Genomic DNA, 288358 nt, shown 5'->3' with positions numbered 1-288358 from the left:
CACGATATCCTGGAACAGAGCTCAGCCTGCGCAGCAGGTTGCTGTTGGCATGGGCAGAAGAGAATCTCCAGCTGTTATACATCAGGCTGTTTGTTTCTAAGGGTCCCTGAAATTACCTGCAAGAGCATTTCCCACACGATAATACTGGGGCTCGTATAGGTCCCTAGATAAACATACACTGAGCAACTCATAGATGTGCTAGCACCTTCAACGTCTCCCTATTGACATAATGGAGACAAAGTCCTTCCCAGGATGCCCGCCTGTGCTTCTCTGATCCACCTCTCACTTATTATCTCTGAAAACTCACCAGCACGTGCCACTCATGGCCTTCATGCTGAAAACACCATCTACTTTTTTGCCTCTGAATTTTTTTTTTTTTTTAACTTTCTGGAATGTTCTTTTCTCTTTCTCTATCTGGAAGACTCCTCATCTTTCTCTATAACCCAACAACCCAGAGAAGTGTCACCTTCTCTGTCAGGTCTTCCTACTCCCGATCCCCAGGCAGTTGTACCTTCAGAATAGATCTCCAAGCTGACCCTTTTCACCATCTGCACTGCTACCCGCCGGGTCCGAGCCACCTCATCTCTTGCCTGACTGTTCCGGCAGGCTCCTGACTGGTCTCCCTGCTTTGGATCTTTTCCTACTATGAAGTGTTCTCTAGGCAGCAGCCAAAGTGATGTTCTGTACATCATAAATCAGATCGGATCATTCTGTGCTTAAAACGCTCAGATGGCTTCTCATAGCAAAACTTATAACATCTCCCCAGCCGGTGTCTATTGTCCCATTATCCTTTACGCCTTATTCTTCACGTTCCAGCCACGGTGACTACCGTCTTGTTCCTTGAACAGACCAAGCCTACTCAGGGACCACTGCCTTGTGTGTCCCTGGGAGGGGGCTCCCCACCCCATCAGATCCTCATAATTCAGATTGTGGCTCAAATATTACTTCGTGGAGAGACCTTCCCTGGCCATTCTAACTAAAGGAGCCTCCCTTTAGTTTAGGTTTTACTGTCCTTGCAGCAATCATCCCTATATCAAGTGATTATATGTATTTATTTGTTTCCATGTCTCCTGCTGTGATATAGGCTCAATGACTGCAAAGATGTCACCTCTCTTTACGGACGTGTCCCCAGTGCAGAGAACAGTCCAGGTGTCGAGTGGGACTTCAGTAATGAATTCTAGGAATGACTGCCTCAGATGGTGCCCCAGAACCCAAAGCCGCTGGGGGAGGGAAATCTCTGCGGACTTCCGATGGGAAGGGAAACCTGGATGAGCCATAGAAAGATGGCAGGGTTTGTGTAGGTAGGAGAATCAGAGTCGGCATCCCAGGAGGTCGGCCGGCCAGGAGCCAAACTTGAGGGGTTGGAAAGAGAGAAGGGTGCAAGAGAGAGAATGCCTAGAGGGGGGCGGAGAGGGAAGACTGGAGGTCCTTGCCCACCAGACAAGAGAGCCCCTTTTCTTCACTCACCTTTGCACTATTTCCAAATCGAGCCCGGCAGCCCTCCTTTGCACACACACAGGGTGTCACAGAATAGCAAGGCAAACGGAAGTGAAGCTCCCCTCTGCTGGGCAGAGCCATGTCCAAGCCAGTACAGGCCCTCAGAGGAGCCGGGCAGAGTTATCCTGGATGTGCAAGGATAGCAAGTTCCAGAGTCTTTGCCTGCAAATGGGTGTAGTGGAACCCAGCCACAGAATCTTTGAATGACAGACTTGAAGAGCACGCTGCTCTACAGGACTACGGTGGCTTTCCAGTCCAGCCTCCAATGCCCTTTAGTGTTCTGTTCGAAATGCCACCGGTTGCTCCTTGCACGCCTCCAACGACAGAGCACTCCCCACTCAAGTTGCTGGAAGCTCTGACGCTCTGAACGTCTTCCTGGCACGGAGATGGGTCTAGCCTCCCTGGAGCACCCTGAGTGACTTCATTCTGACTCTGGGACTGCCTGCTCTGCCCCTGGGTGGCACGGTGAGCACACACACACACACACACACACACACACACACACACGGCTGCCACCACACCCCACACTCCGGGCTCCTGTGCCCTTTCCCATTGGTGTAGCCTCAATCCTCTCCCGGCCCTCAGCACCTCCTCTGGGCTCACCCTACTTTGTCACTACTCTGCTTCCCTTGCACTGGGGAAAGTCTCCACAGGAGGGTGCCAGCCACCCTGGGAGTCCATCACAGCCTTTTAGCTCCTACGTGAAGACCCTAAGGCATGGCTGGGGGGATGGGAGATGGTGTTGTCGCTCTGGAAAATGGCATGGCAGTTCCAACAAAAACATTAAATGTAGATCTACTGTGTGATCCATCAGTTCCACTTTGGGGGTCAGAATACCCCCAAAAGAACTGAAAGCAGGGCCTCGAACACGTGCACCCCACGCTCATTGCCGCATTGCTCACGGTAGCCCACAGGTAGAAACAACCCATACGCCCACCAACAGTGGAATGGATAAACGAAATGTGGTATTTACATATGATGGGATGTTATTCAGCCTTAAAAAGAAACAAGATTCCAACACAGGCTACGGCGTGATGAACCTTGAAGACGGTAAGCTAAGTGGACTAGATCACACACACAGGACAAATGTTGTGTGATTCCATGTTCATGAGGTACCTAGAACGGGCAAATTAATAGAAACCAAAAGTAGAATGGTGGCTGCCGGGAGCTGCAGGGAGAAGAAAGTAGATGCAGAGTTTCTGCTTGGGAAGATGAGGACGTTCTCCAGATGGGTACTGGGGATGGTTGCACAAGAGTGTGAATGTACTTAACGCTACTGAAGTGTGCACTTGAAAATGGCTAAAATAGCAAATTTTGTGTTATGTATATATTACTACCATAAAAAAATTAAAAAAGACCACACATATCTACCCCTCATTTCCTGCCCAAGAGGAATCAAGTACCAGACATTTGTAAAATACTAAGCACAGGGACCGTCTGACATGCTACGGGCCATTGGGATTAGCAGTAGAGACTGTCCTTGTTCCTAACAACACGAACAGCCAAGTGCTAGGCCAAGCAATTACCATGGATTGCTTTATTTAATCCACACAGCCTTCTCAAGTAACTATCGTTGTACCAATTTGACAAATGGAACTGACACTCTAAGAGGCTAAGCAGCTTGCTTAAGATTGCACAGGGACAGATTCCAGATTCAAATGTGAACGCTTGATTCCAGAGACTAGGTTCCCAATCGTACTTGACTACTGCTTGAAGAAACTTGAGAAATGTTTAAGAGCAAGAAACCACACACATACCCCCTAAGATGGTTTGCTGGGTGACACGTGTGCAAAGATTGTGGCAGAAGGGAGCAGCTATTAATTCCACAAGCGCACTCACCGGTCTGTTCTTGATCGATGTTTGTTGAAGCAGTAAGTGTTGGGTGACCATCAGCGGGTCCTGAAGAAGTCAGGTTTCCTGGGGGAGGTGGTGTGTCAGCCAGACCCTGCAGTGTGGGAAGAAGGGAGGGAGGGGGACCTCCATCTCCACCTTGCCCAGAAGCCTGTGCCGACCTCCAGGCTGTGCACCTGTGCCCACCTCCTCCACCCCCAGCGTCCTTGTAGATGCCACCCGTACCATCCTTGGTTCACTGTCTGCCGCTCCACTAGGTGGGCACTCCTGGTGGGCAGGGCCCGTCTCTCCCCCTCTGCTCCCAATGGCCAGCCAGGAGCTGGCCCAGAGGCAGCGCTCTGGGGTCCCTCGCTGGAGAAATGAACGAAAGAAGAGTGCTGGAGAAACCCTACAGAAGACTTCAACCTTGGGGAGCTCTTGTTCAATTCTCCTTATTTCCCTATAATTAGAACCAATTCCCCGTTAGCTCAGTTTCCACTCCCGAAGGTGGAAGGAATTCAGGAAACTTCTACCAAGATGCCGAGCCCCGTTCTCAGTCTGACTGTCTAGACATATGACCTGCAGGCTGCCCTTGGCGTGATCTTGCAGAACCGGTGGGGGCCGCAGCAGCAGCTGGTGCGTGTTACCTCCGGGGCTGGCAAGGCCTGCCATTATTCCATTCTCAGGAGTCCCAACCCCGGGAGCAGCAGCCCTGACCGAATGGTTGAGGCGCACACCTGACTGGCAGTGGCCCACGCAGGTGATGGCTGGGCTGCGGCCACAAAGCCCGACCCTGGGGCTGGTGGGCAGGGTGGCGGTGCACAATTTGGGTTGAATGCAAAGCAACTGGGGTTCCCCAGAGGTGTGTGTCAGGGCCACACTGGGGCGGGGGGTGAGGCTGCTGGGGCAGGCTTGTGGCCGCGGCCACCTCCCCAGCTGTGCGAGCGCCTGCCGCCCTCGGAGCCTGCCAGCCTGCTGCGTCTGGCCCGTGGCCTGCGCCCCGCACCCCGCACCCTGCACCCCGCACTGCCGGCCTGCCCTGTGTCTCGGCTTAACCTCTCTTGCTTCCAAGACAGCAGCCCGGCGTGGAGGAAGGAACACAGGACAGACCTGGGTTCAAACCTAGATTCATCACATTCATTGGCTGTGTGACTGCAGCACAGCTACTCCGTCTCCTGGAGTTCCAACCTTCTCCTCTGTAAACTGGGGATAATAAAACCTACTTTTAGGGAAGATTAAATGAGATCATAGTTATAAAGTGCTTCAAACGGTGGCTGGCACATAGTCAGTTTTATATAAATGTTTGCTAAGTGAACACACACTTATCTCACTACCCCAAGTACCAGCCTTGGGACTTGGGAGATAGTTTTAAAAAAACAAAACAAAACAGAAGGTCGTAGGATAAATAAAGAACTGAGAGTTGGATCTGCGCCGTCCCCTAGCCGCAAACAGATGGCATGACTCTGGGTAAGTGCCATGCCTTCTGGGGGCCTTGGTTTTCTGTCTGTACAATGGGAGTGCATGACACATTATCCTGAGGGTGTCCTGTGGATTGAATATGCTGGGACACCAGAGCCCACGATACTAGAGCCCCCTGTCCATCCTCAGGGGGCTGTAGCTTGGGCCCACATCATCCCCAGCTACTCCTGATCCCTGGAGGATCTGGGACTGCTGTGCTGCAGCACTCAGGCCTCTTGGAAACGCCTGGGCCAGGGATTGTCAATGTGGATTAGTTCTGGGAAACACGGATGGCCAGTAGAGTGTCCCCAGGGAGGGCGCTTATCCTGCCTGGCCACCGAGGGGGTGGGCCAAACATTCCAGTCGGCCAAGTGGCCTCAGGGGAGAATTTAGAGAAAAGGGCAGTGGGAAGCTGGTGCTGGAGGTCTCTTAATCCCAGGGAATTTAGAGCCACCGCAAAGTGGACTCCTAAATGAGCAGGGATTTGCTTCTCCTCCCAGCTTCACCAGACTGCTTCTGCAGAGAGGTTTTAAATAGCAAAGGTGACTTGGCTTGATTTGGCCAAGCTTACAGTGGGACACATTCCTCCTTTGGTTCCCAGGGCTAGGAAATGGCCTGGGGGGGGGATGGAGGTGAGCTAGGAGAAAGGAGATGGGGGGTCTTCTCAGGCGTCCCAGATAGGGACATAAAATGTGCCAAACCAATGCAGCAGGGGGTCCCCTGGACCATTACGGGGCATTTTCTGGCTTAGGAGCCCTCAGAGTTGTCTTACTGATTCTCCTGCGTGTTGGAACTGAGTCCCATGGAAGAAGAGAGGCCTGCTCAAGGTCAGTCTTGAGCAAAGTGAGTCAGTGGCACAGCCGGGGCTAAGGCCTGGGTCTCCTGACTCTAAAGTTGGCTGACCCTTACTCCTTAGACACACAGTTTCTGCACCAGTTACAACCAGCATAAGCCAGTGCATGTTTTATTCAGTGCACATTTCCCGGGCCTTTGCCACTTGCAGGTCCTCAGCTAAGCCCGGGGAGGGGTGGGGCTGGGATGGGACAGAGATGACCCAGAGGCCACCCTTGTCATCCAGCTACTAGGGCAGGGTGTCAGCAGCCTGAGAACACGCGCTTTAGGGAGAGGGAATAGAGGAAGGGGTGCACATCTGGCCAGAGCGGGGAAGGGGCTGCGAGCCGGGAGCTCAGAGCTGCTCCTGAGTTCTGTTTGCTCATTTTCACTGGCCTTATCTCCCGTGTTAGCCGCAGTGAGGGCTTAAGGCTCCCTCATTAGCCAGGGAGCACCATCAAGCCAGCTCTCTAAGGCAGTGGCTTCTCTCCCAAGCCCAGCAGGACCCCCGCTGAGTCTCCTTCTAGGGGCCTTCTGGTTGGTCCCAGCCGGGCTGCTGCCTGACTCAGGTGAATCATCTCACCCGGTGTTCCTGGGTCCTGGGCTCGTGCCTCCTGCCCACTGCTGCTAGAGTGGCCTTTCTGCAGCAAAACATCTTCAGCAGCTGAGCCTTGTGGAAACCTGACTTTGCCCCCCACCCCCCATTCTCTTCAGGGCTGCCCTGGGGCAGGTGCAGCTGGAGAAGTTCGGCAGCCCCAGGCGTCAGGGGGAGCAACACAGCGGGTAGCTTGTTCCAACTCTGAGGGAGGCAGCACGATCCACAAGCTTTGGGTCCTGTGTTCTAGCAGGGGCCGGGCGCAGGGGGTGGTGGGGGAGGAAGAGAGAATGGGGTCCCCCATCTTGGGAGGTGTGTACTCAGGGTCCTGAAGGCCTGATGCATGCTTGGACACTGTAGAGGGTGTTTAGGCATCAAACAGGCCCCAAATTCCAGAGCAGGTCCTAAGATTGTGAGCACTTCCGTGCCCTGGCTCTAGTTCCATGTCTGCATCCCTTCTTGGGTGAGGAGCAGTTCGAGAGCATTTGTGATGAATAAGCATGTGAGTCTGATTCGTCTTTGCCTCTTAGCCATTAGTACAGAGCCTGGCGCTCACTAGTTCCAAAGCGCTTGCTGAGTAAAGTGACTCGTGAGTTTCTGAGGTCCCAGAACTGCTCCAGGACTGGCCCCCGGCCTCTCCAGTGGAGGGGTGATGGGGATTCAGGGGTGGAGACAAGGCTCCCCTCTGGCGGCCAGTCCCCCGGACCTCCCTCACTTCAAAGGACTTGTAGATAAGAAGGGCTTTCTGGCCTAAGTGAGATCTGGCCCTCCCCTCCCATGGCCTCCCCCACACACACACCAAATGTGCACATGACGGTCTAGCTTCCTTATCTGCCTAGGCTCAGATTTGGCACCCTGGGACTTGAAAGGCTGAGAGAGCAACTGATGGTCCATCCAGATGTCCTTAAAGGCTTCCAGCTGTGGACCACAGGACATTGTTTCTTCCTAGGTGCCAGTCCCGACTTCCACCTGCAGGAAGGTGTGAGGCCCTGCTTGGATGGGAATGAAAGAGACTACACTGGAAACCAAAATTGGGAAGGCAGAGGATCCCATGAGAGTGACAGACCTGACTGGAAGGATCCCAGGAGAATGCAAGAAGACCCAGAAGGTGGGGGCTCTCACTTTGGAAGGGGGGGGTTCCCTGCAACAGAGTCCTTCAGTCATGTGATGAGCAGATGCTTGCATGGCTGGCGGGATGGATGGTGGTCCATTCAAAGACGTATTGGATGCTTCCTTAGAACCTGTGCAGTGAGTCAGATCTGGCCTCCATCGCCAAGGAGCTCACAACACACAGGCAGTGACATCGCAGTTACAATTCAACTTGGGGATGAGCCTTGAGAGATGCAGGGGGTGGTGGCCACAGGCCGAAGACAAGATTGCTCAGTGGGGTTCGGGTGTCACTCCTTGGGGGTCAGAGATGCTCTGAGCATGTTGTGAACCACCTTAAGACAAAATTCAAAATGATCAAATATGTTGGCTGGTGTTAAATTTGTGCCTTACAAATTGGATTTCAGCATGTTAAGATGGAGCGGGCCTAAAAGTTCATGAAAAGCTTATGGAAAAAATTGAAAATTGAGAAAACTGGATCTCTTAATAGGGTGTGTTTGTGTGTGTGAATTGAAAACTTGAAGGGGAAGAGAACTCTCTATGGTCTTTTATTTAATCCGATCCATGTGAGGTTATTCCACATACTACTCATGTGAGAACACTTGGGTTCAGGGAGGTTGAGTAGCTCACTCGTGGCCACACAGACAAAGCGGCAGAGCTGGGATTTGATGCCATAGCTCTGACTTGAAAGTCGGCAGATCTTTCCTAAATCCTGTGGGTCTTAAGATTTACATCAGCAGAAGGCCCCGAGATGCAACTGCTCAAAGTCCAGACCCCGTCAGAACAGAGATGGAAGGTCTTAAGTCCGAACAAAGACCTGGAAGCAGGGGCCAGCTCAGTGGAGAAGCAATTATTGTTCAGCACAAGGTTGGGAAGGGAGACTGGGCCAGTCATGGGGGTTTTGAACACCACACCCAGAGCTGCTCATCCTCCCCAGTGCTCCTGGGGTCCGGCTGACACCCCGTAGCTATCTGTGCAGCTGCGTATAAACCAACAAAATGCAAAAGAAGCGGGAATGGGTGTGTGTGTGTGAGAAAGAGAGAGAGAGGGTGGAGTTGTGTGAATTCGGTTTCTACTGTTCCTCCGAACAGAATCTATGACAAGGACGGAAATTTCAGCTAATGTGTACTGACCACTTGCTTTGTGCTGGGGACTGTTCTAAGAGCTTTACATGAATCAGTTCATCCTCCCACAACCCGGTGAGGTGGATCCCGCCATGAGCCAGCTTTACAGATGAGCGAGTGCCAGCAGTGGCTGCGCACCGGGGACAAATGACATGTTCACTGGATCCCAGCTCTTACGTCTATAAGACAGAGAAGTGAGCTAGATAAAATAACTCACGTGAACGGGGGCCAACACACAGTCGGTGTGAGAGAAATGTTTGTTGTTGAACTTTGGTGTGACATGAGTAATGAGGTGACAAGGCCTGTGTTTCCAGACCCTGTGGTTCCTCTGCTACCCCATCTCCCATCCCACGAGGCTAGCGCGTAGTAGGTGAGCAGCAGAGGTCTGTGGAGTTCCAGGGTCCACGGGGGCCTGGCAGCCTGGCTGCCCCTCACCCGAGGGAAAGATGGGGCGTGTTTTCTTGAGCTGGGAAGTTCCCTCCTACAGACACTGCGTTCCTGACTCCTGCAGCTACTCTCAAGGGGGAGAGTTTGCAGGAAGCCTGCGGGGGGGGGGGGGGGGGGGGGAGGGGAGGCGTGGCAGGGACCCCCTTGACAAGGTTCTGCTTCCCTTTCTGCTGGTGTCAGCCCTGGGGCGGGTGGGTCCCCAGCTCTCTGGGTGGCGTGTGCAAGCCTGTGTCGGCCAAGTGCCGATGGGAAGCGCGTGTGCCTCCCACGGCCGGGTGTATGCACAGCCTGTGCTGGTCTTAGTGCCCATTTCCCCCTACAAGTGGGTCATCTGGTCCTCCAGAAACAGAATGCCTCAACTCGGGGGACTCGCGCTCTGCATTGTCAGGCTGGGAGGCTCTGACGTGGTGTCAGACAGTGAGGACGCTGCACCATGCTCTCTGCAGGGAGGCCTTTCCTTTAGCATGCACTTCCTGCCAAGGATTTCTGCAGACCTGGTGACAGGACCCTTAGGATGACAGCATCTGGCGTTGTGTGGGCCTTGGAGGGAGAGAAGGGGCGGGCGAAGCTAGCTCCTGAAAGGTAAGGCTCTGGAGCAGAGGGGATAAAGAGAAAGGGCGCAGCCAGGCCGGGGGAGCAAGGATGTCGGCTGGTTTCTGAGTATCCTGTCCCTTAGGTGGTCCTCAACGGCGGGGTGGGGTGACCTCAGATGATCCCCAGGGGCAAGCGGGGACAGCAGAGGCGGGTGACCTTGGAGGGCACGCACACCTGGACCTGCTGCGAGACCCGTGCATTTGCACTGAGCTCAGTCAGTGCAGGGCTGACCAGGGTGGCGTCCTGATGCCCTGGAGCCCCGCAGTGGGCGGGGTTATTTTTAGAGTCAAGCTGCCTGCTGAGATCTGAGATGACGCACCTGTGGTCAGCAAGCCAGGCTCTCAGCCCCTGGCCCGAGCAAGCCTGCACAAGGGTGTACTCTAGGCCACCTCAGGGGTGTGAGCTCTTCTCAGGAAAGCCCCGCTCACCCTGACCTGTCAGACCTGCTAGACCCTCCTCCTGGCCCTTGTCGGAGCCTCCCAGCCGGCATCTGTTTGCACAGCTGGGGTGAGGGGAGAGCGTGGGTGGGGAGATGCTGCCCTCTGCGTCCTGAGGCTCTGGCCAAGTATCCTTATGCCAATTGGAAGTAGCCCAGGAGGCCGAAAAGTGTCCTGCGGATCCATCGATGGGACCGAGTTTTGGGGGGCACGACTTTTCAGTGGCCTTATCTCTAGCAAGTCTCGGGGCCTCTACGAGCCTCCATCTCCTTATCTGTAAGTGGACAAATAACACACACAGCAGTCTAGGGCACTGACCTGCCCGGACACATAAGCAACTGGCCGGGTGCCTGACACAGCAGAGGTTAAAAATCTCAGTTCCCTTCCATTTCTTCTCCTGCTACGCCCTTTCTCTTGTTTTTCGCTCTGCAGAGCCACTCATTCATACACCTACCCCCTGAGAGTGTAGTTGGCAGCAGGCCCTGTGGAGGCCACGGGGACGACGTGGGCCCGGGCCCTCCAACAGCCGAGGGCCTCGCAGCAGGTGCAGACGGATGAGGATGGTGCCACCCAGGAAGTGGGCACAGGTGCGGCCTCGGAGAAGAGGTGTTGCCCATATCGACTCTAGCGTCCCTCTAGCTGACATTCCTAGTGGTCATTCCTAGTGGTCCTCCTGCTTCCTGAGCAACGAGTTGGGCAGCTTCCACTCGCCCTCCTCCGTAAAGCCATCCTGGCTTCCACGCGGCCTCCCGTAAGGTGATGTCCTGAGCACCTTCCTGTCCAGCCCTTGGAGCAATGCTGTGCAAAGAGGACTAGCGTCACCGCAGTTCAGAGATGACACACCGGGACTCAGAGAAGTCAGTGAACAGCAGCAGGATGAGTCTGAGTTCAGCTCCGAGTCCAGGGTTCAAGTTCCTTCCACGACACTAATTTGCCTCTTCCCCAGGCCTTCCTTCTCCCCTGGGCCCCCTCAGCCCCTCCCGGAGCAATTGTCACTTGGTTCTTTATTATTTGTTTACAGAACCGTTGTCTCCACCAGTGGAGAAAACAGCCTTTGGGAGCTGGACCGGATCTGATGGCTGTCGGCGACCAGGGGCCCAGCGCAGGTCTGGGATGGAACAGGAATCGGTGAACATGTGCTGCGACGAAGCCGATGACAAGCATGGCACAGCAGTCTCCCGCCTCACTTGGGCCGTGTGCTGGGACCGTGACCCCTCTCTCTGGATTCCACCCTGGCGGCATGACCCCACCCTGCTGGCCGGGATCTCTCCCTTCCTCCTCTCTTCCTGGTTCCAGGGACTTGGGGGCCAACAGGATGTAACAGGGCAGGATGTGTGGTGGCCACAGAGTCCAGCCAACCGGGCCAACCCGGGAGGTGAGGCCGTGAGCTCCTGACTCACGCTGAGGTGAGCATGGAGGCCAGGGCAGGGAGACACGCCTGACAAGAAGTCACAGCTCATAAACCCAGTGAAACCCAGGAAAGCTTTGGAAACGAGCTTAAAGAATTTAGGGTTGAGAAAAGGCCGCAGAGAATCTGTCCAAAAAAGCAGGAGGCGGATCTAGCTGATTCCTCAGACGTGGACCCGGCTGTTGTTGGCGTCTAAGTGGCTGCTTCTCCTCCCTGCCAGAGCCCAGCTACACAGGGCCCATTTGCTTGGGTCCCAGCAGCCTCCGGGCTGTGGGAGCCTGGGAAGGAACTCACCCAGGGGAGCCACTGACAGATCGTCGGGGGCCCGACTTTGGGTGGGAGCTTGGTTCCCCGGGTAGACCAGACAGCGGCCGGGGAGGACTAGCCCCCGTGATGGATGCTCTGAGACCTCACCGACTTGCCTCTGCTCTATCTCCACTGCTCACTCTCCAGCTTCAGGCCCACCTCCTTGCTCTCCCCTGGGTCACTGGCCGGGGTGCAGGGGGCAGAGGGGCTGGCAGATTCAGGGGGGGGGATGGGGAGGCTCAAGCCACCAGTTCAGGAGTCAGCTCAGCTGTGGCTCCCCCATCGGCTGGACTTGACACAGCGCCCAGAGGCTGGAGCTGCGGAGGAGAGGCACAGGCCGTGGGGACCAGAGGACCTGGCCTCGAGCCCTGGGGCCTCCACTCACTGGCTCGGGCAAGCTGCATGACTTCTCAGAGCCTCAGTGTCACCCTCTGTGAAATGGGATAATCGAATCCCGCCCCCCATGCCCAACCCATAGGTTTTTGAGAGGATCAAAGGGGAAGAGGGCTTTCAATCAAGTCGCTATCAAAGGACATTACCACTGTTCTCACCACACAGGGGGGTAGTGGCAAAGTCCAGCTCCAGCCCAGGTGTCCTGACTCCCAGACTTTTGTTCTTCCTCTTTCCTTTCCACTCATTATCGACCAAGCCTGGGTTCTAGCCTGGCCTGGAGGCCTGGAGGCCGAGTCATAGACTTGATGACCTCAGGTCTATCAGCCCCTCTGGGCCGGCCCGATTCAGCTCCAGGACTGGGGGCCTCCGAGAACTGAGCCATTGCTATGTTTCCCCGATTCAGTGAGGGAGCAGGGAATGTGGCTGATAAAAGCGCACCTACCTGTGGATCCCTTAGCAGATCCACACAGGCTCTGGGCGTGTGATGGAGAGGCTGCAGGCCTGAGCCTGGGCCTGGAGGCATGTGCGAACTCCCTGGGGAGGTGGAACGCCCATATAAGAGATAGGAACTAAAAATATAGGGCGGAGCATCTGAGATAACAGGCTGGGTCTGTTCATAACAGCATCTCCAGGGCCTAATGCACATTGTCAGCAGTCAATAAATACCCGTCCCACGAAGGAATAAAGAGATGAAGAAGTGGCCCAGATAATCCTGGTATGGTATCCATCTGCGCGCTGGGACTCCCACGCTCCCAGGAGACTGGGCTACCCCAACCCCGGACGGCTCCGCTGTCCCACTGTGGTTAGCCATGCTTCTCCGTCCCTGCTTGGGAGATGTCAAACCACCAGTCCAACACACAAAACTTTGCTCTCTCCGTTTTCTATAAAAATGTAACTGCCCTGGGAATTTTGCGTGTCACGTCACTTTACCAACCATTGGAGGGTGTCCCAGGGGAGGATGACCAGGTTTGCCGACTTTTACAAGTTGCCCCATAGAACCAAATACCCACCATCCAAACTCTGAGCTCCTGACCTGTGCCCCTCCCAGCCTTCTGGAAAACATGGTTGAGAGGGTAACCCGACCCCAATCCATGCCTTTTCTTCTAGGAAGATGGTGGCCAGTCTGCTTTTCTCCTCCCCCAGAGAATTCCAAGTAATACAGTATTTTCTGTGTTTTTCCTTCCATATTAATCTCTCCAAGCCCTGTGAGTTCCCAGACAAGGTCCCAGAGGATAGTGAGTCAGGGTCAGACTATGGGTAGAGAAGCCCTTTCTAACGCTGAGCACTTAGAGGTGCTGAACTCCCCATCATAGGAGGTGTGCTAGCAGAGTGAGATCACAAAAGCTCCTTGGGGGTGTGGACGTGAATTCTCAGGTATTTATTCAATGTGGGGGTTGGAAAGGGTATGAAGCCAGAAGGCAGGAGACCTGGATTTTTAGCCCCAGCTCTCTTACTGGCTTGTAGTGTGGGCCTCGTCAGGTCCCGGCCTGTCTCTGTGCCTCAGTTCCCCCACTTGCACAATGGGTGCAGAGCCAAGGACAGGGAGGTCAAACTGAGGGCTCTCTTAGGCTCCCGATTGCTCTGAGCCACTGTGATTTCCTGGTATCTCAAGAGTGGAAGGTGATTTGTTTTTTCTGCAATTGGAACTGAGTGTCAAGTTTGTGGCAAGTTGAGAATGACTGGGTCTTCTTATCTCTCTGGCTCCAGGCCCGGTTGGGGCTCTGTCTGGCTGCAGCAGAGGGGGGAGGAGCACCCCAGACCCTCCCGTGGAGGGTGGAGAAAGTGCAGCAGGCTCCCAGCATCCCGCTTGTAGTGGCCCAGCCACGCAGGGCCTGGCCTCCCCTGCCTGTGAAGACCCAGGATGGCAGGAACCATGGGGCAGTGTGGCCTCCGTGTGGGCCTGCCTGGTGAAGAATGGGGAGCATCTTTCTGCATCTCTGTGCTCTGGCTGGTGTCAGGGAAGAAAGTTTTGCCCTTGAGATGAGATTGGGGTATGGAGCCCACTCCTGTCTGCCTTCCTCTTGCTGGGCAGACTCCATGGGCGGATTTGGAAAAGGGTGGCTCTCTCAGAGTCTTACTGAGATTAGCCCAAACATTCCAAAAATTTTCCCGTCTAAGGTCGCCAAAGATCCCTTTATTTATTAGCAAACACACTGTGGGCAACTACCTATGCCAGGCTTTGTGCCGGGCACCCAGACGGAGCAGAGAATAAGAAACAACCAGCCTTCGGCCCTGGCCCAGCAGCACGCGCACCGCTCAGCCCCAGCAGCGTCTAGGGCAGTGGCCAACGCAGAGCACACGGCCACTGCCAACAAGCCGGAGGGCCTGCAGCACAGCCTAGTGGCTTAGGTCATCGAGCACTTGGAGCAGAAAGGATTCCTCCTGTGGCCACACAGTTCCTTAGGCCTCTGAGGAGCACCTGAAGCAGCCCTGCATTGACCTGAAAGACCATCCACTCTGTCTGGGGCTTCAGACATATATGAATGAGGGCGCGTTGTGGCCGTGGTCTGGGAAGGGCTGAAGATGCCCAGACAGGGGCCTGGGGAGACCAGTCCAGTGGGCCCTAAGCTGGCCACCACTCACGGGGACTTCAGCGCTCACGCTGGAAGAGCATCATTCCTAGTGGCGATTCAGTAAAACCTGATGAAAAGAAATCGGCCTACAGCTAAAGCCCAAAGAACTGGTGATTACAAGTCTTGTACTTTGGACCAGATCTATGAATAATGGGGTGACAAGGTAGCGGTTCCCTCTGGGACCTCTTGACATGTCGCCTGCACAGCTCTTCATTCTATGGATGTGAAGCCAGACAATCAACCTCTGTTTTCTAGTATCTAGTATCTAGTATCTATTTGCCAATAAAGCCTTTGGAAACTGGGAAAAAGAAAGAAAGGGAATGAGGGATGAGGCGGGGGGGAGAGGGGGGAGAATGAGAGAAAAGAAAGAAGAAAGAAAGAAAGAAAGAAAGAAAGAAAGAAAGAAAGAAAGAAAGAAAGAAAGAAAGAAAGAAAGAAGAGAGGGAGAGAAGAAAAGATAAAAAGAAAGAATGGAAGAAGGAAAGAGAGAGAGAAGAGAAAGAGAAAGGAAGGAAGGAAAGGGAGTCCCACCTGCCGCCCACACTGCAGCTGAATCGTCAGGGCCCCAGGGGAGCCTCCCGGACACTCGATGGGAGGAGCCCTCCCGGTGGCCCCCGTGTCACACCCCTGCTCACACTGACCTCCGAGTGTCTCTGGGCCCGGCGCCCGCAGACTGTAAGTGTCAGGGTGGGGACTGGGTCCGGGCAGTGTGGGCACAGGGACAGGGCTCCAGCTGAACAGCTGAGACCCCGGCCCTGCAGGTCTCACCGCAGCTCCCCCTCCCCCCTCCTGTCTTCCTCTCCCTAAACTCTCCTGTGTCGCCTGAAGGAGCGGAGCCTTGGGCAGCTGTCCCCGCAGAGTCCAGATGCCCTTCCGGAGCAGGGAGCAGGCAGCCGGGGCTCCGGCTGGGGCTGACTGGTTGTTTCCAAGGGCTTTCTTTGTCCCAGTCTCCCCCAGTGATTCAGAGGGTTGCCATGAATAATAAAGGTCACAGGACCAAAGAAAAAGAAAGAAGGCAGAGGTCAATAAAGTGGGTATTGTTTCCCTGGGGTGTGGGGAAGGCGCCGCTCCCCACCCAGCCCAGCCTCCCGGAGCCCACCCTTCCCCTGCCCTCCCTCTACTCAGTCCTTTTCCGCCCCGGGTCCTGGAGTCAATCTGGGATCAATAGTGTCTCTGCCTGAGGCTCACAGTTCAAATCTTTACACTTCATTCATTCATTCACTCACTCATTCATTCATTCATTCATTCATATATTATTCCCACTGGGGGTACAAGATTGTCAGTCTCTGGATAAAGACGTGTAGACAGAGGGTTGCGGGCTCATGTCACAGATGGGATCGCAGGGGGCTAAGGGAGGGGGAAAGGGGCCTGCCCTGAGGATGTGATGCCTACACTTACACCCCGAGGCCCCCAGGATTTGGCAGGCAAAGGGGCGCCCCGTGCAAGGGAGCGGGGTTCTAGCACAGCCACCAAGGCCCGGGAGCGAGAGAAGGCCCCGCTCTAGGTCCCGCGGTACACATGTGACCCGAGCGGAAGCGTCTGGAAGTAACGGTAGGGCGGTAGGGCGGTTGGCCTGGACCACACCACAAGGGGATGGAGGGAGTCAGGATAACGCATTTGAACCGCATCCGGAGGGGAACAGAGAGCCACGGACAGGTCTCTGTGTATCCGACTGTGAGACGAAGACTGCCAGCCCTTGCCTTCGTCCCGCTGTGGACAGCTGTCCCTCCCTATCTTGCTCGGCGACCTTGGGCTTCCCCTTTTCCAGCGCCCGTCCCACCCACCCCGGGCCCAGGCCTCTCATCTAGAACATGAGACCTTCGGACTAGGTGACCTTTGAGTCTCGGCTAGCTCTGAGACCTCCGAATCTAGAATATTCTGTGCGATGAGTTAATGGATCGGCTAAACGACATCTACTGAGCACGAATTTTGTGCCAGGCATTTTACAAGACGATGGGGATCCCCAGTGCTGCCCTGCAGGAGCCCACGGCCCGTGGGGACGCAGAAACCCAGATCTATACGCGCGGGACACAGACACAGAGCGAATGAGCTCAGAGCCCCGGGAGCAGAGCAGTGATTCACCCTCCCTCAGGGCCTCGGGGGCGGCTGCAGGGAGGAGGCGGCTGATGATCCGGCCTTGAAGGATGTGCCTGGAGACCAAGATAGGGCCTGCTTTGTTCAGGAGGCATGAGTCACCTGGGGAGGGCTGGAGGCAGCCAGTGAGGCCTGTCAGGTAGCCACCAGCCTCTGGACCCCGAGTGCCAGGCTAAGGGTGCCCCCCCCCCGCCCCCGCAGGGTGTGGGGAGTGCAGGAGAGTCCCGGGGAGTCCCGGGGAGGGGTGAGCTCCTTCTCTCTGACTTTGGGATGGGGTACTGGATTTTGTTTCATGGACCACAGTCCAATTCATGTGGTAACCCTAACCCAGGCGACCGAAATACAGGATATTCCCTGTTTTAGCCCTGAATCCATCCCCCAAGGTAGGATTAATAATTCAGCTCTTCACCGTGGTCAGGAGGTGGTGGAGGCAGGCCCACAGCCCCCACCCCCACCCCAGTGCACCCCACTCAGAGCTGCGGCCTTGGGCTCAGAGCTGGGGACTTTCCACTAGACCCAGTGTCCATCTGCGCCGGCCTCTGGTATTGGCGGGGTGTGGAGGGCACCGGGTGTCGGGGCGGGAGGGAAGGAAGTGCTGCCCATCTGTCCTGTCACCGGACACCCTCCAGGAATGGGCACCAGGCTCCCTGCTTCCCGGGTGGGAATAAACCCTTGAACGCCCCGCAGAGATAAAAGGTGCTATCTCCTCCCAGCCCTGAGTGTGGGCAGATGGGGCCTCTTGGGCCCTCCTCCGGCTCCCTCCGCCCGCTGTCTGGGGAGGCCGGGAGGGCCGGGCTCCTCAGGTCCTGCCCTCCCTGGAGATGCCCCATCCCTCCTTCCTATGAGTTCACCCGCACAACCCCGGACCAGTAAAGCCCGGGGAATGGGAGACCCAAGATGGGTAAGCATTCCGGGGGCCAGCTTGGCTACTTTCTCAAAATGGGATGGTGAGCAAATCACTTCTTTGAGCCTCAGCTTCTCCCTCTGTAGAATGGGGGTGCTAACCTCTCCTGGGGGCTGAGTGGAGTCGGCGAGCCCTTTGCCAGCCAACCAGCATGTCAAGGTATTGATGAAATGGAGCCAGGCTGCCCGGGTTCCCATGCTCCGCTCCAGCTTCTGTGACTTTGGAAAACTTTTTTTTCTTAGATTTTATTTTTATTTATTCATGAGAGACAGAGACAGAGGCAGAGACATAGGCAGAGGGAGAAGCAGGCTTCCCACAGGGAGCCCGATGTGGGACTCGATCCCAGGACCCCGGGATCACACCCTGAACTGAAGGCAGATGCTCAACCACTGAGCCACCCAGGGGCCCCAACTTTGGGAAGCTTCACTTCCATTCAGTGTCTTGGTTCCCTCTTCTATAAAATGAGGGTTGTGAGGATGCCCCAGGTTAGTTCAGATAAAGCCCCTAAGGCAGGGCCCAGCACAGCGGCAGGTGCCGTGTTTTACCGCTTACTGATTTTCAGCGTTACTCTCAAATTCACCCTCTGATGGCTGCTGTGGGTGCCCCGGCCTCCCTCTCCTGGTCTCTCCCTGCTCTGGGGAGCCCCAGTGCCTCTTGCTCTCTTTCTCTTCCCCCTGAGGAAAACCCCGTGCCCACCCACATTTCCTCTCCTGTCCCAGGAAGGGGATGCTCAGTGGGGCCCTTCCCAGCATATGTGCAGGGGTTTGAGGCTCCCGGACACACAGCCTTTCTGGCCTCGCTCAGAGCAGCTCTGTCCCCCTCCCACCTGCCCAGTGCTGGGGCACGGACCACCCTTTTCCTCACCCAACAGGCAAAGTGCCACTTGGTGACTCATAGACTTGGGATCCCACAAAGTCAGGGCAGAAAGGAGCCTCGAGGGCACCCCCCTGCTCCGTGCCCTTACCCCTTGCTCCCCACCCCTCAACAGAAGGCACTGGACCTCCAACATGAGTCTCAGGGCAGCAAGACTGATCTGTTCGCTCCTGCTTCGGGGAAAATGTCGAAGGGCCACTAGGCCTGTGTCTCCCAGGCAGGGGATGAGCCTGTGTGTCCCTCCACAATCACAGCCGGGCAGACGGCCTTGGAGCCTTTGCTATTTGAGGGATGTTTTGATAACCTCTGATGACTCCTCTCCTGCCTGCAAAGCCCCACCCGACCACCGCGCTGTGGGCCTCCTCTTATCTCCTCTCCCTAAGCTCCCCATCCATTACTGTACACGGGTTTTATCTGAGCCTCCACGGACTGAGATTGATTTCTATGAATAATTGGAATAGCTGGCTGGTGACCCGATGGTGCTGCCACAGGGTGGCTGAGGCTTCGACGCTCACAACCGGCTCTTCCTCTCTCCGCATTCCTGTGGCGAGGGTCTGGTCCCGGCCACCCTAACCTTTTGCATGGATCATGGTTACAGCTTTCTGGCAGCCCCCCTGCCAAGCTTCTTGCCCCCCGCCCCCGTCATCCACTCCCAGCCAACCTGTAGAGAGCGGCCAGACACTGTAAAAGCTCGCAGCTTCCTAGAGAGCACCTGACCCTGACTTGACACATAGTCCCTTCTGATCAAATCCCAATCGAACCTCTCGGCCTGGCTGGTGAAGACTCATCCCCATGTAGCCTAAGCACAGTAAGGGAGGCCTCGGCCCAAGCTGCTACCTCTGGGTGTGCTCATTCAATCATTCATTCAGCCAACCACTGTTGGGCACCTGCCGTGTCCATGGCACACTAAGAAGGTGACAGGAATAAGGCTCAGACCTTGTCCTTAGGGAGCCCGTGGCTGGTGGGAGAGGCAGGTTCACAACCAGGCCATCAATAATGGAATGAGACAGGTGTCCGGGACAAGCAGAGGGTTGGGTGGGGCAGTGGTGATGGGGTCTCAGAGGGTCCAGACGGTCCTAACCTAACCCACTCTGGGATAGGTAGGGAAGGCTTCCTGGAGGAGGGGGCAGACGGGGGTCCTGAAGAAGGAGAAAATGGGCCGGATTAGCAAAAGAAACTTGACCTGTTAAACACTATTGACCTCTTGAGCCTGACCAATTCAACTGCTGCTTCTTCCAAGAGTTTCTCCTTAATTGGCAAGACCTACACTGGCCTCCCTCCAGCTCCCTGGGCATACAGCTGGTGTGGCACATGGGGCCCTGCGCTTAGAAGAGCCCCACACTTGCTTTAATTCTCGACCAGTGCTGTCTTGAAGTTATTCATAATTTCAATAATTTCTATATTTAAAAAGATTTTATTTATTTATTTGAGAGAGAGAGAGCAAGCAGGAGGAGGGAGAGGGAGAAGCTGAGCAGGGAGCCAGATGCAAAGCTGGACCCCAGGACCCTGAGATCTTGACCTGAGCTGAAGGCAGACTCTTAACCAACGCAGCCACCCAGGCACCCCAATAATTTTCATTTTTCACTGGGCTCCTCCAAATTGTGTAGCTGCTCCCCTCCCCCTCAGCTCGTCACTTTCGAGCTTGTGTTATGTTTGTACTCCCCGAATGCCTTTTCTTTTCCGTGGGGAGCACTTGCAATTCTGGGTGGTTCGACCCTGTTGTCAGAGTTCAGCACACAGGTGGACCCCAAAGAAGCCTCTCTCTGTGAAAACTTTGGTGGATGACACCCCACTGGATCATGGCAGGGTCATCAAAGCCAGGCCATCTCCCAGGGCAAGAGACATAGGCCAGCCTGCACCGGTCCAGGAATTTGGAGACAAGACAGATGTCTGTGGCTGCAGGTGACAGCAAGCGCTCCCCAGAGGTACTCCAGTACTCTCCTGCCCAGTGTCCCTTCTCAGCTGAAAGTCCTTCCCAGTGTCTAATGGCAGTCGTTCCTGCTACACTGATGCCCCCTCCCTTCTCAGGGCCTCTCCCTAGGCCTCTGGGCACAACAGAGAGAAGCTGGGAGGTAGGATGACAGCACCTTAATTTCCCTGCTAATTACAAGTGCTGGGAAGAGGGTGCTAAATGCCAGATAATTATCCAGGAGGAGACACGCGCCAGACTCCTGGCTGCTCCCAGCCTCAGGAATCTGACTTTAATGGTTTTCTTTTCTTCCTTTAAAAAAAAAAGAGAGAGAGAGAGAGAGAGAGATAAAAAGAGTTAAGGCCTGACCTTCTCTCTCCTTAGCCTTAGGAGGTAAAGAAAGCAGGCCCCTTCTTAAAGGCCCCCTCTGCCCCGGAGCAGAGATCCAGACCCTCCACGCTGGGTCTGGGGAGAAGGTCTGAGGATGGATGAGCAACCGTGTTCCTCCTTGAGTTAGGCTGAGGTTATGGAATGGGGTGGGCGGGAGGAGGAGCCCCAGCCGGCTCCTCCCTGCTCCTCAGCGGCAGACACACACACACACACACACACACACACACACTCCATCACCACCACACCACCACCACCACCATCACCACCACCCACAGCTCCACTTTTAAGAACGGGAAACCTAAAGCTGATGTCTTGTTCAGGGTTGGATGGCGTGAGGAGACAGGGAGGGGGCCCCTGCGGTCCCCTCTAGGGTCTCTGCCACTCATCCTGAGGGCAGGGGGTGAGGGCTTGGCAGTGTCACCCAGCTGCTTGGACTCACTCCTGTGCCCCATGCCTGCCAGCTTCAGGCGTAGCTTGAAAGACTCCCAACAGGAAGCTATTAAGTTGATGAGCATTCTTGTGGTCCTGGATTGATACAGGGACGCTCTGTTTTGTAAAGCTGTTGTAATTTCCATAATAACATTTTCCTCTTCTTAAATAAACTTGGACCCCAGCCCAAAGAATGTGGCTGGCTTTGCCTGGGGAATTCAAGACCTGAGATCATGGAGGGAACACTCCCTGGAAAGGTGGGGAGGGAGGACAGGAGAGCCACAGGTCCCTCGTCCCAAGGGCGGGGACTCAGATGGGCCACTGGAGTCAGGCTGAGCAGGAATCTCAGAAGGACCCATAACTCAGCTTGGGCTGCCCAGGGCACTTCTATCCTCCTGGGTATATTCCTTTTACGACACAGAGAGGCGGCCTAGGACAGTGGCTAAGAATAGGGACTCTCAGTTTCAATTATAGGACCACTATAGACTACTTGTGTGAGGCTGGGAAAGTCCTTCACCTCTTGTGCCTCAGTTTCCTTGCCTAAAATATAGGATAATAATAGTCCATAATTTACAGGAACGTTGTGAGACTTGAACAAGATAATATAGATAAAGTGCCTACCTATCTGATACAAAGCACGTGCTCAACACATCTTTGAGAGAAATGAACACAAATGGCTGTCTCGCAGATAATTTTATAAATCTAAGTTTCTCAGGTTCTGGAGTCAGGGCATAATAAAATCTTAGCATCTTCAAGTGACTTGGAGAAAAACAGCCTTGAGGTAGTAATGTAATCAGGCGCTAATTAGCAATGTGGCATCTGATTGACATCTGAACTATGCAACAAGGTAATACTCCCGTCCTAAGGTCTTAAAGGCCCTCTAGCCTTTGCTCCCCCATCCCCAGGACCATAAGTCCGTTGCCTGAAGTCTGGCTCCTGGGAAGTCGACACTGAATACAGATCTGTCCCTGGTGGTCCTACTCCCTGGGCCACCAGAGTGTATCTGCTTCTCCTCCTGGGAGAGGTGGGCACATCCAGGTCCACCAAAGCCCGCTCCTCTCTGATGCCTTCTCTCAGACCAAGGCTTTCCATCACGGCCCAGGTGCACCGCCTTGGTCCGAGCAAGACCTACTAACTACCATCCCAGAGCGGACGCAGGTGCCCTGACCACGGCAGCGGGCTGGGAAGGCTCCTGTCTCCCGTGCCTCCCATCTGCAGAACATCCACAGTCCCCATAATTTTCCCACCCCCGTTTCCTTTTAGAGGAAGCAAACAGTCGGCTGGAGGAGTACCCGCGAGCCCCTGATGCTAGCGTGATTGAGCGGAAGGTGTTTGTCCCAGTCACCCTACAAGGCATCTTGGTGGGAGTTGGGATGCACAGGACAGTATGGGTGTGCTGTGCACCATGGTGCCCAGCCAAGGGGCGAGGCGGGGCCAAGATCCAACCAGTGCCCTGCTCACAAGACACACACCCCACCTTGAAGCTGTGTCTAACCAGAGGAAGGGGTATCTTTTTCTAAGGCACACGCAGGCATCTTAAGGCCTAGCAGCAGGCAAGGGGGCGGTGGAGTGGGTGGAGAAATCATAAAAAATGTAGGCCCAGGAATATAGGAACTGGGAAGGGAGACAAGTTTCTTTTGCCGTGAGAGGCACAGGACTGACTCAAAGTCGACCCTTGTCCTTGAGCAGCTCCAGTCAAATTCAGGAAACCTCCCAACAGCCAACGAAGAGCCGCCACAGGAGCCTGGAGGAGGACGGGATGGGGTATCCAGCTCTGGGTGCTGGAGGATCAACCAGAGCACATCAGATAGGAGAGGCTGGGAGGGGAGGCCTCAGCAACATGTGGTGTTGGGGAACAGGGAACGTGATACGGTGGTCTGTAAGAAATATCTATCTGGCCATTCAGATGGCCAAAATATATTCCTCTTGTAATTTTGGTCTTCATCCACAGCTCTCAAAGCCTTTGGAATTTCCTGAAAGATAAGAGCAATGGGAGCATCTTTTATCATAACATTTGGCCTCTTGTCCTCAGTTTCCGAAATCCCTTCAGGGCCATAAAAGTGAATGGGTGTCTTGTTATTCATAACAAATCCCTTTCCACCACAACCTGGTTTATGTTAATGAGGTGACTTTTGGACTGCACTTAAGGAAGGGGGCTGGTTGCCAGGGGAACCAACAGAGACTAGAGGGTTGGAACTTGCAGTCCCGCTCCTTGACTTCCAGGGAGAGGAGAGGGGCTGGAGATCGAATCAACTGCCAAAGGCCAATGATTTCATCAATGCTTCCTATGAAATGAAGCCTCCATAAAAACCCAAATGGAGGGATCCCTGGGTGGCGCAGCGGTTTGGCGCCTGTCTTTGGCCCAGGGCGCGATCCTGGAGACCCGGGATCAAATCCCACATCGGGCTCCCGGTGCATGGAGCCTGCTTCTCCCTCTGCCTGTGTCTCTGCCTCTCTCTCTCTCTCTCTGTGACTATCATAAATAAATAAAAATTAAAAAAAAAAAACCCAAATGGATAAGTTCCAGAGAGTTTCCAGGTTGGGGACCAGAACTCTTCCATGTGCCACTATGCTGGGTCCCAAACTCCATGAGGATGAAGCTCTTCTGTTCCAGACCTTGCCCTACAGAACCCTTCATCTGGCTGTTGGTTTGTGTCCTTTAATAGCTTTTGTAATAAACCAGTAATCTAGTGAGTAAATGGGCTTCCTGAGTTTTGTGAGCTGCCCTAGCAAATCAATCCAACCCAAAGAGGGAGTTATGGGAGCCTCTGATTTATAGTGGGTTGGTCAGCAGAACAGAGAGGATCTGGACTTGGGATTGGCCTCTGAAATGGAGGCAATCTTCTGGGACTGGGCCCTTAACCCATGGAATTGGACGCTGCCTCCGATGAGGCGAATAAGATCAGAATTGAGTTGAGCTGTAGGATACCCAGCTGGCGTTGGAGAATCGCTTGGTGCTGTGGGGAACCCTCCCTCCCCCCGCTTAGACCTTGCCCCCAACACACGCATGTTGGAATTGAGTGTTGGAATCATTCTAGGAGTGATTTAGCTTCCAGCACAGGGCTTAGCATGAAGAAGGCCTTCCATCCTTCCATGCATATCTGATGAATGTGTAAGTGGTTGGATGAAGGTGCGTGAGTGACCGTGATTGTGAGGGACTGGAGGGAGGTGGGCAAGGTGTGGAGCTGGAGCACCTCCACAGGCTCTATGTAAGACGCTCAGATGTTTGTCTTGGTGGTGGAAAGCTATCCATGACACGATCAGATTTGGTAGAATGATCCCTGTGGCAGAGATGTGGACAGGGCTCTGAGGGGTGATACTGCAGCCAGCAAGGTCACCATCAGCCACGTGTGTTGTCATCATCCTGTGGCAAGGCTACAACTAGGAGCTGAGTGGATGAGATTGGGCAGGCCGTGGTCCAGGGGCCTCTGAGGCTGGAGGAAGGTAGACCTAGACACAAGGCTGAGCTGCCTGTGTGGCTGGAGAGGGTGCTGGAGGCAGAGACACCCTTGGGTGCTCTTCGAGTCTGGTCTTTGTGGGTGTGAGGCTTCTTCTCCACCAGCAAGATCCTCACCTGCCTAGTTCAGAGCCTGCGGGTCAGAAGCAGCATCTGGAATCTCTCCCAGTATGGTCATGAGATAAGCTCCCTCCCAATTCCAGAGCTTGGAACCCAGGGATCACATGAGTTGCCAAATCTGCAGCTCTGGACACAGCACCTGCTCCTCCCACAGGAACTTCCGGGAAAGAGGGTCGTGGTTGCTGGCTTCTACGGAAGAGGAGCCAGAGGCTCAGCTGGGCAGAAAGCAGGGATGGGTCCTGCGAATCTGAGGAAAGTAAAGCCTGAGAGAAGAGGATTTGAGCCCCAGCTCTCCCAAGTGACTGTGACCAGGTCACCCCCCCATGCTGCCCAAATGGAGAACTCCGAGGACACCAGCCCAAGGCAGGGGAGCAAGAGGCTCTGCAGCCCCTTCACTTCTCTCATTAGGATCGAGGCCCAGGGCTTTCCAGCCGCTTTGGAAGAGGCAGGTGGGTGGAAGGTATGTTTGGAAAAGGACGGGTATCCGAAACACGGACGGGTAGTGGGCTTGGGGTGAACGTGCCCCGTGAGTGAGGAGGGGGCAGCAGGTGTGTGAAGGAGGCAGGGGCTGAGGCCCAGCGCCCATCCATTCTTCCCTATTTGTGCAGCCTGGCATCCTCGACCCTCTGCGATCATCCTCCCTGCGTCTGTGGCCCGTTCCCCACCCCAGCCTAGACTCCGGCTCCTCGCTCGTCTCCAAACGCCCCCTCCCTCTCGGCTGCACCTGTTCGCTCATCCCACGTCCGTCCCGCGTCCATCCCGCGTCCGTCCCGCGCGTCTCCCCATCTGCTCGGAGTGCCCGCCGCCCTTCTCCGGCTGCTGCCTCTCTTCCCGCTTCATCCTCAGCCTGTCTCCTTCCTCACTTAGGAGACGCTGTGTTTCACCTCGACTCTCAGTTATTTGTGCCCACGTGATAGGAGTCAGAGGGCCTGGTTCGCACCCCTGCTCCCGACAGCCCTGAACGTGGGCGCACAGTCCTTAAGCTCCCGAAGCCTCCCTGCCTCATTCCTGAACTAAGGATACCCGCCAGATAGAGGGGCCACGCACCTGTGCTGGCGAGCCTGCGCGGCGCCCTCGTCTAATCACCAGCAGCGCCCCCTGCACTCCCAGAGGGGCCCAGTCTGTATGCACGTCACACGCTCACCGCCCGCCCTGCTTATGAGGACTGCGTGAGATGCTCGGTGACACGGCCCACGAGGAGCTCCTCCGCGGAGCCCTGGCGCCCAGGGCCTAGTCCTCGGTCACCTGTCCCTCCTGGCACCCTGAGTTCCTCGAGGGGGACACATCCCCGATTCAGCGTCGCTGCCACGTGAGCAGCCACTTACCCAAGAGCTTAGAGGACAATCAAGTGCAGTGTGTGCTGAAATGATGTGGAGGGGGACTCTGGAGGGGGACTCTGGCTTTCGTGGCTCACAAGCCCATCAGCAGGGGCGTTACTCCCCACCCTTTGTGGCTGGGCTGGGCTGGGCCGGGCCGGCGGTGGCGCAGAGCCACACTCTGTGCGCCTACTCCGTGTGAAGCTTTGTTCCTGCCACGGAATCCCCGCTCCAGCCGAGAGGTGGCCGGTGCCCAAGGGCTGTGGCCCTCGCGGAGCAGCTCCGGCCCAGGGCCTGCGGAACAGGGCCCGGCAGTGGTGGCGGAGGGACGGACGAGGTTGCAGGGAGGAGGTGAGAGGCGGCCGGGAGTGGGTGCCGTAAAAGCCACGGCAGCCTGGGATCCCTGGGTGGCCCAGGGGTGAGCACCTGCCTTGGGCTCAGGGCATGATCCCAGGGTCCCGGGATCGAGTCCCACGTTGGGCTCCCTGCATGGAGCCTGCTTCTCCCTCTGCCTGGGTCTCTGCCTCTCTCTCTGTGTCTCTCGTGAATAAATAAATAAAATCTTAAGGGGGGATAAAAAAACACAGGAGCCTTTGCAGGCAGCCAGTGAGCCAGTGACATGGGCACAGTCAACTCCGCATCTTACAGATGGCGTTGGCCCTGGCATGGGGGAGCTGGTGGCTGCAGGGGGCGGGAGGGGACTGTAAGGGGACTGTGGCCCTAGCCCAGGGGGATGTGGAGGGCCGGGCCGGCGAGCTCACGGCTAAGGACGCAGGGTAGCGCTCCTCACAGTGTGGAGCACGACGCCTTGCACACATTCGGTCCACGTGTGGATTAATAGTAGCATCGTCTATCCTGAGAGTAGTAGTAAGAGTGATACTAGCACCCATTTGCTGAGCACGATGAGGTGTGACGTAAGCATGTTAGCCACATGTTTTCCCTTTGAACCTCAGAGCCTATCAGGTAGGTGCTATGACTAGTCCCATTTTACAAATGAGGAAACTGAGGCCCAGAGAATTTAGATGTTTTGTCCAAGGTCACACATGACCAAAAAGCAACAAATCTGGGGTCTTTTTTTTTTTTTTTATATATCTATATTTTTATATTGGGGGGAGGGAGTAGAAAAGAAAGCCCGTATACTGGGCCCTACTCAGTGGCAGCTTCTCGTTCCATAGGGTTAAGGAAGACTTTGAGGAAATAAAAGTTGTTTGGGAAATCCAGGAGTAGTTGCTTTGTATGCTGTGGTGGGTGGAGGGATGCGGTGAAGAGGGAAGGCCCCGTGGCCCCCATCTTGCCCCAGACTACGTCCTGGAACCCTGGGGCGGGGAAAGCGCCACTTCCATTCCTGCTTCTTGGGATGGTTGACGGCCACGTAGTGACAGAGAACGACAAGCGGGAAGAGCGACACGCCCAGCATGTTGGCCAAGAGGGCTACCCGCACGCCTGTGGTCATCCTGACCGGCTGGGCTCCCGGCGACGCGGTCTGCGCAGTAGCTCCCAAAGCTGGGGTCTTAAGGCACAGCTGTCCAACCCCAGTTTGCACTGTCGTCAAGCCTCGCCATCAGCCGCCTCGGAGGGGCTTCTCACCCGTCCTGCACCGGCCCGCAGCGGGGGGGTTGCAGAAGGCCCGAGGGCTGGAGGGCCGGCCGCGGGGCGGGGCGGGGCGGGCGGAGGCGAGGAGCGCTCTCGACCCGCACTGCGGCCTCTCGCCCCTCATGCCGCCTCCCACCCTCACAAGCCACAGCGGAACTGGGAGGCCCGTGGGTTTGGTTCCAGGCTTGGGTCCCCTGGTGCTTCGAGAATCATCACTCTTCCTTCCAGTTCTGTGCCGCGAAGCCATCCTGCTTCCTCCAGAGACCACCATCTCTCTTCTAATTGGTGGAAAATTGGTTGCTAACTGTCAGGAAATCGCCGATTTTCCATCCATTACTGGAGGGACCAGAGCCGCGTAGCTGTGGGGGACTCTGGGTGGGAAGCAGATGCTGATTAGGCCTCGCAGTTAACGATCAGGTTCGTGGACCTCCTCAGGCATCCTCCCAGACTGCTTATTAACTCCCTGCGAAGACCCACTGGGTAGGAGATACTGGTTGAATGGAACGCAGAGCCACAAAAGCGTTACTATTCATTAGGCTTTGGTTGTGGGGAGGGAGGAGATGGGGAGAAAAAACCGTGGCCTCGATCCAGGAATGTTAAACAGCCCCATAAGTTGGCAGAGAACTTTATAATTGCTGCTATTAAAATATATGTATTTATATAGGTGATTTGTTGGAGGAAAGAATTTCGGCATTCAGGGGCAATCCCTGCTATGATCTCACCCAGGATTAAGTTGTTAGGGACTAGATATTAATTAAGGCTAAGGGCCCCAATCCCTTCCTAATTAGCTCGTGGAGTATAATTTGCCTGCAAAATGCTACTGTTACAATCACCTTGAATTTGTCTGGAGCTTTCCTCCAGCTGGATTGGGTGAGCCTTACCCCGTTATGGGAGCAGAGGGCGGGGTGGGCAGGACGCTCGGGTTCCTCCTGCACCCTGCCCCTGGTTCTTGAGGAAGGGGCTTCTTTTCTTCATTTCCTCACCTGTATGAAGGGAAAGAGGGGGCATATGTCTGAACAGCCCTTCTCCACTGGGACCTTCTAAGATCCACAGGATAGAGTCAGGGCTGGCTCAGGCCTGCGGATATACTGATGCTCACACTCTCCTGGGTTCTTCCCAAGCTGAGAAATCCAAAGGTCTTCCCTAAGGAAGAGAAATCCAAAGGTCTTCCCTTGTTTTCCTATGGGTCCCAAACTCGACTTGTCAGCGGGGATTGGAAACGAGGGCGTTCATCAGGCAGTTCTCAACCAGGTGGACCCCTCTGGTTCTTCTCCATTCCTGTGTTCCTGCTCTCTCTGCTCAAGGGGGATGAAATCCTCCCCTTTTGTTCACTGCCTTCTCTGCCAGGCGAACTCCTACCCATCCCTTAGAAGCTCACTCAGAAGAGCCTTGTTTATTAAGCCTTTCCTGATGGTCCCTGGGCAAGGCCAGTCGGGCCCTCCTCTAGGCTTTTGCTATTCTTGACTCTTCAACAAGCCGTCAGCTAACCTGCCTTGTGAGATGATGGTTCACGCCTGGGCCTCGCTATCAGATGGAAAACTTCTTGCAGGGAGGACCATGCCACGTCTGGCTCAGCTAGATCTGCAGAGCTCACCCAGAGTAGCTACCGAAGGTGGTTGGCCTTGCTTTCTGTTTCTGGATTGTGCGCTGTCTTTGCGAAAGGACTCCCAGAACTTTGCCTCTGGTGTGCATAGGAAAATGGGCTTGGAGGGCATGTGGCACGCAGGTCCTTGGATGGTCTTTGGGGCTATGGGGTCCCGATGCTTCTCTTAGTCCTAGCAAGGCACTTAAAGGGGGTTCTGTGTCCCCACCCTGCTCAGGGCTTCTGGGCTTGAGAACGCGAGCCCTATACCTTCCTCTCCTTCCTCCGGAGATCCCAGACACAGATCTGAGCACACAGATGGGGCTCGGGGGAGGAAGGGAGGCTGTGTTGCCCTGAATTTCATCGGCTGTGATGGACCCCCCAAAAGAGACTGAGACAGGCCACTCAGACCCAGGCCCCGGCGGAGGAGTCTGCCTGCAGCATTCCGGGCTGGGGCTGAAGAGCAAGAGAGGCGCCGCTGACTGGGAATATAAACAGGTTCAAGAAAGGCTTTCCCGAAATTCCTGGATGACAGATCCCTAGCAGGTAACAGGTCATTAATAACCGTGAAAGATGAAGAGGAGGAGGAGGAGGAGAAGAATAATTAATAATAATAGTACCTCCAAGAGGGCTTTTATGCTTTTAAAATCTTTTTTTTTTCCTTGCCACTATCTCGTTGGCTACTTGCCCCCCACCCCCCACTTGGGGGAGGGTGCAGGGGCTCAGAAAGGTCAAGGGACTTGCCCAAGGCCACACAGCCAGCACCAGATCTGAGGGCGCCCGACTCCCTGTCCAGAGCTGCCCCGGGGGTGGGATGCCCTATTCCCGGGGCCCCATCGTCATGCGGCTTCTGTAGGCTTTCCTCCCTCAGGTGCCTTGCGGGTGCTCAGCTGCCCTGCCGCACCTGCCACATGACACCGACCGCCAGTCCACTGCTCCCTTCAGTTTCCCCATTTGTGCAAGGTTGATGCTGGAATATTCTGGGCAGTCAACCTGTCGGATCCGCTGTGAAGGGGGGCGGTAGGAGGGCCTGCCGGGAGCAAGCATGTCCCCACGGTAGCGCCCCGCCTGCCCACACGGAGCCCGGGGCCCTCGGAGTTGCCCAGGCAGTGGCCCAAGGTGAGACAGTCCAGGCTGATGCGCCACCTGGGGAGGGGCCAGGCCGGCTGGCCGGCTGCTGTTCTGTGGACCCCGGTGGACTTCTGGGGAACCTTCCTCCGGGTTCATGTGCTCTGCAAAGGTCCCTAGGAAGGTATTGTTGATCCGTGGTGCCCAGTTTGATCCTGCCGGGGGGTATTTTACAAATTAAGTGAGGATTTGGAAATCCTGTGAATTCACCAGATGTGCTCTCTTCTTCAGTGTGCGAGGGTACATTTGTTCTGCAGCTATTTCCTCTTGTGTTATCCCTGTTTTCCTCTCCCCTCTCCTTGGGAGCACTCGCTCTCTGGTGAAATCTGGGTCCCCCTGGGGGAGTGAAAGGGACCAGTGCTGCCATCTACAGACAGAAGAGTGATTAGTTTCGTTTTAAGAAGAGCTCAGCTAAGAGCAGAGGAGATGAGAGAATTAGTTGCCAATCCCAACCACCTTACCTGTCATTATTTAGCTAATATTTCAGAACCTGTCATTATTTACCTCAATAGTTTTCAGACGTCTCACCTTAATAGAAATTTCTGGTTTCGCACCAGGATGCGTCTGGTGCCATTTCCAGTTGGGGTCAGTGCGGAAGCCCCAACACCATCACTGTGCCTTGTATAGGTACAGAATGATTAGGTATCTGTTCTTTAACTGCTTGTTATATATCATGAATTGCTTTGGTATTACATCAAGATTTGTGAAGGGCCTGCGTGATGTCTTGGTTAAGCAGATCCCACTGGGATGGGATGACCCAAAGGAAAGTATCAGGGATTAGCCAAATGGGGAATTTTTGTTTTGGTAGATCAGTGGGCTTGGAGGAGCTTCCTCCAGCTACAACTTGGGCCAGTTCCCAGAGAGCAAAGGGGGCAATTTCTGGGGTCAGAGATGCAATCTGACTAGTGTGGGAGCAAGGAAGAGAGATGGGAGTCCCTGCACTCTGGGTCTTGATGGAGTTGTGATTTACTGCCAGCTTTCCATGGCCACAAATATAGTGAACAGTAAGTGAGCTTGCCCTGGACCACCTGAGGCTATACAGCAAATAGAGACTGAGAAAAAGCAAGCATGTGTAAACTATTCCTAAGGCAACATAGGCAAGAGCATCACAAGGAAACCTGTAGAATTTTCTTTGTGTATCAAAGGAGGAACTGGGAGCTCAGAGTGGGGAAGTGCCATCCCAAGGTCCCCCAGTAGGTGGAGGGTAAAACTAGACTAGAACCCAGGCTTCCCAGCTCCTCACCACAGGCTCACTCGGAAGGCTTTCATGGCAGGTGACCTCCTGCAACAGGACCTTGCTCTCCACCCAAAGCACCCTTTCCCCGAGGGCTACGGAGATGAAGCTTAATCTTTAATGAACTGGCTTTCAGTTTAACTTTCCTTTTGGCAATGATTAATACCCAGTGACCTCGTCTGGCATCTGGTGATCCTGACCAGGACTGACCCATGGGAGCGCTGGTGGCCTCCAGGCCCAGATGTGGGCTGGTATGCAGCTGGATGAGGTTTGAAGGGTGCTGGAATGGCGTCCCACCTAGAAGAATCTCTTCTGTCCTGTGCTTGGAATTCTATCATTAGATGTCACTCCTGGGAAGCAGGATGTCACACATGCCCTCCCCTGGTTAGGGGAGCTAGGGATACGAATCATGTTTAAAATGCTCATTGGGCTGTTGATGGGACAGTTGTGTCCAGCAGCTCAGAGGGATTATAGGATTCATGATTTTTAGTCAAAGCTGGTGTGATGTCACTGGAGCCACAGCACAACGAGACTATAAGCTTATGGACAAGGATGGGGTCTGGAGAGCAGAGACACATGGGGAAAGAGCTCCAAGATTTGGAGCTGGAAAGACCTCAGTGCAAAGTCTAGCTCTGATAGTCACTAGCTGTGAAAACTTGGGTAAGCCCATTGGCCTCAGTCTCTTTGTCTAATAAGTAGAAACCTTCCTCCAGGCTCCTTAGAGGATGAAAGACGGAGTGCATGGAAAGTATCTGATCTGGCGAGGCGCAAACTGGATAGTGTGTCTTCCCCATTTTCTCCCTGCTTGGACTCGCCCTAGCTGGCCCTCTGCGGGAAGGCGGAGAGGATTCCGGGCTCACCCGTGGAGGAGGATTTTCCTTGGGTGCTCTGGATGCCTACAAGAACTGGCTCTCTCCCTCTGAGACTGGATAGTTAGCCAGGCATCAGGGCTCCATCCTTTCCGGCCCCCAGAGCCGCTGGAACCAGTGGGCAGGGCTGGGGTCACCTCCTTCATCTCCCTGGGTCTGCCCCGCTCCTGATGACTGTAAGTTTTGTGAGCTGAGCAAGTGTCTCGGTCCGAGTCCTTCGGAGCCTCTTGCCTGTTTCTTTTTCTGGGCTCCGTCTCAGCACCCATGGGCACCAGGGCTGGGGTCGGCCTCCGCTGCTGCCTCCTGGGCACTCTAGCAGTCGGCACCCCTGGCTTGGTGCGGGGTCGCCTTACATGGGTCACCTGCCCCGCCTCTAGGGCCGGCTCCCCGATTCCTCCTGAGAAGCGGGACCAGATGAAAATGGAATGGTGTCATCCCCTCCCTCTCTGCTCCAGCCACGGGGGGTGCCCTCGACTGCCTGGAGATGCCCCCCTCTCTCCTGCCTCAGTGTCTCCTCCCTGGGGTGTCTTGTTCAGCTCCGCCGTTGCTTCCTTGAACCCTGGACTCCAGGCCCTCTGCCTGGGGTCTCTGCCCTCTCGGCCTCTACAGGCAGAGCTCTGAGAGGAGTGCCCGAGACCCGGCCTGGGGCTCAGTGCCCGGTGCCACGTCCCTGGGGTCACTGAGATGGAGCCCGTGTGAGCATAGGAAGGTGGCTCCCGGGACCTCACCGGGGAAGATGGGTCGCGAGGCCCAGGCTGGGGGACAGGCAGGCTGAAGCAGGGAACCACGAAGCCCCCAGCGGAAGCCATGGCTCCTTCTCTGTTTTGGTTTTGCTTTTGTGGGCTTTTCATTTCAGAAGTTAATCTAGTTAACGCCAACAATGTCATTTCAGCAAGCCAGCAATTTCCTTTTGCCCTTTATTTAATGGGCCCCGCCCCCACCCCAATTTCTATAATAAAGGCATGCAGGTGGGTAATTACAGAGGTGTGAAATAGGAGTGCTGGGCCAGGGCCAGCTGAGCATTCTGGAGCATCCGTTGGAAAGAGTTCTGGGGAACTACCCAGCCCCACTATTCAGGTCCAGGTAGGGAAACTGAAGCTTAGAGAAGGCGAGGAACTTCTATAAAGCCACATTGCAGTAGGAGGTGGGGCCAGAGCAGGAATCCAAGTCCTTAACCCCCAGCTGGGGTACTTTTCACTAATCCTTCCCCCTAATTCTGCAGAGCATGCCATAGGGGTTCCCACCTGTCCCCAATCCATCTGTCCTCCCGAATATCCACCTGCCCATCCATCCATCCTCCATGCCTACTACGTGCAAGGAATTGTGAATATTGCAGAGACTGAGAGGGTCACAACTCTGCGCTCATGGATTGTCATCTCGAATTACAGTTTCACACTGAGCCTGATGGCGGCACCCCACAGAAACAGATGATTTCAATATAGGGTGCCAAGTGCTATGTTTGTTGTAAGCATTGAGCCCCCTACTTCATATAGGACCACAGAGAGCTTCTCAGAGGAGGGAACAGGGCATTGTAATGAGTCCTGAAGGATAGGAAAGAGTTTACAGAAGGCTGGTATGCTACAACATGACTTTTTTTTTTAAGATTTTATTTATTTATTCATGAGAGACAAAGAGAGAGAGAGAGAGAGAGAGAGAGACAGAGAGAGACAGAGACACAAGCAGAGGGAGAAGCAGGCTCCATGCAGGGAGCCAGACGTGGGACTCTATCCCGGGTCTCCAGGATCAGGCCCTGAGCTGAAGGCGGCGCTAAACCGCTGAGTCACCCGGGCTGCCCAACTTTTTTTTTTTTTTTTTTTTTAAAGAATCTGGAAGGATATTTTACCCAAATGTTAACAGTATTGGTCTCTGGGAAATGGGATTTTCAGGGTAGTGGGTGGGAGGGGTAGGGGACAAATTTTTACTCTCTACTTTCCATCTTTGGTGTTATTTCAATTAGAGTGCATACATATTAGCCTTTTAATAAAAAATAAGATATTTCTATTCCTAATATATGTGTATTTGGAAAAAGTAATATAGGGTATTTAAGGAACATCAAGCAGCACTCATTGTGACAAGTGCAGAGAGTTGGAGGGAGCAAGGGAAACTATGAGGCTATGGAGGTTGGCTGGAGTCAATCTAAGAAGGTCCTAAAATGCTGGGTTAAGGAGTTTGGACTTTAACCGTGGGGGCCCATGGAGGTGAGAGCTGAGGCCCCCTCCACAGAGCCCAGCAGTGCCTGGTACATACAGATGCTCAATTAATCCAAATAAGGATGGAATCATCTAAGGCTTGAAACAGAGGTTGTGAAGGTTTGGAGCTTTGCCACTGTGTGCTGGTGGCCGTGGTGGGGCAATGGGGAACCTGCTATGGGAGGATGTGTTCCTGCAGAATGGATATAGTGGTACGGGGAATCCTATATGAAGAGAGGAGAGATTGCTGTGGTTTCTTCTCAGACCAGAGGAGCCTGGAACGGGGCCAGAGCTATGAACCTGGGTATAAGCTGACAACCATGGGGAGTCCTTTTTTTATGTAAGAAAATTCTCAGGACCCGGGCTTTTCCAGACCAGACAAGGGTTTCTGGTGTCCTCAGTGGCCACAAACCAATAAAAGCAGGCCACTGTTGCTTCTGCTTCCCAGACGTGTCTGCTTTAATCTCTCTTCCCTTCAGTATGTCTTCAACACTACAGCGGGAGGAGCCTCCAAAAATGCAGTTCTGACCACATTGCCTCTTTCCTTGAATCCTTCAGGATAAACTTCGGCCCCTTTTCATTGGCTCAAGAGGCCTTTTTGATTTGTTCCTCATTTATCTCTCCAGCCTCCCCTCCCACGATCTCTTACTCAAATCCTTATTCCTCAGCCAACCATTGCACTCAGTTGACTGATATTTTATGCCTCTCTGCTCTGTCTCTCTGCCTGGGTCAACTCTTTCCTTTTCCTTGGGATGATCCTACCCTTAACATTTTTATTTATTTATGATAGTCACAGAAAGAGAGAGAGGCAGAGACATAGGCAGAGGGAGAAGCAGGCTCCATGCACCGAGAGCCCGACGTGGGATTTGATCCCGGGTCTCCAGGATCGCGCCCTGGGCCAAAGCCAGGCGCCAAACCGCTGCGCCACCCAGGGATCCCTGATCCTACCCTTAGACCCTCTTTCTGCCCCTTACTTGACTGATGAACAATTAGCCCTCTTTTAAGGTTCCATTTCTGGGTTTTTTCCCTCTGAAGCCTTTTCTGATCACATTCCCACTCCTGCCTATGCTTCACTCCTCAGGGTAGACTTGATCCATGCCCTTCCTGGGACCTCGTGCCCAAAATGCTCTATACTATCAAATAGATTTACTAGGAAGGCACTATGGCACCTTATTGGACTTATAATTTGCAATAATTTGCAATAATTAGAATTTAATTATTTACTTTTCCCCTGCCACGTTCCCCACTACCCCCCCCCCCATAATCTCCTCAATGTCAGGAACTATTTTATGCCATCCTTAGCACCTGGCACAGAGGCTGGAACATGCTAGGTATTCAGTAAGTACTGGCTGAACCAATGCACGAATGAATAGCAAGGTACCTCCATAATGATTTCCTCTTATACAATAGAAAATCACCTCACACCCTTACCTTGAGGTGCCAGGAGGCTCTAAACAGCCCTACAAGTAACAGCCTCATGCACTGGGAGTTGCCAGGCAGGGGAGCAGGAGAGCTGAATTCTAATCCTGATCCCTCTGCCCTTGGACAATCCCCTGTCCTACTCTGGGCCTCAGTTCCCCCCTGTGCATGGTCCTAGTGCTACTTCCCCATGTAGCTACTTGCTATAGATATGTTGTGAAGCTCAAAGATGAGACCAAAGCCACTTACCCTACAAACTTCAGGTAGTATTGAAGTGTCAGCTGGAAGACATGGTGCCCTGCCAAGCAGCCATGCCTTGGCTTTCTGGGGGGCGTGGGGGGTGCTCACGCCTGCCACTGATGGGGGCCCACTCAGAGACTCTTTCTCCCCCTCACTCCAGCTCACTCATGTTGTGGGGTTCAGAGAATGTTAATTATTAGGCCCAGCCCACCCGTAGAGCCCCAGATGAAAGCAAGCTCAGAGTGTAAAGTCTAATCGATGCCTTGTGCCTGGCGTCGGAGCCTCGGCTGGCTCTGCCTGGAGACGGATCATTAATCCAGACACTCCGACCTGGAACACTGGTCCCAGGAAGTCCTGAAACATTCCTGACCACCCACGGCTCAGCCCAGCAGCCCCATGAGGCAGCCGGCCTGCCTCTGAGTCTCAGAATCTGAGAATCCCAAAGTTAGATGAGGCAGAGAGCTGCGAGTCCAGACCCCAGCCTGGGGCAGAAGTCCAGGCTCCGTGGACACGCTCACCACTGACAGATTCTCTGGAGAGGTGCACCTCGATGAGCAGCCCTGGACCCAGAGGGGACAGATCTGTGTGGCTTTGGGCCTGGCTCCTCTTCTGTAAAAGTGGGATGAGGCTACCTAACTCACAGGACTTAAGTTAGGAATAAATCAGTTTGCCTGGAAGTTTTGTTTTAAGATTTATAGGAGCGATACGCACGTGCGAGCTGTCATTATCATTGTTGACGTCGTGAGCTCCCGTTCCTGGGATGGATTCTCTATCCCCAGGATCTTCTTCAGTGACAACAGTTTGCTTCTCTGCTTCAAAACCTGTATATCCCTGGGGCCTGAAATATAAAGTCAGGAGCCCCTGGCCTTGCACCTAAGGCCCTTCAAGCTGTTGCCACAGTCCCCGTCCTCGGCTGCATCTCCTGCTTCTCCCCACCCATCAATTGCCTCCCAGATGCAGAAAACTTATCTTTGACACCTCCCTGGCTTGGCACGTACGAGCTCCTCAACCCTTTACTCTTGAGTTTTCCACTCAGGGAAACTGACGTAGGCAGGAGGTCCTAAGATGTAATCAAGCATCTCAGAGAAGTTATAGGAGCCCCTGAGTAGAGACAAGGTTTGAAAGAACTGTGGGAGTTCTTGAACCTTTGTCCTGGGTTGTATCCATGATCTTGTTACTTCAGGAAGGTCTTTGAAGGGATAACTATAAACTCTGAAGTAGAGAAGGACCCATGAGGTCAAACTGTCCACAGAGAGGGGGGAGCTGGGGAGGCTGAAACACCTCGAAGCAGGGAGCCCACAATGATCACAGACAAGGACAGTATTGCAGAGCTGAGGAGGGTTGCAGGCAGAGGGATTGAGGTTAATGAGGAGGAAGAAACGTGAGGGTCAATTTGGGAGTAAGATGAGTCTGTGGACCACCCTCCCCACTGCCTTATGGTGAACTCTTCACTTAGAGGGCAGGACAAGGGGGCACTTCTCTGTCCTCATGGGTCCAGCATCAAGCTTTGCAAATATTGGATGCCTGATAAAGACTGCTTGAACTCAATTTCCCCTCTTCTATTTTACCCTTTTATTTTAAGCTCAGATCTTCCTCCTCCAGATGGAGTTCTCCCATATGGTTATAGAAACTGAATCAGTGGAAAGAGAAATTCTTGGATGTTGGAATTTCAGGAACGTTTCCAGGATGCCAAGAAAAATAGCTCTGTGATGAGCCAATGGCATCATGATGGCAGATCTGAAAAATAGATCTGATTCTTTGAGTCGCAATCTCCTAGGATCCCAGAGACATTGAGGTCATCTGGTCTACTCCATGATGTTACAGATGGAGGAGCTGAGGCCCAGGGAGGGGAAGAACTAGTTGGTGGCAGAGATAGGACTGAAACCGAGTCCTTTGGTTGCAGCTATTAACCCCACTCTGATCAGATGCCAGGCCCCACCGCCAGGCCCTGCTAAGAGCTGTCTGACATGTGTAGCTTTGCCTTATCAGCAGAAAGAAAGATGACAATGGGCAGTCTTCGCTGGCCAAGCATCCATCAGGACCCACATAAATATTTTCCCAGCGTCTGCATGGCCAGCATCTAGTTGGCTATGTTCCAGGGGACAGTAAATAATTGGGACAACTGGTTACTTCCTGACAACTTTCTTGGGTGTGTTTTCTGCCAACTATGTTTTTGGAGGGGATGTTAGGGGGACATTGATGAGGGCGGTGAGCCAAGCCCTTATTGGGCTCTCTGACGGCATTTCTGGTCGGGAAGGAAGTACCCGTGGTGTCTAGATGTCAATGTACTTGGGGCAGAAGACTGTTTTCACGCAGTTGGATAGGCCTCTCAAATGGGAGCAGGAATTAGTTTCAGGGATTAGGGTGAACTGAGGTCAGACTTTAGGAAGAAAAAGGAGAAATCAGCTCAAGTGTGGTAAATTGGGTAAGCTAGAGCCGAGGCACGTTGGGGTCTTGACAACCAAGCTGGTGAGGAAGGCAAGGATAGTGTTAGGACTGCTGTAGCTCCAGGCCCTCAGAGGGACCAGTTTGGGAACCCCAAGTTCAGGAGGGGGTAGGGTGTCCAGGTTCCATTTGTTCTTTTGCTTCATCTAGGGCCTCAATGGGGGCTGGACTTGGGAATCTCAGAAAAGTATATGGGAGTTCTGAAAGTCAGTTTCTGGTGTCCTGACTTCAGTCAGCAATTTGAGGAAATGGGAATAGAGGTGAGGGAAGGAAATATCTAGAAGAGTGTCAGGGCCAGGGGAGTCCCAGGACAGATAAACCTGACACCAAGCTTAGGAAAACAAGACAAATTCTATATTTCACTCCTTGGTGGGGAGAGTCATTACCCTCCCTGCATTGAACAGGATGGACTTAGTGATGGAGCAGGCCTGGTACGCAGTGGGAAGGCTCTTGGTGCCAGCACTTGGTCAGGGTGACGGAAACCAGACTGGCACTGTTGCGAAGGTCCGACATTCCTGTTGCTGAAGGAAAAGCTCAGTGTCTCTAATGGGTGCAAGGGCATAGAATCCCGTATGGCTGCAAGGACCTCTTGGTCCTAGGTTTTGCCTGAGCTTCACAATGAGATTACTGGGCCCATGTGTCCCACGTGACCTGACTTCCAGGCCCCAGCCCCACGTGACTGTCCTTGGAAACCCAGGAAGGATCACATTTGCTCAATATCTGAAGGAGGAAAGGAACAGGACTTTGGAGGCCCAATCTGACTTCCTCTGCGTGGTTCTTGATGATCAAGAGACCCTCTAATCCCCAGCATGGGCCTGCCACCCAGGCATTTGACAAAACTTTTTTGAACCAGCCTTTGTTCTAAGCTTATACACTCTCTAGGAATGGAAGGTCCTAAATTCACTTCCGCCTACACTATGCTTCAAGCACATTTGTCCTGATTTTGAAGGGAAATGCAAGATTGTCAACAGACTATGGGCATTGGAATCAGATGCTTTGAGTTCAGGTACAGGTTGAAGTAGCTCCGTACCCTTGGCCATTACCACCTCTGAGTCTCATTCACCTCACCTGGAAGATGAAGTGATCATTGGAAGGCTGAATGAAGTAAGGGGCGTTAGGTGCCAAGTCCAGTTCCTGGCACAAAGTAGATGCCCAGTAAAAGTGATTATTGACTTACTCAATAGTCGATTTGAAGCAATTAAGGTGTGAGTTCTGGTCTCAGATATGCCAGAGCCAGGCTGGGTGTCTTTGGGCAGTTATTTCCTCATTCTGAGCCACGGTCGTGTCACCGCTAGCATGGAGAAACTAAGGCCCACTTCACAGGGCTTTTGGGAGGTTATAATGAGATGCTTGTATAAACTCCCAGGTTCCTACTAGTTCCCAGGTTTAGAGGAAACTGCTTCATCATGAAAACCATCCAAAAAGTGAAAACCTACCCTCCACATCCTAATGGGTGTGAAGGCCACTGATTCTAGCTAGAAGCCTCCTGCAATCCATTCTCTTCTCTCTTCTCCCCTCCCTGAAGCAGGCCTCATTGCCCCTCACCTGGATAGGTACACCTGTCTCCTTATACACCCCTCCCTTCCATCCTCTGACCTGGTCTGTGCTTCTGCTTGGTCCCCCAGCTTCTTCCCTATAGCCGCTCAATTAATTTCCATTTGCATTTTCACACATCTTCAGTGGGGAAGAACTTTGGGCTCAGAGTCAGCCGATGTATATTCTGGTCCTTGTTTTGCTGCTGGCTGACCTTCCACACACTGCTTCCTTTCTCTGGGCCTCTGATTCTCTATCTTGGACGTCAAGGACTGGACGAGATGATATCACAGGGCCTTTCAAGCCTTATGGTGTTTTAACAAAATTTGATACTCTCTAGGGTGGCCAAGAATTCTTTCCTTTTTTCCCCACCACACACACACACACACACACACACACACACACACACACACACAGACTCCTGCTCACTCACATGCAGATACTCACACAAATACACACTCCTTCATATACATGGACATGTGTTTTCACACACACATCCTCACACATAAATAATTAAATAAATACTCCCTCATATACTCAAGGGCTCACACTTACTAATACACATTCTCAGACACATGCAGAAACTAGTGTTCTTGTTTCTCAATTGAATTCCCAGTGCTTAAACAGAGCACCTATTAAATCCTCAAAACTCATCTAAAAATGAACAAATATTCCCATCCATCCCCCTTATTAATGCAGGGATTCACATTCCCCATATGCATATATACAAGTCCCTCAAGGGCACTGGTGCATGTTGACCTGTGTTAGACACCCAGCACACTCATTCCTACCCACATTCCCACACCATAGGCCTCCTTCAGGTCTCTTTCAGGAGCTCAGTTAAGGCAAACACTCTTCTCACATGTCACCCTGAAGGTTCCCTTGTTGATGTTAGTTTGGCTCTAGTGATAGAGACTCAAGGACCTTGGTCTCGGTGTCAGGGATATGCCATAGCTTTCAATATGGACTGTGCTTTGAAAAGTCAAATCAATTTATCAGATGATATCCCACTTGAACCTCAACAGACCTGAGTGGGCCCTCAAGAGCAAGGATTATCCTCCCATGTCACTGCCAGGGAGACAGAGACCAGGAGAGGGTAGGCCATCTGTGCGAGGTCAGAAAGCCAGCTAGTATGTGACTCACCCAACCAGAGCCCATGCTGCCCCTGTCCGGGACCCTCTCCATCCCCTCTCCTAGTGACTGTTTTAAGAGAATTATTTATTCTTCAGTTGTTTTTCCCTCTCTAATTTATTTCTTTTTTTATCTTTTTTTTTTTTTAATCCCCTGTTTCCGCCTCCAAAGAGTTGGGTTTCAGCAGGGAGTGAGGGAGGCCAAGTTCACCGTCAGAAGAAAAATCTAAAAGTAACTTTCCTTGTAAACCCCAGCCAAGATTCCTGGCAAATGAAATGAGAACTTACCACACTCTCACGCACCCACCTTCACAAAGAACCAATTTAACTTGCAAAAGGAATAAATGTTAATAAAGTTAATATCTACTTCAGAGAATGAAACACCCCCAGGCACATAATTTGCCAACTAATTAAAAAATTAATCACATTGCTTTATGATTTTTTTAAAGATGTATTCATTTATTTATTTGAGAGAGAGATGGAGGGAGGGAGAGAGGGAGAAAGGGGCAGAGAGGGAGAAAGAATCCCAAGCAGACTCTGTGTGCCAAGCACGGAGCCTGCCATGGGGTTCAATCCTATGACCCTGAGACCAGACCTGAGCCAAAACCAAGAGTCAGATTGTCCAACCAGCTGCACCACCCAGGCACCCCTGCTTTATGGTTTTTAAAATTTGCATTACTTTTTGTTCTTTGGAAGGAACTGGCAAAGTGTAAACCTATGCCAGTGGTCTTGGCTTCCGGATGGTTGGAGAGTTTGTGGGTTAGTCTGGACTGGTTCTTTCCCATAAACATGGCACTGTGGGATGGCTGGGGCCCCATTTGGGGCTCTAAGGATCCAGATCTGATCCTTGCCCTGCTGATCCTTCTCTCTCTCTCTCTCTCTCTCTCTCTTTTTTTTTTTTTTTTTTTGCTGATCCTTCTCTTTTCTGACTCCAGCAGCCCTCAAGAGAGGCAGTAAGCTTGTGTGACAAGACCACTAACTTTTTTTTTAAGACCACTAACTTTGAAGTCAGATTGACTTGTTTGAACTCTAATTCCACTCCTTAATGACTATATGACTACAGACAATTCACTTAACCTCATAGATCTCAGTTTTCTCCTCTTGTGCAAACACTATTGATACTCCTACCTTGGTGGGTTATTGTACAAATCAGGATTAACATGCATAAGGGCCCTACACATAGTAGGTGTTCAATAAATGGTAGAAACCATCAGATTAGCCAATCTAGCACTTGACTCCACTCTCTCTTAGATTCCTAGGCTAGGAGGAAGCTGTCTGAAGTAATGGTATAAGTATGAAAGAGGAAAGAAAGAGAGCCAGGTTCCACATCTAGTTCTACAATGGGTTTGGGAAGCCCTTGCCTCTCTCTGGGTCTCTGTCATCCCATCTGGATATCCCCAAGGGGTTTCCAGTCTTGTGAATTGTGTGTTTGCCAAGGTTTAAGATTGAATCTTCTTTTCCTAGTCCTCCTTCTGAGTCACATAGGGAACATAGATCAGATACACAATAGCTGGTTAAAGTTACCTTAGCTGATTAATGTTGCCCATTACCCTGGTCAACCAGGCCCAGAGAAATGGCGGAAGCAAACTCAGATGTATTCAAGTCCAGCTGTGTGCAAGGGATATCGTGTGTCATGTCCTATAACTATTACATTGAACAAGTGAGACTCATGGGATATACCCAAGAAATGACTTTCACCAACCCTTCTGTAGGATGAATCTCCTCCATCCCCTCTGAAAACTTGAACTTGATCCATGACTCCTATTTTCTTTTGGGTAATAAGAAGTTTCCCATGTATTTTAGCTTACAAAACATCATTTCTGCTCAATAATTAACATATCTCATCCAGTGTGCTACTATTACTACTATTCACCACAATAGTAGTAATAAACTTCAAACTTCATTTAAAAGAAATGCTTTTCTCATCACCCACTTGGGCCTGGAACTGCTGCTAGCCAGTCTCCTGCAGTGAGAAAGAAGTCAGTTTCTTCTTTCTAGTTCTACCTGGGACATCACTTCTCTCCTTCATCTTGCTAACCATTGTGGATTTTTGATCTCTCCACTGTCAAGGATAGAAGGAGAGAGACAAGGAAGGGAGGACAGGAAAGTTCTTATTGACTAGTACATATGTAAAGAATCAGAGTCAATGCTCTCTGGGCCTGGCAGGCGTTTAACCTTGCTTATTTTCTCATGAGGCATTTTTGTGGGCTCTTTGGAGAAAATCCACCTCCCTCCCCCATACAGCCGATGCCTTGATGTGGGTAAATGCATTTCTATTCCAGCTGGCTGATGATGACTCCTTGCCAGCCCCTAGGCCTCTGCCAGCACCATTGGCCTCTTTCTGCAAAGGTCTCTCTCTACAGGGCCTTTGGACAGGGTCTAGGGTGGTCCAGATCTTCTCCCTCTCATGTGGTCCAGATCAGGTTCAGAGAAGCAGCTTTGTATCCCCTGCTTGATGAACTCTGAGAATGCAGGTTGCCACAGCATGACTACCCTTAACTCTGCTGTTAGAAAGCTGGTCAGCCAGCCTCTTGCCCTTCACACTTAGCAGTGGGAGTCAGATTCCAGTCCACTGTATCCCCTCAATATAGAAAAACACAACCTCTCCAACAAGTGCCCCATTGAAACCACTTTTCCCAGGCTTAAGTTAAGGGAGGGAGTGGACAAAGATGCGCAATGTACTTGCAGCCCTTTCCAGAAATCTCCTATCTAATCCCTGGCTCCATTCTTGGCCTCTCCCATCTTTTTTTTTTTTTTTGTATGTGCTAGAGGTGGGTGGTCAGCAAAGAACCACAAAAACAGTTTTCAACACCACCTCTTGCAGCCCTTGCGTGGTGGTCTTGCATTTCACTTCACTTGGGGATGTGTTATCCATTATCTTGGGGCCTCACATGAAGGCTGAACTAAGATTCTCTTTCCACTTAAAAAAAAAAACAAAACTTTGAGGTAGATATTGCTATCTCCATATAATGGTTGAGAAAACAGGTTCAGAGAGGCTGAGAGACTATATACTTAGTTGGGATTGAAAACCGGGCTAATCAGATCCCAGAGCCTGAGTTCTTTCCACTGTACTATGAAGACTGGGTCTTTACCTCTGCAGGAGGTGGGGGACAGCATAACGTGTGCCAGCCCATCAGACAGACAGCAAGAATGTGAGGAAGGGCATGAGCATCAAAGTCCAGGGTGGCTGTCAGCTTCTTTTTTTTTTTTTTTTTTTTTAAGATTTTTTTTACTTACTTATTTGACAGAGAAAGAGAGAGAGAGAATGAACACAAGCAGGGGAACCAGCAGGCAGATGCAGAGGGAGAAGCAGGGAGCCTGATGTCAAGCTCGATCCCGCGACCCTGAGATCATGACCTGAGCTGAAACCAGGAGTCTGGTGTTTAACTGACTGAGCCACCCAGGCGCCCCTGTCATCTACTTCTTCATCTTGAGACACATTCTCACCCACAAACTCATCTGATGGGAAGTCGTCCAGGACAAAAGCTTCCCTGATGCCCAAGGAATTGCTTTGGAAGATGCTGGCAAATAGGCTCTCTTGTGCTTTGCCCTAACATCGAATCCTTCTTCCTGACTTCTCTCCAAAACTCTTATTTTATCTATCATCTATCTATCTATCTATCTATCTATCTATCTATCTATCTATCATCATCTTTCTGTCTTCTGATGATTACGTTGGAGAGAAACCCCCTATTAACATGACCTCTATCATCACCAACACCACATATTTGAAAAGTATTCAGTAATTTTTTTTTTTAGTGTTCAGTAATTTTAGCATCTGCCTCCAGCTTGCTCATCTCTGTGCTTGCCACAGTTTTTTGTTACCCAATAGAGGCTCATTCAATTAATTTATCGGCCAAGCACAGTTTATGTGAGAGTGTGCTGGGTGTTGAGGAAGGAGGATGAGAAGGGAAGGAAGTGTGTACCCGACGGGGGCTGTCACATTAACCAACGATGGCTCAGCTCCGAGTGCTGCCCCCCTGGGAGACCCCGATGAGTCATCCTCTGTCAGGTTCAATTTTCTCATCTGAGCGATGGGGATAAAGCTCTCCGTCTTGTCAGCCTCACCGGGAGTGTAAGATGAACCTCAGACAACATCATAGACGTGAAAAGCAATGAAAAAGTATCAAACGTGTGGGTTTGGTCTGTGAAAACAAAACTGACTCAGCCTGATGGGCCAGACTCCGCAGACAGTGGACTGGGAGGACCCAGAGAACCACCCTGGCCTGTGTGAGTCGCAAAAGAGGCCTCTACTTTCTGGAATAAATTATCCACAAGGCAGAGGCGTCAGGGCTGTCTGCTCCCTGTCTGGCCTCCTTGGCCATCTCACTTTATGAGACATAAATCCCCAAGACTCGCTGGTCATTTTTAATCTTCATCAGTGTTTACTTTTTGGTTCTGTACCCCTTTTTTTCTACCTTTGAGGCTGCTTGCTATTTTATAGGGTTATGAGGCAGGAGGGCAGGATGCAGCTACAAATCTCACGGCTCTCCCCACTGAGATAGCGAACAGGGAGTGAGTGGCGGGGCTCCGAAGCACAGACACCCCAAGAAGCCCGAGCCAGGCTGGAGGACTGCCTGTGGTGCCTGTCCTGGGAAGTGGGACCTGGGGTTCACTGTCCTGGTGTGCCCAGGCCTCAGATGAGAGGGAATGATAGACCGAGGAGCATGCTCGTGTGGGAGGACCCTCAGCATGGTGGTGGACTCATGTCCATCACATCTAGCTGGGTGATGTTAACCAAAAGCTGCTGAATGTCCCTTAGCCTCGTGTCCCTCTCCTTTAACATGGGAATGGCAATAACTGTTCACAAAGTGACCGTGTGGACCAACTAAGATGACCTCGGCCTGTGCATCTGGCATACTGCCTGGTCCACATGAAGCATCCAGCACTCAAGAATTCTCTCCTTTCTTCAGTGGTCCATGATGTGAGGCAGTGGGTTATCTGATCTTTCTCTAGAACCACTTTATTTATTTTTTTAAATAATAAATTTATCTTTTATTGGTGTTCAATTTGCCAACATACAGAATAACGCCCAGTGCTCACCCCATCAAGTGCCCCCCTCAGTGCCCGTCACCCATTCACCCCCACCCCCCACCCTCCTCCCCTTCCACCACCCCTAGTTCGGTTCACAGTTAGGAGTCTATGTTCTGTCTCCCTTTCTGATATTTCCCACACATTTCTTCTCCCTTCCCTTATATTCCCTTTCACTATTATTTATATTCCACAAATGAATGAGAACATATAATGTTTGTCCTTCTCCGATTGACCCATTTCACTCAGCATAATACCCTCCAGTTCCATCCACGTCGAAGAAAATGGTGGGTATTTGTCATTTCTAATGGCTGAGTAATATTCCATTGTATACATAGACCACATCTTTTTTTTTTTTTTTTTTATGATAGTCACACACACACAGAGAGGCAGAGACACAGGCAGAGGGAGAAGCAGGCTCCATGCACCGGGAGCCCGATGTGGGATTCGATCTCGGGTCTCCAGGATCACGCCCTGGGCCAAAGGCAGGCGCCAAACCGCTGCGCCACCCAGGGATCCCCACATCTTCTTTATCCATTCATCTTTCGATGGACACCGAGGCTCCTTCCACAGTTTGGCTATTGTGGACATTGCTGCTAGAAACATCGGCTGCAGGTGTCCCGGGGTTTCATTGCATCTACATCTTTGGGGTAAATCCCCAGCAGTGCAATTGCTGGGTCATAGGGTAGTTCTGTCCTTAATGTCTTGAGGAACCTCCACACAGTTTTCCAGAGTGGCTGCACTAGGTCACATTCCCACCAACAGTGCAGGAGGGTTCCCCTTTCTCCACATCCTCTCCAACATTTGTGGTTTCCTGCCTTGTTAATTTTCCCCATTCTCATTGGTGTGAGGTGGGATCTCATTGTGGTTTTGATTTGTATTTCCCTGATGGCAAGTGATGCGGAGCATTTTCTCATGTGCTTGTTGGCCATGTCTATGTCTTCCTCTGTGAGATTTCTCTTCATGTCTTTTGCCCATTTCATGATTGGGTTGTTTGTTTCTTTGCTGTTGAGTTTAATAAGTTCTTTATAGATCTTGGAAACTAGCCCTTTATCTGATACGTCATTTGCAAATATCTTCTCCCATTCTGTAGGTTGTCTTTTAGTTTGTTGACTGTATCCTTTGCTGTGCAAAAGCTTCTTATCTTGATGAATCTAGACCCACTTTAATGTGAGCTCTTTGCAGGCAAGGACTCGGTCTGGTTTGGTGGCCTCGTGATCCACAGCACCTCGGATAATGCCTGGTAGGCTCCCCGTGTATCTCTGCTCAGTAAGTGTTGCCTGAGGGATGAAGAAAACCCAGTTCTCTGTATGATTCCTGCGGGTACAGAGCAGTTTTCGCACAAGAGAATATTGCCACAGAGACACACAGACGTAGAGAACAAAAGGAGTTTAGAACAAACTGCAGCTTGATGTTCTTACTGTTGAGAAGCCCATAGGTTCAGGGAGGAGAAGAGATTAGCCCAGGACACACCAGAAGCTTTGGGCTGAGCTGGGGCTGGCACCCAGGCCTTCGGATTCCCCAGCCCGGGTTCTTGGTAATCCGCTATGCTGCTTGGAGGCTTTTGAAAGTAGGAGAGAAGGGAGAGGCTGAGAACAAGGAAAAGGCAAGCTTAAGGAAAGGAAGAGCCAAGAGAGGGCAGGCCGGGTGGCTCAGCGGCTTAGCACTGCCTTCAGCCCAGGGTGTGATCCTGGAGACCCACGATCGAGACCCACGTCGGGCTCCCTGCATGGAGCCTGCTTCTCCCTCTGCCTGTGTCTCTGCATCTATCTGTGTCTGTCATGGATAAATAAAGAAAATATTTTTTAAAAAAGAAAGAAAAGGAAGAGCTAAGAGAAAGAAAACATTCCTGCTCCAATCCTGAAAGAGAGAGAGAGAGAGAGAAGCTCAGGGCTGGGATGGACAAGGAATCAAAGCCCAAACACCACGCCAAGGGCCGACAGCCTGATGCTTCCTCAGCACACTGAGAGCGCTCCCCTCACTCTGGCTCAGCACGCCCTTGACCTTTGCCCTCGAGGGTCACAGGACAGAGTCTTACTGTTGGGAGGGCTCTTCCTTTCACCCTGGGGCCTCTCTACTGCTGCAACTTCCAGTAGAGACCGACCCAGTGCCTACCTCAGCCTGGCCGGCAGGTGCTGTGGGTTTCCGCACGGCCTGCGCAGGAGCCACCCTGCTGCCATCGCTCCGTCTACTGTGAACCGTGGCTGCCACATGCGGTAACGTTGTCCGAGGGCTTACCGCCAGGCACGGCCTAAGTAGCTTGCGTGCACCAGCTCCGGCCTCTGACTGCCCCCGCTTTACAAGGAGGACAGTGAGGTTCAGTCACCTGTTACAGCCATCCCCTCAGCAGAGGAGGGAACCAGCCATAAAAGGCCAGCGACCTCGCTGAGATTAAAAGCCTGCCACCTCCTGTCCTCGTGTCTCTCCTGCCGTCTAAAGATGGCACTTTGCGGGCAGCCCGGGTGGCTCAGCGGTTTAGCACCACCTGCAGCCCAGGGTGTGATCCTGGAGACCCGGGATCGAGTCCCACATCAGGCTCCCTGCATGGAGCCTGCTTCTCCCTCTGCCTGTGTCTCTGCCTCTCTCTCTCTTTCTGTGTCTCTCATGAATAAATGACAATAATCTTAAAAAAAAAAAAAAGAAAGAAAGAAAGAAAAGATGGCACTTTGCTTTCACTGAATCTGCACAGATTCTTCTACTTTATTCAGATGCGCTTTGACCACACTGCCCACTCATCCAGGTCATCAAATATCCTAAATAAATATTGTCCTGTGCTAGGGGCTGGCAGTTCAGATGTGAGTAAAGGTGCAGTCTGATGGGGAGTCTGACATTTAAATGGAACCTTAAAGAATGTGCTTTAGATTGATGTGCAAAGCAAGCACGCAGAGAACAGGATTTCTTTTTTTTTTTTTTTAAGATTTTATTTATTCATAGAGACACACACACACAGAGAGGCAGAGACAACAGGCAGAGGGAGAAGCAGGCTCCATGCAGAGAGCCGAGAACAGGATTTCTAGAGGAGGAGACACCTGAGCTGGTCCTGAGCACCAGGAGCGGGAGGGGACGTTCCAGCTGGGGAACAGCTAGGGCAGGCCAAGGTGTGCTGGCGCCATATGGGATATTGGGGAAAGCAGTGAGGTTCACCATGGAGAGGGCCAGATGGGAGACTGGAATGACGTGGCCAGTGGTAGAAGGCTGGAAGGCCAGGCTAAGCACGGGGGCTTTACCTTGAGGCACTAGTCTATGCGAGGCTTCCAGAACAAGAGACTTTCCTGTTCCCCAGGTGGACTGGCACTTAGTAGGTGCTTCGTAAAACCAGGTGACTGGTTGACTAAAGCATCTGTCAAGACTTCGCCACAGCCCCCGGACAGTGTATTGATTGGAGTCATTCCTATTGAAGGCCCAGCCCTGCCACAGCAGAGAAAATTCTCTTTCTGCCCTCAATTTCCTCCAAGCTGGGACTTAGCTGCTTCTGGCCACAGATGGTGCCCCTGGCTCCGGGATGTGTTGGGCCAAGAATTTCTGCCAGCCCCTTGGGCTTCTTATGAAATCTGAGATTCGGGCCGGGCCCCAGTTTCCTGACACATGCCTAAATCACTTCCACTGCTCTGAAACCTCCCCCGCCTCCCCTCCACTCACCACAGCCAGAGGGGTCTGCAGCCAAGCTGGGAGGGATCAAACCTCCAGAACTCCCAACCCCAGGAGACTCGGGGCTGGGACCAAGCCTGCAGGAGGCCGGGGGCGCACCCTCCTCCCTGGGAGAAGAGCTCCCCAAATGTATGGCCATGAGCAGCTTTAATAACTCTGGGGCCAACTCGTGGACATAAAGTCTCAGTTTTATTTTGCTATTTATAGTTACTTGTAAAATAAATAACACATTTGATTGGAGGCTGTTAAATTGGTTCTCACTGCCTTGCCAAGGGCCTGGGAAGCCCTCTAGGGTGTGACTCTGGGCATTCTGTGAAGAAGCTTGAGGGCTCTTCCTTCCACCCTGGGCCTGCAACACTTTCCATATGCCTGTGCTCACACCTAAGGCCCGGGACTCCCTCCCACAGCCCCACTCAGGGCCGGCTAAGGCCTTTGTCCCAGAGCCTCTGGGTGCAGGTAGGAGATACTCTAGCATCTTCCATTATCTTAGAATCAGTATTCCAGAATCTAAATATTTTTTAATCCTAATCTGTTAAAATCCAGGAATTTTGAGGCTGTCAATTGTGAGAAACATGGAATTCTAAGCTATCTGGAACTACTAAAACATTAAAATTTTAAAGTCCTAAAATGTATAAAATATTGAAAGATAATTTATTAAGAACTTAGGCGCTCAGCTTGGGTCTAGGCCTCTGTCTACCACTGAGGTTTAGACAAAGTTGGACCTGTTTAGCTAATTCATGTGTGTGTGTGTGTGTGTGTGTGTGTGTGTGTGTGTATGTGAGAGAGAGAGAGAAGAGTAGGGGGTGACTAAGGAATGTCCAGTAGTAATCAGACACACTTGGCAGGAGAGCAGGACAGGGTGATCCATCTCCTTTCTTGGTTGTCCTTTATGTTTCCACTGACTAAAGGCCCAGTGAGAGGCCAGGAAGGTCCGCTTCTAGTAGACCACATGTGTTCACAAAGAGGGCACAGGAGATACTGTGCCACAATATCAGGAATCTGGGGCATATGGGGGCAGGAACAGTGAAAATCTGAAAACATTGGAAATCAGTTCCAATGATGCAACTGCATTTATTTCCCGGAGAGAGAAATTCAAGCTATACTTAGAATTCTGGGCTCTTGTGGCTTTAGAATTTAAACCTCCAAGGAGTCCAGAATTTTAGTCTCCCCGATATTTAGACTAGGATCTGGAATATTAAAGATACAGGTTATTAGAGTCTTAGAATCCTAAAATTCTAGCATAGCATAGCTCAAAGGGGCCTAAGAACACATCTAATTCGATTTCTTCAATAGTGGAATAAATTGCAGCTCCGGGGAGAGTCTAAAGAAGACCCACTGGAGGCCGGTGCAACTCGTGTTGAGTATCACAACATCCAGTGCCTGAGCCAGGCATAGTGACGTGAGCAAGGAGAAAGCAGAAGCACGTGGTTACCATGAACCATAGGTGTATAAACAGGATCTCCAGGTAAGCTTCTCTGGGCAACAAGTCCTAAAACAAAGAGAGATGCCCACTGTGCTCTTACTCTACATTAAGGAAACAAAGGTCTCCAGAAGGAAAGAGATTTGTCTAGTTTGGAACAATCAGTTAGCAACAGATCAGATCTGGACACAGATTTGTGTTTGTTTTTTTTTTTCCCACTTGCAGCCAGTTATTTCCCTTCCACTGGTCTCTGGGACTGAGGTCACTGATTTCACTCCTTTGACAGCTTTATGGAAAGCAGTTAGTATATCACTGAGTGATTTAGTAAATGGGAATATAAAGAACAATGGAGAAAGGACATGAATTGCATGATGGGGCTGTAGACAAAATTCACTGGTTAATCCAGGGCAAGGGGATGCCTGGGTGGCTCAGTGGTTGAGCGTCTGCCTTTGGCTCAGGGCATGATCCTGGAGTCCTGGGATCGAGTCCCACATTGGGCTCCCTGCATGGAGCCTGCTTCTCCTCTCTCTGCCTGTGTCTCTGCCTTTCTCTCTGTGTCTCTCATGAATAAATAAATAAATAAAATCTTAAAAAAAAAAAAAATCCAGGGCAAGGCCGTGGGGTTTAGCCTTCTATAGCCCATTCTGTCTTTCTGTCACAGACCAAGTCCTGTCCTTGATGGGCTGAACCTGGGCCTTGGTCACAAAGCGGGGCCTCAGACTAACCGTTGACTTTGGCCAAATACTGAGCCTTGACTGCAATAGCAAAATAAGATAAAGCCCTTAGTGAGAAAGAACATAGGCCACGTTTTGTGCTGAGCAGAATACAGAGAACACAGAATACAGAGCAGAATCTACTGAGCTAGACCTGATGTAGAGAAAAGACGGAGGGCGGAGGGCTCTCAAGTTTCCCAGGGCAGAGCCTCCTGGTTTCATGGTTAAGGGGTTTCCAAGAAGAAGCCTCTTCCACCAAAGATATTTCAGATTTCCTGCCCCTGGGGATAATAAGTGACTTGCTGATGGGTGATTTAAAGCAGAAGCTTCTGTCGGAGCTCATGCAGGGCTCGTGTCGAGCTCAGCCCTACTATTTTTTTGTTATCTTCCCACAGGAAGTAACCATGTGACGTTCCTCTTGGGCCTGATCCTTGTAGGCAGAGTGGTCCCTGCCCTGGTGCTATGGCCTGATTTGGTAAGTCTGTCTCTATGGGAATCATTCGGCAGTACTCTATAAGCCAGGGTGAACTAACTTTTGAACCAAGAGCTCCCAAATCACAGTGGCTCTATGAAGTAAAAGGTAATTTCTTGCACGTTATTGACAAATGTGGGGAGGGTGCTCTGTTCCATGTAGACATTTTGAACCCAAGTGCCTTCCACTGTGTGCCTTTGGCATCTTCCAGATTGGTGGTTCTCAACCAAGGATGATTTCATCCCTCAAGAGACACTTGGAAGTATCTGAGGACTTTCGGTCATCATGCTGGGGAGTAGGATGCTATTGGCATCTAGTAGGTAGAGACCAGAGGTGCCTCTAAATATCCTACAAAACACAGGACAGCCCCCAAAACAGAATTATCTGGCCCGAAATGCCAGTGGTGGTGAGTATGAAAAAGCATGTTCTAGGGCCTTCTTGGGGCATACGACCAACAGATGGAAGAGAGGAATAGAGAATTTTAGGTGGGAAGAGTTTATTGCCTAGGGTGGAGGTAGAATATGTGTCTGCCCACAGTCTACTGGTGAGAATGAAGTCATCTGATCACCCCAGGCCGTGACTGAGGCTGGGAATTGCAGTCTAGCTGATGTCCAGGAGAAGGAGGAAGCAGGTTTGCTGAGCATCTGTCCAGTGCCTGCCATAGGGCACGTTTGTCTCCAACTCTAACCAATAAAGGTACAATTTTAGTCTCTAGTGACAGTCGATTTCATTTCTGAAATCCTTCAGATCGAATCAACCATGGGTTCAGATGCTGACTAGCGCAAGCTGCCTGAACCCTTTGGTCCTCTGGTTGCTAACCCACAACATGGAGGTCATGAAATTGACCTCACGGGAGTTGTCACGGGGGTTCCTCCTGCTTTGTCTTCACCTGCATCCTGAGCAGTGACCCTTCCCTCTTCCACTTGGAAGCAAGTTTCGAATGTACCCAACTCCAGAAAATGAAATTTCATCCCGATCACAGCACTCAGTTCTCCAGGAGGGAGCTTGCAAGAAGTAGTTTCCATATCCAGGGTTACTAATGGCAGAGTTCCAAGAAATCCCCCAGTTTCTAAGAAATTTCCTTTGAAAATGAAAATGCCTGCAGGAAAAAACCTTGACTGGGAGGTGGGACACTTGATTCCTCATTTCAGTTCCGCCCCCCTTTCTGCATAGTCTTGGACATATTCCCTCTCCTGGCTTTCGTGTCTTCATTATGAAGCGAGCCAGGTGACTTTCCTCCAGGCTGTAATGTTTAACGTGAGCTTATCTGTTGCCTCGTATTTCCCTGTCCTAGTCCTCCTCCCCCACCAAGCTGACCACTTTCTTGGCATCAGTACCCACTTGTAGAACGGGATCTTGTTTATAAAGGAAGGGCACAGCAGAACTGGGTAGCTTAATGACCATCTCCCCTCCTGGGGAGCCCAGTTGGCAGAGGGAAGTCCTCGGGAGGTTGTCATAAATAACCGGGCTCATAGCCTCACTTCCTCAGAAGGAAGTCTCTGTGGTGATTGATGTGACCCATTTGGGCAAAGTTGGGAGTCCAGAAGAATGCTCTCTGGCAGATTTGTCAAATTTCACATTCACCCCAGCCCTGCTGGGAGCCAGGGTCTCAGACATCCATGCAGGGCGTGCTGAAGAATCCCAAAGAAGAGGCAGAGAATTTCAGGTCAGGTGAGAAGTGAGAGGTCAGTCTGTGGGTGAGTAGAGTACAGACTCAAGGTAAGGTTCACAGAGAACACTTAACTAGAGTTTCTTATGCAATCCTTAAAAAGTTTTTTTCTTCCTTCTTCATCTCTCTCAGAATGTCCAGAAGAGGACTTCGGCCTACAGCAGGCATCATTAAAACATATTTTCATTGCCATGACATGTACATGATTGGAATATTTAAATTGTCTTTGGAAAGCCAAATAATTATGTGTTACAAAGAATACAAAGTGGAAAAGCATCAAACATAAAAGAGTTGTCTATTGTCCCTACTCAGCAACGCTGAAAGCTGGAAGGAGGAGAGAAAGAGGGAAGAAGAATGTGGGAGGAGAGCCTGGGACAAAACTCTGCTGACTTCAAGATCTGGCTGACCCAGCTCTTGATTCCCCCAAGAGAAATGTCATTAAAGACTCGTTGACTTAGCTCAATATATAGCCTGAAGCTTTCTGGGCCCTCGGCCGCCCCTACCCTTTGAAGCACCCCATCCCTCAAGTTTGCACAAGAAGTTAGGTCAGAAGAGGGGGAAATTTGTCATAACCACCGTGGGAAGTGCAATGTTCAGAGAAAGGCTACTCCTTGCACTCTACTTCTCCCCTAACTTATTTGAGAGACCCTAGAGACTGGGAATGTCTATGGGAAGAGGGGACTGGAGGTTCACTCCCTGGTTCGATGCCTGCTGAGGTCCTGATATGGAAGCCCATGCCAGACCCGCTGTCAGAGTACAGCAGAGCTTAGAGAGAAAGCTCAAGGGGAGCTTCACGTCTACCTGGAGTTTGAAGGTGCCCGTGAACTCAAAAGATTGACACTTGCTTCTTCTTCAACAGAAGTATATTTATTTGAAGTATAATCGACCTACTGCACATAGCTAAAGTGTGCAGTTTCACAAGTGTTGACATATGAACACTCACACACATGAAGCCATCACTACAATGAAGACAGTGAATGGATCCATTATCCCCAAATTTCCTTTGTAAAAATTTGTCCCTTGGCAAATTACTTCCCCCTCACCCCTCTCATTTCACACCCAGTGTCTTCAGACAACCATTAATCTGCTTTCTGTTACCGTAGAATTCGTTTGTATTTTCTTTTTTCTTTCTTTCTTTCTTTTTTTTTCAGTTTGTGTTTTCTAGAGTTTTAGTTAAGTTGAGTCATCTAGTAGGCACTCTTTTGTGTCTGGCTTCTCTCACTCAACATAAATACGTTGAGATTCATCCATGTGGTTTCGCATCTCTCTGGTTCATTCTGTTTTACCACCAGACAGCTTTCCACTAAATGTGTACACAACAATTTATACATCCATTTACCAGCTGACGGACTTTGGGGTTGCTTCCAGTTTTCAGCTATTACAAAGAGAGCTGTGATGTCCGTTTGTGCACAAGTCTTCATATGGACATATGCTTTCATATGTTTTCGGTGGAATGGTTAGATCGTACGGTAGCCTTACATTTTAAGAAACTGCCAAACTGTTTCTGAAGTGTTTCTGCCACTTTCCCTTCTCACCAGCAGTGTGTGAGAATTCCCTTTTCTCCGTGTCCTTGCCAACATTCAGCATGATTAGTCTTTTTAATTATAGCCGTTTTCATAGATGTGAAGTACAGCCACACCGAGGTTTTTATATTGCTAATGTCTATTCACCATCTCTATATCATCTTCGGTGAACTGTCTTTTCAAATATTTTGTCCATTTTTTTTTATTGGGTTGCTTGTTTTCTTTTTATTGAGTTTTGACGGTTCTTTATAGATTTTGGATTTAAGTCTTTTTTTTTATTTAAGTATTTTTTAAAATATTTATTTATTTATTATTTATGATAGACATAGAGACAGAAAGAGAGAGGCAGAGACACAGGAGGAGGGAGAAGCAGGCTCCATGCCAGGAGCCCGACGTGGGACTCGATCCTGGGACTCCAGGATCGTGCCCTGCGCCAAAGGCAGGTGCTAAACCACTGAGCCACCCAGGGATCCCCTGGATTTAAGTCTTTATCAAATATATGCTCTGCAAATACTGTCACCTAGTCTGTTGCTGGTCTGTTCACTCCCTTAAGAGTTTTCTTCTGAGGTGCAGAAATTTGAAGTTTTGCAAAAGTCTAATTGATTAGAGTTTCCTTTTATGAGTTGTATTTTGATGTTGAATCTAAAAAACTTTGCCTAACCTAAAGTCCAAAGATTTTTCTCCTACATTTTCTTCTGAGAAGTGTGATAGCTTTATGATTTGCATTTTGGCCTATGATGCATTTTGAAATGATTTTTCATATATGGTATGAATTATGGATTGAACCCCCCCTTTTTGCTCATGCAAATCTAATTGTTCCAACAGCATTGTAGAAAAGACTCTTCTTTCTCCACTGAATTGCCTTTGATCTTTGTCAAAAAAATCAATTGTCCATAAATGTGTGGGTCAGTTTCTGGACTCTGATCTTATGTTGTTTTTTACAGTTTGTTTCTGTTTGTTTGTTTGTTTGTTTGTTTGTTTGTTTCATACAGGAAGGTAAGTCTAGTGCCTGTAATTTCCATCTTGGGCCAAAATGGAAATCTGGCACTTGCTTCTTACCATAGATTTCTTTTTTTTTTAATATTTTTAAAATTTTTTAAATTTATTTATGACAGTCACACACACACACACACACACACACACACAGAGAGAGAGAGAGAGAGAGAGGCAGAGACACAGGCAGAGGGACAAGCAGGCTCCATGCACCGGGAGCCCGACGTGGGATTTGATCCCGGGTCTCCAGGATCACGCCCTGGGCCAAAGGCAGGCGCCAAACCGCTGCGCCACCCAGGCATCCCTCACCGTAGATTTCTGATGTCTGAAGCTTGGCAGAGCAACCCACTTCTGAAGGGAGTGGTACTCTCATGAAGTTTTTCTGGGAAAAAGAAAATGCTCTGCTATGTGTCCACATCCCTGACTTACCGTTAGCCTTTGGAGAGTGTAGAAGGAGACCTTCATGTTTCTCTGGGCTCCATTATAATGAGGAACAGAAATTACAAGAGAAGGTAGGAGCTCATTCGGACCAGGCAAGATGACGTCCAGACAGAGAAAGCTGGGAGTAGAGATTGCTCATTGTACAAAGGGACACATGGCTGCTCTTCTCTGTGAGGTCCTCAGTGATGAGAGAGGCTGGCAGGAGATCAGCCTTGCCCTCCAAGAACAGCTCACCCCACGGGCCACACTAATAGGAAACCGGCTCGAACCCAGAAGCTACCAGAGCAGAGGCAAGCAGATCAAGCCATTGTGAGGACACGCCTGCTTTCCACCAGTGACAAGCAGCCACTTATTTATGGTGACCTCTGCTAGCCCTTTTGTTCTCCCTCTCCCCTCCTCATGAGGGGCACAAGGCCCAGAAAAGAAAAAAGGAGGGGTAAAAGGTAAGATCAAGCCCCCCTCAAACTCTTGGAACTAGTTACAAGTGTGGCCAACTCTGAAGGGAGGAGAAGAAACGAGAGTGAACCTGGGTGTGACATCGAAGTCGTGAACCAGGCTGGGCTTGGAGTAGCTGCTGCTGGTGGGGAAGCCGTGGGATCCCCTGGGGACACTGTTAGCAGACTCAGAGACTGGCCTGGGAGCTCTGGGGGCAGTAACTTGATCTGTGTTTATACCCTCGATGAACTGACGCTCAACCGGTTGCCTCCGATCTGCCAACAGTAGCTACCAAATACCGAGGCAGACGGCATGCCGGGCGCCGTACGCACATTATTTCATTTGCTCTGCACGACCTATGAGATAGTTACTGTTTTATTTCCTCTACTTTGCACAGGAGGTACACTGAGGCACCATCGACTTGCCTAAATACAGAGCCTAGAAATTTCGGATCTGAGATGCTGATTGTAGCGATTTCACTCATCACTCCCATCTAAGGAAAACCCATTCTGCTTGCCTTCACCGCTCTCACTCATGATGCTTTCCACACATTTTGCCTATGTTCAGGGTTTCATCCATTTCCCCAGGCCATTTTGTCAACCCATCTCCTAGTGCCACCAGAACAGCTCGCCTGCTGCCATGGAGGTGGATGAAGAAAGGGGCACTGTGGGCAAACATTAATCGTCAGCAGGTGAAATGTTGATCGGGGCTCACGGAACCATGTCCAGGTGAGAGGCGTCCAGCAGGTGCATGGCCTTGGACAAGCCACTTAACCTCTCGGTACTTTACTCTCCTTATGTAGAATGGGGGAGCCACTGTCTTAGCCTGTTCAGGCTTCTCTAATGCAATAGCGCAGGCTTGATGGCCTGTACACAGTGGACACAGCTTGCTCACAGTTGAGGCTGGAAGTCTGAGATCAGGGTGCCAGCCCTGCTGGGTGAGGACCCCCTTCTGGGTGGGACCTCTTGCTGTATCCTCACGTGGCAGAGGGCTCTAGGGTTCCCTTTGGAGCTCCCTTTATAAAAGCACCAATGTCATGTAGGAGGGCTCCACCCTTAAGACCTAGTCACTTCCCAAAGGTCCCACCAACTAATCCCATCACCTTCGGGGGTTAGTATTACCACGTATGGATTTTGCGGGGACACGAATATTCAGACTGCATAGGGCTGTTGTGAGGTTGTGAGGATGCAGGTGTTACATAAACCCTCCATGAGTACCTGGCACATGGTGTACTCTATCATGAGTGTGCTGTATCCCTATCCAGCCTCTATTACTTGGTAGGTCCCCTTCTGCTCCTGAACAATGAGTCTGAATGAACCCAAATATACGCATTTCTTTTTTCTCTGTCTCCTCCCTTGTCACTTATCTCCACCCCAAGAAACATATCTTACTTAGCCAAACTACTCTTCCTCTTCACAGGAGAAAGGAGGGGAACGTTTTTTGCTACTCCTGGAGAGAACCCACATTTGACACAAGCTCCCTGCCCGGGTTTTCGAGGTACACCTCTGGATACACGGCCGGAGGGCAGAGGGCAAGTAGTCAAGCCCAGGTCTGTCTGATGGCCGGTCTCCCAGATTAGAAATCTTCAGAGTCCCGTTCTACCCTCTTCAATGTGCTTCGTGACCTGTAGGGTCCCTGCAGCACCTGCTGTGTTCCCCAGGTGGCAGGGCCGTGTCTGACATGCAGGTGAGGCTGGCATAAAGCCCCTTCTGCAGGTGGCACGAGAATCCCTTGGCAGGTTTCTAACAACGCAGATGCCCGGGCCCCATCCCCGGCATTCTGCTGCTTTGGGTTTGGGCTGAGGCCTGGGGAATATGCGTTTTTTGAAAGCTCTGCTGGTAATTATGATTCAGCCTGCTGCAGGAAGCTACACCTGGAATACACCATAGCGTATTCCGAGAAAGGCAGCCACACGCGAGCATGAAGTGTGTAAGTGTGCAGGTCAGGCCACCCTCCTGTACTCCTGCAAGTCAGAGAGTAAGAGGCTTTACAGCATGTCCAAGTGACAAGGACCTTGGGGCCCACTGACAAAGGACTAATGAGGAGACTAAGGCCGGGGGGAACTTGCCCACGGTCGGGGTCCTGCCCACCGCAGCTCTTTGTGGCTAGGTCAGTCCTTGCCTCACTAGCCCAGGGATCTGAGAACACTTTTTTGGGGGTGTGGGGGATGCTACAGGAAGGACCCTCCCCTGAGTCAATGCCTTTAGCTGCTTTTGGAACAAGTCCAAGTCCAAAATAATTCAAAAATGTGTGAAACATGCTTTTGCCTGAATGAGGCTTCACACGGGGGCAGCAGGGCTCTGGAAGCCACGTCCTGACTTAGCTGGCAACACTGCCCCCGCCCCTGCCCCGGGCTCTCCGTGCCTCCTGCTCAGGTACCTCCCTCTTCCTCCCTCTCCTCTGAGCCCTTGGGCAGTTTGAGCTTCCCCGGGCCTCAGTTTCCTCCTCTGTGTGAGACCGCAGTAATGTGTGCATGGGACAGTGTAGGCATTGCCACATGTTGCGGTAGGAAAGTGTACCCACTCTGACTTGCGGCTCCGTCAAGCTGGACTCCAGCTGGAGGACGAGAGCCCCCGAAGACCAGTAGCCTAAACTCCCCACTTTAGAGAAGGGCAGGGGGGCTCGGAAGCCGTTGTGAGCGCCATGGGGTCCTGCGAGCTGGGTCAGGATCTAGCCGTCCTCGCACTCAGAGCCTGCAGCCTCCTGTGCAGCCTCTCACTGTTACTGTTCTATTTTTTAATTTATTTTTTTATTTCTTAAATATTTTATTTATTTGAGAGACCGAGAGAGAGAGAGAGAGAGAGAGAGAGAGAGTGAGAGAGCATGGGGGGGGGCAGGGGGGAGCAGAGGGAGAGGGAGAAGCAGACCCTGTGCTGAGCAAGGAGCCCAGCCCAGGGCTTGATCCCACGACCCTGAGATCATGACCTGAGCCAAAATCAAGAGCCAAACCTTAACCGACTGAGCCACCCAGGCGCCCCTGTTACTATTTTAAATATTCCTGATGTAGCCGCTGCCTCCTCCGGCCCCTCTTCCTGCCTGCCTTCTGTCAACATTTAGTGGGTACCTGTTTTATTTGGGGCTCTGCATTAGGTCACTGTAGGGAACTTTATCCATAATAGGTACCAACTAAGTGTTCGATGGTGCTTTATCTACTTACATTGAGCGACGTATTTGGCAGTAAGCACTGGCCTTGTGTGAAATTCTTTTCAGGGAAGCTGTGGGAGATCCAAGAGGAGGGGATCCGTAATGCCTTCAAGGAGGTGGGGAAGAGTCCACACACACACACACACACACACACGCACACACACACACACACTGAGCATGCTAAGCGTCCAGCAAAGGTGTGGGGGCCCCGTCACCAAGGCCATGAGGGCAGCAGTGGTGTGAGGCTGCTTAGGTCTGGGCGTGGGGAGGCTGAGGAGTCAGAGCTGGGCTGCTGTTCTTTGCACCTACCCGGGCTGGTGCTTGCTCAGGCCAATCCAGAGCCCCTGCTCTTTTAACCCCGTATGTGCCAGCTTCCTCAGGCTTCTGTCTTGGGTCCTCTGCTCTTCCCACTCTATATGGGCTTCATGCTGTGCCTCCCCACCCCCACCCCACCCCCCACCTTTCCCTGCTTCTGTGAGCATCTGGGTCTTTACAGCTTCTAAATCTGCATCTCCAGAGGGAAGCAGCTCCATGAATTTTAGACCCTCGCACCCACCGGCTCTTGCACGTCTCTGACCAGACCACCCGAATGCCACTTGTCCCAAACAACCCATTTCCCTGCCGACCGGCTTTGCCTCCTTGAGTGCAGTTCCTCAGTCAGGAACCTCTTGTGGGTTTTTAACTTAGGAGGTGACTGTGGTTCGGAAAGATAAGACATCTCATCCAAGGTCGTGCAGCTGGAGGACGTCAGAGCCAGGACTAGACTCCCACTTGTGGGAACCTCTCTCTCCCAACCCCAGGAGTCACGTCATTCTTCCCATCAGACTCTCAGCCTCTAGCCCTACCACTGACTCTTCTGCTCCCATCAAACTTCCAGTACGGTCACGACTCACGTGTGTTATTACAACTAGGATTTTACCTATCGGAGCTTCCGAGCTTTGGTCACGCTCACAGTTGGTGGATCCAGAGGACTCTTTAAACAAAACAAACCAACTCTGAAAGAAAACCACCCCATCGCTTACAGCCATCAGTGTCTCCCCTCTGCCTGCAGAGTCAACTTTCTGCTCCTGCCAGTGCCTTCTGCAACTTGGGTTATTAGTTGAGTTGTGTCCCCCCAAAAGCAGCGTTGAAGCTCTAACCCCTGCACCTCTGCATATGACCTTATTGGGGAATGGGGTTGTTGAAATGTAACTGGTTAAGATGAGGTCACATTAGAAGAGGCTGGGCCCTTAATCCACTAGGGCCGGTGTCCTCATAAATAGGGGAAATCCGGGCACAGACCCAAACACGGAAGGAGGACGGCCGCATAAAGGTGGAGGCTGACACTGGCATTGTGTGTCCCCGAGCCGAGGAGTACCTGGGGCCACAGGGAGGGGGAAAAGGCAAGGAAGGACCTTCCCCTGGAGGCTCTGGAGGGAGCCCGGCCCTACCAACAGCTTGATTCAGGACTTCATCCTCCAGAACTGTGAGATGGCAGCGTCTGTAGTCTTAGCCACCTGGCTGTGGTACTGTCTTAGGACAGCCCCGGCGAAATAACACGACCTGTGGTGACCCAAATACCAGCCGACTTTCCAGCCTCCCCCGCGAGCACGACCTCTGCTCACCCTGTCGCAGCCCCAGTGGATTCTGTAGGGCTCTCCAAACGTTCCCCACACGTGCACTCTTCACTCGGCTGCTCCCCTTCCCCACCCACCACCTCTTCTCCACGGGAGGCCTCCCCGCCGTGCTCCCACAGCATCTTCCTGCTGCTCCTGGGTCCCTCATTCGGTCATGGACTCTGACAGCCGGGACTCTGTTTCGCTTTTCTATCTCCCCAGTGCCGGAGCACCAAATCTGACCTAGCATGACGCTGCAAGAATTTATTTGAGGGACTCCTGGGTGGCTCAGCAGTTGAGCATCTGCCTTCGAAGCTCAGGTCATGATCTTGGGGTCCTGGGATCGAGTCCCACGTCAGGCTCCCTGCAGGGAGCCTGCTTCTCCCTCTGCCTGTGTCTCTGCCTCTCTCTGTGTGTGTCTCTCATGAATAAAATTCTTTTATAAGAAAAGAATTTATTGGAGTTTGGTCGCATGTTCTCCCATGTTGGTGGGTGGTGGGATTCAAAGCACTCCTCACTGGGCTGCCACCCTGATTTCGCTCACCACTAAGAGCTAATCCACCACAGGACAGGAATTCTAGGAAACTTTCCCCAAATTGCTAACCGCCGCTCCCCGCACCCCTCCACGTGCTGCTGCTGGGGCCTCCGGCAGGCCTGAGGGAGATGGACCCAGAGAAGGAGATGTTGCATGTTCTTTTGAGGCCAACACCTAATCACTGTCCCTCTTTAAATGAAAAATGGGGAAAACACTAGCTAACTGTTGTTTAGTGACCCCCACCCCCACCCCTTTAAAATAAACACTCTTTTCAATTAGGAAGATTTGTCACCGGGGACAGTAATTCTGTGTCCTACCAAAACAAACACAGTTGTAATTAGTTTTATCCAGGAAGAAAATTAACTCTGTTTATCTTAGCATAATGAATCATTGACCCTTTCTGTCCAGGCAGCTTGGGGGAGGGTTCGGGAGTGGGGGACTATGATCTACAGCAAAGGGGCATTCCGGGACCCATCTATCTCCCCTCTTGGTTACACAGCTGTCCGCATGAGTTATTTGAAATAATATTCCTGGCCAAGAGTTATGAAGCTGCCTCTGAGCCAGCCTTGGAGACACACTAAATAAGGCTGTGATTTTACGGTTTCAGTCTACGGGGATTTTAGAGGAGTACGTATTAGATGGGCCTTAAGGCACGCCGTGGACCCCAGAGTCGGCTTGGCTTCTGTCGTGCTTTTCACCATGACCTCCCCGGGTCCTGGGGCTGGGAGGGCGGCTGCAGGCAAACCGGTTGATTCTTAATTATGGAGGAGATGCTCTTGCTGCACTGAGAAGGGCAGAAGCTTTAGGGTTAGGTGGATTTTGGCTAGTCCTGGCTCTGACGTCCTCCAGCTGCACGACCTTGGATGAGATGCCTTATCTTTCCAGACCACCGTCATCTCCTGAGCTAACAAAAAAAAAACCAAAAAGGGAGTGGATGAGGTTTAGTAATCCATATCCTCGAGGATTTCCTAAGGATCAGGAGTGAGGTGGGCCCAGCCCCAAGCACAGCACTGGGCAGCACTGATGGGGCGCCGCGTCAGTTAAGACTTTGACTCTTGATTTCGGCTCAGGTCAGTGTCTCAGGGCTGTGAGATGGAACCCTTCATCAGGCTCCACGCTGCACGTGAAGTCTGCTTGAGGATCTCTCCCTCTCCCTCTGCCCCTCCCACCTCTCTAAAAAAAATAATGAATGCTGATAGGATCTGTTCTTCTTGCGTGAACTGGCTGAGGGCCCAGGCCAGAAGAACACACTGAGGTCTTCTCTCCAATAGTTTCTACCTCACAGAGACCCTACTGTGTGCAAGGCTCCGCATTCGATCCTGGAAACAGAAAGAGGGTTTGATCACAACCCCTGTGCTCACAGGGCCCACGGGCTACTGGGGAGAGAGAGAGATACCCAGGCATCCTCAATCTGTGCCAACAGATGCTAAGGCGGGACACAGGAGCCGGGTCCCCATGGTCCAGGTGCAAGCAGAGAAGGAAGGAGACTTGATTTCATGTGCTCCGGACCATTCAGTTGACGGATAATGCCTCACTTAATCCTCATGATAACTCTAAAAATAGGCATGAGGGAGGGGGACCCAGGGACAGAGTAATCGAGGCTCACAGAGGGTAAGTCGTGAGACCCAAGCTGCATCGCGGGAAGCGGAGCAGCTGGGATGGGAAGGGGCTTGTGGGCCGCGGAGCCTGCGCTCCCTCAGGTTCTCCTCGGATGTCCTGGCAGAGATGCAACGGCTGGTGTCCTGCCCCAAGACTCCAGGTCCAGGGCATTAAAGCTGAGGGATCCCCAGGGCTGGTGTCAGGAGACCCCACAGTTAAAATTGCAGGTTCTCGGGCTTCACTTGATGCTTTTCCACAACGTCTCTTGCAGGTGGATCATTTTAAACGACCGTCTGAGGTGAGTGCTAAGGCCCTCACCATCTGGTAGAGTCACACGGAGCTACCTTTCACCCGTGACATTGAGATGGCTAATCCCAGATGGGTGCCTGGGGGCGGGGGGGGGCAGCTTGTCCTCTAGATGAGGGGACAAGAGAACCGTGGGACCAGGGAACCCTCTTGTCCTGCCATCGGAGAGGCAGAGAGAGAGAGAAGGTGGAGGTGGACCAGGAGCCCTTGAAAGTGGCCTAATGAGCTCACACGGGGGTGAGTGTCTCCGGGCCCGGGGCAGAGACGGATGGGCACCTGCTTTGAGCGCTAGGCTTCTCCCCTCACATAGCCCCGTTACTGGGAGCTTCCAGAACCGAGCAGAGCTGAGAGGTTGTTTCTTGAAGCAGGACAGAGCCTTTGCTGGGAGGCGGCACCTTCTACCCACCACAGACAGGGAGCGCGGCAGCCTTTGGTGGTGGGCGTGCGGCTCGCAGGCTGCGGGCCTTTGACCTCCAAACAGGCAAGGACCAGGAGCAGGGCCGAGGCTGGTTTGGGGGCTGCACAGAACTCCAGGGAAGAAAGCCACTGTGGCATCTGAGGGCCTCACGGCCGGTTTTCCTGGGCCGTGATGATGCCCAGGGTGGACACCTGGGTGGCAGGAGACCCTACACAGCCCAACAAGCAGCACCAGCCAACCAGGCGGACAGAAGTGCCGTGTCCCACTTAAGCTGTGGGAACTTAGAAGATTTCCTTCCTTCCCGGTGCCTCAGCTTCCTTCTCTGTAAAATGAGGAGAACAGTATCTTACTTCCCAGGCTTCCACGAGGACGAAATGACTACATGATGCACATTACCTCATTTAACCTTGGACCTTGAAGTAAGGATACAGTCATTCTCAGACTTCCGTGTGAGTGTGTGAGGGGTTCAAGAGGCTTGCTTGAGGTGACGTAGGTTTTTAGTGGCAAAGCTGAGATTTAAACGTAGTTGTATCTGATTTTAGAACCTTCGTTTTGACAACATGCTATAATGCCTCTTACTAAGAATGAGTGAGTGAATGAATGAATTTTCTTACACAGAGTCCTGTAGCCTCTGAGGTTTTCTGGCAACGACAATTGCCTTCTGTTGAAGCCAGGCTCAGCCCCTCCCGTGACTTCCTACTGCAGTGCACGGACCTGGGGCCTGGCCGGCCAGCGTGGCCCTCAGCACGGGGGATCCCTACCTGTGGACTGACAGCGCAGGCGGGAGCGCAGGGGCGGGAGCCGGGCAAGCCTGGGCTACAATACTGTTCAGGAAACCCTTGGTCCCTAGGACTCTCGGTGAAACAGATAGTGTCTGACAATGGGGTTCCTCGAGATCCCAGGTTCCTTAGGGACACACAGGTGGGCCAGGAAGGAGGTTGAAACCCCCTGGCCAATTGCATCTGAGACGCTGCAGCCAGGAGAGAAGGGGCCACATCACTGGAGTCCAAGATAGAGCCTGAGTTTTGTGGGAAAGGAAAGGAGGAGGGTCTCGCAAATATTTTTGCAGTTTAAAATCTTCCAGTTAGAACTTTATAAGCAGGACTGAATCAGCAGGAAATCCAGACGGGACTCATTTGTCTGAATGCTGCTCTGTGTGGCTGCTTGGACCGGCTCCCTGGTGGCGATCTTCTATCCAGCCATCGTTTACCGAGAGTGTACTGGTGGCAGGCACTTTCTGGGCCCAGGGATGCAGCAGGCACAGTCCCCGTGCTTGCAGAGATTTTCAGCTCTCTGCAGCTAGGTGTGTGCGTGGGTGTGCATGTGTGCGTGTGCATGGGGAGCAAGGGAGAAGGAAGGAGAAGGGCTCATGCATCCACGTAAAGGCATGTGCATGTTCACAGCCTTCACTCCGGCTGGTCAGGACCAATGCTGGGAGCGCTGCGCTGGGAGCGGACAGATGACTGTCATTTGGGAACTGGTTTGTATTTGCTCAGAAAAGAATCTAGGGGCAGAGATTGGGGTTTTTGAGATGGAGAGAGCTGAGCTCTGTGGGCGTGGGCTAACAGACAGACACCAGTCTACACTGGGGAGAAGGACAGGGCACAGGGAGAAGGAAAGGGGACCCGGAGGCAGGGCCTGGTGGCACTGGCCCGGCGTCATGTCCAGATCCCCAGCTATACACGTCTGGCTTTCGAGAGCCCAGTCTTGTGCCATTCACGTGCCAGAGCATGAGCTGAGGCCCTGAGGGCCCCAGTGAAGGGGAAGTGGCCGCTGACCCGCTACCCTCAGGGCTGTGCCTGGCCAGCAGGGACACGGGGCAGTGTAGGGTCCATGCCCTGGTCACAACACACTGAACAGCCCCCACCTACTGGGGAAGATTTCACCAGGATGGGCAGGGGGATTTGTTGGTTCAAGGCTGGAGGAGAAGCTCCTTGGGGCTGTGCCCCTGACTCCATCTATGGAGTAACTACCTGGTGCCCAGTGCTGTGCTAGGGGCTTGGCCCACCTCACCCTGATGGGCCCAGGGCAGCAGCTTTGGTGGAGAGCCAAGCTTTAGCTTAAAATAGGGGCAGCTGTCGTGCCAAGGCCACCCTGTGAGGCAGGGAGCTGCAAAGCTGGAAGTGCTCAGCAGAGACAGACAGAGAGTGAGGACTGCTGGCCCTGGGGCAGGGCAGCCAGGGAGGGCTGCGGAGGGCAGCACGCCCTACATCCCCGACCGAGGAATTCTCCGCTGGAAGGACTGGTGGCAAACAAGCCCACCCCAGGCACTGGTCATCTCATAACTGGAGAATGGGAAGTTCGCAGTCTAAAGTTGATAGGACAGTCCTTCTGGGGAGGTCGCGAGATGAATTCTTATCCACAGTGAGATGCGCATTCTCTGTGGCCTAGGCTTTCCCTGCATGACTTGGCTTCTCAGGACCAGGCAAGGGGGTAGGACGGTGTCTCGGCCCGCTTGGGCAGCTGTAACAAAATGTCACAGCCTGGCTATGAACAACCGGGTTCTGGAGTCTAGAAGTGCACACTCACGGTGCCAGCAGGTTCCTTGTCTGGTGAGAACCCGCTTCCTGGGTCATGGAGCAGCCGTCTTCTCGCTGGGTCCTCACACAGCTCACGGGGGAAGGCATTTCTCTGGGGTCTCTTTTCGGAGGGCACTAATCCCGCTCCTGAGAGCTCCACCCTCTGACCCCATCACCTCCCAAAGCCCCACTTCCTAATACCATCACACTGGAGGTGAGAATCCCAACAGAGGAATCTCAAACTCAAACATTCAGTGGACAGCAGACGAGGGTGAGAGGAAGAGGAGAGAAGGCAGGAGAAGGGACATGAGACCAATTCCACATAGTGGATTCCATCCGATTCTCACACAACCTCCTGTGGCTGGTTTACAGACGAGCGTCTGAGGTGCGCCACCAGCCAGGATCCCAGGCCCCAGGCCCCAGGGCTGTGAGGCCTGCTGTATCGTGGGCAGCCCGGTGCCTTCTTCAGGGGGGGAAGCACAGGACCTCGCACCTGCAGGTCACTAGAGGTCATTCCCCGGAGCCCTCACCCCTGCCTGGAGGGCCTGCCTCCTGCCCCCTGCACAGCACCCCCTGCTTGGGCCAACTGTGAGTCTACACCCGAAAGCGTGAGCGTCCTGGGCTCCCTCTGGCGGTTGCATTAGCCAGGAGCCGCCGCTCTCAGGAGGGAGGCCTTGCCTTTAGGGACGCTGAGAAAACCGCTGCGATGGACCTAAGAGGAACAGGGTCCTCGGGCGCTGGGTGGGGGAGCAGAGCTCGGGGCTCCAGACACAGCTCTCCCGGTCACCCCGGTCACCCCGGGAGTCCTGCCCCAGCCACCGTCCGCTGCGAGGCCTCAAAGCCTCTGCCGGCGCCAACACCAGGCTGATTTATATCAGTGGGGTTGGTGGTGTTCATTCTAGGCTGCACTTATTAATCACCAGGGAAGTTTTAAAACATCCTGCTCACTGGGCCCTGGCCCTAGAGACTCCGACTTAATAGGTCTGAGGTGGGGCCTGCGTGTTGCTCGTGTTGCTCGTTTTAAAACCTCCCCCAGGTGATGCCGCCAAGGCTGAGGAAGGCGTGGGTTACTTTTCCGGATCCGTCCAGCTCCCAGGGCCGGTGATGCAGAGATTGTTTTTGAGATATTTCATCAAATTGAATCTGTGTCCTGTGATAGTAGATGATGTTATTTCGCCATTAGGACAAAGGGCTGATATTTGTCACCAATAAACCTAAAGATAGATCTGGAAGCCTGTATCCATCAGGTAATCTCCACAAGAGGCAGCAGGAACATGATTTACGCTCCATGCCTCTAATGTAATTAAGGGTGCATTACCAAGAAAGCTGCGCTGCTGAGATGCAAATGAGCAATGGCAGTTTACCTTGGGATTGCCTTTGTGGGGAGGTTACCATCGCGGGGCTCAAGTGCTCAAAAGTGCATGCTGCGTGTAGCAAACACAGGAAGTCCACGGGGAGAGAAAGTGCAACCCGCTCAAGAGATGGCTCGAGGCCTCTGGACTTTGTCACATCCAAGAGAACTATTACTTCATCCCTTCCCCTGCTTGTTCTCCCTGTATCCTGTGTGACCCGTGCGAGAAACATGACGCCGGTGAGCAAGAAGGAAAAGGAAAAGCCATCTGCAGGTTGCACAGTTGTGCTTTTAGATGCGCCGCAGAGAGCCAGTTGTTTTTTCTGGAAATGTCCGAAGGGCGAGCATTACTTGGAGGGCATTTCTCGGATGTCTCCCTGCCAGGGGGACAAGCACATCCCGAGAGAGAAGGACGTGGAGAAGAGCTGGAGCTGCGGGCCCTGTCTGTGTGCGGCCTCCGCCGCCCTGCGGCCTCTCCGTCCCCAAGCGCCCCGGCCTCGCCACTGAGTGAGCCTCCGGAGGGAGGCGGCCCAGCCGCGGCTGCTGCCAGTGACACGAGCTCTGGCTCGGATTAGCAGGAAACCACGTGGAACAATAATATGAGTAATAAGAACCACCATTGATTGAGTGCTACCATATTCCAGATGCAGCGCTTGAATGACCTCCTTCACCAGTTGGACACACTTAAAAAAAAGGTTACAAGGCTTTTACTTCTCATTTAATTGTTCAAAGCCTACCCGTCTCTAAAGCTACCTTCCTTGGCTCTTCCAAGAACATCATGTGTGTTGTACAGAGGGTTTGGTGTTGCGTCCAAGTGCGCTCAGGCCATTGGAGAGATTGTCCCCTTGCTGATCCTCAGAAGGGAAGAGATTGGCTTTAATCCTTTTTCCTCCTGGGGATTCCTCAGCTCGTGCAAATTTAGTCCCTTCTCCTGAGTGGCCACATTTTTGGAGATTTTATAAAGGACAATCTTGGTAAGCGTCGAAGAATCCTGTTACACCTATTCCATATCTCAGTGTGTACTTTGCAGTCTTTTGTTTGCAATAGCTAAGAGGTGCAACTGAAATGTTCGGAGAAAAAGCGAAGATCCACTTCAAGGTGATACAACTTGCAATGTTTGTCAGATAGAAGCCACTGGCAGCTTCTCTCTCGAAAAAAAATTGTAAGTTCTGTCTCACTTGGCAGTCTATCATACATGTGTACATAATTTAACCCTCAACAATTTTGCAGGGTAGCTCAGTTGCTCTCATGGTTAGAGTTTTTATTATTATCGGAGTGATAGTAAAAGCTAATATTTTCTTAGCACCTTCTTGGTTTCAGGAATTGCACTAGGTCATGCATAAATAATGTAGACTGTTGCTAATCCTAACCATAAGACCATGAGGTGGGTATTATCACTCCACTTAGCAAACTATGAAATCAAATCTCAGAGAAGTAATTTGTGTGAGGTTCAGTACTTTGCACAGTCCACAAGTGGCAGAGCGAGGATTCAACGGTACATCTTACTGACCACCAAACCCTGCATTGGGACCTGCCTGCAAATGTCAATTGTCCCGGAGCTGGTGGGGTGTGCTGTTCCGGGGAACCTTGTCTTAACAAAGGCAGAGGATGCGTAAAATGTACCAAGCGTTCCTCCTGAGGCAAGGAGGGACTGCGCTATGTCCTTTCCAGCCCAGGGACTGACTCATCATGAAGGAGCTGATAGTTCCATTGCCAAGCACCATCTGGCACAAAAAAAAAAAAAATGTTAAACATACTGTTAAAGATAGAAAATGCTCGGATGTGGACTGAATTAATGGAAATATACTAGGAACCATCAGGGAAAAGGAGGTTACGTGGACAGCCGTGGTCTGGTCTGCAGTGGAGGCAGGTTTTGACCCAAGATATGAAAATATCCTGCTTGCTTCCCTCATGGTCTATGGAAATGACGCCCACCAGGCTGTGATAGGGTTGGGGTCTGGGAGCAAATTTCTGTGACCCCTTTGGCATGAGCCGCCTTCAGGAGGCCTGCAGTGCTAGTTGTGCCTCTAGATGGTGCTCATGTGCCTTCACAGCTCTTACAGCTCAGCTTCCAAAGAACTCAGGCCTGGGCTCTGTCCAACGTCTGTCCAACTTGGCGTCCAACACTGTGCTCCTCTAGGGCAGGGCGTCCACTTATGGTTAATAAAATACCAGAAGACAAACACGTTTTCATCTTATTTATTATTAATTCATTCATGTATACCTCCTCTCAGTCTAAAAAGTTTTGAGGCCAAACAGCCTGATATCCTGAGTCATACATATCCGGGGCAGGTGACACAGATTCCCTTGACATGGTCCTTCTGTCTCAGATGCTAGCGTCATTCGCATCCTCTTTGGATCCTTGCAGAGGTCAGGCCTTGGACTGTGGGTCTATGAGGGGCCGAGACCCTGGCATAGCTATGTTCTGGGGTAAAGTGTGATGTTTTGTCTCAAGTGACAAGCAGAGGACATTTGTCTTCTTCAATTCCATATTGATTCCTTGTTTGCTCTTACCTATTCTACACAGATAGGACAAAGATAAGGCAGGGTCAAGATCACAACCCAAAACACTGTGTTTGAAGGGGCTGTGAGAAACAGTGGATCTGAAAAGTTCCAAAGATACATAACAAACAACAAGCTAGGAGTATAAGAACAGGAGGGGAGGGGTGGTCCAGAGATGAAGTCCCATCATCCTTGACTCCCCAGCCATGCAAAGCGGTGAGTACCTTCGATCTGAGATGAGGAAAGTGTGGAACTAAGGCTCAGCCTGGACTAGCTGAATTTTGAGCTAGAATGGAAGCATCTCCCTTCTCCCCACCTGCCCAATACCCCATGGCTGTGCCTTTATCCCGTGAACCTGAGCTACACCTCATGCTACAGGTATTGGTAGAGACAGAAGGATATAGCTACAAAGAAGAAAAAACTCCTTACATTTTAGTAAGTGGGGGAAATGAACAAATAACAAGATCGGATGGTGACAAATGCTATGAAGATGACAAAATCAGGAGCCAGGAGAGGGAGCAATTAGAGACGGGGTTTGTTCAGCTATGGTGGTCTTGGGTGACTTTCTGGGGTGACGTTGGAGCTGAAACCTGACCAGTGAGCAAGAACGGGCTCTGCATCGTCATTCTTAATTCCAAGGACGCTGCAGCTAAAGGCAGTAGACCTCCCTGGTAAGATACTAGAAAGGCTTGGGACTCTATGCATGATAAAGAATGGGAGTGAAAAGTGGGGAAGAAAACAGGGAGATTAGTTGAAATGTTGCACATGCAATCGTCAGCTTGCACCCCTACCTCCGTGCACAGAATGGCTGTTAGCCAGCACTCACTCCTGGCAAAAGCCAAGCAACAAGAGATCACAAACAAAAATAAAAAACAGAGATCTCTTTGAAAATATATTAAAAACACCATATGTGGAAGTCTAGAATAGAAAGTGTAGTGATTGTCCCCCTAGGTAAAGCTCTCCGTGTCCCGGGGCTTTTCTGGGAGAGGGGTGCTCTGGAAGAGTGGCTGGTTCCCTGGCATCTGGTAAAAGGCTGACCATCCACGAGTCTCACTCAACTAACAAAACTCTCACCCTATCTTCCATTTTCTTCAGTCTGAAGTGTAAATTGGAGAAGCAATTCCAAGATACTGAGAAAAGTTTACAATGTGAAGAAAGATGAAGATTAAAAAAACAGAAAACGGAAAGAAGTGGATACATGTGGAGAACAGAACAAAATCAAACAAAACAAATGGACAAAGACTGTCTTGCCCTCTACTGCCAATAACATTGGAAAGGCAACATACCAATTAAGGTTAAAGAATCAGAACAAATTACTGTAAATTAAAATTGACGTCATAAAAAACTTAATAGGAAATTGGGATGAAAGAGTCAAGAAAACTTCACAAAATATAAAAGAAAAAAATAAGATGACAAATAAGTGGAAATACCCCAATGTCTATCAACAGGTGGATAGATAAACTGAGGCCCACACATACAGCAGAATACTACTCGGGAATGAAGGGAATAAACTATTGATGCCACAATATAGATGAATCTCAGAATAATTATGGTGAGTGAAATAAGCCAAACAAAAGAAGAATACGTATTGTGTGATTCCATTTAGGTAAAGTTTTGGCAATTTTCCAACTTCTTTCACAAAGTTTACATTTTTCCATCAGTGGTATGAGAATCCTCCACTTTCTTGCCAAAACTTGGTATGGTCAATCTTTTTAATTTTGACCATTTTAATGTGTTTGTGGTGGTATCTCATTGTGGGTTTAATTGACATTTCTGAAGTGACTACTGATGTGGAGCCAACCTTCAGTGCTTATTTAGTGAAGTGTCTGTTATTCAATTATTTTGTCCATTTTTAAATTATTATTTGGTTTTCTTATTATTTAGTTCTTTACATATTCCATCCTTTATGAGCTATATGCTTTGTAAATATTTTCTCCCAGTCTGTAGTTTGTCTTTTCAGTTTTTAAAGTGTCTTTGGAAGAAAAGTTTTAAGTTTTGATGAAGTCCAATTTATCGGTTTGTTTTCTTATGGATTATACCAGGGAACTTTCACTTAACCCAAGGTGACAAAGGCTTTTTTTCCTAAATTTTCTTCAGGAATTTTATTGTTTTGCATTTTATGTTTAGGACTGTGATCTGTTTCTAAAAACAAAAACAAAATCAAAACAAATCAAACTTGCTTCAACAGTTTTAGAATTAGAGAAAAATCGCAGATAGTATAGAGTTCCCATGTGCCCCACACTCAGTTTCCCTATTATTAACAACTTGTAGTTGTATGTTACATGTATTATAATCAATGAACCAACACTGATGCACTATTATTAACTTCTTACCTTTTCTCAGATTTCTTAGTTTTTACCTAACATCCTTGTTCTGCTTCAGATTCCCATCTAGTGTAGCACATTACATCTAGTGTCATATTTCTTGAGGGTCCTGTTGGCTGTTGTAATTTCTCAGGTTTTCCCTGTTTGTGATTATATGGACAGTTTTGAGAAGTACTGGTGAGATATTTTGTGGAATGTCCCTCAGTCCTGATTTTTCTTTTCTTTTCTTTTTTTTTTAAATTTATTTATTCATTCATTAGAGACACACCGAGAGGCCGAGACACAGGCAGAGGGAGAAGCAGGCTCCATGCAGGGAGCCCGATGTGGGACGTGATTCCAGAACCCCGGGATCATGCCCTGAGCCGAAGGCAGACGCTCAACTGCTGAGCCACTCAGGTGTCCCAGTCATGATTTTTCTAATGTCTTCCTCATGATTCCATTGGGGTCGTGGGTTTTGGGAGGAAGACTATGAGAAAAAGGGTAATTTTCATCACATCATATCAAGGGTACGTATTATCAATGAGATTTATTATTATTGATGTTGACCTTGATCTGTTTGATCTCATGGGTATTTATTTTATCCTTTGGGTTATAATGCAATACTACTTTATTTCTTTTGTTATTTTGTTCCTCAGATTGATCCAGCTTTGGCCACTGGGAGTTCTTTCAGTTGGCTCCTGTGGCATAGTCATTAATATCTATATATGTGTATATGTGCGTATATATATATATATATGTATATATGTATATACACATATGTGGGTGTGTTATATACTATAACACACACACATATATGTTTGATTTTTTTTTTTTTACACTTGCTTTCCGGGCCCTACAAGATCCTATTGTCTATTCCCAGCCCCAGTCCTGGGATCAATTGTTTCTCCAAAGAGCCCAAGTCTCTTTATTGGTGAATGGTACTAGAAACCAAGACCTGGGCACTAGCTGTGCTCACTGCAACTGGGATGTTGTTTCCTTTAGGCCCTTTCAATTGATAGGGCGAAGAAATATATGTGTGTGTGTTACCCCCGGTAGTCTCCTATCTCTGTTTCTGTATATAACCATCCATATCTACATGAAGCTCAACATGAATTCACACCGCTAGTTCCAAATCTAATCCGTTACCACAGGAATCTCTCTAGCCTCCTCCCCTGGCTTTTCTGTAAATCCTGCTCAGACAACGAGACACTTGGCTCCCACCACCGTCCACTCATCTACTTAATTGTTCAATTCCAGTACACATGTACAGCACTAGTCAGAATTTTTAACCTTTACCCCACCAGGAAACAATTTTATCAATGACAGCACGGGGCTTATGTGTGGTTCCTTTTGCACTTGAGCTTATTAACTCCATCCATTTGCAAAGTTACTCAGGTCAGCACCTTTCCCACCCATCCCCTTGTTTCATACACTTGTGAGACACTTAGGTTCCCCAGTCATACTTTACAGTCCTTCCTTGGATTATCTGATCTCCTAAATTATTCCAAATCTGCATACATTAAAGTTTACTATTTGTGTTATAAAGTTCTATGGGTTTTGTCAAATGCATAGAGCCATGTACCTGCCACTGAAGTACCATACAGAATAATAATACTCCCCTAAAAGTCCCCTGTGCTTCAATTACACATCCCCTTTCTCTTCCTCCTGAACTTTCAGTAACCAGTGAAGATTTTACTGTCAGTATAGTTTTGCCCTTTCTAGAATGTCATATAAGTAACATCAGACAGTAGGCAGCCTTTTCAGAGTGGTTTCTTTCACTTAGCAATATACATTTAAGGTCTTTTCATGTCTTTTTACGGCCTCTTAACTCATTTCCTTTTGTCACTGAACAATATTCCATTTTATGGGCGGACCATCATTTGTTTATCCTTTCACCTATTGAAACATGTCTTGGTGACTCAAGTTCTTGGCAATTATGAATAAAGCTGCTACAAACATACGTGTGCAGGTTTTTATGTAGACATAAATTTTCAAATGCGTTAGGTAAATATCTAGGAGTGCAGTTGCTGGATTATATGGTTAAGACTATGTCTAGGTTTCTTTTTTTTATTTATGATAGTCACACAGAGAGAGAGAGGCAGAGACATAGGCAGAGGGAGAAGCAGGCTCCATGCACCGGGAGCCCAACGTGGGATTCGATCCCGGGTCTCCAGGATCGCGCCCTGGGCCAAAGGCAGGCGCTAAACCGCTGCGCCACCCAGGGATCCCTATGTCTAGGTTTCTAAGAAACCACCTAACTGTCTTCCAAAGTGGTTGTACCATTTGGCATTCCCGGGAGTAATGAGTGAGAGTTCCCGTGGCTCCCTCATCCTCGCCACCTAGTAATAGTGTCAATTTGGGAGGCGTCAGCCATTCTCATACGTGTGTGATGGTATCTCATTATTGTTTTAATTTGTGATTCCTTAGTAACAAATAAGCATCTTTTCATACGCACATTTGCTGCCTGTTAGTCTTCTATGATAAGTTGTCCAGGTTTTTGCCTATTTTTTTGATTGGGTGGTTGTTTTTTATTTTTAATTTTTATTTAATTTAAAAATTATTTTTAACATGTAGATACAAGTATTTTATCAGATATGTGTTTTTCAAATATTTTCTCCCATTCTGTGACTTGTCATTCACAGAAGTTTTCAGAAGTTTTAAATTTCTTTCTTTTTTTTTTTTTAAAGATTTTATTTATTTATTCATGAGAGACAGTGAGAGAGAGGCAGAGACACAGGCAGAAGGAAAAGCAGGCTCGATGCAGGGAGCCCGATGTGGGACTCGATCCAGGCACTCCAGGATCTGCCCTGGGCCAAAGGCAGATGCTCAACCGCTGAGCCACCCAGGTGTCCCAGAAGTTTTAAATTTCAATAAATCCCAATGTATCAAATTTTCCTTCATGGGTCATGCTTTTTGGCATTGTATCTAAAAACTCATAGCTAAACTCAAGGTCGCACAGATTTTTCTCCTATTTTTCTCTTCTAGAAATGTTATAGTATTGTGTCTTACATTTAGGCTTATGATCCGTTTTGAGTTAATTTTGTGAATGGTATAAGGTCTGTGTGTAGATTTTTGTTTGTCTGTTTTGGTTTTTGAGTGTCTGTGTGTGCAATTTTTTTTCTGTATATGGATATTCAATTGTTCAAACACGGTTCGTTTAAAAAAAGATTATCCAGGACGCCTGGGTGGCTCAGTGGTTGAGCATCTGCCTTCGGTTCAGGTTGTGATCTGGGGTCCAGGTATCAAGTCCCGCATCGGGCTCCCCACAGGAAGCCTGCTTCTCCCTCTGTCTATGTCTCTGCCTCTCTTTCTGTGTCTTTCACGAATAAATAAATAAAATCTTTTAAAAAAATTATCCTTTACCCCATTGAGCTGCTTTTACTTCCTTGTTAATGATAAGTTGATTATTTGTATAAGAATATTTTCTGAGCTCTCTATTCTTTTCAGTTGATATATTAATCTCTATGAATCTGTTCTTTCACTCAACTCTGTGGTCTTAAAAAAATACTGTGTGGTCTTAATTACTATAGCTTTATAGTGAGTCTTGAGGGACGTGTGGGTGGCTCAGCGGTTGAGCATCTGCCTTTGGCTCAGGACGTGATCCCAGGGTCCTGAGATTGAGTCCTACATTGGGCTCCCGGTGAAGAGCCTGCCTCTCCCTCTGCCTGTGTCTCTGCCTCTCTCTGTGTGTTTCTCATGAATAAATAAATAAAATCTTTTAAAAATATATAGTGAGTCTTGTAGTCAGGTAGTGTCCATCCTGACTTTGCTCTTCAGTATTGCATTGACAATTCTGTCTTTTGTCTTGCTATATAAACCTTAGTCAGTTTGTCAAAAGCCACAAAAGACTTGGCTGAGATTTTGATTGGAATTGTGCTGAATCTGTAGATTCATCTGTAGAATCTACAGTGGGGGGAAGACTTGAAATCTAATTTCATTAGGAAAAGTTTTGCATTTTTGCCACATTTATGCCTCAGGAATGAGGACTTTATATTTTTATTGCTATTATTAATAAATGGTAATTTTGAAAAGCTATTACTAGCAGAATGCAAGTGATTTTGTAATAAAAGAAAAAAAAAACAAAGTAAGTATTGTTCAGAAAACTATAATTTTCTATGCAAAAACCTGAAAGAATGGGCAGCTAAACTTGTACATGAGAAGAGCTCTTAATAAATTAGGCTAAAAAAATCAATTATTAACATTATGGATGTGAAACTATTGGATGGATGTTGATATTATTCGGGGGCATATGTAGGCTTATCGTTAAGGGTGTTGGTATTGATCTCAGTGTGGTTATTACCCGTAACTGTACCGTGAGGTTTACTGTACGTATCTCTTGTGCATATGTACATCTATTTCCACTGATCATATGCACAGAAGTAGAATTGATGGGTCACAGGCTATGTTTATTTTTAACTCTGGAAGAAGATACTCAAGGGCTTTCAAATATCACTCTACCTATTTCACTGTTACTGGTCATGAACACGAGGAACACCCTATATGCCACATCACACCACGTCTTCATCAAACCTGGTATTGCCGGCCTCGTCACTGGACCCGTGCTGGGAATGCTGATATTTCATTGTGGGGTTTTTTTATATGCATTTTTCTGATTCTTAGGCTCTGCACCATTTCTTATCTTTACTGCTATTTGGGTATTTTTTATGCTGATACTGTTCAGGTCCCTTGCATATTTTTCTTTTGACTATGTGCCTGCCTTAAAAATAATTTGCATAACTAAAATTTAAAATATATGTATTCAGCATGTGAGTCCTTCATCAGATGAAGTTTTGCAAATATCTACCTCCTGCCCCCCCACCCCCCGTGGTACTGCTTTCATCTGTGCAGTCTCTCCAACTCCACTCTCTTTTCAATGGGTAAGTTAGATCATTGCAAGAGATATCAAACCCGTAACTTCTCTCTTTTTAATACCATCTTTGATATTCTCCTGTTATAAAACAGAAATTTCACCACAGATTATATCATCTATATTTTGCATTTAAGCATTCCATTTTTCTAGCAGGTAAAAATCTATTATTTTATTTATCAGCATGCTCAAGGTCCTTTGCAAACCAGAACCCAGCTCAACTGTGGAGTATGTGCAACCAAATATATATATATGTTCCTCAGGCCAGCAGGCTGATATGTACTCCATACCTTAGCAGTATCTGTTTTCTCTGTCTAGGATACCTAGAAAAAAAGGCTGTGCCAAAATTTATTACTAACGGTAGATGGAGGGGGGGCTGCAATTATAGGCAGCGAAAGTGAAAAGGAAATTAGGAAAGGAGAGGCCTTTGTCTGCTTGCTTCTTCCTAATGCCTGTATCTGATTGATCCAGGATCTTCTCACAAACATTTAACACAGCTTTGCATAGGAGTCATTTTACCCAGGCCCTCTGGGGAGCTACTGGGGAATCCAGATGCCACCTCCGTGATGTGGTATTTCATCTGCATACACAAGTAGCGTGTGGAACCCCAAGCTCCATGGATCCAGGCACGTCAGACCGAAACAGCAGGAATGGGGAATGTAGAGGTTTGGCTAGAGGAGCTGGCCTGTCTGCCCCGCCAAGGAGAAGGCACACAAGTGTTCCCATGGGGGAAATGAGGCAACATGGGAGGCAGCGACTGGGCTCTGAGTCTGGCAGGTGGCCTAGGCCAAGGGCAGACGGGGCCAAGTGAGCGTGGGGATGGGCAGAGCTGGGTTCTGCACCTTTTATGCTCTCGTCCACGTCCACTGCGGTTGCCCTTCAGAATAGTAATCTGATGAAGGTAAAAGCCACAGTAAAAGCACAGGAAGGAAAGAGGAAGAGATCATCTCATCTCAGTGGGTCTGACACCTGTGGTTTGACTAAGTCATTTGGTTACACATCAAAGGGAGTTCTCTCAAAAGGCAGGATTTCTAAATTGTCTCTGTTTTGCTCCCCTCCCCCCATTGTTACAATGATTCTTGCTGCCGGATGCCACAATTACTACTTCTTTTTCTAGGTGGACAGAGCCTTCATTTTCCTCTGTCTCTGGATATTTTGTGGCTATTCTCTTCCAGATAATAGTACTTACTTTAGGTAGGGATACCTATTCCTTTTTCATGGCATGTCACATCTATGAAGAAAAATAATGGGGCACCTGGGTGGCTCAGTCGGTTAAGCATCCAACTCTTGATTTTGGCTCAGGTCTAGATCTCATGGGTCATGGGATTGAGCCCCACGTGAGGCTCCTTGCTCAGTGGGGAGTCTGCTTGAAGATTCTCTCCCTCTGCCCTCCCCCTACTCGTGTACATGTGTACATGCTCTCTCTCTAAAATAAATAAACCTTTATAAAAAAAAAAGAAAATGAATGGAGGTAAATGACACTGAAGGAAATGAGAAAGCATTCTCACTGCTGATCTTCAGATTCTAAGGTCTTCTGTTTGGTTTTGAGGATAGAAATGAGTGTTAGAATAACTTACTATTAAGAAATGTTCTTTCAATTACTGTGTCCTTCTCAGCCCCAGCTCCATGCCACAGGGCTGCCATGATGGGCCCTGGAAAAGAGAGAGATGAATGTCTAACATCTCCCCTTGGGAATCTCATATTCTCACTGGCAAATCATAATGAATATATCCCTTATACTTAAGAGCAAACCACAATCATTTAAGTGACGATATGAATTATAAGTTTAGTAGGACCTCAGATAAAGGAGTTGTTGTGAGCTTGAGCCATCCACAAATTTTCCTTAGCACAGCAAGCCTGAAGTCTAATAATTCAGGTTCTTTATGGTGAGAAGGATCAACATTCTTGGCAGTGTCAGGAATGAATGTGGCATGGGTGAAAGGAGCAAAACTTAAGAGGCTGGGAGGAGTGGGTTATGGTTATTTACAGCTTCAGAACAAATTGTCCCTGTGTTACTGATTTAAAACAACAACCATTCTATTATATCTCACAACTTGGTGGGTCAGGAATACTTGCCAGTGCTCATCGGGCAATTCTTCTGCTCCACATGACAAAGACTGAGGTCACTTGGTGTATTCAGTTAGTGGGATGGCCCAAAGGGCCCAAGGTGGCTTCATTCACCATCTCATACTTCAGTGGAGTAAATTGAGAGGCTGGGGTAGGCCAGGACTATCAACTAGATTGTCAATAATGGTCTTTCTGCCGTGGTGGTCTCCAGGCAGACTTCAAATATGGCAGTTCAGGGCTTCCAGAAAGAATGTCACCCCCCTCCCCCGCCCAAAAGGACAAAAAGCTGAGAAAAGAAAGCTGCTCATTCATTAAACAGGCCCAGAAAAGTTTGCAGCTAGTTTTTTTGTTTTTTGTTTTTTGTTTTTGCCATATTCTACTGAGCAAAGCAATCACAGAACACACAGTTTTAAGAGGAGAGGACATTCCTTCAATTTTTGGAAGGAGCATCAAAGAAATCTGTGGCCATATTTAATCCACCAAACACAGACACTGAGAAAAGCAACTGGTACATCTGATAAGTCAAGGCTGTTGTTCAGCACAGTGGTCCACATCCCACCTCTGGACAATGGGAGTGTCCTCCACTCCTTTGTTAAATATTTACACAGTGTGTGCTATGTTCTGGCAATGTTTTATGCCCTGGGGCTAATAAAGAGAATTTTTAAAAGGGAATAAAACAGAGACTCTGCTGTTGCATGGCTCACATATTAGTGGGCCATGAGAGAAAATAAGGACAGGAATTAAAAATATCAGGTGGTGATATGTGTTGTGAAGATAGTTCAGGTATGATTAGGGGAAATGCTGAATGGGATGGTCATAAGAAGTTGAAGTCCAAGAAGCTGACACTTAAGCTGGGGCCTGAGAGATAAGGAGAAGGCAGTGATGATGGGAGGGTCCAAAGGGAATAATGCTGCTGTCAGAGAGCAAAGTTCCAAAGTTGGGAAGGACTTGACATCAAAGGCCGAGAGGACCAGTGCAGAGGGAGCTAGGTGAAGCATTCTTCTGTGGCCTTCAGACCATATCCGTGCTCTCTGACTTCCTCCGCAGGGCAGTTCCCTGTGGGAGCTTCCAGGTGGTCACAGTAGGCCAACAGGCTGAGCTCAGCTGCCAGCTTCCCCACCACAGCGAATGTGCAAGTGGGCTGATCTCAGGATCACACTCCCAACTGATTTACTTGTAGGAGGATAGGAGAGCATTCTCTGGAAAAAGCACTCACTAGCATATGAATTGCATTGTTTTCCAAAGGGCACCCTGGGAGAAGGCAAACTGACCTTGGAAATTCACAACATCCTTGTTTTTGATCAGTACCACTGTTTGTTTAAAGACCTTAACACCTGTGAAGAGGCCGCCATGGAGCTAAGGGTAAGAACAGAGGGGAGTCCTTGGTAACGCTCCTCTGGACCCGAGACCCTGAGCTCATGAATGCTGGATCATGAGGAAATGATCTCAAGTCATTTAAAAATTATGTAGCTACTTACATTCAAATGAATTTAATTAAAATTTGTGTTGCTCAGTCTCAACGTTTCAAGTGCTCAGTGGCTACATGTGGTCAATAGCTACCATTCTAGAGCACACAGGTTTGAAATATTTCCATCACAGCAGAACGTTCTATTGGACCACATGAGCCTCGAGGCTAAACACGGAGACCTACTGTCCCACAACAGCTCAGATTTCCAGCTGCCCAAGCCGTGCCCACCCAACTCTGAACACTGCAGGCAGACGGGATCCCCCGCACGTTAGGGGCATGTTAGTGTCTGAAGTGCCCCAAAATGCTTCTCTCTTGATCACTAAAGGTGAAGAAGCGGAAATCTGATCTATGGCCTCACCTGGTGTCCAAGTCTTGGTACTGCATGTTCAAAGCAAGAAATCCAGAGCAACAGATAACTGCCCGCATTAAGAAGACAGAAAGATCTCAAATAAACAATCTAAAGTCGCACCTCAAGTAACTAGGAAAAAAAGAACAGACTAAGCACATAGTTGTTGGGAGAAAGGAAATAACAAAAACCAGAACAGAGACTGGGAAGCCAATAGACAAAGTCAATAAAACTATGAGTCAGTTTTTTAAAAAGATAAACACAATTGGCAAACCTTTAGCTAGTCTGAGAGAACAGGGGGAAGACTCAAATGGATTAAATCAGTAACGAAAGAGGCAACTTGGGACCCTGATAGAAATACATGTGATTATAAAAGGCTACTGTGGACAATTATACCCCAACAATTAGATAAACAAAGAAGAAATGAGTAAATTCCTAGAGACATACAACTTATGGAGACTGAATCAGGGAAGTAGAACATATGAACAAATCAATAATAGGTAAGGACATTGCATCAATAATCAAAAATCTTCCAATGAAGCAAAGCCCAGGACCAGATGGCTTCACTGGTGAGTTCTACCAAATATATGTAAAAACTTTTTTTTTTTTAATAAGAAACTCGATCCCTATATGTAAAAACTTAATACTGATTCTTTGCAAACACTTCCCAAGAAATTGAATATTTCCAAATGCATTTTGTGAAGCCTTTATTACCCTGATACTAAAGTCAGACGAGGCACCACAAGAACAAATTGTAGACCAATATTTCTGATGAGTACAAATGCAAAAATCTACAACAAAATACTAGCAAACCAAACTGCACAGCACATTACAAGGACCGTACACCATGATTAAGTAGATTTACCCCCGGGATGCAAGGATGGTCCAACATATACAAATCAATAAATTGATGCACTTTTTATAAAATAAAGAATTAAAATCATACGATTATCTCAATAAATGCAGAAAAGGTACTTGACAAATTCAACATCTTTTCATAATAAAAGTTCAACAAATTAAGTATATCCAAAGATTTTTATTTATTTATTTATTTGAGAGAGAAAGTGAGCACAGAGGGAGAGGGAGAGGAAGAAGCAGACTCCCCGCTGAGCAGAGAGCCCAATTCGGGGCTTGATTCCAGGACCCTGAGATCATGACCTGAGCCAAAGGCAGATGCTTAACCGACTGAGCCACCCAAGTGCCCTTCAACAAATTAAGTACATATGGAATATACCTCAACATTCTTTCATGATAAAAATTCTTTAGAAATTAGATATAAATGGAATGTACCTTAAACTAAATGTAGATGAAATACATCTCAACAGAGTAAAGACCTTGAGCTTAGCCCACAGACTCAATAGTGAAAAGCTGAAAGCTTTTTCTACCCAAAGATCAGGAGCAAAACACAGGTGTCCCCTCCAACCAGGCCTATTCATATAGCCCTGGAAGTCCTAGCCAGAGCAACTAGGAAACAGAAAAGAAAGAAAAGAAAAGAAAAGAAAAGAAAAGAAAAGAAAAGAAAAGAAAAGAAAAGAAAAGAAAAGAAAAAGTAAAAGAAAGAAAGAAAAGATATCCAAATGAAAGAGATTTGGAAGTAAAATGTCTCTGCAAATGATACGACCTCATATAAAGAACACCCTAAAGATTCTACCAAAAAAACTGTTAAAACTAATAAGCAAATTCAATAAAGTTTCAGGATACAAAAATCAACATATAAAAATTAGCCACATCTCTATATATTCGTTTTTAAACAATCTGAAAAATAGACTATGAAAAAGATTCCATTTATAACAGTATTAAAAAGAATAAAATACTTAGGAGTAAATTTTACCAACAAGGTGAAAGATCTGTACACAGAAAAGTGTAAGACATTGATGAAACAGGACTTGCCTTGCCCAACATCCATTTGCGAGATGATAATGAGCTGTGGTAGACAGGTGGGCTGAGGGTCACTGAGGCTCAGAGAGAATGTGTGGTTCCATAGAGCAGAGAAACCCAGGAAAAGACATCCGCACAGAGATTTAGGATTTCAGAGATTTACAGAAAGCTCCGCATTTCAAGGAGCTTCAGCATAGCATTCCAGAGAAAGTTTCCAAACGTTCAGAGAAATACAGAAAGCTGTAGATATTTGCGTATTTTCAGAGATATATTGGGAGAGCTGCACAGATCAGTGGGAAAAGTTCATAGCAAGATTGGGAGTAGAGAAAATGGAATCGAGATTTTTCTGACACCCTGGCTCCCACACGCCTGGAATGTGGCTGGGAACCTTTGACGTTTTACCGCAAAATGAAAAGCCCAGTGAGCCCCCATCTAGCCAGATACTGTATGCGGAGCTTTGGTTCCAAATGCGAGGTGAAAGGTGAGGGGGGGGGGGGTGCGAGGTAAGGGCAGTCACGGGGTTTCTCAGAGGACCTCGCAGGGAAGATGCTAAAATTTGTCCTATTCCTCCCCCCAGTGGCCATGTCCTGAGAAGTGCAAGCTTCCCAAGGCCTAAGAGCTGCCGGGCCCAGTCACCTCCCTCCAACCAGGGCCTTTCAGAGAATCCACACCTCCCGCCTTTCTCTGAATTCAGACGTGACTGCAGACAGTTGGGTGCGCTCATCCTGCCTTTGCCAGCGATCACCGACCGCGCCAACCACGGGCAGACGGTTTTATAGTCTCTCCTTCGGCGTCCACACCAGCCAAAGCCAGGTCTCCCCGGATTGAGCCCAACCGGGGGTGAGGGTCACAAGTTAATAAGCCGGGGTTGTGCGAACCTCTGTTGGTCTCCTTTCAGACCCCAGATCCGCTTCTCTCTTCCTACCTCCAAGCTCTCCAGCTCAACCCCCTTAAAGGGAGGGCCATTCTCCACTTTATTTTCTCCCGCTGCAGGCCCAGCACAGGACTGGATACACAGTAGATTGTGACCAAACTAACTGATGACTGATTGATCACGTGACACTCCTGGACCAGCTGTCACTGTCAAACAGATGTGACCACATGGTCCCCCGGGATGACCCCTGGATGCCTCCACATTGCAAGTGTCTCCTTTGCCCTAGCCTTTTGATGGTTTGGGATAGGACTTGTTTTCTCTGGTCCTATCTCTAAATTCTGCTCCCCCACTTACCCTTCCTACCTACCTGATGAGCATCCTACCTGGGAACCCAAGCCTGGGGTCCAAATGCCTAGGGACCAGATGATTGGTCTGCGCCCAACGGGAGCCAGTGCCTGGCTAGAAAGCCATTCCAGGACATGCCAGCTGATTTTCCTGAAACCCTGGTAGGGTAGCTGAGGTCAGTGAGCTAGAGGATGCCCTACCTACTGCAGGCCATGAAGCAGGGGAGCCCGGAACCCTACAGAAATGAGGAAATGTCCTCAGGTGATGGATGCAGGGAACAGACAGGACAGTGGACTGTGGAGTCTAGCCGAGCAGGCATTCCAAGCCTGACAGGGGGCCAGTCCTTCCCTCGCTGAGATTCCCCCTTCAAGTTGACCAGATGTGATTCTGACGGGTCCTCACAAGCTACCCGGCTTCTAGCTGCAGAGTAAAATCCAGATGGCGAGCCTGATCTGGCCTGGTGGGCAAGGAGCACGGGCCAGGGGGGGCCTGCGGGAGAGAGGTCCCCCAGAGCCCTTGGGGACCTGCACCCAATTCTTGCTCTGCCACTCACCTGCCTTCCCACCTTGGACAAGAGACTGGGACTCTGAGCCTCACTTTTCACACAAGACAACCCAAGGTCGTAACTTGCCCCCCCATCCCCCCTCCCCCCTCCCCCCAGCAAAGGGAACTCACATTTCCTGATCTCCACACCAGCTGTAAGCGTCAGTGTCCATTGCCTGAGGAATGGAGCTGAGCTCAAGCTCTCCCCCTACCCCAGCCCCCCAGCCCGTCTCCTGTCCCAGGGGAATATGAGGGTTTACAGTACACCTAAAATGGTGCGTCGAGTACCTATAAGGTTGGTGCCTACTGGCATCCTCCCCAGGGTCTCCCGAAAGCACAGCTTCTTGAGGGATTTGGGAGGAAGGTGCCCAACCACCACCCTTTTCAAGAAGCTCTGGGGCAGGGTGACGAAGAGGAAAGACCACTGACCTTGTAGCTGGTGGCCTTGGGAGTCCAACTCTGTCTTTTTTTTTTTTTTAAGATTTTATTTATTTATTCATAAGAGACACAGAGAGAGAAGCAGAGACACAGGCAGAGGGAGAAGCAGGCTCCATGCAGGGAGCCCAATGTGGGACTCAATCCCAGACCCTGGGATCATACCCTGAGCAAAAGGCAGGTGCTCAACCTCTGAGCCACGAGAGGCCCCATTTCTGTCTTGCTGTAAACTCTGCCCAAGACCCTGCAGTCCCGGGAAACTTGTTGGCTTCTCAGGGCCTTCGTTCCTTCAACTGTGAAGTGAGGACAGGCCCCTTTTCCTTATTTTATTTGGCGAAGTCTAAAAATGATACTTCAGAATAAGGAAATTTAATTGGCCAGAGCCATTTAGGTTTTATTCCTGAGCATCAACTTTCAACAGGGATTGTTTCTTAGCCGGCATATCAAAGTCCTGGCTCTTATGGGGTCACATGTAATAATGTTGTCTTCATTGCTTTGTATATCATGTGTAAATTAGGAAATGAATTTATAGCTGACATTGTGTGAAATTAAAAAAATAATAATAATCCAGTCCTTCCAAATGTAGAGCTTTTCAGCTTGGGGTATTTTAAATCAGGGCTAGCGGGCAGAGAATAAAAAGAGAACAGTGGGCAGTTTGGACTATAAAGTGTGGGACCCCTAGTATCTCCCAGCATCCACTCTTCTCTGTTAATGAGTAAAAAAAAAAAAAAAAAAAAGGCAGGTTCTTGCCAGGGCACAGGCCACCCAAAATCCTGATGGCATTTCCCATCCTCCCCCGCAGCCTAGATGTGAACTCATGACTGAGTTCCAGGCCACAGGATATTAATGGAAGTGTTGTGTGCCATTTCTAGAAAATGTGCACTGGAACGTCGAGGCGGTGGCTGGATTCGGAGCAGCCACTTTAAACAATGAGATGGAAGGTGGGAGGGCAGCAAGATAAAGGGGTTCGGTCCTCATAGGAAATCGTGAGCTACCTTACCAGTCTTGTTCTGTTTATCTCCAGATCTTTATGTGAAAAATAACCCCTTTGTTGTTTAAGCTGCTTTTAATGTGGGTATATATTATATTATAGATGGACTTAGCTCCAGCTGATACATGTAGTTCTGCTAATGATGATTTGCACGGTTTTGACTTTTATATTTTATACAGAGCATTCAGGGGAAAGGAGGAAACTAATACGGTACGTATTTATTCATTTATTTAATAAAACTGTTTTATCAAATGAATGAATGAATGAATGATCACTGTTTTAGCAGTGATCCGCTGTGTACCAGGCCCCGTGCTGCGCACTAGGGAAGAAATGAGTCCAACACACCTCTGCCCTCCAGGAACTCACCCCAACAGGGCGGACAGATGAGCAGTTATAAGACGACTAATAGGAGTTCTGGGGGGGGGCCACACAGGCAGCCGCGGGGTGTCACATGACCCAGAATTCAGGAGAGGGCATAAGGTGGGGGGTGAGAGGGCATGGTGCAAGGAGCGGGAGCCCAGTCCCCAGCCTCTGTCCACCTGCCAATCCCAGGGTCCTCAGACCTCCTTGACCAATTTCTTGTGAGAGACGGTGGAGACCATTTATTTTCTTCCCAGCAAGGGCCAGATGTGCACGGAGAGTTCTCCAGAGTCTTGTTCGGGTGGTCGTGGGCTCTGCGGCCTGAAGGGGACCTGGTGAGGTGTGTGTGGCGGATTACTGACTCAGCATGAAGCCATGCTCCCCAACCTCACCTGTGACCCTTTGGGGGGCTCACACCTATTTCCTCTGCTGCCTTCTGCCACTTGGGCACAGCTGTTCACTCTTGGATTGTGCTCGGTTCCTCCTAAAGACTAACGTCTTGCAGAGAAGACAATGGATGCTGGGCACTCCCCATCCTCCTGTGACCTCTCAGTGGGCCCAGGGACTCAGAGCTGGTGCTGCCATAGAGGCGCTCATCGTCTAGGGGGGACCTGGCCTGGGGCGGCACTGCTGGGGGGTCAGGGAGCACAGGGCCTGTGAGAGGAGCTCCCCAGCCTGGGGTCCCAGGCAAGTGGTGGTCAGAGAAGGGGAGGAGAGGAGGGCTGCTCAGAAGGGTCTAGTAAATCACCAGGCCCTGGACACGCTTCCTCTGAAAGTCCTGTTTCCTGTCTGAGGCTCAATGGGCCTTCCTCCCGGCTGAGGGTGACATGGGGAGGGGTGGCCACATCCCTCCAGGCTCCCTTCCCAAAGCAACGGCCACTTCCCTGGCTGGCCGGAGAACAGCCGCGCTGTCACAGGCTGCAGGGACGGTGCGCACACAGTTCCTCCGAGAAGCTGTCACAGAGACCGGGTCAGACAGGCAAGAGGTCAGCTGGGGGAAACAACGAGAAGCCAAATGGAGGGAAGCCGGAGAAACCGGGAGGGAAGAGGGGAAGGCCAGACAGATTCTAGGCAGTTCTAAGAAGGTTTCTGCTGGCCTGGGAGGAGCCCTCCAGCCAGAGATGGAGACCACACTGCCTGCCTGCAGGAGAGGGCACGCACGGTGTCAGCCGTGCTCGTCGCTGGCCGAGAGCATCTGGGTGAGCACGGCGTTCAATGCCCAGGGGCTGGGGGTGCGGCACAGGCCTGCTGAGCTCCACCACTGCCAAGGCCACCACGGCAAGGCTCCTAGGTGCTCCGTCTCACATTTGGGGGGGCAGGCACCTGTTAGATCATTCTCACCCTGTGGGCCTCAGCCACTCCAAGACAGAAATAATCTGGCATCTCATGGTTCAGCTTCCCCAACTCTCTGTTTCCAGTGTATTATTACTTCATTGCACAGATGCAAAATGTTGTGCTCAGTGGGTTAAATACTTCTTCCATCACGGTGTGGCTAGTGAGCAGCAGAACCGGGACTCACACTCCCACCCCACCCGTGGCTCTCCTGCTTCACTGACGCTGCCCTCCCAGGTCTGGCCACAGGGACTCGGGGCTTAGCTAACAGCGTGCCTCCCACAGGCACTGTCCTGGGCAATTCCTGAAACATTCGCAAATCCACTACGGCCACTCACTCCTCCAGCCGCTCGTGCGATAGTTACTATCTCCGTTTTGTAGAGGAGAAGAGGGGACTGAGAAAGCTGAAGGGCTTTGCCCTCATCCCACCCCCCTTGCTGCACATGGAGCCTAAGTGAACCTGCGCTCCTGTGGCTTGAGAGTCTGCACTTATGACGACTCCACAGCGTTTCCTGGACAAGCTGCTAGTTAGGAGTACGTACACATGCATGCGTGTGCGCATGTGCCAGCCCGTGCCCGAGCTGTGGCCCAGCCCAAGATGCTCTCCTCAGCTCCGAACAATGCGTGGGGAAACCTGTCTGCCCAGGGAAACCCGTCCGCCCAGCTGTGAGGGCTGTCACAGCAGCCGCAGCACCCATCTCCCACCGTGGTCTTCCCCATCTGCCCCCCACCCAGGTCCTGGAGAAGCCCGGGCACAGGTAAGTTCTCTGTTCCCCAAGACCACACCCAGTGGCAGGGACAAGTGCAGGTGCGGGCCTTCAGAGCCAGGCCCAGTGGGCAGAAGGGAGATTTCGGGTTCCCCCACCTCGTCCCCAGGGGAGGAGCCAGGGCTCACCCAGCAGGACTTGAGTCCCAGGCTGAGAGGCCGCCCCAGGAGGTCCCGCCCAGGCCAGGTGACTGGTAGGGGTCCCGGGGTCTGACAGAGGTACCTGTGTGACTAGACCCTCTTCTTTCTCTTTGCTCTCTCCCCCCCCCCACCCCCGCCCCTGCGGCCCTGTCACTGTCTTTCTCAGTCTGCTCCTCTTCTGTAATAATCTTTTCCTCTAGGAATTTAGGGTCTAGCCTGCCCAGCAGGGCCTCCTCCCTCCCCCACCCTGTGACCGCACCTGGGGGCGGTGGGGTTGTGTGATCCGCACAGGGGGAGGAAGGGTGGCTGACGGTGGGGGTGGGGGGCTGGACGCAGATGCAGCCCCAGTCCGGCCACCTCTGTGCCCACTGCAGGCAGGAAGCCCTCACAGCCCAGGGCCCCCTCCATTAGACGGACACACCTTCCCGTTCTCTCCCAGAGACGTAGGATTAGGAGCAGCAGGACGCGGTCTAGCACAGCTTTTAGGGTGAATCAAGGCTGAATTCAGAATCCGAATTAGCCGTAACTAGGGGACGTCACCGACGAGCTCCTTTCCTCGCCTAACAAAATAGGAATAACCAAGCTCCTACAGTTAACGTCACAATGTCGGCCAGGTTTGGCTGTGACCTGCGGGACACTGTGGCACGCACGGCGGAGGTAGTCCCCATTGTTCTGGAAGAGGAAGTTCGCAGCAGGAAGGTCGGCTTCCAGTGGTTTTTCAGGAAGAACCTGCCAGGAGGCAGAGCGAGGGGGAGGCAGGGCGAGGCCAGCCAGAGGTACCACGGAGTCTGCCCAGGATTCTTCCTGGGGCCGGGCCGGGTGTCCTGGAGATGGGAACACCCAGGCAGCAGCGTGATAGGCGGTGTCCTTCCACTGTGGATTCGGGGGGCCCAGCACACTTTGTACCACCAGCATTTCAGGCTTCACACTCAAGATCTTGCCGTGAGTGCTCCATTCCCCCAGCCAAGGGCTTCCCACCCCACCTGGCCTGGCTACGGGGTCAGTCCTTTTGGGAACGAGCAACCCAAGGCTGCTCACTCATGGCTCTGTGGAGGGGATGAGCCCTCTAGGCCCTGGGAGTTGAGAGAAAGGACCACCCAGGGGTGGGGCACCCGCCATGGAGGATCCTGGCCCTGGCATCACGGTGTGGGGGGGAAGGGCCCCCAGGGGAGAGGGAGCTGCCCAGGTCCACGCGCTTCTGGCTCCGTAAGAACACCCGGGACCCTCTCCTCTCTATGCCTTCCACTGGGTGCCAATCTCACCTGATCTGTCTTGCCAGCTTCCTCATCCTCACCAACCCCCAGAGTGACCCCCTGAGGGATTTTCTAGAATGCCTCCTGCCCCCACATTCCCCCTCTCGGCCCTAGGCTGCAGCACCCCCTCACTGCCCCCCCCCCAAAGCCATTCCCTGACCACGCACACCTGCTGAGACCCCTCTGCGGACTCCTGCCTCGCTCCACCTGGAGTGCCGTCTGCTCCTGCCCACTGCCCCCTGCCCCTCTCACCCGACACAGCCTGTTAGAAACATTCTTGTGTTGACTTGGCTCCCGTTGTTGGCGACGTGAGGGGGAATGAGGCACCCAGGCTCCTTGGGGGGTTCACATCTAGTAAGGCCACATCGGTGAGATAAATGGGGGGCAGGGTGGGGTTGGGGGCCTTCCAGCTAGGGGAGAGAAGCCTTGTAAGGAAGGGTGGTGGAGGGGGACACGGCACGTGGGAGACCTGGAGGGGCTGGGGAGGGTGGCCTGGCCGGGAACTGCACCAGGTGTGCACAGCGGTGCGAGGGCACAAGGGAAGGAAGAGCCTTGCCCTGAGCGGGCTGCTGTGGGCCCCCGGACGCTGTGACAGCTGTGGCCAGTCTGCCAGTGCGGAGCCCGAGGGCAGAGAGGCCGGGCGGCTGGATGGGGCAGCAGGAGTTTCGGGAGGGGCAGGGCACACTCAGCCTGGGAGGGTGGAGAGGGTCAGGTCACCAAGGCAGTCACCTCCCAAGACAATGCCAGAAGGCCGGAGGAAGTCGCTGGCCCCGGGAGTCCAAGAGGAACTCTGCTTTCCAGAATCTTCCATGACGGCACAGCCTACAGCCGAAGGGAGACACAGGCAGCGCACACCCCAAGTGAAGCGCCTGCTTCTCCCGACTATGAAGTACACACGGAATAAGGAGGATGCAGGGAGGGCACCCTGACAGCAGCTTCTCAAGCGTGGTCCCTCTGTCACCCCGAGCCTGGAACTCCTGCCGTTCCAGGAGTGTCCCCGTGACCAGCAAGCCACAGCCGTCCCTGCTGCTGCTGGACTCCGAAAACAGTCTCGATTCAGATACGACTCAGAAAGAGAATGTCCACACCACCTGTTACTCACCTGTGTCTTCCTCTGGACCCTCTCCTGGCAGCTCCCCCTTCCAGGGCGGGTCTCCATCTCCCCGCCTGCCCCCCTCTGCTGTGCTCTGTGTGAGCCCCCCCCCGGCAGGCCCGCCAGCCCCCCCCCCCCAGCCCCTGGGCTCTCCTGCGAGTGTCCCCGGCCCCCTCCCCGAGCCAGGTGCAGCGCAGGTGCGCGCCTCCTGTAAGGACAGCGTGGCCACATCCTCCGTCTCGGGAGCTCTGGAGAGGGTTTCCTGGGTGTGCGCGGCCTCATCCTCGAGTGCCGACACCTGCCTGAAGGGTTAAACCACTCTGGATGAGACTCTTCCCGCCTGGATTTCATAATCCCCGCTGTCTAAATGGAAAATCCGTAGTGGTCACCCTGCATCTTTTCTCCGTGGCTCTGAGCCACGGGTACGCGTGTGAGTCCTCAGCTGCCGCTCAGGAGCGCCCTTGGCTCAGAGTTGATGGGGCTGGTGTAGGTTCGTTCACTCCAGCGTGGCCTGTCTTTTCTCGTCATCCTTTCTACTTCACCTGGTCACCAGGACGCCCGTGGGCCGTCCGCAGCCGTGCTCCCTCCCGGGGCCCGCATGGCCCTGCCCGCCTCCCGCAGCCCCTCTGCCCCTGCTAAGTTGTTCTGTTTCGTTGGTTGTGAGCCGGAGACAAATGACGCAGCTCTGGGAAGGCACAACTAGACAGGCCCTGAGGCGAGTCCGGGGCTCACAGATATGTCAAGGCTGGACTTGGTTGTAAGCGGCACAACATCTACTTTGCAGGTGTCAGGACCTCCCTGGCTCCCTTCCCGGCGCTGTCTGGGCTCCGGGCTGCGGCAGGGCCTGGCGGCCTAACAGGGGGTCTCAGCTGCACCGGGCGGCAGCGGGGGGCCCAGGGTTAGATGTGCGGGGAGGATGGCCGGGTTTGGGGGGGGCTGGGGCAGTCTGTCCCTGGTCACTCTGCAGCTCTGTGGGATGTGCTGCTGGGACGGGAAAGCAGGCGGCCTGGGTCTGGGCGCGGCTGGTCTTCCTTGGACCCAGGGCACTTGCTGTCCTTTCCACATCCGTGCATTTGTCTGTCCCAGCGCAGGGCAGGCGTGTGGACCCACAAGTGTGAATTCTAGCCCCACACTGTGGCTTGGAATAAACATGTCTCTTCCCGGGCCTCAGTTTCCTACACTGTTTAAAAAAAAAAAAAAAAGGAAAAATTATGCCTGGGGGCAGGGATTGGAGGTAGGAGCAGGTGACGCCGCCGTGGAGACTGGCAAGATCACAGCACTCTTCCCTCCTCTCCTCCCTGTCTTACTCCTGGGAATAAGGAAAGTTGCACAAACTCACTACTGAGAAAGCTGGACTCCAGGCCCAGCTCCATCTTACTTCCCTGTGACCTTTCCCTCCCTGGGCCTCGGTTTCCTCTCCACCTAAGTCGGCACTTGAACAGCTCAACTTCTGAGGTCCCTCCCAGCTCCAGAATTCCACGACGCTACTCCTGTCCTCATTGTCTTCCTCCTGCTGCTCCTTCCAGGAGTGGGAGTGTGCACGTCGTATGCCTGTGCACGTGTGTGTGTGTGTGTGCACGCACACGCGAGTGTACTGGGGGCAGGGAAAGGGAGAGAGTCCTGCAGAGGATGGGGTGGCAGTTAGGAGAAAAGGGGACCGGGACCTTCCGTGCCAGTGGGGCTCAGAGCTTTCTCAGCAGCTAATGGCACTCGGGGCTGTTTAATCATTAAAGGGCAGGAACGCAGCCAGGAGCGCCTCAAAGTCCAGCCCAGCCGGTGGTGAGTGACTCTAACAGAGCAGCATGGAGCCCGCGACAATGGGGCCCGGAGCTCCCGGAAATGGGGTCAGGCCAGCGACAGCTCCACGCGCGGTCCTGGGCTCGGGAGTCAGCCTGCACGCCTCGGACATCGGGGTCCTGGTTGTCTACTTCGTCTTTGTCATCGGCGTGGGGGTCTGGGTGAGTAGGCCCAGAGGCTGGAGTGGGGCCTCTCATCTCTGGCTGCCCGTGCTGGGGGCTGGGTGGGCCATCGGGGAGCATAGGGCCCAGGTGCTGAGGCCCTTGGAAATCCTCTCCGACCCTTCTTTTATAGACTGAGGCCCAGAGAGGGATGTGAGTTGCCTGAGGGCACACAGTGAGCCCAGGCAGGCCAGGCCCGAAGCCCCCTCCCAACTCCCTGCCTCTGCGCAGGGCCTTCGGCCCCACTCATCCCTGGCGGCCCAGTCCCCACTCCGCCGTCCTCCCCTGGCCAAGGCCGCCAACTCTGCGAACCCTCCGCTGGGGGGTGTCTTGGCAAGGAGGAGCGCCTTCTAACGGAGCTGGGGTTCTCGTGCTGTGTGCTCGTGGGGAGGGAGAGGTGAACCCAGAGTTCCTTCTGTTCTTCACTGTCACCAGGGCCCCAGTGCCGGGGAAAGGGGCCAGCGAACCCTGAGTTCAGATCCCACCTCCGACAGTTAGAGCCACGGGGCCCTGGGAACATGCACGTGCTCCTTGAGCCTCCGTTTTCTCCTGAGGTCGCTGGGAATGATGAACACTGCCCCCCGGGGGGGTCATGGCCATGGAGCAACACAACACATTTAAGTGCCTGGCAAAGTGCCTGGCACACCGTGGGCAGCAACAGGCAGCAGGTGTCATCACGGCCCCCTGGGGGGACAGGCCGGAGCCCTCAGATGCTGCTGGGTGCCAGACAGTGATTTGAGTCCCAGCTGGTCGCTCACCAGGACAGGCTCTCAAATCCTCTCTGGGCCTCAGATCCCCCAGCGTAAAGCTGGGGGACAGTCCCGGCCTCCCAAGGCTGGTGTGAGGAAGACACCTGCAAACGGTGGAGGGCGGAAAGGCACCAGCTCCTCGGTGACTTTGGACGAGCTGCTCTCTGACTCAGGCTCAGTTTCCTCGCATGTGAATGAATTCCTTCTGCCCACCTGGGCTGCCCGAAAGGCCAGCGGTGCCAGAGGAAGGTCACGCCGAGGCCCCCCCAGCAGCAGCCTCCCTGGCCCGCCTCTCCGGGGTGACCGCCTGTGTTCCCTGGGAGCGGAGAGGCTCCTGCCCCATTTCTCTTCTCCTTCCTCTCCCTCGGGTATCCGTCCCACCCCTAGGCCCTGTCACAGGCCTGTTGGCTTCAGCATCTTAAACAGTCTTCGTGGTTCTGCTTCCCGGGCCCTGAGGCCTCAGAAGAAGGTCATTCATGTCCGCCTCTCTTGTGCTCCAGGGCACCCCCCACCCCCCCACCCCAGCAGGCCGGGAGGCACCACCAGCCAGTTCCGGGCAGGGCCTGCGGGGCCTGTGCAGCGGGACAGAGCCGGCCAGTCCGGGGGGGGGGGGGGGGGGGGGCCTGCACAAAGGAGGGGGCGGCGGCCTCCACGCCAGCCCTCCGATCAGATCAGACGCCAGCTCTTCCTGAAGCCAGGTTGGGCCGAGGGAGGGCGCCGCGATGGTAACCGTGGTCAGGCCCGCTTGCCGGGCTCCGTGCCGTTCCAGACGGCTTTAACCTCTGTGGGCCCCAGGGAGAGGCCGTGGTGCCCCCTGAAGGCCCGTGCAGTAAAACCAGTGGGACTGAGGCCTGCTGCTCCGGCTCTGCGTCCCCCAGCGCCTGAGCCCAGGACCGGGAGCTGAGGTGGCCAGAGGTGGGGGAGTTCGGGGAGCCCATCCCATCCCATCCTCATCTCTCTCCCCTTCCTTTCCAGTCATCCGTCCGAGCCAGCAGGGGCACCATCGGCGGCTATTTCCTGGCGGGGAGGTCCATGAGCTGGTGGCCGGTGAGTCGGGCTGCCTCTCTGCCCCTTCCCACCGCTGGGTCCTCATCTCGTCTTCCCCTCCTACCCCAAGGCAGCAGCCCCCGGCTCTCCGGGCTCCCTCCCTGTGGCCCACAGGCACCCGACCTGGGACATCTTGCTAACGCACGTCTCGGAGAAGTGCCTCCTGAGTGCATGCCCTAGGCACCTGCAGAAATAACCTAGAATGTCCCTGTCCTGGAGAAGCTCAGGCTAGCTGGGCAGAGAGACACGGTGACAGGAGAAACGCTGAGCTGGAGGGAAGCAGAGGGGCCGGGAGTGCTTCTGGAAGCCTCTGAGCTCAGCCAGGAGGCCGGGAAGGAGAAGCATCTGCTCAGTACTGCAAAGCAGCGAAGCAAGGGGGGTGCCAGGGGCCAAACCCCCAGCAACCTCAGGGAATCAATCCCAACTCCTTTGCAAGCCCCAATCCCTCCTCTTGGGCCACCCCACTTGTGTCTCTTGGTCCTCAGAACCACTTCCTCTTCCTGAAAGAGCATGGCGGGAGGGAAGCCCTGCCTGGAGACCCAACAGTGGGGCTGTCAGCCCGCAGGTAGCTGGCTGCATTCCCACCCGGGCACACACGGCTCCCACGCCACCAACCACCCTGTCCCTGTCTTGGTTCTCATCGTTTCCCCATCTGCGCTGCTACAGACCCCCTGAAGAGTAGAGGAGGCCCAGGGTGCTGACGGGGCTCTCTGGAAGGTTCGGGTGTCTGGGGCGGAGGAGGTAGGGGCGAGGGGTTCTCATGCCTCCAGCAGCCCAGGAGTACCTTTCTTTTCTTCCCTCTCTCTGTCGTCCAGCAGCTCTAGGACAGGCAGTGGGAGGACATGAGTCCCCGCATTTTACAGGTGAAGGTCTGTGCATTTGCGAGAGGAAGTGATTTTATTAAGGTGACAACAGGGTGCCAGCCTGGAGCAAAGCTCTTCACCTCTGGCCCCGGTCTGTCCCCAAGGCCTCGCCTCCACCCAGGCCCCCAAGCCCCTCCCTCTGCCCCTTTCCCTGCCCCATGAGGGATCCCATCAAATAATAAAAGATAACAGTAATGAGTGTTCACTAGGTGCTCAGTAACAATTGTGCAGTAATTACCGGAGTCAGACAAACAAGGTCCAAAGTTTCTGTCACTCACTAGTTCTGGAGCCTGAGCAGGTCATTTACCCGTGCCTCAGTACCCTGCTCAGGTCAAGCAGGGTAATAATAGGACATCCGGCCGGAGCTGCAGTGAAGGCTGAGTGAGGAAGCTTCGAGCAGCGCCTGGCCACTAACTGTAGCAATGATGAGGTACTAACCGTAGCAACCGCCACGATGTCGTCCTTCTATCGTTGTCTCCGTGGCCTCTGAGGAGTTTCTACCTCCTGCAGAAACATGACCTCAACTCTGAGGCTGGCCCTGCCAGTGCTCAGCCCCTCGGCTCCCCCCTCTGCCCAGCCTTGCCTGGAGCCTGCAGGCACAGGGGTGGCCGAGGGCCTCCCCCAGTCCCTCTCATGGGGGACCCCCTCCCCTCAGCACCCTCGTCTCTGGGGGCACTAGATGGATGGCCCCAGTGCAGAGCCTGGTCCTCCCTACACGCACCCTGCTCCCCACGGCTTTCCTTCTTTCCCACTTGGCCACTCACTCACCAGGTGGCCTGAGGCCAGCGGCTTCATTTTTCCCAACGTTATTTCCTTCCTCTGTAAATTGAAAAGATTAATACCCATCCCTTGAAATATTTATGAAGATTAAGTGTATTCGTGCATATTAAATGCCTCGCGCAGTGCCCGTATACAGTAGGTACCCAATAAATGTCAGTTCTATCCCTCCTCCTCTTTGCTCCCTCACGTCCTCTCCTTCCTCTGATCTCAGATTTCCTGAGCCCAGGTCCTGCTCTGTCCATGGGCCATGCAGCCTGTGGTCCTGGCTCCAGATTGGTCTTGATTAAAGCTGACCCCACTTGTGCCTTGCAGATTGGAGCGTCTCTGATGTCCAGCAATGTGGGCAGCGGCTTGTTCATCGGTCTGGCTGGGACAGGAGCGGCTGGAGGTCTTGCTGTGGGGGGCTTTGAATGGAACGTAAGGAAGCAGGCCTGGAGGCTTCTCAGGGACGATGGAGGTCTGAACCCCCCCGCCTACCCCCTCCCAGGCTTTAGTGTGGAGAGGAAGCTCAGAGCTGACTGGGGAGGCTGCATGGTAAACAGAGAAACCATTTTACAGATGAGGCTCAGAGGAGGCAGAGGGACTCAGAGGTCACACAGCACTCAGACCAGGTCCTGGGTCCTTGCTTCCCAGCGGAGTGCTCCCCGACATCACCATGTGGGTAGGGGCTGCCCCTCCATCTGCATCTAGGACATGGGTACCTTCTTCTCCCCACTCTCTAAGGCAACCTGGCTGCTTCTGGCCCTGGGCTGGATCTTCGTCCCCGTGTACATCGCTGCCGGCGTGGTCACAATGCCACAGTACCTGAAGAAGCGATTCGGGGGCCAGAGGATCCAGGTGTACATGTCTGTCCTGTCTCTGATTCTCTACATCTTCACCAAGATTTCCGTGAGTACCCACTGCAGTGTGGCCATCCCGTCTCCCTGAAGATGCTGAGTTTAGGTCATGGCTTATCGCTGGCTGTAGGAATGGATGGATGGATGGATGGATGGATAGATGGAAGGAAGGAAGGAAGGAAGGAAGGAAGGAAGGAAGGAAGGAAGGAAGGGAGAGAGGGAGGGAGGAATAGATGATGATAGATAGATACATAGATAGATAATAGGTGGAAGGAAGAGAGGGAGGGAGGGAGGGAGGAAGGAGGGGTGAGTCCACATATCTTCAGTGCAAGCCCCCTCCCAGCAGTAATCACAGATGAGTGAGAAATGTCTGTTGGGTAAATGACAACCCATAATCCGGAGCCCGTTCATCCCTCTCCCTCTCCATCAGTTGGTTGTCCATTCAGCACCATGCACCGATCGCCTAGGATGTTGCAGTTAGAAGGGTCTTTATTCTTCCCCCACTGGCCTACACTCTGGTCAGTGGTTTGCCCATGTCCACACCGAATGCAGCCGTGGGCCTGGAACTAAAGTTTGGGTCCTGTGATCCAGTCCGGGTGTCCTTGCACGCTGCCCCGTTGTAGCCCTGGGATGGGTTTATGAAGCAGCCGTGCAGTGGGATCAGCAAACACACACTGAAAGGGACTGAGTCTGAGCTGCCAGGGCAAGAGATGGACAAAATCGTACAGCCGCTTGTCCACGATGCTTGAAAATGAGCCCAGGTCAGCCTAGGCAAAGGACGCTCTCCGAGTCCCCAGTAAACCCACACACGCGGAGCCTTCGGGGCTGGGGTCCTCCGCCCTGGGCTCCGGCCCGCCAGGTCAGCGTGGGCCCACCTGGCCACTGGGTGGGCCTCGGCTCTGCTGGGGGCAGTCAGTGAGCCCTCTCTTCTCTGACCCCTGCTCCCCACTTCACCTCCTCTGTCTTCACTTCATTCCTTCACCCCTGCCTTCACGGCACCAGATTACACTGCTCCCAATTTCAAAGATTTATGTGATGCTTCTTGGCCTGAACATCCCTCTGGCTCCTTGGCGTCTGCGAGGTCAAGCCCGTCCCCCTCAGCACGGTGCTTTAGGCTCACCCGCATCGTGTGATGAGGGCCGATAGCACCTGGTATCACTGAGCAGGAGGCGACCGTGTCCTGGTGGCATAGCGAGGGCCTCAGGTGACCTGGACTCCTGGGTCTCGGCTCTCTGCAGACTGACATCTTCTCTGGAGCTCTCTTCGTCCAGATGGCCTTGGGCTGGAATCTTTATCTCTCCACGGTGGTGCTGCTGGTGGTGACGGCTGTCTATACCATCGCCGGTAGGGCTGAGGGCATCAGGGTGCAGGCACCGGGAGCAGAGACTGAGAGCCAGGGGGAGGTGGGGAGGGCTGCCTGGCGATGCAGCCGTGAGCAGGGGTGTGGCGAGGGGACTGTCATCAGCACTGGCATCACTAGGGGCTGCTCCAGACAAAGCCACCAGCCTGCCTTGTCATCCACCAGAGCCCCTCTCTCAGGCCTGGGCACCTGGGAACCCAGCTCAGGGCTAAGTCAGCCTGCAAGGATGGGGGATTTGAATGGTGTTGGGTGGGGAAGGAGGGAGTATCCTGGTGGCGCTACCAGCAGGGCAGAGGAACAGCCTTGGGATATTGAAAACAAGAACTGAGGCACAGCAGCCACGCTCAGGGGCCGTTGGGGAGAGAAAGGCCCGAGTGCCCGTGGCTGGGACCAGCTGAGGGCTGGGGGGTTGGAGGCAGGCGGCGGATCCACCTGCTGGGAGGGCTCCCCAGTGTGGCCAAGCACAGGACAGACGCCCAGAGAGCTCCCCCTTGGTGTCACCTGACCGGCCTTGTCCTCCGGTCTACAGGGGGCCTCACTGCCGTGATCTACACAGATGCCCTGCAGACGGTGATCATGGTGGGCGGCGCCCTGGTCCTCATGTTTCTGGGTAAGGTAGAGGCCCGAGCGCATCCCACCACCAAGTAGAAATTGCTCTCTGATCTGTCTTGGGCTTTCACCTCTGTGGTTTGGCTGGAACTTTCCAGAGCACAGAGCCAGATTCCCCATCCTTCTGCCCCCCACCTCCAGGATGGGGTTCCCGAAGAGCAGAGATGGGGCTACACCAACTGAGGGTCTGCGTCACACATCCCTTCCCCCTCCCCAAGTCCCATACCAGTTCCAAGCCCCCAGGCGCCACGTGGGACTGGAAGCTGGGGTGGGGGCGTGTGACAGGCTCACAGATCCCTCACTGTGGTCTCTCCACAGGCTTTCAGGAGGTAGGCTGGTACCCAGGCCTGGAGCAGCGGTACAGACAGGCCATCCCTAATGCCACGGTCCCCAATACCACCTGCCATCTGCCCCGGGCGGACGCCTTCCACATGCTCCGGGACCCTGTGAACGGGGACATTCCTTGGCCAGGCCTCATCTTCGGGCTCACGGTGCTGGCCACCTGGTGCTGGTGCACGGACCAGGTGATGCCCCAGCCAGGCCTGGCCCAGCCATCACAAGCTCCCTGCCTGAAAACCGTGCATCTAGATGCACAGGGCTTGGGACTTATTCCAGGACCAGCTCAGGGCTCACCTGTGGTGGAGCTGAGCCCTGTCCAACCCAAGTGGTGAGTCTCCACTGCTCCCTTTCCAGGTCATCGTGCAGAGGTCTCTCTCTGCCAAGAATCTGTCCCATGCCAAGGGAGGCTCTGTGCTGGGGGGCTACCTGAAGATCCTGCCCATGTTCTTCATCGTCATGCCCGGCATGATCAGCCGGGCCTTGTACCCAGGTAAGAGCTGGGCAGTGCTGCACTAGATGTGGGTTGGGGTCATGGGGGGGCCACATGCTATTTCTAGTAAGGATACCTAGTGTGTTCGGCGTTGTGGGACAAACATACAGTAGATATTTCAGAAAAAGAGATTTTTATCCGGATGTCATTTTAAAATCCTACTTTCCCTTTATGAGGAATGACCAACGAAGGCATTCTTGAGGCCTCCCAAGCATATCCTCTCTCCTTTTATCAAGATATAAGGCCTAAAACACAGGGAGGTCTATCAAGCTCTGCAGGGTAGTATATGGTCAGGAGGCTTACTGGAAGCAGCTAACTCATAGTACCCAGACACCTACCCCGCCCTTGCCCCTCCGGCCCCTACAAGAGATGCAGCTCCTGCCAGGGTCACCAGTAAACACTTACCCATGGTTTTTCCCTGTTGGAAAGCAAATACTGCACCAACCCAAGAAGGCACAAGAAGACTGGGCTCTAACGGCCATCACTTCCTCTATAGACGAGGTGGGCTGTGTAGACCCTGATGTCTGCCAGAGAATCTGCGGGGCCCGAGTGGGCTGTTCCAACATCGCCTACCCCAAGCTGGTCATCGCCCTTATGCCCGTTGGTGAGTCCTGTCTGCCCCACGCCCCCTCCACGCCCCCCTCCCAACCTCCCCAGGCCCCGCTGCCCAGGAGGGATTGCATCAAGGGTGGACACGGACGGGGAGAGGGAATAGAAGCCTTCAGCCCCACACTCCTTCCCCAACACATACACACACACACACACACACACACACGCACATGCACACACACTTTCCACCAGCACCTGCTCTGGCTCTTATCCTGGAGAAGCAAGGATAAAAGGGCTTTATGCCATCTCCAGGATACCCGGGCTCACAGAGGGTACAGTACTGCGTACCCGGTGTGGGGACCCCGTGGGGCCGGGGGAGCCCCGGGGAGGCACCTGACCCGCCTGGGGGAATGTCGGAGAAGGTTTCCCAGAGGGGAGGACATGGAGCTGGTCCTGAGGAACCTCTTGAGCAGACAAGGCTGGGTGTTTGTGGGAAACGCCATCGGGGAGGAAGGACTGTGTGTGCTAAGGCCCCGCCTCACAGAGAGCGCCAGGTGTGACCTGACGCCGCCCCGTGGGCTCACAGGCGGGAGGGATGGACGGTGGGGAATGGAGAGGAGGCCGAGGCCTGAGCGTCGGGAGGCTCAGTCTGCATGGAGGGAGGCAGAGGGACCGTGAACAAGGGGTCTGCGGTGCTCCAGGTGCGGGGTGATGGCGGCGTGGCCCGGGGCAGTGGTTTCAGAGGTGGACAGAAAAGGGTTAAAAGACATTTATGAGACAGAGGTGGCAGGATCTGGTGACAGATTACATTTGAGGGATGAGAAAGACAGAGGGATCCAGAGAGGGCCCCCAGGTCCTGGGTTTACGAGGATACCGAGAGTGGGGACACGGGAAGAAAGTCAGGTTGATGAGGGAATCCTTGAGTTGGGCTGTCCCCTCCCTCCGGTAGAACAAGAAATGAACCAAAGACACAGCAGAGGTGGTGGGAGGCCCGGGGGTGACAGGCCGTCCACGGAGGAGCTGACTGAGGGAGGCGGGAGGGGAGGGGAGCAGAGGAGGGGGTCTAGGAGGACTGTCTGGTGTGGAGACGGGAGGTTGTTAACCGAAGGAAGACACAGAAGGCCCCCGAGGAAGGTGCTGGCCTCGGTTTGCTTGGAACACCTGGGGCTTTAGGGAGGCCTCAGGAGGTGGTTAAATGTTCGGACTGGGAGGAAAGAGGGCTGACGTAGGGCTGATGGGGAGTCATCTCCTCAGGGGAACGTGAGTGGTGGTTTCTAGAAGCTTGGATAGAGGATAGAGGATAGAGACCATCATAGGCTCCACCTCCTCGAGCCCCCAGGGAGAGAACAGGTCCAGACAGGAAGGAGCTACTTCAGCGACCACACAGCTAGCTACGGGCAGAAACAAATGCGGGGCCTCTGCCTCCCAGGCCAGGGCCTTAACCCGGCACCCCAGTGTCGATAAAGAAACACAGAAACTGAAAACGCCCAAGTACTAACAGTCACCCTCCCCCACCCCCTCCGGGCCAGGGGCCCAGTACCCAAGCGTCTGCAGCTCTGAAATGCAGACTGGGATGTCCAAGCTGCAGGACCACCAGGCCCCAGCTCCTAGGGGTGCAGACGAGGAGGGGGAGCCTGGGCAGGCCTGGTGCGGGTGGCTCGGCCTATCCAGAAGCCGGCCTCGAGGCCGCCTGCAGTCCTCACGCACGCGGATGGGAACCTGAGGCGACGCCACCCCCACCCCCAAACCCTGGGCTCTGCTGGACCCTGCAGCCTCCGTGGCCCCCGGAGGGGGCTGCCCACGGAGACCTCGCCTCTCCCCAGGTCTGCGGGGCCTGATGATCGCCGTGATCCTGGCCGCCCTCATGAGCTCACTCACCTCCATCTTCAACAGCAGCAGCACCTTGTTTGCCATCGACGTGTGGCAGCGCCTCCGAAGGAAGGCTACAGAGCAGGAGCTGATGGTGGTGGGCAGGTGCGCCGGCCCCTCCTTCTGGGGGGAACCCCTCTAAGCTCCCCTCCCTGCCCTGGGCTGCCCTGGGAGATGTGGTGGGGCCTGGGCCCTGGACTGGAAGGCCGAGTGCCTGGTTCCAGCGCCCACTGCCTACGTGACCTTGGGTAAGTCCCTCCCCAGCTCTAGACATTCCTCCCCTTCTAGAATAAGGAGGAAAAACAAAATCTCTTCCCGTCTGTTGAACTTTCTCTTAGAAGGTGGTCAACAGAGTAAGTGAGGGAAGCCGAGGAAGCGCGCACCCCAGGGAAGTGAACCGAGCTGGGGAAAGTTAGCAGGCAGCTCACCCGGAGCGTTAGGATCAGCTCGGGCCTGGGCCCAGTGGCAGAGGCCTGTGGGCGACCCCGCCTGACTCACCCGGGCGTCCCCTTGCATCGCACCCCTGCCGGGGTCGCGGGGTGACTGTCCTGGGCTGCCGGGGCCGCCTCAGCGGGGGAGCTCGCGGGACGGCCGCCCCCAGGGCCGCAGGGCCTTGAGCAGCCAGCCGGGGAATTTGAGCTTTGTCTGGTGGCTTCGATTTGTGCTTCGCAAACTATGGCTGGTGGCTTGTCCTTTTCTCCCTAGGCTTGTAGTTGAGGTGGGGCCAAGGGGGCGCTTTCCAAGCTCTGCTTCATCACGTCAGGCTCCGTGACTCGGTGACTCGGTGACTCGGTGACTCTGTGACTCGGGTTTCTGGACTAACGGGTTTCTTCTCCCTCCGGTAGATGGGCTGGAGTCGCGGTCACCTGCCCTCTTGCGTGTCCCTGCTTCGCGCTCCCCGGCCCGTGCATGGGGGGCTCCTGGGGGGCTCCGGCCGCGAGGCCTGAGCATCCACGGACTGGGAGGGGAGGGATGAGCACCCACCGCCTGGGTGGCGGCTGTGGGGCTGTGGGGAGGGGGACAGGAGAGGACCGGGCGGGTCCCTTCCCTCTGTTCATCAGTGGGGCTCGCGCGCCATCTCCTGGCCGCGCGCATCACCGCGCCCCACGTGTCCGAGGTTTTCAGCACGTTCGGGAAATCGAGGAGAGGGCGGTAGGGGTCTTGGGCCTGCGCCAGCATCCGCTGAGGGGGAGTCAGGAGGTGACGGCGGCGGAGTCCCTTCTCTGAGCCAAATGCCAGGGTGAGGAGCAGGAGGTTAGAGCCGGGGCCGCCCGAAGCAGGGAAGAGGGCCCACGCCGAAGCCGTCCTGGGGGCGCTGTCCTGCACAGGGCGTGGATGCCGGGAGAGGGGTCCCAGGCCGAGACCAGAGGCATCTACTGAGGTGGGGGGGTTGTGAAAGGTTGTGTTCCTCCCGGAAGAGCGGGTGGGCTACATGACCTCCAAGACCCCATTTCAAAATTCCTGGGTTTCTGGGATTCTGATCCCAGAAAAAGTCTAAGTTTCTGGAATCTTTGCATTTCCAGGCTCCTAGCATTCTCTGATTCCGTGGCCACGTATCCCCCACCCTTCTCCCTTCCGGTTCCTATGCTTCACCTTCCCCCATCCCATGCCCAGGCCAGCCTGAGCGCTCCTCACAGTGCCCTGTGCCCTCCCCGCAGAGTGTTTGTGGTGTTCCTGGTTGTCGTCAGCATCCTCTGGATCCCCATCATCCAAAGCTCCAACAGCGGGCAGCTCTTTGACTACATCCAGTCCGTCACCAGCTACCTGGCCCCGCCGATCACCGCCCTCTTCCTGCTGGCCATTTTCTGCAAGAGGGTCACAGAGCCGGTGAGTGCAGCAGGGCACCTCTCTCCCTGGGCACAGAGGGCCAGGAGGTCCAGTGTGTCCGTAGCCTGGGGTCGCCCTCAGGCGTATTGGACAGGCCCCCTGCCTCCCAAAGGAGCTTCCGTCTCCCCGTCCACAGCATAGGGTCTTTTTCTTTTTCTTTTTTTTTTTTTAAGATTTTATTTATTTATTCTTGAGAAACACAGAGAGAGGCAGAGACACAGGCAGAGAAGAAGCAGGCTCCATGCAGGGAGCCCGATGTGGGACTCGATCCCGGGTCTCCAGGATCACGCCCCAGGCCGAGGGCAGAGGCTCAACCATTGACCCACCTACGCGTCCCCGCAGCATCAGGTCTTGATTTATTCATTCACTCAACCAGCATTTCATCGACCCTATTATGGAGGCTTCTAGATGCGATGGCTGACAAGGTGCATGTAGGTCTCCCATCACCGAGCCAGGTGGGAGGGAAGATGATTCAACAAGAAATACTAATAATGGCTGCGGTGTGCGCGCACGTCGGGAGCACCTACCCTACGGGGTGCTCGGGAGAGACATCCGAGCCTCCACGGCCTCATCTCCCTGCTGCTACCCGTGGTGCACAGAAGGGCTGGGTGCAATTCTGGGTGCTTCTGCTCATTCTAGAATTCTTGAAATCAGGATCAGCATCTCATTTTTAAAAATACAATCCACCTGACTCTCACATACAGGGGCCAGGTAAAGGTTAGGGTCAACTGGCGTTAGAAATGGGACAGGGGAGGAGCCAGAGCTTTTCTTTTTAAAAAAATAAGAGAGGAAGAGCTTCATTCTGATTTTTTGATTTATTATAACAGAAAATCAGGTTGGGGGATCCCAGTTTCCCCTGCTTATTACAAAAGCATATTTCATTCCAGTTGAATGCTACGCATTTATACTTAGTATTAATTAATAATTTCTCTTATCATTGCACACGAGACAACTCTAAGCTGGAGAGGCTGAGTCATTGTTTCCACTACTCCGGGCCTTTGAGTTCAGACGAAGCCTCAGCATTAGTGGGGAGCTCCCTGGGGGGGGCCCCCCGCAAACACCATAACAAACCGGCGGCCTTTAACTGGCCAAGGCCTCCCGCCTGACCTCGCCCTGGCCCCCGTCTGCTCCCTCTCCACAGGGAGCCTTCTGGGGCCTCATGTCCGGCCTGGTAGTGGGGCTGCTGCGCATGATCCTGGAGTTCTCGTACCCGGTGCCAGCCTGCGGGGAGGTGGACCGGAGGCCGGCCGTGCTGAAGGACCTCCACTACCTCTACTTCGCGCTCCTGCTCTGCGGGCTCACGGCCGTGGTCATCGTGGCCGTCAGCCTGTGTACCGCCCCCATCCCTGAGGAAAAGGCAGGTGGAGAGCCTGTACTGGGGCCCCTCCCGGCGCTCCCCTACCTCCAGGGCCCGGGGTGCTACCGTCCAGTTTCATGCCATTGGGTCGTCTCCCTTGTGGCCACACACATGTCCTGGGGGGTGGGGGGGAGCTCACTGGATTATTAATTCCCACGGGAAAAGTGATTCATTCAATTGGCAAATTCCTCAGTGAGCACCTTCTGTGTGCCAGGCACTGTGCCAGGGTCGCAGAGACCAACGGTCCCTGCCAGCGTGTCGGGTGCCGACACCAGCCCAACAGTCACTCTAGCACGATGGGGTGCAGGAGGCCCACCCTCCGACGTGGGGCCGAGCACGGGAGGGGCGGTCACCCCGGCGGCTGTGGGGGGTTCCCTGGCGAGGGCACGGTGAGCTGGCCCCGAAGGACCGGTGGAGATTCGCTGGCCAGTCAAGAGCTGGGGAAAGGAGCCCACCAGAGGAAGTGCTCCCCCGCAGAGCAAGTGCTCCCCCTATGCTGGCAGATTTACCAGTCCCACCTTTCACCTTCCCAGCAGGAGTACTGGGCGGCTTGGGCGCTGCGGGCCTGGGCCACAACCCGGCGCTTCCCAGCTGGAGCATGGTCCTCAGAGCTCCAGAGGCGGGAAGGCTGGGATGAGGTGTGGGCAGAGCTGTTTCCTCGGAGGCCCCCTCGTTGGCTTGCCGACCGCTGCCTCCCCCTCTGTCATCACCCTGTCCTCCCCTGTGTGCGTCTGTGTCCCAGTCTCCTCTTCTTAGGAGAACACCAGTCATACTGCATTAGGGCCTTTCTAAGGTCCTCATTCAACCCTAATCACCACTTTAAGGTGGCCTTATCTCCTCACACAGTCACCTTTGGACACGCTGAATTGGGGGGGGGGATGTCATTTAGCCCATAAGAGAGCCTGTGCCACAAGTCAGGCCCTGAAACATTGGGTGGAAGTTGTAATCCCATCCATTACCCAAATGGCGCTTTCGAGTCTGCGAAATGACTTCATGCCCTCGGCGGAAGCCGACAGAGGCTCACTCCAGAAGGGCTCTCTCCCCACTGCTTGAATGTTCACCTCCTTCTCCATTATCTGCTGTCTCACTCCTGCACTGGCGTGTCTCCCACCTGACAATCTCTTCCCCGGACCCTGTCCTTCCCCAGTGACGGAGCCTCCCCTCGGCTCCTCCGCAGCAGACTTTGCAGGATGGCCTCCCCTGCCAGCCTCCACTTCCCTCCTCTTGTCTACTTCTCATCCAGCCTGGCTGGTGTCCCGCCTTCCCACCGAAATTGCTCTAAGACCCCAATAACCTTCTTGTTGCAAACAATTAATGACCGCATCCCCATCTTCATCCTCCCTGAGCTCTGAGAAGAACCGGCCACCACTGACCACTTCCCGCAGCCTGGAGACCTCTCTTCCGTTCACGCCCGTGACATAAGCCTCTCCAGTTTTGTTTTTCTATCCTCCGATCACTCTTCTGCCTTCTTCATGGTCTTCAACATCAGTGTTCCTTAGGGCCCACCTGTGGCCTAGGGCCCTTCTCACCGCACACTGTCCCTGAGCTGTCTTATCCGTACCTGTGAGTTCAACAATCCTCTACATGATGAGGAAACTCCATTCTCTTTCTCTAGCCCAAGATTCAGATCAAACTCCGCCTGCCTCCTGTAACAGAGGCACCACCCGTATACTCTAACGACACGTGGTGGAAGTGTGAAGTCACATTCACTGGAGGTATTTGTAAGCAGAGAAGCAGCTGGGCTCTCACGAAACCACACGGGGACATGGCTGGACGTCAGTGGGGAGGGTCCTGGGAGATGACCCCTCACTCTGCACACTGCTCTGCACTACACATACACTACACGTATGTGTAGGGATTTGGGGACAGGGCAGGGGATACCTGGGCCAATGTGTGACCCAGGTCTTTCCCACTGGGCTGGGAAAAGAGCTCAGAGCTCACATAGTTGTGGTTGGTTGCAGCTGGTATGAGCCAGAGAACTTTCTGTGCTTTCTGCTCGGAGAGGAGCAGAGGGGGGAAAGCACCAGGGCCACACAGGGGGTGCAGCTTTGCTTTGTCACCTGGCCGTCTCCACTCTGGGCAGCAGGCCTGCAGGCAGGCTCTTCAGGCTCGATCACCACCCACCTGGGGGCCAAGGCAGGGCCCTGAGAGCCATGCTCACTGCTTCTGGCCCCGAAGACCACCCCTTTCTCCTACCCTGGGTGCTCTGTATCTCTTCTCTGCTCTTCCACCAGCCTCCAGCCTGCATCCCTTTGATTCACTCCGAGGGATCTATCTAAATCCTACAACTTAGAGTCTCTTCCCTTTGACGTCTGCAGTGACTCTCCACGGTCTGCAAGATTCCCTTTAAGACTCTGGACTCCACAGCCGGGCCTCGGAAGCCCCCTGCCTCCCTGGCCGGCCCCTTCCCCCCAGCCTGTGGGTGCGGCCCGGAGCAGGTGCTCAGGGCGGGCACAGATCTCCAGAGGAAAGGGCGCTGGGGCCGCGAGCCAGGCCTCCAGGCTGGGCCCTGGGCTGGGCCCCTGTTCCCCACTGCTCACTAGTGGCTCGGCTTTTCCCACAGCAAGACTTGCCCACAAAGGAAACTGAGTCAAACAGCATTTCCTTTCCCTCCAGCTGGCTCGCCTGACGTGGTGGACCCGACACCATCCCCACCCTGAGCTGGAGAAGGAGGTCCCCGAGGGAGCACCAGGGACCCCTGAGATGCCATCCGGGGTGCGCCCTGCAGAGGGGGAAGCGGCAGAGTGCTGCAGCCAGGCCCAGGAGCGGCAGGCAGGTAGGCTGGGGGCAAGCTGCGGCACGGCCTGGGGGTCACGGGGGGCCTCTGAGGTGTGCCGGAGAAAACATCACCGTTCCTCCTTCCCGCATGGCTGTTAAACTAGTTGTCAAAACAGACAAACAGGGAAGGCGGTTAGGAGCCCAAAGATAGGTAGGAAGACTTCCTTTAGGTCCTGGGGGCTGCGTTTCCTTACACCGAAGCCCAACACCACACAGACGTGCCCCTGGGTCGCCTCCCCGTGCGCCCTGCACTAACAAGGAGCAGGAGGGAGGACAGAGCCCAGCGTGCCGCGCCCCCTTCCCCCCCCCCCGCCCCCCGGGCTTCCCAAACCTACCAACAGGCCAGTCCCTTCCTCTCCTCTGACTGAATGAGTCTGAGGCCAGAAAGTCAAAGGGTGTTCCCTCCAGATGGAAGGACACATGGGGCACGTCCAAGAAGCGGGCCCCCCCTCTATTATTCATTTACTCCCACGGGGCTTAGCCACTCTGCCTGGAGCCACACAGAAGCAGGGCTGGCCGCCGGGCGTCCACACAGTCCTGCCCATCTGCGCCAGGTTCCTAAGGCCAACGACCATTCCTGTGGGTGCCAGCCTGGAGCTGCTGATGGGCCACATACATTTTGCCTCCTAGAGGTTCCTAAGCGGGTTAGAACAGTAGCTTAGTCAGGTTCACTCCAAGGCCGCGGGGTCCCTAAAGTTGAAAACTGGCTAAGGACATAATGTCGCTGTTTCAGACACAACTGACCTTCCTGCAGTGTGATCACATAATAACGTCACAATCGTCTGGTATGAGGACACTATAGAGATTTCCTAAATTATAGGATTCCCAAGGAAAAATTACAGTTAAACAAAGTTAACATCATTTTGCCGGTTAAAGCCCCAAATCAATGTCTCTTGCCTTCGAGAAAGAATAATTTAATGAAATTTAAGTCCTAAATTAACTTCCTGCCTCAGTCAGAGGGAAGCCAGCCCCTGGGTGGAGAGGGTGCGCCTTCGTCAGCCGCTCTCTCCCACTGCATTTGGCTCCATCAGGGCCTCAACAAGCCCCTGGTGCCCACACTTCTCATAACTCACGTAAGGTGAGAGCTTAGGTAAGATGATCAAAGTGCCAGTTGTCGGGCCTGAACGGCTGGAGGCACTGCTGCTCAGGTCCCTCGTCTTTGCCAGGTTTGGGGGGCCCTGTGCTTCCCCCGAGGCCTGAGAAATTGCCCACCTCTCTTGACTGCCTCCCCTTTGCTAAGGCCCGGCCTAGAGAAACAGCCAGGTGCCTAGAGTCAGTGACGTCCTAAGCTCAGCCTCCCGCCCAGATCTAACTCTCAGGTCTTCTCGCCTGAGATGCAGCAAGTAAAAGCCAGTGGTGCACCGTGCAAAGCCTGCGTAATGGAGAACGTAAGCCTTTACACACTTCCGAAGGTCAACACCCACGTAGGCTTACTTCAGGAAGCACCACCAAGGCTCACAGTCACCCCCTCCGTCTAATCAGTTACCCCACTAGTTGCAGCGTGTTGCACAATGTAACCCCTTGTCTCTCAAGCTTCATGGTCTGTGCACCTTATGGGGTCTCCCAAAGGGTTCCCCCCCCCCCCATCGTGGCTGGAACCAGGTCTAGGTCCCTAAGAAACGTATGGCGCGGAGGTAGATGCCAAGAGAAGAAAGGGGAAGGGAAGAAGCTAGGGAGGAGGGAGGGCACAACTTGCCTCTCCCGGCTGAACCCCAGCACTAGGTGGACTCACCCTGTCGTTGCAGCTTTCCCTGGCTCCCCCCATCCCCCTGCCACAGGGCAGAGTCTGTCCCCGGGGAAGCAGAGAAATGCCTGCCTCCCGGGGTGGGGTGGGGGAGCACTTTCTTCCCAAAAAGACAAAGGAGGCACTTCTCACTCCTTCTGGAAGGCAACCTCTGGAATCCCCCTCCCAAAAGGCCCAGGGGCAGATGAAGGCGCATCGGTGTGTCATCTGAGGTTAAACAGCAAAACAGCAGTGTGGGTTTGTGCCCTAAAAAGAGAAAGAAGAGAAACATTGTACTGCCAGCGAGTAGGTCTGAAGGAAGTGTACACATGGGATTGTAGACAGACTTAGAGGGACCGAGTCTCTGCTCACCAGTCACCACCTAGTGACTTCTTGGGGCCTCGGAACCGGCGTGCGATGCACGGGCCTGAGGACCATCGGTGCATCACCGGCCTCCGAGGGCGGCCCTGAGCATCAGGAGAGCTCTTGGGTGGGCTTGGAATAATGCTAAACCGCTAAAGCCCAATGCAATAGAAAAACCTCACGCCTGGAAATGCTTTTGCTGCTCTGTGCCCTCGAAGGCGTCCCTCCACTTCCCTGAGCCTCTTCCCTCCTGGTACAGGGAGGGGGCAAGGCCACATGGTATGTTGACGGGACCAGAGGCCGCACTCTGTAGTCGCACTGAACTTACCAGGTACCGAGTTCCAGAGTCGTTAAGATAATAGGGCATTTCCAATTTCAATGAATGTTATTTTGATGGGCTATCTGCTAGTGCAAAACAATTTTTTAAAATATTGACTTTATTACTTCTTTTAAACTTAATTTTTGGTGAACTGAGCTACCCTTTAACCTCCGAGCAACCCCGTCCTGGTGCAGGAAGCCGGGTCTGCACTGGCCTCGTGCACGGTCAGAACATGATAGTCACCAGGCCTCTCCCTGCTGCCCAGCCTGGGTCACTTTTTAAAATGCTAGCGAATGTCCATTCTCGTTCGATGCTCAAGACAAGCTGGAGAAAGCCGAGCACCCGGCCAACCTATTTGAGAGAGAATGATGCTGCGGCTCGGAGAGGCCGAGGGGGTGACTGTGCACTGGGCCTTGGGGAGGCCAGGGGTGGGGGAGCGGCCCTGGAGGGGCCCCTGGGTCCCAGCCCGGGGGCCGCCCCACTCGGTCCTCGTGCTCGGAGTTGGCAGGAGCCCCATCACCCTCACCCCGTGTCCCTGGCCTGCGTCGCCGGGAGGCTCTGCTGGAGGAGTGCTGTGGCCAGGGCTCCGGCCGGGCCCAGCCTGTGGGCTCCCAGCAAGGCCAGTGCCGCCCCCCTTTCTGTGCAGCCCCCTCGAGTCTCACCAGCTCCCTGCCTTTCACTCCCCCCCCCGCCTCCTCCCCACCTACCCCCCCTACCCCGCTCCCCCTGCCCTCCCGCTATGGTCCTCAGGCCCGTGCAGGCGGTGTGGCAGGCTGCTGGGGGCCTGGCTCTGCGGGCTCCCCGGACACCCCGAGCCAGCACTGAGCCCCGAGGACGCGGCTGCGCGCAGCCAGGCACTGACCAGCATCGCCGAGGAGCCGCTCTGGAGAAGCGTCTGCGACGTCCAGGCCATCCTGCTGCTGGCCATCAACGTCTTCCTGTGGGGCTACTTTGCGTGACTCTGCAGACCTGGCGGCAGTGGCAACAGCGGACGGGCCGAGCCCGCGGGAGCCCCGGCCTGGTGTGCACACGGCCCGGGGAGAAAGGGAGCCCGGAGAGGGCCGTGGGCTGCTCGGGCCCACACGGCAGGACTCACACGGGGGCTTCCGACTCCAGCTCTTTCTCCCGTGACGCTGCCCTACACCCCTACCTCAGAAACACTCTACCCTCTTGGTGCTTCTGTTACAAAACTTTTAGGATACCTGTGGTTTGAGGGTTAAAAAAGTGGAGGCTATAAGAAGAGGGGTTGCAAGGACACTGCAATGTCCAAGTGCACTTTGCTCCCCTGTACCCGCCCCCCGCCCCGTTCCCAACCCCTAGCCATCACTTTGTAGTGGGCGCCAACCCAGGAGGGGCCTTTCCTTCCTCTGACACACCCCAGGGAGCGAGGGCCCAGAGGGGAATGTGGTGCGGTGACAGGTGGTGTTTGGGGCAGGGACCTCTGCGGCAGGGGCTCTCGTGGCACCACTCATTCTGCCTTTTGCCACCGTCACTTCCAAACATGTGCAGAGTCTCTGTGGCCTCGAGGAGTTTCAAGTCCAGGAGAGCCCTGACTTGCTGGAGACCGTAGGCACTGGGGGGGCTGGCTCGGCTAGCCTGGGAGCCCCCCGTCCTCTCCCCCTGCCTGCCGGGCATCGCCCTCCCCGGAAGGCATGTGACCCCAGCTGCCTGATGCCACAACTGGGTTAGGATCCCACTCCTGCTCCCGCCCCTCTGGCCCTGCCTCCGTGGCAGCACTGCTCCCTGGGGCCTCCACGGGGCAAGGACCAAGCACAAGGGCCACATCCCAAGTGACTGTACCCAGACAGTACCAATGCTCAGTAAATGGTGCCTTAGTAATTCTCTAAGGTCCTGGCACCTTTGCACGGCGGCAGGCTGGGCTGTGACGTGGGAGCCAGCTCCTTCGGCCGGGGCGCTCACACCATGCCTCACATGTCCAGAGAGACCACGGTCCCATCCCATTGCCATAACTGACTACAAATAAAATTCTAGGCCTTTGAGGCTTAACACAGCTGATTCTGTGAACACCTGCTGCTGCTGCCTCCACATTTCTGTGTCCTCTGACCTGTGACCTCATCTCGCCAGGTGTCATCTCACCTGGCCACGCTTTCCTCACTTTTCCCCACTCACCTTCCCTGGGAATTCAACTTTTCCCCCTCGTTTTCCCCCCAGACCATTCCCTTGAAGCATTTGTGTGCAACCAAAGGTACTGAAAGTTTGGGGAGGGAAATATTCTTAAACCACAGAAGCACAATTTAAAGTTAAATGTTGAGGGGAGCCCGGGTGACTCAGCGGTTTAGCGCTGCCTTCGGCCCAGGGCAGGATCCTGGAGACCCGGGATCGAGTCCCACATCGGGCTCCCTGCATGGAGCCTGCTTCTCCCTCCGCCTGTGTCTCTGTCCACCCCCCTCCCCTCTCTGTGTGTCTCTCATGAATAAATAAAATCTTTAAAAAATAAAGTTAAATAAAGTTAAAGGTTGAACATCCTTACTTTCAGAAGCCTGGAACAGCCTCCATGAGAGCTCCCCCCAGGCCGCTCAGGCTCCAACCTCCTGCTGCCTGTGCTGTGCGGCTCGCGCCCTCCCCAGAGACGCAGGAGCATGCTGGCGGAGGTGGCCGCTCTCCTCCTCCAGCCTCCTTGCCTGGCTACTTCCAACTTACTCCTCGCCTCAGCAAAGAAATGATGCACATCCTAAGGGGAGCCGTTCCCTCCCATGACCTTACCACGGCCACCTGCCTTCCAGAGCAGCCGAGTCCCCAGCACCCAGTGTAGAGTCTCCTGGTCCCCTGACTCGACCTTCGGAGAGCCGTCAGAGCGACATGTCTGTACAAAGATTTCCTTAATGTTCACCTTGTCTCCTAGGTTGCAAGCTTCCCCCACCGAGGCACCATCACGTGCAAAGGTACCTGGCACCGGGTGGGTGCTCAAAACAAGGTGTGTGAGCAAGTGAAAGAACGCATTAGTGAATGAGACAAAGAGCATCCTTAGCAGAGGAAACCGATTCTCAGAACACAGGGGTGGGGGAAAGCCGTGGCACGAACCATCGGGAAACTAATCGTAGTTTCAAAGGTCTGCAGCGGCAAGGCCACCATCAGGCCGTCTGTTCCTTGTCCGAGTGTGGAGAGCGCCTCCCTGCCTGGTGCCTGTGGCCCTGACCAGGCCTCGCAGGTGGCGGCCAGCGCCCAGGCTGCACTTGGGGCCCGCCCCACGGTCCCGATGCCCTGTGCGGGGAGCGGCAGGCCGGAGAGCCGGGGTGGCCCTGCTAAACCTGGACCGTCATTATCTCTTGCCGGGATCGCTGCACCGAGCCTCCTCCTGGCCATCACCCATCTCCGGATTCAAGGCCTCCTCCTCCTCCTCCAGTTCACGTCTTTGCACGAGGTCAGTCTTGGGTTGCCCGTCGGTGTGAGACTCTCTACGATGTTGCTTATTAGCCTAGCAGGAGGTGCTATAGAAACTGCTAGAGGGATCCCTGGGTGGCGCAGCGGTTTGGCGCCTGCCTTTGGCCCAGGTCACGATCCTGGAGACCCGGGATCGAATCCCACATCAGGCTCCCGGTGCATGGAGCCTGCTTCTCCCTCTGCCTATGTCTCTGCTTCTCTCTCTCTCTCTCTCTCTCTCTCTCTGTGACTATCATAAATAAATAAAAAATTAAAAAAAAACAAAGGTAAAAAAAAAAAAGAAACTGCTAGAAATATGTCCCAGAGTCAGTCCTTGGGACGCCCCCTCTACAGCAGCCAGGGAGAGGCTGTTCGTACAGTGGTTAGGAGCGGGGAGTCCGAAGCCTGACCTTCTGGAGCCTCCTGGCTCTGCCCCTTGCTAACCACACGATCCTCTCTGACTCCTTTGTGCAAGTTGGCGCTGTTAATTGCAGCGACTGCCAGGAGTTGGTGAGGGATTCAGGGAGGCGGTTACACAGAGTACCCTAACCAGTGCCTGCACACAAAGTCGTCATTAAACTCAATGAGCACTCGCCAGTACTGCTGCTAAGGGTAGGGCTGAGATGGGCGCACGGCGGACCCGACACTTCAGAGCCACGGCACAACACGCCGCAAAGGGGAGCAAAAGGGGAGAGTGATGAATTTCCCTTAAGGAAACGGGAAAGGGCAGAACAAAAAAGTTCATGTTGGAGCTGGACCTTGGATGATGAGGAGGTTTTCTGGGACAAGTCATACAAGGTAGAGGGGCAGCATGAGCAGGGCGGGGAGGTGCAAAGGTGCATGCGGGGCCCCCGGCAAATCGGGATACTCTTTGCTCATTTGCAGATACTGACTCAACACATTTTTTAAAAAGATTTAATTTATTTATTCATGAGAGACAGAGAGAGCAGGAGAGAGAGAGAGAGGCAGAGACACACACAAGAGAAGCAGGCCCCACGCAGGGAGCCCAACTCGGGACTCGATCCCGGGTCCCCTGGATCAGGCCCTAGGCTGAAGCCAGGTGCTCAACCGCTGAGCCCCCCGGGCGGCCCTGACCCACCACATTTAATCTCCTTTATAAATCACGTTTCGTTTCAGCCTCTCGCCTCTCAGGCAGGGAGCTCTGAGGCTTACTGGCCGGGGCAGGAGAGAGGTGTGCATCTGGCCCTGACGCAGGGGCTGCGGCTGCCCCTGCCGCTCACCAGTGCTGCGCCCGGGACTCCCTGCGGAAGGTCCTAGAGCTCCGTGCTGAGAGCTTCCTCTGGCTGCAGCAAAATGCTTCGCCCCCGCATGGGGGTTGGGGGTGCTGAGGGCCTGGGAACAGTGCCCGACCAACGACAGACTAGAGTTGGAGAAACAAGGAGGCCTCCTGGGAAGCACCTCAGAGGTCCTCGGGGGCTGAGCCCCGGCTGCCCACAGCATCGGCCTGCCCGCGATCACGACCTCACCTATTTTCAAATTCTCATTTCCTCACGTTCCTGCAGGGATCCCGGGATCACCTGACAAGCGACTTGCACCTGCTTCTAAGTGCTGTTTCCGGGAAACCAAACTAAGCCATTTGAGACTCGAAAGTCCTTGCGACCGAGCTTGATGTTGCTGCTACTTGCTTTGTGAGCAACCCCTGGCCACACCATACCTCAGTTTCTTCATTCTTAATAAGAGGATGGCGGGGGTGGGGGTTGCAAAGACATGAGCTAGTTGAGATGAAATCTAGGAGTCTCCCAATGCCAACACTGTGTGCCTCTGACTCAGTCCCAGCTTTGTGTGGGTTTGGGGCAGGGAGCGGGCTGCGCAGGTGCACTAGGGTGGAGACAGAATACAGAGAAAATCACCGAGAAGTAGTTTTTAGAGAAATGAAATGGGTTTGCCATGAGCAATAACGGCATTAAGAAGCTGCTTTGGGCTGTAAAAGGGTGATGTTTAAAAACAAACGGTACTCTTAAAAATACCATGAAGAAACATCTTTAAAAGTGATCTGTAAATTGAGCTTGGACCACAAAAGCACTCAATTTAATACGTGAGACTCGTAACTGTGTCCCTGGGTGTGAGAGTTCACAACAGTTAAAAGGTGGTGGAAACTGCTGGAAGCCCAGGCAAAACAGGGTCACTTTTCCATTAACCTAGAACTCGTGTCTCTCTAGACTTCCAGCCCTAAGTAAGATTACTGTAATTTCTCCTTTTTCTCCAGGGTGGAAAGTTGGGAGAACTTTAAAGGTTATATATAAATATAAATCCTAGAGACTTAAATTGAGCTAGTAACAGTTTGCTTTCATATTTCAGAATCAAATCTCAGCTTTAGCTCAGGCTCACAAAGTAGAAATGTCATATTTGTTCCTGTGGTCTTACATAAAATCTACAACTTTCACTTCAAGAGGAAAGGAAACCCCTGCCATTTTTGCCTTATTCCCTGAATAGAAGACAAAAAGCCTGATCCATCTCTTGGAACAGATTTTTGTTTTTTAATATTTTATTTATTCATGAGAGACACAGAGAGAAAGAGAGAGAGGCAGAGACACAGGCAGAGGGAGAAGCAGGCTCCATGCAGGGAGCCCGACGGGGGACTCGATCCCGGGTCTCCAGGATCACACCCTGGGCCGAAGGCAGATGCTCCACCACTGAGCCCCCCAGGGGCCCCAATTTGCCTTATCCCCTAAGTAAAATACAAAAGCCTGATCCATCTCTTGGAACGGTTTGTACATAAATTTTAGAATCAAGCCCCTCCAGAAAGGGGAGGAGCCTCAGGGGTCAGTAGCTCAGCCCTCCATTGCCTCCCAGCCAGGTCATACTTCCTCTGATTCTCTGATCGGCCTCCTCGCGGGGCAGGTAAGTCCCACAAGCATCTGCCTGAATGCCTGCAGTGATGGGGGACTGCCTCCCTACCTCGGAGCCCGCAGCCACCCCAGCACTACACAATTAGAAAGTCCTTTCTTTCACCGCCTAAACTCTGCATGCTGCATTCCCACCCACTCACACAAACAAACCCAGCAGTGTGAAAATAACTCCAATGGATCATCTACTCCAAAACTATACCCCTGCTATTGGTGGTCTATTCTTCAAAGACTAATTCCCCAAACTGGAAACTCCCCGAAGAAGGAGAAATTAATCTGGAAGGAGAAGTACATGAAGACTAATGAGACTGGCCATTTTAGAGCTCTCCACAATTGTTTTATAAGGACGATTCCACATCCATCACTTCCTGTAGTTCTCAGGTCCACTCTAGGATGTTGGATTATTTCCAAACGAAGAAACAAGCGCAGAGGGGGCGCGACGTGCCCAGGCCCCCGTCGCTCAGTAGTGGGGGTGGTCCTCAAGCCCGGACAGCGTCACCCAGCCACATCACTCTATACGCAGCACCCTTTGTGGTACTAAGCTTCCAGGCCCAGGGAATAGATGTTCAAAGAATTGACGGTCCAAGCAGAGGTCAATCTAATAATAAAAAAAAAGGCAGGCCAGTGAGTTATTGCAGTATGTTCAATAGGAGTGAAGGGAGAGGAAGGAACAAAATGCTTCGGGCAAACAGAGAAGGAGCAACAGATTACCTGGTGCAGGTGGGAGGCATGTTCCCACACATGACATTTAATTTGGCTTTTGAGTAGCAAGTAGAGATTTCTTTGCAGAAAAAAAATGCCATGTATCATGTTCCAGGCAGAAGAAACAGCACAAAGCAAGACAAGTGGGCAGCACGGCCTGGCGCACCTGCGCCAGGGTGAGGTGCTCGGTGTGGCCGAAGCGCCAGGTGTGAAGGAGCGAAGAGCAGAGCAGCCTGGAGAAATTGGGAGAGGCAATGCCAAGGCCACGAACGGCGCTCTAGATTGAGCAACACGCTGGAGCCGAGTGGGACAGGGTCAGGGAGGCTGAGGAAGGGCGACAAATAGATCCAAGGAGCATCCTACTGCTTAGGAAGGTTGTTACGGCAACAGAGAGGAAGTGAAAGGGGGCACTTGATGGGATGAGCACTGGGTGTTATGCTATATGTTGGCAAATTGAACTCCAATAAAAAGAAATTTAAAAAAAAGTGTCAGAGGCGGCTAGGGGATGGTAGTTTATGGGACGGTTGTGCTATCACTGGAAAGACATAAGGAAGAGCTCCCAGCAGGTGCGTGGATAAACACATGTATATACACACACGGGGATACCACCTAACGTAAAAAGGTATGACATTTTTTTTTAATTTTTTTTATTTATTTATGATAGTTACAGAGAGAGAGAGAGGCAGAGACACAGGCAGAGGGAGAAGCAGGCTCCATGCACCGGGAGCCCGATGTGGGATTCGATCCCAGGTCTCCAGGATCGCGCCCTGGGCCAAAGGCAGGCGCCAAACCGCTGCGCCACCCAGGGATCCCCAGGTATGACATTTTGATACACGCTGCCTTGAAAACATTATGCTCAGTGAAATAAGCCAGACACACAAGGACGAATGTTGTAGGACTTTGCTTACATGGGATGCCCTACAACAGGCAAGTTCATGGAGACACAAAATAGAACAGAGGTTCCCAGTGGGTGGGGAGGAGGGGGAAGAAAATACTATTTAATGGATACGGAGTTTGGGTCGAGGACGATGAAAATGTTTTGGGTATAGATGGTAGGGACGGGTACACAGCGCCGCAAATGTATTTAATGCCATTGAATTGTGCAGTGAGGAGTGGTTAAAATCAATATGTATTTAGACAAAGTAAGGGTTGGCGGGTGGGTGGTTATATGGTAAAGCAAATGCAGTAAAATTGTGAGTTCAGATTGGGGCACGCTGCTGTGAGGTGCGAGACATCCCGCTGGAACTGCCTGAGTGTTGTTTGCACCTGCGGGTCTGCAGCCTGGTGAGGTCAGGGCTGTAAAACATCATCCCTGCTTGGCAAAGTAGACCGACCCCTCAGCGCTATACTGGACCTAGATTTGTGCTGGGCGTTAGGGGAGGGTGCCGCCCAGTGCTTGAGTGATTTTTGGATCGTGAGTCACTGGAGACTTCATTTTGTTGGGGTCACCTGGGAAAGGGGAAGGGTGGAGCTTCTCTCTGTACAGCGAGGCTCCAGAAGCCTTCTAACAGGACCTGGGGGTGGGGAGAGGCGAGGACAAGGACAGGTCCCGCTGCTGTGGTTCTGCGGGGCAGGGGGGGGGGGGAAGGGGGCGGCCTTCAACTGTCAGCCTCACAAGGGACTCTCCTACCTGCAGAGCCCCCTTGTCCCAGGTCCCACCCTTCCAGGGACAGCCCACATCCAGCGACTAGTAAGGATACAGGCACAGTCATTTCACCGGGTGTGAGACAACTCTGATGGGTCACTTCAGCTCGACAGCCCCTTGGGGGCTGCAGCCAGGCCCGCATCACAGCCCAGCCTCTCCCTGTGCCCGATCCTGGGTCCCTCCTCCTGCTGCCGTGGGTCCAGGGCATTCCCTCATAAGCATCTTCCCTCTGAACACCAGCCTCAGAGTCTGATTCCAAACTGTGATGAACAACCTCCTTTTAAAAAAAGATTTGGGAGGCCAGCCCAGGTGGCTCAGTGGTTTAGCGCCACCTTCAGCCCAGGGCCTGATCCTGGAGATCTGGGATCGAGTCCCACGTCGGGCTCCCTGCATGGAGCCTGCTTCTCCCTCTGCCTGTGTCTCTGTGTCTCTAATAAATAAAATCTTTAAAAAAACATTAATATTAAAAAATAAAAAAGATTTTGGAGAGAGAGCATGAGCAGCAGGTGGGGGCAAGGGTGGAGGGAGAGAATCTTCACGCTGACCTCCCGCTGAGCACAGAGCCGGATGCAGGGTTTGAGCTCACGACCCTGAGCTGAAACCAAGAGTTGGATGCTTAGCCGACTGAGCCCCCCAGGGGCCCCCCGACCAAGCTCCTTGACTTTACCTAGTCGTGGTCCTTGCTCTAATCACGAACTCTGCTGACTTCATCTCTGAAGACGGACCCTGACCTCCGCCTTCTCCATGTGGGCGGGTGAGTAGCTAATAACTGCTTTCTGTTGTAGAAGACCGAGTGTTAGCAGGCGCCAATCAATCCAGCTGGACAAGTAACAAAAAGACTCTCGGGTGCTCAGCAAGTAATTCCATCCCAGCTGCCCCCCACCCCCCGACAGCAGAAGCCATTAGACCCTGTGGGTTTTCTTTTCTCCCTCCTGCAACCCTGAAGTGTTTGCTGACATTTGAAGTCTGGTAATAATCGCTGTCCCCTAGCCATGTTTCTGAGTCTTCAGGCAAATTCATGGCTGTCCCATTTTCCGAGTCAGATGTTCTAATCAACTAATCCATTCTAAACAGCCTTGCTTCTGGATATAAAAGGAAAAGATAAAACAAACATCTTTAAACCTCAGGGTTACAAAATTGCACTAGAAAAAGTTCCCAAAAGGAACACTGGACGGTCACGGAGTACAGGTTTTATTAATAAAAATAAATATAGTTGAGACTTCTATACGTTGGCACGAATCAAATGAACCAACACTGAGGACGAAAGATTGATCATTCAAGGCGTCTTCGAGGGATTTAAGTTCTTGTTTTGTTTTGCTTTCGGTTGAAGCCCAGAATATTAGGCAAAGCGCATTGTACTCCAATCTCAGGACACACCGATTGCTTAACAAGGATAGGGATACATAAACCTTTACAAATAAAAAGGACTTTTTTTTTTTTTAAAGGACTTCAGAGAGATTCATTCCCTAAATTCGTAGCAGCCCGCTTAACAGCAGCAGATGTTTGCTGAGCACTGTGTGCCAACCCCGGGGCTAAGCGTTTATACGCATCACCTGTTGACTCCTCTGGGCCCACGTGATACACACGTGATCTCCGTGCCCCGCGGTGTGAAGGACGCCTCCCTCCCACAGTTGTGCAACATGCAACCCTGGGGACACGTGGCACCGTCTCTTCTTCCGATGAGAAAATGGAGGCAAAGGATGATTGGGCCCCTTGCCACCAGCTGGCACCACTGAGGCGTGATCCCCACGGGACGGGAGCCTGCGGCCTTGACGAAGGCGGGGCTCTCACCCCGCTACCCTGTCCCTGTCCCTGTGCTGGAAGACACCAGCCAGCCGGCGGGTGTCCTAGGGTGGCCCCTATTAGCTGACGCCGTCCTTGGCCTGGCGGTTCTCTCTGCCCGCCCTCTGCTGCTGCACGTCTCTCAAAACCCAAGCATCCTCCAAGGCCCAGCCCCAATGTCTAAACTTCCCCTGGACCCTGCCTTCTCTCAGCAGAATTAACCAGATTCTCCCTTTGTCTTCGCAGGGCTCTGTACCTAGATACTTTGTTTTTCCCAAAGTAGAAGAGTAACAGCAAAATGTTTAATAAATGCACATCTAGTATTTTTTTTTTTAAGACTTTATTTGACAGAGAGGGCGCACGAGCAGGGGCAGAGGGAGAAGCAGGCTCCCTGCTGAGCAAGGAGCCCCACGCGGGGCTCGATCCCAGGACCCCGGGACTGTGACCTGAGCTGAAGGCAGACCGACTGAGCCACCCAGGCCCCCACCTCTAGTATTCCTAACAGTGGCTGGGGGACAGGGATTTTTCTTGCTCCTGGAGACAGGGAAGAAGCATGTTCTCCAGCCCCTTTACTTTCTACCAGCCCCCACCTCTTTTTCCCCCTCATCCTTCAGCCTCTAGAGTTCACAACTGGATTTGTTTATATTTATTATCATATTTTCCATGTTGGAGTGTAACCCACCTCGTTGTCTCGTTCTTCTCAGGACTCAAAGTTCCTCAAAAGCAGGGCTGGTGCCCCATTCATCTCTGCGTCCCCTTTCCTCGGCACCTAGGACTGGGCCCTGCACAGACGTGCTCAGTAGAGTTCAAGGGATGCTCCCGTGTCCTACCAACGTTGTGTGCCGGATGCGTATTTCTATTTGCCTTCTTTCAGGGAGAGCAAGGCGCTTACCGAATATATATCTATGGGACATAATCCAGAATGTTAAGTTCAAATGTTACTTATAGGATGAAAAATGTATTAGCCCATTTCAAAATGGCTGCACAGAACATACAAAACCCTGTATTTTAGCTTTCATTTGTGCTGTGATTGAAGAAAGGTTTCTATTTCAGAGAAGCACCACCATGATCTTAAATAAAATGTGCCCTGATGTCTGTACTGGGATAATAAGTCTTACATTATAGGTTGTGCAACATGATGAAGATATGCATTCTAGGGGCGCCTTGGTGGCTCAGTCGTTAAGCGTCTGCTGTTGCCTTGGGTCGTGATCTCAAGGTCCTGGGGTTGAGCCCCACGGTGGGCTCTCTGCTCAGCGGGAGCCTGCTTCTCCCTCTCCCTGTGCCTGCCACTCTGCCTACTTGTGCGTGCCATCAAATAACATCTTTTAAAAAAAGATATGCATTCTAATCAATATGGGGGTGGAGGTGTAGGATATACCAAATTATCATATAAAGGACTCAGGTAGTCTAAATGCACTTGGGCTTCTCTCATGTCAAAATTTATATGAAATTAGAACATTAGGCCAAAGTTATTTTATCCTTCAATGTTTAACCAAATCTGGAGAGACTAACATTTACACTGACAGCTCAACTCTTCGGACCAGCAAGTTCGTCCGCCTAGATGGAGCTAGAAGCAAACGAAAACTTGTACTAGTCAAAGCTGATGATGCAACGCCAACACTTAACGAGGTCGCTGATGGGACATTTTCGTTGTTTTAGATGATCATTTCACATTGGTGACCTGGTCCCCAAGCTTACTCTATGTCATAAACAGAAAATTTGAAGAGGAAAGAGAGATTCTGGAATAATGAGATGTGCCAATTGTCAGCAAGGTCAGGACAGACACCAAAGTAGCATCAATGCTAAAAATAAAACAAAGAGCCATAATCACGTGGAGGCAGTCACTGCAGGTACGAAGTCTCCCCTCCCCACCTCAACAGCTGACACCTGAAGTCTGGCACATCTGCGTCTGTACGGGCTGATGGAATACCTGGTGCCCGTACTGGTGAGCCAGAATCAGCATGAGGGCACTAAAATATATTCAGTATCTTCTAGTTCAAGCAGGTTAGGAAGTATGTGATAAATTTAGATGTTCCAGTCAATAGTTAAAAGAACAAATATTTTAATGGAAAAATAACAACTATTTGAGAAATTCAAATATTCAGAACTCACTAGGGTTCAAGTAGTGGGGGTTTTACTATTTGGAGACTTTATATAATGGAGAATGTAAAGCCCATCCTGACAGACGTTTCTTTAAAGGCAAACTTCCTAATACGATCAGATATCACTGCCTTTTCTAATTCAGATTCAACGTATATATCACTACTTTTTAAGTTTGTTCATCTCAATAGACTTAAGTACAACATACCTTATCTCAGAAATCGTTTACGGGAGGGGTCCTAGGTGGCTTCGTCCGTTAAGTCTCTGGCTCATGATTTTGACTCAGGTCATGATCTCAGGGTCATGAGACTGAGCCCCGTGTCGGGCTCTTTGCTGGGAGTGGAGTCTGCTTAAGATTATCTCTCTCCCTCTGCTCCCTTCCCCTAAAAACTATCATTTACCATGGTGTGAACAATCCTACGAAGAGACTTTCAGATGAGAGCATGATGGTATGTGGCTGAAAATAAAAGGGATAATCTGATCTTTATGCTTCCTTTCCCCTCCAGTCTTCACACTTGGTTTAATAATCAATATAAAGAATTGCAATTTATATGGCGTGTGTCTTTGGCAAGTAGCACCACTTGTATCTCAGTTGTCATTATTCACACCTGGCAAGACTTCAGGTCTCACTGGACACGTTTTCTCGTCATATCTTGTAAACATTAGGAACTTTAGAAAGGCTACATCCTTTATAATCATGTATAACCCAACAAGCCAGAGCATCATTCAGTGTTTCCAGTTTGCTATTTTACCTTCTGACAAGTTTTATAAAAGCGAAGGGAATAAAACTAACTTGCATTGCATACAAGATGTTGCCCACACAAATGCCAGAAAGGAAGCAAAATGAACAGCCTGAGCATATGGCAGTGCGCTGACAGCGTAAAGAAACCGGTTCTGCGTGAGCAACAAGGAACATCTTGAAACGTACAAGACATATGTGTTTTAGGAAGAAGACTGAAGTGTTTCATAATAAAAACAGGACAAAGTGAACCATGAGTGCTGAACAAAGTTTTAATTAAAAATGGATTTTTAGCCTTCAATGTGAATATACAATATGCTTCGCAGATGGATTTTCTATTTAAGCCTTACCCAAACCAAAAAGTAAGTGAGACAAATAAAGCTTCTGAAAATGGCACAGAGGCTAAAATGTACGTAAATAATAGAGTGTTCTGGTACAAACAAACAAGGAAGGAAGAACACCCTTCTGTCGTCTATTTTCTGCTTGCACATTGCGTAAGTAGATCCTATAACCTGCCTTCAGTGCAAACACGCTTCTCCTCAGTTTAAATGTATAACAGACACATGGAACTGGGAAACAACCTACATGTCCAACCATAAAGGAACGGTTAGGTCACTTCATAGTTATCAAAGCAACATTAGATAACTATTGAAAATACAATTATGCATCATTTTAGAAAAACTAAAGTGCAGGCATTAACACTGAAGTAGTAAGATGACAAAATTTAAAAAACTAACGACTTCGTAGAAATGCATGGGATATGAAAATAAAACATACAAAAATACAAGTTATCTCGAATTTTTACTTTTATGTGAGCAAGTCCTTCTATAAATCTAATTTTTATATAGTATTGCTTTTTAAAATCAGAAAATAATATTTGAGAAGTCCAGTTAAAGCTGAAATATGTACTTAGTGGATATGAAATAACAATGATTCTAGGTTACCAGAAAATGTTTTTAGATTAATCTCTGATGCCTAAGCAATGGCAGCCCTTATCTGGATAGTTTCATTCTTGACTGAGGCAAGAAGGAATCATCCCAAAAGTTCACTGGCTATAGACAATGAATGACACACAGGCATCGCACAGACTGAGGACGTGACAATTATGCTTTCTGTGCACACAGGGTCAATGGACTGTTCCATTTTTTCCCTTGAGAAAAAAAAAAGCCTAAATCAAACATCAAAGGCTATCTAAATCTCTTTCTAATGCATTTAAACAGCATGAGTTTAGGCTGAAAAAATCTCTGGCAATGACTTTAGTGTTTGAAAGTTATCTTGATGCCAGAAAAGTGCTCTTCTATTACAAAATATTTATTTTTTTAAAGTTCAACTAAAGAATTTTATACGGGATCTTTAAGATGGATCAAAAGTAAATTTAGCAACAGCCTTTCTTACTAGATTTTCTGAAGGCTTCGTTTCACTTAGAAGACACATTTATTGCCAGTACTGGCTGCTGTTCTCAAGGAGAACTTGCCCAAAACTCTAGCTCCAGGCAAGGGACCAACTTGCTGTCCCCTAACAATAGTTAACCCTCATTTCCACACCTTTCGGGTGCTCAGTATTTTTCCACTTAAAACTTTTCTCCTTTCCTACTTCTTCCAATCCAACCCATCCTTCAGCCTGAACTCATGTCCCTCCTTTGTATTCATGAAGCCTTTTCAGATCAATGGCACCCGTTCCTCCATCTTTTGAACTGCTACTATTCATGGATTCTTCAGCAGTTATAGATTCCTCTGTGGTATCTCTTATTGTGATCTTTTCAAGCATTTATGCAATCTGCTAAAGTAGACTGAAAATTAAGTGGGAACGTTTGAGAATTATTTTTTTTTGTCATCTATAGTGTTTACCCTGCAAGTGTGATAAATACGCTGAAAAGTGCAAAACAGACTACAAAACCCTTACTCTTGTCTGACTCATGACCTTTGGGATGTCAACTGTATCTGCGTAATGATACTAGGGGAAGGAAATGGCATTGTTTGAGCACCTAAAGATCTTTTTTGGTATGAGGACACAATTCACTATCTATAGTAAAGCATACTAAGAAGGGCCTCAATGTTATTTCCATATACATTTCATCCTCATCTTGGGCCCCAATTTTACCGTGTACCCTTATATGCTAACTATACTAAACTTCCCACAGGTCCCGGGATAGGCTGTGCTTTTTTTCATGTCCCCGCAAGTTCTGATGCCCTGCCTCTCCTCTTCAGATAAAATCACTTATTAAGACTGAGATAAAAGGGTATTCTTTGTGATGACTTTCTTTACTCATGAAGGAATTGCTTCCTCTTTCATGCCCCTATAGCACCCACTCAAACATCTCCCTCATCCATTTATAGTGTAGATTTCCACTACACTTAATATTTTAGAACATACTATATTTATAACATGTGAGAGATCAGGATGTGTCTTATTTATATTTGTCCAATGCCACTCACCATAACTAGTTCACAGTAGGTACCCAATGCTTGCTAACGAGTACATAGATAAAAGAATGATCTTGGTAACTCTTCAGATGAAGGGAGAAAAACACCCTGGTATTTAAGTTCGCCATGGATAACCCAAAAGGTACATAATTCATATGAGAATTAAGGGCCAGCCTTTATCCTTCTTGGAACTCAAAACATTTCGTGCCTAAAATATAAAACTATTCAGAGTATAAAGAGGTTAGCAAGATGACAAGATTTTAAAAGAAGGAGGGGGCACCTGGCTAGCTCAGTCAGAAAAGCATATGACTCTTGATCCCGGGTTTGTAAGTTTGGGGCCCACATTGGGTACAGACATTATTTAAAAATAAAATCTTCAGAAAAAAAATAAAGGAGAAGTTTAAATCAGCAAAATAAGCCCTACATGCTCTTTACTGCAGAGGAAGCTGTGAAGAGGTGCATTCCAACCTCCAACGTGTGTTCGAACCTCCAACCTGGGCAAGCATCACAGTCACCTCAAGAGACTCTTAAAAATACAGTCACATTTACTGCATCAGGATCTCCAATGGTTGAGATAAGGAAAGTATTTTTAACATGCTTCCTATGTGATTCTAATCAGTCAGCGTTTGGAACCACTGAACTGGAACATAATCGAAAGTTCTTCCAGCTTTCAACCTGGATGCTGTATTGTCATGCATATTCCACTACCGCGATATTAGCGTTGTCTCGGATATTCTACTTCTGAATCCTATATATAAGGAAAAGTTATTTCCAAACTATGACAATTTCTAATTATTCATGGTAACTAGATTGTTTAAACTAGATTGTTTAATTCCCACAGAACTTTTTTTTTAATAGAGCTGCTAACAGGTTACAAGTTGGCTAATTTAATTTCCCTTTCTGTGTTAATAAGCAGGTGAACTGGCCAAGAGGTAGGAGCAGATTAGGGAGCAGGAAAAGCAAATTTTGCAGATATTCACTAATATGTAAACAGACAACAAGCCTCCTCCAAATATATAAATGAATCAAACATTATTTTTGAAAAGTCTAATATTAAATCTAATGCCTAAGGGAAATCAAACAATATATAGTGGGGAAAATTCTACAGGATATTTATGAGAAAATACTAATATTTGGGCTTAAATCCTAGTTTAGCCCCTTATATTCCCACTGTCGGACTCTAAGAGATGCTTAAACCAAACCTGAATCTTCTCATTTGTCAAAAATGGGCATCATCATCCCAGCCTCACCTAATTTATAAACCTGTTATGGGGAGATACAATAAAATAACTTACATAAAAATGTGTGAAAATAACAGGCTACATAAAATACAAGCTATTATTTACCGTAAAAGTTTAGTGAAAATAATTTTCCAAGGCTTTGAATGTTTGGTAGATAAAAATTCACTGAAGTCAAATATTCTTTTTTTCCATTTTCCCAACACAAACACTTGAAAATACTTCCTAATTCAAAAGCTGGCATCTTTTTTTCTCATTTGGCGAAAACAATTCTCCCCTTGGGTTTCCAGTGGAACTGAAATGAGTTTGACTGTTTTTGTTTAAGATTATCGACAAGAACCTCTCCAAATTTTGCAGCTTCTATGCCAAAACACATTCTTTATGCAGCACAGTTGTAGGACTATATCATATGTGAACAACTGCTGGGCCACAAAGAAGAAACAGGATAGTATATTTTTTCTATCCTTTAGGAAAATGTGAAATATTTTTAACATGGCTTTGTCCAGTGGCAGATTTCTTTCCAATAGAACCTTTTATTTAACAGCAACATATTATTAAAAACAGGGAGAGGAAGCTCTACTAAGTGTTTCAGAAAACTTGTTTCACTTGAGTTTGATAGTTAGCTACATCATCATCATCATCACAGTAATTACCATTTACAGAGCCCTTACCACATATGCTAGGTATGTTTTAAGCCGTTTATATTTGTTAACTAATTTAATCTTCCTAATAACCCCATGGGATGCATAATAGTATCTTCATTTTACAGATGAGAAAACTAAAATGTGAAGAAAACAGTTATTTTTCCTAAGGTAACACAGTATTAGGTGGAATTTCAATCTAGCAGTATGATTTCAGAGACTGTATCTAATCGCTAGACTATTTTCATGGGCAGTTGATATGCAGTAAGAGCTAAAATATTCATTAGCGAGCATTTTCCAAAAATATTGAAGTTATATTTAACTTTGTTTATATCTTAGGTTGAGATCTCTAAAGGAAACTTTTATAATTAAAAAATTTTTAGTTTCAGACTTCTAAAGAATTACCTGGTAAACCTAACATTGGTCTTTTTAAGTAAAATATATACATGTGCATATGTATGCATGTGTACGTGTGTGTGTGTGCATACACTGTTTGGTAACAAACAGTGTGTCTTCTCAAAAAGGTAACTGTTCAGTCACATTCATCACAAATTCTTAAGAGCTACAGAGATGTTTATCTGGCTGAGACAATCTAGGGCTACTTCTGTTGAATTAGGGTAATCTACTCTAAGTTCTGCCTCTAACATCCCCCAAGTTAAAAAATATGTAAAAATTTATAAAACACATCTGTGTTAATTCTAAAGCAAATGAAGGACAAAATAAACTTCCTAGGATCAAAACTGGTTTTATAGGACATATATCCAAACTAAATATAGTTTTACTTCAAAAATAATACCTTCACAGGTACGGGAAGCCACATAGAGAGATGAAATGGTAATGTTGTCAGACGCTGAAGGCATGTGTTTAGTTTCACTTGTAAAAGCTACATAAAATGCACACTGTATACAAGGTTAATAGGATTTTTAAAAATAGAAATAATGATGTTAAGGCAGCTGTCTATGCCTGGGTGGATTTCTGAACAAAACAATAAAACTAATGACAGGGAAAGAGTACTAACTCATTTTTAAGCATCTACTGCTTGTCAAGTACAATGCTAGTCACTTTGCATCGTTTACCTAATATATTTGCATCATTTCCCTAATGTATTCTTCATAATAACCATCCCAGATAGGTATCATTCTAGGTATCATTCCCCTTTTATTAATAATAAAAATAAGGCTTGATACCTCCAGATAGCACCACAGTACAGAACTCAAACTCAGGTATATATAGCTCTTTCCATATACTGTACAACCTGCACAAATTAAATAACTTAGTAAATTAAAAGTTATACCAAAATCCAAGTAATTTGGTTTCATATCTTAAGATAATTTTGAATATTTTTTACATTTATTCATATAGCTCATATTCCACTTTTTGCTCTCTAATCAGATCAAGATTTTTCAAAATACTACCTTTATATTGGCTTGGAATTTTAGTTGTTATATTCTTTATTGAACACCATGCACTGTATGAGGTGCTCTACATGCAAGGACTCTTTAAATTACCATAACCAGGGGCACCTGGTTGACTCTGTCAGCACAGCATGTAACTCTTGATCTTGGGGTTGTGAATTTAGCCCCATATTGGGCAAGGAGAGTACTTAAAAATGTTTTTTTTTTTTTAATAAATGATCATTTTGAAAATATATTCTATTTTACAAGTGAGAATACAAGTTCAGAGAGTTTAAGTAACACAGAGGTGACAAATTTAGAGAAAGAAATCTGAGGTCTGTTTAACTTTAAAACCAATATTATTGCTATTGTGCTAGATGGAATATTTTTGAAATTGCAAATTCCTTTTACCAGATCATTTCCAAAAAGCAACTATGATAGCGCTTCATATATATCAAAGAATGCACACATTTATTTTTCCTATTTAATTCTAACAAGTCTCTCAAGAATGGAGGGCAATGCTTACTATTTCACAGGTGTGACAAAACAAGGTTCAGAAAAATTGTGGAGGAAGTGCCTTTTCTACTATGCAATGATGCTGTCAATCTCCTGGAAGTAGAACGTTCTGAAGACTTATATATATATAAATCCTTCCTCAACACTTTGTTTGCCTATATCACTAGTTTTACTAAAAAACAAAGACACCCCAATGAATAGTGAGTTGCACTGATAAAAGTCTCTAACAGAACACTTATTCTCAATTCTATTACATAGTTCAAGGACATTAAGTGTTTTCTCTCACCTTACTTCTCAACTATACCATACACTAAACATCTTTAAACTTCCATTGCAACAGAAATATAGTGATGCTCAAAGTCTATTTTTTTTTCTGGTATTAATAGAGCCACCTATGCTCTATTTTGTTTAGTATTTGTTTGGGATACCATTTTTTCCATTCCTTTACTTTCAGCCTGGGTGTGTCCTTAAATATAAAGTGGGTCTATTGTAGATAGCATATGTTGGGTCTTTTATTATCCATTCAGCCACTTTACATCTTTTGATTGAAGAATTTAATTCACTTACATTTAAGGTAATTATTGATAGGAATAGAAAAAACATTTTGTTGTTTTCTGTTTTATAGTTCTTTTGTCCCTTTATTTTTCTCTTGCTGTCTTCCTTTGTGTTTTGTTAATTTTTGGTAGGGATATGCTTTGATTTCTTTCTCTTTTTATTCTGTGTATCTTCTTTCTAGATGTCTGTGTGTGTTTTTGGTTACCACGTGGCTTGTTAAAATGTCCATACCACCCAAAGTGATCTACAAATACATCACTCTGCCTATGAAAATCCTTATGGCAATTTTTTTGCATTACTAGAAAAATAATCATAAAATTCATATGAAACCTTTAGACCCAGAACAGCTGAAGTGATCTTAAGAAAGAACAAGGAAGCTGGAGGCATCATATTTCCTGATTTCAAACTAAATTACAAAGCCACAGTAGTTAACATAGTATTACACTGACATAAAGACAGACCTGTAGCAATGGAACAGAGAGCCCAGACACAAAGCAACACATAGTCCAACTGATTTTTGACAAGAGTGCCAAGAATACACAATGGAGAAAGGACAGTTTCTCCAATAAATAGTGCTAGGAAAACTGGATATTCACATGCAGAAATTAAGGAAGGAGGGAAGGCACTAGAACCCCTACCTTATACCATACACACAAAAAAAGGTGGATCAAAGATTTAAACATAAGACCTGAAACTGTAAAACTCCTAATAGAAAACAGGGAAAAACCTTCTTGACATTGGTCTCGGCAAAGATTTCTTAGATATGACATCAAAAGTAAAGGAAACAAAAGTAAAAATAGACAAGTGGAACCATATCAAAAAGCATCTGCATGGTAAAGAAAACAATCAACAGAACGAAAAAGGCAACCAATGGAATGGGAGAAAACATCTTCAAACCATATCTGTGATAATACCTTTGTTAATAATAAAGTTACAGTTATAGAAGAAGAGTAAGTCCTAGAGAACTACTGTATGACATGATGCCTATAGTTAACACATAAAGGGACACGAGGAAATTGGAATGTGTTGGATATGTCTACTATCTTGTTTGTGTTGATAGTATCACGGATGTTTGCATATGTCCAAACTTATCAAATTGTACATATTAAAATAGGTACAGTTCTGCTTATCAATTATAGCTAAGAAAACGTTTAAAAAAGAGAAGTGTTAGTGATGCCTGAACATGTGGTTACTCAAAGAGGGTAATTAGTGCTTCACAGAAAGCACATGGTCTTTTTACCTGGAACTATCCCATTCCTTTCATACACTTCCACCAACTTCTACCTTAGCTCATGAAATGCCCTCTTTATTCACATTTACTGTTTGGATGTTGGGAATAGCCCTAGGCTTTACTGCATTAATGTTAATTAAATTGGGGTTGTAATCTACAGCAGTTCTCTGAGGGACACTAGCCCCACCGTTTAAAAATGTTATTAACTGCAACAAGCTGAGTTTTTAAACTACTTATTGTTGAGAGGCAGAACTGCGTTAGGTTCAAATTTAAGCTGAACCATTTACTGGCTGTGTTTATCACTCGCCAGTCATAGCAGTTTGACCCTTGGTTACTCAGTCTGTAGAACCAAGATTACTTATACCTACCCAAGCTCATAGGGTTGTTGTGAAGATCAAATAATATAATGTATTGATAAATCACCAAGTACAGGTGGTGGCCCTAAATAGGTATTACTTTAATTCCCTTACTCTAAGAACTTTAAAGATGACATTTAGATGGGGAGGAGAAGTAAAAAAAATTAAAAAATTACCCTCACCTCCCCCCATACCCTGTAAACATTCATATAGTATATAAATTAGAAGGCACATTCTCTCCATCAGGCTCATTTACTTGAATTGGCATAACTTGAATGCAACATACTAAGTGTAAGATATTAGTCTAAAAAACCTGTAATTCATTGAGACAGTTTTGCTTAAATATTCATATAATACCTTACTTAATACACTAACTCTTAATTAATCAAGAGAGCCATAGTTTCTAGAATGAGTAGCTCAGTTACATCTGAAGGCTAGAAGATGGAGAATTACTCAATCCTTCTGTCAAAAATGTACTGCTTTGTAAATGACAAAACATTTAAGGCACTTCTTGGGAACCATGAAATTTGCATTTCATGAAAGGGATTTAATTAAACTCCATTGGTCCTGCCTAACCCTGTACTTATCACCCCTTGCAGCAGCAGAGCAGCTGGCCCTAGTGACCTGATCGCTATAACATCTCGGTTCATTTGCTGAGAAACAAACAAAAAGGCCATCATATGATTTTTTTCTTAAGAGTACTTTTTTGAAAAATAGATTGCACTACATAAACACTAACTCTCCCAACTCTCCCAAATGATGAACTATTTCTTTCTTCTTGAGGACCATGGTACAACTAGGATTTTTCTCTTATCTTTTCCTTTGTATCTCTTTTTGGCTACAGGTATAGATAAACTAGATGAAAGCAAGTCTTATCAGATCTTCTTGTTTCTTATATCCAGATAATTAGGTTTGGTATTGTTTTCAGTGGCCCTTAATGTATTTTTTCTTTCATGCAATCATTCAACAAACATTGTACAACTACTCTGTGCCACAGATACAGAAGTAAACAGGGCCCTAGACCAGTAGAAAAAGACACACAAGAAAGGTATTGATAATTGCTATAATAAAGATATGCCCAGATTGTGGGGCTGGAAACACAAAGATGAGGAAATACTCCTGGGCTAGAAAAGCCTACATCAAACATAATGAGAGTAAAAATAAGGAAATCCATAGGTACACTCATTGTTTGTCTGACCCTCTATCAACAGTCAAAATAAGCTTCTTGAGTTTAAGAATCCTGATTTATCTCACTAACGCATGTTCAGTTCTTTTGTGGTCTATAAAAATACAGCAAAATGTACTTTCTTGAATATCTTATACACAGACCTTTCCCCCCTCAAAAGTAGTTATTTTTGGTAAAGAGAATAAGAGCTTAACTAATTTTGTTAACCTGTAGAGAACAAGGTAGGAGTGACAGTATATAAGCTCATATCTGTTCTGTGTTGGGTTATTTCTCTTACTTAAAAAATCCTAGTGATTTTCTAAGGCTTATGCTGTCCGGGCCATCTAGATAGAATACTAGCTAATTTCAGTTACTATCTCTGTCTGAAGTATATGACATCTTTAAGAATTAATTAGAACCTCCTTTTCATCTTTATACCATTTCTATCATCTATTATAGTATTTCTCTTACTGTAATAAGTAAATGTCAGTTTCCTCCCACAAACTCGGGTCAGGAACTGTGTTTTTGTTTATTTCTGGTTGATCAGTCAGTGCTGTGCAGATTGCCTGGAACAGAGTAAATCTTCAATGATACTTATTAAATGGATGAATATTCACCAGTTCTGGTTGTCTAAGATATTTTACATTATTAAACTAAGTGTATCACTCATAATAACTCCTAAGAGAAAGCTGGGTTTCCTCTCTTATCTCATTATGCACATGAACTTTTAGCTATTTTTCCTAATTATAAAAGAAATATAATTCTATTATTTTTCCTAATTTCTAAAAGGGTAGCCTTCTAACATGTTAACCACCAGCGCCTCAACAATAGGAAAAAATGCCACTGCTGTAGGTTCACTCATGTCAGGCACCTATTATGGTCATGTACAAATTAGGACAAGAATTCTCTCACTTCATTATTTTTATCTGATTTCAAAAATCCACTTTCTACTTTTGAGTTCTCCCAAGTTCTAGATCTTTATTTTTAACTGATTAGTAGATATTTCCCTCTATCCCACCTTCACCCTCATAAAATCTGATCGATATTTAGTTTATTCCATGTTGCTTTCCTATTCTCAAAAGTCATTCCCATCTTTCAGTGTCCAGCTCAAAGGTCACCTCTTTCACCAGTGCTGCTCCAGGCCTGTCATTCTCTTTGCAGTTCTCTTACTGCACTCAACATATCCTCCCAAAGCTTTTGCATCCCTGCAGACCATCTCCAGTGAAAAGCACTTGGGAGTTTCCTGAACAATCATGCTCTCCCCCCTGCCCCATTTTCATCCTTTTGCAAGTTCTGCACCAAGCTAGAATGCCCTATCCCCATTTTTGTAGTCTTCTACTGTAGAAGTTTACTAAACCACTGTAAATGTTGAAATACATTGTAATTTGTCTTTTTTCAATAGACTCTTCACACTTGTGGGAAGGTACATTTAACAAATTTATACACATCAAACACAGTGCTCAATAAATATGTGACAAATGGGTAGATGAATGCTTTGAATGTGTAACTAGCCTAAGATTAAGGTAAAATTTAAAAAAACACACAAAAATTGTAAAATGGTGGAGTCACTTTGGAAAACAATTTGGCTGTTCCTCAAAATGTCAAACATAGTTTCTGCATGACTCAGCAATTCCACTTCTAGGTTTACAAATGAGAGAAATGAAAAGATATGTCCTCACAAAAACTCATACACAAATGTTCATGCCAGTGCGTTCCATAATGTCCCGAAAGTGAGAATAGTAAAAATGCTCATCAACTGAGTGTTGTGCAGCTGCATTATGACTATTATTTAATGATCAAAGGAATGAAATACTGACACGCATTACAACATAGATGAACCATGAAAACATTATGCTAAGTCAAGGGAGCCAGACACAAAAGGTCACATATGGTATGATTCCATTTATATGAAAAGGCAGAAGAGGACAGAGACAGAAAGCAGATTACTGATTGCCAGGAGGTGAGGACAGAAGGGAATGGGGAGTGATTGCTAATGGGTTCAGGATTTCTTTCTGGAGTCATGATATATTTTACAATTAGCTAGTGGTAATAGCTGCACAACTCTGCGAATTTACTAAAAACCATGCAATTGTATACTTTTTAAAGGGTAAACTTTATAGTATCTGAATTATATGTCAATAAAGCTATTATTGGAAAAAGAACACAATAATGAGAATGCTCTTTCTGCTCTAGATTTTTAATCAGGGGCTTAATCTTTCAAGTTACAATATAACTCTGCTGCTTAGAACTGGTTTATCTTCCATGTTAATCAATTACACAATTATAGAAGTGTTGGAACATTAAAAGTCCCTTCTAAATTAACCCCTTCATCACCTAACAGATAAAAAAACTGAGCTCCAAGAAGGATGATACATGACTTGAACAAGGTTGTATAACTAGTAGTGGGACCATGCAGACCTCACTCTGTCCAAACACACACCTCTTTTATCTCAGTTGAATTGACATCTTCTTTCCTGAAATTCCCAGGTGACTTTTTTTATTTAAAGGAAAATACCTTAAAAGGAAGATCAATTTATCTTTCATACTACGTCCAATAAATATTACTAGATTATAAGAAATATTTTTAAAAGGCTAAAGAAATAAACAACTACAACTTTCTGCTTCTTACAATGAGAAAAGACAACTATTCAAATTTAAAGGGTCATAGTAGTAGTTAGGGACAGCAACAAAGACCACTCCCCGCCCCCTCCCCCCCGCCCCGGGAATGGAAATAGACACTAAGCCAAGACACAACATATATGGAAATTCACACCTGATCCTTCAGAGAGAAGTCAAATGTAATCCATAGCAAAAATGTCTTTTAGAATATCATATTCTGAAGTTCCCCTTTGAGACCTTTTTTTTTTTTTTGTGGCCTTTGTATAGCCAATGGCAGATATAAGTTATAGGTGTAATAGATAATTTTTGATGTACTTATTCACTCAGGAGATTTCCTAGGACAGTGAAATTTTCTTTGAAGTTCATTATTTGTTATTTTACCAAGCAGGATCTTTTAAATGGAACAATTTTTCATTTGTTTCCACATGTAAAACAAAAACAAAACCAAAACATGCTAAGTTTCACTGACGATATTTTTTGTTAAAAAACCCAAAAGCATTAGTCAATGTTGACTTTTAAATACCCATTGTACAAAACATCATCCTACAGCTTATAGCTAGGGAGTAACTCAGTGATCGCGTGTATACCATTTCCCTGCTTGGTGTCAGGGACCTGAGGACAGACTGCACATCTGAAAGAAGTGCGGGTAGCTGAGGGGGTGAGTGGGAGGGGGGAGGATCGCCATAATGACAAGTACTGCTACACACTTACTTTAGGAAGTCTCAGGCTAATTCAAAAACTATTTAATGAGAACTAACTATGTGTCAGACTCCAGACCAGATGCTATAGCCAAACAGGTTTATGCTAGGATTTCTAGTGCCTCCAAAAGGGTAGTGTTTACTATGACTAGAACAGTAGTGTGCTTGGACAGCTCCAGTTTGGAACCGCTGTTCCAGTATCAGTAGCACTACCTTTGGTTCCCGCCATCCTACCTATGACTCTCTAAGTCAGGGAGTGCGAGTCTAGTGCATAGATTTTCCTCAACTTATATGACTAATGAAATACCTGTATCTACATTCCTACAGCCATCTCTCAGAACAGAGGTCCACAGAACATGGTTTGGGAAATGCTGATCCACTTTATTCTCTTCATTTGATAGCTGAGGAAAGTAAGGCCCAGAGAATTAAAGAGAGTCAGCTGGAAAACGGCCAGATGGAACTAAAGCCAGAGCCTCTTGGCCCCTTTCTTTGATGCACTTTCCAACACATCACAGATGGCCATACTAGAACACTCTTAACATGAAGTTTAAAAATCCTATTATTAGATAACAGGTATTATATATTTTCTCCTAATACAAAAACAAGTCACTCAATTTTACATGTGAATTTCAACTTAAATGGAGTCCCACTTTCTTCCCCTTTTAAATCATAACTACAGTTAACCAAAGGTGGAGTCAATGAGAGAACAGTACCTTGTAGTCAACTCTTCAACCTTGTAAGCCAAGTTTACTGATTTTCTATTCTCTGCTTTCCCTCCACTTATTCTGGTAAATATGAGGTAACCGATTTCTTCATATCTTCAAAGACTCACTGGCCTCGCAGGTGTGTGTATGGAGGGTGGAGAAAAGCTAATTTTATCAATTACCAGACTTCCCAGGACAATACGTTCTGTTTAATATTTTACTCTCCTTTATGGTTCCCAGTGTCTTTTAAGTAAAGATACTACTTTCCTGAGCCATTCTGTACTTATGAAAACTCTAAAGAGTTTAAAATTGGAGTCTCTACATGCTTACTAATAAAAGCTATTTTCTGATTCTGGTTGCACCAAAAGGTATGGCCTTAAAAGAAAATCACATAAAGAATTCTATTTTTAAAAATCAGTTTTTTACATTTTGGGTCATACATGGCCACTGCTATTTCTAGCTAACTGAATTGTAGGTAACTTAGTTCTTTTAGAGAAGAGGAAGTGAATGACTATATATAAACTTTAAAAAGAAAACTAGATCTTACTAGCTAAGAAGTGCAAATAGTCTTTTTTAGGGGGGAGAAATGAGAAAATACCAGCTAAAACAGGGTTTAAACTTAGGAAATTCATTTCTGTACAGTATATCTTTTTGCTCATTACCAAGAAAAGGGAGTTAATATAAATCTTAGACAAAATAACCAGATTAAAAGAAAATCGCAAAGTGGTTAAAGCAGAAGACCATTTCTAGAGAGAATCTATTGTTGGATTTGTAGGAGACCCGAGACGTGTGGCTGAACATCATTCTCATAATCAGATTGGAAGTTGTAATTGTGATGTAGAGCTCTGACTTTGAGAACAGAGCACTCTCTCCTGTGATTAAAAAAAGAAGACTGCCTAGAATAATTTACCATTTGAAGCAATGAACTTATTCACTTCTAACTACGGTACTCAGAACCACCTGTTAAAAAAAAAAAAAAAAAAGAATACAGATATTGATCACATCAAACGTTTTCATTGAGAAGTTGACACAGACACCCATACAGTTTATCATGGATGGTATCAGAAGCTTTCCTGTGTATGAGAAACGGAACTACAGGCCTTTTTGTATAAGTTCCTGTATATCTTGTCCATGCTGTTCTCAAAGACGGGTCGGTGGGATTTTCCTTTATAAGAGGCTGCCCTGTTGGACCAGTATTCACCATCATCCAAATGGAGAGTGCCACGTGGCCGCTGAAATGAGCTATAAAAAAGGATATAAAATATTAAACTGGTGAAACTCAGTGAGAGGTAATCAAATATTTACTGAGTACTCTATGGGTGTGTGATACTCTAGGCTGTGAGAAATAAAAGACAAAAAGGTCTGTGTCTTCAAGAGTGACCCTATTTGTATGAAACTATTACAAAACAATAAAATGAAAAATGTGCAAGAGAGACAGAGTTACAAAGAATTCAGAGGGGAGAAATAATGTAGTAAAAGCCGAGTGCAGACGCTGTGGGATGGCCAGTCACGAGAGCACTGGGCCTCCGAAGTCAGGCAGACCTGGAACTGGATAATGGCTCAATCCTTTATAAGTTATGGGATGGGGGCAATTTATTTAATCATCCCAAGTCTCAGCTTCCTCTGCTGTATTTTTTGCAGTATTATTTTAAAAATCAAAGACATATGTGTAAAGTGCATAGTACAGTGCTTACTCTGCACACTGAGGTTATTTACCATGGGACACTAAACTACTAGGTACTTTATATTTATCTAAAAATCTGAGGACACTCTGAAGTTGATAGCTGTGGAAACTGAGGCTCAGTGAAGTCAAGGGACTTGTCTCTGACCACTCAGCTAGCAGCTGGCAGAAGAGAATGAGATCCCACGTCCATGGCCCTGAGGCCCCTTCCACTATAGCATACTGCTACTGTCCTCAAAGGCGATTAGGAAATTCACCTGAAGTGCTTCATAGCACTTCTGGAAAATGGAAAACAAGGCAGAAAAGTCTGTATTTGAAGTGACAGGGATCCAATTTTGAGGGTCTTCAAAAAAAAAAACCATGGAGAAAGGAAGCTGTGAAATAGACCAGCACTAGGTTAATTATAATGAGAATAGAGAAGAAAAGGCAACTCTTTTTGGGTTTTTTTTTGTTTTTTTTAAAGATTTTATTTATTTATTTATTCGAGAGAGAGAGAGAGAGAGAGAGAGAGAGAGAGAGGCAGAGACATAGGCAGAGGGAGAGGCAGGCTTCATGCAGGGAGCCCGACGCGGGACTTGATCCCAGGGCTCCAGGATAAGGCCCTGGGTTGAAGGCAGCTCTAAACCGCTGAACCACCTGGGCTGCCCAGGCAACTCTTTTTGAAGGTTTGATAGTACTTTTAAAAACATACCAAAGTTACAATTTTACTATCATAAACGTTAAGTTCTGGGCTTAATATATCATTTGCTAGAAATAAAGTGTTATCTTTTTCAAGGACTGACTTTTATTTTTTAAATAAATATTTGACCTACTTCAATAAATTAACTACTTGTTATAATGAAGACTCAGGCACGTTAGAACTTACAAAATTTGTGCCATATAAAACTTTATGTTCTGGTTATTAAATGTCACAAATATTTTAAACGTACATTTGGAATCTCACTTCAAACAGATAATTTCTTCCTTGACTTAGTCTAATGATGTTACCTCTACTGTCAACTGTAAAACAGGTACTCTTTGGGCTGTATATCTAAGGAAAATTTGGTATTTGACCTGAACTCAATCTATCAGCTGAACACAATAAAAGAGACCATGAAAAAAGGCATGGAGTAGCTGGGTTATCATTCTTAGAGCTTGACATGGTGTCCATGAGGATGTAAAGTCATGAGAACATTTATACACTCATTTTGGCATGACCCAACAAGGTTGAACATGCAATTTCAAGCCAGTAATCCAACTCTTAGGTACGCCAGCAAAATTCTTGCACATGTCTACCAAGTGACATGTACAGACATGTTCATAACAACACTCCCTGTAATAAAGCTAAGAACTAGAAGCAACTTAAATATTCATCTACATTAGATCAGATATGTATACAATGTTATGGGCATACAATGGTATATATGCAGCAAGGAAAATTAATGATCTATAGCCACATGCATCAATGTGGGTGAAACTAAAAAACCAACTGAGGGGGGGAGAAGCAAATTTCAAACAATACACAGTTATAATTACATTTATATAAAGTTTAAAACAAGGAAAATAAAACAACTTATTGCTAAAGGATAGATTCATGTGTGGTATAACTATAAAGAAAAAAGATTAATAGAAAACTATGTTAACAGCTATCTTTATAGAAAGAGATGCAATTGGTTAGGAGCATAAGGTGACTTTGGAGGTATGGATAATGGTCTATTAAAATGGATAGTGAGTAAATGCATATTCATTTATTATTATCATTATTATTACAATTTCGGATGCACAAAACTTAAATATATTCCTCTGTTACAATTAATATATGTTGTATGTTTTCAAAAACTCACTTCTGTGAACCATGACAAATGAACCATGACAACTGGTCTTTCTACTTCCTGATGGCGTTGCCAAAATGAAATTTTACCTCATATTTTCTAGTAATATTTACTAGATCGTGTCAAACTTTCTTTACACTTGGCACTGCCTCTTTTATTCTGGAAAATTTTGAAAATGGTATAGTCTCTAGGATAACAAAGGTGTTTTAAAATATGGTTATCATTACTTCTGTCTTGTCCATAATTAAGACAATTTCTAATAATGTCAGTATAATATTTAAAATTTTTCAAAAGGCCTTAGCTAAGTCTCAGTGCTATTATTTTGATATAATTACCACATTTCTTTCATTAGCTTTGCTGAAAATATAGTCTGGCCACTGACTACAATTTATGATTTCATACATTTTTTTCACAAGCCTAACTCCTGTTGTCACTTACAACATTTTTTTTGGACATTTTGAGTCAAATGATTCACACACTGACAAATAGAAACATTTATACAAATATATTAATAGAAACATTTCTACATCTTTCATGACTCCACAACCATATCTACCAGCCGAGGTCCCCACACTTGCCTGTGTTCCCTCATACTACTTTAGGGATCCCACTATGTTGTGTTTTGCTTGGTTGGTTGTACTTTATTTGTTTTTTGCAAGAAGTCATGAACCAATTAAAATTCCATAAAACACAAGTTTGTCCCTATCTTCTTGTCCACAATCATCAACTTTACTATATGCTGATGGCCAGGTAATAATGTTCTTTTCTGAATTTTACATTTTGTTTAGTTGCTAGGCTGGTTCTACTATGATAAACCTACTCAACAGTAGTTTGAATTTCTAACACACAAACCACCACCCAGCTCTCAAAGAGGTAAGCAACAGCAGGGCTGCTAACTTTAAAAATCATTGTATAGATTTCTTCTAAGATTGTAAGCAAAATTGTCACTTCTATCATCAATTAGTATATTTGATGTTATCTGGCATAGATTTGCTACTGCTTTAATTCCATTATACATTTTTTTCATGTCTCAAAGATGCCTTAAATAGTATCACCTCAGTGGCTTGGAATGAATAAATAAAATTCAGAAAGCTTTTTAGAGGCAAATGTGAACCTGGTAAGAGGTAAAGAAGGTAAAGAAGAGCTAAAGTGGCCAAAACACACATTCTAATGCTTTTAGGTCTTGTAAAATTTGGCAGTGAGTTAATTTCCATTTAAAATTGCAAAATTTTTCAACTTAGTAAACAATACTGTAATTCTCTGGAGAGAATTTGGAAATTAGTTCAGCCTGGAAGCCTGAATTGCAAAACAGAGATGTGAACACAGAACAGGTCCTAATATGGCCCACAGATAGGTACAAAGAGTATCAGAATCCTAAAAAAATGTTATTTACTTCCAGACATGAAAGCATTAGCTCTCTAATGAACTGTGAACATATTAAGTCAATTCTGATTTCTCATTACTGTAAGTGATACTAAAATGTTTTATTATAGTAATAGGCTTTTAAAAATTAAACTTTTCTATTTTACCATGAATATCTCCAGCATTCATTTATTCAAAGCACTTTGTGAATTCCTACTAAGCTCTACAAAATACTGCATAAATGCCATATACCATTAAAATGTTTACTTTTAAGGGATTGTATTTTATTAATGCAGTGAATTTTGCTTTAATTAACTTATACTTGCTACTTAAGTAGGGATATACTGCATTTATGATAATGCTATTAAGAAAAAAAGACAAAAAAGAACAGACTAGGATAATATCCAAGAACTGGACAGTTTCAAATTCTAAGTATTGATAAGGCCTAGCATATATGCAAAGAAGAGAAAGGTCTTAGGCAATTTAGCATGAACTAGGAGAAAAAGGACATTATTAATTTTTTGCTTAGAAAAGAATAAACTCACTTGAAACCCCTATATTTCCTATATTAGTGTCAAATGAAGACCAAGCATATACTACTCTATACATAGTCTTCAGACAAAATAGTGTCTATAAGGTGATACTCATTTGTAAAAGAGGTCAGAAGGTAAGATGGATACGCTACCCACAGATATTAATTCTAAGAAATAACTGGAAGGCCATGAGAATTATAAAATTGGCCACTTGCCATTTGTACTCAAAGAACCAGAGTTGAAAGTGACTTTAAAGATGATGATACATATTCTATATTTTAAAACTGTGATCTAAGAGACAATATAATTAAAGATGCTTATATAATACAAGAGATAAATTCCTTTCCATAATACTCAATAAAGGTTTCTATTAACCAAAATTTTGAATGACCAAACACATAGAATAGTTTTGAGGATGTGATGTGTGCTTTTAGAGCACTGGATGGATGAAAAGTAGGAATGGAAGCATTCAAAAGTCTTGGAGTTCAGAACAGATAATAGGAAGAGTATATATTATGGTTTAATAAAATCTGAAAAGTATCTTGTATCTTTAAAGATACCATATAATGGGACGCCTGGGCAGCTCAGTGGTTGAGCGTCTCCTTTCGGCCCAGGGCATGATCCCAGGATCTGGGATCAAGTCCCACATTGGGCTCCCTGCAAGGAGCCTGCTTCTCCCTCTGCCTGTGTCTCTGCCTCTCTCTCTCTCATGAATAAATTAATAAAATAAAGATACCATATAAAGATAACGTCATTAAAGACATAAAAATTTACTGATAAATAATAGCAATAGTTCTCAAATTATAATATGCATCTGGAAGGCTTATTACAACTCAGGTTATTGAGTCTCACCCTCCAGAGTTACTGAGGGAGAGTCAAAGAATTTGGATTTCTAACAAGTACCAGGGTGATGCTGAGGTCATTGGTCATTGGTCTATACTTTAGAAAGCACAGAATCAGAGACTTGTCTTCTACAGGGGAAAAAAAAAAAAAAGCTTAGGGAAGAAAACTGCATCTGGTCATTTATCTTCTTTTCCTATCAGCAGAAACTATATAGTAAACATTAAAAGAAGTATATTCAAAGAAATTTACTGAACACTGGTTACTTATAGGCCATTTATTTCTCTTCTATGACTAAGAATATGTAGAAGTGAGCCACTAACAACAAATAAAGTCTAACAGCTTTCGTGATTATTAATTCCTCTCTTGATCACTTATCTAAACATGTTTTCTTATCTAAACATGTTATTAAATATCACAAAATATGAGTTTACTTAAATAAAATAATTTTAGCAATATAACTGATCAGTATTAATAAAGAACCCAATTTTAATATGTGAACTATTTTTCTAAATTGAGCTCCTATTATACATGTCAAAGACCTTAATGAGCAATCAAAAACAAAGTTAAGTAACATATCTGTGCCTTCAAGGAGCTCACATTTAATAGAAGATGGCAAGATAGACACATAACGAAATTGTTACAAGAGAAAAATGTAATTGAAATGAAATATATGAGAGAAAGTGGCAGGATAAAGGAGAAAACACCTAACGGTCTGTTGAGGTCATGAGGGAAAAACTTGAGCTTAGTCCTAGAGAATAAGTAGGCAGTTACTAGATAAACAAGAAGACAGAAGTTATCTGTCTCCACATAGCATCATATTCTAACAGAATCTACATGCTATGCTACACATAGCATCATATTCTAACAGAATCAAGGCATGAAACAGTTTGGAGTATCATGAAATACCAGGTATATCTGGAGAGGTAAGACTAAAGTAAGATTTAACTGTTAGAACTCAAACAGAATTTTATCTTGGAGGGAATAATGAGCCGACAATGGGAGGACATGGAAGGGATTCCTACTCTGGGTGGGAAATTGAATCAAGATTACTTTAAAAGTCTCCTTAGTCTCATATATGTATATTTTTAATAAGGGAAGGGAGAAGAAATGTGTGGGAAATATCAGAAAGGGAGACAGAACATAAAGACTCCTAACTCTGGGAAATGAACTAGGGGTGTTGGAAGGGGAGGAGGGCGGGGAGTGGGGGTGAGTGGGTGACGGGCACTGAGGGGGACACTTGACGGGATGAGCACTGGGTGTTATTCTGTATGTTGGTAAATTGAACACCAATAAAAATTATTTTATTTAAAAAAAAAAGAAGAGCATTCCATGAAAAAAAATATATGTGTATAGGGGACAAGCAGTCTTTATTTAAACACAAAAAATAGTATTTTAAACTGGTATTTTAAGTCATCCCTCCAGTTTTACGAATGCAAGTTAAACAATATTGTTATCATATACACAAAGAACATCTCATTTGTTTTATTATTCTTTTCTGACTTCCCTCTCATACTTCGAATAAAGATAACTAGATATAAACCTGAAATAATGTAGAGTACAGCTGTAATAATACTTCAGGAGTATTTTCATGTTTTGCCCTGGTTAAAAAATAATAAACATATTTTTTACTCCTAAAAGCAGTTATCACTAAAGCAGCTCACACAACTACAGTTCAAGCATAATATCATGAACTAGTACTTATTGTGGCTCTTGAACCTAACTTGGGATTGCTGTAAATAATCTCATATGTGTCATCATCCAAACAGCAATCCATTTAACACTATCTAGTTCAGACCATAATTGCCTACTTGTTTGCTGACAATGTTATAAAATCACAATTCTTACTAAAAGTTATATTTAATATATCACTTTCTTATAATCTATTTTAAAAATTAAATTAGTCTACCAAGACTTGCTAGTCATAAAACCATTCTGGCTGCTTAGTAGTATTCTTTAAGGGGGCAACAAGTTGAACATTGGACAATGCCGTGGAGCCAATTTTTTTTTTTTTAAGATTTTATTGATTCACGAGAGACACAAAGAGAGACGCAGAGACAAAGGCAGAGGGAGAAGCAGACTCCCTGCAGGGAGCCCAATGTGGAACTTGATCCCAGGACCCCAGGATCATGACCTGAGCTGAAGGCAGTTGCTCAACCACTGAGCCACCCAGGCACCCCGCCCTAGAGTCAATATTAAGTCTAATTACCAAGGTCATATTTTTGTCTTAAAAAATGAATACAAAAAAAAAAAAATGAATACAACACTGCCCTGTCCTAATCATCAGAGACTTTTCTAGACTCCTAAACTGCAAGTTTTACAACACTTTGAAAAATCACATAAATGTGCAGCACCCTCAGTATTTCTGAATATCAATATACCTTCTAGACAAACATTTTTTAAAAAGAAAAATTAAATCTTAAGTATTTAATGAAAAAGGATTTTATGATACTTGAGTTAATAACTCAAGATCCCATGAATTCTAATTAGAATGAACCAACATTTTTCTCACTTAAAAATGAAGGCTTATTTTTAGTTATTTGAGAGATTTTAAGTCTGTATATTATTTACATTATTTAGATTACATGTAATACATTACATGTATTACATTACATTATTTAGATTTTTTTTCTTCAATTTGTTAATATTAAAGACAGCCTTTTGGCTATTTACTACATCTTAGTAGATTCATCAGATTAATCAGATAGTGCCCCAGAGGGAAGAGATGAAAACTATAGTCAAGCCTGTTGTTATTCAAAAATATATAGTCAACTGCTAGGTACCAGAGGGGCAGAGGTGAGGGATGGGTGAAAAAGGTGATGGGGATTAAGGAGAGCACTTGTTGTGATGAGCACCAGGTGATGCATGGAATTAGTGAATCGCTATACTGTACACCTGAAACTTAAGATAACATTGTATGTTAACTATTCTGGAATATGTAAAAACTTAAAAACATATATAGTCAAAATTTAAATTACTCAGTTCTGTTACAAATAATTTCACAATTAAAACTTTATATTGAGCATATTTCTACTGTTAGTAATCTGAAAAATATGCATAAGTAAATAGAAAATAGTTTATCTGAATAGTTCCATAAAAGATTTGGTTAAAAATTTTAGGCAATAGTCTTAAAAGGTCAATTCACATTCTAATAATGAACTTAAAATTATTTTTATCCTTACTTCTTTTTGTGACCAGTTCCCATCTGTATGAAGCATCACTCATATATGGTTTTTAATTAGGACTAACATTCCAATAAAGTAGTTATGTCAAAAGTACACAACAGTATGGAGAAATTTAAACATCCTGAAAACTGAAGAAATTTGAAATACACATAGCAGGTACTAAAAAGTATCTCAACACTCTGAGAACTGATAAGGCTACCACTGCAAATGTCTAGAATTTTCCTTTCTTTCTTTCTTTTTTTTTTTTTTTTAAGAATTTGAGAGAGATAGTGAGAAAGAGCATGAGGTAGTGCAGAGAAGGAAAAGCAGGCTCCCTGCTGAGCAGCCTGCCATCCAGCCCCAGCCATCCTCTGCTGGATGTGGGGCTTGATCCTAGGAGTCAATATTAAGTCCCGAGATCATGACCTGAGCCTAAGGCAGATGCTCAACCAACTGAGCTGCCCAGGCACCCTAAAATTTTCTAAAAGATAGGCAATATGAGAAGGAAGTCAGCCTAGGTAGTAGTTTCTTTCCAAAATCTAGCTCCTAATCCCAAAGTACTTGAAGTAAAAGGTTACTTAACAACTCTCTGATAAGAAATTTCTTCCAAATGAATTTTATACTCAAAGATGATGGAAGACATAGGACTTCCATGTATAGGCTAGAATGTATAGGCTAATGCATACAGTAAACGGGCACTTCAATTTCCCATTCTGCTCTTTCTACAGAAAACACTGAATCTCTGCTATATTCCATGGATGATAAGCACAATGCATATCTCGATCATAAGATAAAATACTGGGGATCCCTGGGTGGCTCAGCGGTTTAGCGCCTGCCTTTGGCCCAGGGCCTGATCCTGGAGACCCGGGATCGAGTCCCACGTTGGGCTCCCGGCATGGAGCCTGCTTCTCCCTCTGCCTGTGTCTCTGCCTCTCTCTCTCTATGTCTATCATAAATAAATAAATCTTTAAAAAATAAGATAAAATACTGAGTCCTGGGCATAATCTTTAAGGAAAATATTGATATTCTTTCTTTGATGAGTCACTGCCATTTTATATCCTTTTAATTCTTTGAACAGGATTTCTTTTAGTTCTTTGAACATAGCTGCTAAATCCAATATCTGAGCCTCTTCAGAGACAGTTTATAGTAATTCATTCTTCAATTGTATTGGTTAGATTTTCCTATTTCTTGTATATCTCATAATTTTTTGTCAAAAAACAATATTTTAGACAAAAGCTGCACATTTTGACCTTACCAGGGCTTTGTTTTTGATTATTTGTTTAGTGTCCTGCCTAGACTAATACTTTAAGTCTGTTTTCCTTGTCCTGTATAGTTTCTGGTGTCTCTTACTCCTTTTCTTTTTTAGAAAAATATTGTTTCTACTTTTAAGCTTGGACTCATAGGGGCTGCTCCTGAGTCAGCATAGGTTGGTGACGAGCAAATGACTGGTCAGAAAGGCTTTTTCCATCTTTTGCTAATGGATCTATGTGTGCCTTGGAATATACATTCAAAGTTTATCCAGTTTACAAGTCTGTCCTGGATATTACTTTCTGCTTTCACAAGGCCTCACATTCAGCCATGGACTAGTGGCTTCCAAAGGCCCTCTCTAGTTTCTCCTGAACATATTTACAACCTTACACATACACATAATGTTCCAGACTACCAGGGATAAGTACAACTTTATCAAGACCAACTTTGGGTAGCTGGTCCCTGGATCTTTGCTGTCTGTCCCAACAAGTAGTGAGACCTCAGTCTTCTCTTACTTTGCCAGTGGGATCTTTATTGTCTCTATTCATCTCCATGCACATGGGATTTCCCATGCTCTGATCCATATAGTCAGCCTCCTCTGTCAGCAGAGCTGCCCAGTCTTTTAGCATGACTGCCCTAAGGAGCTGGGTATGGGGAGTTCCAGGCAAAACGCCCTAGGTTCCTTATTGCCCTTATTAAGGCTCAGTAGACTTTCTTGAGAAATGCTTCTCAATTTGTTATATGCCTTTGGTTAATTTTCAAAGTCCTAAAAATTTTTGTTTTTGACAATTCTATCTAGTTGTTGCTTGGGGGAAGAGAAGATTTGCTAAGCTCATCACTCAGCCATTCCAGGAGTCCATGCAGATTTCTTCAGGACCTCTGTGTCAATGTGTGTCTGCAGAGGGGTGATATTAAGCAAAGATCCCAAATCTCTTGATTTCTGCTGATGGAAGCCTTAAGCAAATGGGTGATCACTTTGAGGGCAGGTTCTCTCATCTTTGAGATGGAAAGTAGGAGAGGGACTCCTTGGCCTAATATATAATATGACTTAGGGATAAAATAATATTCTGATCATTTCAGTAGTTTCTGGAGCTAATATCAAATATACTCTTATAAAAGGTCTTGAAGGCCTGACCACTTGGTTCTATCAGTCTGAATATGTACATAAGAGAAGTGACAAGGAATATAAAAAAATCTTTAAAAATGTGTAAGCAGAACTTTTCTGATACTCTGCTTAACTCTTACTTGAGAGGTGCCAAAATAATCTCAGGTAATCAAAAGCTTAGCCATTAACATTGCTTGCTAACAGTGCTTTTCAAAATGTGGTTCTTACACTAGCTACATTAGGAGCATTCATGATATTTCTTAAAATGCAGGTTTCTAGGTCTCTACCTATAGGTAAAGATTTAGAACCCAAGGGCATAGGAAAACTAAATCTGTATTTTTAAGATGCAACTCAGGTCATTATTATGCATACAGAAGTACAAAAAACAGACACTTTCCTTTATCAATCCTATTCATTCTTACCCAATTAGAATTAACTATATGGATTAAGAACCAAAATTGAAATGTCAATCCATATAGTAGCAATCTGGAGAATAGAGTTTTAAGTAAATAATAATAAAAGGTAATTCTTCAAGGGGTGGACTTTCTTGGATCTCCTTTTTCCTGGCTGGATTGCTTCTACAAATTCTTCTCTTTTTTTTTTTTTTTTTTGCTTCTACAAATTCACCTGTAATATGCTACTTCCCTTACTTCCCTTAATGAGAGGCCAAGGTTGCCTGTTGGTTGCAAAGCAGTAGCTTTGGGAGATGAGTTGACATTTATACTCTGTGTAAGCGGCAAAAGAAGTTCTCACATGTTCACAGGATATCTAGCCTAACTTACCAGGGTAAAGATCAGAAACTTCAGGCCAAAACTCAAATTAGCAATAAAACATATTCCATTATCCGGAGCTTTTTTTCTTATACTTGTTTTTCCAGAAACTCAGGAAGAAGGTAGAAGCCATGTGGTCATCAGTGGTATAGCACCAAAGGATTCAGAGAACCTTAGTTACATAAACTCACAATTTACATTCAGCTTTTAATACCACCTTCTACGGCAACTGACACAGAGCTTTTAAAAATCTTCATCGGGCAGCCCAGGTGGCTCAGTGGTTTAGTGCCGCCTTCAATCCAGTGCGTGACCTGGAGACCTGGGATCAAGTCCCACATCAGGCTCCCTGTGAGGAGCCTGCTTCTCCCTCTGCCTGTGTCTCTGCCTTTCTTTCTCTCTGTGTACATACTCTCATGAATAAATAAATAAAATCTTAAAAAAAATCTTCATGACACTTGCTAGCATAATCTTGCAAAAATTTTGTTATTACTAACATTATTACTAAAATGTTAGGCTATAAGAACAGTTTTTCTTATGTTAGTAAAAACAAAAAAGGTTGCTCATGGTCTAAAATTATGTAAACTGTTGTTTGAATGAGAATAAATATGCCCTGGAGATGTTGGGTTTGCAGGATAAATACACCATAAATCTTAAGTAAAATGAAAAGTATCACTCTTAATTGACTATATTTGTTTTCACGGAAAAGTTGCAGTAATGTAATCATTAAAGTATTTTAATAGGATTTTATACTGTTAAACATAAATAAATAATAATGATTAAATTGAGTCTAAATTTCCCACAAATCCAACACATTAAAAGGCAGGTTATATTTATGCCAACTGTGAGAAAGGTCTCTACACACTGCATTAATCTGGCTCATACCTATACTCTGGGTCACTGTCGTAGGCAGAGTCTCTGTATAAAAGACCTCTTTTCAGTTCCAGTTCGTCTTCCTTCTCTGGGTCTCTCTCATCCTGAAAAATTTAAAGACTTCCATTAATTCATTTTATAATTAACACAATGCCTATGTTTCTTTGGGAAATGCTCTCCCTCTCCCCCATTATATGAAATGAATCAAATGCTCGGATTTCTTAGGAAAGAAAAAAAAAAGTAGGTGAGAATTCATTACTCTGTTCAATAAAACAAATACAATTTTAGTATACTTTTGCTAATAAGGCTTATCAAAGACTAGAACCTGGTAGATGTTTCTTGCATCAATGAATAGGAATGGATACTGTGTCAAGATATGTAGTAAGATATATGGTAATGTCTTCCACATTGTTATGTGAACTCCTAAAAGATTGCTCCTTCACTCTGAAGAATAAGTACCTGGGAAACTTATGCAGATGTAAACATTCTAACAAGTACCTATTATTCATAAGCCAAAATGCAATAATAAGGCACAAGAAGCAAAAATGAAAGGCAAGGTAGTTGGAATCAAAATACATGGCTACTTCTATGGACAACCTGTTTTTAACTTCTCATAGACACATTCAAGATCTAAGAAATAGAATTCTAAAGAGATGGATTGTAAACTATATCATCCACTGCAATTATGTTCTTATGTATGGTAGTTTTATATAATTTAGTATCAAATATCTTTCAAGACTATTAGCCAATACCCTTGTTCCTTAGTCGGACAGGAACAGACATAAAGACTACTGAATAATACAAGAATCTATAAGCACAAATTGCTACAGGGATTAGTATAAATAAGGGAGTCATTTATTTTATGTAAGAAATCAGCTGAATACAAATTATGAAGAAAAATGTTTTTTAAAAATTTGCTGATAGCATGAAATTGGGAAGAGAGCATTCAATTAAAAATTGGAGTAATAAAATACACAAGTTTAAAAATCACAGGAAATGTGAACATACATTTAGAATTGTTATAGCTTCTAGGTTAACTGAACCTTTATCATTATGAAGTAACTCCATTTATATCTATTTATGCTTTTTTCCCTTAACTTTTGATTTACTGTTACTGTAACTACAATAGCTTTCTTTTAGTTAGTGTTTGGATGGCATATATTTGTCCTTCTATTTTCCATTTTTCCTTATTATTATTAGGTTTTGGATGATCTTCTTAAATATCAGATAGCTGGATGTTGGTTGTTTTTGTCCAGTCTGATGAGTCAGTGAAGTGGAGCATTAACATTACAGACAATGAGTGCAAAAGACACTGCAAAATAAAGTATAAGATATTTTTTAAAATATATTGTTTTCAAAAAAATAAAAATAAAATAAAATAAAATAAAATATATTGTTTTCAACCTTCAGAAATAGATTATGCTCCAAAGAACTGAATGAAAGTGATGTAAATAGTATTTAATTTTTAACTCTCTCCTTGGAATAAGCTATTCATTTCTAGATTATATAATAAGTGATATCATGCAGAAATATAAATCAATGTTCCTTATTTAATTTTGTCAATACAGTTGAAAAAATTAATTTTTGACCAGGAGTAATAAAACATGTTGACTAAATTTTAAAGTTTATATATGAAAAAAATATAAAAGTACTTTAAAAAAATCTGAACCTCAGCTATTCATTAAATAAAATCCTATTTTGAGTTGGGTACGTACTATCCTATGGGATAAAAAATGACTAAGATATGGTTCCCACAGACAGCAGAACAAAGTTGTTTACTGTCTTAAGAGGAAGTGAGACCACAATCTGTAAAACTATTCAGGCAGAGCACTGATACATGTCTAGATCGAGAAGTTCCTGGACGGGAATACTGCCCCAAGAAACAAAAAGGACCAGATGATCTTCATAATTATTTCCTTCAAATTTTAAGACTATCTTTTGTGACATTTTATATATATTCAATACATATACAAATCTCTTATAAGAGTCTTTTTTTTAAAGGTCAAATTATATAAAAGCAAAGAGGCAAATCACTTTATTATAAGTTATTAACTATTGGTAAAGTAAGTATTTAGAGAGATGTATCATTCTCATTAGTGCCAGGGAACACATTCCTGGGGAAAGAAGAAATGATTCCTCTCTTACTCTTTATCAACATTCCTGTTTGCCAACATGTAAACACAGAAAAAATGGACACCACCAATATTTACTGAGTTTCTGTAAGATATTTAGGATTGAGTTAGGTCCTCTCTACATGGGTATCATTTAAGCCTTAAATGACCTTATGAAAAAGGTATTGAAATTCAAAAAGTTAAATTATTTGGCCAAAGTCACACATTATTAAGTGGCAGAGCTGGAATTTAAACCCAGAGCTAACTTAATTTACACTATACTGCCTCCTAGAATGCAAATGAAATCAAAACCCCCATCCCAAGCCATTAGATTATTCTCCTATATGAAAATTAGGCTCAAAATTTCAGCTACATCTATTTTTCAGCTATAATTTCAGCTACTTGGTTTTTTATGAAGGTGTTCTGAAACAATAGAGTCCAAAGAAATTTTCTCAGAATTCCATGAAGAAACATTTTTCTTTCAGCAAAAGTCATTAATAAAATAAAACTTATTAAAAGAAGCTGTGGGCTCTCCTTCCCTGAATTTGGCACTAAGTTAAATGTTCTCTTAAGATTCCTTTCATAAATGATCACTACACCTTATGCATGTGATTGACATCTTACTTAGACTACCCCTGGGAGAAAGAAATAAAAAGTATCTACTTATGCTTGCAAACCAAAAAATTTAGGGATAAAAGTGGTTGGTCTAAAACATAACCAGAACTAAAAGGCAGCAATCTCACTAATTACATAGTGTTTAAATAAAATATATACTTGTCGTTCTCAAACACATGAAATTTTTATATATAGTTAGAATACCTGTAAAGTATATTTTATTTCTAACATATTCAATACATTAGAGTTAATTGTGTATATGTACAAGAATTCAAACAGAATTTGATCATTAGTTCTAATATTCATTATTAAAGATAATAATAATAATATTCATTATTAATCTGGACAAATCCGTTAGCCCTAATGACTTCCTAGTTCATAACATAAAGAAAATTTAGGTAGAAGGAATAAACCTAACCAAAGAGGTAAAGGATCTATACCCTAAAAACTACAGAACACTTCTGAAAGAAATTGAGGAAGACACAAAGAGATGGAAAAATATTCCATGATCATGGATTGGCAGAATTAATATTGTGAAAATGTCAATGTTACCCAGGGCAATTTACATGTTTAATGCAATCCCTATCAAAATACCATGGACTTTCTTCAGAGAGTTAGAACAAATTATTTTAAGATTTGTGTGGAATCAGAAAAGACCCCGAATACCCAGGGGAATTTTAAAAAAGAAAACCATAGCTGGGGGCATCACAATGCCAGATTTCAGGTTGTACTACAAAGCTGTGGTCATCAAGACAGTGTGGTACTGGCACAAAAACAGACACATAGATCAATGGAACAGAATAGAGAACCCAGAAGTGGACCCTCAACTTTATGGTCAACTAATATTCGATAAAGGAGGAAAGACTATCCGTTGGAAGAAAGACAGTCTCTTCAATAAATGGTGCTGGGAAAATTGGACATCCACATGCACAAGAATGAAACTAGACCACTCTCTTTCACCATACACAAAGATAAACTCAAAATGGATGAAAGATCTAAATGTGAGACAAGATTCCATCAAAATCCTAGAGGAGAACACAGGCAACACCCTTTTTGAACTCGGCCACAGTAACTTCTTGCAAGATACATCCAGGAAGGCAAAAGAAACAAAAGCAAAAATGAACTATTGGGACTTCATCAAGATAAGAAGCTTTTGCACAGCAAAGAATACAGTCAGCAAAACTAAAAGACAACCTACAGAATGGGAGAAGATATTTGCAAATGATGTATCAGATAAAGGGCTAGTTTCCAAGATCTATAAAGAACTTACTAAACTCAACAGCAAAGAAACAAACAATCCAATCATGAAATGGGCAAAAGACATGAACAGAAATCTCACAGAGGAAGACATAGACATGGCCAACACGCACATGAGAAAATGCTCTGCATCACTTGCCATCAGGGAAATACAAATCAAAACCACAATGAGATCCCACCTCACACCAGTGAGAATGGGGAAAATTAACAAGGCAGGAAACAACAAATGTTGGAGAGGTTGCGGAGAAAAGGGAACCCTCTTACACTGTTGCTGGGAATGTGAACTGGTGCAGCCACTCTGGAAAACTGTGTGGAGGTTCCTCAAAGAGTTAAAAATAGACCTGCCCTACGACCCAGCAATTGCACTGTTGGGGATTTACCCCAAAGATTCAGATGCAATGAAACGCCAGGACACCTGCACCCTGATGTTTCTAGCAGCAATGTCCACAATAGCCAAACTGTGGAAGGAGCCTCAGTGTCCATCGAAAATGAATGGATAAAGAAGATGTGGTTTATGTATACAATGGAATATTCCTCAGCCATTAGAAATGACAAATACCCACCATTTGCTTCAACGTGGATGGAACTGGAGGGTATTATGCTGAGTGAAATGAGTCAATCGGAGAAGGACAAACATTATATGTTCTCATTCATTTGGGGAATATAAATAATAGTGAAAGGGAATAGAAGGGAAGGGAGAAGAAGTATGTGGGAAATATCAGAAAGGGAGACAGAACATGGAAGACTCCTAACTCTGGGAAACAAACTAGGGGTGGTGGAAGGGGAGGAGGGCGGGGGTGGGGGTGAATGGGTGACGGGCACTGAGGGGGGCACTTGACGGGACGAGCACTGGGTGTTATTCTGTATGTTGGCAAATCAAACACCAATAAAAAATAAATTTATTATTAAAAAAAAGAAAATTTAGGTAGAATTGCTCAAAGACAAAAGGACAAAAAGCTGAAGTGCTGACCTTGAATTGAGGTTTTTCTAATTCTTTTTTTTAAGATTTTATTTTTTTAATTATTTGAAACAGAGAGTGAGCAGAGGGAGAGGAAAAGAGAATCTGAAGCAGACTATGCACTGGACACAGAGCCCCACATGGAGCCTGAGCTCATGACAGTGAGATCATGACCTGAGCTAAAACCAAGAGTTGGACACTTAACCAACTTAGCCAGCAAGGCCCTCCAAGGTTTCTCAAATTCTATAACCTGGTTTATATTATAAATGTAGTAGAGAATAATAAAGTCTGAAGGGAAGACCATTTCAAGGCCCCTTAAATGCTAACTTTGACAAACTGCTAGAGGTGAAGTGTGAAAAAATCTGTGTGATGGTTAATTAAATATGTCAACTTGGTTCAGCTATGGTGTCTAGATATTTGGTTGGACATTTCCATGAGGCTTTTATGGATGAGATTAACATTTACATGTATGGACTCTGAGTAAAAAAGATTGACTGCTTCCATAATGTGGGTGGGCCTCATTCAGTCAGTTGAGGCCTTATGGACCAAATCCTAACCTCCCCTCAAGCAAGAAGAAATTCTGCCAATAGACTGCTTTGGATTTGAACTACAACTCTTCCCTGAGTATCCAGCCTATCTCATCAGATTTTGGGCTCACCAAGTTTTCACAACTGCATAAGCCAACTCTTTAACTCTTTCTCTCTGTCCATATATGTGTATATAAACACACACACACACACACACACACACTGTTCTGTTGCTTTTATTTCCTTGGAGAATCCTGACTCACACAATATGAGAATGAGAAACTCCTACAACATATTAGTTGGACTCTTCAGTACTTCATTTCTAACAATGGATAGAATAATTAAGACAGAAGATCAACAAGGAAATGGAAGATTTGAACATTATAAATCACTAGACCTAACACCTATAGAACATACTCCAGACAATAGCAAAATATACATTCTTCTCGAGTATACATGACAAATTCTTTAGCAGAAACCATACCTTAAACCATAAAATGAATTTCAATAAATTTAAAAGGACTGAGGTCATACAAAGTATGTTATCTGGCCACAGTGAAATAAAATTAGCGAATTAAATTTTATTGAAAACTCTCCTACAAAGATAAACTTATATAAAACAGTTAAGATATAATTTTAAACACGCTCTTCTAGAGAATGATTGGGAATGTTTTCCAAATCATTTTTTTAAGATTTATTTATTTACTTGAGAAAGAGAGAGTGAAAATGTGTGTGCACAAGTGGGGAGAGAGGCAGGAAGGGAGAATCTTCAAGCAGACTTCCCAAGGAATATGGAGCCCAAAATAGGGCTCAATTTCATGACCCATGAGAGTATGACCTGAGCCCAAACCAAGAGTGGGACGGTTAACTGACTGAACCACCCAGGCACCCCTCCCAAATCATTTTTAAGAGACCAACCAAGGGCAGCCCCGGTGGCTCAGTGGTTTAGTGCCACCTTTAGCCCAGGGCGAGATCCTGGAGACCTGGGATCAAGTCCCACGTCAGGCTCCCTACATGGTGCCTGCTTCTCCCTCTGCCTGTGTCTCTGCCTCCCTCTCTCTCTCTGTCTCTCATGAATAAATAAATAAAATCTTAAAAAAAAAAAAAAAAGAGACCAACCAAAACTTAAGGAAGACATTACAGGAAAGGGAACTTACAATCCAATCACTATCATTAACTTAGATGTAAATATCCTATCTCACTGGTTTTGATTGCTAATATTTTCTTTGATGTATATATAATGACCAAGAGTTTTGTCCCAAGCATACAAACATGGGTTAACATTTGAATAATCAAGTAATTTACCATATTAAATAGAAAAAGCATATAATAATCCCAATGTCATAAAATTCATACATTTACAATGAAATTTAAAAAACCTCATTGAAAAAATAGAAGAAACTTCTGTAATCTGCCAAAGAATACCCACAAAATATGTATAACATGTATCATACTGAATGTTGAATTATAAAAAGCTTCCCTCTTTGGATGGCAAATAAGACAGGATGCTATCTATCACCACATCTATTTGATATTGCTTTGGAAATCCTACACAGGGCAATAAGGCAAGAAAAAGAAAAAAAAGGCATAAAAATTAAAGAAGGAGAAATAAAACTGTCGTTATTTACAGATTATATTATACATATAAATGCAAAGAAAACTACCATATATTAACATTAATATGTGAATGCAAGGTCATTGACAATGAGGTCATTATACAAAAATCTATTACAGCCATTATACCAAAACCAAATAAAAGATACAATTTTAGGGCAGCTCAGGTGGCTCAGTGGTTTAGTGCCTGCCTTCTGCCTGGGGTGTGATCCTGGAGACCCAGGATCGAGTCCCACATCAGGCTCCCTGAATGGAGCCTGCTTCTCCCTCTGCCTGTGTCTCTGCCTCTATCTCTCTCTGTCTCTCATGAATGTATGAATAAAATCTTTAAAAAAAAAAAAGATACAATTTTAAAATATGCAATTTATAATAGCACTAAAATATCAAACATGTAGGAATAAATCTACTGAAGTACAACTATGATAACTATGATATAATTGGGAGAAATTAAATATCTAAATTAATTTTATAAGACACCATTTTCATGGATTGGAAAACTCAATATTGGTAAGAAGTAAGATGTCCGTTTTCCCCTAGTTAAAGCACAGATTCAAGGTAATCCCAGACAAAATCATAGCATGTTTTTTAAAACAGACAAGCTGATCTTGGAATCCAGATGGAAATTCAAGCAAGAACAAAGCCGAAGAACCTCTGCCATTAGATAACAAGAGTATAAACCTGTAGCAGTTGAGAAAGTATGATGTTAGAATTAAAGAAACGAATGAAACAAAAGAAAATCCAGAAAGATTTTCTTTTCACATTATGTACAGTCATAATAAAACAGAATAGAATCCAGAACGATTTCCATGTAAACAGAGTAGTAAGGGAAAAATGGCCATTTGAAAAAGGATGATGGATCATAAACATAGGGGAAAAAATAAACTTTCATCCAAATCTCACATTATACATACAGATCAAGTTCATATGCATTGTAGATCTAATGTGAAAGGTAACATGATAAAAGATTTTTAAAATAGGGGAATTTCTTCAGAATCATGGTTAAAGTGAACCAAAACGCTAATCAAAAGGAGAGGAAAATTGGGCTATATTAAGAACTTCTCTTCACGAAAGGACTTTTATTCAGAAAACAAACATGCATGTCACAAATTGGGATATATTCATAATATAAAACACACCCATCAGAAAATGTCCAGGAATTAAAATAAAAGACCTTAAGGCGCATATGGTATACACAGAACGAGTCTAACATGTGCTTTCTGAGAAGTACTACAAAGGCCAAACTGGATAAAAACAAGAGAAAATCACAGCTAAGTATATAATATTAAACTGCTGAGAAGAAATGACAATGAAAAATACCTTAAAAATTGCCAGAGAAGGAAACTGTAGGAAAATGTTAGCGACAGTGTGTGATAGACAGACTAAAGGTACCCAAAGATTTCCATGCCTTAATTCTCAGAACCAAAGAATACGTAACCTTTTATAGCAGCAGGGGATTTTGTAGATTTGACTAAGGATAAGGATCTTGAGAAGGGAAGATTACCTTGGATTATCTGTGGGCCCAATCTAATCAATTGACTTTTTTATTTTTTTAAGATTTTATTTATTCATGAGAGACACATAGAGAGAGGCAGAGACATAGGCAGGGGGAGAAGCAGGTTCCTCGCAGGGAGCCCGATGTGGGACTCAATCCTAGAACTCCAGGATCACGCCCTGGACTGAAGATAGAAGCTCAACCGCTGAGCCACGCAGAGATCCCAAAGAAATGACTTCTTAAAAGCAGAAAAATCTTTCATGGCCATGATCAGACAGAGGGGAGATGTGATTAAGAATTAGGGTCAAGGGGCTCAAGTCATGATCTCATGGGCTCCTCACTCAGTGGGAATCTGCTTGAAGATTCTTTCTCTCTGTGCCTCCCCCACATGCTCTTTCTTTCTCTCTCTCTCAAAAATAAATAAATCTTAAAAAAAAGAATAAGAGTCAAGGGGGATGCAATGTTGCTGGCTCTGAAAATGAAGAGAAATGGCCACATGCCAAGGAATGTCGGTGATCACCAAGAGCTGGAAAATGCAAAAGTTGAACCTTCCCTGGAAACACTATAAAGAAAACAGTTCTGCTAACACCTTGAGTTTAGCCCAGTGAGATCCATGTTCAGATCTATAGCAATGTAAGGTAATCGATTTGATCTACTAAGCTTGTGATAATTTGTTATGGTACCAATACAAAACATAATATTTAGAGGCACAAATCTCCTCATAAAAACATATATTGTTTAGTGGTTAGATAGAATAATTCAGAGCAGACCAATACTCTTGTTGAAAACTAGAATGCAAAAGATGCATGCCATATAACTAGATGGTAATTAAAAGACAAACATCTGGGGACCTGGGTGGCTCAGCGGTTGAGCTTCTGCCTTCAGCTCAGGGAGTGATCCCGGATCCGGGATGGAGTCTACTTCTCCCTCTGCCTGTGTCTCTGCTTCTCTCTCTCTCTCTCTCTCTGTGTGTCTCTCATGAATAAATGAATAAAATCTTAAAAAAAAAAAAGACAAACATCTGTCAGGAAAAAAAGACTTTTGTAACAGAGCAAGTGAGAGCTGAAAGCGTTGAGAAGTAGTGAATTGTTACTTACCAGTTACAATCACATTTACCCTAAGGGCACTTGACTTCTGGGAGCATCTAGAACTGGTCATAGAGCTGGTGCTGGCAGACAGAAACCAGGAGCTATCTTGGTGACTATGTAAAGCTGATGTCATAAAAACAGAGATGAGAAAGGACTCAAATACATGAATATTTTCTGAATGTTCCTGGTATGGAAATGTAAGGAACTAAACCTAAACTTTCTGAGAAGTAGGACAGAAATTGCCTCAGTTTCTTCAGAAGACAAAGATCTGAAAAACTCTGACTTGAAATGGAGGCTAATTATCAAAAAAAGAGAGGTGAGGTGAGATTTAAGGAAAGTTTGATTAAGGATTTACCTTACTGAGATTGGTAAACTGAGATTTACCAATACATCAATATAGCTTCAAACTAATTTTGTCTCTTTTGAATCAAGGTTAGCCCCTGATGCTACCTGACTAGTAAAGAGGGAAATGTCTCATCATCTGGAAAAATCTTAAAGTTCTTTAAAAAATGTCTAGAATTTAACTATGAAATCAGTGGTACAGTCAGGACAGTACAACCAGTAAGCAAGAGTAAAAAAAGATAAAGGAAATAGATCACAAGTGTAAGCCTGGTATCAAAATGAGGAAATAAGCACTTTAAATTACGATCAATATGTTCGAAAAAACAGATTAAAAGTTGAACAAAATATACATAAAGGTTAAGGATTTCCAGAAACATTGGCATTTATAAAAATTAAAGAGATAGTTTATATCTGAACATTAAATAGGATAAATAAAGAACTAAATAGATGGGTTTAACAGTATATCGGAAACAGGAGAAGACAAGATCAGTGAAGCAGAATATAGGTTCATAGGAAATGCTAATAAAAGAGAAAACAGAATGATAAATACAGAAAGAAGTGTAAGAAACTGGGAGACAACCGAAAGGTCTAGTAGATGTAACTGGACACCCAAGAAGTAAGGAATAAAGATAAATAAAGAAGAAAGGAGTTTAAATGGAGTGTAAGTATTCTAAAATTTTAGCATCATCAAAAAACTGGCAAAGAAAAAAATTGTATTAGATTGTAATAGAGGATACATGTATTTTACAGGGCAATATTAAAAGAATAATAAGCAAATATATACCCTATGAGTTAAAAGAGGGAGAAAAAGGAATAAAAATATCTCAGTCAAAGGAGACATGCAGGAGATTGAAAAAACAAACACTAACAGATCTGTCAGATAGAAAAATAGAAGGATGATATAAACCCAACAACATCAGTAATTAAATGATTATACTAAATAAAGAGAAAGACTGAGTAATACAAAACTCAACCATATAATGCATACATCTTAAATACAGGGGCACACAAGGGGCAAAAATAAAAAAAATGAAAAATACCAATCAACATTAACCAAAAGAAAGTTGATATGGCTATAATAATATCAGACAAACTATACTTGAAGGCAAGCAGCTTTCCTAGAGGTAAAGACATTTCCCAATGACAAACAGGCCAATTACCCAGAAAAAAAATCCCCACAATCCAAACTGTATGCATCTGGTAAGATGGTTTCAGAATATGCAAAGCAAATCCATAATACATGATCAATTCATACTCTCTGGAATACCTATAATGGGAAAATAAAACCCAGAAAACACACTGTGTTAGCAAGGATGCAGAAAACTAGAACATTCAACCACTGATACTGAATCACTTTGAAAAAACTCTGGCAGTATCATCTACAGAAGAATACACATTCCTTATAACTCAGTAATTCCATTTTTAGGCATATATTCAACAGGAATACATATTTATGTTCATCAAAGAACATATATAATAATATTGATAGCAGTACTATTTGTATTAGCCCCAAATAAAAAGAACTGATAAATTTTGATATTTATTGAAATACTATAAAGCAAGGATTGGCAAACTATTCTTTGAAGGGCCAAATCAGGGCAGTCTGGGTGGCTCAGTGGTTTAGCGCCGCCTTCAGCCCAGGGCCTGATCCTGGACACCTGGGATCGAGTCCCACATCAGGCTCCCTGCATGGAATCTGCTTCTCCCTCTACCCCGCCCCCCCTTTCTTCTCTCTCTCTCTCTCATGAATAAATAAGTGAAATCTTAAAAAAAAAAAAAAAAAAAGACAGAGAAGGACCAAATCATATATATATTCAGCTTTGCAAGTTATGTGCTCTTTATCACAATTGCTCATTTCTGCTGTTGTAGCTTGAGGATAGCCAAACAAATAGGTCTATCCATATTCCAATATAACTTTATTTAAAATGTAAAAGTCTGGAATATGTTTGTGGGCTATAGTTTGCTGATTCCCACTACATAATAATAAAAAGGAAGCACATGTATGTCATAAACATAATGATCAGCCGAAAAAATCAAATACAAAAGGGTAAATACCATATGATTCCATTTATGAAATGTTCAAAAACACATAAAACTAGTCTATATGTTGTTATATATTAGAATAGTAAGTTGTGTAGTGACTGAAGAAGGCACCAGAGGCATTTTGGGTTGTCATGTCTCTGACCTGGATGCTGTTCATTCATGGGTTCACTTTTTAAAAACTCACTTTGCTGTACAACTTAAGATTAAAGTACATTATACTGAAATACAATTTTAAAAATTACCTAAAATAGCAATACTAAAAAATCCATGGGAAACATCTGCAACCAAATTATTTTTTATTTGCAACCAAATTAAATGACAAGATATTCCCATGAACTCTAAAATATCAGGAGATACTCATAAACTCCCAGTAGGTACATGAGATGGTAATACCATCTGTGGAGGAGAAATCAGAGGAAAACATTGAGGCATCTGATAAACCAAATAACTTCAAAGTAACAAAAAAGAGTATTCACTCAAAAGCTTGGTGAGCCAATTCAGAAACTGGAACTGGAAAAGATTTCTCCCACTCTCATAGTGATGAGTACAAAGGATTTACAACAAATTCTGAAGGAGCTGGAGCAGTCTGGAACTCATTAACTCTCAAAACTAATATGCCAAAGTCACCTTCCAAGATAAAACTTTACACTGTGTATAAACATCTGGAAAAAAAAAAGACAAATTGAGCAGTGAAGTAAAAGCAAAGGAAAGAAAAATTCTATATAAAAATTGGGAAGAAGAAGGAGCCAGGAAATGTCAGAAGCTAAGCTGCCATACTTTAGAACAAATGAAGACAGAAAAAAAGAGCTCTCAAACTTCACATTAGAAAAATTCTAAATCCTATGTCCCTTTCTAAAAGTTCATGAAAAAATAATTTTATAAAATAATCATCATAAATGGGTTAAATTTCATAAAAAGTTTTAAGAGAGGGGGAAAAAGACCAAATAAGGAGACCTTAATTTAAAAAAAAGAAAAATCATGCCAGAAAACTCATGCTCACAAAACAGATGGAAAATGTACTGTGTCTTCATGACCTGACAATTTGTCTTCCCAAGAGTAAATGATCTTATGAGAACAAGAAAGAAGCTTTAATTCTTTTTGATCTAGCCTCAGAATTCGTAACTCTTATTTCTGTAATAATCTATTGTTTACACAGATCATCCCTATTCACGTGAGGTGGGACAAAACTACACAGGGGTGAGAATACTGGTAGGCAAAAAATCACTGATAACCGTTTTTACCCCAAAAATAAAAGAACAAATTTAAGAGAATTTAAAACAATTATAAGGATACTAACTGGGCTTGAAAAAAGCAGAAATGACACTAGAGAATCTCTTACTGCAGAAATAAAAGAACTAAAATCTAGTCAGGCCAAAATTAAAAATGTTTTAACTGAAAAAAAGCCCAAATGAATGCCATAAAAATGACGGATAGATAAGGCAGAGGAATGAATCAGTGACACAGAAGATTAGAAGTAATGGATCATGAAGGTAGACTTAGGGAACTCAACAACTTATTAAAATAGAATACCATTCATATTATAGGAGTCCCAGAAGATGAAGATAGAGGAAAAGGGGCAAAAGGTTTATTTGAGCAAGTTACAGGTGAAAACTTCCCTATCTGTGGAAGGATATAGGCATCAAAATCCAAGAAGCACAGAAAACTCTCAATAAATTCAACAAAAGCCAACCATTGCCAAGGCCTATCATAGTCAAATTTACAAAATAAACAGACACAGAAAGAATCCCGAATGCAGCAAGGGGAAAAAAAGTCTTTAACTTGCAAGGTAAGATAGATCAGGTTTGCAACTAGGCAGGTTGGAAGGGGTGGCAGGATATATTCAATGTGCTTAATGAGAAAAAATATGCAGCCAAGATTACTTTATTCAGCAAGGCTGTAATTCAGAATAGAAGGAGAGTGAAAGAGTTTCCCAGACAAAAACTGAAGGAGTTCATAATTACTAAACCAGTCATGTAAGAAATGTTAAGGGGGACTCTTTGAGTGTAGAAAAATCACCAAAAGCTCCAATCAAAAGACACAGGGTATCAGAATGGATTTTAAAAGATCTATCTAAAAAAATAAATAAATAAATAAATAAATAAATAAATAAATAAATAAATAAATAAATAAATAAAAAAGATCTATCTATATGCTGCCTACAAGATAATAATTTTAGACCTCAAGACACCTACAGATTGAAAATGAGGATAAGGAGAACAATCTATCATGCTAATGGACATCAAAAGAAGGCTGGAGTAGCCATACTTATTATCAGACAAACTAGATTTTTTTTTAAAGATTTTATTTATTTATTCATGAGAGACAGAAAGAGAGAGAGAGAGAGAGAGAGAGGCAGAGACACAGCCAGAGGGAGAAGCAGGCTCCATGTAAGGAGCCTGATGTGGGACTCGATCCCCAGACTCCAGGATCACACCCTGGGCCAAAGGCGGCGCTAAACCGCTGAGCCACCCAGGGATCCCTCAGACAAACTAGATTTTAAAACAAAGACTGTACTAAGAGATGAAGAAGGGCATTATATTATAATTAAAGGGTCTATCCATCAAGAATACCTAACAATTGTAAATATTTATGTCCCCAACTTGGGAGCACCCAAATATATAAATCAATTAATAATAAACAAAAAGAAACTCATTGATAATAATACAGTAATAGTAGGGGACTTTAACACCCCACTTATAGCAATGGACAGAGCATCTAAGCAGAAAATCAACAAGGAAACAATGGCTTTGAATGACACACTGGGCCACATAGACTTCACAGATATATTCAGAGCATTTCAGAGTACACATTCTTTTTGAATACACATGGAATATCCTCCAGAATAGATCACATACTGGTTCACAAATCAGCCCTCAACAAGTATAAAAAGATTGAATCATACCATGCATATTTTCGGACCACAATGCTATGACACTTGAAGTCAACCACAAGAAAAAATTTGTAGGGACTTCAAATACATTAAGGTTAAAGAACATACTGCTAAAGAATGAATGGGTTAACTAGAAAATTAAAGAAGAAGTAAAAAAAAGAATACATGGAAGCAAATGAAAATATGACAGTCCAAGATCTTTGGGATGCAGCAAAGGCAGTCCTAAGAGGGAAGTATACTGCAACACAGGCCTATCTCAAGAAGCAAGAAAAGTCTTGCTAAAATACACAGCCTAATCTTACAGCTAATGGAGCTAGAAAAGGAACAGCAAACTAAAGCTGGCATAAGAAGGAAATAATAAAGAGCATAAATAAGTGATGTAGAAACCAAAAAAAAAACCTCCAGTAGAACAGATCAGTGAAACTAAGAGCTGGTTCTTTAAAAGAATTAATAAAATTGATAAACCCCTATCCAGACTTACCAAAAGAAAAGGGCCCAAATAGATAAAATCACAAATGAAAGAAGAGAGTTAACAACCAATACCACAGAAATACAAACAATTGTTAGAGAATACTATGAAAAATTATATGCCAACAAACTGGGCAATCTGGAAGAAACAGACAAACTACCAAAACTGAAACAGGAAGAAATAGAATATTTGAACATACCCATAACCAGCAAAGAAATTGAATCAATAATCAAAAGTCTCCCAACTAACAAAAGTCCTTGGCCAGATAGTTTCCCAAGGGAATTCTACAACATTTAAAGAAGAGTTAATACCTATTCTTCTTAAACTGTTCCAAAAAAATAGAAATGGAAGGAAAACTTCCAAACTCATTCAATGAAGCCAGCATTACTGGGATTCCAAAACCAGACAAAGACTCCAATAAAAAGGAGAATTACAGACCAGGCCAATATCCCTGATGAATATGGATGCAAAAATTCTCAATAAAACACTAGCCAATCAAATTCAACATCAAATTAAAATAATTATGCTTGGGATCCCTGGGTGGCGCAGCGGTTTGGCGCCTGCCTTTGGCCCAGGGCGCGATCCTGGAGTCCCGGGATCGAATCCCACGTCAGGCTCCCGGTGCATGGAGCCTGCTTCTCCCTCTGCCTGTGTCTCTGCCCCTCTCTCTCTCTCTGTGACTATCATAAATAAATAAAATCTTAAAAAAATAAATAAATAAATAAATAATAATAATTATGCTCCACAATCAAGTAGGATTTATACCTGGGCTGCAGGGTTGGTTCAATATTCACAAATTAATAAATATGATGCACTGCATTAATAAAAGAACCATATTATCTTGTCAGTAGATGCAGAAAAATCATTTGACAAAATATAGCATCCATTCTTGATAAAAACCCTCCACAAAGCAGGGGATAGATGGAAAATACCTCAATATTATAAAGGCCATATGTAAAAGCCCTACAGCTAATATCATCCTCAATGGGGAAAAAACTGAGAGCCTTTCCCCTAAGGTCAGGAAGAAGACAAGGATGTCCATTCTCATCATTACTATTTAACATAGTACTAGAAATCTTAGCCTCAGCAATCAGAAGAAAAAAAGAGAGAGAGATAAGAGGCATCCAAATCAGCAAAAAGGTCAAACTTTCACTGTTGGCAGATGATATGATATTCTATATAGAAACCTGAAAGACTCTACCAAAAAACTGCTAGAATTAATACATGAATTCAGCAAAGTTGCAGGATATAAAATCAATGTGCAGAAAATCTGCTGCATTTCTATACACCGATAATGAAGCAGCAGAAAAAGAAATTAAAAAATCGATTCCATTTGGAATTGCACCCAAAACGGTAAGATTCCTAGGAATAAGCCTAACTAATGAGGCAGAAGATCTGTATTCTGAAAACTACAGAATACTTATGAAAGAAATTGAAGAGGACACAGAGAAATGGAAAAGCATTCCATGCTCATGGATTGAAAGAACAAACGTCGATAAATGTCTGTCCTACCCAAAACAATCTACAAATTAAATGCAATCAAAATACCTGTGTTTTCCACAGAGCTAGAACAAACAATCCTAAAATTTGTATGAGGCAACAAATCCTACAAATCCTAAAGGAGAACACAGGCAGAAACCGCTTTGACCTCAGCTATAGCAACTTCTTATTAGACACGCTTTCAGAGGCAAGGGAAACAAAAGCAAAAATGAACATTAAAATAAAAAGCTTCTGCTCAGCAAAGGAAGCTATCAATAAAAACTAAAAGCCTATGGAATGGAAGAAGATATTTGCAAACAACATATCTGATTAAAGAGTTAGCATCCAAACTCTATAAAGAACTTATCACACTCAACATCCAAAAAACAAATAATCCAGTTAAGAAATGGGCAGAAGACACGAATAGACACTTTTTCAGATGGCCAACAGACACATGAAAAGATGCTAAACATCATTCATCACCAGGGAACTACAAATCAAAACCATGATGAGATATCACCTCACACTTGTCAAAATGGCTAAAATTAACAACATAAGAAACAACAGATTTTGGTGAAGATGCAGAGAAAGGGGAACCCCCTTGCATTGCTAATGGGAATGCAAACTGGTGCAGCTACTCTGGAGAACAGTGTGGAGGTTCCTCAAAAAGTTAAAAATAGAACTACCCTGTGATCTAGCAATTGCACTACTAGGTATTTATCCAAAGGATAAAAAAAAAAAATACAGATTCAGAGGGGTACATGTCAATCAGAGAAGGACAAGTACCATATAATCTCAGTCATATGGGGAATTGAAGAAAGCAGATGAACATATGGGAAGGAGGGGAAAATAGAGAAACAAACCACAAGAGACTCTTAATGATAACGAACAAATAGAGGTTGATGGAAGGAGGTGGGTGGGTAGGGGTTGGGCTAGATGTATGATGGGTATTAAAGAGGGCACTTGTGATGAGCACTGGGTGTTGAATATATGTGATGAATCACTGAACTCTACTCCAGTAACCAATATTGTGCTGTATGTTAACTAAGTAAAATTTAAAATAAAAAAATTTAATTAAAAATAAAAGTTATATTCACAAACATATTGAAAACATAATGAAAGACACATGACATACATTGGGGAAAAAAATCAATCCCGAATAATCAACACCATGATGTAAAATGAAGGGGGGGAAAGTGCACAATATTTTAGCTTGACTTTCCAAACTAAAGGAGCAAATCCCTCACAAGGGAAAGAAAATTGGATTTTAAGCAGATTTTGACAGAAACATTCTCTGTCACAATCAAATAACATATTTAAAGTAAAAAAAAAAAATGTAAGCCAAGGATTTTTATATCCAGCCAAAGTAACTTTCAAGAATAAACACTACAGACAAAATATCATTACCATGCAACTCAGGGAATTATAAAGTTCCTTATGGGCAGGAAATTTGATTTTACGAAAAGATCTCCAGTGCTGTGCATAGTGGCAGATGCAGAGCACGCAGATATTTGGTTGAGAATGCTCAGTATATGTGAATTAACCTAGGCAGAAAAATATGACTAAGTTTAAGAGCTTGTATTCAAGCTGCTCTTAGTGTAAACCAATTTAAGATACTGAGATTAGTGTACAGTTTAAGCCAGCTGCATGCATGCAAATATGTGTGTGTGTGTATGCACATATATATTTACATAGTTTGTTTTTGTTCAAAGGCACTAGGGAGCTGCTTACATAGTAGTACTAGTGGTACTAACATTCCTGAGAGAAGAGGTAAAGTAAAGGTCTGCAACTGGTGGTTTCCTGGGGGCATATGTGTATACAGCATAGAACAAAATGCTAGGAATCTATGCTTTGTGCAACCACAGGCCCAATACATATACAAAATATGTGTTAATCAACTATTTTATGTTACTGGTTAGGCTTCTGGTCAACTACTATTAGTAGTTAAGTTTTGGGGCATCAAAAGTTATATGCAGATTTCTGACTGTGCAAAGGAAGAAGGTCTGGAGCCTGTAACCCCCACATTGTTCAAGGGTCAATGGTAGTTTAACTTTTTATTTTTGAATATTTAGATTTACAAAACAGTGGCAAAGATAAAAGAGTTGTACCCGGGAACTTCACCCTTCACCCCGGTTCTCAAAGTTTATATCTTAATATAGCTATAGCTGATTTTGCAAACCTAAGAAAGTAACATTAGTACAGTAATTATCTCCACTGCGGACTTTATTTGGATTGCACCAGTTTTTCCAGTAAGGCACTTCTATTCCAGGATCCAATAAGGATACCATGATGCTTTTAGTCATCATTTCTTAGTCTCCTCCAATCTGTGCCAAGTTTGTCCTTCTTTGTTTCTCATGACCTTGATGGTTTAGAAAAGTACTACTCAGGGATTTTGTGGAAAGTTTCTCAATTTGATTTTGTCTGATATTTTTTTCATGTTTAGACTAGGGTTATGGGTTTTGGGGAACAATGTCAGAGAGCAGTGCCCTTCGTATTACTTGATATCAGGGAATACAGGATGCCAGCATGATGTTAATTCTGATCACTTTGTGAACGTGGTGTCTACCGATTTCTCCATACTTTATTCATCAGAAACAAATCACTAAGTCTAGCCTATGCTCAAGGGAAGAGGAATTAAGCTCCACACCTCATGAAAGAGGCAATATCCACAATTATTATTTACAATTCTTCTGTAAAGAAGATGTGTCCATTCTCATTCCTAGTCATTCATTGTTTTGCTTATATCAACTCATGGATTTTATTTTATTCTTTTATTCTTTCAGCTATAATCCAAATATTGCTATTTATTTTGTTGCTCAAATTATTCTAACAATGGTCACTGGGACTTCAGATGGGCTCCTGTGTTCTTTTGATATGCTCCTGTTCTCCTTACTACCCCCCTTCTTTTATTTTAAAAGCAATTCCTCACATTCCATACTGCAAAATATTCCATCCTAATCTTGTGTTTTCCCTGTCCCAGCCTCAGAATCAGCTATTGCTCCAAGAGTCCCAATAACTTTTACTGAATATGGGTATTCAGAAACCAAGATCTGGGAGAGCTGGGTGTGTTCATTGCTATTGGGTTGCCACTCCTTTTGAGACTTTTAGAGAACAAAACTAGGAAATATGGATGTGTACTAATCTCAATATATGCTCATATCTATATCTGAGTCATTCTCTCTGTATATATATCAAAATAAACATGGATGTAACATAGGGTATACTATGATTAAAAATCTGGTTGTCTTTATGATTTATTTACTTACTTGTTCAACTCTCATATAAATGTAAAACTCTCATATAAATGTAAAGTATTTTCAGAATTGCTAATCCATACCCTTGTAAGAATCACACTCATCTAATAGAATACGGTGTGGCAAACTTCAACTCCCAGGGCATTTCTGGCCCTTGCCTGTTTTTGTAAGGCCTGATAGGTAAAAACAAAAAAAAATTTTAAATAGCTGGGGGAAAAAGTTTCATAAATATCATATAAAATTCACATATTAGTACATATGGATAAAGTTTTACTGGACTACAGAAACACTCATCTGTTTACCTATTGTCTATGTCTGCTTTAGTGCTGTAACAGCAGAGTTGAGTAGTGTGACAGGGACCCTATGACACAAAAAATATTTACTCTGGCTCTTTCGAGAGCTCTCTATTACAAATCGCTGCAATAGAATGTAGTGATTAAATAGTTCTTTTTGTCTTTAGCCTCATAGTATCCAGCCAAAACATAATACTCCAAAGTCATTTAGGTAAGCTAATTTAAAGCTATATCTTGTAATTTTAGAACCTTTAGATTCATTTGTTATAATCTGCATTAAATCTTCAGAAGCCCAAATATCAACACTTGTTATTTTTTCTTTTTTCATTCAGTAAATTTCTTTCTGATGTATATTTCTAGTAGTTTTGACAAATGCATAAGGTAACAAATACATAAAGTAACAAATGCATAATGCAACTTCAGTAACAATCAGTTCCAATACTCTAAAAATCTCCCTGTGAAACTAATTTCTTTGTAGTCAACCTCTTCTGACTCACCCATACTTTAATATTTCAACAATGTCACTCACATAAATAAAATCATACCATTTTATAAAGCTTTGAGTCCTAGCTTCTTTCACTCAGCAAACTGAATTTAAGACTAACCATGTTATTATATGAATTTAAATCTCACTTTTTTGGGACGTCAGGGTGGCTCAGTGGTTGAGCGTCTGCCTTCAGCTCAGTGTGTGATCCCGGGATCTGGGATCAAGTCCCACATCGGGCTCCCTGTGAGGAGCCTTCTTTTCCCTCTGCCTGTGTCTCAGCCTCTCTCTCTCTCTCTCTCTCTCTCTCTCTCTGTCTCTCATGAATAAATAAATCTTAAAAAAAAAATCTCACTTCTTAAAAAAGATTATAGTTTTAGAGATGGGGAGAGGAGTAGGCAAAGAGGGAGAGAGAGAATCTCAAGCAGATTCCCTGCTGAGCATGGAGCCTGACACAGGGCTTGATCCCACAACCCTGAGATCATGACCTGAACCAAAATCAAGAGTCGTCAGGTGACTCTCTAGTTCATCCTTTTTTATTGCTGAGTTATATTCCATATAATGGCTATACCATAGTTTGTTTGCCATTTGCCTTTGAAGAACATATTGACTGCCTCTAATTTTGGGCAATTATGAATAAACTTTCTACAAACATTCATGTACAGGTTTTTTTTTTTTTCCATGTACAGGTTTTTATGTGAACCTAAGTTTTCAATTCATTTGGGGAAATACCTAAGTGTAGGATTGCTGGGTTGTATGATAAGTGTGTTTAACCTTATATGTAATTGCCAAACTATCTTGTGGCTGTACTACTGGGCATTCCCACCAGGACTGAATGAGAATTTCTATTGCTCCACATCCTTGACAGCATTTACTAGTATAAGTTTTTTTGGTTGTTTCTGTTAAACAATTCTATAAGGTGGCAGTGGTATCTCATTGCAGTTTTACTTTCATTTCTATGATGATTATTGAGCATCTTTTCATGTTTATTTGGTGAAATGTCTGTTCAGATTTACTGCCTGAGGTTTTTTTTATAATAAATTTATTTTTTATTAGTGTTCAATTTGCCAACATACAGAAAAACACCCAGTGCTCATCCCGTCAAGTGCCCCCTCAGTGCCCATCATCCATTCACCCCCACCCCCCGCCCTCCTCTCCTTCCACCACCCCTAGTTCATTTCCCAGAGTTAGGAGTATTTATGTTCTGTCTCCCTTTCTGATATTTCCCACACACTTCTTCTCCCTTCCCTTATATTCCCTTTCACTATTATTTATATTCCCCAAATGAATGAGAACATATAATGTTTGTCCTTCTCCGATTGACTTACTTCCCTCAGCATAATACCCTCCAGTTCCATCCACGTTGAAGCAAATGGTGGGTACTGCCTGAGTTTTAAGAGGATTTTTTTAAAAATTCTGGATGCAAATCCTTAGTCATGTATGTGATTTGCAAATATTTTCATCCAGACTATGACTTGTCATTCTATTCTCTTAACAGTGTCTTTCACAGAACAAAATTTTTAAATTTTAATGGAGTTCAAGTTATCAAATTTTTAAATGGATCATGTGTTTGGTGTCATACCTTAAAAGTAATTTACAAATATAAATAGATTATCTACTATGTTTTAGGTTTATTTTTAAATGTTCACTTTTAAAAATCCAGAACCATGCATTGAAAAGACAGCAAATGCAAAGTCTCCGTTTAATTGACTTTGCACTTTTGTCAAAGCTCAGTTGACAATACTGATGTGGGTCTATCCTGGGGGATCTATTCTTTATATGTCTATTATTTAGTCAAACCACACTGTCTTCATTGTTGTGCTTTATAGCAAGTCTTAAAATTAGGTAATGGATCCTCCAACTTTGTTCTTTTTCAGAATTATGTTTTTGGTTTTTCAATTTCCTTTGCCTTTCCATATACATTTTAGAATCAGCTTGTCAATTTCTACTAAAAAGTTTTGATAGGGTTTTAATTATGATTCCACTGAATCTAGAGACCAAATTGGAAAACTGACATCTTCATATTGACTTCTCCATTCTGTGAACATGGTGCACTTCTTCATTTAGTTCTATCTTCTTTGATGTTCAACAGCATTTTGTAATTCTCAGAACGCAAATACTGCACATATTTTGTTAGGATTATATCTAAGCACTTCAATTTCTGGTGCTATTATAAATGGTATGGACTTCTTTTCTTTTTTTTTTTTTTTAAGGGTTCAATGTTCAGTTTCCTTTAATGACCCCCATCTCCCTGAAGGGCAGGTACAGGCAGCTAGGCGATGATGACAAGAGATGTTTACTTGAAGATCTTGCCCTGATTGAAGGTTGTGCCCACATGCTGGAAGGCCCCCTCCCAGGAAAAGTACTCTCGAACCAGCGTCTGGGTCTCCTCGCTGCCAGGATCCAGTTTCCGCCACATATAGGACTCGTAGTCCACCTGCCAATCTGGACTCAGCGGAAAGGCAAGCTCCTGGCCTCGGAAGACCCAGACTCCAGAAATGGAGCTGCTGTTGTTGGTTCCAAAGAGGATGACACTGGAAAAGGCATTCTTCCTCAGCTTGTCCAACCATTGGAACATTCCAGTGATGAGGTTAAAACTCATAAAGGTCTGAGTGAGCTCCTCAGGGAAGCCGGTATTCAGCGTACCACAGGGACCAGCCATCCTTATCGAAGTGCTCCCAGAAATACGGCAGTGCCACAGTGAGAGTGTCCTCATTGGAATACTTGCGCTTAAATTCGTCCAACACTAAGGTACTCTTAGGCAGGTGAGCAAAGGGGTCTTTGGCCTTTGGCTCAGCAGCCAGTGTCTGCTCTCATTCATCCATTTCCTCCTCAGGAGCAGGGGCAGCAGCCTTCTTCTCCTCTTTCCGCTCAGCCTGGGGCTTCGGCTTCTCTTCCCGAGAACCCTTCTCTTTCCGTGAGGTGTCTTTTTTAGGTTGGCTCTCCGCAAACTTTTTAGCATCAAACTGGGCCATCTTCTCACAGAGTTTCACCTCCCCCAAGACAGCCCGGAACTGGGGCTGGTTAACGCAAGGTAAGGAACCAGCGGTTGGTATTGGGGAAGGCCTGGCGGAAAGAAGGCTCCAGGACCTGTTTATAGAGCCTCAACAGGGTGCAGACAACTGTGATGTCAGCCAGTGTCACACGTTCACCCACCAGAAAAGTCCTCGTCTTCAAATGAATATCCAGGAGCCCCAGAATTCACCTCACTTCCTCCTTTGCATTCTCTGTGGCCTGCTTGTTGTGGTGCATGATGCCCAAGGTAGGAAACACTCAGGTACTGGCTGGGGGTACTATGTCGCTATCAGCAAAGCCACCCACTGCACCACCTGGGCTGCTGCCTCTGGAGTACTTCCCCACAGTTCCTCATTGCTCACATAGTAGGCAATGGCATTGCTCAAACACACAGAATCCATCGTCACCCTCAAATGCTGGAACCTTGCCGGCAGGAAATTTACGGAGAAATTCAGGGGTGCGGTTGGTTTGGCCAAAGTGGAAGTGGGGTGGTGCGGAGAGCACGCGGACCTGAGCTCCGCTGTACTGAGCAGCAATGAGAACCTTGAAGGCCCTCCAGTTTTCAGGATATGTGTACAGGGTCCCGGCCGCCATGGTGATTCCGCAGAGAAAGGCTGGTATGGATTTCTTAATTTAAAATTCCAATTATTCATTGCAGATATATAGGGGAAAAATTGGCTTTCTTTATATTTTGTGACCCTGTTAAACTCACTTATTAGTTCTGAGAGCTCTTCTGGAGATCCTGTGGATTTTTCTGTAAAATCATATCCTCTGCAAATATGTTTTTTTTTCTTACTTTCCAATCTGTATCCCTTTTATTTCGCTTTCTTATCTTCCTGCATTGTCTAAGACTCTCCATATGATGTTAAAAGAATATCAAGAGAGAGCATCATGGTTTCTGAAAGACTGAATATTCGGTCTTTCACCATTAAGTATAACATTAAGTATCATATTAGCTATAGGTTTTCAAAGATGCTCTTCATTAGGTTGAAAACATTCCCTTCTACGTCAGCTTTACTTTATTAACAGTTTTGATATCAATGTAAACACAGAAGACAGGACTAGTAAACTAGAGGACATGTCTCATGAAAGCATGCAAACTAGAGAGAGGAGAAAGTAAAGAATTAAAAATATCAAAATAAGCATAAGATGCATATGCATCTAAAATTTTTTAAAAATTTTACATAAGTCTAAAAATCTAATACAAGTATAATTGGGAGTTCTACACAAACAAATAATGGGGCATAAGCACTGTTTAAAGAAAGACTGGCTACAGGTTTTCCAAAATTGATGGAAAATACCAACCTTCAAATTTAGGAAGCTCTGAAAACTCAACATAGAAATCAATCCAACAATATGACATGTTAGGTATATAATAGTAAAATTACTAAATGCAAAGTTGAAGAGTAAATCTTAAATGCAACAGAGCAGATGAAAAATCTTCATATTACTTCAAAGACATAATAGCTTACTTTTCAAGACACAAAAGAAGCCAGAAGACAATGGAATAGTTTCTTTAAAATACCAAAGAAAATAACTACCAACCTAGAGTTTTATATCCAATAAAATTATCCCATAAAAAATAAAACCAAGATGTTTTCAAACAAAATCAGAATTCATAGCCAGGGGAATGTCAAGAAAGAAGTATTAAAGGCAGAAGGAAAATGACCCTAAAATCCATAGGGGAACATGGAAGTTAAGGAAAGAATGAAGAATAGAAAAAATATATAAATGACTAACATGAATAAACATTACTATATAAATAAAATTAATTTCTTGTGTTTTATGTATATAGAATTAAAATGCATGCCAAAAACATGCAAAAAAGGGGGCAGGTTAAAAGAGGGTTAAATGTTTTAGGGCCTCATTATTTTTAGGGAGGTCAACAAAAAAATCATTTATCATACATGCATGTTGAAATCTCTAGAGCCACCAATAACAGAAGAGTTAAAAATGAATAACAAGTTAATAAAAAAGAAAGTTATAAAAAATACTAATCCAAACAAAAGCCACATCAATCTACATAAAAATTCTAGATCTTAAGTCTACAAAAACAACCCCTTGTGCTACTCATAAGATATGCACTTTAAATATAATGATTAAAAGATTAAAATGTATACCTCTCAGGTTATGTTTTAACAGGTAGTTAGAATTACCTGAAAAAGTCTTTGATGGCACCTTCTTTATTTTTTTGTTTTTTGACGGCACCTTCTGAAGCTGAATGTATATATACCCTATGTCTGGGAAATTCCAAATAGGAAGAGTACATACATACCCAAAGAAGAAGAATACAACAATACTCAAAGTATGCATAAAATGCTTATAGCACCTCTGCAATAGCCCAAACCAGAAACAACCTAAATGTCCATCAAAAAAGGAAGAATAAATCAACAGTAGTGTTTTCATATAACAAACACCATACAGCAGGCAAAAGTAAAGAATTATTGTTGATTATAAGATATGTGCAGTACCAAGAAGTCTGAATTGCAAAGTCAAAGTGAAACAAGTCAGACAAAGAAGCAGATATTGTAGGATGTCATTTATATAAAGATTAAAACACACAATACTAATCTTACTATTAAAAGTTAGATAATGTTTACCCTTGGAGTGGCAGTAGCTGAGAGGAAAGAAAAGCTTCTGCAGAGCTGGTAATATTTTATTTCTTGATTTGGGTAGACAGCTTACACAGGAGTGTGCTGATTATTATAATTCATAGAGTTGTTACTTATGATTTGTGCATTTTCTATATGTATATTGTGTTTTGAAAACAAGCTTAATTTTTAAAAAGGTTTTATTTATTTAAGAGAGAGAGAGAGAGCACAAGCCAGGGAAGAGGCAGAGGAAAGAGGGAGAAGCTGGCTCCCTGCTGAGCAGGGAGCCCAATGGAGGGCTTGATCCCAGGACCTTGGGATCATGACCTCAGCCAAAGTCAGACACTTAACTGATTGAGCCACCTAGGTGCCAGAAAACAAGCTTAATTTAAAAACAGTTATACATATAGAAACTTAAAACTGTACAAACTCATGGAATGCCAAATAATCCAGTTATATGGTGAGGACCAAGCCTAGTTCCTAATATGACACTCATGATAAATGATTCAGTAGACTACTGAATGAAACAAACAAACAGAAAAATCAAACACAAAAAGAATACACTGCAATTATTCCCCAGCTGTCCTTCATATATATGTTTGTTTGTCTTACCTCAGAAAATATTCTCACACTGATGTTCTCTAATATTACACCTGGTAAACCTGATCTTTTCTTTTAAATATTTAATTAACATAAAAATAAGCTGAGAAGTTTATTTCAAAATAATTATTTCTCACCCCACTTTACCATTTAGAACAAAATCTATTTGTAAGAAATGGAAGTGTTTTATACCGGGCCACAAGAGTCTCCATACTTTGAAGGCTATGAAATAATTATCATAAAGTTACTACTTACTGACTATGAGATAATTATTAGTAACACTGTTTAGAGTTCAGATGATATCAAACATTTTGCATAACGACTCAGGCCAAGCCAGAAGTTAGAGATGTTGCCTTTAGCAAAACCACTGACTTCCATCATTTGGAGGTTGTATCTTTTTTCTTCTCTTCCCAGTGGTTAACTATTACAAGTTTTAAGCATCTTGAGTGGTTTTCTTGCCCAATTAGAAAAGGCCTTCAAGAAAATATTTTAGAAACTAACATATAAATGTCTTTGATGAGCCTGATGTGATTTCAAGACATTTTTTACCCGGTCATGGATCTCATCGCAGTTTGAAGGTGAACACCAATCAGAATGGAATCTGTAGACATAAAAAACAAAGGTGACTTGTAGCCAGAGGGAGAGAAAAATAAATCTTTCCAAATGCCAGACACAGAAAGTCATTTTTTTTTTTACCTATCCCCATGTGATAACATAGAAAGATGAAAATAGTATATTTTCTTCACTGACCAAGGATGAGAGGCAGATGTAAAATCAGGCACTGATTCTCTGCAGACATATTAAGTCTTTGTAGTATGTAGTATGTGCAATAAGTGGTCTTAATAAAGTTTGATGTGAATTAGGGAGAGCATACCTATATATATCTGACCACTTTAATGATCTCCTTACATAATTTGTTAGAGCTTTAGCTCCAAATAAAGATACAGATGCTCGTGGGCAGCCCCAGTGGTGCAGCGGTTTGGCGCCTCCTGCAGCCTGGGGTGTGATCCTGGAGACCCGGGATCGAGTCCCACATTGGGCTCCCTGCATGGAGCCTGCTTCTCCCTCTGTCTGTGTCTCTGCCTCTCTCTCTCTGTGTCTATGAATAAATAAATAAAATCTTTAAAAAAATATACAGATGCTCAGATTAGAACAATTCCATGTATAGTGCCTTTAAAATTAGTTTTTATTTTCCAATAATTTCATCATACTCTCTTAAATTATGTAGAAGAAATTCCTTTCTGTATACAGAAAAATAAAACTAATTTTATGAAATGAAACAAAATGTTTAAATAGATGAAAATATTATTTAGAATCCAATTATGTTCTTACTCCCTCAGAATACATAAGAACATAAAAATTGAATGATCCCCCCTCAGCATAGATAACACTTCTCTAGTCTCTCCTGTAAGTGTGTTTTTTAAGTGAATATTGAAAAACAGGAAAATGTGACTTTTATTAAAACCTGAGTTTGGGAATAGAGAGAAATAAAGCAACCGTTCTTCTTTCTTATGCCCTTCCCAAACTCAAAATTGGCATTAGTATAACTAAGCTACTTTATCAATCTTATAAGTAATAATGAAAATCTCCAGGTCCATCTGATTATAATTCATCATATCAAGTATTATTGATATAATTCCTTCATAAAGGAATGGATACTAAAATGTTAACTGCTTACACTTTGCCTGTTTTCTCCCAGCTTGTGATGGCAAAGTTATAATTTTATATGTTTACTCAAAATATAAACTCTTAATCAGGAAAAATGATTTACATGACCTGTTTTTTAAAGAACACAGTCAATAATGGATGATCAGCTATATCTAAATTTTAATCTCCTACATTTGTAAAAGGAAATATTACTGGATCTACACAAATACATTGTCCAATTTTGTTATTTGCCTACGTAGGTAACATATCTTGAAAACCTGAGATCCAAATATGCAGTTCCAAGAGGATCTCTTCAGTGTACTATGAGAGGATCCACTAGTCTGTGCTGTGGTATAAGAAATGATTGCCCAACAATCTTTAACTTCATTTACAAAATTCGAAACCGTAAGCATGATTAAAAGGAATATCAGCTACTTTTAAATTAGATTTGCTAGTATTTCTTAGTCTGATTTTAGTAATAATTCTACAGCCTAATACATATAAGTCATAATATTAATATTTATTTTTGGAGGACAAAACTGTTTCTGAAATGTAACATTTATAATAAAAATTGCAACCGTTTTATGTGTGTTAACTCCATTGAAGATATTTTTTTAAATGGGCTTAAAGCAAAAAGCACCTTCACTATAAATAAAGAAATTCATTTGCTTACAGTCACTAATAGACTTTTTGAAAGCCTATTTATTCACATTCGTGATTAAGGAGTCAACATTTTATAATAATCCTAGAGGAAAACTTATTTTATCTTAATGACTATTTACCCAGTTAAACTCCTATAGCTGTATATCTTGTCATAGTCCCAATTTTGCCGGGGACACACAATCTACATTTCCATCATTTCAAATTGCTTACTGATTCCACTCGATTTTATAAACACCCTCTAAGTATACTGCTCACTAACCTAAAAAGCCGTATCAGAGAACGTATTATATTTTAAGGTGTAGTACTGAGTGTTTTCAAAAGGATGAAATGTTTCTGTTCCTGGTGATATGTCCTATAGACACTTTATTTTCCTTTATAACTAAATCAAAATCTTTTTTAGAACATACATTCAAAGTAGAGGTGTTCTACCCTAGTGAAAGTAAAAAAATTTATCTACCCTAAAAAGTACCTCAATAAAAGTTTATTAATTCCTTTAGATGAATTTAAATTCTTTTATTTTAAAAGTACCTCAACCTTCCTCAAGTGATAGGTGATAATGTTTAATATTAGAGCTACTTGTTTCCTTCTAGAAAAGAACTTACTACATCTACTATCAAGAATCAGAATAAATGTGCAAATGCCACTGACTACTAGAAGCTATCACCTGCACTGGACTATGAAAAAGAGACAGCTGACTTTAGCTAACCTCAGTGAAGAATTTTTGAGTATAGCCTCAGTGAAGAATTTATCAACTTGGGAAGACAGACTTCAAAAGCTGGGACAAAATTACAGACAAGGATAAAATAACGTGGGACTAAAATTCATACTGTATTATAGGTAGACAACTGGAGAGCTCTGTGAAATATGTGAAAAGGCAGAAAAATAAAACAATATTTATAAAAACATATCCAAGGAGATACAGGTGAAAAATTTGTTGAAAACCTAGTGAGATGGCAAAGAACCTAATGACAAAACCACAAGTGCTTAATTCTAAACATAAGTAAAAAAAGAGGAGCACTGACTACATGCCTGAACATCTGAGCAGACACAGTAACTAAAGAAAGTCCCCTGACAACTGAGACACAAGTTACTGGGCCTCAGCAGAAAAAAATCTCTTCAAAAGTTTCTCTTGAACTTTAAAGCCTATAGAAACATAGACATGTATCTCTCTCTACAAATACAAGGTCTATCTTTTAATCTACCTGTCTATGAACTCCATGACCCCGAAGGCAGGATTCTAATGAATCTAGAAGCCACATGAATCAAAATTCCCTGTCAGGATTAGGGTCTCCAGCAGACCTTCATACGTCCATGTGGAGACTTACAGGGCTAATTTGGAAACACAAATCTATCTGTTCAGAATAGGGATGTTTTAATACAGCTTCCAAATGGATAACTCTTGCTCAAATCATCGGTTTTGAGATGAACTTTTTGATAGACAGTTTGTTTAAATTTTGTCAGTGATGTCTGATAGTTATAATAAGCTATACAAATTTAATATGTTCCTTTAGCTTTTTGATACCATCTGTAAATATAGATTTTATTTCCATGCTCTTGATGGCATGCCTCTTAGGTGTTCAAATTTCCATATAATTTTTAAACTACCTAGGGTGAGGTTTGTTTGTTTGTTTGTTTGTTTGTTTTTAATCTATGGCAACTCTGTTTTCTATATTATTATTAGTGAGTGAGGCAAGTAATTTCCAATTTGAAGTTAACAACAAAAACAGATAAAGAGGTATTATTTTCTTCACACTCAAATTATTACAAGTGTCTAGCTTTGGTTGCCAAAGCTTTTTTTAGAGGGAGGGCTGGAATCTTTACATGGTTAAGATTCTCCTGGGGAATTAGGGAGAGGTTATGTGAGGTACCATATACCAACAATATACAGCATCATCATTACCACTAAAAGGAGAGTATAATCTGTGCTATTTTTATATATAAGCCATATCCATAATGTTAAATGCCTCTGAATCTATTGAAAACAACCATCATGTACTATTTTTCACTTTTAGGAACTACAGTATTTAATTAGGGTTAAAGTGACTCTAATTATTAATAAACTTGCTAATAGTAAGCTTACTTCAAGAGGACTGGGCTGGGGAGGAATATCTAGTACTATGTGATATGTAATATATTCTAAACAAAAAGTAAGCCTTTTAAAATCAAATTATACTTGCAGGAATAAACATTTTACATACATAACTGCTGCCTTGTCTTTTCTAATGATGATTATTCAAAATATCAGTACAGAAAGAGAGACTAAGCATTACCTTTCCCTGAGAGAAGCTCTATTTAACACAGGGCTTGGAGAATGCTTCGGCATTGTTGAAGGTGCTGAATGGACTAGTAAGGTCCTTGCTGAATGCTGGGGCTTGCTACATGACCTTGAGCTTAAGTACTCATCACATCTTTCCAAAGAGTCATCAAAGTCTCTCCCATGGGGTGTCCTGATAACCTGTTCAAAAAATTTGAATGTGTATACAAATTTTATTTGTATACACATAATAAATGTGATACTATCATACATAGATGCAACCTTAGAACCTTTGTAAGAATTAAAAAAAAAAAACAAAACAACTATAATGCCACAACCATATTTGAAGGTAAGTTTCAGAATGTAGAGGTCATCCTTATCACTGTAAAAGTAAATGTTAGATACATCTGGTTATTCATTCCACTTATCTAAAATTTATAAAACTTTATCAATTCCAAGAGCTTTTGAGCAGTGGTGGGGTAAAGGTAGAGGTGTATATATAAAACAAAGGACAGGGACGCCTGGGTGGCTCAGTGGTTGAGCCTCAACCACGGAGTGGTTGAGGATCCCTGCAGACCCAGGATCAAGTCCCACGTCGGGCTCCCTGCATGGAGCCTGCTTCTCCCCATGTCTCTACCTCTCTCTGTGTGTCTCTCATGAATAAATAAATAAAATCTTTTTTAAAATAAAATAAATAAAACAAAGGACAATACACAGAAACTAATGATAGTCTAATTTAGGTATGAGGGCAATCAGAACAGAATTCTATCCTTATACTCATTCATTGACTCATTTGTTCTGGAGACAAAATGAATAAATCAGGATAGAAAAATTAATTAATTCCTACCCTTATTATGGGGACCTTAGATCCTAGTATAATTTACATTCTACTAAGGAAAAAGAGTTTTAAAAACACACACATACCAAGTAAATAGGTAAAATATATAGTTTGTCTAAGGATGGTAAATACCATGATAAGAAAATAGAGCAGAGAGGAGATAAGAAGTACTGATGGGTGATATAGGAGGGGTATGGAGGGAAGGAGCTGCTACTTTAAGTAGGTTAATCAATGGAGACCTGACAGAGAAAAAGAATGTCTTAGACCTAAGGAGTAAAGGCCTAAAGACCTTAGTAAAGACCACAAGACCTAAGTCATGGGGACATCTGTAGGAAGATCATTCCAGAAAGAAAGAAAAATAAAAGTAAAGATCTTTGGGGTGGGGTGGAGAGTAGAGCATGGCCTGGTATATTAGAAAAAGCAAGGAAGCCAACAGAGGTGAACTAAATAGTAGGTGAAGTTAAAAAGGTAGATTTTAGGGATAAGGCTTCTATGCTGTGACTATTTTTTTTAAAAGGAGAATTCCCTGACTACTGCATTAAGAACGGTCTATAGAGGGGCCAAGGGCAGAAACAGGGAAATCAGCTAGGAAATGGTTATAATAAAATATGGAAAAGGATGCTGGATTGGATCAGAGTGATATCAATGGAGATGAAAAGTGATCAGATCCAAAAGGCAAATGAAATATAGAGCCAACAGGATTTGCTGATGGACTAGAGTCAAACATAACACCAATATTTTGGTCTAATCAACCTAAAGAGTTGAGTTTATAAGTAGCCTTCCAACTGGGGGGGACAGAAGAGTAAATATTAGGAGTCTGTTTTTAGACATGTTGAGCTTCACATATCTATCAATTTATTAACCACCCAGCATATTAGAATAGAATTCAGGAGAAGAGTCCAGCATAAAGATACAAATCGTATTTAAAGACAGGGCACTGGGTGATATCACCAAGGGAGTGGTGATAAATAGGGAGTGAACATAAATAGAAATAAGAAAGCATCTGTAGACAAAGGCCTGGGGAATATCTATCCAGAAGATGAGACGGAAACATCAGATTAAGGAGTGGTCAGGGAAGAAGGGGAAGAAACAGGAAGATGTATCATCAAATGAAGAATGTTATTTCAAGTAAGAGGAGTAACTAAGTTAAATACTGCTGATAAATCAAATTAGAAACAACTGGGAATGGACCTTTATATTTTAGCATTTGGAAGGTCATCAGTAATATCAACAAGAGTAGCACTGATGAGGTGATGGAGTGATAATCTGGAGTTGAGTTCAAGAGAGAATGAGAGAGAGGAACTGCATTCATTTAATAAATACTTAATCTACAGTCACTGTTGTAAGTGTTGGGACTATGACAATGAACATAACACAGTCCCTGCCTTTATAAGCCAGTGTTCTAGCAGTATTATTTCGTAAATATTTGACCTTTAAGGAGGTCAATTTAATCTTCAGGAAAGCCACCTAATCTTTCTCAGACTCATTTCCCTCATAAGTAAAATACAGTTACTCTATCTTATAGATCTTCCCTAATTTAAAGTATTTAGTAGAACATCTAGGTTGTATGAATTAAACAATAAATGTAAGTCATTTATTATTAAATAATAAATAAAAAGCACAACTTTTTGTTTCGACCCTACCACAATTTTCATTACTTTCCAGAATTACAGCAACATATGAGTCAGCTGAGAGAATCAAGCTTTCATCCCAGAACCAAATAGCACATGATTCAAATGGCTCAGTTACAGTCCCCCAAAATATGATCAAGAAATATGTGATCTATACTGAATAAAAAATTGAAAATTTTTCCACTATTAGCTGTTCACAGAGAAAGTAAAAGCATAGTCAATGTCAAGAACAAGATCAAAGAGGTCCATGGTCAACAAATACAAGGGTATATATATAGAAGAGACTTACAGGAACAAAAAGAACCTGCCATAATGCTGTTTCTAGAGTTATATCAAATATGAACCCCCTTGGCTTATGCTAGAGAGACTATTTTCTCTTCATTAATATCCTTTTCTCTTTTTTTAAGATTTTATTTATTTATTGGAGAGAGAGTGAGAGCACACATGTACACAAGCAGGGGGAGGGGCAGAAGGAATGAGAGAAGCAGCCTCTCCACTAAGCAGGGGGCCTGATGTAGGACTTGATCCCAGGACTTGATCCCAAGCCCTGAACCAAAGGTGGATGCCCAACTGACTGAGCCACCCAGGCACCCTTCTTTGTTAATTTCAACATCATCTGAGTCATGATGACTAGGAGGGTCACTTCATTTTTTACTAAATTTTCTCCCCGAACTAGTCAGCAATATTTTAAATACAGCCTATTTCTCTATTTATCGGAATATTCACTGAGAATCTCTTGAACCACATATTAGCTAATACTCAGGTCTAGAGAGGTACAGGGATTTGAATGCACAATCCAGATGAAATGCGGCATAAACACAAAGAAAACTGACGGTGAGATATGCTGTGTCAAATACATCCTAATGACAATAACGCAGAGGGCTATTCAACAATTTTCGTCTGAATGGTGGAAGTCTCATGGAGGAGGTGGGATTGGAATCAAAGCCATATGCACAGCAAAGAAAGAGAAAGGGCATTCAGAATAAGGGAAAAGGTGCAAGAAAAGATGAACACTGCACATGGTAACATGGTTATCTCTACAGGAAAGCAATAGGAGAGAATATCTTAGAGGTGGAAAGGGGCACATTATAGAGAACTTTCAATGCTGTAACTCGATACTACTCAACATTTATTAAGCATATTTTATGTATGAAATACTGAATAAGGTAGGAGACAATAGCAATCACAGATAAATGTAATAGAAGACCTCAAAGAAGTTACAATCCATGATGGCAGACATTAAAAACAAGTAGTGATAAAACAAAAAGGAAGGAAATTAGAACTAAATAGAACTGTGCAACAGGAAAATAGCTAGGATGTGTTCTTTCTGGAATCAGAGTATTTGTATTGTAATGTTTTATATCTACATGGAGGACTGAAAGGTATAATGAGGGGGTGAGTCTTTACTAAGAATCCATTTCAAACTTGCAGTCTTAAGCCTTAGCTTATGAAACATTTCCATAGCTCTGATGAGTTTTCCATAGGTTATTCAGAAACCAAATGGCTCATTACAGAAGAGTTCCATTTCTTGGTTGATTCCTCAAGGACAGCGGCTTACCATCCAGAAACCTGGGTTCAAATCCCTGCCTGACCAGGTCATTTCCTCTCTAAGCTTTCGTTTCCTTATTTATAAACTGAGCAAATAATCTAAGAGAGAGAGAGAGAAAGCAGATATTGGTAACTAAGAGCAGTTTCTCAGTTTTGCCAAGAACATTCCTTAGTGAATCCTATTTCAGGTAAGTAATCAATTCCTATCTTATCTAGTTTAAAAATCCATATGCTCAGGGGCGCCTGGGTGGCTCAGTGGTTGAGCGTCTGCCTTTGGCTCAGGGCATGATCCCAGGGTCCTTGGATCTGAGCCTGCTTCTCCCTCTGCCTATATCTCTGACTCTGTTTGTGTGTCTCTCATGAATAAATAAATAAAATCTTTTTTAAAAAAATCCATACGCTCACCTACCTGGTTTGGTTTTAGAGAGATGTACTTTTCTTTACACTGGAGAAGAATTTAGAAGAAATGCCAAAATAATGCAATAAAAATGCTAAGTAATTCCTAAATAGATCAATCCTTATGTGTATGTGAGGGAGAAAGTGTTTAAACTTTGACCACTGTAGTATGCATTTATAGAAATAACTTGTTTAATCCCCACAACAGTCTGATGGAGTAGATATTTTTATTCTCTGTACTTCATAGCATAGGAACCTGAAGCAAAGTTGAACAGCTACTAAGTAAGGGGTCTCAGGCCAGTGACATATGAGAGATCTAGGGCAGATCTTCCAAGTAGAAAACTCCTAGAGCCAAAGTCCCTCAATATGCCTCAAAGGAAAGTCTCACAGAAGACAGTCTCAATCTGATTTACTAACAACTCAAAATACAGAGCTCAGGAACAAACTGACAAACTGTTCTCAAAGAAGAAGGAAGACATTTCCAATTAATTTTATGATCATAATAATGCTACCAAACTACTCATGGATAGTAGAAGGCTAATTACAGACCATCCTCACTAGAAACCATATATGGAAACAATGTTAGATAAAAATATGAAAAAATTAAATTTAGTAACATTAAAAAAAATAATATGACCAAGTTGGGTTTATTTAAAGAATACAAAGATAGGTTTGCATTAGAAAACCTATTAACCAACTCAACAGATGCTGAAAAAAAAAGGCATTCGATAATATTCACATCCATTCATAACTTTAAAAATATTCTTTACAAATAGGGAATTGCAAAAGGAACTTTGTTAATTTGCTAAAGGATATTTAACAGTAACCTACTGCAAATCATAGGTGTGAAACCTTAGACATGAGCCTATCAAAGACAGGATCAAGACAAGAGGGCACATTGTATTAGGCTATGCTGCAGTAGCAAATTAAGTTTGAAAATCCGTGGCTTAACATAATAAAGATTCATTTTTCCTATGTTTTATAGTAACAGAGGTTAGCAAGTGAAATTACACTTCACAAAACCGTCCAAGGGACACGTGGGTGGCTTGGGGTTTGGCACCTGCCCTTGGCCCAGGGCATGGTCCTGGGGTCCTGGAATCGGGTCCCACGTTGGGGTCCCTGTGTGGAGCCTGCTTCTCCCTCTGTCTGTGTCTTTGCCTCTCTCTGTGTGTCTCTCAAGAATAAATAAATAAAATCTTAAAAAAAAAAAAAGTCCAAGGACTGTTCTAATGAGGCACACTGAACAACTTATAGCTGTATGATCTAGAACATGAAGCCTCATTGCCACTAAAACAAGAAAGAGTTCATATCAATTTGTCTATGTTTCACCCTGGAAAGGATCCACATAATCTTCCTTCATAGCCCATCAGCTAAAGTAGGTCCTATATAGCTGTGGAAGAGGGCTTGAGAAGGTGGAAGAGGACATGAATAGTCAATAAGCAATAAATGTCTCTGCCACATCCACTATCACCACTTTTATTCAGCATTGTATTAAAGATCCTAGTAAGTTAAGACAAAGAAATAATTTGAATGGCAGAAATAAAATTAATTATATGCAGATGATACAGTTTCTTCTATTAAGAAATTCAAGAATATCTATAACAAGTATGTTATACAAAAATAAATTTCAAACCTATATATCAGTGAAACACACGAAAAAACGTAATTTTACATAAAAGACTGTTTACAATAAAAACCCAAGCTGTAAGGTTTCTAGAATAAATCTAACAATTCATAATGCATTAATGGAAAAGCATATATAACTTTACTGAGATATGCGAGAAGTGAGATCATGGGCAATCACATGGCTCAACTATCAGATCAAAGAAGAGGCCCACCTACTAGAACAAGACTTTACTATGAATTCAAGCAAATTCCTGCACAAGAAAATAACACTATAAACCAGTAAATAACCATCGTTTGCCCCAGGACATTCCCATAAATCATTTATTTACCTGAACAGCAGCCTGCTCAATCATCAATCAGCTCCCTTCTTAAAACAAGAGATTCTTAATCTGGGCAAACAATTCCCTTCTCGGGATAACAGATCACTTAATTGGACAAATCCTTCCTTACCAAATAAACTGCTTACTTATCAAGACTTGATTTAAGATCCCAATCTTTGTGTCCATTAATCCCAAACTTTTATATAACAAACCTTGTCAATCAGATTCCCTCATTAAAAGCCCTACCTTAAAATACTGGAGCGCAGACTCCAAAACCCCCCAAGTATCTGCCCTTAACCTTCACCTTTCAGAGACACTGCTCCAACTGCTGTTGAGGTGGTAGCTCTCCCTTACTGCCTTACGTCATCATAAACTCAGCTTGGCTTGATGTCAACAGACTATTATTCAGTTATTGTCGTGTTCTTTGAGTGAGTTGGCCGTAGACAATCCTAGAAGTCCAATAAGATATAAACAGACAACCCCTTGCAGCCATAGCTAAGACCTTCAATTTAGAAAATGTATTCTTCTGAGACTTCCTGAGCTTCCCTCCTGGAATATGACTGCACAATGAGGTAAGCGAATCTTGGTGTTGAGTCTGGGCCCTGACTTCCTTTTGCCAAACTTCCCAAATGCTTACTTTGTCTTCTAGGAAAGCAGAACCCTTCAGTAATCTTTTCACCATCTGATCAGGTCTGAAAACTCATATCCCTAGCAGAAGTCTGTCTTTTCATTAACAATACTAATACTAATATGTCTCTATCTTTGTTATTTTTTGTGGAGAGTCTATAAGAGGAAGAGCATAGGAAAAATGAACAAACGTTAAGCTACTAAATCCATCCTTGAGTCAGGCCCATGGATGAATAGGCTCTGATATTCTTATCACACCACAATCCTTAGAGTAAAAACTGCCATGTCATTTGTCAAAATATCACGATAATGTCTTGTTTTGTTTTGTTTTTTCCTTGTTTTTTCCATGGGAAAAAACACCTCTAGGAGAAATTGCTTCCAAATCTTCCATCTTCTTAGAATTGATTTGTCAGGTCTCCAATTTGGATAACTACTGGGTTGGAGCCTGAGACACAAGCAGTCCACTGGCCAACATTGCCAGACTCGTGCACTTGCTTCACTTTAAGTCTGTGCCCTCTCCAACTTAGATTCAAGCTGCCTACATGTATTCACACTATAATTTTAAATCACACAGTTACTGTTTTAAGCAGCATGATTTTAGTAATGTCTATGCAAAGAGACTCCTCTGCTATGAGGGCAGCAGGGTGTTCACAAAGCTTGCCTGGCAGGACTCAGCCCTGCCACAGACTGACAACCACTCTTCCTTTCTCAAGGAATCCATTTGCCCAGCTATCCTGCTCCTTTTTCTAGCAAAGTATATTACAAAGGGGTTCAAGTAGGGTGGGAACTTGAGAGAGGAGATAGAGAACGTCAATTCATAGGTCACCGGGTCATAAATAGCCCCATGTAGATCTTATGGACTGGCCTATGCATCACCCAAAGATCCTGGCCTTCAAACTAGACTCAAGTGACTGAGTGGAACTGAGTGGCCTTTCTTGAGTAGGATGTGAATATTTTCTATGTGGGGAAAGGAAGGTATGCAGAGATATTTGGTGGCCAAAGGGGCAGACTGCGTCAGATATGGTTAGCTGTCCCCTAAAATGTGTATCCCTCTTATGTAGTATCAGGTTAATGGGAATCAGTTGCCTACCTCCTCCTTGTGCTTCTAGATGCGGCCATGTGCCCAGTTCTTGTCAATGGAATAGAAGAAGTGACTTAGGTTACTGCCAGGCTTTTAAGAAACAGATGCACTGGACTGTTAATGAGGAATAAACTTACATTGTGTTAAGACACTGAAATAGTCAAGTTTCAGAACACATAGCACTACTCTAATATATTCAGTGAGCTAAAATCAAGAAGTAGAAATATAGACATGACCTGGAGAAGGCTAGTGATAACATAATAGGAACAGAGTGTGTAAGTTCAGGAGCAGTAGGAACAACTAAATTGCCAGGAATACTAAGCAGAAAACTCTGACCTTGATGTGATATTCATCCACAAATTCAAACATTATGTGTCCACCAGATACCATATGCCTTGCTAGCAAGTGAGGATAAAATGAACACATTACACTTACTTTCAGCAATTTAGGAAGACACATTAAATCCGTATTCTGCTAAGTCCAAGAGGCACCCAGTGTAATAAGGCAATGATTAGGTATGTGAGGATGCTAAAACTGATGTAAGGCTACCAGAAATCAACCATATATTCCACATGTACTTCACAATTTTGCCTAAAGCCAGGTCTGCTTCTCCACTTCCACTAAGGTGGTCCCCTATCTCTTTTAAATAAATATAGGAACTCTCCAGTTTTGAGAGATATCATAAAATTCATTTTCCCAAATTGTTTAGAAGTGGATAAAGAAGTAGAAGCAATGTTCATTTGAATGTCTAGCAGCAAAAGGAAGGAGAAAGAGAGGATGATAAAGATATAGGGATTCAGACTGTGAGATATGTTCTTTTTCAGGAGCTTTGTGCAATTTGTTTTCTGTCATTTAAGATAGCAATAAAGATTCCTGTTGAATTAATTAATTGATTAATTAATTAATTAATTAATTTTAAAGATTTATTTATTCATTCATTCAGAGAGAGCGAAGAGAGAGGCAGAGACACAGGTGGAGGGAGAAGCAGGCTCCATGCACAGAGCCCGATGTGGGACTCGATCCCGGGTCTCCAGGATCACACCCCAGGCTGCAGGCGGCGCTAAGCCGCTGCGCCACTGGGGCTGCCCTCCTGTTGAATTTATAAGGCTGCATAAAATCCAGTGATATAATCAATAAGAAAAGTTTTAAAAATGGAACCCATTATACAAATTTAAGTTGATTTTATTATTATGTTTATAGTCAAAAGAGAGGGAGCCAATACATAAATGCAAAGAAGGTGTTAACATTATTAAGAAGGCAGAGCAGAGAGAAAGTGGAGATTAACAGAAACGTTGAAGCAGAAATGAAAACAACTGAGAACAATGCCATCCACAACTAACACTTTCTTTGACAGAGTAAAATACGATGTCATATATAGAAAATGAGAAGAGAGGAAAAGTTTGGACTGTGTTATAGAATCAACAAGAGAACAAAATGATCAAGTAGCTCTGAAGGCCAAATTGAAGCTAGAAAGGATATCCTTATAAAGGCCCAGGTAAAATGGGTTCTATAAATCTTTCCAGAAATACCCTGTTGTTATTAGATATATATCCATTTATTTATTCATACACTGATTACATATGGCATCATTGATTTTTTTCAACCAAAGCCCCTGTAATAGATTGAATTGTATCTCTCCAAATTTGTATGTTGAAGCCCTAACTCCTATTTGACTGCATTTGGAGTATGGAATTAAGATTAAATGAGGTCGGGCAGCCCTGGTGGCTCAGCAGTTTAGCACTGCCTTCAGCTCAGGGCCTGATCCTGGAGACCCATGATCGAGTCCCACGTCGGGCTCCCTGCATAGAGCCTGCTTCTCCCTCTGCCTGTGTCTCTGTCTCTGTGTGTGTGTGTGTCTCTCATGAATAAATAAATAAAATCTTAAAAAAAAGATTAAATGAGGTCATACTCATGAGGTCCTAATCTGAAAAGTTTAGTGTTCTTATAAGAAGAGACACCTCTTTGAGGAACCTCCACACAGTTTTCCAGAGTGGCTGCACCAGTTCACATTCCCACCAACAGTCCAAGAGGGTTCCCCTTTCTCCACATCCTCTCCAACATTAGTTGTTTCCTGTCTTGTTAATTTTCACCATTCTCACTGGTGTGAGGTGGTATCTCATTGTGGTTTTGATTTGTATTTCCCTGATGGCCAGTGATGCAGAACATTTTCTCATGTGCTTGTTGGCCATGTCGATGTCTTCCTTTGTGAAATTTCTGTTCATGTCTTTTGCCCATTTCATCATTGGATTGTTTGTTTCTTTGCTGTGGAGTTTAAGTTCTTTATACTAGCCCTTTATCTGATACGTCATTTGCAAATATCTTCTCCCATTCTGTAGGTTGTCTTTTAGTTTTGTTGACTATTTCTTTAGCTGTGCAGAAGAGAACTGCCCTACGACTCAGCAATTGCACTGCTGGGGATTTACCCCAAAGATACAGATGCAGTGAAATGGCAGGACACCTGCACCCCAATGTTTATAGCAGCAATGTCCACAATAGCCAAACTGTGGAAGGAGCCTTGGTGTCCATCGAAAGATGAATGGATAAAGAAGATGTGGTGTATGTATACAATGGAATATTACTCAGCCATTAGGAATGACAAATACCCACCATTGTTTCGACGTGGATGGAACTGGAGGGTATTATGCTGAGTGAAATGAGTCAATCGAAGGACAAACATTATATGGTCTCATTCATTTGGGGAATATAAGAAATAGTGAAAGGGAATAAAGGGAAAAGGAGATAAAATGAGTGGGAAATATCAGAGAGGGAGACAGAACATGAGAGACTCCTAACTCTGGGAAGTGAACAAGGGGTAGTAGAAGGGGAGGTGGGCGGGGAGACGGGGTGACAGGCACTGAGGTGGCACTTGACAGGATGAGCACTGGGTGTTATGCTATATGTTGGCAAATCAAACTCCAATAAAAAAATATACCAAAAAAAAAAAAAAAAGAGGAAGAAGAGACACCAAAGCTTGTGCTCACATGCTCTCTCTCTCTGCCATGTGAAGACACAGTGAAAAGGCAGCTATCTTCAAGCTAGGAAGCAAGCTCTCACCAGGTACCAATTTGGCTGGCACCCCAATCTTACACTTCCCAGCCTCCAGAACTGTGAGAAAATTTCTGTTGTTTATGTCACCCAGTTTATAATATTTATTATGGTAGCCAAAATTAAGGTAGCCCTCATTTTAAAAACAATTCTTTTTGTATTGACCTCTTTTATATCTTAAAATGGAATGTATTAAAAATGTAACTTACATATACACTTTCAAAAAAAATCAATGAATTGTCTTAATTGTAGTATAAACAAGAATTAATGGAACATGACCTAACATATGCATTTCAATTCATAAGTGCTCAAATATGACGACTCTTGAAAACATAAAGTATGCTCACACTCCCTTATGTAAATAAGTTTGGAGTTTTAAAATGTAAGAGATCATCAGCCACTATATACAAGAAAACCAAGAAAATAAATGAGCTGCTGTATACTTCATCACAGTGTAATACTACACCATACATTTTTAACAAAACAAAGTATAATCATTTATAATACACTTGTATTTCTATAATATATGATGTATCTCAAAACAATGTAAAGGTACCTTGTGTTTATGTAGAATTAGAATGGTTCTAATGATTATGAACATGTTTTTCACTTCCATTATGGTTAGCAAGACAGCTGAAAGCCATGTGGGACTTAAGAATTCCTCATTGTTTGGAACTGTCCCACTACTGTAGAATATCTAGCAGACCTGATCGTTAAATATCAAGAGTACCTCTTCTAAATGACTATTATAATGGTACCTGTTACTGCCTAAAATGCCACTGTGAGAGTCCAGGCCAGTCTCCACCGAGAACCCATATACTAAATGAATGCCTATTATACCGCCATATGGAACCATGTACATGGGAGAGAAGAAGCCAATGACTCGGGGGCAGTAATGGTACAACAGAAAAGAAATGAAGTGAAAAGAATACAAGAATTTATGAGAACAGCTGGTTATAATGCACCTAGGGCAAAGAGAGTTGAGTTTGGCCAAAAGAATAGATAATGAGTAACGCCTGGGTGGCTCAGTGGTTTACTGCCTGCCTTCTGCCTAGGGCATGATCCTGGAGACCCGGGATTGAGTCCCACGTTGGACTCTATGCATGGAGCCTGCTTCTCCCTCTGCCTTTGTCTCTGCCTCTCTGTCTCTCATGAATAAATAAAAAAAATCTTTTAAAAATAAAGGATAATGACTGACCAACTACAAATTTTAAAAAGGGAGGAAGTAGATACAATAGATAAGAAGAAGGAAAAATAGAAAAGGATGTTAAAAAGCCATTATCCCTTAGTACCTACTCTCTACTCAAATAAGACTGGTAGTTTCTCTTTTCTCTTAGGACACTGTATCTAGTCCAAATCCCAAGACTTTTTCACATTACTTTTCTTCTCTTGCTTATATAAAATATATTTCTCAACAGAATTCAGGCAAAAGTTCCACTTTTCCAGAATTCTTTTTGCAGTCACTCTCACCTTTGAGTTTTTTCCTTATAGAAATCCTAGTGTTCTACTGCCTGAATATTCATTAACTAGCTACTATGTGCCTATAAGAGGATCCTTTATTCTTTCCATACAGAAGATAGCAGTGTTCAAGGCTATATATGCATTTCTATGAAAATCTACCCCTTGAATAAAAAAATAATCCTGTGAGTTTACTTACAACCTACTGCCTTACAAGGTTAGAATGAATGATCAACTTCTATCCTAACCCTAAAAGAATCAAGAGATGAGAGTGGGAGAGAATGAAAGATGGGTGGAAGCTCAGTTCTTTTAAAGAATTCCTTTGGAGGGCAGCCCCGTTGGCGCAGCGGTTTAGCACCGCCTGCAGCCCAGGGTGTGATCCTGGAGACCCGGGATCAAGTCCCACGTCAGGCTCCCTGCATGGTGCCTGCTTCTCCCTCTGCCTGTGTCTCTGCCTCTCTCTCTCTAGCTGTGTCTCTATGAATAAATAAATAAATAAAATCTTAAAAAAAAAAAAAAAAAAAGAATTCCTTTGGAAAGGAGGATTATAAATATATACACCTATCTTTAAATGGACCAGCCAACACAGAGCTGGATTGTATTCACGTTAGGTTAAAGATTAGTGTCCTATAAACTTTATACCTGTCTCTCCATTCTATATTCTTATATAATTGGTTTACTTGTTTTCTCTTAATAATCCACTCACATGGGACACCTTAGTGAAGCAGTTGGTTAAGTGTCTAACTCTTGGTTTGGGCTCATAACCTGGGCATCATGCTCAGTGCAGAGTCTGCTTGAGATTCCTTCTCCCTCTTCCTCTGCCCCTTCCTCTTGTTCTCTCTTTTTCTAAATAAATCTTTAAAAAAATCCACTCACACAATACACATATATTAGGAACCCACACCATATATCAGATAATATGGTAGGTACTAGCAATTATCAATTAAGCAAGATCAACAAGGTCCCTATCATTCTGGAACTTAGATTAGTAAAATAAGCAGGTTTTATTTTATTTTTCTTAAGATTTTAATTTTTTAAAAGGATTTTATTTATTTGAGATAGAGAACATAAGCACAAGTGGAGGGAGGGACAGAGGGAGAAACAGGCTCTCCACTGAGTAAGAAGCCAGATGACAGGCTTGGATTCCAGGACCCTGGAATCATGACCTGAACTGAAGACAGACACTTAACCGACTGAGCCACCCAGGTATCCCTTAAATTTATTTTAAATAGAGTGTGAGCAAGTAGGTGGAGGAGCAGAGGCGAAAGGAGAGAGAATCTGAGGCAGACTCCCCACTCAAGACCATCAGACCATGACCTGAGCAGAAACCAAGAGTGAGATGCTTAACTGACTGAGCCACCCAAGTGTCACCTCCTTTTTTTTTAAGATTTTATAAACAAGAAGATTTTTTTAAAAGATGAAAATAAATATATGATTATAAATTGTAAAGCATAACTTGACAGAAACATACAAAGACAGGCTTATCCCTTAGGTAGACCAACTAGTGTGGCTTCCCTGACAGACAAGGACTATCATGCTTTTTGATCTATGTGTGTGCATACCCACATATATATTACACACATCAGTGTGCTTGTATGTATGTGTATGTATTTGAAAACATTCCACATAATAGGATAGGTCTGCCCCAGGTGAATTATGCCAAGCAGCAGTCCTAAACGAGGGCACAACCAAATACAAACACTGTATGAGGGACAGTTCCACCAATTCAAATGCTATATTTCAAATGCTATATTCATAGTCCATACTAGTGGTTCTCAAATGCCAATCCTTGGGTAGATGGCAAGAGAGCTGCATCAGAATCACCTGGAAACTTATTAAAAATTTAAAAATATAAATAAATAAATAAATAAATAAATAAATAAATAAATAAATAAGAATTTCCAGTCCCCATTCTCAACAATTTTTTTTTTTTAAACAATTTCAATTTAGTACCTGGAATGCATTTCTTTTATCATGCTCAAAGCATGGCAAAGTACTCAAACTATGCTGTTTAGTGCCAGTAAATGCAAAATAAATTGTTTTCAATTAAATAAGCAAAGGTATTAAAAGTAAAACTATGTTTTTTTGTGGTTTTTTTTTCTCAAATATAGTGACACTCCTTATCAAAATTTCACTTAGGAACAGAAAAGACGACCTCTGAGGTGATGCTTCTTAAAATGGAGGACACAAACTACTAGTGTATGGCAGATAATTTAATATGGTACCCAAACTAATTTTATTTTATTTTATTTTATTTTTCCAAACTAATTTTAGATGATACACAAGATTATTTTACATGGCACATGGACATATGCTAAATAACACTGAGTTACAAAGGAAAAGATGTATTATCTTTTCAATTTTCTTTCAGTCAGAAATCCTCAGTAAGCTATTGGTATGTCTCCTACACTTCTCTATCACTCCTTATCTCATTTTAAGAAATAGAGAACATGCCTCAGAGCCTTTGGAAAACAACCATTATCTAGCCAGAACTTAGTAACACTGTTCTCTTTTCCCTGTATCCTTTAGGGCTATCATCCATCTAAGGCATGGGATACTGATATTTCATTTATAGTAGTGAGAAAAAAGGGGAATTTAAAGAAAATAGCATAAACTGCATACAGATTTTGTAAAAATTGTGAGGATGCTCTAAGAATGAAAGTTAGAAACAGTACTGTGCAAAGTATTACTAAAATTAACAATCAATGCCTTTGTCTATGTCTCTCTCACATACACACATATACATACACAAACACATTCAGTAAGTAATTGATGTAAATAATCAAAAGCCACAAATAATTATAGGAAGACATTCAATGAAAAGTCTATTCTACCACTTGACAATGTAGCCAAAATAATGATATTCCATGATGTGACAATTATTGTTTGTACATTTTCTTGACTCAATGATTATGATAATCTCTTACCATACATGTAAGAAACATACATATGCTTTTATGTGAGAGCCAAGACAATTAACATTCCGCAATTTATACTACATACCTTATAATCCTTGGGTCGGTAGCAGCCAAGATGAGAATGCTCTGAAAAAGGATGTACAAAAGAATTAAATTATACATACTTCGTATCAGAAAGAAGATTTGGTTTTATCTTTGGTTTTTGCTACTATCATTCTGTTTCTATGATTATAATTTCACACAGCAGTTTTCAGAAAGATCTAAAAATTCCCTCAACAATGCCACATAAGTAAAGATGATATGCAACAAGTTAAAACTATATCTGTTCTTCAGCAATTAGGTGATTTCACAAATACTATTTTCATTAGAGTTGGAGATATCAGACTATAGACTGGAGATATCAGAATATATACAATCAACAATTGGTTGTTGCCAAACCAATTCACCTACATGAAATGGATAATCTTAAATTGATAAACCAGTTTATGAAGAAATATAATTTGAATATATAGATTTGATAGATATTGCCAAACTGCATATATTCCTATTCTTGGAGTCCACGCTAGGGTCAAGTGAGTATAACGGAAACAAAACCAGCTTTAGAGTGTGGTGACAGAGGGGTACAGACCTTTTTGACAAATAGATTTGTATTACAGTCCAATCCCTAGCACCTCCTATATAACCTTGGGCTCATTATTTAACCTTTCTCAGATTCCTCATCTGTCTCATGTACCTCTTTCATAAGTTCTTTTAAATATTATATGAAATATTACATGTGAGGCAATAAAATAAATGTTAGCTACTATTACTAACGTCATCATCAACATTGCTGCTCCCAAGTTCTAAGTCAAACAAGCCTAGGTGCAATTTCCAATTCCACCACTTATTAAATGTATTACACTTTGGACAAGTTATACAACTAATCTGTGTTTCATTCCTTAAATTAAAAGTATGAAGACAATGCCTACTTTGCCTCAGAGAGTCATAGTAATTAAATTATACAATTTATGAAAAGTTCCTAGCATAGTATCTGTAACAAAGTTGATTATAAAACTATTCTAACTTTCTCCTGGGATAAGGACCACTATATTGCAGATGCAGATTTGGGGTTTTACTAGTTAGTTAAAGGAGTCAATATTTAAGTATTATAATCTCTGTATATTAACATTCAAGCAAATCAGAACCATGGTTTGCAATTCTACTTCCTTATACATTCTAGTCAAAGCATTCTAACATCCTATAATTTATTTTCCCAAACCACCTTAATCAAAAAGAAAAATGACTGTATAGAGACATAGGATATTCTATATTCAATTAATTAATTTTCTTTTATAGCACAAGATTTTGTTTGTTGTTCAAAAGTCCTGAACCATTACAGAGAAAGCTGAAACATTAATGTTTTTCACACAAGGCCAACTTTACCATTTAATTCAGTAGCCTAAAAAAAAAATAATAATAATAATTCAGTAGCCTCAACTTACTTCAAGTGCTTTTCAAAATTAAAAATAAAAATAAATCCCAGCTCAACTCCTCTTCTATAAAGTCTAATAATATATAGTATGGCCACAGTAGCAGAAATAAAAGAATGATAAGGAAATAATGAACCTAATTCTCCACACATGCTAACTTTGAAAATTAAGGTAATAATTTCTATACTTGGTATATATTCTTTCTGGCAGCTAATGTAATATTAAAATATCAGTATATTAAAACACCAGTATGTCTTCTGCTTTCCACAATCCACTTATAGACTTACTCTAACAGGGACAGATTTATAATTTTCTTTTATTTTTAGAAATCTAGCTGTTACTGAGGTTCCCCCAATGTTTGCACTTAATCACCCTTACCAATAATTACTCACTAACAATATTCTAAAAGCAGGAGATAAAGGAGATAAAAGTCGTGGCCCATGCTCATTAAATGCTCATAATTTACTTTGATTAAGTTATGCAAAGTTGAATAACAGCAGCATAAAACAAGAGGCTAAGTCAGAATGGTACAGGCAATTAATGCTATTTTTAAAAGTCATATCAGAAATTAATCTCTCAAGGTTGAATCTCTCAAGAAAAAAACTTCCTAGAGGAGGAGAAAGCTGACCTAGGCCTTAATGAATGGGTAACACTTAAAAGTATGAAGAAAAATTAGAGCTAATTCAGATAGTGCTTGACTTTACTTCTTTAAACCTGAGGTTCCTTCACCTATAAAATGGAGATACTACCTCAGGTTCCTTCACCTATAAAATGGAGATAAATAATAGTATCTAAAATTCTTGATTATTTTAAGTGACAATGAAATATTAGTACTTAGAATAGAGGCCAGCAGAAACACATTCATAAATGTTAGCTATTACTTGGTTCTCTTAATAACCTCATGAAATAGGTGTCATGGACCAAATATTTGTATCCTTTCAAAATTTGTATGTTGAAGCCCTGGCCCTCAACAGGCTCAATTATGACTCAGTCCTAAAGGACCAATCCTGACTTTAACCAAGAAGGACTTAAGGGGCTTTCATCTAAAGCTTAGCATCCCTGTAACAGCTCATTCTTTCTATTAAAGTAATTCTTGAGCCCCATTCTGATGATTATAGCCAATATGTGTTCCCTATCAGTCAATCCCTACTTTGGCAAACTTTATAGTACCCTACCTCAAAGGGTACTACCATTTTCTTTTTTTCATAATTTCAAGAAATTGAACCCCATTCTGGTAGTGAGTGCAAAGCATCCCTGCTGATAAATGTGTGTACCTATGAACCTTCAAAGAGCATACCCCTGGACTCCTTTATCAGTATTTGCCCTATTGTTATCCTAATATACACATAACATTGTAAGGCTGGCCTCTGTTCTCCTGTGAATTTATGGGCCATTCAGCCATGTGTTTGCTATATGCCAGTCCCTATAACTGGAAGCAAAGCTAAGATATCCAGCTTTATAAAATAAAACCACAGTTGAGTATCTCTCAGGAGATCCTACCTTCTAAAAAGGAAAGACATATAACATGTGTTTTCTAGATGTTTCCTATCTCTTGCTCATTTATGATACCTTCACCAGAAACTATTTACTCTTGACTTCTGATGTTTTCTTCTTTTTTATTTCTATCACTGTCTGAAGTCTCAGCAGCAAAAGTCTCCGACTTTCCCCCTCACTATTTTATTATTGTCTGAAGTCTAGCAAATAGCACACTTATCAGTGACTGGAAGAGTGATGATCAAGAAAAAGTATAAATTAATGTCTAATAAGTACATGAAAAAACATTCAATGCCATTACTCAGATGTAAATTAAAATAAAATTACAGTGAGACAGGACTGCTTACTCACTAGAATGGTTAAAATAAAGGCAACAACAAGGCACGCCTGGGTGCCTCAGCGGTTAAGCATCTGCCTTCAGCCCAGGGCGTGATCCTGGAGACCCGAGATCGAGTCCCAAATCAGGCTGCCTGCATGGAGCCTGCTTCTCCCTCTGCCTGTGTCTCTGCCGTTCTCTCTCCCTCTGTGCCCCCCGTCCCTGTATCTCTCATAAATAAATAAATAAAATCTTAAAAAATAATAATAATAAAGTGGCTTTACCATTAAAAAAAAATAAAGGCAACAACAAGTGCTGTCAAAGATGTGGAAAAACTAGACCATTATATACTGCTGGTGGAAATTGTAAAATGGTACAGCCATGTTGGAAAACAGTGGCAATTTCTTAAAAAGTCAAACATAAATTTACCATATGAACTAGCAATTCACTCCTACCTATCTATTCATAAGAAATAAAAACATGTATCTATGCGAAGACTCAAAAGTCTCAAAGTAACTCAAAGTCTCAAAGTAACTCAAAGTCTCAAAGTAACTCAAAGTAACTCAAAGTAACTCAAAGTCTCAAAGTAACTCAAAGTCTCAATGTTACTCAAAGTAACATCATTTATAATGGCCAAAAAGTGGAAATAATATAGGGGCTCAGGGTGGGAATACAGATTTACTGCAAATGAGTATGAGGAAACTCTTTCGGATGATAAAAATACTCTAAGAATGGATTGTGGTGATTTTACAACTGTGCAAATTTATTTAAAATCCTTCAGTTGTGTACACAAAGCAGGTGAAATTTATGATATATAAATTATAAGTTACTAAAATTCTTAAGAATGTTTAATAAATAATAAAGAAATGAAGAAACTAAAAGATGAATTCCTAAAAATGACATAGCTCTGCTGCTCACTGCCTTATGAGATGAGGAAGCATACATTTAAATAAAAGCTGAAACAAAATATTTTACTAACAAATATATTTATGATGACTATGCTATTTTACTCAGAAGAGTTTAATGTTGCTATTTATTGCTCTCTACTCAAGTTATGACATATGAGGATTTGGAACGTAATTTCCAACTTATTTTACTTTACAAACAACCACCAAAGAGATTAGTGGAAGCTCATAAAAGAATCTTCAAATGAAGGGAATAAGGAAGTTTCCTGAAGAGGGAAACAGAATCTAACATCTTTTCATATTCTAAGGAAATAAAAAGGGGCCCAGATGATAACCTCAATCTTCTCCTCAAAAACACCAATAGTTGGCTAAAGCTTACAAACATTCTTGTAGCAGAAGACATGCTGGATCTCTTTAAAAGGACTACACATATTACAATTGGAATGATACACTATGGAAATTCCAGATAAAGAAATTGTACTTGAAAAATTTATCTTAAAAAAAAAAAGAAAAAAAAAAAAAGAAAAATTTATCTTAAAAAAATATACCTAAGCGGAAGTAGAGAAAGTAGGAGGAGGTTGGTGAAGGTAAGGAGGTTGGGCCAGGAAGCGTAGGACCCCAGACTGACCAGGGATGTTCTGTAACTCTCCAACAAGACACTCAGCCTGTCCAGGCCTCTATCATTTTTCTTGATCAAATATAGTTAAATTCATCCTCATGCAATTATAATGATGACTAAAATAGTCAATAGTGATGAAATGGTATCCTATAAAAACTGAAGAATTTTTAGGCAAGATAATTTGGCAAGAAAAGTTTTAAGAATTTCTAATTAAGTAAAATAATCACTAGTGAAAATTCACTATCATAAGAGATTCTTTTTTTTTTTAGATTATTTATTTATTTATTTATTCATGAGAAAGAGAGGTAGAGACACAGGCAGAGGGAGAAGCAGGCTCCATACAAGGAGCCTGATGTGAGACTCGATCCTGGGTCTCCAGGATCACACCCCAGGCTGAAGGCGGCGCTAAACCGCTGAGCCACCCGGGCCGTCCTCATAAGAGATTCTATAAGAAATTCCCATATGTATTTCAATAGTTGATGAGACCCCAAAACACAACCATCCAATTGCTAGACAGGAAAAATAAAAGGTAGTTAAAAGAACAAGGACATTCAAAGTACAGAAATGAGATGGAAAAGAAAGTAATAAATGTACAAAGAATAATGGAATTTAAAAAAATCACTACTTAGAAAACAGTAATAAATTGTTTCAAGCAAGAATCATCAATGTGTGTATGCTAAAGGGGTCAAAGTGAAGGAGTAACGGGATATAATAGTCTCAAAGTATCTCCTTATTAATTACAAAGGGAAGAAATAGCATTTTTACGATGGAGAAGCCTAGCAGACCCCATCTTAATTAAGTGAGCAAATGAATATCACCAGTAACAAAGCAGTATCACATACTTCCTGACATGTTGCACTGAGAGTAAACATCACATTTGTTGTATTCTGGAGGGGAGAGGGGGTGGAAATGAATCATCTAAATCTAATCATGAGGGGAAAAAAAATTAAATAAACCCAAATTGAGGGACATTCTACCAAATAACTGGCCTGTACTCTTCAAAATTATTAATGTTAAACACAAAGAAAGTTTAAGGAACTGAGCATTCTAAGGAAAACTGAAGAGACACGGTAACCGAAGGCCATGCATTATGTGGAATTTCTTTTACTATAAAGATATTATGAGGACAAGCAGCAAAGTTAAGAGTTAGGTCTATAGATTAGTTATTATTATTACATCATTGTCAATTTCCTGCTTTTCATAATTATATCACATAATATCTACATTAGTCTCTGGCTGCCATAAAAAAATATCATATAGACTGGGGGGCATATACACCAGACATTTATTTCTCACAGTTCTGGAGGCTGGAAGTCTGAAATCCAGTGCAGGCAGGTTGTGGGGAGGGGTCTAGTTCTGGTTTGAAGATGGCTACCTTCTGCTTGTGTCCTCACAAGGCAGAGACAGAAAGCAAGATCTCTGGTTTCTCTTCTCTTAAGGGCACTGATCCTATCATGAGGGCCCCACCCTCTAATCTTATCTAAACCTAATTACCTTCCAAAGGCCCCATTTCCAAATACTACCACATTTTATGTTAGAGCTTCAACATAAGGATTTTGGAGGGACACAATTCTGTCCAATAGCAATGTCCTTGTCAAAAAAAAAAAAAAAGTTTATACACAAACATACATACAGAGTTGGAGGTGGGGGAGGAGATAGAGAAAGAGGGAACAGCAAATAAACAGTTCTGCTCGTAAATGTATAATAATCATCAAGAGAAATCAGACACTTCCGTTCATCCCAAAAACATCTTCCAAAGAAACATCTATATTGAAGTTATTTTCGATTTTCTTGTTCTTAAAGCTTATTTCCCACGTCCACAAATTTCTTCCAAGCAGGGAAACAGCGTATAACATCTGTTCCTAATTTCATATAATTTGCTATTGTGTTATAAAAGACTTATTGATTACCACATCTATCTCCCTGCTAATGCTAAAAAAGCAAAATAAATGAGCACAAATTCTGCATGTTCTCAGAGAAGAATGTTTCATTTCCCCATTAAAAGAGAGAGAGAGATTCCAGATTACAGTTTAGAAACAAAAAGAGATGGAGCCCACTACATGTTATGATTGTATTTTTTTTCACTCTCTCATTTTTCTTCTTCTATGCCTTTCCCAGTGTGTAGTGAATTAACTTAAAGGCTGCTGGGGAATACTTGCCAAACTAACCAATGACTATAGATATTAACACTCAAATATCCCTAACGTCAAACAATACTATTTAATCTTCATAAAAGTCATCTCCAGATTGAACTGAAAAAATAACTAATCATTAGAGCCAGGGACTATGATAAAAAAAAAGATTTCTGTAAACTAAACTTAAAGGACACTATTTTTTCAGAAATATAAGTATTAAAAAAAAAAGAAATATAAGTATTAACTGCTGATATTAAGACCTATGTGCTAGGGTATTTTACATGGCCATATTTACCATATCATCTTCATTCTGCAATATACTATCAAAATAGTTAAAATGATTTAAGAATGCTCAACTTAGGGCAGCCCGGGTGGCTGAGCGGTTTAGTGCTGCCTTCAGCCCAGGGTGTGACCCTGGAGACCCAGGATCGAGTCCCACGTCGGGCTCCTGCAAGGAGCCTGCTTCTCCCTCTGCCTGTGCCTCTGCCTCACTCTGTCTCTCTCTGTGTCTCTCATGAATAAATAAATGAAATCTTAAAAAAAAAGAATGCTCAATTTATGAATAAGTGACAAAGAAAGTACTCAAATACATGTGTAAATGTATGTCCAAAACCTGTAACCTTAAACTCTTTTTATTATGGTGTTTCCCAAAGCCTATTCCACAAACTAAGGAGTATGGTTCCATCGTCAAAGAAATTTAGAAATCATTGAGCAAAACAAAATCAAGTTGTTTTCTTCATGAGAAGGTATCAGTCTTTAATATGCTACTATGTATTTTGAATCTCAAAGAGGGAGATTAGTTTATGGCTACATAGAAATTTTATTATTTTTAGAGAGTACTTATATGGGCATCCCATGAGTCTTAAAAAGTAGCTCTATGCCTTATTTACCAATAATATAGCAAAGAATCTATTTTGGTTCATTAATGCCAAGTGAAAGCCTTGATTGTAGCCAAGGCAACTAAAGCAATGAAGAGAAACAACTTTTAACTTACCATTGTGCATCCTGGACCATCCATCTCTTTCACAGTCTCTGCCAGAAGATCCAAATAAAGCATCAGCCCTGGGACTTGGGGGGTCAACCTAGAAGATGAAGGATTTAAAGAATTTAAATTTTCTTTTTAGTCTCATGGTACCAGAAAATCAACTCAAGTACATAGACTGTAGTCATCAGGTTGGCATGACAAGGCCTGTGTGGCTCAGGCATGTTCAGAAGCCAGAGCTTAGTTGAGTATTTTACTGTTCATGTTTAAACAAAATTGAAATTAAACTCCAGAAATTTTTTATTATAAATTTGAAATTTATAATTTCAAATTATAAATGTAGTTGAAATGTCTGTTACCCTATTGCCCAGTTGGTTTTCCATTAAAAAAGCTACAAAAAGGGGAATCTATTTTGCTACATTTTAAAAAGCAAGTTTAGGATTTGCTACTTGAACAGATACTGAATTCTAACAGTGTCTTTACTTGGCTATGTTCAGAGCCCAGCATGCCGAATGCTTTATAGCTCACAGATTATTATAGTCAAGCATGTTTTCTTTTTTTTTTAAGCATGTTTTCTAATGAAAAAGAAAAAAAGTCAGTGTTATAAACTGTAAAAAAAGATACCTTCATTGATCAAAATTAAACATTTTGTACAAAAAAGGACACTATTAAGAAAGTGAAAAGCAAACCATTTAATAAAAATATATATTTGCAAATAATTATCTGACAAGGCACTGATATCCCAAATATATAAAGAAACTCCTACAACTCAGGAAAAAAAAACTCTCTCAAAAAGTGGGCAAAGAACTTAAGTACACATTTCTCCAACAGATATGCAAATGACAAATAAGCACAAAAATATTCAATATCACTAATCATTAGGGAAATATAATTCAAAATCACGGTGAGAGATACTACACTTCATGATGTGAATGTGCTTATTAATGCCACTAAACTATAAATGGTTAAAATGGTAAATTTTATATTGTGTATATTTTACCACAATTTTTAAAAAATTACGCTTTAAAATAAGGAGAGTGAAAAAAGAAGCCATACAATGAGAAAATATTTACAAATCATACCTGATAAAGATTTAGAATCCTAAATATAGAAAGAAAACTTACAAGTAAATATCAGACAAAGAAAATCCAATTAAAAATAGACAAAGAACTTGAATGAACATTACTCCAAAGAAAATATACAAATGGCTAAAGGGCACATAAAACGATGCTCAACATCATTACTTTTAAGGAAAATGTGAATTAAAACCATAATAGGAAAAAAAAAAAGCCATAATGAGAGACCACTCCACACCCCTTGGAGGTCTATAATAAAAAGAAAACAAAGCAAAATAGTATTAGCAAGAATGTAGATAAAGTAAAGCCCTCATACATTGCTGAAGAGAATGCAAAATGGTACAGCCTCTGTGGAAAACAGTTTGATAATTCCTCAAAAGTTAAACACAGACATACCCAGCAATTCCACTCTTAGGTATTAGGCAGTTAGGCATTAAAACAGGTACTCAAATGGAAACTTGTGTTTGAATGTTCATAGCAGCACTAGTCACACACCAGAAGGTGAACACAGCTCAATGTCCATCAACAGATGAACACATGAACAAACTGTGGTACATATCCATACCAGGGGCTGAAGAAAGGGAGAAATGCTGAATGAATGCTTAATGAATACAGGGTTTCAGGATGATGAAAAAGTTCTGGAACTAGACAGTTGTGACAGTTGCACAATATATACTTACTGCCATTGAATTATATACTTTGAAATGGTTGAAGTGTTGCATTTTATGAGTATTTTACTGCAATAGAAAAAAAAGATCCTATTCTGTATGAACGAAAAAGAAAATAATTCTGTTTAACTTTTCTGGGATGATAGTGCCAGTTTGCTTGGGAGCATGCTGGTTGGTTTCTTGAAACTGCTCTTTACTACCTTAAGACTTTTTCACATGATGCATGTAAAACTAGAATGTCTTTCCTAAAAGTACTAACTTTTGGGACACCTGGGTGGCTCAATGGTTGAACATCTGCCCTTGGCTGAGGTCATGATCCCGGGTTGGGGACTGAGTCCCAAGAAAGGCTCTCTGTGAGGAGGCCGCTTCTCTGTCTGCCTTTGTCTCTGCCTTTCTCTGTGTCTCTCAAAAATAAACAAATAAAATATTTTTTAAAAAATAAAAGTATTATTAACTTTTTACATATGCATATATAAAATTATTTTTCTTGAGAGAGCATGTGTGCCGCCAAGGGGGAGGGGAGGAGGGGGAGAGAGAATCTTAAAGAGACTCCATGTCCAGCATGAAGCCTGATATAGGGCTCCATCTCACAACCTTGAGATCATGACCTGAGTTGAAATCAAGAGTTGGACACTTAACAGGTGCCTGTGAAATTAAAATTTTGTTTATCAAGTACTTTTGAAATTGTGAATGGCTACAGGGGAAGAAATGATATCTCTATGCAAATACAATTGGAAAAATTCAGTTTCCTATACCATAATATAAGCATATATAATATAACTGGAGGCTTAGACATATGCATTTTTTCTGTTCATTGGAAAGCTGTAAAGGAAATCTCTTCAGTGAAAACATTAAGGTCTACACCCAGCAGTATTAGAATTAATTCCACTTTGAACACCTGTGTGAAAAACAGTAATTTAATGAGCATTTGAAGAGAAGTTATTTCCTTCCACAATTTTTTTTTGTGTGTGGCTAACTCCCACAGACTATTACTGGTTATTCTGCACATAGGCATTTTAATTAAAATGCTACTATTCCTTCAGATTAAAATTTAATATATCCTTTCTTTTCAACTTAGTTTACAACTATGACCAGTTATAAATTGAAAGGTTTCTGAAACTGCCATCAAACATCAAACAGTAAATCTTATCTGGCTATTATTCCAACAACAAAAAAATGTGGCCAGTACCCATAAATAAAGTCTATAGAAATAAAACAAATATAATCACAATAATCTCAATAAAACATTATCATTGAAAAGTACCTATTATAAGTTTTCTTTTTACAATAAAAAATGTTGTTACTTAAGGCTAAAGAATAAAGGATTCATAGTCAAAATATAAAACTGAAATGAAATGTTGCTTAAATGTAATTACATTTAAAATTAAAAAATATCACACAAAAAATCTGAATTTTCAGATGGTATATTTTCAAAAACCCATCAGTCTATCCAAGAAGTGGGACGCCTGGGTGGCTCAGTGGTTGAGCACTGCCTTCGGCTCAGGTCATGATCCTGGGGTCCTGGGATCAAGTCCCGCATCAGGCTTCCCACAGGAAGTCTGCTTCTCCCTCTGCCTATGCCTCTGCTTCTCTCATGAATAAATAAATAAAATCTTAAAAAAAAAAAAACTGAACTATCTAAGGAGCATCTTTACACGTTTACATTTATATTTACATATTAGAATTTAGAAAAATGAATTAGACATTAAAGTCAGAAATACAAGATCTATAAAGAACTTACTAAACTCAACACCAAAGAAACAAACAATCCAATCATGAAATGGGCAAAAGACATGAACAGAAATCTCACAGCATGCATATGAGAAAATGCTCCGCATCACTTGCCATCAGGGAAATACAAATCAAAACCACAATGAGATACCACCTCACACCAGTGAGAATGGGGAACATTAGCAAGGCAGGAAACAACAAATGTTGGAGAGGATGCGGAGAAAAGGGAACCCTCTTACACTGTTGGTGGGAATGTGAACTGGTGCAGCCACTCTGGAAAACCGTGTGGAGGTTCCTCAAAGAGTTAAAAATAGACCTGCCCTACGACCCCAGCAATTGCACTGTTGGGGATTTACCCCAAAGATACAAATGCAATGAAACGCCAGGACACCTGCACCCCGATGTTTCTAGCAGCAATGGCCACGATAGCCAAACTGTGGAAGGAGCCTCGGTGTCCAACGAAAGATGAATGGATAAAGATGTGGTTTATGTATACAACGGAATATTACTCAGCTATTAGAAATGACAAATACCCACCATTTGCTTCAACGTGGATGGAACTGGAGGGTATTATGCTGAGTGAAGTCAGTCGGAGAAGGACAAACATTATATATTCTCATTCATTTGGGGAATATAAATAATAGTGAAAGGGAAATATAAGGGAAGGGAGAAGAAATGTGTGGGAAATATCAGAAAGGGAGACAGAACGTAAAGACTGCTAACTCTGAGAAACGAACTAGGGGTGGTAGAAGGGAAGGAGGGCGGGGGGTGGGAGTGAATGGGTGACGGGCACTGGGGGTTATTCTGTATGTTAGTAAATTGAACACCAATAAAAAATAAATCTAAAAAAAATAAAAAATAAATAAATTCAAGCAAAGAAAAAAAAAGTCAGAAATAACTTTATAAAAAAAAAGAAATAACTTTATAGATAAACTCAAAAGTTGTTTTACTTCTGTAAGCACTTAAATATTAACACTTATTATTATAGGTATTTATAAGTAATTTTTTATTAATTTGCCAGCTTTTGTTAAAGAAATGCTTCTAAGATAAAAATTCTTTACAAAAATTTAAGAAACTATGAGCATTTCTAAGTCCTTTATTAAAAATCCTGAAATATTATAGACCCTTAAAATTAGCCAAAGTCTACCTATCACATGAACACAAGCTCTAAGCTTAAACCATTTCAAAAGCAGTCTTCTGTTTGGGAATATTAGAACTATGCTACCCTAAGTTAACTCTCTTCACTTTTAAAGGCCTTCCCATCCCCATCAAATAATGATTTGCTTCAAAGATCCATTATATAAGGTTTACCCAAGGGATATAATATCAAAGGAAACTTAACTTTCCATTTTAATTTTTTAAAAGGCTAGAAAAAGGGAGTCTTCCTTTTTATAAAGAAAGTTGGTCTTCTTTTAAAACCCTACTCTGCCATTTTAGTACTAATGTTAATTATATCTAAGTTCAATTTGTAGAGTTATTACACTGTCCAGTGTATACGAAGAAAGGAAATGGGTACTTAAAGGATTTAACATGGCAGTCATAAAGGAACTTGATCTCTGTCAGGTTTAAAGACTGACAAAAGAATGTTCTTTTACTCTAAGTTAATTTTCCAGTTTAGATTGCTGGGCTAACAGTTCAAGAAAGAATATTATTAATAAAAGCCAGAAGTTGAAAGAAGTTTCAGAATAATATTTTAGTGAAAGAACAGATTAGATCGGTTTGAAATGGATATGTTTAAAAGAACACATACATGTCTAATCACAAATGGAGGTTTATCTGTTTCTTTTTTGAATTCATAGGGTCCCAGATTTAAATGGGCCAGCCGCCGCCTGGTGTCTTCAGATAGCTCACACATGCGTCTTTTTGTGTAGGGAGATGGAGAGTGTGATTTTGAAGAAATTGTAGGCTGTTCGTAGTTTTTTGCATTTATGCAATATTTATTTCTCTCAGGTGACTTGGATTTTTTCTTTTGTGATCTCGATGTTCTGCTTTGCAGTCTGCCGTGTGATTTTTCAACTGGAGCCGTATGGTAAATAAATTTATCCTAAACATAAAAAATAAAAATTAACTTGGGCAGAAGATATATGTAGAGATATATATAGATCTATCTATAAATTACTAGTAGAAAAAACTTTAAAAATTAATCTAAGGCACATATAATCTATGAAAGCCAACTAGATTAGTCTTTTCTATCTATGCTAGACAAAGATTACTCTTTTCTATCTATGCTAGATAAAGATTATTCTTTGTCTAGTAGTTAATCAAGTATATGGTATTCTTAAGTCTAACAAGTACTTCTGAAAATAAAAGCCGAATATTAAATCATATGAAAAATCTAAGAACCAAGGTCAGAAAAAATTAGTTTTCAGTGTACTAAATAATTAATGTAAACATTGGTTTATCATTTGTAATTAAGTATCCAAGTAATTGGCTATATAATTTAAGAAGGCTCTCTCTTTTGTTTTTAGAGAGAGTGAAGAGATTGGGGAGGGCAGAGGGAGACAGACAGGAACTTAAGCAGACTTTACACAGAGCTCAACATGGGGTTCAATCCCAGGACCCAGAGATCACGACCTGAGCTGAAATCAGGAGTTGGAGCTTAACCAACTGAGCCACCCATGTGACCCAAGCTCTCTTTAGTAATGTTACAAATACACATGGCTAAATAGTTGCTTATGAAATCTTTATGGAGAAAATGATTAAAATAAGTTTCATTTATGCTGCTGTGATTACATGCACATGTACACTGTGAACATCTGAAAAACAGCTTTATACACATTTTCATGAAATGTATTATTTGGATTATACAAAGTGATTAGAATTTAAGATCTCCTCCAAACTAAAACTTTATTATTCTGTGACCAATAGTCATATCATCTTAATTCTGATTCCATATTTTTATAAAAGTAAAAAGACATAAAAGACACATATAGATTTTAATGACTAGTACTCTACTAGTATAATTGATTAGCAGTCTAAAATTTAAAAAAACAAATGTTACATTTATAAACATTTTTATATTATTAGGGTAACATTTAGTCTCTGCCTTATAAGTACCTTAAAATTTAGATTACAATTACTCTTGACTCATTATCTAAAATTATAAGGTTTCAGTATTAAAGAAAATGGGCAGTTGAGAATCTTTGTATTCCTAACTTTAATCAATTAAAAACTACCAATCCTACTTCCCTGTTCGCCCAACCTCTCCTTCCCTCACTAAGGATATCTATTCTAAGTAAATAAAACATAAACGTGATATAGAAGGTAAAAGTCAAATATTTTTTGGAAGTAGATAAACAGGAAAAAATAATATTTTCCAATTGGAAAAATAAGTCCATGAAATCATACAAACCTGCAGCATCAGATTATTTCCTCATTTTTCCTCTACAGCTGCGGATGTGTTCCCAGCCCTTCTCCCACCTTGTTCAATGACTTCAACCAGTAATTCAGAATTTTTCTACCTTATCACACTTCATCCAACTCTATGACATCACACTGATGCACAGAAGCAGGAATGTTAGCTCACCTTTGAGGTTGAATACATGTTCAAAGCAGTGAAACTTTCCAGAATCTTAGACTCAGCTTTAATTACCTTTTTCTACCTCATCTTAGATTTCATCATTATGCAGATCTATTGTTTTTTTTTTTTTTATGCAGATCTATTTTATCTCAACTCTGAAAATCCCTTGCTGACCAAAACTATTTTTCCTCATTCTACTTCTTTTATTCTCACTCCATCTGCTACTTACCTTCCTCACCTTCTCAGTCTCTGGAGCTCTTTTGCTCAGACATTCATACATTTTTAGTATCTCTTACCTCCAGACCCAGATGAACCCCATTATTGTCCATTTCAGCAATGCTGTAAAGTTCCTCCTCACTGATCTCTGATTATACCAAACCTAAAATAACTAACTTCATCTTCTTCATTGGAGTTTTTGAATGTTGAATACTACTAGAGTAAGTTATAAACTGTGGTATGTCAACTACAGATACATGCTAACTCTACTCAGTCCTTAATGCAGCCTGATACTGCCCAGTAAAACTTAAAATAGTGGCTGTTACATGCTGTTAACATAGCATGTGACACAGACTTGAAAAGTCTTTTACTCCTTTTTGAAAATCTTCCTGCCTCCATGTGAATGAGTCAAAATTAGCCTACTAGATGATGACAGTCTTGTGGCCACTGCTGCAGCTAAAATCAAACCAATTACCAGAAATATAAAGTCCCTCCCAAACCAAAAATTCAGCCAACTGCCAGACATGAGTGAAGCCATACTAGATCATTCAGCCCTGGCCTCACCAGTTCAAACCAAAAGAAACCCCCAACCAATCCATAGAACTGTGAGAAATGTTTTATTTTAAGTCACTAAGTTAGTGTTGCTTTTTACACAGCAAAAACTACCCGATAGAGCATACAAAAGAATAAAACTACTACTGATACTTAACTAATCTACCTTTACTAGATTAAAAGTAGAAAACTAGTTTTCTTTCAGAAAATCACATTAATATGCTCAATTTTTTCAATCTATCCAATTGGTAACAAAACATCAATTTGAAAATTGTGTGTCAAAAGGAATAAAGATCATTATAAGTAATTGTGAACTTAAATAATTTTATAGTTTCTCTCATTCATTCCTCTTTTAAATATCAAAATGGTTTGTCTTATTCTTATGTTTAAATCTGAAAATGCTGCTTTACAGCCATTAAAATTTTAATTGTAACTAATACTATTAAAAAAGCAGATGTATCACATTCTCAAATAAGGTCAAATAAGATGAAAATTCTGTCTGTTGACATTTAAAATTTTAATGTGTAAGTGTATACTCTGTTGTGCCAGATAATGTTTTCTATCTTGTTTTAAGTACTGTCTTCTCTCCTAATTATCTTAAAAAAAAGAAAGCTTAGTTAATAGCTGTCAAATTCATTAATTATATGCTATGTGCCAGACACATTACCTATTCTCCAATTTCATCTTTAAAGCAGAATTATGAGGAACTTGAACCCAGATCTGTCTGATTCTGAAGTATTTTTTCTTAAACACTGACGCCAAAACCTATCCTATTTTCTTACATCTGTTTAATAAAGAACAAATGACAAACACTGAAATAGCAAGTTAAAAAAAAAAAAGAAATGAGCCTTCTCAAAAGTTTATAGGGGAAAATGTTAGTTTAAGTCCAATGACAATGGGGGGGGGGGGTAATTTAACATTTAGAAAGGACTCTTCCACTGAGCTATATACTTAGAGTACTTTTCTGTGCATATGCCATACTTCATACAAAAAAAAAAAAAAAGACTTTTCTACCCAATCACCAGAAGAGCATACCCCAATGAGGAGAGAAAAATGTTGTCTGAGTCCACGTAAAATATTTTTAACAATTTATAAATATGTACAGTGCATGTCTCAAAACAAGTCAGTAATACCTTTGCATTTGGCAAGGACAGGCTGTTAGATCTCTCATAGCTGCATTTCAGCTCTCATTTCAAAGATAAATAATTATAGACAAATTGGTATACTATGTATCTTGCTAAACAAAATAAGATATATAAGATATATCTTTTGATAATCTTATATAACCATGCTTTACCTTTCTTAGCTTATGTCACAGTTACCATCCTCAGCAAATTTACTGTGAAACTGTGAATGCAGTAAACTAACTCTTCACTCTTTCCATCATAGGTCCAGTCCTGCCTTGTTTGGGTCCTCTGGGCTTTATATGGATACTGGCTCTTCATCACAGACTAGTCATTGTTACCTGATCATAATGCAACTAGATATAAGTGATGACTAGACATTATTAGATAACTTGTGGACAAGGCAGTAAGATAATCCTGGTGACTCAGTAAAAAGTTAAACCAGAATGAAATATCAGGTCCAGATATCTCAGTTTACTAAAGACAGTTTTTACAAATATTGAAGGTACTTAGGTTGGAGCGTCCAAGGTTCCCTTGGTCTGACAGCATCAGTATGGCCACCAAACTGAGCAAGAGTCATTTAAGGAATTAGAGACACTCAAGAAACCACATTCATTTAACATCAATATTCCCACATGAGAATCTCTGGTCACATTTGCCAGAAGTTATCCTTTGAACTTCCTGCAGTCACCTGTAACTTCTATAAGATTTATAGAAGCCTCCAATCTAGTTCTCCGTGGGTCTTCTTGATCTCAACATCTTTCTGGAGGACAGATTTCTTTGCATTAAAAAAAAAGGCCCATGAAGTCATAAAATAATAATATCATGGCACCATCTATCATGTGTACCAAACTCTTCACTCTCATTTTTAAGATGCAACCAAACTGCTAAATATCTGATAATTGTTTTGCTTACTAAAGATTGACCTGAAAAAGTGAAAAGAGTTGCAGCCAAAATAAAAGAATAATTCTTGCCCAATGCCCATTAAGTATGAACAAATAAGGTAAACTATTAAAAACTTTAAATAAATGATTTCAACCTGAGTGCGGCACTTCCTTGAACTTATCAGACATTCAGTAATCACTGAGGTTGTAGAAAATTCCAGCTTTGGAGCAATTCCCTGAGGGGAAAAAGGGTATTATTAGACATTTTGATTTTTAAAAAAATATAATTACTGTTGATAAAACTATGACCTGAAGTAACAAATATTTGTCAAGATATAGCTGCTTCATTTGTTAGTATGACTTTCTTATTAAAGATAAGACAACACAGTGATGCTAATAAATGTTAGCAAGAAGCAGTTTCATTGCTGATGATACGCTTATAAGTGATTACCTTTATGTAAAAATTAATATATTTTTTAATTTTCAAGTATTTCCCTGTCAAATTATTCTAAGATTTTTAAACTATGATATAAAATTAAGGCGATAAATATATAAAAGCACTTAATGGATTTGAGCTCTTATTAAGACATACTTAACTACATAATCAAGAAATACTTTGGATAGTCTCCTCATTCCTAAGTCCAGTGACAATGGGGGGGGGGTAATTTTATATTTAGAAAGGACTCTTCCACTGAGCTGTATAAAATTATAAAATTTTAACTTCTAGGTATGCAGTCCTTGAAAACAGAAGAGAGGAAAGTCTCTACCAATTCCTCCAACATTTTTTCCTGTAACATATAGGTTACACTCAGATTTATGAATGAACCTGGCTTCTATTTCTTGCAACATTTCAAACATCAGCTTGAATACTGTTTTGAAGTAAGTGGAGACAAATGGTAAAATTCAAAGGAACAGTCATGAAGTACCTGCCAAAATATTTGGAAGCACACAAACTGTACATTCAATGAAGCATTAAAAGATACTGTGTATGTCCAGTGAGACTTCATTTGAATATAGTAGGAGATGCTTGTCTTTACAAACCCAGCCTTTGACCATTAGAGTTTCAAACATTACATTACAGGAAAGGTAAATATGAGTTGCCTAAGAACTAACTAAATGATTATTTTTATGCAAACATAACTTTTATTAATGATGCCCACTATGCCTACTTGTTTGTTATCTATTGCTTCACAACAGATTACTTAGCAGTTTAAAACAAGAGTAAACACCTATCTCACATAGTTTCTATGGGTCAGGAATCTGGCAGAGGCTGAACTGGATGGTTCTGGCTTGAAATCTCTCATGAGATTGCCATTTGGGCTGCTGTCATCTGCAGTTTGCCTGGGGTTGGAGGATCTACTTCCTCAGAAGGCTCATTCACATAAATGTCAGCTGGAGGTCTCAGTTCTTGCCTGGCTTTTATCAAAAAGACTCAGCTCCTCATGCTATAAATCTCTCCATAAGACTGCTTGAGTGTCCTCATGCCATGGCAGCTAGTTCTCCCAAAACAAAGCAAGGGGGAAGCCACAACCGTTTTTATAACCTAGTCTCCTAAGCCTAGCACTGTCACACCTATCACATACTATTTAGTTAGAGTCCTGAAGTACAGCCCACACTCAACGAGAAAGGAGTTAAGACTTCCTTTTCAGCTGAGAAATATCAAAAATTTTGTGGACATATCTTAAAACCACCACAGTCCACCCTCTGACCACAAGTTAACTTACACTCCTTTCATGTGTAAACTAAACTCATACCCTACAAAACAAAAACGAAAACAAAAACAAACCCAAACAAAAAACAAAGAAAGAAAAGTCTCATCCTTTTCCAACTTCAGCTTGAAATCCAAGATGTTGGCATCTAAGTCAAATCCTTATTCAGCCTTCTCAGATGTGGTTCTTTATTTTTTTTTTTTTTAAGATTTATGTGTTTATTCATGAGAGATACAGGGAGAGGCAGAGTCATAGGCAGAGAGAGAAGCAGGCTCCCTGTGGAAAGCCTGATGTGGGACTCAATCCCAGGACCCAGGACCACGCCCCGAGCCGAAGGCAGATGCTCAACCACTGAGCCAACCAGATGTGGTTCTTTTAGTTCCTAGAATACAGTTTCTCACAGTTAGAAGACTTATGAATCAAAGAGACAAGTTATCTGTCCCATACATTCCCAAAGTACACACATGTAGTAGGCACAGCATAAGCACTCTAGATATTCTTGTTCAAAAAGGGAGGAAAAAAAAAAAAGAAAAAAAAACAAAAAAAAAAACAAAAAGGGAGGAAATGGGCAGCCCGGGGGGCTCAGCAGCTTGGCCCCACCTTTGGCCCAAGGCGTGATCCTGCAGACTCGGGACGTTGGGTTCCCTGCATGGAACCTGCTTCTCCCTCTGCCTGTGTCTCTGCCTCTCTGTGTCTCTCATGAATAAATAAATAAAATCTTAAAAAAAAAAGGGGGGGTGGGGAGGAATTAAGTCAAAAGGGAATCACTGGCCTATAGAAATTCTAAAATCTGTCCAGGAAAATATTAGAAGTTCCTTGATTAGAAGTTTAATCAAGAAATAACTATCCTCTGGGCTCTTGCTTCCAACCTTTGAATTATCATTCCTTTCCAAGGAGAGGCAGGCCGTGTTTAGAGCTGCACAGTGTTCTGAGTGTGAGTCCTGACACCAGAATTTTGGGGGTCCAAAGGCCTTTTCATTTTGTGAGGTCTCTCTGCATTTGAGACCAAGCTGGTGGTATTTCCACCAATGCAATGCTCTTAAAAAATATACTGGTTCTCATGTGAATCTTACTGAAGTTCATTCCATTAGACACAAGCTGCAGCCTTTTCCACACACAGTTTCTGCTGAGACTCCCCTGAAGGATCTTTGAAAAACCAATGTTTATTTTCTGAGGCAATGTCTTAGATCTTTCTGAGATTTTAATGAAGGATTTTATAGTTAACTACCCTTGGTTTTACCATCAGAACACAATTTTCCAAAAGTGCCTGGAATGATTTTTGCTCAGAAGTCATTCCTTAATTGTAGTTTTATTTGCCATTGGGAAAGGCTGGGAATCTTCGGAAACCATAAGTTCCAACTCCTTTTTGCTAAACAGCCTTTCCTTTTGCTCCTCTCTCCCCTCGTATTTTGCTATAAAGCAGCAAGAGAAAACCAAGCAGACCCTCTAACTTTCTATTGGAAAGTCTCAAACATACAATCCATTTCATTGGATATTTCTCTACATCCCACATTACTGCAGGTGACTATATGGCCAAACCTCCTGTTATTACTGAACAAGGAATCCTTTCATCCCTAATTTCCAATAACATTCACCTTATTTTCCTGCAAATACACATCTGACAGTTTCTTCAAGACCTTCCAAGCTTTCAAAAACATTCTAGCAAAACCTTTCCAGCTTTTGCCCTCACTATAGAGGTGCTTATTAAGTGTCTTCATGCATGGCAGTTGGCTTAGCCTAAAGTGACTGATACAAGAGTGAAAGCAAGGAGGAAGCCACAATACATTTAATGACTCCAAAGTCTAATACTGTCACTTCACCAGATTTTATCTGAGTTGCTAAGTATAGTGTGGAGAATCAGCTCTGCCTTTGGAAGAGAGAAGTATCAAGCCATTTGTGGACGTATTTTATAACTACCACAGCCTGAATTGCAACTCATCACTTTACCCTCCCCCATATGTTGCTGGTCACATTGTAAATACTCAATGTTTTAGCCATTATTTTCACTGAGCTTTCAAAACCAAATAAGTATCAGTTGAGATTCTCCAGGGAAAAGAACTAGTAGGATAAATTTATTTATTTATTTATTTATTTATTTATTTATTTATTTATTTATTTATTGAAATATATATATATATATATGGAAAGAGAGAGAGAGAGAGCACGCACACAAGAGCGCAAGATTTATTTTAAGGATTTCGTTCATGCAATTGTTAGAGTGGCAAGTCCAAAATCCATAGGGCAATCCACAGGCTGGCAATGTAGACAGAAGTTGGCATTGCAGTCTGGAGTGTGAAATTTGTAAGCATGATAGCAGGCTGAAAAATGAGGCAGTATTTCTACATTACTGTTTTGAAGCAGAATTCCTTATTGTTCAGGAAACCTCAATTTTTACTCTTCAGGCCTTCAACTAATTGGATGAGTTCAACCTACTTTGTCAATGGTAATCTCCTATACTTCAATTGAACTGTTTATAAATATTAATTACATCTACAAAATACTATCGCAGTAACATCTAGACTAGCGTTTGACCAAACAACTAGGCACCATAACCTAACCAAGTTGATACGTAAAATTAATCATCACTCCATCTCAAATGTCAGTTCCTCTATGAAGTCTAGAAGATGTAGTTTGTTCATTTAATTCCATCAAGTGGCATTTAAGTACCTACTCCATGCAAAGTACTGTGCTAAGAGTTAAATTCAAAGATGAGAAAGCCACATATTGTTTCTATAGAGTTCATAGTCTAAAGGGGATATTATCATCAGCACTGTCATGATCTCCCCAGCCATCAGCATATAATGCACATTTACTGAGTGTTCTCTCTGCCAGGTACTGCTATAACCATCTACAAGGCTTCATTAATCCACCCAGTAGCCCTGTGAGATCTTCATATTATAGTGCTTTGTTCAAGTTTAGTCAGGTAGCCTATGAGAGTGCCAGGTGTGACTGAATTTTTGCCAAAGCAATGGGTTCAGAAGAACAGCCCAAGACTCAGCCAGATGTTACAAGAATTGAGGAAAGGTGCATTGTCATCTGCCAGAACAACAAACTACTAATGGGAGTGTTTTTTCCACTCACATTTAAATACAACAATTGATATGATTGGATTTATATCTGCTGTTTTGCTGTTCAGTTTATAGAGGTACCATGTCTTTTGATTCTTCCATTCTTTCTAGGGCTCTCACCTGTGTATATATAGCTTTGTGGTCATCCAGTTAAACTATAAGGGTTCCACTCTGTTGATTACCTGTATATGGCTTGGAAAATATATTCAAAGATACAGTCTGGTCCGCAGTTTCCATGGAGTTTCACTTTTTGCTGGGCTTTCACAGTATCTTGTTGCTCGGCACTGTTTCAGAGTCAGCCAGGAATGGGTAGAGAGCTCATCTCTGCCCTTTTATTGCTCCCTTACTTAAGTGAACTTTTTGGCAAATGGGCTGCTCACTCTAATTGGAACTGCCATCGGCCTAAAAAAGCTGTGGGGTTTCTTTATCCACTTACATCTGAATCCATCACATTTAGTTGGTGAAGACCTAATAATACCTGTCCTTATGATTCTGACACCAATTCCAGTGTGTGGGTTTTCCAAACCAACCAAAGCAATTCTCGTGATATTTAACTCAGTTCTGACACTATCTACCTAGTAATAGCATCAGATCCCACAGCTGCTAAAGATCAGTCCCACAAGACTGTGCCCAGCCCTCTTCAGATGCAATCACAAGTCTGGGTTGTCATCTGTGTTTCTGACCAATCAGGTATAATTTGGAGGTCCCTATGATCTCCTCCCCTGGTTCAATTAGGCTCACAGAACTCAGGAAAATAGTTGACTGTTTACTGATTTATTATAAAAGAATATGATAAAGGATACAGATGAACATCCAGAGGAAGAGATTCACGGAGCAGAGTATGTGGGAAGAGACATAGAGCAATGCCATCCCCAGGGACATCACTCTCCCAGGAGCTGCCTCCAAGAGTCCACCAACCTAAGGGCCTCTAAATACAGGCCCTTTGGGTTTTAATGGAGGTTTCATTACATAGGCACAACTGATTAAATCACTGGCCGTTGATATTTTAAAGCAATCTCCAGACTTCCCCTATCCTCCCCAGATGTCCAGGGACTGAAAGTTCCAACCATCTAATCACAGAGTTGTTCCCTCTGGCAACCAGTCCTCATCCTTAGGTTATGTAGTGGGGGTTTCAAAAAGTCACTTCATTAACATAACAAGAGATGGATTTATTGCTCCCCATCACGTAGAAAATTCCAAGGATTTTGGGAGCTCTGTGCCAGAACAAGGATAAAGACCAAATATATACTTCTTACTTTAAATCATAGTATTTCAGTCCTACTCTCCAAAATTGATTCTGACCCCTCTGGTAGCAGAGCTTCTGATTTTTCTGTCCAGCCCCAGGACTGGTGCAGCTACAATTCTCACTGGCCTTGAAGGGTAGGGAAGTTGTCCCAGACTACAAGGTGACCTACTGCCACCATTTTTATCCAAAGTTTTAGCCACTATGTAAGCATAAACACTTTTTTTTTTAATTCCAGCTAGTTAACATATTGTGTTATACTAATTTCAGGTATACAGTATAGTAATTCAACACTTCCTTATAATACCCGAAGCTTAATCTGTCTTAATTGTCAGGCAGTTTCTAGTGTCCTGAAACTTGTGATGATTTTGTCCAGTTTTGTACTTGTTTTGTATGGAGGGAGGAATTGCCAACCTCTTCATATCACCATTACCAGAAGTGTTTTTGCCTTAGTAATCCAACATCTGAACGTATGAAAAACTAATCCAAAGTAAATGAAGAAGATCCCTATATTAATGGTTCATATCCATACTTTTATGTTTTTACTGCCAATTTGGTATAATATAGCATTTTAAATTACTTTCAAAACACCATAATTTTAAAATCAGTTTTCTTCATTGCAGGCTTCCATGTATTTGCGGAAACACTCTGAAGGTTTTTATAATATAGAAGATGGCTAATGGACACTGATAATACCCCAAAGGGAGTATATTTTCATAGATTTGCTAGTTAGTTAACTTTTACACTTCGAGCAAGCTGAAGTCACTATTTCCCAGAATACAGAATATCATAAACCTAGACCTATAGGGAAAAGTATTTAATTTATCATATTGGCTCATATATCACCCCACTTTCCTTACTCAGACTACTTTAACATTTTATAAAAGTCTTAAAAAAAAATGTCCAAATTATTTCAACCTAGACATCTTTTGCTTTTTTTCGCCTTTGAAATGGCAGGGTCTTCTCCACTTTCTCTAAGTGGAAGACATTTTCAGGGTTAAGTACATTTTTAAATCACCCATCAAAAGTTGAAGGGAGTGGGGGAAAGGATGGAAGAGTTGGCTTTCACAATGTAGCATTCATTTTTAGGTAAATGAACGTATTTCTCTGACATGAACATACAACAATGAATCTATCCAAACTCCTACTAATGAACATTTAAATTATTTTGGTTTTTTACTATTATGAACAATGCTATCAGTGAACATCCCTAGGAAGACTCTTAGTATACCAGAGAGAACATATCTCCACGATATATACCTAGAAGGCAACAGGCTACAAGAATCTTTACCTTTACTAGATAATTCTGATTTGTGGTGAGGTTCCAATTTACATAGTACAGCAGCATGTAAGAGCTTCCATTTTTCACATTTCTCATATGGTCAGATTTTATTAAATTTTACCAATCGTATGGCTATAAAAATGAAATCATAAGGTTGTTTTAATTTTGGATTTCCCGGGCAAGCCCCGGTGGCGCAGCAGTTTAGCGCTGCCTGCAGCCGGGGGTGTGATCCTGGAGACCCGGGATCAAGTCCCACGTCGGGCTCCCTGCATGGAGCCTGCTTCTCCCTCTGCCTGTGTCTCTGCCTCTCTTTTGCTCTCTCTGAATAAATAAATAAATAAATCTTTAAAAATAATAATAATAATAATAATTTTGGATTTCCCTATATGCTAATGAGACAGAGAGCACTGTTTCAAATGTTAATTGGTCATTCTTTTGAGAGAAAATAAAGAAAAGAGGAAAGGCAGGAAAGGAGGCAGGAAGCAGAAGGAGAGGAGAAAAACCTGAAGGATATAAAGCAAATTAACGTTTGCTAATTCTGGATGAAAGATGCATGGATTTCATTCAAATTTTGGTATGCTTAAAGTCACACCATAATTTCATAAAACGAATTACATTTTGAACCATGTTAAACTTTGAATTAGTTCTTCACATTTCATATTAAAGACTATGTGGTGGTTTTTGACAATGATCCCACAACACAAATTGATTCAGAAAATAGTAAACACTTACTCGAAGGCCAGAAATCCTCCTCATGGTAACCTGGCGGTTTGAATCATGGTGTCCAGAAATTTGGTTTGGACCCGGGAACATGAAATCTCGTGTATTTTCATCATATGTAGACAGTGTTTCACCCACTACAAGAAAGATATCCTATGATTCAAATTATAACAAAATATTCTATTTAGAAACAAAATCATCAAGTACAATATTTATAGTGCCTGATGCCTTACTGAAATTTCTGCTTCAGGGTCATGTTTATTTTTTTTTCTAAGAAAGGAAAATTAAAAGAAAGTTATGTTAAATGGATTCCTTATGCAGAAATGTAGTACATATTACTTATTCTCCCTCTTTTAGAGAAGGGAAATATTTATGTAAATTTTGTGAGTACCTATGCATACTCATGAAAAAAGTCCTTAAAACATTAAGTTGGCATGACATTTACAAACCTAAAATGTAATTATCATCTCCATAAATTTTTTCTATCTTCCATTATTTTCTAATCACCATTATAAGACATTAGGTTACAGGTTGGTAAAAATGTAGACATTTTCTAGATTTTGTGGTTACTCAAATTAGGTATATATGTAATATTCAAAATCTTTTAGGTTATTAATTTTCAGCAACATACAGCTCTCCATTCTATCTCCATCAAATAATTGATTAAGATAGATTTCTCCTATAATTGCAGAGATAAACAACAAAAATCAAGCTATCCTCCATATTTTAATTTTAACTTTCCCTGCCCCAAAGATTTGTAATGTTTACTAAACGGGTAAGGTTTTATTCCACTCCCCCATTCCCAATAATAGTCAACACACAAAAACAAAGACAATTACTTTATCCATAAAAAAATATAGTTTGAGAAAAATCACAGAGTCAACTTTTATGAATGTCACAAAATATGTAAGGAGGATAGCAGGTAATTTTCTACTTTCCATTCCTATTTATTCTATTTTAACACAAATGTTCAAATACTATTTATGTCCATCTTTATGTATTTATTATTTTCATCTATTGACGTCTTACACATAGTGGACCAATACTAGAAACTCAACATTGCTCTTAATTTGGGAAGGGGAAAATATGTATTTTTTAAAAGCATTCTTTGAAATGGGTTTGCACATCAATTACTTTATCAAGCTATAATACAGTACCTGGTGGAACTAGTTGAATCAACTCAAACAATGCTGTATCATCTGAAAGTTTAAAGAAAAATTTCCTTAAGCAAATTGATAATAAAAATTAGTTACTTCATCATAAAAGTATCTAAAAGTCAAAGTAATTGCTGGGTAAACTACATATACATTTTTTTTTTTGCCATTCACATATATGTTTGTATCTTAATATACTGTATATACTTTTTGGTTGCTGTGTCTCTTAGGGCATTATTAATCAATAGCAGAGATTGTACCTTCAATCTCTCTGGAGTTTGTTTTTGTTTTTTAAAAACTTTATCATTTTAGAGAAGTTTTATGTTTAATAACAAAATTGATAAGAAAATACAAAGATTTCCCATATATCCTTATCCCCACACATGCATAGCCTCCCCACTATCAACAGCAATCACAAGAATGGCACTTTTTTTTTAACCAAGGATGAACCCCCATAGTCACATCCTAATCAACCGACATCCCTAGTTTACCTTGGGGTTCACTTTTGGTGATGTATGCTCTGTGGATATGGACAAATAAATGTATAATGACATATTCCATCACCATAGTATCATTCATAGTGTTTTCACTTCTCTGATTTTCCTCTATGCTCTTCCTATTCATCTCTCTCCTCCACTTCAATTTGCTTCCATAAGCAACCACTGATCTTTTTACTGTCTCCATAGCTTTGCATTTTCCAGAATGTCATATTAGAATCATACACTATTCAGGTTTTTCACATTGGCTTCTTTCACTTTGTAACATGCATTTAAGTGTCCTTCGGGTTGTTCATGGCCTGATAGCTCATTTCTTGTAACTGCTGAATACTATTCACTGTCTGGATTCATTCACTTTATTTATCCATTCACCTACTATAGGCATATTGGTTGCTTCCAAGTTTTGGTAGTTATAAAGCTGCTATAAACAACCCTGTGCAGGTTTTTATGTGAACATAAGCTTTCCACTTCTTTGGGTAAATATCAAGAAGGGTAATTGCTGGATTATATGTTAAGAATATGTTTAGTTTTGTAATAAACTGCCAGACTGTCTTCTAAATTGCTGTTCCATTATGCATTCCCATTAGCAATATATAAGAAGAGCTCTTGTTGCTCAATATCCTCACCAATATTTGCAGCTGTCAGTGTTTTGGATTTTGGCCCTTCTAGGAGTGTGGTGGCATCTTGTTTTAACTTGAATTTCCCCAAAGACATACTGTGTGGAGAATCTTTTCATATGCTTTTTGCCATCTTTATAAGTTCTTTTGATGAATATCTGTTAAGGTCTTTGGCCCATTTTAAAAATAATGTTTGTTATTTTATTATTGAATTTAAAAGTACTTTGTATATTTTGGATAAATATCCTTTATCAATATTTTCTAGATATTTTCTCCCAATATGTGGTTTATCTTCTAATTCTCTTGATACTGTCTTTCACAGAGTAGAAAATTTTAATTTAAATGAAGTTCAGTTTAGCATTTATTTCTTTCATGGATGATGTCTTTGCTGTCGCATCTAAAAAGGTATCATTGGGCAGCCTGGGTGGCTCAGCGGTTTAGCATCGCCTTTGGCCCGGTGCATGATCCTGGAGACCCAGGATTGGGATCGAGTCCCAGGTCAGGCTCCCTGCATGGAGCCTGCTTCTCCCTCTGCCTGTGTCTCTGCCTCTCTCTCTCTCTCTCTCTCTCTCTCTCTCTATTCTGAGTAAATAAATAAAATCTTAAAAATATACATAAAAATAAAAAGGTATCATTGTACTCAGGGTCATCTATGTTTCTTCTTATTTTATTTCCAGTTTTATGGTTTGGAAATAAAAGTTATGGCACAGTTATGCCTATGATCCATTTTGAGTTAATTTTTTGAAGGGTGTATGGTCTGTATCTAGATTCATTTTTTTTTTTTCCACATTTGGATGTCTAAATTTTCTGGCACCATTTTTTGAAAAAACTCTAACTTTGTTCCACTGTATTGCCTTGCTCCTTTGTCGAAGTCAGTTGATTATATTTATGAGAGTCTATTTCTGGGCTCTCTGTATATCTTTATAAATATAAATTATGTCTTATTTCTTAAGCGGAGCTGTGAGGACAGCTGGGATATCATAAAACTCCTATACTTTTAATATGTTTGAAATATTTTATAATACACTTACAAAAATAAGAATAAAAGATGAAATGCATCTTGTTTCCCCTTCTAGGACTCATGAAAAAGGCACAATCACTTAAACCAATATCTGTATGTCTAATATATGAAGAAATATTTAGTATTTCCTATAGATTATAATTTATAATAAGAAAAAAAATGCTATAGCCCTTTTCCTCAAGAACTTTACACTCCATTGAGAATATAGACATCACAGGAAATAAACACACAAATAAGTTATAACTACAAACTACAGGTGCAATGAAGGCACAGCAGCTAGTGCTATAAAAAACTATATTAACAAGACCTAATCTAGGCAGGGAGTTAGAGAAGCCTAAGGAAGAGCTCTTTAGGATCTGATCTATAGCTGGGGCAGTAGAGTTTTTTTTTTCAAGCAGGAGGAATGGGATGTACAAAGGCCCTAAATAGAACACAGCAAAGTAATCTGAGAGATTAGGTGTTTGAAAACAACCGCTCTGCAAAAATCAACTTGAAAAGGTAAACAATGAAAGCAGGAGAGACATAACAAAGAAGTAAAAAAAATTATAAGTCTGAAACTCAGTATGAGAAGGAAACACAGAGAAAAAGCCTGGCATTTGAGGCTGCTTTTCTTTTTGGAATCTGACAGTCTTGAAAGAGGTAGCCTAGGGACTAAGAAGCTGAACAGAGCTTTTGATAAATTCATGAAATAAAGGACCAAAAATTGGAGTATCATGGCCTTGGAGAGAAAGAGGAGGGGACGTCTGCTGGTTAAGAGACAATGGCCTGATAAACTGGCTAGGCTATAAGACTGGATCTTGAAAAGATAAACTATAAAAGAGTAAAGTAAAAATGGATAGCCAATACTATATAATGAATGTTTGAATTCCTTCCAAAATTCATATGTTGAAATCCTAACTCCCAATGTGATATTTGGAGTTGGGGCCTTTGGGAGGGAAGTAGGGCAAACCCCTCAGAATGAGATTAGTACCATTATAAAAGAGACTCCGGAGAGCTTCCTTGCTCCTGTCATAAGAGGACATTGACAGAGATGACTATCTGAACAGAAAGGGAACCCTCACCAAAACACTAAATCTGCTCACCGTGATCTGAGACTTCTCAGCCTCCAGAACTGTAAGAAATAAACTTTTATAGTTTGTAAGCCACTTAGTCTATGGTATTTTGTTATAGCAACCCAAATGAACTAAAACAGCCAACTAGGAACTAAGGGCTAAATTTGAATCATCCCAAATACTGTCTGAATTAAGGTGATCCTGAATTGCTGGTACCCCCTAGAAATCTGCTAAAACAATCACAAACTTTTTCTAAAAGAAAATATCATCATCTGAGTTTTCAAATTATTTAAAAAAGTTTTACATTGAAAGTTTGACAATCAATGAAAATTGACCAAGTACACATGAAAAATGAAAACTGAGATAAAAAATAAGAAAAATAAGATAATAAAAACAGGGAAACAGGAGATCCAGAAAACTTAGTTATCAGACTGGGACTTAAAATATGCCTAACAGGTTCAACAAAATAAAATGCAAAGTTGAGAATGTTAGAACGAGAAACTATTATAAAGAACCAAAGGGAAAATTTTTAACTGAAAAGTAAAATAGCAACAACAACAAAAAAACCCATAACAGGTAGATTTATCAGCAGATTATAAATGACTCTGGAGAGATCTATGGAATTAGAAGACAAAAGTAAACATTTTGAGAAAAGCACAGAAAGCCAAAAGGATAGAGAACATAAAAAAGAGGGAAAAAAATGATACAGGAAAAGGTGCACTAACAATGTGTAATTGGATTTGCAAAAGGAAAGAACAGAAAAGGACAAAAGCAATTATTTAAAAGATTAATGCCTGAGAATTTTTTTGAAGATGATGATCAAGATACAAACATCAAGCAGAATATATTTTAAAATATACACACACATACATATATACAGAGTTGGGCACATCCAAGTAAATCTACAGGGAAAAAAAGCGTAAGAGAAGATGTTAAAAGAAGCCAGTGGAAAATGATAGACTACCTTTAATGAAATAAAAGAATGAAATTGACAGAGGATTTCTCAACAGAAAGTGAGGAAATAAGAAGACAAAAGGATAGCATAATCCCAATAGGATATAGAAAGCAATAACCCCAAGTTCAGCAAAAAAATATCCTTCAAAAATTAAGACAAAATAAGGACATTTTCAAATAAATAAAAAATCAAGATAATTTATCGCCAAAAGACCACTGAGAAAGGAACTGTGAGAGAAATTTCTTCAGAAAAAAGCAATAAACTGAGAAAGAAGCTCAAAAATGAAAGGAAATAAAGAACAACCAAAAAGGTAAAATATGGTTGTAAAGTGAAACGATGATGCTGATAGAAGAACAGTAAAATTCTGTGTAGTTTAACAGCATACTAACTTAAAACACAGGACAAAAAAAAAAACACATAAAATATGGAAGGGATATAAATGAAGTCAAGTATTTGTAAGCTTCTCCACGTCCTAAAAAAGGTAAAAATAAAAATACATCTATTAGAGTTCGGTAAGTGAAGCCTGCCTTCTGTCATGACTCTGGTAACCACTAAAAAAACCAAAATGGCAAAGAACATGCACCTCCAGGTTAATTAAGGAGTAGAAATGAAAGAGCAAAAAATAGAAGAAAAAAGAACACTAATATTCAACAATCAGAACAAATAAAAAGTAAATAGTGGGATGGTAAATTTAAACCTATTGTATCAGTAAATACATTTTTTTACTTAGACTTTTTGAGATGAGGATTCACATGCAGGAAGAAGCAAGACGGGGAGATTGCATATATTTTTTACCCATCTTCTCCCAATGCAAAAACATGCCATAGTCCCCCCTTAGCCATAAGGGACATGTTCCAAGACCCAGTAGGTACCTATAATCATGGATACCACTGATCCCTGTATTTACTATGTTTTTTCCTATACCTATATACCTATGATAAAGTTTAATTTATAAATTAGGTATAGAAAAAGATTAATAATAAAATAGAAAAACTATAACAATATACGTAAAGTTATATGAATGTGGCCTTTCTCCCTCTCTCAAAATATCTTATTGTACTGTATTCATCCCTCTTCTTGAGATGGTGTGAAATGATGTGAGACGATAAAATGAAATGAGATGAACAACTGTTAGGCTACTACTGAAGTGAAGTGAATGATAGTGTTAGGCAGAAGAAGGATCATCTGCTACTAGACTGTAGGTAACTGAAACCACGGAAACAATACCCCAGATAAGAGGGGACTTCCTATAGTAAAATATATCACAACTTCCGTGACACTGATATAATCTACTGGTTTTATTTAGATTCCTCCAGCTTTACCTGTACTCATTTCTGTGAGTGTGTGTGTGTGTGTCCATATTTAGTTCTATACACTTCTTTATTTTATTTTATTTTATTTTATTATTTATTTTCTTTTTTTTTATACACTTCTATCATACGTGCAGGTTTGTATATTCACCACCACAGTCAAGATACAGAAGGAGTGCATCACATGATGTCTTATGTCAAGATTGTAGCCACACCTTCCTCCCTAGCCAAACCTATCTCTAACCCCTAATAACTACTCACCCATTTCTAGTTTCTATGATTATAACATACATTATAAGAAAAAGTCTAAATCAACCAGTTAAAAGACAAATTGAATTTTTAAAGAAAGAAAACTCTTTTCAAATCTGCTTGTAAGACATACATGTAAAATATACGGATATATAAAGATAGAAAGCAAAGATGTAGCATATGAAAACTAAAAAAACTACTGGCTTGGCTGCACTATAAAAGAGAAATAAATCTTCAAAGAAAAGCATCAAGATAATAAAAGGTTCAATGCACCAACTGAGGAATGCATGGTAACACTGGTCAAGAAAAAAGAGAGAACACACAAATTACTAATATGAGGAACAAAAAGAGAGAGAGGTATTTAAAAATTCTAACAAGACATTAAGAATACATTCATGTTACTAAATTGAAGGTACCTGATCTGAATCATAATTCAAACAAAAATGATTAAACAATTATAGTATAATTGGGGAAATGTGAACTGAGTGGATATTTGATGATAATAAAAAATTGGTATTTTTTGGTGTGATGTAATATTCCTTTATTTTAGATATCCATATCTGGTCCAATCTTGACATTTAGTTCAAAATAATCTGATTTACTTAAAAAAAAAAGCAAAATTCCATCAAAAGAAAACTTAAAACTATACAGACATAGAAAAAACTAAATGGTTTCTATATATAAAAACCATATATATATATATATATATATGTATATGTATACACATATGCATGTGTGTAGATACACACACAATCTGTTATTTAAAATCTAACAACAACAGCAGCAATAACAAAATAATAAGCCAGTGACTTCACTTTCAAACTTCTAAGGAAGAAATTAGTGTCAATTATGCATATTCCTGGGATCCCTGGGTGGCGCAGCGGTTTAGCGCCTGCCTTTGGCCCAGGGCGCGATCCTGGAGATCCAGGATCGAATCCCACATCAGGCTCCCGGTGCATGGAGCCTGCTTCTCCCTCTGCCTGTGTCTCTGCCTCTCTCTCTCTCTCTCTCTCTCTCTGTGACTATCATAAATAAAAAAAAAAAAAAAAAAAATTATGCATATTCCTTCAAGGACCATAAAAGAGAGAACACTTCTCAATTTGCTTTATAAGCCCAGCAAAACCTTGATACCAAAACTTGATAAAAAAAAAAAAAACAAAAATAACAGGCTATCTACCCAAACCCTACATTTCAGATATTGGTATCTATAGATAAAAGCAGATGATGTCTGAGATTTACTTCAAAATAATATAAAATAAAAAGTAATGTTCTAAAAAACATGACTTACTTCAAAATATTCTAAAAGAAGGGGGAGATAGAAATAAAACAACATTAGTCATGAGCTGATTACTACTGAACTGAGTGATAGGTCAGGGGTGTTCATTACTCTCCTTTGTCTACTTGTGTATATTTACTAAATTTTCTCTTAATAAAAAGGTTTTTTTTTAAAGTATATTTGATTAAAGAAAGTTGTGTGCTCTAAAAACATCACTGTGAAAACTCCCATTACACTGTTTTGCTTCTGCTTTTTCCATCAAATCTACAGAAATTATGCAATGAAACATTGTGCACCCATAAAAAAAGAAGAAATCCTACCATTTGGAATGACATGAATAGAGACTGAAGGCATTATGCCAAGTCGAATAAGTCAGACAGAGAAAGATAAATACTATGTAATCTCACTTATATATGGAATTAAGAAAAACCAAAACAAAAAAACACCACCAAACTCACAGAAAAAGAGATCTTATCTGTGGTTACCAGAAACAGGTGGTAGAGGAAAGAGAAATTGGAAGGAAGGTGGTCAAAAAGTAGAAATTTCCAGTTATAAGATAAGTCCTGGGGATGTGATGTACAAATGATGACTACTATTACCACTGCTGTATGACATGCAAGGATACTGTTGAGAGAATAAATCCTAGGAGTTCTCATCACAAGAGAAATTTTCTGTCCTTTTCTTTATATTGTATCTATATGAAAGATGGATGCTAACAAAACCTACCATGGTAGGGACACCTGGGTGGCGCAATTGGTTAAGTAGCCAACCCTTGGTTTCCCTTAGTTGGTGATCTCAGGGACGTTGGATCAAAGCCCCCTCCCCCACCATCAGGCTCTGAGCTAAGCACAATGTCTGCTTAAGATTCTTCCCCCACCTCCCTCTGCCCCTCTCCACCATGCACTTGTGCACACACACACACTGTCTCTCTAAAATAAATAAATTAAAGAAATAAACCTATCATGGCAATCATTTCACAATATATGTAAGCCAAACCATCATACTGTATACCTTAAACTAACACAATGACATATGCCAATTATTTTCCAACAAAACTGGAAAAAAAACACTATTTTTTAGAAGAGGATTCTTACCAAGAAGATGGCACATCTTATGCCATCTCATTTTATCAACTGTTCATCCTCTTTCTTATTACAGTCTCTAAACCGCAAAGTCCCTCCCACTTTTCACTGAGGATGAAATAGGCTTACATTCCCTTCAAACACAGAACTTTGTCATAATTTTGAGCAATAGCAACTTCCATGTGAATTCCTCATACAACAGTTCTTGGATCTCCTCAAATTCAGTACACTTATGCAAAGATTCTGATTATTTACTTACATGTCTGATTCTTTTACTAAAAAGGGGCTATATTTTATTTATTTCTGAATTCCCTATATTCTCGCATAGTGACAGAGTCTGCACAGGCAAACAAAAAGCTAAAAAAAAAAAAATTCCGTTCTTATCATAAACCAGTGGATAAGCAACTTTTGCTTAAGAAGACTTTTCTATTAGCTTTTGAATCACATTCTGTGAGTACCCCAGGCTGTTTCTCATCCCATTACCAATAGATGGAAGAAGAGAAAAGGATTAATGCTAAACACAGTACTGAAATAAGAGTGAGGCTTTTAAGAAACTTGATTACACTTAAAATAATTTAGTACTTGACCACCAATACTGGCACAAAAACAGACATATAGATCAATGGAACAGAATATCCAGAAATGGGCCCTCAACTCTATGGCCAACTAATATTCGACAAAGCAGGAAAGACTATCCACTGGAAAAAGAACAGTCTCTTCAACAAATGATGCTGGGAAAATTGGACAGCCACATGCAGAAGAAGAAACTAGACCATTCTCTTACACCAGACACAAAGATAAACTCAAAATGGATGAAAGATCTAAATGTGAGACAAGAATCCATCAAAATCCTAGAGGAGAACACAGGCAACACTCTTTTGAAACTTGGCCACAGCAACTTCTTGCAAGATACATCTATGAAGGCAAGGTAAACAAAAGCAAAAATGAATTATTGGGACTTCATCAAGATAAAAAGCTTCTGCACAGCCAAAGAAACAGTTCACAAAACTAAAAGACAAGCTACAGAATGGGAGAAGATATTTGCAAATGACCTATCAGATAAAGGGCTAGTATCCAAGATCTATAAAGAACTTATTAAACTCAACACCAAAGAAACAAACAATCCAATCATGAAATGGGCAAAAGACATGAAGAGAAATCTCACAGAGGAAGACATAGACATGGCCAACACGCACATGAGAAAATGCTCCACACCACTTGCCATCAGAGAAATACAAATCAAAACCACAATGAGATACCACCTCACACCAGGGAGAATGGTGAAAATTAACAAGGTAAGAAACCACAAATGTTGGAGAGGATGCGGAGAAAAGGGAACCCTCTTGCACTGTTTGTGGGAATGTGAAATGGTGCAGCTACTCTGGAAAACTGTGTGGAGGTTCCTAAAGAATTAAAAATAGACCTGCCCTATGACCCAGCAACTGCACTGCTGGGGATTTACCCCAAAGATACAGATGCAATGAAACACCAGAATACTTGCACCCCAATGTTCATAGCAGCAATGTCCCCAATAGCCAAACTGTGAAAGGGGCCTCGGTGTCCATTGAAAGACGAATGGATAAAGAAGATGTGGTCTATGTATACAATGGAATATTACTCAGCCATTAGAAATGACAAATACCCACCATTTGCTTCAATGTGGATGGAACTGGAGGGTATTATGCTGAGTGAAGTAAGTCAATCAGAGAAGGATAAACATTATATGGTCTCATTCATTTGGGCAATATAAGAAATAGTGAAAGGAAATAAAGGGGAGAGAAAATGAATGGGAAATATCAGTAAGGGAGACAGAACATGAGAGACTCCTAAGTCTGGGAAACGAACAAGGGGTAGTAGAAAGGGAGGTGGGCTGGGGGTTGGGGTGACTGGGTGATGGGCACTGAGGGGAGTAGATGACGGGATGGGCACTGGGTGTTATGCTATATTCGGCATATTAAACTCCAATAAAAAATATATACCAAAAAAAAATGAAAAAAAAAAAAACTTGCCCACCAAGAAAAGCCCTGCCTTCTACAAAATAAAATGAAATTTTGTTAGAAATCAAATACATTAAACAAGCCTAGGATAAGCTCAGTGTCTTAATTTCCTATAGATACCAACATTATATTTTCCTGAGGTCATTTATTCTACAACTTCAACTGCTAGAAAAACATGATTACAAACCAGAAAATACATCTTTTAAAAAAAAGATATGGGTAGTCCAGTAACAGTATTATTTACTACCATCTAGAGGATTCTTGTTTGCCAGGACTGAGCTCCAATGAGCTCACAAATCTTCAAAACAATCTGAATAAGCCAGTGTTCCTCTTACAGATAAGACACAGAGCCTAAAGGTTAAGGTTTCCAAAGATCTTAAGTTCCTGAGCTGAGATTTGAGCTCAGCTCTAACTATCTTCAAAGCCTGTGCTATTTTCATTAACAGCCTACTAGAACTAGAAAGTTGAGATTTACAACTCAACTTTTTTTTCCTTTAGGTGAGGAAGTTGTATTTTGAATGAGGAGTAAAATAAAGAATAGGACAGTAGCTAGATGGGGATGAGGATGAATTCAGGGAATATTTCTAAGATTGGAATATATAGTATGTTTATACAGGGTAAGGGTTCACAACAAGAAAGAAGTTGAAGATACAGGAGGAATAAAAAAAACTAATGACCAAAGGGCACCTGGGTGGCCCAGTGAGTTAAGCGCTGACTCTTGGTTTCAGCTCAGGCTGTGATCTTAGGGTTGTAAGACTGAGCCCTAAGACAGGTTCTACACTCAGCATGGAGTCTGCCTGAGTTTCTCTCACCCTCTCCATTTGCCCCATCCCCCATCTGCTCACATGTGCTTGTCTGTGCACTCTCTAATAAATACATAAATCTTCAAAAAAAAAAAAAAAAAACCCCTAATGACCAAGATATTAGAGATGGCATAAGGAGATAGTTTAAGGGGACAAGTAGAAAAATCTTGAGCAGAATAAAGAAACTCTGTTCTAATACCAGGATAAATTAGATTAAAAGAGGTAATAATATAAGTGACTTTTAGGACAAGATTCCAGTAGATGAAGGTGGATCACTACTATAGCCTCAATTTTGGTTGGCAAAGTAGGAAGTAGAGTCATCTGTTCATCTGAAGAAGCTTAGGGTTTAAACAAGAGACATCTGATAGGAGAAATGAATATCCTTCGAATATCCTATAAGAGAAATTAGACAAGTAAAGACTGAAAGGTAGCACTGAGAATCAACTTATGTTGCCACCAATCTGAAGGTCATGATACTCAATCAGCAACACCAAACTCACCTAGAATAAAAGCCAGGAAGGCAAGTGGTAGGTAGCTATGACCCAGGAATATACATTTGTTAAGAATCTCCTCTATATCAGCCTTGATGTGATATCTGGCATAATGAAATAAAATAAGATAAAGTTTCAAATGTTGGGGCGCCTGGGTGGCTCAGCAGTTGAGTGTCTGTCTTGGGCTCAGGGTGTGATCCTGGAGTCCTGGGATCGAGTCCCACATCGGGCTCCCCTCAGGGAGCCTGCTTCTCTCTCTGCCATGTCTCTGCTTCTCTCTCTGTGTCTCTCATGAAAAAATAAATAAAATCTTTAAAAAAAAAAAAAAAGTTTCAAATGTTGTAGCCAACACAAAGAGAACATACCTTTTTAAGCAGCCATGCCATGTTTTTATTTGATCCCTATCTAGATGCCCAGGGAAAACATCAGTAAATTCTAAGAAGCAGTAGTATTAGAGACCATGTGCTCTGATTACAAAGCAAATTAACAATATTTTAAAATATATTTAAATGAATCATGAATAAATATTTTAAACAGACTCAAAAGACATCAGACTCAGTATGAAAGTTCAGCAAAATGACTGGAAATGAAATAAATATCTTTTGATCACTTTTCTATATACCAACCACACACACACACACACACACAAAGGAAAGAAAAAAAGAAAAGAAAATTGGTGAAGAGCTTTATTCTCCAAAGCCACAGAATATATAACAGAAATAAACATAAGAACTAAATGGCAAGCACACACAAACACACACGTGTGTGTGTGCCCATACAAACTCCAAATAAGTCAATAAACACTGGGGACACCTGAATGGCTCAGTGGTTGAGCATCTGCCGTCGGCTCAGGTCACGGTTCCAGAGTCCTGGGATCAAGTCTCGCATCAGGTTCCCTTCAGGGAGCCTGCTTCTTCCCTCTGCCTATGTCTCTGCCTCTCTCTCTGTGTCTCTCATGAATAAATAAATAAAATCTTTTAAAAAAAGTCAATAAACATTACATATCTAAATGGGAAGAATGAATAAAGCAAAAATGCCAATTCTCCCAAAGTATAATTAAAATTCAAAGACATTTATCTTAAACCTTGAAACATGTTTCTAAGTTCATCTATAAAACTAAACATGTGTGAGTAGGAATGTGTATATCAAATGAAACTACACATTACATAAAGCTGTAATAGCTAACAATGCAATCTCAACCAAATAATAGATACTCATAATAGACATAATGGAAGGAAAAAGGAATTGGAGAGTATACAGAGACAGCATGAGAGTAGAAATGATATTAATGGGGAACAGATTTCTGCTTCTGATAATGGCAACTTATACAAAGCAGACCAATCATCTGCTACGAAGATTTAAAAAATCTGGTCAAATTATTTTTAAAAATCTACTTGAAGGCACAGAGAAACAAATAAAGCATTAAAGAATTACAGGACCAAAATCCTAGAGAAAAAGAAAAAGCCAGAAGGATGAGCCAGACATTGGAATTGTTTTCTCTCTAAGGGCATCTGCTAATTCCAGAAAAGACAAATGAAAGATTGATAAATTTAGCTGAGATCTTGATGGTCTCATAGACCTAAAAGCAAAATATTACTGCAGAGCCTACCAACAAGGAGAGATTTTCATAAATTCTCCATACCTTAGCCCCTGAAAGGTCCAGGAATAAAGATGAACTAGAAATAACCTGGCTTAAAAAAAAAAAAAAAAAAAAAAAAAAGAAAGAAAGAAAGAAAGAAAGAAAGAAAGAAAGAAAGAAAGAAAGAAAGAAAGAAAGAAAGAAAGAAAGAAATAACCTGGCTTCTAAAGGCCTTACTCTGTGACATCAGACAGATATGATTAAGGACTGCTCATGCTCCCAGCAGCCTAGAATAGGCAAATAAAAGCAAACAGAACCTATCTGGAGAGAAAGAGCACAATGCCATGGTCTCAGTTGTTTCTATAATTGTTCACATACAATGTCCAGTACCCCAAACACCAAGGAATAGTTACAGTTATTTTTAGGAAACTGTTAAAGTGCTATTAACTAAAGCTAATCATATACCTACTCTATGACCCAGAAGTTCTACTCATAAGAATATACCAAGAAAACTGAGTGTATACTAACAAAATATTTATTAAAATATCCATAGTAGTTTTATTCATAATACTCCAAGACTAAAAACAATGCTCATCAACAGGAAAATGAATCAATTATATTCATACAGTGGAATACCAAAGAGCAATAAAAGAAATAGTTTACTGAAACACAGTAACACTGATGATTCTCATGGACATGAGCCACAAGCAAAGGAATACATATACTTTTTTTTTTTTTTTTAAGATTTTATGTATTCATTTGACAGAGAAAGAAAGAGAGAGAGAGAGAGAACACAAGTACAGGGAGCAGAAGAGGGAGAAGCAGACTCCCCACTGAGCAGAGAGCCTGATCCAGGGCTCCATCCCCAGTACCCTGGGATCATGACCCAAGCCAAAGGCAGATGTTTAACCCACCAAGCCACCCAGGTGTTCTCAAAGGAATGCATATTCTATGATTTAATTTATTTGGAGGTCAAGAATAGACAAAAATAATCAATATTGATAAAAGTCAGATAGTGATTATCTTGAGGTACTGACTGATAGAGGCACAAGGAAACCTTTTTGGGCAATAGAAATACCCTATGTCTTGGTAAATGATTATATACAAATGTGACTAATCACTGATGAGTCCACAGGGTTAAAATTAGTACATGTTAGATACTTGATACAAAGTATAGCTAAGACAATTTTCAAAAATTATAAACCTGAAGGGTTCAAATGACCAGATATGAAAACTGAAACCACAGTGATTAAGAAAGTGTAGTATTTATACAAGGACGGACAGACAGACCCATGAAACAGACCAGAGGCTCTAGAAAAAAATTCGCATGTATGTAGGCACTTAACTTATGACAAACTAACATTAGAGTGATGAGAATAAGAAAAGTCTTTTCATCAAATTGTATTACACACACAGATTCACATAAAATAAAAATGAGGGGCAGTCCTAGTGGCTCAGCAGTTTAGCGCCATCTTCGGCTTGGGGTGTGTGATCCTGGAGACCCAGGATCGAGTCCCACAACAGGCTCCCTGCATGGAGCCTGCTTCTCCCTCTGCCTATGTCTCTGCCTCTCTCTCTCTGTGTCTCTCATGAATAAATGAATAAAATCTTCTTAAAAATTAAATAAACAAACAAATAAATAAATGAAATTTTATTCCTACTTTATACCATATAAAAAAATGAAGTCCAGGTGAATTGTAAACCTAAATGTAACAAGTAAAGGAATAAGGATTTTAGATTATACAGAAGAATCTATTCATAACTTAGGGTAGGGAAAGAATTCTAAAAATGATCAAAAAAAGCACTAAGTATAAAAAAGATTAATTAATCAAACTACATTATTAAATTAGACTATATTAAATACAACTGTTCATCAAAAGAACAAAAATCACTAATAGGTAAAAAATGCAAGCCACAGGGTGAGAGAAGACATCTGCAACAAATATCACTGGGTTTATAACTAGAAAATATAGAAAATTCCTACAAATTAATGAGAAAGTAACAGTTTGATAGAGAAGTGAGCAAAAATAATTTCACACACATTAAAAGACATCCAAAAAGACTGATAAACATATGAAGAATTGGTCTACCTGATTTTTCCTCAGGGAAATGCCAAATAAAACCACTATTCACCCATCATAATGACTAAAATGAAAAAGTCTGGCAATGCCAGGAGTCAGTAAGGATGTGGAGAACAACTTTATCAATGGCAGAGTATCTTCTGGTAGAGCAACAGGAAATGTTGACCCTGAGACTTAACAATTCCACTTCTATGTATATACATAATAGGAATGCATGTGCATGAGCACCACATCACGTAATCAGTAATGTTCAGAGCAATTTATTCCTAATAGCAAAAACTAGAAGTAACTTAAATGTCCATCCATCTCCATAAATAATAGAATATATAAATTGGAGTACAGTCACATAATGAAATACTATACAGCAATAAAAATGAATGGATGGTTTGCTAACAATAACACAGATAAATTTCTTAAGCAAAATGCTGAGCAAAAAAGCCAGCATTAGAAGGGGGTATATGGAAGGCTTTCTGAAGTTCTAACAATGCTCTATTTCTTGACTAGGTTCTGGTTACACAGGTTTTCACACTGTAATATTTCAATGAGCTATAAACAAATGCTTGAGTTAAACATAGTGGGTTAAATATATGCATTAGCTATGTTCCCTCCTGAGCCCTCACGGAAAAAAAAAAAAAAAAAAGATTAAACACACACACACACACACACTCAAAGGTAAAACCTGAGAGGAAACAATTTGAACAGAATTGGCAACTGAGTTAACAGGAGAAAGGATCTTAAGCTAATAGACAGGAAAGCTTAGAAGCAACCCATATTATAGTCAGGAATTTCTAACAGATTTAGTAATTGGTGGGGCCAGGTACCTCTGGAAATAACGGAATCAGTGGGGCTAAAAGCCACAGCAGTTGAAAGTTTAAGAAGCAGTTAAAAACCCCAGCTCTTTCTCCCAGTTTACTTTGCTAGAAAACTGTCTTTCCCCATACCCAGGCAGGTGACTGGAAGTTTATTCTCCAGAGAGGGTGGGACAGGGAGAAGAAGGTGAAAGGGAGGGAGAAGGGGGGGGAGGGGAGATGAGATGAGGGAAGAGTAGTCATCCTCATCATTTTTGTCCTTGGAATGGAAACAGCAGATACAGTTAATACCAGGGATACTATATGAAAACAGATAAAGAGTCTGGGCTATACTGATACTTTACCATAGCTTCCTCTTCCACGAGGTTCTAAAAATCAATAGCAGCCAAGTTTATGGCCTATAGAAAGAAGATACGACCGATTTTTCTATTGAATATGACCGGCTGAAGAAAAAAGACATTAAAAAGGTAAGGACATCCTAAGTTTTCCAATAAGATGGCCCAGAGGAATCACCCTCCTAGAAGGTCCATATTGACAATCTCCATTCAGGAGGAACCCCCAACAGATTTAGCAAATAGGAGGGCCAGACATCTTTGGTACATAATTTCTAAAAGCATATTATTTTTCTGCTCTTAAATATGAATGGATGGCCAATAATTCGGTGACACTCTAATATGAAAGGCAGAAGCAAAAACACAAAACAGAAAATAAAAATAGAAGCAGCAGTTTGTCTCCCCAAATCCCTTCATGAAACAGACACAGCTACTACATAGCAAAACCATAAACCTATGGGCAACATTTATAATAAAATAAGGTGATAAGACATCTCTACAAACCACTCACAGTCACAAAACCCATAGATACCAGCATCCATCTATGCAGGAAAGCAGAAGGAAGTAAGGGGTTAGCTAAAGGATCTAGGAAGAGAACCCCATAATAGCCAAAAGGTGCTCACTAGGAAGCACAGGTCAATTTGAGAAAAGCAGTTGAAATTGGGTGAATGTTTGCCCATTCCAATAGCGGGTCAGTTCAAAAGATTTAAGGTTAAGTTCCCAAGGCAGTAGTCTGGTAACCTGTAAAAACTAGAGAAACTGATCACCCAGGGTTCCCAGGTAGGAGAAATCTGAAGACACTAGGAGAAACTGTAGAGAATAGAATACAAATAAACAGGATTTTTTAAAAATAGAAAAAGAAAAACCAGAGAAAAACAGATGAACACAAGTAGAACAGAACAAAGGCAGAAAATCCCCAAAGGTCATATTCGCTGAACACTACAGAAGGGAACTCAGTGAAGCTTTACAAAAGTTATCCTTAATCATGCTTCCTTCTAAACATTCAGGAAAAAACTAAATTCAATTAAGAATGAGCAAAAAGGATAAAGGTCAAATATATACCAGGTTCTTGTGTAAAAAAAAATAATAGTAAGCAAAAGAAAAAAATTCCTACAATGAAAAAAGCCAAAAGACACTTGAAAAGAGATCACAACTATAATCTACTACTTGAAAATTTAAAAAGTAATACAAGATATTGAAGAGCAACATAAATCAAAGTCAGAAAAACAAAAAAGTGAGATTGTATAACTCAGGAAGGAAGTAGAAATAGGGAGGAGGGGCAGGATGGCGGAAGAGTAGGGTCCCCAAGTCACCTGTCCCCACCAAATTACCTAGATAACCTTCAAATCATCCTGAAAATCTACGAATTTGGCCTGAGATTTAAAGACAGAACAGCTGACACGCTACAGTGAGAAGAGTTCGCGCTTCTATCAAGGTAGGAAGACGGGAAAAAGAAAGAGACAAAAGGCCTCCAAGGGGGAGGGGCCCCGCGAGGAGCCGGGCTGAGGCCGGGGCGAGTGTCCCCAGGACAGGAGAGCCCCGTCCCGGAGGAGCAGGAGCTGCACCAACCTTCCCGGGGGAAAGGGGCTCGCAGGGAGTTGGAGCAGGACCCAGGAGGGCGAGGATGCCCTCGGGCTCCCTGAGACACTAACAGACACCTGCGCCCCGGGAGAGTGCCCCGAGCTCCCTAAGGGCTGCAGCGCGCACGGGGGACCGGACCCGGAGCAGCTGGAGGGGCTCGGGGGCCGCCCCGCGGAGGGGGCTGCGGGGCGGGAGCAGCTCGGGGGGCTCGGGGGGCTCGGGGGCGGCTCCGCGGAGGGGGCTGCGGGGTGGGAGCGCAAATCCAACAGCACAGGCCCCGGAGCCCAGGGCGCCGGGATACAGCCCAGGATCCGGCCTCCCCCGGGACAGGCAAAGGCCGGGAGGGCCCAGGACAGCAAGGACGCTCCTGCCCCGAGCTGAGCAGATGAGCGGCCCCGCCCCAGAGCCTCCAGGCCCTGCAGACGGAGAGCTCCGGAGTTCCGGCAGGGGCTGAATCCAGGGCTGCAGAGCTGGCCCCGCCACTGGGGTTGTTCCTCCTGCGGCCTCACGGGGTAAACAACCCCCACTGAGCCCTGCACCGGCGGGGGCAGAGCAGCTCCCCCAAGTGCTAACACCTGAAAATCAGCACAACAGGCCCCTCCCCCAGAAGACCAACTAGACGGACAATTTCCAGGGGAAGCCAAGGGACTTAAAGTACACAGAATCAGAAGATACTCCCCCGTGGTTTTTTTTTTTTTTTTTTTTTTTTTGCTTTTTGATTTCTGTTTGCATCCCCCACCCTTTTTCTCCCTCTCTTTTTATTTCTTTTTTTTTCTTCCTTTTTTCTTTTTTTCTTTTCTTTCCTTCTTTCACTCCTCTTTTTCTCCTTTTCCCAATACACCTTGTTTTTGGCCACTCTGCACTGAGCAAAATGACTAGAAGGAAAACCTCACCTCAAAAGAAAGATCAGAAACAGTCCTCTCTCCCACAGAGTTAACAAAATCTGGATTACAATTCAATGTCAGAAAGCCAATTGAGAAGCACTATTATACAGCTACTGGTGGCTCTAGAAAAAAGCATAAAGGACTCAAGAGACTTCATGACTGCAGAATTTAGATCCAATCAGGCAGAAATTAACAATCAATTGAATGAGATGCAATCCAAACTAGAAGTCCTAACGACGAGGGTTAATGAGGTGGAAGAATGAGTGAGTGACATAGAAGACAAGTTGATGGCAAAGGGGGAAACTGAGGAAAAAAGAGACAATTAAAAGACCATGAAGACAGATTAAGGGAAATAAACGACAGCCTGAGGAAGAAAAACCTACGTTTAACTGGGGTTCCCGAGGGCGCCGAAAGGGACAGAGGGCCAGAATATGTGTTTGAACAAATCATAGCTGAAAACTTTCCTAATCTGGGAAGGGAAACAGGCATTCAGATCCAGGAAATACAGAGATTCCCCCTAAAATCAATAAAAACCGTTCAACACCTCGACATTTAATAGTGAAGCTTGCAAATTCCAAAGATAAAGAGAAGATCCTTAAAGCAGCAAGAGACAAGAAATCCCTGACTTTTATGGGGAGGAATATCAGATTAACAGCAGACTTCTCCACAAAGACCTGGCACGCCAGAAAGGGCTGGCAGGATATATTCAGGGTCCTAAATGAGAAGAACATGCAACCAAGAATACTTTATCCAGCAAGGCTCTCATTCAAAATGGAAGGAGAGATAAAGAGCTTCCAAGACAGGCAGGAACTGAAAGAATATGTGACCTCCAAACCAGCTCTGCAAGAAATTTTAAGGGGGACTCTTAAAATTCCCCTTTAAGAAGTTCAGTGGAACAATCCACAAAAACAAGGACTGAATAGATATCATATTGACACTAAACTCATATCTTTCAATAGTAACTCTGAACGTGAACGGGCTTAATGACCCCATCAAAAGGCGCAGGGTTTCAGACTGGATAAAAAAGCAGGACCCATCTATTTGCTGTCTACAAGAGACTCATTTTAGACAGAAGGACACCTACAGCCTGAAAATAAAAGGTTGGAGAACCATTTACCATTCCAATGGTCCTCAAAGAAAGCAGGGCAGCCATCCTTATATCAGATAAACTAAAATTTACCCCAAAGACTGTAGTGAGAGATGAAGAGGGACACTATCTCATACTTAAAGGATCTATCCAACAAGACGACTTAACAATCCTCAATATATATGCCCCGAATGTGGGAGCTCCCAAATATTTAAACCAATTAATAACCAAAGTGAAGAAATACTTAGATAATAATACACTTATACTTGGTGACTTCAATCTAGCTCTTTCTACACTCGATAGGTCTTCTAAGCACAACATCTCCAAAGAAACGAGAGCTTTCAATGATACACTGGACCAGATGGATTTCACAGATATCTACAGAACTTTACATCCAAACTCCACTGAATACACATTCTTCTCAAGTGCACATGGAACTTTCTCCAGAATAGACCACATACTGAGTCACAAATCGGGTCTCAACCAATACCAAAAGATTGGGATCGTCCCCTACATATTCTCAGACCATAATGCCTTGAAATCAGAACTAAATCACAACAAGAAGTTTGGAAGGACCTCAAACACGTGGAGGTTAAGGACCATCCTGCTAAAACATGAAAGGGTCAACCAGGAAATTAAGGAAGAATTAAAAAGATTCATGGAAACTAATGAGAATGAAGATACAACTGTTCAAAATCTTTGGGATGCAGCAAAAGCAGTCCTAAGGGGGAAATACATCGCAATACAAGCATCCATTCAAAAACTGGAAAGAACTCAAATACAAAAGCTAACCTTACACATAAAGGAGCTAGAGAAAAAACAGCAGATGGACCCTATGCCCAGCACAAGAAGAGAGTTAATTAAAATTCGAGCAGAACTCAACGAAATCGAGACCAGAAGAACTGTGGAACAGATCAACAGAACCAGGAGTTGGTTCTTTGAAAGAATTAATAAGATAGATAAACCATTAGCCAACATTATTAAAAAGAAGAGAGAAAAGACTCAAATTAATAAAATCATGAATGAGAAAGAGATCACTACCAACACCAAGGAAATACAAACGATTTTAAAAACATATTATGAATAGCTACACGCCAATAAATTAGGCAGTCTGGAAGAAATGGATGCATTCCTGGAAAGCCACAAACTACCAAAACTGGAACAGGAAGAAATAGAAAACCTGAACAGGCCAATAACCAGGGAGAAAATTGAAGCAGTCATCAAAAACCTCCCAAGACACAAAAGTCCAGGACCAGATGGCTTCCCAGGGGAATTCTATCAAACGTTTAAAGAAGAAACCATACCTATTCTACTAAAGCTGTTTGGAAAGATAGAAAGAGATGGAGTACTTCCAAATTCGTTCTATGAGGCCAGCATCGCCTTCATTCCAAAACCAGACAAAGACCCCACCAAAAAGGAGAATTACAGACCAATACCCCTGATGAACATGGATGCAAAAATTCTCAACAAGATACTAGCCAATAGGATCCAACAATACATTAAGAAAATTATTCACCATGACCAAGTAGGATTTATCCCCGGGACACAAGGCTGGTTCAACACTCGTTAAACAATCAATGTGATTCATCATATCAGCAAGAGAAAAGCCAAGAACCATATGATCCTCTCATTAGATGCAGAGAAAGCATTTGACAAAATACAGCATCCATTCCTGATCAAAACACTTCAGAGTGTAGGGATAGAGGGAACATTCCTCAACATCTTAAAAGCCATCTACGAAAAGCCCACAGCAAATATCATTCTCAATGGGGAAGCACTGGGAGCCTTTCCCCTAAGATCAGGAACAAGACAGGGATGTCCACTCTCACCACTGCTATTCAACATAGTACTGGAAGTCCTAGCCTCAGCAATCAGGCAACAAAAAGACATTAAAGGCATTCAAATTGGCAAAGAAGAAGTCAATCTCTCCCTCTTCGCCGATGACATGATACTCTACATAGAAAACCCAAAAGCCTCCACCCCAAGATTGCTAGAACTCATACAGCAATTTGGCAGCGTGGCAGGATACAAAATCAATGCCCAGAAATCAATGGCATTTCTATACACTAACAATGAGACTGAAAAAAGAGAAATTAAGGAGTCAATCCCATTTACAATTGCACCCAAAAGCATAAGATACCTAGGAATAAACCTAACCAAAGAGGTAAAGGATCTATACCCTAAAAATTATAGAACACTTCTGAAAGAAATTGAGGAAGACACAAAGGGATGGAAAAATATTCCATGCTCATGGATTGGCAGAATTAATAATGTGAAAATGTCAATGTTACCCAGGGCAATTTACATGTTTAATGCAATCCCTATCAAAATACCATGGACTTTCTTCAGAGAGTTAGAACAAATTATTTTAAGATTTGTGTGGAATCAGAAAAGACCCCAAATACCCAGGGGAATTTTAAAAAAGAAAACCATATCTGGGGCATCACAATGCCAGATTTCAGGTTGTACTACAAAGCTGTGGTCATCAAGACAGTGTGGTACTGGCACAAAAACAGACACATAGATCAATGGAACAGAATAGAGAATCCAGAAGTGGACCTTCAACTTTATGGTCAACTAATATTCGATAAAGGAGGAAAGACTATCCACTGGAAGAAAGACAGTCTCTTCAATAAATGGTGCTGGGAAAATTGGACATCCACATGCAGAAGAATGAAACTAGACCACTCTCTTTCACCATACACAAAGATAAACTCAAAATGGATGAAAGATCTAAATGTGAGGCAAGATTCCATCAAAATCCTAGAGGAGTACACAGGCAACACCCTTTTTGAACTCAGCCACAGTAACTTCTTGCAAGATACATCCACGAAGGCAAAAGAAACAAAAGCAAAAATGAACTATTGGGACTTCATCAAGATAAGAAGCTTTTGCACAGCAAAGGATACAGTCAACAAAACTAAAAGACAACCTACAGAATGGGAGAAGATATTTGCAAATGATGTATCAGATAAAGGGCTAGTTTCCAAGATCTATAAAGAACTTCTTAAACTCAACACCAAAGAAACAAACAATCCAATCATGAAATGGGCAAAAGACATGAAGAGAAATCTCACAGAGGAAGAAAGACATAGACATGGCCAACATGCACATGAGAAAATGCTCTGCATCACTTGCCATCAGGGAAATACAAATCAAAACCACAATGAGATCCCACCTCACACCAGTGAGAATGGGGAACATTAACAAGGCAGGAAACCACAAATGTTGGAGAGGATGCGGAGAAAAGGGAACCCTCTTACACTGTTGGTGGGAATGTGAACTGGTGCAGCCACTCTGGAAAACTGTGGGGAGGTTCCTCAAAGAGTTAAAAATAGACCTGCCCTACGACCCAGCAATTGCACTGTTGGGGATTTACCCCAAAGATTCAGATGCAATGAAACGCCGGGACACCTGCACCCCGATATTTATAGCAGCAATGTCCACAATAGCCAAACTGTGGAAGGGGCCTCGGTGTCCATCGAAAGATGAATGGATAAAGAAGATGTGGTTTATGTATACAATGGAATATTACTCAGCCATTAGAAACGACAAATACCCACCATTTCCTTCAACGTGGATGGAACTGGAGGGTATTATGCTGAGTGAAGTAAGTCAATCGGAGAAGGACAGTGTATGTTCTCATTCGTTTGGGGAATATAAATAATAGTGAAAGGGAATATAAGGGAAGGGAGAAGAAATGTGTGGGAAATATCAGAAAGGGAGACAGAACATAAAGACTCCTAACTCTGGGAAACGAACTAGGGGTGGTGGAAGGGGAGGAGGGCAGGGGGTAGGGGTGAGTGGGTGACGGGCACTGAGGGGGGCACTTGACGGGATGAGCACTGGGTGTTATTTTGTATGTTGGTAAATTGAACACCAATAAAAAATTAATTTATTAAAAATAATATAAAATAAAAATAAAATAAAATAAAATAAAATAATAGAACTTGAAAAAAAAGGAAGTAGAAATAGAGGAAATCATTTCAGAAATAAACATTCAACTAAAACAAAAGCAAATTAAAAAACAACAGACAAAAACCTTGAAGGAAATAAAAAGGAGATTTGTTTTAATCAAAGAGATCAAAAAATATTTTTAAATGAGAGAAAATAACAAATACTAAACACAAAAAAAACCCCAACATACTTTAAGAGCAGACCCCGATCAAGAAAACTAAGGCAAAGTAAAAAAAATAAACACTAAATAGTAAAATTCAGGAAGCTTTGCAAGATTGAAAACAGATTACAAACTACAGATGAGAAAGCACACACAATACTGAAGAATCCAAAGCCATACAAAAAATAACTTCAGGACATATTCAAAACCACCAGAGTTTAAAGATAAAAAAAATATTTTAGGCATGCAGGCAAAAAAAAATGGCTTATAAGTGAAATAACATTAAACTTTGAGAAAATAATTTAAATATCTGAGGGAGAACTGGGTTAAGTTAAGCAAAAACTCAAAAAAAAATAAACTACAAAACCAAGCGAAGGGAAGAAAATATTAATTCAAGTGAAAACAGAATTCTTGCCAAGAAAAGTAACTGTAATATATTCACCACATGGTTCAGCTAAAAATACTTTTTACATGGCCATAACATAAACCAAAAGTGCGATACAACTGTATTAAGAGAAGAGAAAGACAGCAAAAGGGCATGTATATATTTTCTAGGCAAGCACAGTATGTATGAAAAGTAAGGGAAAATAGATAATGCCTAAAAGAAAAAATCAAAATGTTTTAAATGCAATACAAACGTGTAGAAATTCATGGGTGAATACAAAGAAAAACAAGTGTAAAAAAAATAAAACCTAGTCCCTGGGGAGTGGGAAATGATGGAGCAGAGGGATTTATAGGACTACTGTTTTGTAATAAGCTTTGTAGACTACATATAACTATGATATAAGAAAAAATAACAATTATATACCCAATAAAATAATTTCAATATAAGTAAAACCAAAGTTAAAAAGGTAAGACATTAATAGCTACTGTATGCTTGTATTTATATAAGTACGTATATATGTATGAATGTAGACATCTGGTCTGAGAGGAAGTCCTACAAAATAAAAAAAAAATAAAATTAATTGCTTTGTAATTCTCTGGGTGAAAAGTTCTGAAGCCATGTGCATAATAATATCACTACCCCTTCTGTTTCAAAGAACTTGCCTTGCTTTGGACAGTGCAAATTCATTACTGGTGAGTTTGAAAGAAAAAGTGACACTTTCTTTTCAAATAAGTAATAAAAATAAAAATAAAAATCACTTCATAAAGAAAAGTAAACGGTTAAAAATAAAGCCAAGGAAGAAAATACTTCCATAAAGGATAGGATCTAAGTAAAACAAAAGTACCCCACCCTAGCTAGAATGATTCTGAAAGGGGCCAAATATGCAAGTGGAAAATGGACAATAAAACTTTCATTAAAATATTACATGAGTATTTAGTATTGCCAGTTATTATTTCTGTGAACCATTTCCAGGGAAGAAAGAAAAATTATGCAGTTTTTAACAAAATAGATTTCCAAATATGATTAGTTTGTAATTCCAATAGGTTTGCTCAAGGTATCAATGGTCTCAGAAGGAGTGTAAAGTTGAAAAACAAAGGATTTAAATAGAAAACAAATTTAAGAATTTGTGTCAATACACTAGCTACCTCGAGAATCTACCATCTGCTCAACGAGAAACTGCCCTACAAAGTGAAGTACCAAAATAAACCCTACAGGTGACACTATCACCGCAACTGCCCAGCTGTAAAGAAATGGCCCAAAAAGTAACTGCTAAGGTTTCATTTATAGCTTATGATAAGAACCTAGATTAACTTCTACTGAGAAAAAGCATTTACTAGTTTCTATGAACAATCTTCTATTCCTTTATACTTACAAAATATATTTTAGCAAAAATAGTTCAGGAAGAAAGACCTTAAATCATTGAAAGAAAACCTAACCACATAGCAAGTTAATGTAATTACATCTACTGGAACATAAAGCATAATTAACCTCATTTTATAGTTGCCCTTTTTCTTGTAACTAAATAATGACAATTTTCCTCATTCCTCTACAAAAATTCTCATTTTTCACATGTACTGTTAGTGTAAGTTCCAGAGTTAAATGCACTGCAATACTCCATAAATCCTACTTAAATACAGCAAATCAAAAGCTCCAGTAAATACCTTGAGAGTGCCAGAATGCTGTTAGCCCTCAGCACCAGCCAGAACAATTGCTCTAATAATATCCTCAGAATGCCTATTTACCTGCCACAACTACAAAGATGAATTGGTTGGAATGTATTCATCACTATGGATTTAAAATATGAATCCTGAATCCTACAAGCCCTCCTTGAGGATTGAGGCAGGGACACTCCCATTTGTAGACTTTGAAGGATATATTCTCGGCCTTCAAATCTTCACCTGAAAGCATTTTAATACCCCAGACACTAGCTAAGCACTAATTCCCAGAAGCTTGAGAAGCAGGAGCTCGTAAAACTGCAATTTTTCCCTACAGACAAGAAAAAGCAATAGGTACACCTGCTAATCCAGTACAATATAAATAAAAATCATATCTTCTCTGTATCCAAGTGTTGAAGGGAATGAGGCCAGAGAAGCTATTAATTACAAATTTTTAAATACAAAATACATTTCCTAATCAAAGGATTATGACACACAGCACAAACAGCTGCTATGTCTCAATAAGAGTTCCAACAGTCATAAAAATAGTAATGAGAGACAGGTTTATGATGCATTATAATATTTTATTTAAGTCTATTAGATACCTAATATGTGCCAGGTATTGCTATATGTATGAGATATACCAGTAAACAAAACAGGAAAAACCTCCGCTCTTATGAAACTCTCATATTATTGAAAGAAAAAATAATACACCAGTGCTACAAAGAAAGACAGAAGGACCATTCATTCGTATTTTCCCTGAGCAGTATCCTTTTTATACCTGTTGTCTTGGTGAAACTATTAAATGCATGCTGTTTTACTCAAAATATCCTGGGTTTAAGATATAATAACTCTAAATGGGATAGGTAGAGATTGAGATATTGACCAAAAGGTGTTATTTTAGATACTTTAGTGAGAAAAGGCCTCTTATTATGAGGATAAATTTCAGCAACGACTGGAAAGAAGTGAGGGAGCAAGCAATATGGATATCTTTAGGGAGAGCTTTTCAAACAGCATCCTCTGTGTGTATGTGTGTAGAAAAGAATCTAAACCTTCACTGAGAAAGGATAAGAATCCACACTTTCAATAAAGAAGTCTATGAAGTAGAAAACTTTCATTGTTTCTTGCCTAAAAATGGTTCCCAGGGTATAGGTTTAGCCATCACCAAGTTTATTCTGGTAATTCCAGAATTAAAATAGTTTCCCTAAAGAGAATGCCTTCTCTATGAATATAAAATTGCCATGCACAGCCGGGTGGCTCAGCAGTTTAGCACCGCCTTTGGCCCAAGGTGTGATCCTGAACACCTGGGATGGAGTCCCACGTCAGGCTCCCTGCATGGAGCCTGCTTCTCCCTCTGCCTGTGTCTCTGCCTCTCTCTCTCTTTGTGTGTCTCTTATGAATAAATAAAATCTTTTTTTTTAAATTGCCTTATTATGGCTTTTAATATCATTGGCACTTAATATGATTTATAAATCATATATATCCCTAGACCTCATGTGATTCTAAACCTCTGCAGATTCCTCAGAGGTGCAGATAGGGTGTGAAATGGAACTGGTAAATTTCCCAGTAACAACACTAGTGACATTAATAGCACCACCAATAATAATAAACAACGGACATTTTAAGTGTTTATTATGTGCCAAAGACTGTTCTAAGCAACTTAACTGAGGTTCTTAAGGATCTGACCATTTGCCAGACTGTCCAGTTAAGGGGGTCCTTGAATCTCCTTGAGATTGGACCATGCTCAATTTGCTTTTAAATAACATAATCTTAAATAATATTGGATTTTAGATAAAAAGTACATATGAGTTTTATATATGTTACACAATGGAAAATGATACATGTGATTCACAATCTCAATAGAATACCACTGGTACGTGGAAATTCTGGAGAAGTCCATGATTATATCAATGTTTCCTTACTTGAAATTCTTCTCTTTGCTTTTATTGACATAAAGTCCGCCTTACTTCTTTGGGTTCAATTTTTAATTTTATTTAAAGGAGCTGTTTCTACCATCACTCTGTGTTTAAGGTTAGTTTGGTACTATAGAGGCTCACTGTGGGGACAACTACGAGAAAGCTCCACAGGTGTCCCCTCCCTTCTCCTCTATCAGAGACCTGTGTAGTTTTTAGAAAGGTGACACATGCACCACTTGAACCTAAGTACAACATGTATAAACTAAGGGACAGCATATTGTATTCCCCCAACCGTAATTAGAATAAATCTGAAAACTTTATTAAAATTATGGATCACAGACTTCTTATTCCTAAGAATAGGGAAGACATGAGGCCTGAAGCTGCTCCAATTTTGTACCAGAAATTTGACTCCCATAAATGAGGTGAAGATTCAGGAGTATACAACAATTATAAATGTCTAAACAACTAAAACAGAGCTTTAACAAGACAATACATTAATATGGGTTTAATCAGGAGAGAGAAATCATAAAAGGAAAATTTAATATAAAGAACTATTAACTATAATGGGAGTTAAAGTAATGGAAGACTGTCTAGCTGTAAAGACACAAAGAGAACTTAAAAGAATATAGGAATAGCAGACAAAAGCCACAGCCATTACTCCTGAGGCTCAGAGCACAGAAGAAAGAGTTTTCCTCTAGCTCTCTTCTCCAGTGCTGAGATCCAGAACTTATTCAAGAGGGTACAACTTTTGCTTCTTGAAAGAGAAAAGTTGCTCACTTACTAGAAATCTGCCTAAGGAACTGGCTAGCAATCATCCATGTAAGGTGCCAGGAAGGTTATTCACAGAGAGGTGTTTCACCAGAGGCACTTCAGTACAAAACTACAAACAATACACAACACAAACAGGGACAGCCACTCTGTACTGCAGTACCTGAGCTCCAGGGAAGGCTCAAGCACCACAGGAGTCTGTGTTGGAAAAAGCCAGGCTCAATGCAAGAGCCTACTAAGGAAGCACAACCATTTCCCTCTGTAACTTTACTCCGGGGCCCTCTACTACATGAAGCTTCAGTGCCAGCTGAGGAAAAAAAAAAATATTTGAAGGAACCAGATCAATTTCCACAGAGCAGGCAAAAAGATTGAATTTGGAACTGAGGGGTAAGAAATCAATAACCAGGACATTATATGAAGCAAAAACTGAAATAAATGAAAGGAGAAACAGAAAATTCAATAATTATAGCTGGACATTCAAATGCCCTTCTCTCTGTAATTGATAAAACAATCAGGCCTCCCTCACCCCTCAAAAGATAAAATCAGCAAGAATATGGAAGACTTAAACATTATCAGCCAACTTGACCTAATAGAAATAGATAGATATAGAATATCTCAACCAACATCAGCAAAATGCACATTCAAGGGCAAGTGGAATATTATCAAGGATAGAAATATGTCTCAGTAAATTTAAAAGAACTAAAATCCTATCAAGTATGTTCTCTTACCACAGTAGAATTAAGTTAGAAATCAATATCATAAAGAAATGTAGGAAATGTGAAAATATTTGGAAATAACATATTTCAAAATAAACCGAAGAGCAAAGAAGAAACCACACACACATAAAAATTAGACAATATCTTGAAATTAATGGAAACAAATAACATCAAAATTTAATAAATGCAGCAAAATCAGTATGTAGAAAGAAATTTTAGCTTTAAATGCTTATAAAAGTAGATATATCTAAGACCAATCATCTAAACTTGTATTCAAGAAACTAGGAAAGGAAGAACAAAGCATGCACTAAGCAGGTAGAAGAAAGAATAATAAAGATTAGAATAAAAATCAGTAAAATTGAAAATATGAAAACAGAGAAATATCACTGAAATTAAAAAGTGATTCTTCAAGGGGTCTCGGTGGCTCAATCAGTTAAGTATCTGCCTCCGACTCAGGTCATGATCCCAGGGTCCTGGGATGGAGCCCTGTGTCAGTCTCTGCTCAGCATAGAATCTGCTTCTCCTTCTCCCTTTGCCTACTCCCCTCCACTCATGTTCTCTTACTGTCTCACTCTCACTCAAACAAATAAATAAAATCTTAAAAAAAAGTTAAACACATACATTGCATACAATCCAGCTTATATCCATATATTCATAGCAATTAGCCAAAAACTAGAAATAATCCAAATGTCCATCCAAACGCCCATAAAATAGAAATAATACTAAATGCAGAGAAGATTCTAGGAGAACTGCCTTTATGAACTATCAAATCTCTGACATATGAACATGATGTGTCATTTCATTTTTTTAGCTGATCTTTAATTTCACTCGGTAATGTTTTAGAGTTTTGGAAAGGGAAAAAAGTTTCATATGATAGAGTACCAATTTGTCAATAAAGAGGAATGAACCAGTAAAACGTAGAATAACATGGATAGACCTCAAAAGTGGTGAAAGAAGCCAGACACAAAAGACTACATATTAATCTATCTACATGAAATTTCTAGAAAAGGCAAGGAAAGAGAGAAAATAGACCAGTGGTTACTAGGGACTGGAAGTGGGCATAAGGAATGACTACAGATAAGCAGCAGGAAACTTTTCAGATAATGGCAGTATCATAAATTGAATAGTGATGATGGTTCACAACTGTATATATTTTTTAGAAATCATTTAACTATAGTTAAAATGGTGAATTTTATGATATGTAAATTATACCTCACTAAAGCTATTAATATAAGGGAAGAAGAGAAGAATGACTCTGCCTTTCCTACAAGAATTGTGTTTTGGGGTAACCAAATTGCTAATAAAGAAAATTTTTTATAGAGGAATTCTACTAATACATATAGAAAGTGACAATATTAGAAAATCCACACTTTATAATCCCTAATGAAAAAATGGATCTCAAAGGATGCTAAAGCTACTCGGTGGAAAGACTGATGAGGAACTTTGCAATGGAGGAATCAGGCTGGTGCTACCTGGAGCCAAATCATCAATCTTAATATTACCAAACTTAACACAATCAGACTTGTACGCCATTTGATATTTTACAACAAGTACACAGCATCAACTGTGAAGGATTCTTGCCCAAAAATAAATAAATAAATAAACCTGAATCCGATCAAATCTCTAGATCTAATTAACAGTTTATATAATACAGTAATAAACAAGCTAAACCACCTATTTTTTTTTAAACTACCCTTTAAGGAAGCAATCAGTCAAATCCAAGTTGTAGGATATTTTTTTGAAGATTTTATTTATTTGATAGACATTAGAAAGCGGGAGAGGGGTAGGAGAAGCAGATTTCCTGCAGAGCAGGGGACCCAAGACAAGGCTTGATCCCATGACCCTGAGATCATGACCTGGGCTGAAGGCAGATGCTTTACCAACTAAGCCCTCAGGTGCCCCTGTAGAATATTCTAAAGGACTTGGGTTTTCTAGCAAATTCACAGCATTAAAGGGGGTGCCTGTCTGGCTCAGTCAGTGGAGCATGTGACTTCTTTTTTTTTTTTTAATTTTTTTATTTATTTATGATAGTCACACAGAGAGAGAGAGACAGAGAGAGGCAGAGAGAGAAGCAGGCTCCATGCACTGGGAGCCCGGCGTGGGATCCGATCCCGGGTCTCCAGGATCGCGCCCTGGGCCAAAGGCAGGCGCTAAACCACTGCGCCATCCAGGGATCCCAGCATGTGACTTCTTGATCTTGAGGTTGGAGGTTCAAGCCTCATATTGGGGTGGAGATTACTTAAAAACAAAAACTTAAAAAAAGAAAGGGAAACTACTACAGAAAAAAAGAAGTTTAAGAGCTAAACAGCAATACACAAAGTGTGAACCACACCTTGATTGGATTCTGATTTTAGCAAACCAACCATAAAAAGACATTTTGGTGACAACTAGGGAAATCTTCATAATGATTACATATTTGATGTTATTAAGAAATTATTAATTTTGGGAGTGCCTGGATGGTGCTGTCAGTTAAACATCCGACTCTTGTTTTCAATTCAGGTCATGGACTCAGGGTTCTGAGATTGAGCCCTGTTTTAGGCTCCCTGCTCAGCATGAAGTCCACTTGAGATTCTCTCTTTCTCTCTCACTCTGCCCCTTTCACTTGTACTCTCTCTCTCTCTCTCTTTTTTAAAGATTTTATTTATTTATTCATTAGACACACAGAGAGAGGCAGAGACATAGGCAGAGGGAAAAGCAGGCTCCACATAGGGGGCCTGATGTGGGACTCGATCCTGAGACTCCGGAATCACGACCTGAGCTGAAAGCAGACGCTCAACCGCTGAGCCACCCAAGTGTCCCTCTCTCTCTCAAATAAATAAATATTTTTTAAAAAATTAATTTTATTGTATGATATCAGCATAGTGGTTGTGTGTGTGTGTGTGTGTGTGTGTATTTCAGTCTTTATCAGTCAGAGATCATGCCAGAGTATTTGTGGTAAAATAATATAAATTATTTGCTTTTAAAGAGTCCCACAATTACTTAAAGATTGATAATATGGGTGATCCCTGGGTGGCTCAACGGTTTAGCGCCTGCCTTTGGCCCAGGGTGTGATCCTGGAGTCCTGGGATCGAGTCCCACATCAGGCTCCCTGCATGGAGCCTGCTTCTCCCTCTACGCCTGTGTCTCTGCCTCTCTGCCTCTCTCTCTGTGTGTGTGTGTGTGTGTGTGTCTCATGAATAAGTAAAATCCAGAAAAAAAGAAAAGATTGATAATATGTTGAAAATTGTTGAAGCTAGACAATATATATGTTGGGCTTCATTGCCCCATCCTCTCCACTCTTAGTATGTTTTTAATTTTTCATATTAATAAGGTTAGTGGACAGGGAAAGACTGCAAAACTAAAAGAAAAAGAAAAGTAAAAGAAAAAGGGGGCTGCAGCTCACAAGAGAGATTAGAAATAAAGGCTGATGTGGAAGTCATCAGAAGATAGGAACACATGAGCCAAATATTTGGAGAGTAGAATATAAGAAGAAAGTAGAAAATAAATACATAAAAAGAGACCAGAGAAGTAAAGCCAGTGGAATAGTAATAAATAAAGACAGAGTAGAAAAAGATGAGTTTGAGAAAGGTACCAAAAAGAAGAGACCTAAAAGAAAAATTGAATCAGAATCAATTAAGGCAAGAAAGTTTCCAAATAATAACTACTAAGTACTCTTCTTACAGCCCCCAAATTTCCAATCAAATAGAATAAAGGGACACCTGGGTGGTTTAGTTGGTTAAACATTCAACTCTTGGTTTCAGGTCAGGTCCTAATCTCATGGTTGGTAAGAATGAGCCCCATGTGGGGCTCCACGGTCAGCAGGAGTCTGCTTGGATATTCTCTCCCTCTGTCCCTTCCCCCACTTGCATGCTCTCTTGCTCTCTCTCTCTCTCAAATAAATAAATAAATCTTTTTAAAAAATACACAGAAAAAAAAATTATGTTTCTAACAAAAGAATTTCAGAATGATGAAATAATTATCTCATTCAGCTATGAGATAAACAGTATCTAGATATTAGATATTTAGATATTAGAATTCATACCTTCTAAAATACACAACACAATCTCCCAGATATTGACGATGTTGAAGGAATATTAAAAAGGCATTTACAAAAAAATAAATAAATAAAAATAAAAAGGCATTTACCCACTGGCACCAAATTGCCACCTAGCTAATCTGCCACAGTGAAAGATAGGATACCAAGTGCTAGAACAACTATAAAAAAATAAATAAATAAAGAAGATATTGACACTGGCCATTAAAGAGTTCTCTGGAGAAAAATCATTAAACTGTAAGATTCATGAAGATTAGATAGTAAGCTGGCCCAATTTCTCCCCATATGCTCATATTCCAGCATGGTGCCAGGTCCCATGTTCCTACAATAACGGAGCCCCAGTGGGGTACTGGGGGCAGGTAGCACTGATGATGCCCAATATTGTTGGTGTTTTGAGCCACAGTTCTAAATGTTAGAGCAAACTGTGATCTCAGATCCCTCTCTAATTACAAGGATAAATAACAGAGCTTTTCATTTCATACTCGAAGCTTTAATAACTTATTCCCACATATGTATATACCTCTGCATTGTTGCTCTCAAAAGTAGTTGTACCTCTTTATACTTAATTTCTAGTACTTTGAGGAATTTATTATCCACAGCCTTGAAAATAATTTATTAACATATTAGATGCAATACAAAATGTAAATCATATATATTTTAAGCTATCATCCCTTAAATCTTCTATTATTTACTCTATTAATTTTCAATACACTGAGGTTAAAGACATATGCTTCTTTGCAAGGCAAAGCCCCACCTAACATGAATCTCTATCTTTACATCAAAAACAATTCATATCATCTAAATCAATATAAGGTTCAAATAAGTCTTTTTGATTTCCACAGACCCAACACAGAAAAAGGAAAAACTCCCAGCCTCTCTGCAGTACATGTATATTTCATTATTTCCAGGTATATTCTGAAAAATGTTTTTAAAAATGTTTAAAAGGTCTCCAATTGAGATCTTTAAAATTCTTAGCAAACTTTTTTAAAATTTTACCTAACTCAAGATTAATAAGCATAATTCTAAAATGTCCTAGAATCAGGAATGAAAAGTTAAAAACTTACATTCAAGCTGTGCAACCACATCTCCAGGGTCTACTGCTTCAGGGAACACCTATAGTGGGAGAATGTAGATGGAAGCAGTGTGGGAAAGAAGAAATGAAAGGAACAGACACATAAAAAGTCTTTGTTTTTCCCCTCATTCCCATAATATTCCTTTCCCACCCAAAGAAATTTCTGACATTATTGAGGACTGTCACTTCATCTCTGCTTCCCATGATCACTATGGAGGGTCTGACAATTAAACACCCATTACAGCTGACTATGGCTCCCTCTCCAACGTCACCAGTGCTTCATCTTCATCTCCAGTTCCTCCTGCTGTTTGTTTCCGTGGTCGTACTGGCCTTCTTGGTGCGCCTCTAACTCATCAAGCTTATTCCCACCAAGAAGCCTTTCTATTTGCTATTCCTCGGCTTAGAATGCTTTTCCTGGGCAGCCCAGGTGGCTCAGCAGTTTAGCGCCGCCTTCGGCCCAGGTTGTGATCCTGGAGACCCTGGATCGAGTCCTATGTCAGGCTCCCTGCATGGAGCCTGCTTCTCTCTCTGCCTGTGTCTCTGCCTCTCTCTCTCTCTCTCTGTCTGTGTCTCTCATTCATGAATAAATAAAGTCTTAAAAAAAAATTCAAAAAAAAAAAAAAAAAAGAATGCTTTTCCTCCAGACCTTCGAATAACTGGTAACTGTCTCATAATTCAGGCTCAGCTTAAATGTTACTGCCATCTCTGAACACCCTTTAAAATAGTCACTCAGACCCTCTCCATCCCCTGTCCTCCCTTTACTCTTTTCATGACATTTATCACTACCTAAAATTATATTATTCTCATGTTTACTTGATTAGTGTCTGTTTCTCCCATTACAGTGAAAGCTCCAAGAAAGGAGGCTATTTGTCTTGTTTACCCAGTGCCTCAAACAGTGCATGGTACAGGGCAGGACATGGGTAATTACTTGCAGAAAAAATGGGGAAGGAAGGAAGGGAGGGAGGGAGGGAGGGAAGGGGAGGGGAGGGGAGGGGAGGGGAGGGGAGGGGAGGGAAGGAAAGGAAAGGAAAGGAAAGGAAAGGAAAGGAAAGGAAAGGAAAGGAAAGGGGAATAGGAGGTTAGGGAAGGAAGGAGGGAAGTAGAGAAGGAAAGAATGAAACAAAAAAAGTGAAGAATATGACTGGTAATAAACTAAAAGCAGTAGTTTTAGGGGAAAAATAGAAAAGAAACTCAAGAAAGTACACGAGATAGCCATAAATAAAAATATAAAACCTATTTTTACCTATTAATATCTCTTTTTTTTTATAAAAATTATTTAATACTCAAGATGCTCTATCTTACATAAAGCCCACTAGCAAAATTTGGAAATAGTCTGATCCATCATGAAAAAGAGGCAACTGATTCACTGCATAATAGAATGCATATTTATTTTCAAGCTTCTGAGTTTAAGTTACAAATCTCCTTCTGAATGAAATCAAAGTATACAGTCAGCAACAATAATTTGTGTTCTGGGCTTTTATTAAAAATTGGAAGTATTCTGATTATTTGTTAATATTTGATCTGATACGTGAACTCACCTTTTCAAACACCATTCTGGCATTGAAGACCAGTGGAAAATTGGCTGGGACACATTGTGTCTTTTTGTATTGGCCAAACACACAGATGCTAAGATAGATGTCCTCCTTGTCTTTCAGCACCACTCCTGGACAAGTTACCTGAATGAAATTAGATAGAGAGATGTAACTGCTTTATGAATTCCCTGAACTGTCTTACTAAAATAATTTACAAGGCATTACATTAAAACACTAGTCTGCTAAGCTAATAAAAATACGCACAAATAAAAAAAGGAGAGAGAGAGACTCAAGTGTTTACAGAGTTAAATGAAATGCCTTTATAACTTCCATCCCTCTGAGAAATCTATGATTCTCCATTTGGTTATTTGTGCCACATTTGAAGCTCTGTGTACTGGCTCTTGGGACAGACACTAACAGTTTTAAAGTCTGCCTTAGGCACCCACTTTACGCTGAATGCTGACATAAACTTATTCAGCATCATTTAATCACAAAGGATTAAGACTCAGCAGAAACAAAGCACTATCCTAAAAGACACAAAAAAATAGTGATAGAAAGTACCACCCTAAACAGCAGCCCATGCACACTCTCATCAAAAGCAATATGACAAACTTCCAAAGCTAGTGAACTATAAGTTTCTAGCCCAGTGAAATATTTTTAAAATATGAAATTGTACTTACTTAGCCACATGATTGACAGAAAGTATAGACACAAAATATGGCATTTCTAAAAACTACATGGCACAGTCTCCTCAGGCCCTGCCCACATTTCATTGTCAGTAATCAACCACACCCTTACATGGATTTTAAAGGCTAAGATTTCATTCTAATATACTCATATTGTAGTAGCACTCAACACCTCCCCAATAATACAATCAAAGTATATTTGTATTGTCCTCTGACCACACACATTACATTCTTCCATTATTAGGATGACTACTCCTTACCATTCCATTTCATCTCCTCCTCATTTATAATTATCACCTCTCAAGGCTTACATCAATCAGCTACATCTCCTACAAAAAAAACCTATCTTGACTCACCAGATATCATTATTCATTCAATCTAACTCAAACATTTATTATGAATTTACTATATTCAAGTAAAAACGTTTTAAATTCTCATAACATTTTGTAGTTCTCTTAAGGCCTAATTATTGTCTCCATGCATTTTAATAAAGTGGGTACATCTCACCTCTTTCAGTTGTAATTCCCTAAGGACAGAAATTTTATTCTCATCAGTGTATCCAAAGCCACAGACTTTCAGTGTTAAAAAGAAGCTTAGAGATTATCAAGTACAGCTTCATATTTTTTATATATGACAACAATAGAGCCCCAAGAAATATAGGTGATCTACTTACTTAAAGCGACACAGTAAATGAATCAATACAATACATTCAAAAGTGCTTAGAAAAGTGCCTAACAGAACATTCCACCAATATTAGCTATAGTTATTGTTAGACTGGAAATCATTATAATTTGTCATATCAACACAAATTATTGCACTGAATAAATGACTAAGACTTCATGTCTCTTTGTACATAGCAGTTAAGATTATTTTCTGTGCCAGATATTTTTACTTCCTCTCCCCCGCATCAATTTTCCACTCTGTCCTAATATATTCCCCACTGATTATTAAAATCTATTAAAATCAAGGTCTTCAGCAAATCTCATGCTGTCCATCACCTTCATTTCCTACTCTGCCTCATTAAAATCAAATCTGTTAGAATCCCTCTAACTCCATATTACCCAATGTGGTAGGTGCTAGCCACTTATGCTTACACTTGTGGCTAGTCCAAATTTGAGATGGACAATGAGTGTAAAATACAAGATTTTGAAGATTTTGAGAACTTGTTCAAAAGATTTTGAAGACTCATTACAAAATCAGCATAAAATATCTCATTAATAACTAACACTTTGAATATATTGACTTAAGTAAAATTATTATTAAAACTAATTTATTTATTTATTTTCACTTTTTTAATGTAGCTGGTAAAAAATTTACAATTACATCCTTGGTTCAAACTTGTTACTCATATTCTATTTCTACTGAGTTGTGCAGCTACTCTAATTGAGAGTACTCAACTGGAAACTACTGACTCTCTTTCCAATGTGCAATATATGCAAAAGGGCAACTGGGTGGCTCAGTGGTTGAGCATCTGCCTTTGGCTCAGGTTGTGATCCTGGGATCCTGGGATCAAGTCCCACATCAGGCTCCCAGCAGGGAGCCTGCTTCTCCCTCTGCCTATGTCTCTGCCTCTCTCTCTCTGTGTCTCTCATGAATAAATAAATAAAATCTTTGAAATACACACACACACACACACACACACACATATATACGCAAGAAAGCATGAGTTTTTCTCACCCACATTTCTACAAATTCTGCCATGCTTTAAAAGAACACCCAGTAGCTTTCCAAAAAGAAAGTAGGAAAGGGAGGGTGGGTAAAGAAAATCAGATTGAACAAACAGAAAATAAAAAGCAAAGCAGTTGACTTAAACAACCATATGGATAATTACATGAATGCAAATAATCTAAGCATTCTAATTAAATGGAAGAGAGATTGTCAGATTGGATTAAAAAAAAGCAAGAACAATATGCTGTATGCAAAAAAAAAATCACTTTAAAGATAAAGATGCACATGGCAAAGTACTTTCAGAATGGTGGATCAAATACCTCCAAAAATCAGCCCCTCTATAAAAGCAAAAGAGAACATTACCAACAACTGGTGAAATCAACTTTTTACAGCTATAGAAAACAACCAGAGATTTCCAACAATCTGAAGAGCATTTATTTGAAAAAAATAGCTGACTTGCAGTTAAAACAGTGATACTGTGGTATGCTAACATATTCTACTCCCAATCTCCTCTACTCAGGTCTTCTTTAGCCTTGAAATACAAAATCCTTAGAATTATACTAGCCATGAAAACCAGCACACAGACACTGGAGTGTTCAGAACAGGTTTAACGCTCCCCAAAAAGCCTCATCCCTGTGGAACTGTCATTATTTGATCTGTCTGACAGTTCCCTGGAAACCCTCATTCACAGGGATTCTCTTTATTTGATCTGAATTGGAGTTCACTCATACAAACAGCCTTTCTCCCGAAGGCAATTGTCAAAAACAATCAGTAGCAATTGTTTAACACAACAGATGCCCGAGGCAGTGATCACAATTGAGGCAAACCATAACCTGATCAAAATGCAAAGCTGGAAATGCATGTATATGAGTGTATGGGGGGGAGGTGCTGTCTTGAGAAGCTATATAACATAATTTTAGCAGTTTAGAAGATCATGCACATGTTCAAGGTTGTGCATGTGCCCAGAAATGACCTGATGAAACCCTAATCTCTCTGGCTGACCCCGAGGCTTTGAAACAGTTGGAAGTGAAGGCTAAGACAGAGTTGTAAACTACCTGCAGAGCACAGAAAATATGCCTCAACAATCATACAAAGATCCTCAGCAAAGACAGGGAGACTTATTGGTTCAAGACATTTAAGGATATATAAATCTAGTCATTAGCAAGCCATGAAGCTAACCAAGCAGACTTTGGTGGCCAACCGTGACAAAGAATACAGACATTAACTCAGGAAAGTAACTAAACAAACAGAAAGCAATAGCAAACAACAAACCCTGAGAAAGAGGGGGAGTCTGATTTACAGAGTTCCATATTATACTATTTAAAATGTTCAATTTTCAACAAAAAAAAATATTACATGCAAAGAAACAAGAGTATCACCCATACACAGGGGAAAAGGCAGTCAACAGAAACTGTCTCTGAGGAAGCCCAGTCTCCTAAACAGAGACTTTAAATCACCTATTATAAATATGTAAAAAGAACTAAAGGAAACTTTGTCTAAAAATCTAAAGCAAAAAACAAAAATAAAAAATAAATAAAAATCTCAAGTAAAGTATGGCACATGGCAATAATGTTTCATCAAAGAAGGAATACCAAAAATAAATAGAAATTATTTTTTTAAAGAACAAAGTAGAAATTCTAGAGTTGAAAAGCACATGACAGAAATGAAAAAAAATCACTAAAGAAGCAAGCAGAAGAAAGACTACGTGAACCTGAAAATATTATTCAGCCTAAGGAACAGAAAGAAAAAATAAAGAAAAATGAACAGGGACATCAGGGTGGCTCAGTGGTTGAGTATTTGCCTTTGGCTCAGGTGTGATCCCGGTGTCCCAAGATCAAGTCCCATATATCGTGCTCCCCATAGAGAGCCTGCTTCTCCCTCTGCCTGTATCTCTGCCTCTCTGTTTCTCATGAATAGATAAATAAAATCTTAAAAAAAAAGAAAAAAGAACAATGAACAGAATCTCAGAGATCTGTGGAATACTATTAAGCACAACATAGAAATGACAGGAACCCCAGAATGAGAGGAGAAATGTCCAGAAAGAATATCTGAAAAAATAATGGACAAAAACTTCCATAATTTAAAGAAAAGTAATCTATACATCCAACAAGCTCAGAGAATTCCAAACCACATAAAAGACAAAGATGAAGAGAGAATTTTTAATGCAACAAAGAGAAGTGATTCAACAGGTACCAAAAATCCTCAATAGGATTAACAGCTGATTTTGCATCAAACATGAAGCTATAAAGAAGTGAGATGACTTATTCAAAGTGCCGAAGGAATTTCAGAATATTTGCACAATGCACTTCAATTCTATCAAATAAGAATTCAATTTCAACAAAAATTTACCTTCCAAAAGGATGGAAAACTAAGACATTCTTAGCAAAACAAAAACAGGTAATTCATCATTAGCGCAATTTCCCCATAAGATATACTAAAGAAAATCCTTCAGTAGAAAGGACACTAGATAGCAACTCATATCCACATGAACAAAAAAAAAAAGAACACAAGGAAGGGAACTGCATAGATAAATATGACGACAGTATGCATTTTTTTCTCTTATTGCTCCATCCTTAATTAAAATTAAATTACATAAAGCAGCAATTACTAAACTGTGTTGATAAGGCTTATCTGTATAAAGATATAATTTGTATGACAATAAAATCATTAAGGGACGGAATGGAACTAAATAGAAGCAAAAGTTTTGTGTACTATTCAAATTAAATTGGTATTAATCCATACCAGATTGTTATAAACTAAGATAGTAATTGTGAACCCCCCGAACAACCACTAAGAAAATACCTAAAAAACATAGTAATAGAAACAAAGGAATTAAAATGATATACTAGAAAACAGTTAACACAAAAGGCAGTAATGCAGAAACATAGAAACAACAAAAAAAAGACATGACATGCAGAAAACAAATGGCAAAATGAAAGAGACAAATCCTACCTTAACTGTGATTACATTAAAGGCAAACTGACCAAATACTCCAAGCAAAGGTAGAACTTGGCAAAACGGATAAAAACTATAAGCCAGCTATATGTTGTCTATAAGAAACACACTGTAGATTCAAAAACACAAATGAGTTGATAGTAATAGAACGTAAAAAATGAACTATACAAGCAGCAACCAAAAGAGAGCTGCAATAGTTATACTAATATCAGACAAAATAGACATTAAAACAAAAATGGGCACTAGAAACTAAAACAGACATTTTATAATGACACAGCAATTAAAAAGACATATATAAGATATAGATTTCAAGAAAACATATATGCACTTAACAGAGCTCCAAGATACATGGAGCAAAAAAAGATAGATATCTCTCCAAAGAAGATAAAACAAATGACCAATAAACTCACGAAAAATGTTCAATATCACTAGTCATTGGGGAAGTATAAATCAAAACCATACTGAAATATCTCTTCACATCCACTAAAATGACTATAATTTAAAAGATGGACAAAAACAAGTGTTGGGGAGCATGCCGAAAAATGGGAACCCTTATACTTTGCTGATGGAAATGTATCAATGGCACAACCACTGTGGAAAAATGTTTGGCAGTTCCTCAAAAAAACTAAACAGAGTTACCATGAAATTCAGCAATTCCTAGGCATATACCCAAGAGTGCTGAAAACATATAACAACCCAAAAATATATACAAGAGTATAGCAGCATTATATAAGAGCCAAAAAGTAGACACAATCCAAATGTCCATCAACTGAAGAATAGATTAGCAAAATGTGGTATATCCAATGGAATATTATCTGACCATAAAAAGGAATAAAGCACTGACAGATGCTACATGAATGAACCTTACAAGCATGCTAAGTGAAAGCAGCCAGACACAAAAGGCTACATACCTTATGATTCCATTTATATAAATGTCCCCAATAGGCAAACCTATAGAGTTAGAAATTCAATTAGCGGTAGCCAGGGTCTTGAGGAAGAGGGAAAATGAGGAATGGCAGCTAATAGGTATGGGATTTCTTTATAGGGTGATGAAAATGCTCTGGAATTGATTGTTTTACAATTTTTCAGTGAATATATTAACATTCACTGAATTGTACACTTTAAATGTTTTTTTAAGACTTTATTTATTTATTCGTGAGAGACACAGAGAGAAAGTAGAGACACAGGCAGAGGGAGAAGGAGGCTCCATACAGGGAGCCCAATGTGGAACTCAATCCCAGGACTCCGGGACTCCTGGGATCAAACCCTGAGTGAAAGGCAGACACTCAACTGTTGAGCCACCCAGGTGTCCCTAAATGGGTATATTTTTTAACTTGAATTATATCTTCATCTTTTAAAAAATAAAGATTTAAGATAAAAGCAAAATGATAGTAAAAGGTATATCATGCATTCATTAATCATAAGAAAGCTGGATGACTGTCTTAATATGATATAGACTTAAGAGAAAGATTACCAAAGTTAAAGTGAAATATTTCATATTGATTAAAAATTTGATTTATCAGGAAGCTATAACAAAATTAAATGTATAGCTTTAATAATACAGTATCAAAGTAAACGAAGCAAAAAATTACAGTATATAACTGTAACTGATTTTTCAGTAACTGATAAAATAAGCAGTCAAAAGATCATTAAGAGTATAAAAAATGTGAACGACATTCAAGTAATTTGACCTAATTGACATTTATGTAATAACGCCATCCAAGAGCAAAAAGATATACATTTTTTTCAAGTGCACATGAAAACATTCATGAATAGAGATGATATTATGAGCCATATAAGTCTAATAAACAAACAGACTGAAGTCATGCAGAGTATATTTTCTTTTTTTTTAATAATTTTTTTTAATTTATTTATGATAGGCTCACAGTGAGAGAGAGAGAGGCAGAGACACAGGCAGAGGGAGAAGCAGGCTCCATGCACCGGGAGCCCGACGTGGGATTCGATCCCGGGTCTCCAGGATCGCGCCCTGGGCCAAAGGCAGGCGCCAAACCGCTGCGCCACCCAGGGATCCCTATTTTCTAATCCCATTAAACCAAACTAGAATAAACAATAGGAAAATCTAAAAAAAGAAAAAAAAAAAACAGGAAAAAAAATTAAAAATTAAAAAACAGGAAAATATCTAGAAAAAAATCTAAATATTTAGAAATTAGACAATAGATTTCTAAATCACAAGAATAGAAATTACAAGACAAATTAAAAATACTTTGAACTGCATGAAAATGAAAAGACAACATATAAAAATGTGTCAGATATAATTAAATCACTTCTAAAAGGTATACTATAGCATTAAATCTTAGAAATTCCCTGCAATTCTTTTTCTTCAGAAAAGGCATTTGACACCTGTAAGCTCCATTCACGATAAAAGCTCTAGAAAACTGAGGCCTGAAGGAAATTTCCTCAACTGATAAAGAAGATCTATGAAAAAGCCTTAATTTGATGTCATACTGATGTTGAAAGACTGGATGCTTCCCCAATATCAGCAAAAAGGTCAGTATGTCCATGCTCAACACTTGTATTCAACAATGTACTATATAGGCCCTGGCCAGTGAAAAAGGACAAGCAAAAGAAATTTTAAAAATAAAAGAAATACAGCGCCTAGGTGGCTCAGTTGATTAAGCATCAGCCTTTGCTTCACGTCACAATCCCAGCGTCCTGGGATTGAGTCCCACACCAGGCTACTTGCTCAGCCAGGAGTCTGCTTCTCCCTTTGCCTGCAGCTTGCCCTGCTTGCACTCTCTGTCTGACAAATAAATAAAATCTTTTTAAAAATAAAAAATAAAAGAAATAAAAGGTATACAAATTGAAAAGAAGTAAAACTGATTATTTGTAGACAACCTAACTGTAGTCTATAATCTACAAATATGCTACTAGAAATAAAGAATCTGATGTCATAGGATATAAATTCAATATGCAAAAATCAATGTTATTTCTTTATGTCAGAACACTTATATGAATTTTTTTATTTAAAAAAAATGAATTTTTTTTAAAAGTACCATTTGCAATAGCATTAAAACCTGAAGTATGCGTACTTACATATAAATTTAACAAAATATGTGTGAGGCATGCCTACTGACAACAATGAACACTTCTGAAAGAAACTGAAGGTCCTGACAATGTAAAAAATATACCAGGATCGTAGACTGAAAGACTCAATACTATTAAGATATCAATTCTCACAAAACTGGCCTATAATTCGGTGTAATCCCAAGAGCTAAGAAAACCAACAGAATTGACAAGCCAGTGATAAATTCACTTCAAATGAAAATTAAAGTAATTTGCACAATCTGAAAACAATTTTATTTTATTTTATTTTATTTTTAAAGATTTTATTTATCCATTCATAGAGACACAGAGAGAGAGAGGGGCAGAGGCACAGGCAGAGGGAGAAGCAGACTCCACACAGGGAGCCTGACGTGGGACTCGATCCAGGGTCCCCAGGATCAAACCCCGGGCTGCAGACGGTGCCAAACCGCTGCGCCACCGGGGCTGCCCCGAAAACAATTTTAAAGTAAGTGTTTAGGATATTTCATCTGAGAAGGGGGAAAATTCCATAAAAAACCCAAAAACTATAAAATTAACACAGAGAAGGAAGATATTTGCCAGATATTTAAAAAGAGAGACTAGGGAGTGGCTGGCTGTCTCAATCAGTAGAGCATGCAACTTTTGATCTCGAGGTAGTGAGTTTGAGCCCCACATTACTTAAAACAGAGATTAATTAAAAAATTAATAAATGTATAAACATAAAGACAGGTTATATGAGAATTCTTGAATATGTAGTCCATGAAGTTAAAAATCTCAATACAGGAGTTTGGGGACTTTGCTTTTTTAAAATTTTCTTTTAAGGATTTTATTTATTTGAGAGAGGGAGTAGGAGAGAGTGAGCAGCGGGGAGGAATAAAGAGAGAGGGAGAAGCAGGCTCCACACTGACCAGGGAGTCCGACGTGGGGCTCATCCATCATGGGGCTCGACTGACATGAGGCTTGACCCAAAGACCCTGGGATCATGACCTGGGCAGAAGGCAGACACTAAAGCAACTGAGCCACCCAGGCACCTCTGGGGGAAGGGTTCTGAGAGAGAGAGTGTGTAAGTACACACACACATGCATGAGCAGGGGGAGGAGCAGAGAGAGAATCTCAAGCAGGCTCCATGCTCAGCACAGAGCCCCGCAAGGGGCTGGATCTCTTGACCCTGAGATCATGATCGGAGCCAAAATCAGGAGTTGGACACTTAACCAACTGAGCCACCCAGGCAGGTGCACCTCAATACAGGAGATTTTTAAAATTTAACTTGATAACTTCATAAGAATATAATTCTGAAGAATTCTCCCAGAACAAGTATAAAAATAAAAATTACACCAAAAAAAAAAAAAAAAAAAGCACATGGAGAATAGATACAAGTTCCAATATATGTCAGAGGAAAGGAGAAAACAGGAGAAAAAAATAAAAGTCAAAGATATGGAAGCTAAGAATTTACCCAGAACTGGAGAAACCCACAAATTCTCAAATAGATGGTACACACCCAATGCAAAACAGAGTAGGTAGAAATGAATCCACGGTTGTACAGATCACAGTGCACTAGACGACATCAAGTATACAGTGAAATACATAAGCATACTGAAGATTTTAATATATCTCCATTACAACCTGGAAGATCAGGCAGACAAAATAAATTAATATGGGATTAAAGATAATTTGGGGGGATCCCTGGGTGGCTCAGCAGTTTAGCGCCTGCCTTCGGCCTGGGGCGTGATCCTGGAGTCCCGGGATCGAGTCTCACTCATATCGGGCACCCTGCATGGAGCCTGCTTCTCCCTCTACCTCTCTTTCTCTCTGTGTGTGTGTCTCTCATGAATAAATAAATAAAATCTTCAAATAAGTAAGTAAGTAAGTAAGTATGTAAATAAATAAATAAATAAATAAATAAATAAATAAATAAATAAATAAATAAATAAAATAATTTGGAGAAAATAAACTCCATCTGATAATGGCCAGAGAGCCCTACATCCAACAAATGAAGTTACATATTATTTTCAAGTAAATAAAAAACATTCACAATAACTGTATAAGTATTAGGAGATAAAAGAAATCTTAACAAAAATAATATCATGCAGATGTCATTCAATACCCCAATGCAATTAAATTAAAATATGACAATAAAAGATAGTCTGTATGTATACGTGTAGGTGAGTATGACAGGGGACTTGAGTACATATACATATATAAATCCTGTGCATCTTGAAACTGAAACAAATTCCTAAATAGCTCATAAGCTAAAGCAGAAAATCACAATAAAAATGATAAAATAGGGCAGGCCCGATGGTGCAGCAGTTTGGCACCACCTGCAGCCTAGGGTGTGATCCTGGAGACCCAGGATCGAGTCCCACGTCAGGCTCCCTGCATGGAGCCTGCTTCTCCTTCTGCCTGTGTCTCTGCCTCTCTGTGTGTGTCTCTCATGAATAAATAAATATAATCTTTAAAAAAAAAAAAGATAAAATATTTAGAACCAAATAATTTTAAAACAATTTTGCCAATCCTTTTGGGATGCCAGTTAAGCAGCACTTGGAAGTAAATCAAATAAATGCCTTAAAGACAGACATTAATATGAGAAAAATACTGAGAAATGCAGAGGAATGATAAAATTCAGAAGAGTGAGTAGCTAAGGGGAAGAAGGGATTCTATTAGAGAGATATATAGGAAGCTTCACCTTATCTGTAATATTTTACTTCTTAAGCTGGTATGGAGGCACATGGGTATGCATTATGTTGCTCTTTATAACTTTTTATATGTCTAAGATATTTTAAAGTAAATGTTTTAAGAATAAAAAACTGAAATCTAAGTGAAATAAGTATTTGACTCATCCAGTAAAATCTCACCTATGAATCCAAAAGAAAGATCCTAAAGAAAAAATTAGCCAATTCAAATATAGGAAAAATAATATATGCTAACAACAAGAATTTACCATAGAAATGGAAAGAGTGCAACATCACAAAATGTATCCCTTTATAGGCTATGGGAACAATATTATACTATAATCACAACAGATCAGGAAAAAGCATTCAATATAATTCAATGCTCAGGATGTTTTCAAAATGAGGAATAGAAGGGAACTTTCTTATTTTAATAAATGAAAATCCTAGGGCTAATATTATATTAGGCTAAACTATAGGAAATCTCCATGGCTTTTTTTTTTTTAAAGTAAAAATATAGTCCATTGTCAGCAATTTCATAAGACTCAACCTAATACTTACTGGCAAAACTTCAGAAGCACAACTTAAAATAAAAATAAAGAGACAAGTATATTTACTATTATTTCCACCATTCAATTTTATACGAGAGTCTAGTCAAGGACATAAAACAAAAGAAAGAAAAAAAAATTGTACAAGAAAAGTCAAACTGTCTTTATCTGTAAACAACATAATTTTCCAGATAATCTAAATAATGACCAGGACTAATGGGAGATTTCCGCAATGTGCGGAATTCAACATGTGCAAAAAGAAATACAAGAATATTTATAAGAATACGATTTGTAATATCCTAATACTGGGAATAGTGAAAATGTCCATCAACAGTAGAATGGAGGGACGCCTGGGTGGCTCAGCAGTTGAGTGTCTGCCTTTGGCTCCCGTTGTGATCCTGGGATCCTGGGATCGAGTCCCACATTGGGCTCCCTGTACGGAGCCTGCTTCTCCCTCTGCCTATGTCGCTGCCCCTCTCTCTCTCTCTCTCTGGGTCTCTCATGAATAAATAACTAAAATCTTTAAAAAAAAAAAAAAAACAGTAGAATGGACACAGAGAAAATGAATAGTCAGTTTTCCAAGAAAGACACACAGATGGCTAAGAGGTACATGAAAAGGTGGTCAACATCATTGATCATCAGGGAAACGCAAACCAAAACCACATCTCACACCTGCCATGATGGCTATTATCAAAAAAGACAATAAATACTAAGTGTTGGCAAGGGGGTTGAGGAAAGGGAATCCTACTGCACTACTGATGGGAATGTAAACTGAGTACAGCAACTGTGAAAAGCAGTATAGAAGCTCCTCAAAAAATTAAGAATTGAACTACAGGGACGCTCAGGTGGCTCAGGGGTTGAGTGTCTGCCTTCGGCTCAGGGTGTGATCCCGGAGACCCAGGATCGAGTCCTACGTGGGGCTCCCTGCATGGAGCCTGCTTTTCCCTCTGCCTGTGTCTCTACCTCTCTCTCTCTGTGTCTCTCATGAATAAATAAAATCTTTAAAAAATAAAATAAAATAAAAACTGAACTACCATACAATCCAGCAATCCCACTTCTGTGTATATATCCAAAGGAATTGAAAACAGGATCTCATAGAGATGTCTTGTACTCTGATGTTCATTGCAGGATTACTCACAATAACCAAGATATGGAAAACAACCTAAGTGTCCAAATGTCCATGAACATAGATGTGAGATTACATATATAATTTTTTAGCCATAAGAAAGTAGGAAATCCTTTGATTTGAGGAGATATTAGTCAAAGGATACAAACTTCTAGTTATAAGATTGATAAGTCTGGGGATCTGATGTACAACATGGTGATTATAGCTAATACAGTCTTAAATACTTGATTTTGCTAAGAGAATAGATCTTAAGTGTCCACACCACAAAAAAGAAATGATAACTATGTGACAGGATGCAGATGGTAGCTAATACTACCCAGATAATCATTCTGTAATTTATAAATATATCAGCATGTTGCACACCTCAAATTTATACAACGTTATGTGTCAATTATAGCTCAATAAAGCTGGGGAGAAAAAAACCAATGGAATGATAAAAGGCTTATTGTCTTACAAAATGACAGGGATGAATTCTCACAAGGAAATTAGGTATTAAAAAGTTCATTCTGTGGAGAGACAGACAGATTTCACAAGTTCAGAATATGGTGTAATAGAAGTTATACCAGTGATTACCTTTGGGAGAGGAGGGGGCAGGAGGGGTGGCTGAAAGGAATGGAGCACAAGAGCCCAATCTGGGGTGCTGATGATATTCTTTCTAATTATTGATCTGGGTGGTGATTACACACTCAGAATTTGTGCACTTGCTGAATATGCAGTTCTATAAAGAGTTAACCTAAAAAAAAAAAAATCAACAGCATTCTTTGCTTACCAGTGAGAAAGAAAGAAAAGAAAAAGGTATTTGCTAAAGACTGCAAAAACAAAGTGAAAAAATAAGGTTCAACTGGATTGTTGAAATTTACATTATATATAATGTAATATAGTAATCTTGGATAGGTTACTATCCAAGATATATTGATATATTCAACAAGAAAGAAAAAAAAAACACCTCTGGAATTCCTAAAGGCAAAGGATATAAACTGCTATTCACAGAATATGAAACCTCTTGGATTAGAGGTTGGCGTTAATACAGCCACAAGGCAGGAAATACCTGCCGCCATCAGAAACTGGAAGAACCAAGAAGGATCCCAGTCCCACTCCCCATCTAGAGCCTTCTGAAAGAATGTTGCCCTGCTGAACTTCTACTTTGGACTTCTGTTCTCCAGAAATGTGAGGGAATGAATTTCTGTTGTCTTAAGACATCAAGTTTGTGGAAATTGGTTATTATAGCCCTATGAAGCTAACACAATCGCCAGAGCCTCAATAGTTCAATTCCTAAATCTTGTGCCTGGAGCACTGGGTCCATATTCTAGAAGACCCAAAACACCCTACTTTACAACAGACGGTTTGAAATTTACCTATACACGTGACAAAAAAATAAACCAAAGCCCTAACTTGAAAAAAAAAAACAGAAATAATTTATAATAAAAGGTCTATTTCTATATGTAAATGCTCAGGCAGGACTAAGCTAGAGGATACAGTATTTGCACCTTTATACAGAATCTAAGTAAAACGGAGAGGTTCTAAAGCAGAATGACACATGCCCATACTGGCAACTCAAACACAAGCAGTACTGCCACTGGTGTCATGATTTTCCAAAAAAGTAAACTCTTAGCAGAGTATCAAACAAAACGAAGTTTACTCTTTCCTCAATTTACATTGCAATTGTATTCTTAGAAAATTCACTGAGTTTTACCACCTTAAAAGCAAAAAGACTGTGTTTATACATAAAACAGAGTTAGATTCTTAACTTGTATTAATTACACACTGGTTTTAATGTACATAATCAATAGGACATTCAAGTCATACAGAATACTAGACAATTAACACCAACAGGACCCCCGCAAACACTAAGGTAAACAAAGGTAGCCCAAAGAATTTCACTGGCATCTAAAAGTCTATCAATAAAATAAAATTTAATCACTATTACAAAAATAAATAGTATTTTATAGCAATTAAGGAAATGAACTTGATCTGCAAGAATCAACACAAATTTCAAAAACTGAACTGGAAAAAGCAGGTATGCAAAAAGATACATAAATACCAGTTGTGTAAAGTTTTAAAACAAGACAATAGTATAAGTAGCACATAGACATACACAAATAGGGCAGCCCGGGTGGCTCAGCGGTTTAGTGTCGCCTTCAGCCCAGGGTGTGGTGGGGACCCGGGATCAAGTCCCACATGGGGCTCCCTGCATGGAGCCTGCTTCTCCCTCTGCCTGTGTCTCTGCCTCTCTGTGTCTCTCAGGAATAAATAAAATCTTTAAAAAAAAAAAACACACACACACACAAATAAAAGTACAAAACCAGAATGAAAATAATAAACTGTAACTTCAGGATATTGATTACCTTCCGTCTAGGAAGGGAAGGAGAAAAACTGGGGTCAGGAGGGTACACAAAGGAGCCTTAACTATATCCATACCATTTTACTTGTTAAAAACAAAATCTGCAGCAAACATGTAAAATGTAGCATTTGTTAAATCAGGGGTGTAAGGATCACAGTATTCAGTTTTATTTTTTCTGTAAGTTTCAAGTGTTTTTTATTTAAAAGTTCTTAAAAGTCTGTATTACAAGGAAAATCACCACCAACTGTAGCACAATTGTGAGACACCACTCACTCCACAGAAACCTGGATGAGCAATGATCCGAAAAAAGGACCCAGATTTGTTTGCCCCAATGTTATCAATAACTTAAGGAGGCAATGAGGTGAAGGGAGTACAGAGAACTAAAACTGGGAATTATATATACATATATACAAATTAAACCCAAACTGTCACTATTGGCTGCTTTCATTGCCCAGGCACTAGACTTTGTCTCTCTGCAGTTTCTTCCATTCTCCCAAGTAATCTCATGAAAACTGAACTACTAATTAAAAGAAGCAGCAAAACTACTTTTCATATCATAGGTAAGATGTTTCAACTATTAAAAGTGTAAGTGGTAGGAGATGTAATTGCTGCTCTTGATAGGCAAGTTATTGGCCTATATCATTCTCCAATGATTTATCGAGCAAAGTCAGACTTTCTTCCTAGCAATATATTTTCTCTCAAGTCATACAGCTCTATGGAGCAATACAAAATGGTGTGTTGTACACTAAAACCTTTCATGTTTACCATGTTCTTGCCCTCATCTCCCCACAGTATCATACATGAGATTACTACTAATACAAGCCCGCAGCAAAAAAACAATCATGCGGGGCACAGTGGGGGGAGAGAATGGAATGCACACAGAGAGAAAACCTCTAATTTCCAGTTAATAGTAATTAGGAACAAAGTAAATGTCACCACATAGGGGAAAAATTCAGATAATAGTACAACATAGGATATTCTATATCTGAGCATGGTCTCTTTAAAAGGTAATATACAGAGCAGCCCGGGTGGCTCAGCGGTTAAGCGTCTGCCTTCGGCCTAGGGAGTGATCCTGGGGTCCCGGGAACGAGTCCCACGTTGGGCTCCCCGCATGGAGCCTGCTTCTCCCTCTGCCTGTGTCTCTGCCTCTCTCTCTCTGCATCTCTCATGAATAAATAAAATCTTAAAAAAAAAAAAAAAGGTAATATACACAGAGTTTTACAAGAATGAATGTTTATAGTTGCTTTATCCATGACAACCATCACCTGGTAACAACCCAAATAATCATCAGTAAAGAGAATGGCTAAAAATGTTGTCTACACATAGAATATAAAGGAATAAACTACTGATATACAGTAACATGGAGGAAGCTCAAAACTATGCTGAGCAAATAAAGCCAGACACAAAATTTACATACTCTACGATTCCATTGCACCTGCAATTTGCGTACTGGCACACTAATCTATAGTAATAGAAATCAGAATAGTTCCCTCTGCACGGGGCTGGACAGGAGCACAAGGGCATTTCCTAGGGTGATAGAAGTGTGCTAAATCTTCACCTGAGTAATGATTACATGAGTGTATGAGCTTATCTAAATCCATGGGGGTGGGGGGGCAGTGGAGAAGGAAAGATCATGGGAATGAAAAAGTAGAGCTTTTTTTTTCCAAGATTTTATTTATTTATTCATGAGAGACAGAGAGAGAGAGAGAGAGAGAGAGAGAGAAAGAAGAGAAGCAGACTCCATGCGGGAGCCCCAACCCTGGGACCCCAGGATCACGCCCTGGGCCAAAGTCAAGCACTCAACCCCGGAGCCACGCAAGCGTCCCGAGCAACTTTACATTAAAATGGATTAAGAACACCTAACAACCAAATGCAACATGTAAACCTTGATTGGATCCAGGTTTTAAAAAATTAATTCTGCAAGTTATTTGTGGGACAACTGGGAAGATGTGAATATGCACTAGATATTAAGAATTGTCACTCATGGGATCCCTGGGTGGCGCAGTGGTTTGGCGCCTGCCTTTGGCCCAGGGCACGATCCTGGAGACCCCGGGATCGAATCCCACGTCGGGCTCCCGGTGCATGGAGCCTGCTTCTCCCTCTGCCTGTGTCTCTGCCTCTCTCTCTCTCTCTCTCTCTGTGACTATCATAAATAAATTTTTTTTAAAAATTGTTTTTTAAATAAAGAATTGTCACTCATGATCTTAAGCGTGATAACAGTATGGTAGTTATGCAGAACCATGTCATTATTTTTAGAAGACGGATGTTGAGGGCGTATCATGATACCAACAGTTTACCTCCAAATTTTCAGCAAAAACAAAAAACAAAACAAAAAAAAACACATTTTACATATACACATATGTACAGATAAATTAATGTACATAGTCATGGGATATAGTCATTCACTGTACTATTCTTCCAACTACTCTTTATGTTTGAAAAAATGTCAATAAAAAGTTGGAAAATAAAGATGCCAAATTTTATACATAGAGTGGGGAAAAAAGCAAAGTGCAGAATAGTTTATATGCTACCTACTGTATAAAGAAGCAAAGAAAACACATATGAGGGGAATGGTGTGTATGTGTTATCCATTTGGTTATATTACAAAAGGAAATACTAGAAGAATAATTCAGAAAACAATAAAATCATTACCTACAGCAGATGAGTATGGATGGGAAAGAAGTTTGAGGAGATAGTGCTGGATGTGAGACTGCTCTGAGTATATCATTTGTAGGTTTGACTTTTATACCATGTAAACATAAAAAACTAATTGAAAAGAAAAAACTAAAATTTGAAAGAAGAGGTTAAAAGTATCTATGGTCATTTAATTCATCATTTCAATCAAAGCCAAATTAATCAAGCTAATGGTTGCTAATGGTCTTTTTTTTTTTTTTTACTTCTTCTGAGCATCAGAGCCATTTAACAGGGCTTTTGCTGGTTAAAACTTAGCATCTTGTTGCAGATCTGCCTCTAAGCAGTTGTGCAACCCTCAGCAAATAATTAGCCATGCTAAGCCTCACCTGTAAAAAGGAATTAAATTCAATGATATCTAAGATTCTTAGAATTGTGAAATTCTGCGACTCAAGTGTCTGTTGAAAAAAGTTAAATAGGAACGTTTCCACTTGCATAACTTCTTCAGCTTCGATGAACACAAAGCTTCATCACACATTTACTTTCTGAGGAAGAGCAGTACTGAAATCAAATGTATTTCTGCAACTCCTTCGGGCAGTAATCAATCAGTTACATCCAAGTACTTCCTCTTGGAGATCTTTTGGCAAAGGAAGGGAAGCCAGGGCAGCCCAGGTGGCTCAGCGGTTGAGTGTCTGCCTTAGCGTAATAATCCTGGAGTCCCAGGATCCAGCCCCATGTCGAGGTCCCTGCAGGGAGCCTGCTTCTCCCTTGGCCTGTGTCTCCGCCTCTGCCTCTCTCTCTCTTGAATAAATAAAGCCTTTAAAAAAAGGGGGGGGGGCCAGCCCCTCAGGCAGTTGCACTCCCGCTAACCCCCACTGGTTGACAGAGGAAGAAGCAGCAGCCAGTAACAAAGTGCAGTGCGGTGAGTCTGCAGGTAGAGGAGTTTTACCAACTGCTCCAGGCCAAGCCGTTGAAGCAGCTCTGGGTATTCTGTTGCTAGAGGAATCTTACTTTACAAAGTTGCTAAACTTTGGCAGCTGCGGGATGAAAACATCCCCAGAAACATTCTTCCCCTCCACTCTGCCTCACACTCTGCCCTACCCAGCCTTGCCTTCTTTAACACCTAACAAAAGATCTAGAACAGTCCTGTGACTTCCCTGGAGGTAACACGGACTGTGTTAACAGCGGCCTCATTCCAACGCGAGTTAGGACAGCCAGGAAAGCACGGGAGGGCTTAGGCAGACCCAGAAGCCGGGCCTGCAGGCCTGCAGGATGTGCAGGAAGGAAGTGGGGAGGGCTTCCCAGGGCAGCCCTCAGAGGCCTGGGGTTGGATTCTCAGGTACCCTCACCACCTGCCTTCACTGGGAGATCAAAGAGTTGAGAGGTGAGAGGGCTTAGAAGTGGAAGGGGAGAAAAGAGACCGAATGGGGGATTTGGGTCTAAAATGGGGGTATGGAAAGCTTCTCTGAGGGTTTCCTCCAGAAGAGACAAGTTGGGGCTTTCATCTGAAGACCAGGATGAGAGGGTTCTGTAAAAAGTGCAGAGGAGGGAGTTAAAAAACCCCTGAAAGGGTCTACTGCGATGGTTAAGACGGATGGAGTTTTCTCCCATCACAGAGAGGTCCAACTTCCTTCACTGAAGGACGGACGCGGTGGGGACCCCTGCGGGGCTCAGCGCGGAGCGTCTGCCTTGGGCCCAGGGCGTGACCCCGCGGTCCTGGGATCGAGTCCCGCATGGGGCTCCCCGCAGGGAGCCTGCTTCTCCCTCCGCCTGTCTCTGCCTCCGTGTGTCTCTCATGAATAAATAAATAAAATCTTTTTTTTTTTTTAAAGGAAGGACGTGGGGGCTCATGCCTCAGCTGGTCCCCGCAGCAGGCTGGGCAGGGGGGGCCGGGAGGTGGCGGGGCGCTCCGCAGAGCTGACGGCCTGGCCGCCGGGTGTGGGGTTCCACTCTCAACACCGCCAGCAGAGGCTCCTTCGCCAACCCCAAGTTTGGGAACTTGAGCAAATCTGCTGCAGGGATTTGGGAGGAAACCCCGGCGCCTGGACGGCCGGGGAGAAACGGGGCCAACAAGGCGGTCTAGGGCAGCAGGTGCAGAGGGGGGACGGAGGAGAGGCCCCACCCGACCCCACCCCGCTGGAAGGGCCGGGGCGGGGCGGGGCGGGGGCGCTCCCGAAGTGAGGCTCCCGGGGCAGGGCCGCGGGGACGCGACTGGACGCCGGGACCGGGGCGGGAGGACACCGAGGCGACGGAGCCGGGCTCCCGGGGGCGACCCGGCGCACGGCGGCGAGCGAGGAAGAGCCGACCCGCGGGCCCGGGGCGCGACCGGTACTCACAGAGCGGATCTCCAGCGCCAGCGCGCACTGCAGCGCCTTCACCTTCGGCATCCGCGCGGGGGGCGGCGGCGGGGACGGACCCCGGCCGCGGGCCCGAGGGCGGCGAGGAGACGCCGGGCGGGGCGGGGCGGGGGCGGGGAGGAGACGAGGTGGCGGCGGCGGCGGCAGCTGTGGCCCCCAGGCCGGGGCCCGCGGTCCAGCCTGGGTCCCGCCCGAGCAGCAGCTGTGCGCGGGGCGCGGACTCGTTGTCATGGCAGCCGGGGGGCGGGGCCGGAAGACGGGCGGGGCGGGGCCGCGCCGGGGCCCGGCGAGCGCCAGGGGCGGGGCCCCGCGAGGGGGCGGGGCTTCCGAAGGAGCGGGACGGGGCGGGGCAGCTCGTCTGTGACGTCCGACGGTGCGCGCGCAGCCGGACGAGGCGCCCCGCGGGCTGTGGGGGCGGGGCCGGGGGCGGGGCCGGGGGCGGGGCCGGGGAGCCGGCTCCAGGAGCCCTGTGCTGGGTGCAGGCGGCACCCTGGGCTGGAGAGCCCCGGGGCGCCCTCGGGCCCCCCCGCTGTGAAAGCACCGCCCTCAGTGTGGGGTCTCTGCTTGAACTTCCCAGTTCGGTGATTAGATGGGAATCTCACAGAGGCTTGCGCAGAGGCGGAACCAGCCCCGGGACCCAGCCCCTGGGTGTGGACCCCTCGCCTCCCTGGGAACCGTGGGGTTGCTCTCGCAGGCGGCCCGCCCGCCCCTCTTCCTGCCGCCCCCGCCGCCTGTGCACCTCGGGTCCGCCGCCCACCGGGCACCGCCCATGCAGGACCAGCAAGTGGGCGTGGGAAGGGCCCGGCCGCACACCGAGTTCAAGAGGTTGTCCGATCCAGTCTTTTTAAGAATCATTTTTAGTGTGAGATACATCACACATAGAGAAAGTGTACAAGGCAAAACATATTCATCTTAAACAACAAAGTGAGTAACTGTGCAACTCACACTCGGGTTAAGAAATAGAGTATCAGGCCTCAGAAAGGCTCCAACCAGTGCACTGCCTGCCTCGGCCTGCGAGAAACCACTCCCCTGACTTTTGTTGGCTCCTTTACTTTTCTGCGTTCTTCTGCTATTTATGTGTGCATTTGGGGAGGGGCATACAGAGAACGGGGGCGGGGGGGGGGGTCTTAAGCAGGCTCCATGCCCAGCACAGAGCCGGACTCGGGGCTCCATCTCACAACCCTGAGATCCTGACCTGAGCAGAAATCCAGAGTCAGCCACCCAGGTGCCCCTCCTGTGTGCATTTCTAAACAAAATGTCTTTGTTTCCTGTTATTGATGTTATAAAAATGAAATTACGCTATTTGTCTTTTTCTGGGACTTGCTTCTCTCACTGTTATTATGTTGTGGAATTCACCCAGTAATGATGCTGTGTAGCAGAAGTTTTTCTATTGTTGGATAGTACTCCAATATATTGAATATTTATTTATTTTTACCATTGATGGCCACTTGCACTGTTTCCATTTTTAGTTATCACTAACAATGTTGTTGTGAATATTCTAGTACATGTCTACTAGCACACACATGCTCCAGGGGTAGTGGATTCACTGGGTATTAGGTTTTGTACAGGAGAGATTTTAATTGGTAATACCACACCATTTCCAATGTATGTTCCTGATGGGAGTATGTAAGAGTTCTTATTTTCCCACATCCTTACCAACATTTAGTGTTGTTTATATGTTTAATGTTTGTATATTTGAGTGTGTGCAGCCTACATATCTCATTGTGCATTTGTTTTGCATCTTTTATTATTATTATTGAGATTTAACACCTTTTCATAGTTTTATTAGTCTTCCCATTTTCTCTTTGTGAACTGCCTACTAGTTCTCTTGCTATTATTTAATTAGATTGTTTCTTGCTTTCTCTCTTGCTCCCTTGTTTGCTCTCTCTCTCTCTCTCACTGATTTATAGGAGTTCTTTATATATCCCAGCTACTAATTCTTCATCGATTTTATGTGTTAACAAATATCTTCCCCAATTTGTGCTTTTCAAAATTTTCCATATGGTGTGTGATGAACAGAAGAGAAATTAAGTCATGGAGTATGAATAGTCTTAGTTGTATGAAATAATTCCAAGTTGCTGTCCAGAATGCCATACCAGTCAGTACTCCCACCACGCAGTGAATTTTTCATTTTAGTTAATGTATTATTCAGTTCTAAAAATTTCCATGTGCTCTTTTTCTTTTCTTTAGTTTGCACATGACTACTGAGATTCCCTATTTGGTTACACATTAGGACCCTATTTTTTTTTAATTTTTTATTTATTATTTATGATAGTCATAAATATCTATGAGAGAGAGAGAGGCAGAGACATAGGCAAAGGGAGAAGCAGGCTCCATGCACCGGGAGTCCGACGTGGGATTTGATCCCGGGTCTCCAGGATCGCGCCCCGGGCCAAAGGCAGGCGCTAAACCGCTGCGCCACCCAGGGATCCCTAGGACCCTATTTTCCTTTACTCTTTGAATATATCTTTCTTTTTTCCTTGAAAAGATTTACAATAGCTGCCTTAAAGTCTATATTTGTTATATCTAACATCTGTCCCATGTCAAGCTCTGCTTCTACTAATTGCACATTTTCGTAAACATGCGTTTTCCTGTTTCTTTGTATGCCTAGTGATTTTTCTTATTGAATACTGGACATTTTGAATAACACATTGTAAGAACCTGGATTCTATTATCTTTTTCTGAAGAGTATTGATTCTTATTTTAGCAGGCAGTTTAATTATGGGGTGATTGCCTTAAACTGGTACAGACTTTAGTGATATACTTGGCTAGTGCAGATAAGTGGAAAGCCCAAGATGTTCTTAAAGCCTGTCTAACTTGGTATGACTCGACTTTCAAACTCTGTCTCTTCCAAACTTTTTCAGGCTTGGTTGTAGACTGTGCAGGCAAGCCTAGTGCAGGCCTAACTATAGAATATTGTTCTTTCTGCTGGAGTGCAGACTTTCTGGTGTATCAGCTGGATTCTAAGAGGATTATACAAGTCTTAAAAAGATCTCTCCACAGTGGAATGTTCAGTACTCCAACATCCCCAGTACTGCCAAATCCCAAGAGTCTCTGTTCTGCTCTATAATAGCTGCTAACTGGCAAATCTCTCCCTAGGCATGTAAAGCTCATCTCAGCCTTTGAACTTTTAAGGAAACCTGTGATAGGTTTCTAGGCTCTCTGTGCACAGCACCTGTCTTTGTCAGTTTGGGCTGCTATAACAGAACACCAGAGCCACCACAGTGGTTTATAAACAATAGAAATTTATTTCTCACAGTTCTGGGAGCTGGAAGTCAAGATCAGGGTGCCAGCACAGTTGAGTTCTGGTGAGAGCCCTCTTCTGAGTCGCAGAAGGCCCTTTTCTCATTTTATCCTTACCCAGGGAAGAGCGTGAGAAAGCTCTCTGAGGTCTCTAATTGCAACCAGGAGGGCTCCACCCTCATGACATAATTATCTCTCCAAGGCCTTGCTCACAAATACCACCATATTGGGGATTGGGATTTCAACATATGAATTTGGAGGGGACACATTCAGTCTTTAGCAAATAGTTTAAAGATGTTCTCCTTCTGTCATAGCCTTCAAGTTTTCAGCCTCATACAAACATTCAGCTGCCAATTTTTAAGCCCCAGGCATGAAATTTTGGGTAAAAATTCTAATAGTCTTAAATTGCAGCATTGTAAATGGCATCATTATAATTAACAATATCTCGGGAAGATTTATAATCACAGGTTGCAGATAAAACAGAAATAGTACGCTTCTGCACTTCCCCTCCTTTCATCCTTTGTGAAACTTTATGGGAAATAAGTCCAATAAAAAAATGTAAGCTCTTAATCTTCCCCAGAAATCCTACCTCATTTGATGAATACTTTGAGAGAATAAATTAGAGCTTTTTTCCCCTCTTATACATCTACTTTGCATTTATGAAGTGAGGAGGTAACTTAGGTTCCCTGGCCAATGGTCAGAAGGCTAGAAGGCATTTTTTAGACTCCAGTCTCTATAATGGATTTGATTTCCAAAAAAAAAATCAGTGTCTTCATTATTCATAATGACAATTAACAACATAAAATGGCCATAGTAACTGGTGACAGTTCATTTAATATCAGATATTGTACAAGGTACTTTATATAGATAATTATACACCTTAAACATCTCTACAAGGAAAGTATCTGTATCCCCATTTAATAAATGAGGAAACAAGTGCAAATTAAATTGATGTGCCCGTATCACAGAGGTAGTACCTGTCACAGCAGGAACTTGAACCTAAGCCTGTCCTTCTCCTGCTGTAAAATGCTGCCTCTCATTTATTATCTTAATAATCGCTAACAAAATACCAAACAAATATAACAAAAAATATAACAGTGATTGTTACATTAGTAGAATAGATGTTACATATCACAGTATGATCTTGCATTTGAAAAGGTATTTGTGTTCCTGAAAGCATGTTTCTGTCATTTAAATTGATTCTCTGGATGATTTTATATATTGTAAAGTACAACTTTGTCTAAACTTCTAATACGTGACTGGGCTTATTTATCATTGAGAATGGTATGGAAAGTTTAAGAGAAACAAGACTTAAAATTATCTGATAGGAATAAAAAACACAAAGTTAATCCTAAAAAAATAATAAAAATAAAAAATTTAAATTTAAATTTCTGAGTTTGGAATAAAAAGATCAAGCAAGAATCACCCTGTAGTGAGACTTTTCTTATGTTGTGTCAACTATACTTTAATGTAAAAAAAAAAAAAAAAGAATTTTATTATATAGAATTTTACTTTTTCTTTTTAAAGACTTTATTTATTTATTGGTTTGTTTGTTTACTTATTTATTTATTTGAAAGAGAGAGAGAACATGAGCAGAGTAAGGGGCAGAGGGAGAAGCAGGCTCCCTCTGGGCAGAGAGTCCAATGCAGGGCTCAATCCCAAGACTCCAAGATCATGACGTGAGCCAAAGGCAGGCCACTGAGGCACTCCTCTTATATAAAATTTTCTTATATGAATTGTACTCCTTGGAAAAATGCTTGGGCTTGAAACGTACTATGCAATCAGTATAATACATACCCAGGAGTAACGCTTTGTTTTATTAATCTTGTCTCCCTATGTAAGGTATGCTAGTCCAGTCAATAATGATTAGATTTCCATTCCTCTGATCAAATTTGAGAAAGTAATAAGCAAATGAGGGATCATTTCAGCCTTAAGGAAAATGGCCATGTAATAGGTCAGCTTGGTTTTGAAAAATAAGAGAAGGGAGTAGGAAAACATAGTATAAAAGTTCTGAGCCCTAGGTACAAACTGAGTGTGCTGGAATTGGGTATTGCTTCCAACCCGGTGGACAGCCTCCTAAGATTCGACCCTACAATCTCCATTTCAGGAAAGAAAAGGGTCTGGACCCTGTGCATAATCCCATTGCCTATAAGCCACATCCATCGTAGGGAATAATTTCTGAATTATTGGTCCTTTGGTGGTGGTGTATCCATGTAGTTGTTGTGGGAGGAAGGGGATGTAGGTACCATTTATTTCTATCCATAACTAATAAGCTGTAAGCACCTGGACACTGAGTACTTGTGGTAAACCGAGTAATGGCCTCCTAAAGATGTCTGCATCCCAGTTCCCAGAACTGTGAAGGCTACATTCT

At 43.3% G+C, this 288358-nt stretch overlaps 2 protein-coding genes, 3 long non-coding RNA genes and 1 pseudogene across 11 annotated transcripts; 3 read left to right on the top strand and 3 right to left on the bottom strand.

Annotated features, from left to right (window-relative positions):
- Positions 1-27163: 27163 nt before the first annotated feature.
- On the bottom strand, positions 27164-36516 carry LOC144281558 (uncharacterized). Its single transcript, XR_013350022.1, has 3 exons — positions 36356-36516; positions 28567-28668; positions 27164-28056 (listed from the first exon to the last, which is right to left on the bottom strand). It is a non-coding gene; the product is annotated as an uncharacterized LOC144281558 (long non-coding RNA).
- A 14424-nt stretch (positions 36517-50940) lies between these two features.
- Positions 50941-57100, top strand: LOC144281995 (uncharacterized). Its single transcript, XR_013350366.1, has 3 exons — positions 50941-51598; positions 52662-53144; positions 54540-57100. It is a non-coding gene; the product is annotated as an uncharacterized LOC144281995 (long non-coding RNA).
- A 25-nt stretch (positions 57101-57125) lies between these two features.
- LOC144281994 (uncharacterized) lies at positions 57126-62991 on the top strand. 3 transcript variants are annotated; one of them, XR_013350365.1, is made up of 4 exons: positions 57126-57807; positions 58197-58527; positions 59219-59485; positions 62761-62991. It is a non-coding gene; the product is annotated as an uncharacterized LOC144281994 (long non-coding RNA). The 3 variants fall into 3 exon arrangements; XR_013350364.1 differs by having other exon boundaries at positions 57134-57807; positions 59219-59348; XR_013350363.1 differs by having other exon boundaries at positions 57136-57807; positions 59219-59296.
- Positions 62992-90178: 27187 nt separating this feature from the next.
- SLC5A9 (solute carrier family 5 member 9) lies at positions 90179-115132 on the top strand. 2 transcript variants are annotated; one of them, XM_077845026.1, is made up of 15 exons: positions 90179-90335; positions 94564-94788; positions 96513-96584; positions 98540-98644; positions 98951-99115; positions 100302-100407; positions 100953-101033; positions 101351-101556; positions 101726-101861; positions 102358-102465; positions 104234-104384; positions 105938-106106; positions 107248-107463; positions 110080-110239; positions 113397-115132. In XM_077845026.1, exons 2-15 carry the CDS (start codon positions 94633-94635, stop codon positions 113603-113605), a joined length of 2040 nt encoding a protein of 679 aa, XP_077701152.1. In that variant the 5' UTR covers positions 90179-90335; positions 94564-94632; the 3' UTR covers positions 113606-115132. The 2 variants fall into 2 exon arrangements, with proteins under 2 accessions (XP_077701152.1, XP_077701153.1); XM_077845027.1 differs by lacking the exon at positions 90179-90335 and having other exon boundaries at positions 94346-94788; positions 98540-98722.
- Positions 115133-140396: 25264 nt separating this feature from the next.
- Positions 140397-282984, bottom strand: SPATA6 (spermatogenesis associated 6). 4 transcript variants are annotated; one of them, XM_077845022.1, is made up of 13 exons: positions 282724-282984; positions 262731-262868; positions 261185-261233; positions 226831-226872; positions 225686-225810; positions 217807-217887; positions 213106-213399; positions 207893-207980; positions 200046-200086; positions 184489-184673; positions 180410-180509; positions 152799-152890; positions 140397-140644 (listed from the first exon to the last, which is right to left on the bottom strand). In XM_077845022.1, the coding sequence occupies exons 1-13, from the start codon at positions 282973-282975 to the stop codon at positions 140464-140466; spliced, it is 1668 nt and encodes a 555-aa protein (XP_077701148.1). In that variant the 5' UTR covers positions 282976-282984; the 3' UTR covers positions 140397-140463. The 4 variants fall into 4 exon arrangements, with proteins under 4 accessions (XP_077701148.1, XP_077701149.1, XP_077701150.1 ...); XM_077845023.1 differs by having other exon boundaries at positions 180458-180509; XM_077845024.1 differs by lacking the exon at positions 282724-282984 and adding an exon at positions 263671-263688.
- On the bottom strand, positions 175890-177351 carry LOC144281991 (elongation factor 1-gamma pseudogene; annotated as a pseudogene).
- Positions 282985-288358: the final 5374 nt, after the last annotated feature.

Source organism: Canis aureus, chromosome 13 (assembly GCF_053574225.1).
Source record: "Canis aureus isolate CA01 chromosome 13, VMU_Caureus_v.1.0, whole genome shotgun sequence".
NCBI lineage: Eukaryota > Metazoa > Chordata > Mammalia > Carnivora > Canidae > Canis > Canis aureus.
This window is presented reverse-complemented; position numbering and strand designations above follow the sequence as displayed.

Excerpts from the sequence above, each read along its gene's own strand:
- SPATA6 (XM_077845022.1), bottom strand. The coding sequence starts at position 282,975 with ATGACAACGAGTCCGCGCCCCGCGCACAGCTGCTGCTCGGGCGGGACC. Across the intron at positions 262,869-282,723 it reads TGGCGCTGGAGATCCGCTCT|GTAACTTGTCCAGGAGTGGT; the intron begins GTGAGTACCGGT and ends AATTTCATTCAG. Across the intron at positions 140,645-152,798 it reads GACAGTGACCCAGAGTATAG|CTCATTTCAGCGGCCACGTG; the intron begins GTATGAGCCAGA and ends CCTTTTTTATAG.
- SLC5A9 (XM_077845027.1), top strand. The coding sequence starts at position 94,633 with ATGGAGCCCGCGACAATGGGGCCCGGAGCTCCCGGAAATGGGGTCAGG. Across the intron at positions 94,789-96,512 it reads TCATCGGCGTGGGGGTCTGG|TCATCCGTCCGAGCCAGCAG; the intron begins GTGAGTAGGCCC and ends CTTCCTTTCCAG. Across the intron at positions 101,557-101,725 it reads GGTGCTGGTGCACGGACCAG|GTCATCGTGCAGAGGTCTCT; the intron begins GTGATGCCCCAG and ends CTCCCTTTCCAG.